This window comes from Mya arenaria, chromosome 10 (genome assembly GCF_026914265.1).
Source record: "Mya arenaria isolate MELC-2E11 chromosome 10, ASM2691426v1".
Classification (NCBI taxonomy): domain Eukaryota; kingdom Metazoa; phylum Mollusca; class Bivalvia; order Myida; family Myidae; genus Mya; species Mya arenaria.
In genome coordinates, this window is record NC_069131.1 from 28,028,994 (window position 1) to 28,317,351 (window position 288,358).

Consider the following 288,358-nt stretch of genomic DNA (forward strand, 5'->3'; position numbering starts at 1 on the left):
ATTCTGACTCGGATTCAAATGAAAAATTGAGAGAGTCTACAAGGAAATTTTTTATATACATTTTTGGCTTAGATGCCAAGGTAAAGTCTGAGAAAAAAACTAGATGGCATATCCATTGACAGTTCACAAAAGATGTCCTTGATATGGCTACAGAACTGAAACTCCGTCTTTTTTGAGCGCATTTAGTGAAAATGTAGGTGATCTTTTTCCGGTTGATCAGGATACGTAGAAAGTACCACCTTGACCCATTGATTAAAAGTTGTCTCATTAAGAAGGCAGCTTCTTCAAATACAAAAACTAGGGGCAGAGGTTTATATTCACAGCCCAGCAGAATGGTAGAAAGAATTTCTTACAAAGGATTTCATGCAGCTCGGTTAGGCATTATCGTTCAGCTGTATATTCAACAAAGCTTGGGGAATTTGTTACATACTATACAATCAGACTATTTTGACAAAAACAAAGCTGAACACCAAGTGAAAGATATATTTTCCATGGCTACTAAGGGTGTATTTGCCATGGCAACTAAGGGTTTAGACCAAATTGTCAGGGCAGGTGCTTTTCACCACATAGTAAGGCATGCTTTGGCAATGACTGATACTGCTCTTAATGAACTGAATGATGCTAGTTAGTTTCTGGATTTGCCTTTGACAAGTGATGGTTTATTTGGCTGAGAACTGGAAAATATTTTGAAAACCAGAAAGGAACTAAAGAAACAAATTGACGATTAAGTTTCTGACATTGAGAAAAAGTACAGTTTAAAGCGTAAATCATATATCTCAGCTAGTCGTGAACCCTAACAAAATGCCATGCTATGATAAACCCTCGGCATCAGCATCAACATCAGTTGTAGGTACTTTTCGTATCCACAAAATACCAAGGTCAGTGGATTGGTACAACAAGACTAGCTTGCAGTACAACAGAAGGCCAAGCTTCAAATCAAGTTGTGCAGAGACATTCTCGCGTCCAGTTGGCAGTGAACGGGGCAGACCAGAGAAAAAATCACAAGATAAGCTTCATTGCAAAATAGCCACAGATACCTGTTAGGCGGAGATTGAGACGTTTTTTACCTAAATGGTAATTACATTACAAAAGATCAGTGGTTACTGAACATAATTAGAGTGGGATACAAACTGGAAACTGTAAAAGACCAAGATATAGTACTAGATTCTAGATTTGACTGAATTGCTCATACCAACAAAAGTCTCGCAGCAGAGGGGTTCTCAGAGTAGTCCCGAAATTTGCTCACAGCATCACGAAGGAAAAGAACATAGAAAGATTATATATCTCAATTCTGATTGTTCTGTAATTGGTGATCCGTATGCAATTCTTTAAAAGGTTGTGTGAATAATTTTCTCACAAATTTCATCAGGAAACTGCATGCAGAACTGTAGCTCGATATAGATCTATGATGTCATCTGTGTTACCTTATGTTGATACGATTCCTGTAGGTCAACTTTCATATGTTATAAGGAGGTTACTTAGAGGTGTTTTCAATGAAAGGCTACCAGTTAAGAAACTTGTGCCAGATTGGGATCTTCCTTTTGTTTTAGTAACGCTGAAAAAGGCTATTGAGTCTTTGAGGATTGGTGAAGGAAATGTGAAGGTTCAAAAGAATGGTGTCACATTTATAAGACAAGGTCTTTCCAAACAAGATATGCCAAACCATACGCCAACACCACTTTTCATTCCATGTTTTTTTCTGATAACAAATACCTTGATCCAAAAAGATGCTTAGCTATATATCTGAAAAAACACTATACACGGGAATACAGTACATTGTGTTGAAAGCTGTGATACATACATTCCTAGCAGACATATGAGACACCTCTTATGGTAAGTGTTTTTCATTTCTTACTACTCTTATTAGGGATGCCAAACGAAACTTAATATCCCACCTCCAAGAGTAAAGCTTGTTAATCAGAATTTATCCTGAATGTAATGTTATATAAGATTGTATGACGTGAAATTAAAAACAACGCTTGTAGCTTCTTGTCAAAGTCCTTCATGACATCCCAGGGGCCGCCCCCTGCCCTTTCGACGGCGATACGTTTTTTTGAATTTTCTATATTGGGCTTTTAGTAATGCTTTTTTCAAAACGGTTATTCCTGTGGCAATAGCAACAGTTAAAACAAATATTATTGCCAGTACTAATGCTAAACCAGCATTGCACCCAAAAAGTCGCTTACTACGTTTAAAGGTGCGCATATATTATGTCCACATAGTTTATAGCTCTTTCTATATGCTAGGACTTATTCGGTTAAATGGGTAAAAAGCTGTATTACATGTTCTTTTTTAATATATGTCATTTTATCATAAATGTTTTAAAAGGTAGTATGTATTTGAAACCTGCTTTTAAATGGGTCCCGAATAGGCGACTGTAAAGGGTTAGAACCGTAATGAGGTAACTGTTAAATGGTTATCACAGCAAATAAACTGTAGCAGTATGATATATGTTTGTCGTTGGTGGTGGTTGACATATTTTGGGTTTACTTTTGTTATTGAGTATAGAGACAGTATATTTACTAAAGCATTACATGGTTAAGAACAAAATAATTGAAATAGTCAATACATAATAGATTCATTTAAAATATACTTGCAACGCTCAATTTTAGAGAGCTCAAAATTGATCGACTGCGCCACGACGAACATATTACATACTACTGAGGTGGCCTCCACCAACGTTGGGAACGACATCTGAACCGCGATAACGAGTACACTAGCTATCTGTACTGAATAGTTGTGCGAATCATAGACTAAATTAACATAATTCCAAAATAGTTAAAGAATCCAGTATATTTTACCTGTATCGTTTTTTATCTTACTTATATATGCATCGGATAACACAATCTGGCGTATTTCTTCTGACTTTGCGGTAAAGATTAAACCGTGAAAGTGCAAGCACTTTTTCGAAGAGACCCCTTGGTTCTTTTACGTGCTCGGTGTAAAGCACCGATACACGGGGTATAACTTTCCTGGATTAAACCTGTACTGAGTACACCACTTTTCCAAGTACTGCCCTTTAAATGCCGAGCGCCAGGCAAGGGAGCTACTTGTACCTACTTTTAATGTCTTTCGGTATGACGCGACCAGGGACCCACGACCTCCCGCACTGTAGGCGGACGCCTTAACCACTAGGTCACGGAGACGGCGTCGCAATACACCAACTCTAGGAGAAAAAAGTAAACTATATCGATCATGCGTGTTTAGCTAATATGTTCAAGTTATGAATCATTGTACCTATAGTAAAACACTCATATAGTATCAACATGTCTTGATGAAAATAAGAAAATATTTTATAGTTGCTCTTTCACAGATTGACACTTTTTGTCTTTTCTTCCTTTTTTATGTCTCAGAATCAGCAGATTTGGTCATCAATGACATCTATTCAGTCATATAACATAACTAATAATAGAACAGATCTTATATGCTTAAAAAAGAGCTGAAAAACACATTATTTCTTAAAGCGTTAGCCTATAAACATCATTTTTCAAACGTAAGTATGAATAACTGCGATCTGATCTTTCGTCAGCAGTCCTTATCAATGGTTTACAGACATTTACGCAAAAATTGGCTTGTCCATGATAAAACAAATTTCATATTTGAAACAGTCCATCTATGAGATTGCAGCTTTAATATTAACTTATTAACCGATAAGAGTCATTTGCTTTTTAGAAATGTTCTGCGTAATCATAATGTAAATTACGAAACAAGTCTAAAACGGTCGTACGAATTTTCTTAGGCCTACAAAAAAAACATTTGGTTCGGGTAACCCGACCCTACCTACGGAATAGGCGCCGACCCTACCGTTCTTATAGTCAATTTGAAAAAAAAAAAAAAAACACTAAAAAAACCTTAAATGCTTATACAGAAGATAACATTAACACTATTCTCCAATGATGAAAATAACATTCTTATATAAAGCCTATTAGAAAAGAAAAAAAAGATAAGCCTACCTACCCTACCTTTTTTTTCAAAAGGATGTTACCCTAACCAAACAATTTATTTGTTTAGGCCTTATCAGAGAAATATGGCATGGTTCAGTGGCGTAGCTATATATAGGCCTTATAGGCCTGGGCCTACAACTCTTTTGCAAAATGACAAAATTTTAATAACCCCAAAATGCATTAAAAACTAATAACAACTCAAAAGTTGTATTAAACGTTGTTATAACAAAAGCAAGTCTGGTGTTTATTTAAACTATGTGCTGGATGTATTGCTTGATTGTATTGTTATCATTGCATATATAATTAAGTTTGTGTAATGTGCATAGAAAATGGATGTAATTGTGCCTTTTGTTTTTCTCTTGGAATGCTCCCAAATTGCACTATTTTACTTCTAATTTCGAAAGAAATCTTTGGGGTTGGTATCCTCGAGCTCACCTAGAACCATCGGGCCTACAAGTATATTAGGTCTAGCTACGCCCCTGAAGGGGATCCCTAAACCACAAGGGGCAATAACTTGTTTAGAATCGAACTCTTCTAACAGTTCACAGTAGATCAATCCATTGAATGATAAATGTTGAAAAAGAATTTCAAGTGTTCATAAAGTATCTTCACCTTAAACTAAAACTGTGACTTCAAGTAACACAAAACTGTTACTGGTATTTTATTGAAATACTGCAAACGGATTTCAGCTCACACAGCCAAGGATATATGCTGGGCCTGATACAATCACTGTCATTTTTCTCTTCTTAATATTTAGTTCATCACTTGTCTTCACATGCTTTCCTGCTTCTCGACATGTGTTACATATTGGCTTCAATATCCCATATTCTTCTTTTAGTATCCTGATCTCTTTGTTGTCTTCAACTTCTGTGTCACCACAGTGAATGCAGACTTCGTCGAAAAGCTGAGTCACACCTGGAATATTTACATATAATATGTCAAATAACGAAAAGTTTACCAATTCAATATATACCAGATGCAACTGATTTTGCGAACGTATGAACAGCTGTGCAGTCTGATCATGGTCAAAACTTCTCGCTATTCAGAAAGATTTGTTTTCAAGCAGCCCTTTAAAAACAACTATATTGTTATGGTATTGTTAGTCATTTTTAGGTGTTTTGGAGGACAAACGTATAAGAAGTAAAGAAGCATCCCCGAATCATTTTACGTTCCCTATGTAAAGCACCGATACACGTGACCTTGGTTTGAAGGCTCATTTGAAAAAAAACTGTTATGCCATTTTTATAATGATGGGGGAACTTCAACTAATGGTAACTTACAAAAACATAAATTTAATTTTTATTCTATAAGCTATGTAAAGGCGAACCAAATACCCGCTAACTTCACCAAAGTTTTCCAGATTAAAATGCATTATCCCTCTATTGCATCATCAATCCAACACGTGTGCCTTAACAAAAGATTTGTAAGATCACGATACCTGAAAAATGGAAGTAAAAAATCGTCTAACTTTTGTATGATGTTTGAAAATGACCACAAAAATAACCCTCTATCAAACATGACATAGTGACAGGTACCCGGTGTTTGTATTTTTGGACACATATATATATATATATATATATATCCAGGAACCTTCTTCTTATAGATAATACTAATTGTCAAATCTAGACAGACACGTGTCCTGTATTAAGCTTTATTTGGAAAAACATGTTTTGGTATCTTAAAATGACTAGCTCATGGTTTTGGACTTAACATTTGTTTTCCCGGCTATGCATCTGAAAACACTTATTTTATCATTATTATACGCTATGATATCAAAATTGCCGAAACAAATACAGTTATAGCATTAAAAAAGAATTTTGGTTTTAGTGGGGTTCGAACCCACACCAGTAAAGTTAAGAAAAATAGAAAACAGCAGGCTAATCCACACGGCCACGGAGACCTTAGAAAGACTCGGGGATATGTTGACCTGTTAAGGATACAATGATAACATCACGAGATAATGTCATTCAACCAATCACGCAACACCACAGCCGTAATTAATTTTCAACCGCGTTATAAACGCTAAAGAAAATTGTGGTCTTTAAAGACGATATATTAGCAAATATCAACATTTACTGAAGGGTTCAGCTTTTGGTATTTTTTAAACACTCCTTTTAATTTGCCACACTTTATTTCATAAATAAAAACATGCATTTTAAAAACCATGAGGGAGTCACTTTAAAAGTTTAAATTATTTAAGTGAAGGTTAGCCTTGGTATAGTTGTACTTCTGTGGAAGCAAAATTGTAAGCGTTATCTTAAGCAAATACACTGAGTTTATCAAACGGAGGTCAACATTATACATGTGCATGTGCATGATAAACGCTACAAATACTGGATAGTAGACTATCATTTACTGTGCGTAAGGAAGGAAATTATAGGGTAAGATATATTTTTTTATAATCAGCTACGAAGAAACGCGTTTACTTTTTATACGAATCACATTATCTGTCCCTCATTGTTTAAACCTTTGGAAGTGTTGCATTTGATTTAATTTAATATTTATTTCATAATCAGCTACGAAGAAACGCATTAACTTACGAATCAAATTATCTTTACCACTTTGGTTTAACCTTTGGCTCAAGTATATTCGATTTAAGTTAATGTGTATAGCAAGACGAACTAAATTTTGACCTTCACGATAATTCACTGTCAGTATTCGTAAATATTATTACCATCCTTCTAACAGCACTTGCACTTTTTGATAATCGATTTTTTTTCATTTTAGCAGTGTTTGCCTTCTTGAGAACTAATATATTCTTTTAACAACACTCTATGGTACAAATATTTATTTATTTATTTCTAGCATTTGCCCTTTTAAATATATGTTATTTTCCTTCTAACAGCACTTGTCCTTCTTTATAAGTATTAGTTTCCTTCTAACAGCACTTGCCCTTCTTTATAACTATTATTTTCTTTCTAACAGCACTTGCCCTTCTTTATAACTATTATTTTCTTTCTAACAGCACTTGCCCTTCTTTATAACTATTATTTTCCTTCTAACAGCACTTGCCCTTCTGTATAACTATTATTTTCCTTCTAACAGCACTTGTCCTTCTGTATAACTATTAGTTTCCTTCTAACAGCACTTGTCCTTCTTTATAACTATTAGTTTCCTTCTAACAGCACTTGTCCTTCTTTATAACTATTAGTTTCCTTCTAACAGCACTTGCCCTTCTGTATAACTATTAGTTTCCTTCTAACAGCACTTGCCCTTCTTTATAACTATTAGTTTCTTTCTAACAGCACTTGCCCTTCTTTATAACTATTAGTTTCCTTCTGACAGCACTTGCCCTTCTTTATAACTATTAGTTTCCTTCTAACAGCACTTGTCCTTCTTTATAACTATTAGTTTCCTTCTGACAGCACTTGTCCTTCTTTATAACTATTAGTTTCCTTCTGACAACACTTGTCCTTCTTTATAACTATTAGTTTCCTTCTGACAACACTTGTCCTTCTTTATAACTATTAGTTTCCTTCTAACAGCACTTGTCCTTCTTTATAACTATTATTTTCCTTCTAACAGCACTTGCCCTTCTTTATAACTATTAGTTTCCTTCTGACAGCACTTGCCCTTCTTTATAACTATTAGTTTCCTTCTAACAGCACTTGCCCTTCTTTATAACTATTAGTTTCCTTCTAACAGCACTTGCCCTTCTTTATAACTATTAGTTTCCTTCTAACAGCACTTGCCCTTCTTTATAACTATTAGTTTCCTTCTAACAGCACTTGCCCTTCTTTATAACTATAAGTTTCCTTCTAACAGCACTTGTCCTTCTTTATAACTATTAGTTTCCTTCTGACAACACTTGCCCTTCTGTATAACTATAAGTTTCCTTCTGACAACACTTGACGTGATAATGATTACTATTTTCCTTCTGACAGTACTTGACCTTCTTATTAATTATTCGTTCCTTTCTTTCAGCACTTGACATTTTTAATAATATTTTTTTATTATCATTTTTAACAGCACGATGCTGCAATTAATAGAACACGTTGTGTTCACCATTGTTCTGGCTGTGCTTATAAGTATATACTACCGCAAAGGACCTCAGTACTTCTTCAAGATCATTGTTCTGGCTATGAAAGGTATGTATTGTTTATGGATGGTATGTAATGCTTTACTTAAGTTAATGTTATGGTCATACATCATTTACTTCATTCAGTCTATTGTTCAGTTATTTTAAACAAGTAGTCCGATTAGCTACATCGTTCTTAGATCCAATTAATACCAATATTGTAAACCAGCCCAGATCTTATTTCAATAAAAGGAAAACACCTGTTACCCGTATAAATATATGCTTACCTGTGACTTGTGGAGATTTACCATTGTAATTTAATTAATATTTCACTGCTTCAAATAGTGAATTTTCACTGTGATGAAATTTAACCTCGCTTTCACGATCTTACACTTAAACAAACAAAACTCTTTTAATGATATTTTACCTATTACTATTTAAGAACTTGCAACGTTAAATAAGTGCTGCCGTAGAGGTTTGTTAACATAATTCCATAGTAATTACTTGATATGCTGAATTGAACCATCATCATGTCTCTCATGGTGGTTAAGCAGACACTACCTCTTAATCCCATTTCAGTTAGTTAATTACAGAGCCGATTAGCTAATTAATATCACAATGTCGCTTAAGATAACCTTAAAAAAGTAGAAATTAACTGATTAATACAATAATTCTGATTGAAATAACAATAGTTAAAGTAGCGATAAGCTTATGTATAACATTATGTCACTTGAAATGTACTTAGAAAAAATAGCAATTAGTTTATTAATACCATAACATATTTTGAAATATCCTTAGTAAAAAATATCAGGAAGCTTATAAATACCATAAAGGCGCTTAAAATTATCTTGGCTAAAATAGCAGTAAGCTTATTATTACAATAATGTTGCTTGAAATAACCTTAGTTAAAATAGCAGCTGGATGTTTACTACCATAATGTCGCTTGAAGTAGCCTTAGTTAAAATCAGGGGCGTAGCTAGCTCTCTATTCATGTGGATTCATAATTGTGGTATGGGAGTTCGGGGGCATGAACCGGATTGCACAATGGTGCAACCTGATGCATTCAGGGCGGTCTGTGGTGCTTTTTTCGTACAGGAAAATGGATAGCTTTAGAATCATTTATTAACAAATAGACCCTTAACTCAGCAGATGGCTGCTTTTTATTCTTTCTTTTTATGTCAGAATTATGTGGATTCAGCGGCGTACTCGCGTATAGGCACCTATGCGCCTGGTTAAAATAGCAGTTAGATGTGTATTTCCATAAAGTCGCTCAAAGAAACCTTAGCAAAATAAAAATAACCTGATTAATTTCTGAGCTGTTGTTTCTTTACAAAACTATTGTTTAAGAATTACCCGGTGTGAAGTCTATTATCGACATGGTGTTGAAAAGTGAGGTATCGAGCTTCGTGAAGTCTACCAGCCTGGCCCAAGATGTGGTTGCTGCCAAGCCGAGGGTGGTTCTACCGAGAACAGGTTGGGGTTTTCTTCTTCTAAAAACACGGTGTAATAAACCTAAAGTGTCCTATGCCTACCTGAAACATCATTTGTCCGTTTAGTTGTCAGCAAAAATGGAATTACATGATTTTTTGCATATACATGTGTATATGTAAATTGATATATTCTTTGATTGGTAACATATTTTTTTTTGTATCTTTCGCTGTCGGTATATGTATCTTTACTAATTACGTAACTTTCACGTGCTATATATACACACTATAAACAGGGAAACCATTATGCGCTATTTTTAAACGGGTAAAATAGGCTTAGACAGCAACAAAATATTGATTAGATCATGTACACTTGTGTATTATCAGCCTCATTATAACTAGCTTTAGATAATTCTAGACTTGTTTTGAGGATATAATGTTTTTGCCGATTTTGGGACCATCCGGTTTCTAGCCCCTTAAACATTATCTTTAGTACTAACAACGTCTATGTCTTCGTTGAAGGTTTCACCGCGGACGAGCTGAGGTCACAAATGGAGAAGCTGTTGAAGCGTGAGTCCAACACCGACAAGGACGGTAATGTGTTCGCGTACACGTACACACTGAAGGACGAACACTACCGTCTGCAACAGGAAGCCTTCGACATGTTCTGTGGTATGTTATATTAACGCTTGACTTGAATATTATGTAGATATATGGCCTCGATATCTCAAACAACATTAAGTATCTTAAAGCAGGGTCAATCTTATCACGCTTCTGTTGTTTAGGTATAGCTTGTGTTTTATTCTCATTTTAAAAAGTTCTGATACTTTTCTAGACAGTTTTCTTCATGATAATCATGATTAACCCTTTGCATGCTGGGTAAATTGTCGTCTGCTCAAAAATGTCGTCTGGTTTATTCTAAATTTATTTCAATTTACTTAAAACTTTGGGGATATATTGACTGAGTGGCAAACAGCTTGGAACCTGACCAGGCGCCGAGTTACTCTGTGTCTGGTCTGGTTCCAAGCTGTTTGCAACGCCTTTAAAATTGCCATCAGCAGCCTAAGGGTTAAACACATTTCACTTGAAAATGTTATTTTAACTAAGTAGTATAGCCATATGAAATAAGATACTTTAGTTTGTTACTCTTAAAATTGTTCGAGAAAATGGGGCCAGATCCCATGCAGGGTGATAGGCTGATAACATGAAATGTTAACCCGAGAAAGCTAATGTCAACCGAGTTAGAGTTAGGGGCGTAGCTAGCTCTCTATTCATGTGGATTCATAATTGTGGTATGGGAGTTCGGGGGCATGAACCGGATTGCACAATGGTGCAACCTGATGCATTCAGGGCGGTCTGTGGTGCTTTTTTCGTACAGGAAAATGGATAGCTTTAGAATCATTTATCAACAAATAGACCCTTAACACAGCAGATGGCTGCTTTTTATTTTATTTTATTTTTGGTCAGAATTATGTGGATTCAGCGGCGTACTCGCGTATAGGCACCTATGCGCCTGGTTAAAATAGCAGTTAGATGTTTATTTCCATAAAGTCGATTAAAGAAACCTTAGCAAAATAAAAATAACCTGATTAATTTCTGAGCTGTTGTTTCTTTACAAAACTATTGTTTAAGAATTACCCGGTGTGAAGTCTATTATCGACATGGTGTTGAAAAGTGAGGTATCGAGCTAATGTCAACCGAGTTAGAGTTAACATTAACGCTTCCAGGGTTATCATTATACTTTACTTTCATATCAAAGGGGTCATAAAATTAGTTTATTACACACACGAAATGCCTAGCGTCTACTAACTCAGATTTTCAACTATATTTTATAAGCGCCTTTTGCGCACAGACGCTTGATAAAGTAAGAAATCTATTTTTAGGGTTAAAAATAAAAAAAATTACGTATTAAAAATTCTTACACGAGCCATTCCTAATAACTAATGATGACTATTTGTAATTTCATAAAGGCAATGTCACGTAAGGTAAAGTAAATGTGATTGTCTCGAGTATGTACTTAAAAGTAGAAAAAGTTTTCGCGTTCATGTACACGCCTAAGAACAACATTGATATCTTCAACATAAATTATTGGCGAATCGGCATGTTTGCCAGAAGGCTTTGTCATTATCTGTGATAGTTAAAGATGCACTCTTACTCCCAAATAAGATTTATCACAATCAATACTGTTGTTTAAATATTCCAAAAATTGATGAAAAAATGTCGAAAACATTGGTTCTTTTGAAGGATACCGAGTTTAATTTGAAAGAAATGTGCATAAAACATTGTATTTCTACCTTATGAGACTATAGTAGATCACAGTCAATTTTTAGCATTCACAAATCATTTAATATGTGTGCGTTTTCAGCTATTAAACACTCGGTTACAATCTTGTTATCACTAATTAAAATTTTCCATAAATGCATAATTTAGTAAGTAGTTAAAGGTTTATCAGTCAAATTTTATGTTTGTTATACTTGTGTATGTATTGATTTTGAATAAGAGTGTCACTCTTCTTAGCGGCATCGATACCGTTTCGTTTTGTGGCTACATGTGTGATTATTGTTTTTAATTAACGTTAACACCGAATGTTTAGGGCGTTTGGTTGATAATAAACTAGTTTTGGTAAAAAAGGTTACATTGGTTTCACAAGCTGTTACTTGTTGTGACAATTTCAAATAAAATGAAAACCAGTTTTATCGTTTGTTTTACGTAAACCGAAACTGCTTTTTGAAACTTTCGGAACCCCCTCCGGAAGCGGTTTCGTTGGTTCATTCAATCTGAAAACTAGCTCACTTTAAAAAAATCAACCTGGCGGACAATTATCCACCATTAATTAAAACAGGCAGCCATCGACCATCTGAGGTTTCGTTGTTTTAAAGAAATTCAGAAATAGTGGCTACATGCAGATGCTCCAACATGTTATTGAAGCTGTACCCAAAACAATACAAGATACAAAATAAAATAGAATTTATTTCACGTCGGATATACATTAATTAAAACATAATTACAACAGCTCTTTTCCGACAAAATCCAATCAAAATACATATCAATAATGCAACAATCAACGTTTTTGTTGCTTTAAGCAAACTTTTTGAAACAGGTTTTCAAACCGCCGAAACTCTTGAAACCAAAACTGAAACTAGTTCGGTATCAATCAAACGCCCTTAATAATGTACATAGCCTATGCCATAGGTTTATTGTAAATAGATTAGCACTTCCAAATGAATTTAATTTTCAGTTTTAGATACTTTTCTTGTCTGGTACAGCCGTAAAATTATGCCGAGTTGATTAAATTGTCCAGCCATATGCCTATCTTTATTCCAGAAAAGACCGGTTATTCAGGCGAGCATGATGACATTGTCAAGGAATTCTTCCACGCTTTCATGCACGAAAACGCGCTCAACCCTATGATTTTCCCTGCCCTCAGGTAAGTAGAGAAGAACATGAGCATTTAAATGACGATGCCCATGATGGTGATTGTATTGTTGTTGATGATGACGATGTTTATACTGCTACTGCTAATGATGATGATTTTATTGTTGTTGTTCATGACGATGTCCATATTGCTACTCCCCATGAGGGTGATTTTAGTGATGTTGTTGATGACGATTTTAATTCTTCTACTGTTCATGATTGTGATAGTATTGTTGTTGTTGATGATGATGTTATTCTAGATTAATGGAAACGGAGGTCGTTAGTATGACGGCGGCCATGTTGAACGGAAGTAGCGAGACTGTTGGATTCCTCACATCCGGCGGGACGGAAAGCAACTTGATGGCCGTCAAGACGTTCCGAGACATGGCCAGGGCGCAAAGAACCAACATACGGCGGCCAAATATTGTACACATACGTTTTGTTTCTACTTTGTATGTATATATATTTTGCGTTATTACTAAATGCAGCATACGGTATGACTTGTAATGGATTTTAAAATTTAACCATATGCATAATTTTAAGATATTTTCAACATTACATATTGTCAAATCGTTAATAACGTATCTTATCTTAGATCAATACTCGCTTAGACTTCCGGTGACAAATTTTACAGACTTCAACTGCGCATGTGCAAGGTAGCGCCTTTAACGGTCAATCATATTCCTGATTCCCTCTTGTGTATAGCTAACCGTTTCATTATCCAGATTGCGCCTATAACGGTGCATCCGACAATAGACAAGGCGGCCCACTATTTTGACATGGACGTCATCCATACACCTGTTGGCAATGACTTCAAGGCTGATGTTAACGCCATAGAGCAGGTATATTAATGCCATTTTTCAAAAGCATATCCTTCAGTTTTTAAAGTTGAATTGCTATGCATTGTCAGAAATATATATATAAAAAAGTAATAACGTTTGAGGAGTTTGATTGTGAAAAAGTTGGATGACATGAGTTGGATGACATGAATTTAAATCTAAATGTAGAAAAAAAGGACAGACTGAGCGTAGCGAACGAGCCCTTCCTATTAAGATTTTACTTCAATTCCACTTACTGATTTTGATTGGCTGATTCATTGTCAACGCAAACTCTTACACAGGGATTGTGTATCGGATGAGTGGCAGAAGGCGGACCTTTAAACACCCGCGAAAGTTCTGAATGTCTAAGCCTTATCTGAAATGTAGGTTGTATGATAATTCTGCTTAACGTGTCGGACATTCTAAATTACAAGTAACAGTTTGTGTTGTTTGTTTATATATCGTTTCTGTTTAAGGCGATTAACTCGGACACTGTGATGATTGTTGCTTCGGCACCGCAGTTCTGCCATAGCGTGATTGACCCTATAGAAGAAATAGCCGCTCTTGCAGCCCGGAAAGGCATTCCACTCCACGTGGACGCCTGCTTCGGGGGATTTATGTTACCATGGTAATTGTATAGTTTAGGGAATAGTGTGTGTACGTTTAATTTATAGTGATGTCTGGTAGCCTAAATGACCTCGACGTTTTTGTTTGTCTAAAAACGTTTTAATACGGAATATTACTATGAAACCTTACATTTATTTGACCTTGGTACCAACTGACACATGACCATAAAACCTATCTGACACTGGACAAAATATATAAGTTGCCGAGTCTTCTATGAATTAAGAAGTGATATTCAAGTTCAAATATGTGCACGAAAAGACCCGTTAAGCCATTTTAAACTGTGGCAGTACACTTCCAACCAAACACTGTATCTTTTATTTACCAGGGTGGAGAAACTCGGCTATAAGATTCCCAAATTCGACTTCCGGATCCCTGGTGTGACGTCCATTTCCGCTGACGTTCACAAATATGGATACAGCGTTAAGGTAAAACGGTCACTTAACATGTGCAAGCACGTACTTAAAAAAAACCCATAACACGTCTTATAATAAAAATACACTAGCAAACATACGACGTCATACTTTTTATGATTAAGAAGGAATGGCCGCGCCAATGTGATGATTTGTAGAAGTAATTTTCAGATATATTTTTTTTAGAAAATATATCTGACATGAAGCCAAAAGTGATACTCCAAAACTCACTGTTCGACCAATTTCTGCATGACGCCGTTCAATTATAAAAGCGTTTCCATGTTGACATGTAATAAAACTAAGTTTAATCTTGCGCATGAGGTCTTAAAACTCTTCCCCATGATAAATAATGAGAAAAAAACGTTCTGGTGAAAACGGTTGTTTCACCCTCGGTCAAATTATGTTTAGTTTGAATTTAATTAATTTACAACGATTTTGGAGCAAATTACAACATCCTGTTTTTTCACTATCGTTTACAAGTAAATTCAAATGAAACTGGGAGTCCTGGGGCCGTGATTACGAACAGTCTCAAGTCCAAGTCTAGACTCAGACTCAGAAAAGCATTTTCATAAAGGAAGAAATCATATTTATTTCATTTCTTTTACAAAATGTAGGTATATATTAGTAAAATTATCAAATAGCAATATGTTTCAGCACGTTTTACCATGAATGCTCTGATAAAAAGAATATTAATTTTGCAATAATGAGTCTTGAGTCTGAACTCAGACTTGAGACGGTTCGTAATCACTGCCCCTGATGGTTAAAAGCAACTGCGTTTAAAATGTACTAATCACAAAGACATTCTTTATTGTGTTGCTTAATATAATACTACTAAGCAAACAGGAATGCGTTTTAGTGACGATCATTAAGGCGGTCGTTAGCTGATTTGGGTAGTACGACCAAAGTTAAGGCACCGTTTAAGAGACGCAACGTGCATCTGCTTTATCGTTAATTCTGATCGTTAACCTACGACCCGTTAGCTTACGGAGCATTTTAAACATTCCTAACTCCTCGGTCATTTGTATGGTAAATGACCTCAGATGTATACCGTTACATAAGTTGAATTAGTTCGTAAAATTTTGAATTATATAATTAGTAGTGTTAAGCTTGTATTTGTAGATCTAAGCTTAAATTGATTGCCAGTGAAGTGTAGTATTGCAAGCATAATTAGGATTCCCAAGAGTTAAGTCATTAAGTTTAACTGCTGAATTGAAGTTACTACGCTATCTACTTGCAGCCTAGTTAAAGTTTACCGATTTTTGACAGTGAAAACCGTCCATAAACATCCGAGGTTGTTTTCGTAAAAAATGGCCGAGGAGTGCCGAATGGCATTTTAAATTTACACCGAAAGAGAAATCATGTAGAAAAGATATTTCGATACAGTTAAACTCTATTTTACATTACAGTAATTTCTTCTTTCAGGGTGCCAGTGTGGTTATGTACCGAAATGCAAGCATCAGAAAGTTCCAGATTTACGCTTACTCCGAGTGGCCGGGAGGCTTGTACGGCTCACCCAGTATGGCGGGGACTAGACCTGGTATGTCCAAAGAATAGCATGTCGCTTGCAATACTTTTTGAGATTATTCGAGTGTAAAGAAATGAACGGATCTGAATTTAAAAATCTAGCGTGTTGTGCCGTATGTTCCACGAATGTTGGTTTATACTAATTTTTTTAGCTCGATTGTGACGAAAGCTGATAGAATCACTCTCGAGTCCGTTTCCTGGGCAGAAACCAGTACTGAGTCCTTTTTTGGAGAAGCTATGAGAAAGTACCCCTGGTGGGGATCGAACCCACAACCTCTTGGGTGAGAGGCGGACACCTATACCACTAGACCACTCTCACCCTAGAATGTTGTCCGACTGCCTTGTGATGGTCCAATGAGCCAAATCGTTTTAAATGTTTATACGCTACAGCTAAACATATTTTAAAATTTAAAGGCAAATAACACGATAGAAGCAATAAAACAAATGTTTATTTAAAAAAATGGAAACCTCAGTCAGAGTGACCAGGCAGAAACTTTGTCGCCTTGCTTTGCCTGAAAGCACTATGGGAAATTAAAATACGTGATAATAATGCAAAGTCGAACAAATTACATAAATAGAAAAAATCTATTTTAATATTCATCCTCATAATCATTTAGTGCAGTATGCAAGAGGAGTCCGTGACAACGAATAACACAATTTTGTTTTTTTGAATGAAGTAAAAAGATATGTCTGAAGTTCCCAGAAAATTATAATTTCCATAGATGTTTTAAATGCAAGATGGCCACCAAGATGGCCGCCAGAAAGTGAAAATATACCATTTTTGTAAGCTTCGTCTCAGCTGCACCAAGTAATAGAGATATATTCACTAACATGTTTATCTGATAACAGAATGTAAATGTTTTAATATTTTAATTGTCAAAAAGACTCATTTTGTTTAAAAATATAATTGACTCGGTTTTTAGGCGGCAACATTGCGGCGGCCTGGGCTGCTATGAAAGCGCTAGGGGAGGACGGATATATGAGAAAGGCTAAAGAACTAATGCTGGTAACTGACAAGATGAAGGAGAAGGTTAAACAAATCAAGGTATAATTCGGATCGAGCTTTTAATATATATCTTCTACACCTTCCTAGATTTATAGTCGTTTTATGCACTACAATTAAAACGGCAATAATAAATGCGAATGTTAAGTATTTATGATAAGTGGTAGTTTTCCCTATTATACACATTTGACCAATGATCATTTTCTTTGTTATTATTAAACAATTAATTTTTATAAAGTACAAAATTAACATAAGCGTTTGTTTTTCTTTCTTGGATAACATTGCATTATGTTATACCTTGTACATCTTTTTTACAGATTACAGTGCATTCTATTATCTTTTGTACATGTATGTGTGTATTTTGTCAGAATTACATTCAAATACTTGTTCATGAGCTTTATGTACAATGTGTGTTGCGCCGGTGGCATTTTATCACGAATTAAATGAGTTTGTGTTTGAGTTTAATGGTTTGTGTTCGAAAACAAATATTCTTCCCCCCTGTTTGTTATCATGTAACGCTTTAGTTATAAATAATTTACCTCTGCAATCTTATCTTTCAGGGTTTGTGCCTTATGGGCGAGCCGTGTATGACTGCATTTGCCATTGGCTCGGACGAACCTAACCTGAACATACAAGCTGTGGCAGATGCCATGGAAACCAAGGGTATACCTTAGGGAAAACCTTAGTATACTTTAAGATTATATTTTTATATAAATATTAAAAGAAAAAAATCCTATGTACGAAGGTCACTCCATTCTGATTAGTTTGTAATACCTCTGATTGTTTGATAACGTTGAGCTCAATGAAGAGTAAACCGTACTATTCTTAATCACATAGGTTGGAAGATGGAGAGAAACCAGCTCCCTGACTCGCTCCATTGTTCTATATTGCCCCATCATATATCCAAGGTCGACAAGTTTTTAGATGATCTTGAAGATGCTACCGATATTTGCAGGGTAATTTATATGTTTTGTTTACTCCTATATTTCAAGGGTTAAAACAAACCAATTATAAGATCTTTTTTTTTCTTTTTTAAAACGTCCGAAGGCTTAATGCAAATCGCGAAAAATTTAAATATTCTGTATACGTGGATCAGAAACGAAAACGTACAAAAGTTCTATAAGGTATTGGATCACGTTTTACATTCTTCTTTTTTAATAAAAATGAACTGGAAAATACCACAGCCCTGCCCACTATCTTGATTAGTGTACACAGAATGATAGCGAGCCTACCTAACCCGATGAATCTGACCGACCCCATACCCCGTTGCACCTAAAAATCCAGATCAGAAAATTCATTGTGTTATTATCGTCATGGTTTCAGAACAACAAAGCACTGGCAAAGAAAGGCACGGCTGGTGTGTACGGAATGATGGCGAATATTCCAGACAAAGGCATTGTCACCGACTTTCTGGTCGAATTCTTTAGCGAAGTCTACAAGTGTAAATAATTGAAGAACTGCTCTCGACCCTCTCGTGGAGATTAACGGGCAAATGTGCAATAACATTAATTAAAATGTTTATTATCCATTACTGAATAACGCTACTGTTATAAACGCTTTTACGTTTTTAAAAAGGTATTTGAAAAATAGTTAGATATAATAATTGTTTACATGTACTTTATGTCTGGTATTGTTGTAATTAAAGATATAAGTTTGTGTAAGTTGATGTCGTTGCTTTTGAATGAAAGTTGTGGTTACAAAAAACACAATAAATTGCGTGTTTTTGTATAATGATTCTAATTTAGGGATAATTCAATCTGCATATATCAAATGATGTTTCGTGATTCACATGCGCACTATGAATCAGTGAATGCATCGAATACGGGTGACCGTTAGTCCTTACACCTGCTACTATTGTTTAGTCTTTTGCGTAATACTCGGTTTTACTTACAGCACCTACAATACATATATACACAACTTACACAGGATATACACAACTCAAAACTCAATTCAATCAAATTGAGAATTGATGGCGGGACTCATTAATATTAATGTTATACTAACGAGTTCACTCTTGTATATATTTATTTCCAACTGGCACTAAAATTATATAGATAAACTAAAAATGCTAGGAAAATTAACATAAACTTTTGATTCGTCATCTCTCTTCATCGTTTCTCTACATGAAGATTCATCAGATTTTCCTTTCATTTAATCATATGCCCATGAAATTTGAATTGTTGATTGCACAAAACAATTCCTTGTTTACTTAAATAACATCACTAACGACACAAAATGCCCCTATGCAGAGGTTGGCTCGCACTTCATCGAGAGCATATGAAATATGGAGCTCTGTTCTCTGCTGCCAGGGTGAGAGTGGTCTAGTGGTATAGGTGTCCGCCTCTCGTCCAAAACTTCGATCTTCGCAGCCTCTCAAAATGAGCACCAGTACTGGTTCCTACCAAGGAAACGGATTCGAGGGTGATTCTATAAGCTATCAGCGTTCGTCACATTCGAGCTAAAAGTAATCAGTATAAACTAAATAACTCTGTCGGCATCAAAGTTTTTTATTAATTATTTCAAGGTTCAACATATTACAAGTTATGATTAGGACTGCCATATAAGGAACCCCGAGAAAGAGGAGGACATGTATCCGGCGAAATGTTCAGAATTATAATTTCTATTGATGACGTACACTTCTTCTCCGAATTTAACGTTGACGATGAAGGAATGGGACGACTGTTCGTACTGATTTGATTCACAGTGAAGACGAGCAATCACTTTGCTGTCATGGACAACATCAACATGTGATGGAAGTGATTGTGTTGGGTGCTTGATTGTGACGGTGAAGACGTAGAGACCACTTTGCGGTGCGACAAAGAGACCGTGGTGAGAATGGTAACCGTTGCCTTCGTTTGTGAGGACGTTGTCAAAGATTATGGCCTGATTCGCACTGACGTTGAGAAGGTCGATACTGAGGAAGGCGGAAAATGCCACAGGTATTTCCGGCGGTGACAGAACGAATCGCTTCTGTGACAGTATTCCTAAAATGATAAACCATTATAAACGAATCATTTGGCAGATATTGATTTAGTTCTGTTTACCTATTTTGTTCTTAAAATGACCGATCGTTTTTAAATTTGTTAAACTCAATAGTAGTAATGAAAAACTGATTTTACGTGCCCATTGACAAACCAAGGTAATAAAACTGAAACATTCCCTAATGCATACATATCTACATATGACCGCTATTACTTGTTGAAATTTCAGCGATGTCCTTGTGGTCACTCCAATCGCTTTCTAAATGTTTTAATTCTTGTTGCCCAACTTCGTCAGTATCGGAGACATCAGGTTCCGTCGCATGTTTATAATTGGATTCATAATCGGTTGACTCTAGCAAGGCGATTCTTGCTTCTTGTCTCGCCACGGTGGCCCTCAAAGCATCTATCTCTGCTGTTTGTGTGAGCAGCTGTTGTGTCAACGCTATCTCTGTTTAATAAATGTACAACATTTAGTAAAAATAGAAATTATGCTTCGATTGGGTTTATGTACAGTATCATGTTTTATTACAAAAACCTAATAATAATAATATTCACTACATGTAAATGCCATATTCAATGACTATGGAGGACAATGTGGACAAAGGAAACTCTTAAAACTATACAAAAGTTTTACTGACCTCTATCCTCGACTTCTGATAGTCTTTTTTCCATGTTCGCAAACTTATTCATAAATTCAGCTTCATTGAATCCATGACACGGGATCAAACCGGAGAAATAAATTAATATGAGTAGATGAATCATTGCTTAAGTTATGAACTGTTAATTAAAGCTAATAAATAGGTTACTTGTATCGCTGTGTTATATTTAAGTGTTACCATAAGAAGCATCATACTGTTATCTCTATAAATGTCCCCATGCCGTGACGCACCTTTGACTGAAACAGCTTTAATTATTTTTTTTACTGTATAGCAACATGTTTATTAATATTCCATTTAGTTAATAGCAAATAAAACATTTTGAAGAGTTTTGAGCGAAAAAAAATCATTAACAATATATTTACTATAGTTCTGCTTTGAGGACGAATTTTGGTGGACATAATGTCCTTCTATTCGTTCGCAGACTGCGATTCTAGGATTAAATGTCAAACAGTTACGTCTTGAACAATGAACATATTCAAAGAGAGGAAAACGAACTCTGATCTCCTTATACATGACTCTATCTCTTCCTATAGAAGTGAGACTCCAACTTGTGTTTCATTGGCAGTGTTATGCTGATGTTTTGTATGCAGTTTATAATAATTTTCCCATTTCAAGTTCAAATTACGCATTATCATTAGTTCGGTTATGGTACTCTTGTATTTTTGTTTCAGAATGAACAACAAACGTTCTTACCCTTGAAACGCCTAGATACTTGTTCTGTAGCATCAGTTAGATATCTACCAAAAGTATACAAATGATTAGTTTATGGTATTTGTTAACAATTGTATTGCATTCTAGTATAAAATCGTTGATACATTTTCAAAGAAAGAATAACTAAAGATAGTTCTGAAAGCGTGTTGAAATACTTTTAAAAAAAAATGTGTAATATTGTTAACGTCCTTTAGGAAATCAATTTTAATTTATGTATAGTAAAACAGATAAAGCTGTTAATTAAACTTTTCAGTGTAAATGTACATGTTATAGTTAGATAACTAATGTCTTAATGATTAAGAATTGGCGGAGTGAGTGTAGCGAACAGAAGATGATATTAAGCAACTTTTCCAGTACTATTTGTACGCATATCCATTATCATTATTTGACGCCTCTTGGCTTATGACAGAGGCCGACTAACCCCAATTAGCGAAAGCTATGTGGGACATGGATGAATGCCAAGTTAGCGATATACCAAAACACTGTAGTTATGAAGTGGATATAGCTTAAATATTATATATGGTAAGCCTTCATAGCACAGTGGATACAACACTGGCCTGCAATTTTGGGGACACCGGTTCGACCCCGGTCTCCGACCAGATTCGTTACAGAAAAAACTTTTTTTGGTGCCAATCTGGTGTATAGCCCCTTTAACATAGTTTTAAATATGGACTTGTAACGAGATAGTGTTTTGCTCTATACTGATATATTATACTATGTTAAAAAATATACTTGATAACATAATCTTGAATTGTATCGTTTTCAAAAAATTCTTAAAGATTATTATTGGAATAATAATAATACCTAGTCAAACTATTTAATTATTAAGTTTTATTTTAAGAAACCTATGTCAATATAGGAGGTAGGGTAATTTGACATGGTACATACGTGAACATTCACAATGTTTATGAAAAATAAATGCATTCAAATCAGATCGCAGATTTTCATATTTAAGTTCAAAAATTGATGTTTTATGCATTTTTTTCAAACCGTTAGTAACGCTTTTAGCCATAAAATATTAATTTTCGAATGGAAATATGAATATATCTGCGATCTTATATTTTGTCAGCAGTCTTATATCACTGGTTTGCAGATAGTTACGCAAAAATGTGCTCATTTCAAGACAAAAAATAAAACAGTTGTCAAAACGGTAAATCTGTGAGAGTGCAGCTTTAAAAAAATAGCACATCATAATAACCATTTCAAAAATGAATAACATGGAAAACTGCATAACTTCAATTTAGAGTCAACAATTTCGAAGCCTTCTTTTCGCCCCTATTTTTCCCTATTCTCCCGTACTTGATTGGTTGAGGATTTTTTTGTAAATGAAAAGAAACCTTTGAATTCAAATTCAGCAATACGAATGAGTGCTAAGACCCTTGTGAAGGAATTTGTTTGAGGTTCCGGATATATTAAGAAAAAAATGACTTGCCAAAATATATATACATATATTGATAATTGAAAATGACTTGACCTACATGCATCATTTTTGTCTTTTTCTTTCTTCTAACTATATGACCATGATCCTTGAAAATGTTTTGCTACTGATTTTATTCCCGTTGTTACATGCTGCCATTGTTGTTTATTTCGGATTTCCATTTCATCATAAAAAACACACATTCACAACGTCGATTGATATTTAAACTTTAATAACCAAAACAATGACATTGAAACAGTTTACAAACCTAATAAGTATTCAGAATATTAAATAAAAATAAAGAGAATAGTTGTTGCGAAGATTTATTCAACGTAGGTTCAGAAAACAGTGTAAAAGCTTGAGCAGATATTTAAAAATGTCAGAATTGGAAGCCTTAAAAGTGGTGGTTCAGCTACGAAAGTTTATACAACGTAAACGGAACAAGTTGAAAAGCTTAGAAAAAATTCTAAGACGCCCATATTAGAAAGCCTGAAAACGAGGAATACAACCCTGTGATATAAACCTCATTGTTATAGTCCCTATTTACAACAAAGATCTCCTCGCCAGTGTTTACGTTAACAATGAGTGATTGGGAGGTCTGCTCGTACTGCTTACTCTCGCTGTGCAGGCGGGCAATAACATTTCCATTGTGGATTACTTCAGCGTGAACTGGGTTTGGTTGGTTGGGATGTAGCAAAGTAATTGTAAAGAAGTAGATTCCGCTTTGAGGAGCGATAAATAGTCCATGGTTGGAATGGTATCCGTTGCCTTCGTTAATCAGAATACTGTCGAAAACGATGTTCTGGTTTGCGTTGACACTGCCAAGGTCAGCATTCTTGAAAGCGGAAAACGCTACGGGCATTTCCGGTTGGGAGAATACCAAACGCTTTTGCGACCGGTGTTCTGAAATTGGAAGGTGTCGCTTAGGTATTTGATATTCATATGGCAACAAGGAAAGGCGTGCGTACTTTAATTATGAGAGACAATAGCGTATAAATAAGTTCGTTTAAAATGACGATATTATTTATTAGGCGTTTTATCTACGTGGTATCATTAATAAGATATAATTATGTTACATTTATAATATAACGCATTTTCGTGCATAATAATATCGTTAAATAATTTTCGACAAAGCAAAAGGTCGAACCAATACCAATGTTGGCCATCTCATCAGGAAGTACTTGTTTGACAAGATTGCTTTCGTCGACAGTTGGATCGTATTGACCACGATCGTCAATGATGCTCGTCTGGAAATCTTTAGCCAGGCAGGCTAACTCCAGCTTAGTTATCTTTTGTTGCTGATCTGCTACTGTTGCCCGCATGCTTTCCATTTCCTCCGCCTGAGTCTGCAGCTGTCTCCGTAGGTCCATCTCTGGGTGTTATTAAACAAATCACATCATTGTTATCACCAGTAGTTGTGAATACTTGCTACGAACATGACAAAAGTTTTATGTCAGTAATAACATACTCATACAAGTACAATGCTTCTTTCTTCGGGGAAGGTTGGGGCGAGGGTATGGGGAAGGTGGTAAATGTTTTCATATATAATTATATAAACCAACATTCTGGAATGTATGTTATGTACAGTAAGAAGCCGAAAATGATGTCCAATAAACATGCCTTAACCAAAACAATAGTTCTTAAAACAACTATTTCAGTATCATATTAAAAAAATCTTCGATTGTAACTATACAAGACGGAAACTATTTATTTTCAAGGAATATTTAAAACAAGAGGCAACAGTGATTATCAAACGCATCTCATTTGAAACGTTATAATGATGATAGTTAGAAGCAATATTGTTTTAAACTAACACGCTGGTCATACCTCTATTTTCCATATCCTCAAACCGTTTCAATAGTTCAGCTTCATTAATCCCATGTGAAATATTGATGCAAAACGCGCAGACCGCAATTAAAAGAAACATAGTTATATCAACTGCTCACGACGGTTACACTATGTTGAATGAGGTTATCTGTAGTTTGCCGGTCCCTTGTTTCTACGTATGTGTGCATTACACAATACTTTTATCTTTGCGTGACATTTGTGTCCCTCCTCAGTGCTTTTGGCGCAATGCGATTTCATGTGGGTTAAATAGTTCACATCATTTATTTAATTAACTAAATATTCATTAAATAGCTATATGTCCTAAATATATAAACAATACTTAAAACATGATTGTTTGTAAACATACTAGTATAAATTTGGCTGACCATGACAGTAGTTCAAAGATAGACAATAACTATTGTCCAAGGCCGCTCGTCTAAAATGGGTTCACCCCAAGCCGAGCGGAGGGTGTTTTGCGGAAGGATCCCGAGTTTCCAAAGAACACCCTGCGCGATGGTTGGGATGAGCCTATCCTACACGAGCGGCCATGGTAGTTGACATTTCTCCCAAATCAGTTAAACTGTTATTTTTTCGCTGGAACTCTTTAGTGCGTAGTGAAAATAATTCGCGTAAAGATATGTGATAATTTGTGGTTGTCATAGATATGCGTGTAGCAATTTAAATTAGGGAAATAGTCAAATCGTCCTTTAAATAGTGTTGAGGAGAGGGCAGCATTATTTCTTGAATGCAGCGAACGAAACACTGGGTGTCATTTTAAGCGATAAATGATTTATTTGGATTTTAAAATTTGCCATCTTCATTATTGGCGATAATTGCGTATGGCAATTTAAATGTAGTTCAATGCGTGTGTGTCTTTGATCTTTGCTCGGGGGCAAGATAAGAATATCAGCATTGCCAAATATTTAAATATACCTATAAGGAGTGGGAGATTAAAATTTTAGTAAAAGTAAACACATATTCCAAACTTAAGTCTCCGTAGTTTAATGCCACATTGTAAACTTTGAAAATGAGCAATGCTTATTGCCCATAATTACGTTGTTCCATACATTCATATCAAATCCTGCTCTCCGTTTTGTCTTGACAATGTACACATGTTTAACGAGTTTGATTTCTGTGCAGAATCAAATTTTTCAGACGTTTGCCTAGTGATCAATTTTGAATAACAGACAAGCGTCGTCATCCCCTTCAGATGTTCTCGGTTCACACTATTGGAGCTGAGATTTTTCTTACGATCGCATCAAATGATGTAGTCAACTATGAAAGATTCTACGAATTTATTAGATATAATATTATACAAAACAATATGTAACAAACAGTTGACAGAAACTACAATCAATCAGAGGTATAACAATATACGCTATCATTGTTTTCGCCCTTTGCTTTCGGTTTAAGTTCAGTTCTACAAAACCCTCAAAATGTTTGAAGATTTATCCAATTAGGGAATTAAGTCGGTTGTCTGCCATTGTCGAACATGTGCTCGTTTGGTGGCGCTGTTGTCGAGTAGGTCCTAAGTTTACTTCCGCATTCTAGATTAATATCATTGGTGATAACATTTCTAAATATTAAATTGATAGCGAAACATGGCTTCAAATGTTTGCAAAAATGTCCTATAAATTAAAACCTTTGTCGGCCATAACGCTGTGTTTCTTGTTGCACATCTTAGCTAAAGACCTACGCTCCACAATTTGCCGGACACTTGTTGAGCCTCCGTATGATGGTGACACATATGATACCAATCCCCCTGGTGTTGTTCCAATCAGCACATTTACAGTGTTTCCTGTTTTTATACGTGCTGTTGGGGTTTTAGGTGTTTTTATTGGACACTCTGTACCGTCTACTATTACACGAGTGTTCGTGTAGTTTCTCCTGAAACTGCTTGGAGCGAAGTGACTAACAATTTCTTGGCTCGGCCAGATGTTGAGTTCCCTGCACTGTTTCTCCATAAAGAGAACCCATGAAATAAATATTGACGTTGTCAAAGAGTATGGTATGATTCGCACTGACGTTGAGAAGGTCGAAATTCAGGAAGGCGGAAAATGGCACAGGTATTTCCGGCTGCGACAGAACGAATCGCTTCTGTGACAGTTTTCCTAAAAATGATAAACCATTATGAACGAATCATCTGGCAGATATTGATTTAGTTCTGCTTACCTATTTTGCTCTTGAAATGACCAGTCGTTGTCAAATTTGTAAAACTCAATAGTAGTCATAAACAACCGATTTTACGTTCCCATCGACAAACCAAGGTAATTAAACTGAACCATTCACTAAATGTATACGTATCTACATATGACCGCGATTGCTTGCCGAAATCTCAGCGATGTCCTTGTGGTCACTCGAATCGCTTTCTAAAAGTTTTATTTCTTGTTGCCCAACTTCGTCAATATCGGGGACATCAGGTTCCGTCGCATAATTATAATTGGAATCATAATCGGTCGACTCTAGCAATGCGATTCCTGTCTTATTCAATGACCAAAGTGAACCAGAAGTAATGCCTTACATTGTGGACAGAGGAAGATATTAAAACTTTATAAACGTTTTACTGACCTCTACCCTCAACTTCTGACAGTCGTTTTTCCATGTTCGCAAACTTATTCATAAATTCAACTTCATTGAATCCATGACACGGGATCAAACCGGAGAAATAAATTAATATGAGAAAAGGAATCATTGCTTACGTTATGAACTGTCGTTTATAACTAATAAATAGATTACTTGTATCGCTGTGTTTTTTAGTGTTATCATAAGAAGCATAATGCCGTTATCTCAATATAAGTGTCCCCATTCCGTGCCGCACATTTGACTGAAAACGTTTTAGTGCAATATAAGTGTATAGCAACATATTTATAAAATAAATTCTCCATTTTAGTAGTAGCAAATGAATCATTTTGAAGTGTTTTAAGCGAAAAATCATAAACAATGTCTTGACTATAGTTCTGTTTCGAGGACGAATTTTGTAGGACATCATGTCCTTCTATTCGTTTGCTGACTGCGATTCTAGGATTTAATGTCAAACAGTTACACCTTAAACAATGAATATATTCGAAGAGAGCTCTAGGGAAACGAACTCTGATCTTCTTATACATGAATCTATCTCTTCTCATAGAAGTGCGACTCGTGTTTCATTGGCAGTGTTATGCTGATGTTTTGTATGCAGCTTATAATACATTTCCCATTTAAAGTTCAAATTACGCATTATCATTAGTTCTGTTATGGTACTCTTGTATTTTTGTTTCAGAATGAACAACAAACGTTCTTACCCTTGAAACGCCTAGATACTTGTTCTGTAGCATCAGTTGGATATCTACCAAAAGTATACAAATTATAAGTTTATGGTATTTGTTAACAATTGTATTGCATTCCTTTTCTAGTATAAAATTCGTTGATATATTTGCAAAGAAAGAATAACTTAAAACACGGTGTAAAGGCGTATTGGATTACTTTAGAAAATGTGTAATAATGCTTATGTCCTTTTCGAGATCAATTTTTATCTATGTTTTTTTTTTTACACCTAAAGCTTTTGAATTAAGTTTTCATTGTAGCTTAATTGGAACAATTCCTGTAACGGGTAAAGATATATTTTGGTTTTATATCATAACAGTAAACATCTACCAAATATGCGCCGTGTGTGGGCTTTAACGGATCTCCTTTTTTTGGCCAGTAGTTCTACCAACCGACCAACTAGTACTAACTAATTATATTTGCCAATCGTATCGCAATCTACAGTTCATTAAGTAAACCTTGCCATTTAATTATCAGGATCACACGAAGCATCGTTTTTGCAACGACGGAAATAACTAGGGATATTGAAAGCAAGTGTCCTCAAGTATGTAATGCAGTTCCTAGGATTGCATGGTTTTGATCAACTAAGTTGATGGATAAATTAGGCTAGTCAAATTAGTATTTTGGGGTCAAACAAAATTCTTCACAAACTCTTTGTTTATTTTGCGATGGATTATTATTTTGTTTAAAACGTCTGAAAAGTCCTTAACAATAAGGTCAAACAAAATCTTCACAAACTCTTTCTTTATTTTGCGATGGATATTTTTTTTTTTAAAACGTCTGAAAAGTCCTTACCCGGACTCAAGCGGCATTTTAAACTGCATACATTTCAAATTCGCATGAAATTTAAGTTTACAGATGACCCTCATTGAGCACCAAACTTACCATTTGCGATTTTCACAGTCGGTGTAAACGTTAACAGACATATCAATGAAGGCTCGTTTTGTCAATATTTACACTATGGAAGATTGTTCAATTAATAAATTCAAACCAAATATAAATTTTCCAATAAAGATTTGCGTTTTTATCTATTACCCGTGCACGTTTACACAGTTTTAATAAATGTTGTACTTTCTGCTAGTACATTTTTTTTTATTTTAATTATTTTATTTTTCAAACTAATACATGCAACATTAAAAAGGTTCTATTCGAGACAGTCGATGATATCGAACATTTTTTTTCCAAATGTGCGCCTTTCCATTATCATTATTTGACGCCTATGGGCTTATGAGAGAGGCCGATTTGCCCCAATTAGCGAACGCTATCTGGAACATGGTCGAATGTCGAGTGAGCGATATATCCAACGGGTGTTTTTATGAACTGGATAGAGGGTAATTACTCCAACGGATCCCATGGGCACAACGATCTTAATTCGGTAATATATGTGAACAGTACTGCAAGTTTGTAATAGCACATTCTAGAAATCCCCACACGAGGGGGACGTTGACGTCTTGATAGTTCAAACAGAAAAAAATCGTTTCACTCAAATGTGCCTTACCAGCGGCACCGGAGATACTGTTGAAAGTATTACGCTGTAGTTGTGAAGTGAATTGCGATCCAAGGCGAATAACACGGATTAACATGTTCTGTAGGTTGTGATGAATGTAAAGGAACCAGTTGCAGCAACATCAAACGTCTGGAGGACATTAATGTCATGAATATGTAATGAGCTAGTATTTTGCTCTTTATTTCGCCTGATTGTACTTTGTACCAGAACACGATTATATGCATGATATTGATTTTTTTTTTTATGAGTTTTACAGTACATTAGTATATTAACATAGCTATAAATATGTAAATGAGCTAGTATTTTGCTCTATACTGATATATTATACTATGTTAAAGAACTTATTTGATAACAAAATCTTGAATTGTATTGTTTTCAATGAATTCTTTAAATGCTTAATTCAAATGACAAAACTAGTCAAATATTATTGTTCTGATTTTGATTATCAATAAGTTGATATCAAGAGATACATTATTCTGTGATACGTGTTCATTCACCATGTTTGCGATAAAAGTTCACTAAATCATAACTTCTGTCTACTTTTGTGTTTTAGTTACGTTTATATGTTAAAAAGATAACATAGCATAATAAAAATTTAAACAAATGAATAAACCGATTAATTTCAATTTATAGTCCTCAATTTCAAAGCGCTTTTTTCGTCCCTATTTTCCTCGTGTTCCCGTTTTTGCTGGGTTTGGGAGTTGTTGTTTTCTGAATGAGTTCAGTCATTCAGCAGCACGAAGGAGTGCACCTTGTGAAGGAATTTGTTTGAGGTTCCGGTTATATCTAGGATAAATTGACTAGCCTAAATATATATATATATATATATATATATATATTGGTGATTGAAAATGATTTGACCTGCATGTATCTTTTTGTCTTTCTCTTTCTTCTAACTATATGATCATGTCCCTTGAAAATAAGCTTATGAAGACGTTTTGCTATTGGGTCTATTCCAGTTGTTACATACTGCCGTTGTTTTGTCGGATTTCCATTTCATCAGAAATACACACATGCACAACGTCAATTGATATTTAACCTTTGATGACCGGAACAATGACATTGAAATAGTTTACAAACCTAATAAGTATTCCGAATATTAAATCAAAATAAAGATAATAGCTTTTGAGAAGATTTATTCAATGTAGGTACAGAAAAGCGTGAGCAAATTTTTAAAAAAATATCAGAATTAAAAACCTTAAAAGTGGCAGTTCAGCTACGAAAGTTTATTCAACGTAATAACAAGTTAAAAAGCTTGGGAAAACATTTTAAGACGCCCAGATTAGAAAGCCTGAAAACGAGGAATACAGCCCAGTGGTGTAAACCTCGTTAGCATAGTCCCTATTTACAACATAGATCTCCTCGCCAGTGTTGACGTTAGCAATGAGAGATTGGGAGGTCTGTTCGTACTGGTTACTCTCGCTGTGCAGGCGGGCAATTACTGTTCCATTGCGGATTACTTCAGCGTGAACAGGAGTTGGTTGGTTGGGATGTAGCAACGTTATTGTAAAGAAGTAGATTCCGCTTTGGGGAGCGATAAATAGTCCATGGTTGGAATGGTATCCGTTGCCTTCGTTAATCAAAATACTGTCGAAAACGATGTTCTGGTTCGCGTTGACACTGCCAAGATTAGCATTCTTGAAAGCGGAAAACGCTACGGGCATTTCCGGTGGGGAGAACACGAAACGCTTTTGCGATCGATGTTCTGAAATTAGAGTTTGTAGAACGGTCGTGAAGGTATTTGATATTTTTATGACAACCATAAAAGTTGTGGGTACATCAGTTTAAGAGCCTATAAAGTATAAACCAATTCGAATAAAACAATTTTGCTGAGCTTAATCATTAGTCGTTTTATCGACGTGGTATCCTTGACAAGATAAAATTGTGTTACATATATAATATAATGCATTTTCCGTGCATAATCTTATCGTAAAATAAAAAACATATTTGATAAAGCAAACAGGTCGAACCAATACCAATGCTTTTGACCATCTCATCAGGAAGTACTTGTTTGACGAAATTGCTTTCGTCGACAGTTGGATCGTACTGACCGCGATCGTCAATGATGCTCGTCTGGAAATCTTTAGCCAGGCATGCTAACTCAAGCTTGATTATCTTTTCTTGCTGATCTGCTACTGTTGCCCGCATGTTTTCCATTTCCTTCGCCTGAGTTTGCAGCTGTCTTCGTAGGTCCATTTCTGGATGTTATTCCAAAAATCAGATCATTGTTATCATCAGTAGTTATGAATACTTGCTACGAACATGTCAGTAATTAAATACTCAAACCAGTACAATGCTTATATCTTCGGGGAAGATTGGGGCGAGGATAGGGGGAAGGTGGTAAATGTTTTTATATATAATTTTATAAACCAACATGTTTGGAATGTATAGTAAGTAGCCGAAAATGGTGTCCAATGAATATGCCTTTACCCAAAAATAGTTCTTAAACAAAACCGGCTATTTCTGTATCATATAAAAAAATCCGTGATTGTAACTTTACACGACGGAAACTATTTTTGTTCAAGTAATGTTTAAAACAAAAGAGGCAACAGTGATAACCAAATCATCTCATTTGAAACTATGTAATTTTGATAGTTAGAAGCAATAATGTTTTAAACTAGAACGCAGGTCATACCTCTATTTTCCATACCCTCAAACCGTTTCAATATTTCAGCTTCATTAATCCCTTGTGAAATGTTGATGCAAAACGCCCAGACCGCAATTAAAAGAAACATAGTTATATTAACTGCTCACGACGGTTGCACTTTGTTAAATGAAGTTATCTGTAGTTGCCGGTCCCTTGTTTCTGCTTATGTGTGTGTCACACAATACTTCTTATCTTTTCATGACATTTTTGTACTCTTTAGCGCTATTGGCGCATTGTGTGATTTCAAGTAGGTTAAAACGCTCACATAAATTATTTAATTAACTAAATATTCATTGAAAAGCTATATATCCCAAAATATATAAAACAATGCTTAAAACATGATTGTATGTTAGCATACTAGTTTAAAACTTTGATTTCATAACTTAAGATAATGAAAACATCTGTAAATCGTAAATTGGGCTGACCATGACAATAGTTCAATGATAAACTATAAGTATTGTCCAAGGCCGCTCGTCTAAAATAGGTTCACCCCAAGCCGAGCTTAGGGTGTTTTGCTGAAACGAGGATCCCGGGTTTCCTCAAAACAACCGGCGTGAGGGTTGGGATGAACCTATCTTACACGAGCGGCCTTGGTGACGCATTTTCTCCCAAATCAGTTAAACATAATAAAAGGTGTGCGTAGTGATAATAATTCGCGTCAAGATATGTGATAATTTGTGGTTGTCATAGATATGCGCGCAGTGATTAAAATAAGATAAATAGTCAAATCGTTCTTTTAATGGTGTTGAGGAGAGTGCAGCATTATTTCTTAAATTCAGCGTGAAAACTTTTTTTGGTGCCATTTCAAGCGAGAAATATTTTATTTGGATTTTAAAATTTGCCATCTAGAACATGGGAGATAATTGCGTAAGGACAATTAAAAAGTAGTTCAATACGGGTATTCATTTTATCTTTGCCCGTGCCATATTTTGACCTGTAATCTCATTTATTTGTATCATGAGGTCGACAAATCTTACAATGGGCTCCAATTCGCTACCATTATTTTCGCCCTTTGCTTTAGGTTAAAATTCAATTTTACAAAACCCTCAGAATGTTTGAAGATTCATACAATTGCATTTAAATAAACATTATGAATCAAACTTGTACCTAACAATCCTTGATAAACATACCTAGTTTTTATATATATAGTATATATGCACTGTGCTGTTTGTGGATTTTTGTGCTGTTCTTCCATGTTTCTTGATTTTGATTTTTGTTTTTGTGTTCAATATTTTTGACATTTACCCAGTGCCATTAAACCGGGTCTATGTTTAATAGTTTGGCTACTGAGCTTGTTTCTGTAGTTTTTCACATAAGCATTGGGCATGATTATGAAATTCTGAAATGATGCGGAATGACAATTTTTTAACGTACATGATCAACCATACATCTCCGAGCTGCACGCACAATTAGTCAAATCATATGTTTTCTTTAAGATAAACATATCATCGAAGCCTTTAATGTAACATTGTTTCTCCTGCATTTTAGAAACCATATTTACTACAAACATTCTCGACAATGTTCGGATCAAGATATATCTTATGACTGCGTCTGCTTCATCGGCTGCATGGCATTTTTTTCCAGTTGCTGTTATTTCATTGAAACGGGCACAAGACGTAGCTCTAGTAGCGTTAACGTTTATCAGTTTAAACAATGTATGATAAAACAAGCATTGAAGTGTAACCATTGCGCAGTATAAATAAACCGAGAATAGTAAGAAGTTAACACAGACTTTCGATTCTTCATCTTTATTCCTCAATTTACTAAATTTCCCTTTCATTTAGTCTCAATTCCATGAAACTTACATTGTTTGATTACACAAAGAACCCATCTCCTAATTAACATTATCAAAGACACAAAATATCCCTATGCGGAGGATGACTCGCAACTTTACATCGAAGCATATAAAATAAAGGACTCTCTTGGCAACTATATTTTATTAATCATTATAAGGTACAGCATTATCCAATAACAGTCGAACCCCAATGGCTCGAATTCCCATGGACCGGCGTAAATACCTCGAGCCTCGGGAAATACGAGCCAAGCTTGAAAGCTTACCTTCAGAAGAAGAAAATCGGTCAGTTCGAGCCAACGAGGAAATCAAGCCCAGCAAATTCGAACCAACGGGGTTCGACTGTATGATTATGCGTAAAAAGTTTTTGTTTCCACTATCCCGACCGATCCTATTTTTTTCGCCTAACCCTACTGTGTTTTTAAGTGTGGATTAATTTTTCGTTATTCCCTAAACAAATGTGCATTTGTTGGGTGGCCAGGTTGATTTTTGACCATTTTATATTTTAAAATCTCTACAATTAGTAAAATACCCGCAAATAGGTCGGTTTGGTACAGAATCGCGGTTCTGGGATAAAAGAATAGAAAAAAACTAATGCATACCTACCTATCCTAATTTGTTTTTAGACATGGTAGTGGAAACAAAAATATTATTTGTCCTTAGGACTGCCAGATAAGAAAACCGGAGAAAGAAGAGGACATGTATCCTGCGAAATGTTCAGAACTATAATTTCTATTGATGACGTACACTTCTTCTCCGACTCTCACGTTGACAATGACGGAGTGGGACGACTGTTAGTACTGATTTGATGCACAATGAAGACGAGCAATCACCGTGTCGCCATTTATTACATCAACGTGCGATGGAACTGGTTGTACCGGGTGCTTGATGGAGACGGTGAAGAAGTAGAGACCACTTTGCGGTGCTTCAAAGACACCATGGTGAGAATGATATCCGTTGCCTTCATTGGTGATTACGTTGTCAAAGACGATGGTCTGGTTCGAATCAACGTTGGTAAGGTCGGTACTCAGGAAAGCGGAAAAGGCCACTGGTATTTCCGGTGGTGACAGCAAGAATCGCTTCTTTGACAGCTTTCCTGAATTAGACAAATGCTTAGCCATAATAAATAAATAATTTAGCAGATATGAATTTGAAAACAAAAGGTAGCAAATTTTGATATTTTTCTGTTCATCTTTTTTGTTTTTGAAATGAACTGTCTTCATTAAATTCATTCGTATCAATTAAAAATTGATCTAACAATGTCCATTCATATTTAAACACATTAAGTTGAAAAACTTATAAATTTCTATAAATCACCAAAAAGAATACTAAATATACGTATCTACATACGACCCCTATTACCAATCGAGAACTCAGCGATGTCCTTGTGGTCACCCGAGTCGCATGCTTAATCTTTATATCCTTGTTGTTCGTCTTCGTCAGTGTCGGCGACGTCAGGTTCCGTCGGATTTTCATAACTGAACTCATGATTGGTCGACTCTAGCAAGGCAATCTTTGTTTCTTGTCTCAACACGGTGGCCCTCAAAGCATCAATTTCAGTTTTTTGTGTCTGCAATTGTTGTGTTAACATCACCCCTGTTTGTTTAAAAAATATTGTACAAAATTAAGTAAATTCGTTTAATTTAGATGCTTCGACTTGGTTAATGGTTTTTGATAATGCATCATGTTATAATTCTAAGCATATAATCAGCCGAAGCCAGCCGGCATAACATCAAATTTTATTATGAGACCTCTTTCTTAAATTTGAAATAATTTCAAGAGAGCATCCATGTAGTGAATTTGAAAGGTATCAAAACTTAAAATTTACTTTTCGATCATTGTTAAACAAACATATTGTAGATTATTCTCCTTATCATATATGTTCATTGTATATATGTGTGTCCCTCGTTGACTGTATGGCATATTGGATTGCGTATATCATGCTCTATATAAAGAAAACGTAATGATAAATAGATTAACTGTATATACATGTCATAATCAATGGTATATGGGAACCAGACGTAAATCCTTACACTATGGACAGAGAAATATATATTAACTGTTTAAACCTTTTCCAGCAACTTCTGTCAGTCTTTTTTTCCATGTTCTCAATCTTATTAATAAATTCAGCTTCATTAAACCCTGACACGTGTTCAAGCCGGAGAAATAAACCAAAATTAATAGTGGAATCATTGCTTCTACTACGATCTGTCGTTAAAAAGATAATGATTTTTTGTATCGCTATGAGATCACAAAAAAAACATTATCTCATATGAGTGCCCAGCTTATGGCGCAGCTTTAATTAAAAATGTTTTATGTACTTACTGTATGGCAACATTTTTATGAAATAATGTTCAAATATAGTAGTAGCAAATAAAACTTTTTGAAGCGTTTTAAGCGAAATGGCATACACAATGTATTTCATTAAATTTCAATTCAATTCAGTTTATTCAAGTTCACAAAAACCACCGGTCCAAAAAACATAATATTTACAAAAAAACATAGTATTGTAGTTGCAACATATGATTTACATATTTATCATGTTTAACAGGTGGTATACATAGATTGTTAACTTTAATATTTTATTATCATTTTCAGGCATTAAAGAGAAAAAACAAACATTTAAATTATTACCAGATGAATACCAATTATTACGAATTGCTACGAATAATATCGAATTTAGGACATTAAAAGAATGCATGATGTTCACAATCAATAACTGTCAAATTTTGATCCAGACAATATATACAAAGTCTCTCATCTTGTGGAGTTTTTATATATCTACCAAGTTCCATATTTAGTTAATGGTTTGAACAGCGAAATCTAGAAAAAGCAATCTTTTATTGTAATGGAATTTCCAAATGTAGGTACATCTCCGTATTGAAAAATGTTTTGCTTGCAGAATTACTAACATCGTTATTGGACAAGACATTCAATTAATCGTTGTCTTAAAGTATATATATATATATATATATATATATATATATATTATTATTATTATTATTAGTAAATAGATTAATATTTACTACATGAAATCAAAATGTAACCATACCGTATGTTAATAACAAAGATTTAATGTTGGATGCCCAACAATTTCGACCGGAGTCATCTAGGGATTTTAACATTATGTGGCAGTGCGTAGGCTATCTATGATTAGACATAGTTAAAAGTTTAAACCAGTATTTAATGCAATTAACAAAGTAAGAAACACACAGAGTAAGATGTCCACATTCGCCCAGAGTTATACATGTATTTGTAGTTATTTTAACATACAGATATCTTTTGCAAAATTTGTTTTTAACTGTCTCTATGGCATCAATATATTAATAACCACAAATCTGCGACCAATAATATAACTTGGCTTAACCATGCTATCAAAGAGTATAAATAGTTATTTTGTTTGGAATGCCCCAAAATGTTTCTTATAGCCATATATTAAAAAATTGCCTTTTGTGCTAGGTCAGATAATTTGCCATGTGTTGCATTTCACGATAATTTGCGAGTAAGTAATAGCCCCATCGATTTATAGAAAGATGCAGTATTTATTTGTCTGCCATTTAAAAACCATTTCTTTGAAGTTTCTTTGCGGTCTACCATTTCTAAAAACAATTATTTCGGTTTTGTCGAAATTAACTTCCATGCCAGTATTTGCACAACATTTCTCAATAACTTTTAACTGTTGTTTTATTTTGTTCGCTGTTTCAGCACAGGTAGCTAAATCATCGGTGAACATTGGACATATTATATCATTAATTTCGTTTGAAATAGATATTCCGGAACAACATCTCTCTCGTAACATCTTTGATAGATCGTCAATAAACAATGAAAACATTCGGGCTTGGCTTATCTTATTGTCTCGTCCCTATATTACATTTAAAAAAATTCGGTAATCGGTATTCGGGCGTTTTATTAGATTGTTTGTCAGAGGCCCCATTTGGTACTTTAACACAAGATTACAATGTATTTTACATTTGCTTTAAAACTTGTAAGAACTTTCCATTTATACCCTTTTTGCAACCATTGAAACAAAATCCGGTGATATAATTAATCAAACGCTTTACGAAAGTCGATATATAAACAATAAAACCTACCCTTCTTTTTTGATATATATCATTGAACCATTGTTTGGAGACAGTATACATTATCAATGGCTGAATAACCAGAGCGCAATCCTGATTGTGTTTCATCTTTTTTATTGTTATTTTCAGCCCATTCATATAAACATGTATTGATGATGCCTGAAAAAATCGTATACATAGTATTGGTAAATGAGATACCACAATAATGTCCAGGAACGTATGTGGGTCCCGATTTATGTATAGGACACATTATACTTTAACCCCATGAAATTGGAAAATCCCCTGATTTAAATATTCTATTGAACGTAGACAATAAGTAAGGCGCACTACTATTAACAGTGATTTTATAAACTTCAGATGGAATTCCCTCTATTCTGCAGCTTTTCCCATGAACTAAATTGCAGATCGCTAGTTCAATTTCAGAGTGTGTAACAGGCTTGTTTAAAGTATTGGAATCAGTATCATTAATATCAGTATTATGCATATCGCTATTTGCATAAATAGGCATGACTCCATCATCATATAACAGACTACGAACTTGATCTTACCACTTACTGACATCTTTACTGGTGTCTAAAGACAGCTTTCATTTTTCCTGTTCCACATAAAACAAAATTATTTCGACTATTTATAAGTTCTTGTCTATTTTGTTTTTGTAATTCAAGGAGTTTAACATCGAAATGATTCTTAGAAGCATTTCTACAGTCCTTATATAGTCTTTGATCGGACGCCAAAATTGCAATTTGCGCAAATACGCATATGTTTTTCTCTTTACAAAATCACACCGCTCATCCCACCATCGAGGCTGCAATGATTGTAAGTATTTGGGTGCTATTAGCATCCTATTACCCACCTTATAGTAAAAGTTGGTTATTTTATCAATTGCAGCATTAATTTCGTAATTTCGTTGCCCCCGTCACACTAGGCCACGTTCCCACTACTTCCTCAAAAATCTGACAGGACGCAGTCGGAACTTGATCAACGTAGAAGGATCGCAACAGACACAGATAAAGACGTGATATGGTCTTTATGGACGTGAAGGACGTGAGCGGACTTTAAACATGTTGAAAAAAGGACGGAATGAGGACGTGATAAGCACTTCCTTGTCGTAGTAAGAACGTACAAAGAACGTATTGGACGTGGTGCGCGCGTGAAGGTGCGCGCAGTAAAATTGTATTTGGAACGTGTGAGAAGCAGTGAATGCCTGGCAGTGACGCAGTAAGGACGAAGTATGAACTTGAGTAAAGCATGTTTTAAGAATTTGACCGCGTCCTCGCCGCGTTCGTCGAAATTGCCAGACCGTAGTACGGTATTCATGGTCTTCGTCTAGTGTGATGGGGGGTTATAAGGTTTATTATTAAACCTCTATTTTCATTAAACTGCGTATTAATACGGTCACGAAAAGAGTCACTATGCTTATCGTAACATTTATATTTCTTCACGTTAGATAAATCAATATTTGAATTTATATACATTCACCATTATCATTTGCTGATAAATATTCAATATTAAATGACATTTTAACGGAAAATGGTCAGACTCGTGTCGATCAAGTATTTTAAAGCCAATTGATTTCTCAAATAGCTCACTTGACGCGATCATGTAATCCAATCACTAGCACCATCATAAGAGACACAAGTAAAGTGGCCTTCCTTGTCACCTGCCAACCAACATTTAAAATATGCACGTCAAGGCAACAGTACACTAAAGGTTTGCCAAAGTAATTACCTCGCACATTATCTAATTGTGTACGGACCATATCGAAAAAACTGCCTTCGTAATCTACTTCCCCAAAAATATCATTGAATATTCAAATTTAAGCTCTTTTAAATTCATCAATGCTTATACCCCATGTTTCACACAGATTAATAATATCAAATACATTTAGAAGGATTTGAATTCCATACTGTTTACATGTTTACCCCAGCCAGCAATATTCCAGCTGACAGTTTATATTAATCGCCCCACAGTAGTGTCATGGTTTGAATAGCCTAGGTCGTGTCCCTAATCACCTAATCAATGTGAAATGCAGTTCATATCATTGCATGGTCTTGATTAACTAAGATGACGGATGAATATATTTCTATATATATGTATATATATATATATATATATATATATATATATATATATATATATATATATATATATATATATATATATATATATATATATATATATATATATATATATATATATATATATATATATATATATATATATATATATATATATATATATACCATGTATATTTTGGTTGGTTGGGACGTAGCAAAGTTAATGTAAAGAAGTAGATCCCCCTTTGTGGAGCGATAATTAGTCCATAGTTGGGATGATGTCCATTGCTTTCGTTAATTTGGACACTGTCGAAAACAATGTTTTATAACGGGGTTCGACTTTACATATCGGCCTGATTTCATATAGGACTTTATATAGGACTTTATATGGGACTTTATATAGGACTACAGAGGTGGACATAATCCCCCCCATCATTTTTTCAAGGCGGACATAATCCATCCCATCATTTTTACAAGGCGGACATAATCCCACTGATCAATTTTACAAAACAACACCCAACTAGGTTAAAAAAAAAAGAAATGTCCGCCTTGAAAAATTGATGGGGGGATTATGTCCACCTATAAAAAAATGAGCGGGAGGGATTTTGTCCGGGGGGATTTTGTCCGCCTCCCGTTTCAGACGTGTGCCAAGTGATCATGTTTGAACAACAGATTAGAGTTGACATCCGCTTCAGATGTTTTCGGTTAACACTCTTGTAGCTGATATATTTCTTACGATCGTATGAAAATCAATAATGAAGTCAATTGTGTTAGACATGTTCTTCTAATTTATTAGATATAATAGTATACAAAAATATGTAACAAACGGTGTAACGAAATACACATCAGTCAGAAGCATGACAATATATCCCTTTATATATGTTAATTAACATACATACACACACACATACAAACGCGCATACACACGCGCGCGCGGACACCAACATCGTATTTCAAACTAAAGACATTTGGTTCGGGTTATGAATATATTAAAAATCATCAGGTAATCCATTCTTATACTTAATACATGTTCATTTAAACGGATATTTCCAATTATTTGCATCATTATGACGAAAAATCTTACAACTGGCTCCAAATCGCTGTCATTGTTTTCGCCCTTTGCTTTAGGTTTTTATTAAATTATACAAAACCCTCAAAATGTTTGAAAAAATATCGAAATGCATTTATATAAACACTATAAATCAAACTTGAGCATGATTATGAAATGCTGAAATGATGCGGAATGGCGTGAAGTTTATGGTTGAACGTACATGTTCATGCAAATAACTCCTAGCTGCACGCACAATAAGTCATCTCATATGTTTTCTTCAACATTAACATATCTATGAAGCCTTTAATGTTTCATTTAATCAGCTGCGTATTAGAAACCAAATTTACTACAAACATATTCTCGAACAAAATGATGGCAAGAAGCAGCTCATGAAGTTGTGGCATTTAAGATGGCGCAGAACCCGTACATGGAGAGAGCACTGAGTCCACCAGACACTGGGAGTGTGACCACCCAGGCCAGTATGATATTCCTGAACAGTTTCCAGTCCACCGAACCCTTTGATCTGACTCTGCCCACACAGACCACGGAGCCGACTTTACAATGGGTGGTGCTGATGGGGATTCCGATATTGGAAGCGACAAGAACAGTGAGGGCACTGCCTACCTCTATACAAAAACCGCTAGAAGAAACAAAAACAATTAGAATGAATAGTTTTAGTTCAAACAGACGATATTAAATGCATTGCTTAACATTTTTTTAGATAACTCGTACAAGTCAATGTCAACTATCAAATCTAGAATCAATGATCAAAACTAGAATTAACAAGAGATGTTTGTCAAACATTATGCCCCCCTCCCCTGAGCGCCATGTTGTCAGGATTATATGGACAATTGAATAAAATATGCAAGGACCGAAATGACAGCTGATTTGTCACTGACATTGGATGCCGTTGAGGCAGTTTTAAGATTATGACCATTCAAAGTTTGAGGTTAGAGTGTGTTATGACCATGACCTTTGACTCCATGACCTCAAAATCCATAGGAGTCATCAGCTGGTCACCAAAAATCTAAATGTTAAGTTTGAGGGCCATGGGTGCAGGCATTGACAAGTTATCACACAGACAAGCTTTTTTCGTTCAAGGTCACTGTAACCTTGACCTTTGACCCGATGAAAATCATAAGGGGTTATCTACAGGTCAGACACAACTCCAAGTCAAGTTTGAGGGCCATGGGTGCAGGCATTGTCCAATTATCACTTGAAACATTTTCGCATTCAAGGTCACTGTAAACCTGACCTTTGACCCAATGACTCCTAAAATCAAAAAGGGTCATCTCCTGGTCAGGTCCAACTTATATGTCAAGTTTGAGGATCATAGATTCAGGCATTGTTGAGATATCACCGGGAGAAGATTTGTTAACTTGTTTGCGTTAAAGGTTTCTGTGACCTTGACCTTGGCCTGATGACCCCTAAAGTCAAGAGGGATCATCTACTGGTCAGGCCCAACCTTCATGTAAAGTTTGATGATCATAGGTCCAGGATTTGTCGAGTTTGCTTTCAAGGTCACTGTGATCTTGACCTTTTACACCTTAAACAATAGGGGTCACCTTCTGGTCAGGCCCAACCTCCAAGTCAAGTTTGGCGCAGGCATTGTTGAGTTATCACTCGGGCAACCTTTTATCGTTCAGAGTCACTGTTACCTTGACCTTTGGCCCAATGACTCCTAAAATCAGTAGAGGCCATCTACTGGTCAGGCCCAACATCCAAGTCAAGTTTGATGGCCATGGGTGCAGACATTGTCGAGTTATCACTCGGACAACCTTTTACCATTCAAGGTCACTGTGACCTTGACCTTTGGCCCGATGACCCCCAAAAACAATAGGGGTCATCTACTGGTCAGGCCCAACCTCCAAGTCAAGTTTGAGGGCCATAGGTGCAGGCATTGTTGAGTAATCAAACGGACAACATTTTACCATTCAAGGTCACTGTGACCTTGACCTTTGGCCCAATGACCCCTAAAATCAATAGGGGTCATCTACTGGTCAGGCCCAACCTCCAAGTCAATTATGAGGGCCATGGGTGCAGGCATTGTCGAGTTGTTACATGGACAACCTTTTACCATTCAAGGTCACTGTGACCTTGACCTTTGGTCCGATGACCCCTTAAAACAATAGGGGTCATCTACTGGTCAGGCCCAACATCAAAGTCAATTATGAGGGCCATGGGTGCAGGCATTGTTGAGTTATCACTCGGACAACCTTTTACCATTCAAGGTCACTGTGACCTTGACCTTCGACCAGATGAGCCCTAAAATCAATAGGGGTCATTTCCTTGTCAGGCCCAACCTTCATGTCAAGTTTGATGACCATACGTCCAGGAATTGTTGAGTTATCACTCGGACAAGCTTTGGTCTACAGACGGACCGACCGACCGACCAACCGACATGCCTGTGCAAAGCAATATAACCCTCTTCTTCGAAGGGTGGCATAATTATCAATATTTATGCGAAAAACTACAGAAACAAGCTCAGTAGCAAAAGTTTAAACTAGAATCAATTATCAAAACCTTTTGAGGTTACTCTTACAAAAATAAAAAAAAAAACGATTATTATGGGATAGAGTTGGAGTTATTTCCGAGCTAGTGGAATAAAGATCAAGCCAACGTTTTAGAGAGAAAACTTATTTAGTCTAACTTGATAACAACTCGGTTTGATAAACTGTAAGCGATGTGTAGAAGACATGACACATTCATATATAATAGAGACCAGATACGATAGGTTGATATGAAACGATTTAGAAATCACATTATTTATATTGAATAATGCACAAGACAATTTTGTTGTAATCACGCAGATTGTTGACAATTTACTAACACACGCATACCAACAATAATAGGATGTTAAAACATTCCAACATTAGCTCCAGAAAATATGTCTGTGTATTATTGTCTCCATTCATTGATTTATTGGTTTACATGCTATGAACATTGTATGTTTTATGCAATAAACATATCATATCGTATAATAAAATGCATTTGTGCTTCGATTTTTTATTACCTCGAGGGTGTGATTTTCGTGAGATCCTCCCCCATCGTTTTCATGACTCTGCGACCCCACACCCAGAGCCCAATGGATATGCCGACCCCACCGTACACTAACACCCATATAGGCACAGGGGCCTTCTGGGCGGAGCTACCTGTAGTTGCAGTTATCCAAAGAGCCACAAGGGGACCAATGGCGTTGCTGGAAAATTTAGGAGGAATGTTGTTGCGTACCGATTACATTTGTATACTTCGTGTTAAAAAGCACAGTCAATATATCTTATTCCAAATTGTACCGGGGGACCAATGTAATTAAAGCAATACAGGAGGATGAGTGTAGGCTACCAGAGCCAAGTATCACAAACTCAACTCATTTTTCCACTTTAGAGCATGGCATGATTCGAAAAAAACGAATATTTTACACTTTAAAAAAAGCATTCCCTTATAATTTATGGTGATAAGCATCACTTCTCAAAATATTTATAGAGCACAAAATGTACTTGAGTTATAATTCCAAAATAATGAATTGGTCTCGAGTACAATATTTGCTCTAGAATTATGTTTCTATAAAATATTAACCAAACTTTTGTATCAACATATTCTAAAAGAGAATGCGCTTTAAAACCACTAAAACATATTAAAATACTATGCCATGGAGGTTGTATGATAAAATAAGATGAGATTGAGAATCCACAATGAAATAATTGGGGCCAGTTATGGTTTTATTGGAAACTCCTTACTGGTGGTGAATATAGCGTTTAGCAACATAGCACACATCGACGTACAATCAAACCTGTATTAAGTGACTACCATTGGGAAAAGGTCAAAGTGGCTCCTTAAAACAGGTGGCCACTTAATCCAGGTATATAAAATTTGGTTGCATGGGACGTTAAAGTTTATTGATAAAATATTTTGCTCCAAAGAACCTTTGCATACGGACTTATGAGTGTTGGATTGCGAAAAAATCTTAAACTATCAACACTTCTAAACAAATACTTAAGATTTTGTTTGAAATGACTATACAATACGACTAACGTTTATGTAAAGACATTTCAATACCTGACGTCATTTCCTCCATGCGCAAAAGACCCAAAAATTGCAGTCAGTACTTGCAGAAATTTAAAAAGGCCCGCTACTTCTGGTCTGTCATCGTCTGCATCTCCCATCCCTTTCTTCTCATCCTAAACACATTACAAAACACATAGTTACCTTACAGTAAAACGATGGAAACTACATGGACCGGTAGACCAACAAACAAGCCCTTGCCCCAATGTCACAAACATTTAAGTCAAATCTCCATCTCCAAGCTCATTTAACCACATAACACTGAAATGAATTTAAAATCGTTAATGTTTTTACATCTTTTAAAAGTGCATTCTCTCATAGAATATGTTGATTAATAACTTTGGTTAAGATTCAAAAGAAAAAAAAAACTTCTGCAGCATAAAATGTAATTGAGTTCAGCTGAATGCTTTTTAACAACTACTTAAATGATTTTTTTGACATAGAAAAGTCTTCTTCAACATATTGGCAAAAGGTTTTTATCAACATATTCTATAATAAAATATATACTTATACAAGTAAAAACATACAGGGTTTTGAATCCTCCTTCGCCTTTTGTGGTAAAATTAATTGCGTTTTAGATTGAGATTAAAGTACTTTTGTTGAGATACAAATGGTTAAGGCACAACATAGACTAAACAAGAGAGCACAAAGCCTCTGAACAACAATGATACCGAAAGCCTCACTTCAAAATGTGAAGCTGCATTTTTCCGTTTTTAGAATTTTAACATTACTCAATGAAAAAATCGTGTTGTATCATGTGATAAAATTGTAAGACAATAATTGGATTTTTCACAGAGAACAAGAAATGCCGAACCATCAGAAATTGTTACTTCTAAACTTGTAACTTTTGTAAAAATACAAATTGTTTGATTAAATCACCAAGAAAATACCAAAAACGTTGCGACTGATAACTAGAGAGTAAAGTAATTTCTGCATTTTGAAATGATGCCATCGATACGCATACAAAAATCTTTTTCAATAAATGTCTGGGTTACCGCATTGGAAAGGTGAGTGACACAGTAGTTGACATGAGGTTTGAAATATAGTTTGAATACTCTCATATCCCAAGTTTAATTGCATACAATGACATGGACATATATCTTAAATGTATGTCTGATTCGAATGTATATGTTTTGAAAACAAGTCATTTTATTGTGTTCCTATTTTTGTGCTAATATGTTTCATCAGAGGTTACGACTGAGAGAAGATGGAAAACAACCTTACTTACTTTCTCGGATAGGTTTTTCTTTATTTCAAGAAGTGCGTCATCAGCTCCTTAAAGCACAAACATATTACTTTTAATGACATACAAATTTATGTAAACAAGTTCCTATTAAAAATTGACTGTCCATTAAGAGAGTGTTCATGGTCCAAGATGGTTTGCTTTAATGTAATATTCATAAAAAATGAATAAAATTTATGATCATATCACAGTTTTGAAAAAGGTTATTGTGTTATTTTAAAAAGAGTACAAACATTCAGTTTTTAAAGTATCTTACAACCAAATAGTTAATAAATGTGTTATGTGGTATTTCTTAAATAAATAAAAATGGTAAGAAATTAATAGAGTGGTTGATTCGATTTTATTTTGTCATTTATACCTTTGACAAAATCTTCAACACCTACCTTACACTGGTCGTGCTAGTTGTTATAATTAGTAGTTGTTTTAGTAACTCATTTGTATGGTTTGTTAGTTTGTTCAATTATAGAAATAGTATTAGTTTGTTAAGTATGTTGCATTTCTATAGGGATGATAAAGCTGATATTATATACGAATATATTCTATATATAATACTTATTCAGTAGACAGGTTTAATTAATGTTTAGAGAGGAATAAAAGAAACAATATTATGAAAGAGAAGGATGAATAAGCAATTATATCAGATTGTCTAGTATGGGTACATACACTGGAGTTACCAAATGTATTGAACTCACTTTCATCTTTTTCTGTGTCATTTATCTCGCTGATTTTATTATTTTGATTTTCGGCAATAACCATCACCTCTTGGTCAATAACTGTAACAAAATTTGCATCTGTATGCAGGGTTTGAACTTTTCATAAGCTGTACAAAATGGATAAGGTTCAATACCACTCATTCCATTAACATAAGACAAGCATTCAGTACTGTTATCCGGGTTGAAAGCTTTTTAATTGTACCTGTAGTAGGATTGAACCATGACCGTTTGTTTTCATGAGTTATCTCGCTGTTAAAGCTAAGCATGACCGTTTGTTTCCCGGTTGACAACTGTAAGAGTTATCTCCCTGCCAAAGCTTAGCATGACCGTTTGTTTCCCGGTTGACAACTGTAAGAGTTATCTCGCTGTTAAAGCTAAGCATGACCGTTTGTTTCCCGGTTGACAACTGTAAGAGTTATCTCCCTGCCAAAGCTTAGCATGACCGTTTGTTTCCCGGTTGACAACTGTAAGAGTTATCTCGCTGTTAAAGCTACGCATGACCGTTTGTTTCACGGCTGATAACTAAGAGTTATTTCCCTGTCAAGGCTAAAGATGACCGTTTGTTTCCCGGTTCACAACTGTAAGAGTTATGTCCCTGTCAAAGCTAAGCATCACCGTTCGTTTCCCGGTTGCCAACTGTAAGAGTTATCTCGCTGTTAAAGCTAAGCATGACCGTTTGATTAACGGTTGATAATAAGAGTTATCTCCCTGTCAAAGCTAAGCATGACCGTTTGTTTCCCGGTTCACAACTGTTAGAGTTATCTCTCTGTCAAAGCTTAGCATGACTGTTTGTTTCCCGGATTACAGCTGTACCAGTTATCTCCATATAACAGTTAAGCATGACCGTTTGTTTCCCGGTTTACAACTGAACTAGTTACCTCCCTATAAAAGTTTAGCAACGTGGGAAAGCTACACTATGCAATTTAGCTGCAATAAATCGATTGAATATACTTTTCATGTACGTACTGTCGGTCAATTCTTTGATATCGTCTTTTTTTTCAGGTAGCATGCCCTCTTCTTCCAGGAGTTGCTTGCACATGACTGAAGGTATAAGGAAATCATATATTTGACGATAGAAAGTCCTGGACTAGAAGGTATTGAGTGACCACCTCACAATCGTTATGTTGGTTAAACTTTTATTAAGAACAATATTGATCTAACCTACTTAAGAGGTATTAATCACCCTTCCAGACAGCGTGTTTATTGATTTTTCTGCTCAGAAACACAAAGAAAAGAGAAGGTTGAGTTAGTAGGTAAACCTTACTATTAATCTTCTTTCGTTGCCTTGGAACGACGAAAATGCGAACAAGTATAGCCGTCAAAAATGCCCCGCCAAATGTCAGTATCATCGTGCCATAAAATGGTATTTCGTTGAAATGAAGTACTGCAAATATAGTAGCAAACCATATGATAGAAACTTTCGCATTCATGACAATGACCATCTCTATCCAAAATAGCAGGTATAGGATTGACTACAAGGCTACAAGGTAGTAGTAGTAGAAGCAGTAGCAGTAGCAGTAGCAGTAGTAGTAGTAGTAGTAGTAGCAGTAGCAGTAGCAGTAGCAGTAGAAGCAGTAGCAGTAGCAGTAGCAGTAGCAGTAGCAGTAGTAGCAGTAGTAGAAGTAGTAGTAGTAGTAGTAGTAGTAGTAGTAGTAGTGGTAGTAGTAGCAGTAGCAGTAGCAGTAGCAGTAGCAGTAGTAGTAGTAGTAGCAGCAGCAGCAGTAGCAGTAGAAGTAGTAAGGAGAAGCAGCAGCAGCAGCAACAGCAGCAACAGCAGTATGAGTATCATAATTGGTACAGTTAGTTTTTAATTATAATCCATAAAAATGATATCTTAAGTGTTCAAATATTAAAGTAACCGTTAACGGAATAATGAATTACATCTTTATTAGTTTTAATTAATATTGATTGTATGCTTACATTCTGAGCCCTTGTAGAACACTGAGAACAGGTTCACAGCGAGGGTAAAGGCATAAAATAAAGGCAGCAGTCTTAGACCAGGCTCCAGTGGCTTTTCCTGTAAAAAAACACTATTGCATGTGTGTCAATGAAATACTGAGAGGTGCAAATTTATGCCATCAAAGGAAATGTTTTCCGACAATAATTCGGTATTAGAAAAATTGTCAAGAATAATTGCATTTTTGGTTAAATAAAAAGACAGAGAGAAATGGAACAGTTGTTAACATCAAGGTTGTATTCGCAGTTCGGAATAAAACTAGACCTACCTTTGTAAGAACCATAATGTCGATTAATTTAAACAGACCAATCGATACCAAGCCGGACATCAATGGTGAAACAAACCAGGACGCACCTATACAGTTGAAACAAATGGTTAACAGATTCACATTCGTGCATATACAATAGTTATAGTTTGTTTAAATGGAAACCGTTATTATTTATAAGGCGACAAAAGTATATTGATAGGTTACTGACGTCGAAATAACTATACAGTCAAACCGCGTTGGCTCGAACACCCAGGGACCGGCGAAAATACCTCCAGCCTCAGAAAGTTATGAGCCAAGCAAGAATGCTTAACTTCATTGTAAAGAAATTGATCCTTTGCATACAGTTCGAGCCAAAAAGGAATGTGAGACAAGCGAGTTCGAGCCAACGGGGTTCCACTGTATTTGTTCAAGCCGATTTTTGCAAGAACATAATCTTCTGTTTATACATGAAAATTGCTAGTTTACAACAATCAATGATTATAGCATAACGGTGGTTTCCCATTCGCTCTACTTTGTTTTATCTTCCTGTGTAGATATCAATAAACAGGTAGCAATTTATTTCTCCCACCTCAGATAAGTAGATCCAATAATTTAACCATGCTAGAAATTCTTATCTTGCCCACGGGCAAAGTATAAAACAAGTACCCGTATGGAACTCCTTTTGAATGGTCGTCACATTGTAATTACCTCCCTTGTTGAAGACTGTCGTCTGTAGCATCATAGAAACCTTGTCTTGTGGCAATATTTAGAATGCTAATTAATTATTTCTTGCTTCAAATGTCACCATAACAAAGTTTTCACGCACTATCAAGAAATGATGCTTCACTCTTCTCAAAACTATTTAAAGACCCATTTGACTGTTAAAATAATCTGAATCACTGCGCGCATATCCATGACAACCACGAATTATCACATATCCATACGCATTTAATTTCACTACGCACAAAAGAGATCCAGCAAAAAATACATTTTTACTTAATTTTGTTTAACTGAGGTGGGAGAAAAAGCATCTACTATAGCCGCTCGTGTAAGATAGGTTCATCCCAACCCTACGCTCGGGTCGTGATGAACCTATCTTACACTCTCGGCCGTGGAAGATACTTATAATCTCGTGCGCCTGTAGATTCGGATCTTCATTCGGAATCTTTTCACGGGCTTCGGTCTATATCATAGGTTTAACATGGGACCTGTGAATCGTACAATACGGAATAAATATGGGATTTTTGTACGCGCATGCGTCCCAATACGGAATATATTGTACGTTCACGTGGTTCATAAGAGCGTCTACGATTGGACGTATAAATTAGGTATAGAATAAATTATTGTTTTGGCAGATTTGACTTTTATCTTAGTTTTTGTCTTAGAATCAGCTGATTTTGGCAGCAATGTCCTCAATTCAGTCATATAAGATACCTCACAACAGATCTCAATGTTTGGAAATCTGTCGAAAAACTCATTTTTAGTAGCGCTTTTAGCCATAAAACATCAATTATCTAACGTAAATATGAAACACTGTGATCTGATCTTGTCATCAGTTTTATATCACTGTTTTTTCAGACATTTACGAAAAAAATTGGCTCAATCAAAGATAAAAAAATACAAAAAGGTGTCAAAACGGTCAATCTGTGAGAGTTTAGCTTTAAGTATAATTTTTTTGTATTATAACAAGCAATACCTTTTTTTCTAACTCAAATCTAAGGTTATATGCAAAGTTCTTACCAATCATGGCAAGCTTCGTCCATCCAATTCCTTTAAAGCCATTGATAACCATAGAGAAGCCGAGTGTTGCCCCGACAATGCTGTGTGTGCCGGATACAGGCAGTTTCATGAACGTTGCCACGATTAGCCATATACACGAACCTGAAACACAAGCATTGTTCACTGAGGCGGCAGGTAGTGTGCAAAGTATGTATACTTGGCTGCGTTCATGGAGTTTATTATACAAATATAAACTTGTTTATAATATGTTTTCCAATGTGTTTGAAGTAGCCGCTTATAAGTCCTTTTTGTGGAAACCGCCATTTTATACTGCGGTGTTTCTAATAAATAGTTTATCACCCGATTCGTAACAGTGAAATAGCGATTCGCACTATTTTGATATGGAAAGTCCTCTTAACGAATTCGTTGCAAAATCAAACGGTATTCGCGAAAAGCCAAATTAAAGGACGTATATAATGTTACTTCTGCAAGAGGTGAACAATCATTCGGAGCTCCTCGGCCATTTTTTCGAAAACAACCTCGGATGTATGCCGGTACATCAGTTGAAGTAGTTCGTAATTTTTTGAATAATGTCATTACTTAAATGAAGTGTTTAAGAGTTGTATTTATTGATCTCAGTTTAAATTGATTGTCAGTGAAGTGTTTTATTGCAAACATTATTAAGATTACCAAGATTTAGTCATAAAGTTTAACTGCTGAATAAGATTACTACGCGATCTATTTGCAGCGGACTTAAAGGTACCACTTTTTGAGTATGTAAACCGTCCAAATACATCCGAGGTTGTTTTTGAAAAAAAATGGCCGAGGAGCTCCGAATGGTGAACAATAAGCGCAAAGAGAAGCATTAATCAGGGATGTAGTTTGGCTTAAAATAATATGTAGGCCGATTTATATGTAGGTTCGGGGCATGTACTCTGGAATTCCTTTTCAGCAACTGTTGACGTATTTTACCTTCAGTTAAATATACGATGTCCTTGCAATTTACTTAATAACCTTAAATGTATATGTCTGGCAATTTGAATTGTTGCCAGGCATCAAACCATCTATATCGCCTACAGTACCTATAAATAGCTACACCCTGTCTATTAGGTAATATAGTGGCAGTCTCGATTTTAATAAGATTAATTATTGGCAGTAATGATAAGCGACAAATGCAGCAGTACCATTTACACATACCTGTCAATGCTGAAAGGTTTCCCGCCAGAAAGGTGTCTTCAGTTCCGTTTGTAAACATCTCTGGACTTATAATTCCCTTCCTGATAGTATTCGATACCTTAGCTCCTGTAATCAAACGTAGGGAAGAAATGATTTGGAAGTTAATAAATAACAGTTAAAGTGTTAGTTAATAACGCAAGTAGAATTAGACATCCTTGGGTTGTATTCATAAAGCTATTATTGGAAATTTTCATTTCAATTTTATTTCAAATTTTTCGAATTTTTAACAACGAATATTGCTTTAAATATCCCCTGTTTTTTTATGAAATGTATTTTTTTATTATTCGGAACTTTGTCACAGTTTTGGTGTAAACACATGTTTATTTGTTGTTTGTTTATTTTTTTTAAATTCAACTTAATAAATAAACGCAATTCGTAAGTAAGTTGAAAATATGTTTTTAGGTGCATTATGAATAAGGCTCCTGATAACATAATTGTACTTTGTATACTTATGCTATGCAATATTGTTAAACGTTTTCAATATGCGTATTTACGATGTCAATTAAGTTAAGGGACTTCCCTATGTCTTCAAAATGATTTAGATTTTAGCTTTTGTTTTTAAGCAATCAAAACATTACTATATCAATTTATAACCTGTGTTCACCGTCCATCTGTAATTACCTTATTTGTATATGTTTGTACATAATGGCTGTTTTGGACCGTTTGAATTTATTTGAATACTCAATAGCTTACCGACAAGGATCGCTCCAGCCATTTCAAAAATGGTTCCCAGTATGCATGCCTGCCTCACTGTGATGACTTTAGCACCAACGGACGTGCCAAAGGAGTTGGCCACATCATTGGCACCCAGGCCAAATGCCAGAACGAAGGCCGCTATAAACCCAAGGATCACAATCCATAACCACGTATCGTCGTAAATCATTGTAAAAAATCTTCAAACTGTATCTGGAATAACAAAATATATTTTTGTTAAAATATTGAAAAAGTTATTCATATTTTAAGACGACAAGATCATGTCGATGATTGTTGGCAAAAAAAGAATTAAAAAAAGAATCGAACCGTTGTATTCACGAATAAAATGGAGCAGGTGTGTTCAAATTCGAAAACAAAAGTGTGTATTTTCAAAGAAATGCTTTAAATAGCTTAACATATATGCTGTGAAACCTTTAAACCAGTATATTTTAGTGAATTGTGTCATTAGGTCCTAAAAGTCGAAAATATTAATCGAATTTTGGTGCGTGAGTTGCACTTTTTCAATTTCTTAATATTTCAAGGCATCTTGCTCGACTTTCAGGGAGCAACGACCTCATTTTCAGCAACAAAAAAGGTTCCGACTGAAAGGTTTATTTACCTTACATTCCGTGTAATCATGGTTTTAGAAAAACGTAATGGATATTTATTATTATGCACATCATTTTACTTTCTAATTGCACTTCTGCTCCTTGATATTTAATAATACTACGTCTCCTTTAGATACTGACTAAGTAAGTAAACATTATTTGCTTCATGTTTATCTGTCGTTTAACTTTGTATATATGACCTTTCATTCCTCCATTACTGAAGTTCGAAAACAGGAAAATTTGGAATGGAATTTGCATAAAACATGATTAAAGAGAGTGAGGCAATAAAATTCGAACAATCTTATGGATACTATCGTTATAAAAATAACGAATAAAATACACAACTTGGCTTATCAAATAGAATAAGCTGATGAAGCTTTTTCGAGAAATGGAATGTAGTCAATGGCAAATAAAACTGTTCATTATGGTAAGGCCTAAAAAAAAAATTGTTTGGTTAGGGTTACATCCTTTTCAAAAATAGGTAGGGTAGGTAGGCTTTTTATTTTTTTTTTATTTTTTTTTTTTATTAGGCTTTATATAAGAATGTCATTTTCATCATTGGAGAATGGTGTTAAAGTTATCTTCTGTATAAGCATTTAAGGTTTTAAACTACATATTGAAAAGCAAAAAAACCCCGAACCAAATGTATTTTTTTTTAGGCCTAAGACAGTTAATTGCTGCGTTTCGATGTTGTTGTTCTTTATTGTAAAATCAGTCGCGTCTAAAACCTCTGAAACTTATTTTACAATGGACTAACTCAACTTAATAAAAAATTGCATGGATATATATTAAATGGCGTCTTTGTCTTTACCCTGCGATATATAAACTACAGTAAGAGTATTGCATGACAGAATTATTTTCGGGTCAATAACATAAGTCCGTGTGAGTTATATTAGGTCATGTGTACATGTAAAATAAAGTACAGTATAGTTTACAGATAAGTGTACAAAGGTTAAGTAAGTGCTGGATCCTATTGAACTTCTCCACATTAGGAGGTTACGCTATCAGAGTTGTTTTGATTCTTTGTCATGTACGCATTATAAACATGCACGTAATACATACAGGATAATTGTTTATTTCAGTGTAAAGATCGTAATATATTTCACCGAGTGAGCACCAATAGCTATATTTTACGAGTGGCGTATCCATGAGCAGTGTTCTCAGTACGTTTCAGTTGAACCACCTCAAATCGTAAAGTAACCGCATAGCTACTACTTATTCTACTTAAAATTCATTTTATTTTTCCAAATTTGAAACGGCCCAATTGCCATTAAAACCGTCCATTTTGCCCAGCAGCCGGTTCTAATTGAGAACACTGCAATAGTGTAATAATTATTACCTTGATGTTCACGAGCTGAAATTTATTGCGAACTTAAACTTTAACAATCAACGCTTCTTTTTTATTTTTATTATATGCTTAAAAATACTAAATAAAAAAAATCATTGACAGTTTTTTTCAGAGAAGTGCACCGAATTTTATACGAACGTAACGTCATTTGGAAATGACGTGATTGAAGTTACGTCCCCACCCACGTTTGATTACGGACGTGTGAGCGGGATAAAATTTAAAATTTTCATGTTTTAAAATAGTAAAGTATCATTTATATTTTTTCGATAAATCTGTATAAACCACCGAAAAGCATATACTAAAACGCAAATTACATTTGTCCGGATTCAACCTAGTGCAAGGCGGTCGTATTTCACTATGCTGACGTCACTTCATAACCACTCGGAACTCCTCGGTAATTTTTCTCGAAAACAATCTCGGATGTATATGGACGGTTTACAATGTTCGAATTCGGTAACTGCGCTGCAAGTAGATCGCGTAGTAATTTTAATTTAGCAGTTAAACTTAAAGGGGCTGTCTCACGTATGATAAAATAGTGAACAAAAGAAAATTGTCGAAAACTGACATAAACTTGGCATCGATGTGTACAATGCATTGGAACTTACTTACTGAAGTACCACATAGTTTACAATTTATTTAAGTTTAGCAGTTATTTCAATTTTTTTCATTAAAAAAGATTACTGGGTATGTCTACCAGGTAGAATTCATTCCTTATGCGTGATTGGCTAGTCGGTGTTATCACGTGATATTACCGAGGTAGGTGTTTAGTTTAATTATGTCACCCGATTAGAATAAGCCTTTGTAGCTCAGTGAGTAAGACGCTGGACTTCAACTTTGGCGACGTTCGAACACGGTCACCGACACATTTTTTTTTACATTTTGATACTTTTTTTTACAATTATGATATCAAAGCATAACACATTCTATTAGATAATTGTCCTGAGATTCGTTACAGAAAAAAACTTTTTTGGGCGCCAATCTGTGAGACAGTCCCTTTAATGACTTAACTCTTAGGAATCTATTATGTTTCTAACAATACACTTCACTTGAAATCCACTTAGTCTCGGATCAACAAAAAGAAGCTAAAAAACTATATTTAATTAATAATATAATTCAAAAGTTTACGAACTAATTCAACTGATGTCCCGGCATACATTCTAGGTTCTTTTCGATAAAAATGGCCGAGGAGCTCCAAATGCTTCATAACAAGTACAATTGTGCGCCATAAAGTAAACTAGAACGACAAAAAATGTAATGACATGTGTTTATGATATAAGAATATAATAGCTGGGTTATTAGAAATGTTGATTTTAAAGCTGCACTCTCATAGATTAAACGTTTTGACAACTTTTTGTGTGTGTTTTTTGTCTTGGAACGAGCAAATTTTTGCGAAAATGCATGGAAACCAGTTATATAAAGACTGCATACATAAAAATTAGATCGCAGATTTTTATATTCCAGCTCAAAAATTGATATTTTATGCATATTTCTTAAACTGTTACCATAAACATTAATTTTCAAACAAAAATATGAAAATCTGCGATCTGACCTTTTGTCAGTAATCTTTTATAATTGGTTTGCAGATATTTACACAAAAATTTGCTCTTACCAAGACAAAAACTAAAATAAAGTTGGAAACACGGTATATCGGTGAGAGTTCAGCTTTAATCCGTGAGGTTAAGTTTACTCTTGCGCTTTAAAGTGCCGATTTTGAATACACTCAGCTTGCACCTTGTGAAATCCAAATCATCAAAAATCCAGTAAAGTCGAATAAAAACTCTGTACTAACAACCCTATTTATTCAACTTTCACGAAATCTTGAAATGTACTTGAAAGTGTGTTATATAACGCACCAGTTAATTGTAACCCCGCCCCCCCCCCCCCTAGGTCCGGGGAAAAGCAGGGGCTTTGACTTTCGGTCCAGCCAAGCCCGGGTAAAATCCCCGCCCTGCGGGAACTAACTGTTGGTCAAATCCCCGCCAAATGCCTCCGAACCCCAGGGACCCTAGGTAAATCCCATCCACCGCTATTTTTGGTGCGAAGACAAAACGACCGCATTCACCCGGCACTGTGGGGCCACCTGGAAGGTCAAAACAGGGCCCATTTCCCCGGCTATCCCCGGTATACCCCCGAACCTGAGGGGGGTGGGTGGGGACGTGGTTACAATTGACTGGTGCAATATGTACTTATATGCTTAACTAACACTAAATAACTAATGGCAATTAAAAAACATTTTAGAAAATAGAATCTGCAAATGCCTGTTTTTTTCTACGCTTAACTGTCAAATCACTCCAGTAATTCATTAAGGTTGGTATTCATTATTGGTTTTTATTGAATCTAAGAACGATGTAGCTTATCGGATAACATGCTATTAATAACTGACCTATGCTGTGAATGAATTCAATGATGCACGACCATAAGATTAATCGAACTCCACCCCAGGGCTGATAAAGCCAGAAGAGCGTTAATCCATGAATTGATTTGACAAAACATAAGGATTTGTCAACAGTTTCTTGTACTCTGGTATTTATTTCGGGAACTTACTAACTACACACGAGAAAGGAATATATGATAAATGACAACCAAAATACTTTAAAACTTGCAGCAAAGTATTAAAATGAATCCATTCGTAAACCCACAGCTCGGTAAAGATTTAAATAATGCACATGCCTTCAAAGATTCAAAGATTTAGTCAGCTATAGAAATTAAACTCCCTATAATCGTATTGGTTTCCTTGGTGTTCAAAGATTTTCCAAAATCAATAAATCAAATACTAATCAGTATAGAATTGTAAACGCAGTCATACACACGCGCACGTACGCAAAAATGATCAAAGTCACATATCTTTCAAATGTTTACTCACAATAAGTCGTTCCACTCAGCCAGTCGTTTATCTAACTAAGCCTAAAGCACGTCGTCTAGTCATTCGATAACACATTAATTGTTCATGCAACACTCGTCCAGATCGTATATGAATTGAAAAATATTCCAAACTTTTTTAATTTGACTCAGGTATTCATCATTGAATGGCACAACGAGTTATTGAACATGTATGGTTTAAACTAATACCGTTATTTAGGTGTTGACTTGTATTCAGTAAAATCTAATACAGGCGCGTAGCCAGGCATACTCCCATACTCCCGGGAATACTTCGATTTTGAAAATTCTAAATGGCCTGAAAATGGTGTTTAACTTGAAGCCTAAGGTTGGCCCAGTGGGCCAGTATTCAATATTGATCATATCCTTATCCTTAGACATGCCTCAGTGATTTCATTCAACTCAACTCAAATACAATTAAAACACTTAGTTTCGACTCTTGAATATAATTTCAATCTAAGTGGCTTATTGAATACGGCCGGTGGCTAAGTATGAAAAAAATCCAAATTGTCCTAATATAGCTCTCTCCAACAACGTAGAACTATATATAATCCTTAACCCGCAAATTCATCGTATCGGTATTCAATCAGACAAGGAAAAGTACTAAAAAGACGTATCTCCAAGATGCAAAATCATAAAAAAGAACTGTTGTCTTCCCGTAAATCGAAAGTTTATTAGCGGGATTTACAAAAACAAAATTGCGACTTCATTATCATTTAGGCCGCCTTATCCCGATCTTTTTAAGAAGACAACATTTGCGCTTGATCAATAGTTTCATATGACAACGAGTTTAAATACCATCTGATTTCGAAAACATGGGATGGTGCTCCCATTTTCATTGTTTCGAACAAGGTAAGATACGTAGAGGTACATTACACTTGTTGATTAAAAAATGAGTCATTTTTTCATACTCAAAACTGCTTTTACAACAATGTGTTTTCATAATTTCAGAGCAATCTACTGTGCTACGCCCCTGTAATGTCACGAAAAGTAGAAAACGGTCTTTAAAGGTACTCGCTCATGTTTTAGGGACCAAAAGTATATTTCTTCGATAATCCATCTGAGAACGCGTATTTCATCATTATAAATTATTTCACTCAATTTAATCGAAATTGCAGAAAAAAGGAGTTATAGTATACAAAAAGTGTTTAAGTTTTAGTGGGATGCGAATCTGCGCCATAAGTCAAGAAAAATAGATAAGTGACATCTAAACCTAAATGCTAACGGGACTTTACGGGAGAAGTAGATATTTTTACCTCTTAATAATACATTGATAACATCACGTGATACTGTCAATAACCAACACGAAAAAAAACAAATCTGTAAATAAATAAGTGATTATTAGCGATATTAACGCTTATGAAAATTGTGGTCTTCAAAGACAATATTCGAGCAAATAACAACATTTGCGCAAGGGTTCCAGATTTTGGTATCTTATTTTTTACACTCCTAATGATTTGCCACAATATATTCTGTCGTTCAAAAGGTAATTTTAGTTTACAAAAACAACATGAGGGAGTACCTTTAAAAACAAGAGTTATAATTGTATGATATACAAGTGTTCGCTTCCATTTACGCCGGCTGGGTGTTTCCTAACATTGTTTATGTCAATAGTTTTCAAAAGGGCGTAATTATAAAGCCCGGTTCACAATATCGTAGTTAAGACTACGAATCATCCCGATTGGTCGTAACCGGGTAAATCGTGGTGAGTCGTGGCCATGGTCCCCGATTACACCTTCATACGATTAGTGACTATTGCCAAACAATGGGTGAACGAATATCCATTATGTTGTAGTGTCTTTAAAGCGGATTATGTATAGGATTGTACCACGTGCTTCACGATCACATACGTATTAACCACGGTCTAGTACGGTTTCCACGATTGCTTGAATACTTTGCCACGAAAACACGCCTGGCAATCATCGGATCCGCAACAATAGTTCTAGCATTTGTAACAACCTTTTGTCGAAAAAGAACTTCTAATATATGAGGGGGTTTCTGAAACCTACGGAACGATAACACTGAAAATCCGGATTTTTACGTTGCAAACATTAAACTCTAGCAAGATGCGAATGTTCTAGACGACCAGGTTTTGATTTTTGCTAAGAACTTTTACATCTTACCCAACACCATACTATTGCTAACGACTAACGTATATCGTTTCAACGACTTAGTAACTAGAGATACGTACTTTAAGTCGTCTAAACGAGATTCGTTAGTCGTTTAAAGACAATATTAAGACGTTTTCACGAGAAACGTTAGAAGTTTAAACGAGATACGTAAGTCGTTTAAACGAGATAAATAGTGGTTTAAACAAGATACTAAGGCGTTTTCACGGGATACATAAGTCGTTTAAATGAGATAGATAGTTGTTCAAACGAGATACTAAGACGTTTTCGCGAGATACATTAGCCCTTTAAACGAGATAAATAGTGGTTAAAACGAGATACTTTAGACGCTTTTACGAGATACGTTAGTAGTTTAAACGAGATAAGTGTGTCTTTATTTATTAATGATAACGGATTCCCAGGTCCGGGGAAAAGCGGGGACTTTGACTTTCGTTCCAGCCAAGCCCGGGTAAAATCCCCGGCTTACAGGGACGAACTCATGGTAAAATCCCCGCCAAATGACCCGCACCCAAGGTACCCTAGGTGAGGCCCATTCCCCAATATTTTGGCGCGAAGACACAACCACCGCATTTACTGAGGGGCCACCTGAAAGGTAAAAACACGGCCCACTTCCCCGGCTATCCCCGGTATACCACCGAACTTGATGGGGGGTGGGGGCGTAGTTACAATTGACTGGTTCCATGTACTCCGGCTGGCATAAATTGTTTACATGGAATTTCAACTCATCGTCACTGTACAACGGAAGACGCGTTGACAAATGGAGTGGCTATCGGTTGCCCGACGTAGATAACAAACAATAACGGGCGATTACAATCAATCACTCGCATGTTTAAAAAGATTGTAATACGACCGGCAGGCGCGTAGCTGCCTATACGCGTCTGAATCCACATAATTCTGACAAAAAATCTATAAAAAACAGCCAAAGTTGCCAGATGCGTACTTGACTTGTATACATGATCCTAAAATTGTCCATTTTACAGTATAAAAAAGCACCTCAGAACGCCCAGAATGCACCAAATTGCACTATGGTTTTCAAAATTTTCGGAGGGGGCATGCCCCCGACACCCGTAGCTTAATTATGAATCCAAATGAATAGAGGGCTAGCTGCGCCCCTCGCCGGTGACATTGCATTTCACCTACGACAAACCAAGACTTCTAATTTTTCAAGACGGTTGGATACATATTTACAATTTAACACGGCCGATTATATTTCACCCAGTGAACACCAAAAGCTATATTTCACGAGCTGGGTATCCAGCACAAACGTCAAATATTATAATTCAGATCAGATCAAGTATCAACTTAATGGTGTCTTTACAACCGCAGCACGGAACAACTACCATACAAATTAATTATCCTATATCTTAACGTCAGTGATACAAAATAAACAAAACTATCATGTTCCTGTTTATATTATGAAATTGTACAGTTCGAAAAGCTTTTCTAGATGTAATATACAGCCTAACCCCGTTGGCTCGAACTCCCAGGGACCAGCGAAAATACCTCGAGCCTTGAAAAATTCGAGCCAAGCGAGATTTTTACCTTCAGTTTAAAGAAATCGGTCCTTTACATCAAATTCGAGCCAACGAGGAATTTGAGCCAAGCGAGTTCGAGGCAACGGGGTTCGACTGCATTGCGCAATTGTGAATAGTCGTCTTCGGTGATTCCGCTCAATGTCAGGTCAGTTTACTCGCTATAGGCTCTGATACAATTTATAATTTCATTCGGAACTCCTCGGCCATTTTTATTAAAAACTACCTCGGCATTCGGAACTCCTTGGCCAATTTTATTGAAAACGACCTCGGCATTCGGAAGTTCCTCGGCAAATTTTATTGTAAACGACCTTGGATGAATATGAACGGTTTACAAGGTCAGACAGCGGTTCCTTTTAAGTCCGCTGCAAGTAGGTCGCGTAGTAATTTTATTTAGCAGTTAAACTTAATGACTTAACTATTGGGAATCTTAATTATGCTTGCAATAGTACACTTCACTGGCAATCAATTTAAACATAGATACATAAATACAAGCTAAAACACTACATATAATTAATTCACAATACTACGAACTACTTTTACTGTCAATTAAAACTTAGATCAATAAATACAAGCTTAAACACAACATTTGATTAATAATATAATTCAAATTTACGAACTACTTTTACTGATGTACCGGCATACATCCGAGGTTGTTTTCGATAAAAATGGCCGAGGAGTTCCAAACTTTTTTTATTTGTTAGGCCTAAGCAAGTATTGTGTTTTCGAAATGAAGGTCAATGTAGCGAATGTAGGTAAGGACATAAGTTACTTGAGATTTTAGTGAAGTTGTGTCCTATATCATTTTTACACTAAAACCGCCACGAATTGATTTGGGTACATCCACGCGTATTTTCATAAACAATGTATCCCAAAAGAAGAAAAGAAAAGAGATGCAATCGAACCCCGTTGAAGTATAGTCGTGTGCAAAAGATAAGGTCGGGTAACTGTTGTTTTTTTATAAAAGATAATGTCACGCCATGGTTCTCTATCCTTTACTCACGTGTTTGGACAAATTGTTTAAGTATCATCAGAACAAATCCGTTTTTACCTGTTTGTACCACAAATGTATTGATTATCTCAATATCTAATGAACTTCAATTACAATCAAACCCGGTTGGCTCGAACTCCCAGGGACCGGTGAAAATACCTCGAGCCTTAGAAAGTTCGAGCCAAGCGGGAATGCTTATGTTCAGTTTAAAGAAATCGGTCATTAACATTAAGTTCGAGCCAACGCGAAATTCGAGCAAACACCCCCCCCCCTCCGTTTAAATTGTCTTAGTTTCCTTTTAGTTTCAATTAAGGAATAAAATAAAACGAATAAAATACGCCCAAAATGCACCATTTCGGGTTAGAAAATGTTAAAATAAATCTAGGGGAGGATAGTTCCCCCCCCCCCCCCACATCCACCTGTCAACATTTTAATCTAAAGAAATTGCGGTTCTAATGGAAGGGGGCAAGACAATATACTACCCCCTTAAGTTGCACCCCCTCTAACGTCATATCCTGCTCCGCCCCTGTTACTGTCAAAGTGTAACATTAAAACTGTACAGCTATTATTACCATACATTCATTTATTTGACTGTCATAGTTTAAATTTATGTATATCCATACTTTGACAGGTTGCATCAATGATAATGAATAATACAGTAATTTTGCAATGCACAACTCAATTGATACATTTTAGCAAAGTAGTACTTACAAGATTATGTATACATGAAGATAATTATTTGAGGACGTCAGCGAAAATTAGTCTTCATTTTACACGTTAACTTTTGCGAGTTTTCGTGCCTCGTTTAAGCAGGCTATCATAGCTATGTTACATAATTTCAAAAAATCAATCTATTTTAATGCAACACATTATTACAAGTTTTTTTTTGAAATCCTATCACTTGGTTAAACATTATTTTGTTGTAAACGTGAATGCCTTAATCAGGACTCATTTTCGCAGACGACGTGACATATACATGCATGGAATCAAATCAAATTGACTTGCTTCTGGATGTTGTTAACTAAACTTACCTTGATAAAAGTTCTCCTAGCATAGTTTTCATTATTTTGTAAAAACTGCATTCTAATGGATTGGCCGATTTGAAACATTTTACTTTTTTTTCTCAGAAACAGCTGGAATATGCACCAATGATTTTAACACAGTCATTTAGATAACTGACAATAGAACAAATTTCAATTGTTTGGAAAATTTCGTTTTTCTTAAAGCGTTAGAAACCCCTATAGCAATAAAACATCAAATTTCGAGCGTAAATTTTAAAAACTGTGATCTGATCTTACATCAGCAGTCCTATGTTACTACTTTTCAGACATGTACGCAATATTTTGCTTACTCCAATACAACAAATAATAAAGAGTTGCCAAAACATTCAATCTTTGAGAGTGCAGCTTTAAGACCGAAAAAGCATGAATAGTTATTCTAACGTTTCACGTACTTGGTGATAAAATCAAAACAGTTCAATAGCAAGACTTACCTATTGTCGACGCTGCTAATCAGTGTGGTAATATCATAGATGTAAACTTGCAATTGCTTTAATTTCAATATTATTTAAATATGTTTTGCACGTGACCGCCTCTGTTTTATATACAAGAGCAAAACAGGCCCTGATGAGAAAAAAATATTAAAATTAATCAGTGCTCAAATATCACAGATTTAAACTTGTAATTGCTTTAAATTCAAGATCATCAACGTTATGTTTTGAACATGGAGGCTTCTGTATTATATACTAGAGCATAACAGACTCTGATGAGAAATACGAATGAATAGTGCATCTGAGGCCCGGATAGGGTGCAGCCTTATGAGCTGTTATTTACACTCACGGGAAAAATAATAAGATTGAAATATGTTCGTTGGATAAAATATAGGGCTGTTAAAGGGACTAGACACCAGATGATACAATTGCAAAAAGGAAAAAAAAGAGAAAATTGTCAAAAACTTACATAAAATTGATATCTTTGTGTACAACGCATTGAATCTTACTGACTGATGTACCACATCGCTTGCGACACATGTGGTTTTCGCAGTTTTTGCGTACTTTTTTTAATTCAAAATTGACTGAGTATGTCTACAACGTAATTCCCAGAAAAATAGCGTCGGTATCATTTGTATCTGTCCTTATCACGTGCCTTTCACAGGCTAAATATAAACACTATAAACTGAGAAACCATTATGCGCTATTTTTAAACAGGTAAACTTAGCTGAGACAGCGACATAATAATAGTGTTTTCATGTAAAATAATGTATTATCGGGCTCATATTAGATGTATTCATATTAGCTCGTATTAACAGTTCTATGCTTGTTTTGTGGAAATACGGTACTTGCCGATTTTGGGATTATTTGGTATCTAGTCCCTTTAATTAGATAACACTTGTTGTTTACTTTACATGGATCATTATTCGTAAAAGCATAATTATATTTCGATAAGTTACGGACATGGCGCACATCCGACTACGCATTACCATGTTCTTTTGTGGGCGTGTGATTTCCATAGTTGTTTGTGTTTATTTCATAAAGCAACCATGAGAGGTAAACACATTCCAAACAAAAAACAAAGAATATCGTTCATTGTTAATTAAAAACAAACAAGATATAATCAAGATAAGTCAGATATCTACCTCGTTCACGGCATCGAAAAATATTATGTTTGCATAACGGTATTGTGAACAAATGGTTACAAAAATGATGAAACAGCATCAAAAGTTTAAATGTTTACATTATTTTAAATATGACATAGATTGCCTTTAATAATATAGGGTTAGTACACCTTTTTGAGGTCGTTATCATCTGCAAAAGCCCGCAAAATGGTTTACAGCCCGAGTGCGTAGCTCGAGGGTTGTAAACTATTTTATGGGCCTTTGCAGATGGTAACTACCGAAAAAAGGTGTATTATCGCTATAATTGCATAAAATACACACCATGAGAAACGTTTGTGTTTAAAAACGCTGTTAAATGTCACAAAATGCAAAAACAGTTAGTTCAAAATAACCTCCATAACAGGTGACTGTGTGACGTCATGAGTGATGTCATTGAAAAAGTTTTACATTAAGCTCGATTGGGCCGCAACATAACTCGGCAGTTGCATTTTGTTTCGACGCCATTTTTTGCAGTGTTCATTTGTTTGAAAAGTGTTTTTTTTTTTTAAATTGACTAGTTTTCTGGGATTATTTACACACAATAGCTATTGGGTAATCAATTAATTACCGATATAGTCCTACTTTAACCATTATTTTTTTTTTGACAACTAATTTAAGCCTGAAAATTTTGTAAACATGTTCTTGATAAAATGTACAGCATCTTCGGCATCAGAGAAAAACATATTTGAAATTTCTTTGTTCATTGCATACGACGTAATAAAACCATGTCCATATAAGTCGTATGTTCTGAATAAAATCGACAGAAATAACTAAAGTTCGGAGGAGATGAACGTTTTAGACTTAATTTAGTGCTTTTAAGGGAAACAAATAGTCAAAACAACTGCAGAGAGTACTATCTAGTAAACACACATCAGCTTGCCAGGAAAAGACAACCCAGAAGAAAATATGTAAGTTAAATGCGGTTTATTTCATTTGTTGATATTTGTATACAGCTATATATGCTGAAATTTGTTTTTGTGCTAAAGTTGGCATCATTGACCCATTTTCGGTCAGAAAACAGGTCGCTCAGCTGCCATTGTTATGATGCGAGCCCTGAAAGCGTTTATGTAAAACAAAAAGCCGGTCATTAACGGCACGTGAATGTACTGAATAATGCACGTTTTCTACCGATGACGCCCGGGTTTTTGCGTTTTAACACACCACGATAACGGACCGAAAACACACATTTTATGCAATAATTTGCGGAAAAGGTTATAAAGGTGTTCACAATACTTAACGTTGAATAACTTTACACTTGGATTCACATGAGTATCAGCCAGTTGATTATTGGTATTTGTTCATAAAAGTAAGCAATGCAACATTATTTGAACAAATAAAAACAAAACAACATATGTTGCCAAATAAATAATGAGTCTCATAGTGTTTGTGATTATCAAAATACAAACATAGCCACAACTTCACGACCTATAACATTATTTCACAATTCATAGTTTGTATTTGAATTTGAAGCTTTGGTTTAAGTTCTTGTTAGCAAAAAACATAATCCTTCATTAGTCGTTCATAACCAGCCTGTTTTAGTCAGGTTTTAAGTATCGCTCCTGACAGCGAAATTTTTATTTTCTGTTTTTTACTATAACATTTGTAAAATCAATTTTATAACTTAACTTTAAACCTTGATTTGTTTAACCGAAAAAAGAAGTTATTTGACTACATGAAGAAAGCCGGAAATGACCGTGTATGTTACTGTATTCCTTTTGATAAGGAAGTCCTGGTTTTCTACTAAAATCTAAATGCATTTTATTTATCTAATTCAAACGAGTTTTTTATGAAAATTGTCAGCCGTTTTATTTTATGCCCGCGCCTCAAAATCATGATTCACATGGCTGTATGACTTAAACAAGGTATCATTACACTAACATCCCATCTTGTTATACTACTGTCTCATCATACATGTATATTCTGCTCCTATTCTTTAATTCAATCGTCCCTAGCCCGTTTTCTATTTCACGGTCCCTTTTAAAGTTAAACAAACAACTCTGAAATTTAATACTTTAGTCATCGGAGTAATGAAACTTGGTCACCGAAAGGTTGACTCAGTGGTCACTGTCTTCAAACAAGACCATACGTGTGCTGCCTCAGTGCATTGAATGTTGTACTGTTTTGTAGTTCGCGTTCTTAAAGATGCACTATTACTCCCAAAAAAGATTTACCACAATTAATTATACTGTTTAAATATTCCAAAAATGATGAATAAATTACGAAAACAATTATTCTTATGAAGGATACCGAGTTTAATTTGAAAGAAATGAGTATAAGACACTGGTATTTCTACCTAATGAGACTATAGTAAAGGTTTATCAGTCAAAATTAATATTTGTTATACATGTGTATGTATTGATTATGAATAAGAGTGTCACTTTGAAGCTGCACTCTCACAGATTCACCCTTTGACACATTTTTCTTTACTTTTTTTTGTCTTGGAATGAGCATGGTATCCATGCATTTTCGCATAAATAGGCTCGTTCAAAGACAAAAACACAACATGTCAAAACGTGAATCTGTGAGAGTGCAGCTATAAATCCGAAATGATTTTACATTTTCCTGTGTACGCTATTCGGAGATTGTTTTATGAGTATGCGATAAAATTTAATATTGAAAACTTAATTCAAATGGCTACATCATAGGTTACTCGATGTAGGTTTTTTTTACTTTAAAGCATACATCTCCGTAAACAATATTGAAGGAGCTAAACGTGAGATGACATTAATTCATTCCTTACGCTTAAAATATAATTTATTTGTAGTCATGGGATATTTTAAAGTACAGTGATAGGTCGGGCAGTCTTTCGCAATGATCTTATGTAAAATAGTTAACTTCATACCCATACCCGAGTTATCTTAAAGTGACACTCTTATTCAAAATCAATGCATACACTTGTATAACAAACATCAATTTTGACTGATAAACCCTTGACTTCTTGCTAAATAATGCATTTATGAAAAATATTAATTACTGATAACAAGATTTTGACCGAGTATTTAATAGCAGAAAGCGCAAAAAATATTAAATGATTGGTGAATGCTTAAAGATTAACTGTGGTCTACTATAGTCTCAAATGGTAGAAATACCGTGTTTTATGCACCTTTCTTTCAAATTGAAACTCAGTTTCCTTCATATGAACCGTTGTCTTCGACATTTATGCATCCGTTTTTGGAATATTATAACAAAATTATTAAATGTGGTAAATCTTATTTGGGAGTAAGGTAGCATCTTTAAGTATAAACAACGGTTATATCTTATCTAAACGGATCCATCTTAATTCAACGATCGCATTGCCCAATTGCTTTTTAAATTACAAAAAGATTATTATTTTCGATAATTATAATTGTATTGGTCAGTTTGAACAAAGGTGATGTAATTGTTACGCAACAACTGCAATCGGAACACATCGGCCATCTCCGCCATACGACGGTGCTTCGATTGCCCTAGTTGTTGTCACGTGCGAGGCGAGAGTGATGTTTCATGGCAATAATTAGAGCAGTTGGTTACTTTCTATGCAAGAACTTATCATAAAACAGGGACAGGGCAGTTGGTTACTTTCTATGCAATAACAAGTATCATAAAACAGGGGTGGATCCAGGATCCAGGATCCAACGTTAGAGGGGGCGTAACTTAGGGGCGTAACCCTTTGACTTGCCGAAAAAATTGGTTCAAAGTATTGGCGGGGGAGGGGTAACAATTTCTAGTCCGCAAAAGTGCATTTTCGGCGAATTCATTACTTTTGGCTCCTTAATTAAAATAAAAGTATTCTTGGACTTTTTAAGGGGGGGGGGGCGCTCGCCGGGTGCGCCGCCCTTCTGAATCCGCTAGCGTAAGTATTTTGGAATATCGTTCCATTGTATCCACTGCTCTGCATATTTGAATTCAAAATTAATGCACAAACGCAAAAAATTTTTTTTGCAAAAAACACTCAAATAAAGTACAAATGATTTGTAAGCAATTTGTCTTATTTGACTTGTTGCACTTACATGTACGTCATTATTATTCAACTGAGTGTCTTGGTCTTACGAGAGTTTGTCCTGCCTTAAAGTGCACAAAGCGCTTGCTATGTAGGGACGGATCAATGAGTTATGATTAGAAAGAGGGTGTGTAACTTCGGGCGTAGCTTTGGACCTGCCCCTCCCCCCTTCTTCTTTCGTTTCAATAAAAAAATCCGACTTTGTGGCATTTGTCGTACAGTACAAACTGGGAGTAAGATTATATTATTGGTCCCAGGTACAAAGCATAAATGGGTTGTAAAGTCAATTAGAATTTTCGATTTTCCGTTTGATTGGGTTTAAAGCTGCACTCTCACAGATTTACCGTTTTTACAACTTTTTTAATTTGTTTTCTCTTGGAATGAGCAAATTTTGCGTAAATATCTGCATACCAGTGATAAAAGACTGTTGAAAAAGATCAGATCGCAGATTTTCATATTTTCGTTCCAAAATTAATGTTTTATGGCTAAAACCGTTACACACTGTTAAAAAAACGCATAAAACATCATTTTTTGAACTTAAATATAAAAATCTACAATCTAATGTTTTGTCAGCAGTCTTATATCTGTGGTTTAAACGTTCGATATATGAGGGTGCAGCTTTAAAAACCTCAGATAAATGTTGACGATGGTATTCTTTGACGCATTGGTAAAAAATATCGACAGTTTAAAAAAAAAATAGTACAGGTTATGTACTGAACCATGTTTGACCGATGACGTCAGTGTCATATAATGGCAAGTGCGCTTGCGCAAAGCGGGCGCTTTAAAATTTTCCGCTGAACGTTATCAAGTGTCTTTTTATTTTCGATTTAAAGCAGTTAATAAAAAACCGACGAAATTGTCACGCATCACCATATTTACAGGGCTAACGTTAAATGCAGTATATTACTCCCTAGAAATGGGATAAAACTTCCAAAGTCGATTCCTTGGAAGTACAAATGGAAGCCCTGATATGTAGATTTACTTCAGCGGAATTTATCACAATATCAATGACCCTACAACCCCTTTAAATATACTTAAACAAAAATGTTGTGGGTACCTGTAAAGTCGGTTGACCAGCGTTCCATTGAAGGCTTCTAGTGAGTCGGCTGTGGCGATTGTGCTCTCGTAGATTGCCCCACAGTCGTTTGTCCAAGAGAAAGAAGAACTACCAGTAAATGTCTATAGAAGGGGACAAGGAAACTCTGTTGCTCATGGTTGACGGATGGTAGAACGTAAAAGGAATGTCCATTGTTCATTGTAGACCATCACCAGATTCGAAATGTGAGCGATGGTCTTGTAGAGTTTGCCAGCTTTGATCAATCATCACCTTACTGGTGCTAATGGACGTACAGTAGTCACCATAAATGAGTTTCTGGAGAAAGTTGAGGCGAAGCGTAATAAGTTTTACCCCGTGTTACGACAGCTCCAGAGGCTTAGTTCTAGTTCATAAATAGAGCAATATACAACAAATAACAAATACGTTATACTTATGTGCGATTTCAATGCTAGAACAGGTATATTAGCTGATGTAACTGAAGTTGACAGTTTATTATTTGATTAAATTGATATAAATTTGAACGGGGTTTTTGAAAATACTATGTCTCATTCACTTATTATTAATCGAATGCAAGTCAAACGTTCTTCCCAGGATACTATTGTTAATAGATCTGGGACTTCTCTCGTTGGATTTTGTAAATGTAATGATTTTGCTAAAGTGAACGGAAGAGCTTTCGGAGACGCTAGATCTGGAACATTTACGTGTAGAAACTCTTCGGTTGTAGATTATATTATTGTGTCCACAGAAACGGCCATGTTTTTATCGCACTTTAAAATTGGGAAATTCTGTTCTCTCTGGTCGGATGTTCACTCGCCTATTGTTTTTAGTCTTAAATCTTACTGTAGAAATGTAGAGTAAAATTAGCACTGTTCAGAGGAACTCAGAACTTGGCAAAAAGATGACTTTTTTGTTAAAATTAGATGCAAATAGTATTAATGAAATTAATGGCCTATTGGACAATTCTGACATTCCCAACAATAAACAAAAATGGCATCGTTACTAAAATTGGTAACACGATGTTTGATGCTGCTAAAAATACTTCTGGAACATGCAAAAATTAGAAAACTAATAATATTACCAAAAAACATCCAAAGCAAAAATGGTTTGATGATAGTTGTAAAAGTGCACGCAATATTGTTCATCATTCGAAAAGGAGATACAGGATAAGTAGGAGTAATGAATATAAAACGATCATGTTGAATGCTAGTAAGAAATATAAAAAAGCTATTCGTACCTCTGTTTTTAAATACAAAAGATATTTTATGAAAGAAATATGCCGTATGCGCAATAAATCTCCAAAAGAATATTGGAACTGTGTTAATGGCCCAAACAAGAAGTATAATAATGTAAAGCTGAACGAAAATGTATTTCTTGACTTCTTTAAAATCTGAATGCAGGTGATGCGATATGATAGCAAAGTATATTGTGATATAGAATTTCCAAACATAGACAATGTAAATAGATTGCAATTGGAAGAAGCAATAGATACATCCGAAGTTAGAAAAGCTATAAATAAATTGAAAAGCTGAAAAGCTAAGTTATTTTGACCACATAACTAACGAATATATCAAATACTTTATCTGAGCAATTTATGCAAATATGTTAAATTGATTAACAAACTAGTAAATGCTGGTTTCATTCCAGATTTAGGGCTTGTTGGGGTTATTGTACCAATTTATAAAGGCAAAGGGTATAAACAGCTGCCTGAACATTATAAACCTATTACTATATTGAGTTATTGAGGTAAATTGTTCAATTATCAACGAAAGACATACTGCTTTCCTAGAAGAAAACGAGCTTTTGTTAAAAAATCTAATTTAGAAGAAATCATAGCACTGTAGATAATATTTTTGTGTGACAAATGTTTTCAGAATATTGTAAGCATAATAAATCAAAACTGATTTGTACATTTATTGACTTCCGTAAATCATTTGATTCTGTATGGTGTTCAGGACTCTGGTCGAAACTGATTAAGTATAATGCGCACGGTAAACTATTCAGTGTTATAAAAAAAACATGTACAGTGAAATACAATCATGCATTTTGTTAAATTACAATGTTTCTTTCAATGTAGTCGAGGAGTACGACAGGGTGAAAATATATCTCCCGTTTTAATTTCATTAGTTTTTACCTTGAGCACAATATGTTGTCCCACAATGCATCTAGTATTAATATAAATGATTTTGATCTCAATGTATACTTGAAACTAGTTGTATTGTTGTATGCTGACAACACTGTGTTATTTGCAAAAAGTGAACACTAATTATTATCACTTATGAATACATTCATCGACTAGTGTACTACTTGGAAGCTAGATATTAATGTCAATAAAACAAAAGTTTTAGTTTTTGGAGGCATGCCTAGAAGAGCAAAAGATATATCTATAAGAAATTTTAAATTTGAAGCCGTCGATAGTTTTAAATATATTGGCATGGTTTTCACTAAAAATAGACGTTTTTCTCGGATTTAAATCTATTATGAACGATAATAATGAAACAAAGCTAGTTAATGTTAGCAAATTTGTCATGACAATATGTAAAACACTGCAAACCCCACCTGGCATGGACTAAATCACACGTCAATAATATGTTTATATCCAAACCCTTAAGGGCGCACTGGTTTCAATTTGTACTGTTAGATTTTGTTTACTGTATTTAGATACCTTACAGCCTGGTTGAATACCAAATTTGTTCTATATTACAAATGTAATGTGTATTTAATGTATTTACCTCTTTTTCAGATACTGTATGTGCTGAGTGTATAATAAAACTGTAAACCATTGGCAAGTCGTGCAGCACACAATTAAACAGCTTCAGTCTGGTTGATGTTGGTTGAGGTATGTGCGTCCCATTTGTACTTGCATACTAAAGTAATTACCTAAATAGGTAAGTAATTAGTGTTTGCCCGGCATTTACAACAGGGGATTGACAGGTCTTTTTGACAGGCGCACGGCATGAATTTATTAAGTGTTTTTACGTGAATGAGAAACCACGGTCGCTTCGCTGCGCTCTGATCCCTTAAATTACTTATTCACGAAGTAATTACTTAATAAACACAAACATATACTTGGTAAAATGTGTCTTGGTTAAATAAATGATATCCTTGGGACAGCAAGCAAGGTTTCAGATCAGTTGATAGGTTTCAAGTCATAAATTATCTTGCAATTGATCAAATCTACCTTTTCCATGATGAGGAAATTACAGTCGAACCTCGTTGGGTCGAACTCCCAGGAAACGGTGAAAATACCTCGAACATCGGATATGATTACCACGCTCGAATGATTACCTTCAGTATAAAAAATGGGTCCCTAAACATCCAGTTCGAGCCAACGGGGTTTGAGTCAAACGTGTTCGAGTCAAACGTGTTCGAGTCAATGGGGTTAGACTGTATCTAAATTTGTAAAAAAATAAAGCCAAATTCACAGGTAATGTAATGAGTACGAATACTACTACGACTGCTTACTGATAAAGAAGGGCCGCAAGCCTAAAATACAGACAGGTTTTTTGTATAAATAAATAATAATGACATGTTTATCCATATGATAATAAGAAACATATCACAATGAAAATTACGAGGCAAATATGTATGATATTTTTTAAGGTTTAGAATATTATCATGATATTAATATTTACATGGCAATAACAACATTTGATCAAATGCATGTGGAATATTAGTTACACTGTAAGTAGCTGTGGGGTATGTGATATACATCCCCAGTGGTTTCATACCATGCGAGAGCGAATCAGACCAAAAATACATTGTTATCATTTTGAATTTGGCAAACAAGTAAATGAAATATTTGTATTTCAAATGTAGCGCATAGAGGTAGTGAAACATGACGAGCTATTGTCGTCACTAGAATGTCAATTTGTTGTCGTGGTCAGAGGCGTTGGTTAAGTTTTGCGTTTAGATCACTTACATGGAAACTATCAAATCTATCACTTTGGAACTTGGGGAACTGGTTCAATAAATACCCTTCTTCACAATGTACCCTAAAGATGCTCAGACTCACCTGTTTTTTCTTGTTTTTTTGGGAGGGGGGGGGGGGTAAATAACATAAATAACATCAATTTGAATGGATTTTGATTGATTTTGAAAATTGGACATAGCTTCTCAATTTTTGTTGGATTGAGTTTAAAAAGAAATCACAGACAGTAAATGGACAATGTCTTCAATATATCAAACGTGTTTTGAGTCACAAATTTTTAAGGGTAGGGTTGGGTTACATTTTAGTATATTTGGACTTGGTTATTTTTAGCAAGCCTGATTTTTTAATTTAGTTTTTTATTTAGGTCACATATATGGTAACTATCAAAGCTATCACTTTGAAACATGGGGAATTTGTGCATCTTATATCCTTCTTCACATGTGTTGCATTTTTAATCCTAATGTATCTAAGGGACACAATTCTTGATATACTACAGCATATTTCTCTATTGTAGTTATAAGTACTGAATACTATGTTTTATATAGATATGCCTGTAGTATTGTTGCTCACTTGATGCTTGGATATGTATAAATAACCACAAAAGAGAAATATGCTGTAGTCAAGAACTAAACCAACAACGCAACAACATTGTATTCTAAAGATGTTCAGTCTCAACTATTATTTTTTTTTTTTTTTTTTTTTGGGGGGGGGGGGGGTAAAACACATGGATTGTGATGGATTTTGGTTGATTTTGAGAACTGGACATAGCTTGTTCAATTTTTGTTAGGTTTATTTCAATTTGTTTCACAGACAATAAATGGATAATGCCTTCAATATATCAAACGCGTTTTTGAGTCAAACATTTTAAAGGGCAGGTGAATCAGGTGGGGGATATTTTAGTATTTTTGGACTTTGTAATTGTTAGCTTGTCTTAATTGTTGTGCTTGGGTTATTTACAAGCAAACTATTTAATCGTTCACTTCCAACTTTTTAAATACCTGTTCACTATCAAATTTACGAAATGAAATAAACAGTAAAGGATAAAATCACACGAGCGTTCGGCACCCGCAGGCGGTGTTTTGAACATATGAATATTAACTTTTCTTCCATTTATACAAGGCAAGCAAGTGAGTAACATGTAAATTAATATTAAGATTTTTATGATTTTTCCCTATACAATGTACATTGTAGTGCATCGAGGCTCATTTTTTATATTCTTATCCACGTTTTCACAAAGGAAAAGAAAGTTATTAGAATGAACTGGTGGGAGGGCTGTGTCAAAGTCACCTAATGTATTGAATAATTTTAGCAAGGTTTGACATGTAGTGGCCAAACATGGTATATAGGAAGAGTTTATGAAGATCTTTCATGGGTTTACGTGTGTGTTAGGACCCCGAGAGTAATGGTCACTGTTTACTTTTTAATCTGATTTTTTATTGCTAGGTACATTCATCAATATTTTATTCACTTCTAAGTCAAAGCGGCGAAGTCGAGCGCGCTGTCTTACGATAGCTCTTGTTATATTAGTTTTGTTTCATGCGTGTGAATTTTATAATTCTGTTTAAATAACCATGTCTTATTGTAAAATGGTGTGGTATATAATGATGTCAATTGTTCCAAAGTATGACTAAAATCCATATTAATAACGAAATGACTCTTGTTAAAAACACAAATTTGGTCCTTTTTTCACTAAACATAACACCTGAATGACTTCTTTAATCTTAAACATCTGAATAGTTATAGCTTACTATTAATACGAGTATTCTCATTCTTCTGGTTTGGATTATACAATATCACATGTGTTCATGATATGTACTTGATTAGTTTATTGATGTTTGTTGATGTCCCATATTTGGATGTTTGTTTGCATCCCCTCATTTGATTATACTGTTGTGATAATAACATCATCTATGCAATAAAGATAATTGTTGTTGATAGTAGTAACTGATTTATCCAGTAAAAGATGCACATGTAGCATTATTCCTGTTGTATGTTGCCCTTGAAGTATGTTTCCTTTGTGTCACATACCCTAAATGAGTCTTGGTATACTTGAAGACACCTGTTTTTATACTGAAATATGTGATGTGTCTTTATTCCTTTAATATTTATGTTGACAGTAATGTTAAAATAAACATGTTTCAAGTTTCCTTGTCTGTATTAAATTAAAAAAAGTATCTTGAGCATCGCTATCTCAACTGTAAAAGGTTGTCCTACTCATTTAAGTTTTGATGCAAAATGCAATTAAATGCCAAATACGTTCAGTTTGATCTTTAATATGATAGCACTACCCTATTTTTAAGGACTGAGCTTTTTTATTTACATACATGCAGCCACAATGCAATAAATTTGAATAATTGTTAATGATTTTGTTGAATCTGCTCTTGTAAAAAACTGACTAACAAATCATTTTATTGTCACTGTGTCCTTGGCATTCTTAAGAAACATCTGGAACCGTTATTGGTGCCCAATTCATGGAATATGGCATGGCTTATAGCTTTTATCCAGGGGTGTTAAATAAGAACTCATGCTCGAACTGAATGTGAAGGACCCATTTCTTCAAACTAAAGGTAAAGATTCCCGCTTGGCTCAAATAGTCTGCAGCTCGAGGTATTTTCACTGGTCCCTGGGAGTTTGAGCCTAAGGGGTTCGATTGTCATGCTTATCATAATCACAAAATGCTTTAAAAAGTTAAAGATATTGGTTTGGAAAAAAATCAGTATTTACACGGTCTAACATTTGGTCTAGTGAGATGAAAGACCAAAGTTAAGTTAAGCATCCAACTATATGCATGACAAGCAATTTGAATAACTTAGTGCAAACACCTTAAATTATTGAGTGGATTGGATGGCTTATGTGTTTGTCCCTGCCATGCTAACCATCAAGTGACAACAGAATAAACAAATGAATTGTGTTTCCAACGCTTTTATTGTTGAATATAACTGATCTATGTCAAGCCAAGCAATACAAAATGATGTTCAGTTTTGTAAAATTTGAACAAAAACAACAACAACATTATAAACTATTGTTAATCCCCATATGACACAGTACCTTCCACTTTTTATTATTGTCAAAATAGTAAATAATTATTAACAACATTTCCTGTGTTCTTACCTTAAATGGGTCACAAATCTGTTGTTGTGGGCCAAAATTGTTCAATGAGCTATGAATATGGGTCTTGCACGCGGCAAATTGTTTTGTGTTACATAAACAAATGTAATATGTAAGATGTAAAGTAAGAACTTACTCTGGTTCAGATTCACTGCAGGTAGATACTGCAGACAGGTTTTGCTCTTCAGTGACCAATATAGTCGCTGATCCTGGCGTTGAAGATACTTCTGGGGCAAATCTAGGCTGTGACAAGGTGGCAACAGTCATCTCTGCTATTTCCTGTGAAAAGAATGTCTCTCCAAATAACTGGATAGTTCTGAAATAATTGTAGAAAGACTGATAGTTTAAAATAAAGCAACTTCGTAAATGTAGCTAGAACGTTTTTGGAAATAAGCGTAAAATTATCATATTTTCAAAATATCTAAGTAAGACAAACTTCAATAGCAACCAGCAGGCAGAAGTTTATAAATTCAAACCTACTCTTGCCATATATTGAATAGCAGTAATACAGTTCTCAAATTGATTTTTCCCCATTAAAAGGTTGTATTTAAGTGAAATTTTTGACATGATACTTATAAGTAACAAACTTGATTTGCATACACAGTTTTTGGCTTTGCCAAAATGACTTCATGGATAGAGACATCGATTATTTTGAGATAACCCCTCGTTTCGCAAACTCCGCAAACTTACCGGTCAATATGAGAATTAACCATCGAACTGTCATTTTCAGCAGTAATACTTTCTTTGAATATATTCCATCGATCTATTTCATCACCGTTGTTGATCCGTCGGGCCCTGTGGCGACTTTGTTTCGCAGCAATTGTCCGTTTTTGCACTGACCGTATCCTCCGATGCCAGGTTTGTTTGTATTTTTAGCGAAAGTAAAAGTCACATGAGGCCGTCATGTGATGAGTGTCGAAAGTATACCGATGCTATTTTTAAATTTTACCTGGTCGACATACCCTGTATATTTTTAACTTGAAATAAAGGCAAACACTGCGAAACATAAGTCTGTCAAAAGTGATTTGGTATCTCAGTAAGTAAGATTTAATGAGTTGTACACAACGATATCAATTTTATGTTAGTTTTCGACAATTTTCTTTTTTTCTTGCAAGTTGGTCACCTGGCGCACAGCCCCTTTAAAGCCTTAACTTTAATCATGAATAAGTTATGATTAAAAAGTGTTCTTCCACCACATACAAAGAAATACTTTTTTGTGAATGGATGCTACTTTCACCCCTCTCTTTCAGAAACTAGTATTGACATTCCTTACTTCTTTGTCGTCCAGTTTGGCTTAGAAAACCCACATTACGTTGTTAAGAATTTTGAAATCGAACTAGTAAATAGCAAGTACATAAACTGTTCTGTCGTCCTGCTTAGGTGCATTTGAATGCAGGCAAGATATTATGATTGTCGGTCTAAAACTGGGATATGTCGTATTCAGATATAACCTGGGTCGGGTATGTTTCTTTTAAGTTTCCCTGATAATAACAGTTGTAACGTAGATTGGATATTTTTGTTACGAACTTTATCTCTTAAGATCGATTCTCATACACCATTGTATGATACGATGGTTACTACAGGGACAAGCCTTGAATTAAATTGATTTTTTTTTATTTTATATTTTAGACAGTTTAAAGGCACCTGGCTAAGGTCCACCATACGCACTGAACGTGAAACACACAAAGTACACACACCACAGATGTACAACACATCTTTAAGGTTGTATTCATTGATAACTATTGATACAATTGTGAGATTAGGTGGCCCTTAATCATTCTCTTTTAACCACCAGTGTTTTTTTGCTTAGTTCTCACTGACGGTGCCAAGGTGGATACCCCAACATTTGCCAATGGCGATATATAGACTGTCGTGTAATGTAAGGTGGATACCCAAACACTTGCCAATGGCGATATATAGACTGTCGTGTAATGTAAGGTGGATACCCCAACATTTGCCAATGGCGATATATAGACTGTCGTGTAATGTTAGGTGGATACCCCAACATTTGCCAATGGCGATATATAGACTGTCGTGTAATGTTAGGTGGATACCCCAACATTTGCCAATGGCGATATATAGACTGTCGTGTAATGCTAGGTGGATACCCCAATATTTGCCAATGGCGATATATAGACTGTCGTGTAATATAAGGTGGATACCCCAACATTTGCCAATGGCGATATATAGACTGTCGTGTAATGTTAGGTGGATACCCCAACATTTTCCAATGGCGATATATAGACTGTCGTGTAATGTTAGGTGGATACCCCTACATTTTCCAATGGCAATATATAGACTGTCGTGTAATGTTTGGTGGATACCCCAACATTTGCCAATGGCGATATATGGACTGTCGTGTAATGTTAGGTGGATACTCCAACATTTGCCAAGGGCGATATTTAGACTGCCGTGTAATGTTAGGTGGATACCCCAACAAATGTTAGGTAATTGGACACAGATCTTTAGTACTGGTACTTTAGTAAAGTTACCTCTGTCAAACATAAGATTGTACTTACAGATAATACACCTTTCAAAATGCCTTATCGCAAGATACCTCCAGTCATGTATGAAGAGGTTAGGCAACACTTAAAAGAAATGATAGCATGTGATGTCATTAGGCCTTCAGATAGTCCCTACTTATCTAATGTTGTGTTGGTCAGAAAAAAAGATGGCAGTCTGCGTTTCTGTGTTGACTATCGTATGTTAAACAGCAGAACACGCAAAGATGCCTACATGTTGCCTAGATTTGACGATACAGTTGATGTGTTGTCAGGGTCAAGATTCTTTTCAAAATTAGACCTCAAAGCCGCTTACTGGCAGGTCGAGATGGAAGAGTCTGACAAAGAGAAGACAGCCTTCTCAGTAGTTAACGTTGAGCACTGGGAATTTTCACGCATGAGCTTCGGTCTTTGTAATGCTGGGGCTAGTTTTCAGAGATTAGCTGAGCTCTGTATGCCAGACCTAAATTTAAAAGATTGTCTCGTGTTCTTGGATGACATATTGGTGTTTTCCAGAACATTCGACGGACATTTTGAAAGGCTAGATTCGGTGTTTAGACGCCTAAAGGACCATGGTCTTAAGCTTAAACCATCTAAATGCGAGCTACTTAAGACAAGGGTAGAGTACTTAGGACATTTCATTTCTGCCGATGGCATATCGACAGATCCTGGTAAGACGCGTGCCGTCTTGGACTGGCCTGTTCCCTCCAATGTGAAGAAGTTACGGTCCTTTTAGGCTTTGCAGGCTATTATCGTCGCTTTGTTCCTAATTTTTCGAAAATTGTCCAGCCTTTAAATAAGCTGCTGGAAGGACATTGCACGAATAAGAAGTATCGCAAGTCAAAAAAGAAGGCTAAGTCTCGGGCATCATGGGAGTGGGGACAGGACCAGCAGTCCACGTTTGATTCGGTTAAGAGGCTTCTGACTGAGCCTCCCGTCCTGGGTATTGCCGACTACTCTTTGCCTTTCGTGGTTCACGTGGACGCCTCAGGTCTCGGCTTGGGGGCGGTCCTGCTACAGGAGCAAGATGGTAAGGAGCGCGTTATGGCTTACGCCAGCAGAGGTCTCCAAGCCCCTGAGCGGAACTACCCCGCTCATAAGCTTGAATTCCTTGTGCTGAAGTGGTCTATCACGGACAAGTTCCATGACTATCTCTATGGCAACTCATTTAAGGTCATGACCGATAATAATCCTTTGACGTATGTTTTGTCAACTGCTAAACTTGATGCCACACAGCATAGATGGGTAGCGGCCCTGGCCAATTACAATTTTCATATAGTGTATAGGACAGGCAAAACTAATACAGACGCTGATGGCTTGAGCAGAATTGTATATCCGGACGCTGTTAAGGCCGTATGCCTTTCAGTTACGGAGAATATACCGTATGTTTTCAGCTTAGCTGGTGACTCTACTTCTCAACCTGCAGGTGAGACCTTTGAGCTACTGACCATGCCGAGAATACCGTGGAAGACCGAGCACCAGAAGGACCAAGTTACTGCTCGTGTCATACAGATCCTGAGTAGCGGTTCCCCACAGGGGGAAGAAGGTCACCGGAACGAGCCACTAGCAGTGCAGCGTCTCCTACGGGAGCGGAAAAGACTCGTGGTAGACCGTGGAGTACTGTTCCGGAACGCTATTCAGGACAACACACCGGTTCGTCAGCTCGTCATACCGGAAGCACATAGAGATACCGCCATGAATGGCGTGCACAGCGATGTAGGCCACCCCGGCAAGGATAATACCATGTGGTGTGCCAGACAGAGGTTTTACTGGCCTGATATGGATGCAGACATAGACAAGAGGGTCGCCGGCTGTTTAAATTGTGTTTGCCGCAAAACCCCGACGAAAGCGAGGACTGAACTTCTGCCCATCGTTACCAATCGTCCTATGCAACTAGTATGTATGGATTTTCTCAAGGTTGATGTAGGCAAAGGCGGCTACGAAGATATTCGTGTTATAACGGATCATTTTACACGTTATGCAAAAGCCGTCCCTTGCAAGAAAATTACAGCTCAAGCCACAGCTAAAGCCTTGTATGATAATTTCATCGCTAACTTTTCATTTCCAGAGCAATTGCATAGTGATCAAGGTCGTAATTTTGATTGTAAGTTAATAAAGTCTCTATGTGATATTGCAGCAGTTCGTAAAACAAGGACGACCCCGAACCGGCGGATGTGAACGTTTCAACCGAACTCTATTCAAGATGTTAGGGACCTTGACGGAGAATCAGAAAGTTGGTTGGCTGACGTATATTGGGCCGTTAGTATAATGCTACAAGGCATGACACTACAGGGTTCTCGCGTCATTATTTGTTGTTTGGGTGGCATCTTAGGTTGTCCGTTGATACATTTCTAAATACAAACCAGGATCATGACGTCGTTAGGCCCGTTAACTACGTAGATCGGCTGAAGGAGCGCATACGGTACGCATACTAGCTAGCTGACCAAAGTGCACAGAAGCGGGTAAAGACGAGGTCCATGACGTGACTAATTTGAAACCAACAAAGACGCGCAGACCGGTGACAAGGGCAACAGCCAAAGACGATGGTAGCTCCGAGTCCGATGCGAGTTCATCTGACGATAATGTCATTCACTATGTGATTCCGCAACAGAGGAACACTAACGTCAGAGAGAGCCCCGTCGTCACTCGGATACAGGGATCTCGTATGTTTAATGCAAGTTCAACACCTGGAGTTTCTGCCAACTACTACCTCGCCGCTTCGGTATACGACCCCAGCAAAAAGGGCCAACCTGCCGGACGAAAGTCCCGCAGTCTTGCTGACAGGGTCAAGGTCGACAGCTGCACCGTCAGCTCTTGAAGCGTCGCCACCTACCCGTAGCATTGAACATCCGTCTCCGCCGCCTCCGCCACCGGAAGTACCGGTAGTGCGTGAAGGCCGGCCAGTTAGAGAACGGAAGCCACCCGACCGTTATGGAGAGTGGGTGTCATCTACTCATACACAGGACTGTATATTTTACGTGTAGCCATTTTTAATTGGATTGATATTTTTGTAGGTTCAATTTACAGTCGTGTAGCGTGGTAGGAGTTTTATTTCCCGGGTATTTTATAAATATTTTACAGGGTATTGTAAGCACCTTTCTACTTTAAGTATTTGCATGAGTCTCATATGTTGTATTTTCAGTATTTAATCATGTTTTGATTAACACATACTTAGCGTCAATACAATGTTTCAATTTGTTTTTGAGATGTTTATGTTAGTTTACCCATTTATAAACCATAATTATAGATATTTTATATTACTTAAGTGTATAGGTATAATATACTTTACTTAATAGTTTATAATTTATTCTGGTTTAAAAGAAATGGTAATTTCATTGGTTCTCAAATTCGAGGACGAATTTAACCTTGCAGGGAAGAATGTAACAACCCGTTCGTTTCATCATTGAAGGAACGAATTGCAGGGTTGATGTCATTATCGGGGTATGAACGCAATTGGGTTGGTCAATGTGTGTGGAGTCCGAAGGACTCCACGCGTACTTTGACCAACCCAATTGCGTTCATATCCCCGATAATGACATCAACCCCGCAATTCATACCTTATATTTACACCAATAGTTCATTATTGCATTCAATAATTGTTAAAAAAATACTTCATTTCATTTAAGAAAACCTTTCAGTAATCCGTTCTTACCCATTTTGTAAATAGAACGACCCGACTATAACCGGAAACATTTTTTTCAAATGACGTCACAATAACGCGGGAAAAGATAAACCACTTGAAATCATTTTAAAACGTTAAATTGAAACACTTCTGGTACCAATATGTTTAAAATGTAATAAACGAACACTTTTAAAAATGTTGATCTAAATTTTACGGGACCTGCAGACACAATACAATCGATTGATGAACGCAATTGCCGAAAGGCAGTTCATCATTAAGTTAAATGCGCGATAGTAGTCAATGTCTTGTAAATGCAATGTCAATGTATCGTCTGTATGCCGTGTATGTATCTGTTATGTACTTGTTTAGTATGCAAGTGGTCATTCCGGTTCTCGTATGAGTGAGCTTTTTATAGATATATAGGGGGCGCTTTATCTAACCAAGTTACCCGTGCTAACCTTCCCGGCAAAATCACTACCATCTGAAGAACCGACGTGAACGAACGCACTATCCTGACGAGAGAGATTCGTCACTCGTTGTGCTTGTAAACCGTTTTTAGTCGCCATTCTGTAACCATTGACTCATGTAAACAGTTGGTTACACACAACAGATTGCTTAAATACAATGGATATTCAATAACGTGAATGAGTTAGCTCCCCTACAGTGAAAAGATAAGCCGAGAGAGAAGTTACAAATTTTTCGGCCGCCATTTTGTTATGTCTTTTGCGGAGTATGAAAGTTACAGGGGTGGTATGAAATATACTGGAAATTACGGGGGGGGGGGGGGGGCGTTGGGGGATGGATTATACACGTCGTGCACGTGACCGCTCTAGGCCAATCGGATAGCGTCAATCATGTAGGGGTGAGATTTAGTGGTTATACTACATGTACATCATTCAACGGCAAATGGAACACAAATACAGTATAGTTCTAATGGTACTGTGAATACAATTATAGTAAGAGATTTAACTAAAAAAAAAATCGATGACATCAACCTCTTAATGACGTTTCTCGTACTTTGCTACATTTATATGCAATATGATTCAAATACAAATCCGATGTTATAGTATCCTCTGCATAAAGGAGTAAATATAGTTAATGATCTATTTCCATCTCATCATCTCTTAACATCTTTTTTTTAATGTCTTTTCGTTACTTAATTATTTTTCGCCTTTTAGAAAAACTTAATCGATTAATCATATAAAATCAGTGCAGTGTAACCGACGCACCTGACGCTTTTCAAAAAGACAACAATAATAATATATAAACATACACTTTATTAGGCGTAGATCTAAGGTTTTGAGCAACCGGCCATTGGCTGTGAACTATTTTTCACCTAGTTAAAGGTATGTGTTGTCTTGAGATGCATAATAGTGGAATCATGTCTTCCAATTTCAGATTTTAGAACGTCTTTCTTTGTAATGTAAACAATGATGTCTTGGCAAAACTCTTGAAGTTGCAAGTTGCAATCCACAGCTTTTGTTACGACTACACACGTTTGTGGGTCTTGGGAAATTGAATCTATGACTCGTTGCTCTGTACTGGAGGCCTAATAACTCAATATCATACAGTAGAAAAGTAAACCTGGGAGGAAAAGTGCGCCCCGTTTGTGGCTCAAACCAACGGCCGCTGGAACACTAGCATGTCACTCTAACCAACTGAGCTAAACGGGCGCCTGGTTCTTACCCACACACACTACAGTTTTGAGCTTATTAATATCCAATCAGACTCATTTTGCGATATATATAAAACCGTCTTCTTAAAAGCCTTTTGACTCTCCCTCTGAATCGAAATTTATTTGTTTTAAGATGTTCGCACTCTTCGAATACAATTTTAACAGTTTTTAATCCTAAATGCTGCATTACTTTTTTCTCCTACATTGAAATATAAAGTTAACTTGATTTTAGAGGGTGGGGAGCGCAGAGATAAACTGTTTGATTAATAAATCCAATATTCAGTTATAAAACATCGATACAACCAGAAAATGTGTTACCGCTTTCTCTAAAAACTTAACTTTGAATATGATTAACTGCTATAAAATTTAACAATTTTTTATGCTAATCCTATTTTTATATTAACTATTGCCCTTTCAAAATAATGATACTGGTTAGCGACCCCTTTTCGGCCGGAAATGGAGGTTTTTCCTATGTTACTTTTGACACAAGATAGCTATTACGATAAAACTTTACACTCAGATAGGTTGGCTCTTCCAACAAAAACTGTGTAATTTGTTTTTGAAAATAGCTAGGGATTCCGAATATTCCCACGCGCAAAGTACCCCTATAATTTCGCTAAAATAAGCACCCTACTGTACCAATTATTCGCCCACCCCATTAATTTGCTATTCTTACGATGTTTTTCATTTGTTTCTCTCTGAACTATATCTTCAAACATTTTATTTTATTTGACCAGTCTAGCCACCGTTTAAAAAGACAATTGATCAATAAATATAACATGTTTACGATTACATACTGTTAATGTATGTGTAAAATGATACAACACCTACTCGGTAATTCTTCTCTTAGCAGAAAATTTAAGAAGCTGCTGGGATCTGGGATTCCTTCTTGAAACATTACCTACATAATGTAAGCATATTTATAGACTTCCGAACAGGGACAACGCATGTCGGTACAAGAATGTAATGATTAAATCAAATTTGAGTTGCTTCCCTTAGACGAAAAAATCGGCGATAACTTCACCGTTTTGAGGTTTTACCATTTGCCTTTTCGAAAATTGAACTTAAAAACAGCAATTTATGGTATTTGAATAATTTATCACCGGCTTTATACTTTATAATGACAAATCAATGTTGTCGTCTGATAGTGCAAGGTATAAGAAAAAATAAAAAATCCTTACAGGGCCTCATGCAAGCGAGCGCGTGCGTGATGATGTCATCCCCACGTGCAACTAACAAGGTTAGAAGTGTAAACAATGTTTATTTGGGTCGAATTCCACATACTTCTTACAATTTAACGCAGAAAACAGCTGATATCTGTCAAAAGAGATGACGCAATAAAACGCCATACTAATTTGTGTAAAATATTTCGTTTTGACTGGTTTAAACTGGGTGGGCGAAAAAGTGGTACGGGCGAATAATAGGTCGCTAACCAGTAAGCAAATTGACAATATAACATTATTTCTGACCAGTTTTTACCCTGGTGAATGATGCACTCTGTTTTGAAATTGGTTCCCTTGTGTGCATTATAATCAAACATGACATTGTATCAGCCTTAGTACAGCTTGTAAAACTTTTTTTTGTTGTCACTTTTTTTGCAAAAATAAAAGTTCAAATTTGGGAAAACTGCTTAGTGGAGTTTAAAAGCTGATTAATGTGACCCGCTCATGGTTTGTACAATGTGCTCTTTTTTTAATTAAGTAAGGCAAATATAAGGAGTGTTAAAACAAAAATACCAAAAGCTGGATTCCTTCAGCAAATGTTTATATTTGCTCAAATATCGGTTTTAAAGACCACAATTTTCATTAGCATTTATAATGCGATTAAAAATTAATTACAGCGGTTGTGTTGCGTGATTGCAGGGTTCGAATTTAGACTCCCATGCTCGCAAAATGCGAGTGACATTTGCAAATTGCGAGTGACTTTTCATCAAGCTCGCAAAATTCTGCGAGTGGCTTTTCTAGACCACAAAATGTTAAAAGGAAAGTAGAATAAACATGAACTTAACTCCGCTACATAGTCGAGTGTAAACAGCTTATAAGTGGCATGTTTACACTACCAGTATAAAGAAGACAGTATGGAGTCACGCTCTAGTAAGTTTTCAAAAAAAGAACAAATACGGAAAAGGCTGAGTTTTATCTCGAATCTTTCCGGGATGCTCCGAGGCGTGCATAATACAAAGTGAATACAAATGACGTAATCACCTAGCTCAATCATTGCCTAAATTTAGCGCTTTCGCACACTTTATGTAAACCCCATCAACCTTTGAATATATTGCTTTTATTTATTTTAAATTTTTAATGTTATTGTTTTTAATACTTATAGACTTAATGAAATCTGTAGCGTGCTTGCCGAATGGGTATATGGGTATTAATTGATGGCGAGGGTAAATATACAAAGTGAACAATGCCCCCCCCCCCCCCCCCCCCCCCTTCAAAGAATAAGCCATCAACAAGTTCTAGTAGTCGAGTCACTAAAGATTGATACTTTTTAATATTCATATTATGTCTTTATTTCTACTACAATTAGACAATATTATAAGGGAATAAAGCAAATCATAAAATTGCAAGTTGATTTTTGTGATATGTGATGGTAATGTGTACGTAGTATGTGCATCCGTGCGTTCGTGCGTCCGTGCGTCTGTAAACAATTGCTTGTGAACATGATACAGTCTTCAGTTTTGATTGTATCTCGATGAAACTTGTACAGTATCTAGATATCCATTAGAGCTTGGTTCCTTTCAAAAACCAGCCAGATCCGCCCATGCATGCCTAGATTATGGGCCTTGAAAGTATTAAAAAATCAGTTTGTCTGTAAACAATTGCTTGTGAACATGATTTTTAGCCAAGTTTACATGTAAAGTCACAATTGCTTGTGATATTTGTTCAAATTATGCCCCTGGGGTCATTACTGCCCCCCCCCCCCCCCCCTTTGTTTGGGAAATGTTTAAAACCTTTTTGTCTGAAACCACTATATGCAAATCCTTGCCATTTTGAACAAGGCTTTATTTAGTGGTCCACTACCATGGTTGCTCAAATTATGCCCCTTGGATCAAAACTGGCACTGCCCTGGGTGTCACTATTTTCCTAGAGACTTATTGAAGAAATATTTTCAAAATCTTCTTGTTTCAAACCAAGGCCCATACCTTTGATATTTGTTGTGGAGCATCATATGATGCAATTGAAAACATTTGAAATCGGATGTCCTTGACTTTGACCTTTGACCGACTTTATTTTTTAAGCTACAGAAATGAAATTTTGAAGATGAGTACAGTTTTGAAAGCAAATATTTTTTACCCTCAGATTACCTTTACTTGGCACATATTAAAATAGTTCAAGCAACTAATCTGCTTACAACACTTCCTGTCCTCAGATGTTGAACGTGCAGTGTTTTCAGCTAACCCAAACACAAAAAGTGAACTATATATTTGTTGCCTATTACTCAAACGTACATGCTCTGGATTGAAAATGACCATAAGAGCCATGCCAGTAGAGCATAGGCCCTTTTGGGCCTCTTGTTCATTTTGCGAGTTGCCTAAAAAAGCACTCGCAAAATTTTGCGAGTGCTCTTCAAAAATAAATTCGAACCCTGGATTGGTTGATTGACATTATCACGTGATGTTATAAATGTATGGTTAACTGGTCAACATATCTACCGCTTTTGTTAAATGCCGTTTGGACTAGCCGGCTGTTTTCTAATTTATTTCTTTACTTTACCAGCGTGTCTTCAAACCCCGCTAAAACCAAAATACCCTTTTTATGCAATAACTGTATTTTTTCTGCAATTTTGATATCATAGAGTAAAATAATGATAAAATAAGTGTTTTCAGATGCATTAATGGGAAAACTAAAGTTTTGTCCAAAAACATGAGCGAGTCACTTTAAGAGCGGAACTTTAATAACATACCCATTAGTGCTGTATTCATTTTAAAACAACACATCTATAGATGTAAACTTTCATGTATTTCATTTGTCATTTTGGTATTTGCAATACAGCTGTACATAGAGCAAATGTACAAATACATAAATATGTTATTCATGTTATTTTTTTTAAGATCTGCATGTTGACTCTCTGTTACCATGGCAACTACAGACATGGAAACGATCAAAGAGGTGCCTGGATACAAGATCATTCTCAAAGTCATCCTAAAACAGCAGATTAAACAACTGGTAAGTTAAGAGTTGTTTTAAATTTCCTGGGGCCAGTATTCATAAAATATCTTTAGTCATTTCTTCAATCTTGTATTTTCATATATATAGTCAAATTAAAAAATCAAGAAAAGTACAATCCGTTTTTTACAAATAGAATTGTATATTACTCACATAAAACTAATGAGAAATTACAGTGTTTTAGATATTATTTAGTCAATATTTGACCAGTGAGATACTTTATTTAAGGTAGGAAATTGACTTTAAGGGACTAGACACCAGATGATAGAAAATAAGAAAATTGTGAAAAACTTGCATTAAATTGCAATCGTTGTGTACAATGCATTGAATCTTACAATACATACTGATGTATTCCATTGCTTACGACACATGCATCTTTTCCAGTTTTTTGCGCAATTTTCCATTTCAAACGTTACTAAGGTTGTCTACCATGTAAATCCCAGTAAGTTTAAAAATAGCGTTTGTAATTATCACGTTACTTTCACATGCTATATACACACTTCATGGCTTCCTGGAAGAACGGACATTGCAAGGAAGTGGAATAGTGCTGTGAAACAAAGTAGACAAAGAGCCCAACAGATCAACATCGGTGATGAAATTGATCAGTGGAAACTTTTGAAAGAGGTTTTAAACTCTGCTGAAATGACAGCGAGTTGCTATTGACAGTTTGTAAGTGAAACAATCACATGACTTGCTAGGTGTTCAGAAAAACAAATCAACGCTTTTTTAAACTGGGATATATTATACGCTGTCTTTAAATGGGGAAACTCAGCTGAGACAGCTACATGATTGTTTATTCTTTTAATCATGTAAAATTATGAAATATCAGCCTCCTACTAGCTTGCATTGACAGTTCTTAGCTTGTTTTGTGGAAATACTGTATTTGTCGATTTTGAGATCATCTGGTGTCTAGTCCCTTTAAGATCTTTAGCTCTGACAGTAAATTCAACATAAGCATGTTAACTTTCAGAATGAACAACTAGCAACCACAACAGAGGAAGATTCGATCATTATAACAGCGAGTGTGGCTGATGACACCCTATGTCACCTCGACTCTAACTCAGAATACAGTTTCTTTAGCTCAGTTAATTTAACATAAGCGTGTTAACTTCCAGATTGAACAGCTAGCGACCACAACAGAGGAAGAGTCCATCATCATAACAGCGAGTGTGGCTGACGGCACCCTGAGTCACCTGGGCTCTGACTCAGCTAAAGGCTTCCTCGAGGACCACGAGGATGTCAAGTCACAGTTCCTGGGATACTGCCTCAAAAGTAGGTGTTTAAAAGCTTTACACAAGTCTGCCTCTCAATAATTCAGACAAATTTTACTAATTGGCAACAGCCATTATATTTCTAATTTACAATGTATTAAAATAAAAACTATTTTCCCTCATAATTTAAAGATGCACTCTTGCTACCAAATAAGAGAGGCAGCATATACATGTAATTAAATTTTTTATTGATATATCTTGTGAAAACTTCAAAGAAAAAGAATGTCCCAAAGAACATTCTGAAGATTAACTTTTTGATATAATTGCCAGCATACAATGTAGGAAGGTTTATTTAACTAGAGTCTTGAAAAATAGTGTGGAGGAATTCTTTTACAGTAAAACTGTGATCATTTGAACAGACAGCCATTCAAGAACTGGGAATCGTTCGAGGCTTAATCCCGACCAATGTTCTTTTTATTTTCATATTAAATATACTGACAATGAATTGAAACTTAAATCAGTCGAGGACTCGAGCACATTGACAGTTCCAAATAAAAAATCATGTGCGACATCTTTTGATTATCTCAAGGTCATAATTTCACACATTTTCCCGAAAGTGGTTTCAAAATAAACAAACAATTGCCAGGTGTTTAAATTTTCTGCAGAAATTGCAATGATAGATGAAAGGAACTATAAAGGATAATGATAAGGGATGGAAAGCGATTATCACCGTTTATGCATGACCCCTATTACTTGATAAGGACATTTGTGAGGATAATTTTGAGAAGTTAATTTTTTTCTGGAAACGCAGAATTTGTTATGGATTTGTATTTTATACGTGCGATTATTATATTATATTGTTTGAAGATTTTTTTAAACAATTTATTTTTTTCCTTTTCTGCAGCACATCACCAGCGCAAGCAGGAGGAGAAAGAGCGAAAGGATGCAGAGGAGGAAACCGCTAGGATGCAGCAAGCCCCTATATCTCATTACCCTTCCCCCAGGGGTTCACCAAGGGGTGCGTACAGAGCCCGAGCTCCTAGGTTTACCTCCCTAAGATTCTATGGGGTGAGACATGAGCCCTACCCAGTTTCACAGCCAAGAAGGTATTCAGCAGGATCAGAAGGTCAGGGAGGAGTGGCAAACACATATGAGTCCTCAGAGCCCTCGGGGAACATGAAGACTGAACCACTTGATCCAAACTCAAGTGAAACGGACAATGTTTCAAGTCATTCAGATCAGGAACAATTACCAGTAAATTCTGGTTTAAACCCCTCAGGACTTGGTGCTAGTGTTAGTGGGAACGTTAATGTGAAACTTGAAGAATCACAAGAATCTGAAGAGGAATTGGAAATCACAGGGGTAGAACCTGGTCAGATTGTTCCCAATGATGTATTGTGGGACCCGAGCCATTCTGTGGGGATGGCCTTGGAACAGATGGGCGCCACTGGGTCCCCAGGGGACATGGCAAATCAACAGAAATACAGTAAGTTTAGTGTGTAGATTAGATAGAATCTGTTTGAGCAGCACTGAAGTCAATGTCATGAATTCAGATTTATGTCACACAGAAGACCAAGGTCTGTATCTCAAGGGTCAAGGTCAAATTTGGAGGTTAAATGTCGAAATGAGTTCTGTTGTCTCAAGTATTGGGCTGGTATTGATTAAGCCTTGTGCGGGCTATATTTTTACCATGCATTACAGGATTTAAAAAAAAAACTTGTCATGAAGGTTCACCTTGATGAGGTGATGTGTCATGCACAAGACCCTGATCTGTACCTAAAAGGTCAAGGTCACACCAACTTACATGTAAGGAAGCCATTTCGATTCAGTTGTTACAATTGGTTGCTTGAGTGAACAAAATGAATTTTATTTAAAATTCAGTGTCTGCGGAGTTTCGTCAAGTTAACCTCACCAAGGAATGCTGCATTCATAAACATGTGTTACAGTTAGTGCGTCTGTCTGTCTCTGGGGCTTAAACTTTTTTCTTATTAAAAAAAGAGTAAGTAACTTAGTTACTAAAGCTATACAAGTTTGAGAAGAACTTGGATATTCAAAGACACCATCCTTTCATATGTTTAATATAAAAGTGTTGTTTTGTTTAAGAAGTAAAGGTATATATTTATTCACAAGGGTATCACTATGTTAATGAAATTTCTAGGCCAAATAATGACTGCAACTTCAGTGCTGGTCAAATTAAGAAGCTTGAAAGAAGTACTCCGAATTTAATCTGTATTTAGTGTTCATGCTTATTCGTGCACCAAGACAGATTAATCATTTAAAAGAGCTAAGATAATGAAAACAACCACCACATGGCCATAAGGCTGATTAAAATCACCAAATTTCCATTTTAAATATTTATTAACAGTTTCATTGTGGGGCCGGGTTCTTTAGAAGCTCGAGCTGGTCAATATAGCAGACAACGCGAAAACTTTTCCTTCTTCACAGGACATTGCGACAGGTAAACACTGGAAGTTTACCTGTCGCACCAAATTTTTACCTGTCGCAATGTTACAAACAGTATTCAGTAACATCAGCCTAAACCTTGATTTTAAGCCTCTTTTTTAAATTAGTTTTGTAAAATTTTCCCCATTATAACAGGTTTAGATCTTTTTGGTTAGATTTGTCCTACAGTACTATAATAAATTACAAAAAAAGCCAAACATAATGTAAAAAAATCAATATTCGGATCTTATAAATGCCATAATTTTTTTCTTCCCTTGCCTCCCAAAAAAAACTCATATCTGGTTCGTCTACCCATGGAACAGCTAGATCTTACTCTTTTAATTCATCTTTAAATTAAAGATACAATACGGTTATAAAATGTAACGAATTGTACTACAAGTCAAACTCAGGCACAACATCTATGCAAAAACGAAAGTAGAGTTCTTGTTATTGGCAATGTTAAACAGAGCGGAAAGAAAGTCAGCTCGTTATATTAATCATCATATTTAAATTAACACGATTGCCGGAAACCACTACATACGGAATTTTGTAATTTTCAAACATTTCCGTAAAATAAATGTATTAGAGCTGAAATCGGAACCTTACGCGTTTTATCGGCTTTTACGGAAACATGTCGAAACGGGGTTTACAAATAGTGGAACACGGATTAACACGCTGAATAATCATGATATAAAAATAACTCTGAACATTTATTTAGAAACTGAAAGTAAATTTTCCGAAAATGAAACGGTGCTGACTTTAATTTTTCACCGGACATTGTGACCGACCAAAACAAAAGTTTCGTCGGTCAAAATTGAAATATACCGGACATGTCCGACTGTCCGACGGACATTCGCATTGTCTGATATAGAGGCATTCCTCGCCAAACACTAAAATTTTTTAAAGCATTTATTTTTTGCCTTCCAAACAATTAAGTCAGCACCAGGCTGATCCCTACCTGCGGACTTCGTTATTTAGAATACCAAAAACAAACTTGCAATATTTCTTCGTCTTTCCTTAATACTGCCAGCTTGGTAAAAAGATGATTGACATATTTGATCATAATGTTAAAAGTATTTAGGAAAATAATCAACAAATAATCAGTTATCATTTGTTGGGAAGAATACCTAAGATACAACAAAGTCTTCTTTCAAGCTTTATATAATTTGAAATAATTTGTAATAAGATATATTATTACAGTTGAGGTTTATGGAAATATTTTGCTATTAATTGAATTAATGGAGCATATTTAAATTGATATTGAAAAAAAACTGTTATCTTTTGTGAAACAAGAAGAATTACAAATACCTTTATGTGATTAAGAACCCTCTAAACTGAAGCAGTGATTGTTTTCAAACTGTCTGCCTTTGTCAGGCTGTTTTCCTTTCCTCCCTTTGCCAAAAGGTGTAAAAAGGTCTCCCGAATACAGTTTCTGTGGAGAAAATTACACCTTTTTTATTGCAAAATTTTAAGAATTCCCAATTCAGCTCTAACATAGAATAACAATTTATGAAAAAAGGGTCAAATAGTGTATTTCAAGAATTTAATAATTGATGTATTTGCCTTCCAAGTTTGGAAAGTACAAGTCTTTTGGAAAAACAACAACATTTTTTACCAGAGACTCATAGTTCTCCAAATTAGGAAGTAATGGTTTTTGAAAAATCACTGTGTCACAAGAGTTTGTTTAAATCATCAAAACTGTGAAAACTTTCACCAACTTCAACAACATTAACAAAAGCAGCAATCTACATAATTCTCTCTTGGAGTTTTAATAACAATAAGTTTTATATGATATTTTAGCTTAAATCTGTTGTTTTTTTCTGAAAAAAAAATCAGCAGTACTGTCATATAGTCTTGGTTTCATTAAATTATAAGGGTCATTAACCTTTATCATAACTCAAGTTCATGATATTCAAATGAAATTTGGTCCATATGCTGCTAGCGATAATACACTCATGTACAGCAAAACCAGTATCCAGTATTGCCAAGTGTTGAATTGTTTGCTTGGCTGCACTCTTGTTAAAGTATTAAGTATACATATGTACTAGATCATTAGTGTTAACATCTCAGTGTTGATGGCAACTTGTTGGAAAAGTTCTTTATGAAAATCCCCTGAGCAAAGGCATATATATCACTAATTTAGTCACTTATTTGATTAAATGCTCAATGCCCTTGAACAATTGCTTTAAATATATATATATATTTATTTATTTGATAAATATTGTGATCCAACTCTTCAAGTTATGAATTAAGCATTTACAAACATAATTCTTGTCTCTTCTGCCTAAGTCTTCATATGCATTTGATATACATGTATACCTATATTCATATAATATAGTATTGTCAAACAATAAAAGGTGGGAGGTATAATTTGTTTTTATTTTACATTTGAAAGAACTGTAGTTAAATAGACAAAGTTTTTAGTGAGTTCATTCAAAGGTACCTTTTCAATAAAAGTTAAAAACCTGTAAAATTTCATAAATAAATATTGCTTTTACTAGTTCTGCTAAGTACTAGACACATACATTTTGATTATATATGTGTTTTACATCCAGAATGACTCTCAGCTTCAGAACAGAACTATCGCGGATGATAAAACTAGGAATGAATCCAGAAATAAGGATTGAGAGCTCATGATTTAATATGGTTTAGTTATTTTATTTTTTTGCTAGATATTTACATTAAAAGGATTAAGAAGTACCTTGAAATGGATAGACATGATCTTGTAAACAAATTCAACGTACAAGTACTGGTAGGTCTAAGCTTGTAGCTCTGCTTTGGGCTAGGAACCCTCATACTAAGTTTGAGAGTTTTCCTCTGTTATCATCTTTGAATTATGTTTGATGTACTTGTCATTATTGAAAAAAAAACGCTGACTGTGGTACAGACTTTTATTGTTGCATGAATACATACAAATATGTATTGTTTTAAAGGCATCTGTCACTATGAAGAAAGTTTGCCTAAATGATGCTCCTTTAAATGCATGCCATTTTGGTGGCAAACAACCGGTTTTTGATTCTGTCTGATGGCAAACCTATTTGCTGATTTTGATTTTAATTAGGCTTTGACACTTGAACAGTTTAAAGTATATTGTTCAATAAGAGAGATTCTATGTCGCAGGTCTGACATATTCCATGCAGTTGTTTCCAAATGATACCCGCTACCCATCGGCAAGTGATTAAATAGACCAAGAGATCTTGCGTCCAGTGTGTCTACAATTGTATATGACCTTCACACTTGTTCACAACTCATTGCAAAAATATTCAGCATTGGAATGTGTACATGCGGAGATTTGCTTATCATTTTAAAAAGTGTTAAAACAAATATTCAGGTTTGTGTTTCCCTAACTGGTTCAGTTCATTGTTATCTCAGAAAGTGTTGTTGAACCATGTTTTAAAGAATTAACTGAAATTTGAACGAAAGAAAAATAAACCGAATATCTTATTCTTCTGTGTACCTACATAAATATTAATTATTGTATTATAGAAAAGTTGAAAACCCTTTACAGAATACAACTGTTCCAGTCTATATATATATTACCATATTCATTATGTTTGTGAATAAAGTGAAAACAAAACATTATGAGTTTTTAACTGAATTTGATACAACAGTGAGGATTTTACGTTATAACTTCCTCTAAAACTCTTAGTAACATCCATTGAGCTACATGATAAAATCATGTATGAATTTTAGACGTGCATTTGGGGATTTTTTTGTATAGGAAGACGTCTATTTTTAGAAGGTAAGTATCATCTTCTACGAAAACATCAACAATTAATTTAAATATTTAAAAAAGTAAGATATTTTCGTATTGGTCCAAACTAAAATCGGAACCCATATTCGGAATGACTGCCTGTATCTATTTTAGAGTAGCTAAAAACAACATGACCTAAGACAAACTGTATATATGTCTCAATTAAATTTTTAAAATTATGAAGTTTTGGTTAAGGTGTTGTCTGTGTACCCATGTTTATTATTCCAAGTTTACCATTTTCGGTAAAAAAAAATGCTCCTAAATTGTTTCATGTTAAACAAAAAAATCTACAATTCCTATTTTTTTTTATATTTTCATTGTTTTCAGAATAAAACGTTATGGTACCCATAGCTAGATTTTTGAACACATCCATTACATTTATGAAAAAGGGAAATATATGAACAAAATAAGATTGAACAAATATGACAGGATTAAAAGAGCACACTCGGCCACAGAGTGAGAATAAACAGACTATGCTGGACAATAGACAAAGATAAAACAGAGGAAACTGGGAACAGAATGGTATCAAACAGGCTGGACAACAGACAAAGATAAAACAGAGTAAACTGGGAACAGAATTGTATCAAACAGGCTTGACAACAGACAAAGATAAAACAGAGTAAACTGGGAACTGAATGGGATCAAACAGGCTGGACGACGGATAAAGATAAAACAGAGTAAACTGGGAACTGAATGGGATCAAACGGGCTGGACAACAGACAGAGATAAAACAGGGTTAACTGGGAACTGAATGGGATCAAACAGACTGGACAACGGAAAACGATAAAAGAAAGTAAACTGGGAACTGAATGGGATCAAACAAGAGTACATTGGACGGCAGAGTTGGATTAATCAGTTAGCTGGATGACAGGATGAGATTAAACATAGTATGTTGGACACAGGGATAATTGAAAGGAACGTCCTAAATTAAGTAACGAGAGGATGCAAGATGCAACAGTAAAGTGAAAAAGAATCAACAAATCCATTTGCTGAAAGCAATAGTATCGTATAGTATTACTCTACATTTAAGCCAAAATCAGGCAGAAAAGAAATGGATGTCAATGAATTCAGAGTCTTTAGAACTTAAAAAATGATAGAGGAATAAACTCAAGAGGGTCATCGGTCAAAGCAACGAAAACTGTTTATTGAAGCCAAAGAGCTGCATGTAAAAATGTCACTTCCAATTAAGGCAAATCTGGTAAAATGAACAGTAAATGTGAGCATTTATTTTAAGAATTGACTCAAAATGTTTTCGAAGGAAGTGTTAATTACAGAAGTAGCTGCTCATCATCAGAAGAAACATAGGATCCAGGAGGCTGTTTCACGAAGACTCCTTTTTGCAATTTCAAACCTTTTGAGATATGCTCAGCAGCGTAATCGTGAACAATCTCGTATACGTATGTATATGAATAGCTAATATGATTCTGGAGGAAATTTATGAAATAGCTGATATATGTTTCTTGAGAAAATCCGAAAAGCCATCTGGTTTACATAGAAACATTATTTTGTAATTTTGTATCCTCATTAGCCATGTCAGATTGTAGTATACGTAACTGATAGCCAACTGTTGAACATTCACAGATTCACTGTTGAACTTTCACTGATTGAAGTTTTAATCAATTATAGTACCAAACCTCTTGACTCTTGTTTTAGTACATGAATGATATAAAATACGCATGTGAAGCGTTCTCGACAAGTTTTTGTTGAACCGATAAGTTTCTATTGACACCTTTCAAGTAGAACCGTAAACGACCAGCTCCTTCTCATTCCTCTTAATATTAACGTTCAATGTTCTCATGGAGAACACTGATGGCATAGTTATAGGTATACACTATGTTTAGGTCGATCAGTACATTTGCCAACACAGACATAGAGTCAAATTTGACTGTGAAACCCACATTAATTATATTTCCAAAACATTTCTAATGGAAATGTTATAATCAGTTATAATTGACACTATGTTGTCTTTCGAGCATTTACACTCATTTTGCTTGTTTGCAAATTAGCTTTGCAAGTTAAGTGTGTCTTGTATTCCTCTCGTTTTTCAACTGTGCTGTCTTCAAATATCATGTTTTCATGTTTAATGTACTATTCATTTTTTATCACAAATAGTTTCTTGCAGATTGTATTCCACACAGCACGCACACAATCAAAGAGTATACATTTAACTACTGTCTCTTGGACTGCTATGAATTATGAATTCACTCTGATTAAATTAACTTTGTGGTCATTTTTAGTTCTTCTTGCAAGTCAGTTGAGTAGGGAAAGGGACTGGAAACTGATACCCAGATGGTAGTGAAACGGTACTGTATGATACCTTTTTTCCTAGTAGTACATTCTTGTAGTATTTCGAATACATTTATTTCCTGAACTAGACTGCTCAATATTGTATTGCCCAAGGGTAATCGTTGCCCTGCTGGTTTCTTCCAGACCTGGCATAAGAGAGTCATCATATGCGCCAATATTCCAGCGAACCAGCGCGTGTTCGTATGGGTCCATGTGGCTACGCCAAACGCACCTCGTTATGGCTAAATAGTCGAGACTTGAGAGAGCGAGGCGGTACTCGAATCCGTTATGATCAGAATTCACTTGTTTCTACTCCGGCTTCTTTAAATAATTTCTTTTCATAAAAATAAACGCAATTTTATCTGCTCAAGTTCATGCTTAGTTTTAAATAATACTTCGATGCGTTTCATTTCCTTTTTTGTTGCAACATGATGTATATCAAACTCATATATTTAAGGTTGCGTTTACATTCTCATTTTATACTTTGTTGTAATGTTATGCGTCAGTGCCGTACTGAATATGGTAGACATAATCTTTTCATTTCGCAAGGTGCAGAGCAAAGGCTTTCTCTCTTGCCCGCCTCATCAATGCATTCTTTATTGCCATGATATGGAATTCCCTTTACTCACATACACCATCTTTGCACACAATGCCTTCTTCCTGCTCTTGACAGTCGGCATTGCCATACTCGTAGGCGTCTCATGCGTGTCATCAGCTCAGGTTACTAAGCTGGATTATACGGGGCAGGTCATTCAGCCTGACATCTCGGACAATATTTTCGTCTGCCTCATTACGCTGCATTTTGATCCAATAAACATCTGTGACGGGATAGGATAGCCATGTTTTCGTATTCCTCTCACTGCAACTTCTAAAGCGCTGTTTTCCTCTATTATATTTTATGTTGTGATTATTGACGCGGGTACTTGATACTCGAGTTTTGAAGCACTCGCTGTTAAATTTATTATATATCGTTTCAAAATTCGCTTATTAAAGTTCTGAAGATCGGGAAAGTTTAGCCAACATTCTGTCTCCGACCTAGATAATTAACACAAACGTGCCCTTCGAAAAAATCTTCTTGCCAGCATTGTGTTGTTCCTCATCCTCCTGATTTGTCACCTTAGAAATGAGTTTTAATAGCCGTAATCCTGATGATCATTTCCCAACCTGGGCGTTCATGTTAATAGTTCCTCCTTTAAAATTTCGCTGCGTGTGAATATATGTTCAAAATAATATATGATTCCTTTTAAAGCAAAGACTGTCATTACCTTCAGGTATCTATCTTATCTCATTGGTTTTTATTTTTTCCTTTTCATCTCCCTTAAAGAAGTCCTATTTTTTCAGATGTATTGCTGGAGAGCCTGCCCTGTAAGACGACCTTCAATATTTAGAACTACTCCTTTTAAAATCATGAACGGAATAGAAACTTCTTTCACTGATCATTGATTTCACTCGGTTTTGGGGTCTCTTTCATTAGGTTTTAATTACATTTCGACATGGCATTCAGCGTTGTTAAATATTTTTCAGAGTCAGTGAAGAATTGCCAATATTGTGGACGAAGATTTATGGGTAGAACGGCACTAGAGGAACACATCCGAACACATACAGGAGAAAAACCCTTTAAATGTGACGAGTGTGGAAAGACGTTTGCGCTGAAGGGCAATATGAAGAAACATAAGATGACTCATATTAAAAATTGCCAAATTTGGAGCTTATCAGGCTAACGGCGATTTCTCCTTTCCGTGCTATTGAACCGTTAACAGCTTGTAAGCTTGTTTAGCAATTATGTATCCATTGATAAGAATTCCAGATAATGTTTGGTTCTTCTGGCAAGGCAGGTTGACTTGAAAAAGTCACCATGACTGGAAACTGATGGTTCCATTGTTTTTCCCTAGTTGTACATTGTAACATGTCGTCCATCTAAATTAATTTAATTTAGTGTATTTGTTCGAAAACAACTGCACAGTATTGTAGAACCGTATTTAAAAATAATAATAATAAAGATTAAGGCAAATCAGTGTCATCTTCTTGCCCTGGACATTCGGTATTGCCCTAATTGTAGGTATTGTTACATAACGTGTTATCAGTACAGGTTACCAAGCCTGTAGCGAACGGGTCAGGTGCTGCTTCGTCACTTTATTCTCAGTTGTCCTCATAGCACAATTATATCTGTGTATCTAGAATTCTCCATGTTCCGGACAGTCATCAATGTCCTCTTCGCTGGGCGTAGATCAAATGCCATTGGAATTAGTCGCCAAGTCGGCACCACAAAACGTGTGACAGGCAGGGTAGTTTTTCTCGTTCTTACATGTCGGACACTGTTTTCGTCCGCTCTGTCAAATGAACTGCATTCTTTCTGCTTCCATTTGCATTTCCCGAAACACACCTATGTGCTCCTAAACCTTGTCTAGATGGCAATAGTATCACAAGTGCTATCAGAAGCAGTCGCCAAGTCACTACCACAAGTTGGAAAGACAGGGCTGAGAGTTACTTTCGTCCGCACCTTTTAGACAGTTATTCGTTCGTCTCTTCAGTTCATTGTGGGTCACCATTAATGAGACTTGCGCATTCCCGATCTTCCCGACACAGGAATCTGTGCAGAACGTCTTCATGGTACGAACTGTCGGCTGTGTCCCTATAATAGTAAATTGCACTTGTGCATTCCGCACAGGTTACTTAGCCATCATCTCCATATAGTAACGGTTTATCATATTTTCACAGTATATAATTATATATTATTAATCAGTCAAAGTATGTATGTCGTATATTGAATAAGGATAGGGTTCTTTATAATTGTCACGGCTACTATTTTTGTTGATGAAATTTCAACAAATAGACATGTATTTCAAAATGCAAATACTTGGAAACTGTTCACTTTTTACTGGAGACCTTTAATTTCAAATAAACTTGTTTTGTATTGTATTACTTAGGAATACAAAGTATACATATGTACGTTCTAATTTCCAAAAATACAGTTGCATTTTGTTGAAAACGAAAATGCTGACATTTCCTCACTCTGGTAAAATATAGTTGTTTGATTATGTTACTGTTTCATAACGGTTAAATATTGCATTGATGATTGCGTTGATAACTTGTTTTTGAAGTTTTGTTTGCTATGTTTTTTTTTACAAATTATTGTGACAGACAGCTAGATATGCTTCCGTTCTCTCAAGTTCAAATTCAAAATTGTAATAAAACAGGGAAGAATTTTTATTCTTCGATTACCTTAGTCTGCTTGTTGTTATTAGCACCTACGTTTAAGCTCGTATACTCGTGCTGTAATACCATTGGAGTCGCTGTGCAAAACTTGGCTGTATCTCAAACCTTTCATAATATTAAATTTATGAACATGTTGCAAGACAAACACAAACATATATAGCTGTCGAGTTATGCTCATTGTTCGACTGAAAAAAATCACCCGACATTCCCTCAGCGGGACTCTTGTTTTTTTAAGCGAAGTGTTTTTCTTTTAAATTTAAGTGTCGTTAAGCAAACCTGTGAAAACGTCCTTACAGTGTCCTTAAAACTGCTATAATTATGACAGAAGTTATTTGATATTGTTAGTTTTACTGACCTTAAAAAGCTGTTTCGTAAAGAATAATAACAAGCTTTATCGCGCCTTCATCACGAATGCCATTGGCCCAAGACTGCTCAAGCGGTGACCCTATATTTTTCCATATTGGTTCATTTATCTTTGTATTCTGCCAAAATGGCTTCTATACATGTATAAAGAAAATAATCTCAAAACGTGTTGGCGTCTTGAACAATGTTAACAAGTTGTCGCCATAATATATACGTTACGGGGTTAATAGGTGACCCGATATGGGATATACGGGGCGCAGGAAACCATATTCTGGTTCGTGATTGAGCTTAAGTCTACAGTAGAAAATGCACTTTGTAAGATGAATTTAAAATGCAAACGAAACCAAACAAGTTTTACGGACAAAGTTATCTTGTTAAATTTTGCAAAAATCGAACGTCGACCAGAAATGAAACAGAAGTACTCAATATTGACACACACATGCACGTTTAAACCACTTTCTGCGCACTTCGTCATCTATGTATGTGTAAAACTACTGGTTCGTTGTCGTGTAGATTTTGCGCACTTCGTCACCCATGTATATATTAGTGTTAAACACTACTGGTTCGTGATCGTGTAGATTACTTTTTGCGCACTTCGTCACCAATGTATATATTAGTGTAAAACACTACTGGTTAATGTTCGTGTAGACTATTTTTGCGCACTTCTCATCCATGTATGTGTAAAACACTTCTGGTTGGTGATGGTGTAGATTACTTTTGTGCACTTTGTCATCTATGAGTGCGTTCATTGTAGAAGTTTCAAATGGCTTGTGTGAAATCAGAGGGAAAAAGATAAATGCAAGTTTTATCGAGATAACAAGGTAGAGTTAATCAACAGCAAAAAAATATACGTACACGTCGTGTATTGCAGCCACCCTAAGGATGTGGTTATCGCTTTGGTATGGTCAGCGAAATCATTGGACGAGGGGGTTAAGTCAGTTTCAACAGCTCGGTCATTCGTTTTTTCCACGAATATGTGATGTGTCGCATTGTAAGTTAAAATTGTATCGTTGTGCGCTTAAGTACCAATTCACTAGTCTTTAAAGCGATACAATTTCTGCGACAAGTTTAAATATGTTTAATAAAACCGTTGAAGTAAATCAATATCCCAGTTGATTTAAAAATAGTTTAGTTTATCTCGACATGACATTAAGTGTTGTTAATATTTTCAGAGTCATTGAGGAATTGCCAATATTGTGGACGGAGGTTTATGGGTAAATCGGCCTTAGAGGAACACATCCGAACACACACAGGAGAGAAACCCTTTAAATGTGACGAGTGTGGAAAGACGTTTGCGCTTAAGGGCAATATGAAGAAACATAAGATCACTCATCTCAACTTGAATTCGATCGAGTTTGGAAAGAACTGAGTCAATATTTGTGAATTTTTCTTTGACACCATGGCGTACTTTTTATGTGTGTTTAAGTAAATGGAGTGTGCATTGAAGATTTCAAAAAATACAAATGCTTTGTTAAACATTAAGATTTAATCGAATTGTAAGCTTGGTTTTGTGTGTGCGTGTTCAATTATAGGATGTGCTTTTTGTTAGGTGGAACTAGTATAGATGATGTTTTTATCCCCTATTGGATATTCGTTGAAATACTTGTTCGAATGTTATCGTTGCTTTTGTATCCGGAGACTTAAATAACTTGAATTGAGGACAACTTTTTTGTACAAACCATTATATAACATAAAAAACTCTGATCATCATCAATACCGTGTTTTAGGCGCAATTTTTGTATCAAACAAAATTCAATATTAACCTATGAAAGATTTACTTAGCCGGCGAATATGTATATGCATTCTAAATAAAATCATTTCTCTCAAGTAACAGTTTATTTTACTGTTTATATGAAAATCCTTGTTTCTGTTTGTTATGCTCCCTAAAGGATGGCATATATAGTATACGCACTAGCCGTCCTTTGTTATTATTGATGGCATTTCATTTAAACTTCAAAAAAATGTAGAGCACAATGGAAAGGTGTGTTCTGAATACAATTCGGGCTCTTTTTTTCTCAACGTTCAAGGTCACGCTTGGAGGATTGCCATGTCTCGTACATATGTAAAATTATTCTTTGTTTTGTTAAGGTTCTTATTGTTCCATTTAAATGTATCCGGACTTGTGTGAAAAGGCAAAGTTGTAATTTAGTTCCCTTTGGTTTAAACAATTTTCCAACTACATTTCATTCATTTATGGCAGTGTTGTTTTATTTTCTCTTTGCTTCTGATACGGCCAAATCGGGGGCTTTGATGCAATACTTTAATTAATGCAAAACCGATTTTCTTGTGGATGTATGTTTTAGACTTTCTGTTTGCATTGGTATGTATTTGCAGATTTGAAATTTGTGAAATTAAATGTAAAATATATCTCTAGTGTAACGTATAACGTTGGGGAAAACATGGTTAGGTTAATGGGAAATAACAAAGCAAACTAGACACCTGTTAAGATTCGAGTTACACGACATCATGTATTCAGCTAATATTTATTTAATCATATGTCTCTCAACTCGTCACAAACACGTCATACATTACACCACGCGTACGTGTATAGTGTTAACAATTTAAGTCCTATATCTTACAACGAGATAGCATTGCAAGTGCTATTGATCCGACACTAACAATACGCATTTAAGTCATTGTTTTCATTTGAATTCATAACTCTTAAACTTTATTTATGAACCACCTCACGTCTTTCTGGTAAAAAACGTTACTAGCTTCTCTGTAAGAATGGGTTTCGTCATAGTCTTAGTGTCGTCGTTGGTGTCTGCTTGCAATATCTTTTAAATATGCCATGACTAAATCATTCAAAATATTCAGATGCAAAATTTGCAAAATGCCTTTAACTCTATCATTGATGTCAACCGAAAAGTTACCATTGAATATGAATATTTCTGCATTATGAAGTTTTGCTGGCCTATTTGCCTATTTTTTCTATAGTATAATCAGAAAAATGTACCGTAGGTTCTAGGGATAGATAAACTGTCTGAAAACAACAACAAAAAAGACTAGCGTTCACAATCGCTTTCGGTGCTCGTTTTATAATTTTATTTAAACAGTACTGGAATTTGAATGATAACATTTTTGGGCAAGTTTTTTTTTTTCATTTGTGTGATAATAACATTAATTCATTCATTTAAAGGTGGTTGTAAGATTGAATGAAGATTTTTTTATCATTTCAGACAGCAATTACAAAGTGTACAATTGTGGATATTGTCCGAAAAAGTTTGGAAACAGATGTGACCTTTCTCGGCATGAGCGGTCACATACAGGAGAGAAACCATTTAGTTGTGACCAGTGTGGAAGGGCATTCAATGTTAAGAGTAACATGACAAGACATAAATTGACACATATGAATTTACTGTAATGAGTATGGAGAACAATTAAATTGCGTATCAAGAATAGAAATATAACACGCATTTGTGTGACCCTTTTAAGAGTTCTGGAGGCCGTTAAAATTGAGGATTTTTATAGTAACTTCAATACTATTTTTTAACTTTGTGTTGATTTTTAATACAAGTTAAAGTTCAATTATAAAGCAAAATAATGAAACACAAAGATGGTTTCAACCTAAAATCTTAAATGAAACGGACCCAGGCAATAACAAAATCAATATGAACAACCTTAACTGACAAACCATGATCTTTAATTTAAAGACACAGGAATTTGAAGACTTACATGTAGTTCATGATGACATCGAGATTGATCTGACATATGAAAAAGAATAACTCTAATCTTATTTAAAAAACATTGTGTATTCAATAATTAAGTAATATATATACCTACAAATTAGTCGCGTCCGGTGAAACCAGGTCTTGTTCTTATGCGAAAGTATGTCACCAGAATGGTCGAATAAGTGTGGTCGTTTAACTAAACTATACCTATGTTTTAAACGATTTTTCTATTTATAAGCGATTCTTCTATTTATAGACCTGATTTTGTATTTATAAAATGAATGCCTTTTGTCTGCACTACAATTGTTCGTCAACGCATTTTCTTTTATAAATGTAATATATGTACAAAAACAACAATTACAAGATGATGGAGACAGTTGAATCATAATTTGCATCAATTGTATGCTCACGTTAAAAGGCTAAATCTTATTGTTCATCATCGCTTCATATATTGCCAATGCCCTATTTGTACAGTGTATCTGCATTGAATAAAAATAAATTTACAAACAAAAAATGGTTAGTTTATCATAAAATGGCCTTCCCGGTGTGGTAGCTAAATAAGAACTTGTTCTATTTGTAGTATTTAATCATCAAAATGAACAACGTCTGAAATACAAAATACAGAAAATCAGTCAACACATTGAAAGCCTTGAATTGTTTACATTGCAGAATTGACTAGATCGGATATTGCATAGAATACACATAATATCAATATCTAAAGATGTAGCAAGAAGTACAATTCTAGGCCCTTAAATATACCTATGATTTAATGTTTGAAGCCCCGTTTAATTTAGCTGCTGGCTTGTACAATAATTCGTTACAAATGGCATATTTAATTCAAGGGGCACTAACTCTCGTTTGAGGTTGGGTATCTTCCGTACCAACTGTTCCGTACGATGTAGTCTCATTATCGTATAGTAGCCAATTGACTTAAATTTACCGTTGGCGTTATACACGAGTGCATGGATGCTATGCGCGACACAACCTCCCTTGTTGTTACGCGTAACTGTGAGTGGAAATTCGAATGCAATTTAAAAAGTAACATCTGAAGCACGATGTGTAACTGACAGGCAGACAGACAAACAGTGCGACTTATACATGCCTCATATAAAGCGTCTTATTTGCTTGTAGACCACTGTGTTGCCTTTTTAAGTTTCAATGATGCATAATTTCAATATACATTTGTAATTTTCATATGTATTTGCTCCAATAACATGTTGGGTTGGGTGATAGGACTGTTTATCTATAAGAAAAAATTCGATTTGCGACTGCTGGATTATAATTGCGATCGTAAAAATGTTTTGGTCAAATTTGATTGTATACACCCTTTGAAACTAAAAGGACATTGTCGGTCGGTAGATTGTCTAGAGACCGATTCTTGTAGAAAAGTAGGTCGATAACAGTTTCAACAAAGAACATGAAACTTCATTGGAATGTTGCCTTTGCCTTAGATGCTCAAACGTCAATGCCACTGCGAACAGTGTTTTAAGACTTCCGTAGCTCGGAAGTTGGAACAAGGACAATGAAACTTAATGATAGATTGTCTTTGACTCTGAGATTGCCCTAACTTTATCGGGGTTTAAATAGTTCATGGTCAACACTACCGGATCCATACGGATGTATGTGGATTTTCCATTTGCCATATCTTATCAGTTACATGTTGGACGATGTAATCGGCATTTAAACAAGATCGAGAAAGAAACGGAGGTGGAAACTACATGTAACAGCTCCTCTTCGAATTATTAAAATACAAAAGAGTTCATGTACATTAGTAATGGACTACTAATGAATAATAAAGAGCATTTGATAGTTGGAAAACCTCCATAATTTGATCAATAAATTTGAAAATAATCATTATACCATTTGTTAAATGTTTATGTTGTAAGTTTCATTTAATTATCGTGTTTTTGGGGGTATTCGTTGGCATATAAAACAGAAATAACATAAATATTGCATACACAACAAACACCCTTTTTACTGAATGTCACATCTTATAGTGCTAGTGCGTTCTCCCCCAAAACTGTGCAATGCGTCAACACTCAAGCAGGTTGATGTGCTTAGATAGTTAGAATACGAAGGCATGCCATCACTAGAATATATCGAGTAGCTTGAACGTATGCCGAATATGTTAAAAATGAAATAACATTTACTCGCCAGACTTCCCCGAACTACTGATGAGTTTTAATGGGCATTTACATACCAACATCTTATGCGGTCAGCATGTGTTGCTTGTGTAGCATTATCTGCTGTTTATTTTTCGTAAAAGTATGCTTACGTGTATTTAAAACTCTAATGTTCAGTTGAAAAATGTTTGAAATACTTTTTCTAGTTTCCGTTTACATATGATGCCAAAAGCATATTGTAACTACGCTGACTAAACTACGCCTTTGTATTAATTGCAGGATGCGAGTTTTGCCCGAAGGCGTTCAAAATGAAAACAGACTTGGTGCGTCACACTAGAACACATACAGGAGAAAAGCCTTATAAGTGTGAGGAATGTGGGAAGGCCTTTGCTCTCAAGGGAAACATGAACAAGCACAAGATCATACATACCAATCGCTCTTGGCTGGACTCGGGCGAAGTCGACAATGTGTTGATTATGAAGTTGGGTCTTGATAGGCATCATGATGATGAACGATTATGACCTGTTTGAATTTTGAAGAACTGTTAGATGTGCTGATTGTCACCTCCTAGTCTTTGTGTTTATATATGCACTGTATATTAGATGCTTTTAAATAGATTAATTCCCCAAAAGTTGTCATTGCCTAATCTATGAGAGAGACCCGTAATTTAACAACACTATAATATAATTACTGTTTTACTATTTTGACGATGTCGCCATAACAACATTTACAGAGGAACAAAACGGTATTAATTCAGCATTGGTCTTAGCGATGTAGCTGATCGGATTTTTAAATGTAAATAACGGACTTATAGAGTAAATGAAATCAATGATGTATGACCATACGATTGAATAAAGAAGGAAATTCAGAATATGTAGTTACCAACCAAATTCATATTAGGTATTTTATCACTGGATAATTCTATTCCTACGTTACAAAAAAAAGGTTTGTTAACATTTTCCCAACCTACCTTAACATTTCGCACATTTTTTCACTCACTTATTTCCAGATGACATTTTTTCCTGACCGTTATTATGTTTTTCATTTTGCATTATTTTCGCATCGGAAAGAAGTGTAAATGAATCCAGACAAAAAAGACAATAGTTGTCAGTGTGAAAAATAATATAAAGACTCAATTTTTCTATAAAAGACCTACTTACGTTTTTTTAGAACTCATGACATTTTGTAAAGATGCTATTTGTGTCCCTGTTAAGATAAACTGATTGGTTTGTAAAGCATTTGATACAAATCATCAGTCCGAGGGTTAGGTTTACGAGTCATATTACTCTTAGAAAGCGTATACATAATCTGTTCGTGTAACAATTTCATAAGAATTCTTGATTTTATTGGACTAGTAAGAACCATTCAAATTAAGCATTGGCTGCTGACATGTCTTCGTAAAGGACGAACATTTACGTAATATTATCAGACCGTCGATCTTAAAATGGAAAACACAATGACAATCACAGGAGCCATAAAAAGGTCAAGGTCATATTTACAAACACAAACGAGAGACATACAACGCCTCAAGACAACATACATATTTCACACATAGCAAAATATAGTTAACAACAAGAAGACCTTTATTTGATATAATGGCCATTTCTATATCGCAACAATCAAGAACAAGAGGCCCAGAAGGGCCTATGCTCTACTGGCATGGCTCTTGTGGTCATTTTCAATCCAGGGCATGTACGTTTGAGTAATAGGCAACAAATATATAGCTCACTTTCAGTGTTTGGGTTAGCTGAAAACGCTGCACAATCAACATCTGAGGACAGGAAGTGTTGTAAGCAGATTAGTTGCATGAACTATTTTAATATGTGGTAATCTGAGGTTAAAAAATATTTGCTTTCAAAACTGTACTCGTCAAAGTAAAGGATATCCGAGGACAACATTAATGCTTGTTTGCAAAACTGTTCACATGGTCAAAATTTCATTACTGTAGCTTTAAAAATTAATAAGTAACGCAAAAGGGGTGGGGCCAGCTTTTGCCCAAGGGGCATTATTTCAAATGTTTTCAATTGCATCATATGATGCTCCACAACAAATATCAAAGGTATGAACCTTGTGGTTTGAAACAAGAAGATTTTGAAAATATTTCTTAAATAAGTCTCTAGGAAAATTGTGACACCCAGGGCAGTGCCAGTTTTGCATAGTGGTTTCAGACAAAAAGGTTTTTAACATTTCCCAATTTAAAGGGTGGGGGTGGAGTCTGTCCCTTACAAAGAAAAGAGAACTCTTCCCTGGGCCTCCGCCAACGTCGCCGAGGTCGTTTGCATTTGCCCCACTGGTCCCTTGCGGGACAATCTCCGTGGGGGGGGGGGCAGTAATGACCTCAAGTGCATAATTTGAACAAACCTTCACAAGCAATTGTGACTTTACATGTAAACTTGGCTAAAAATAGACTTCGCTCATGTAGACTTGGCTAAAAATAGACTTAGCTTAAAATAGCATTTTTTTATACTTTCAAGACCCATAATCCAGGCATGCATGGGCAGATCTGGCTGGTTTTCAAAAGGAACCAAGTTCTAATGGATATCTAAATACTGTACAAGTTTCATCAAGATACAATCAAAACTGAAGACTGTATCGTGCTCACAAGCTAGTGTTTACACATTAGCATTTTTTTATACTTTCAAGGCCCATAATCTAGGCATGCATGGGCAGGTCTGGCTGGTTTTCGAAAGGAACCGAGCTCTAATGGATATCTAAATACTGTACAAGTTTCATCAAGATACAATCAAAACTGAAGACTGTATCGTGCTCACAAGCTAGTGTTTACACAATAGCATTTTTTTATACTTTCAAGGGCCATAATCTAGGCATGCATGGGTGGATCTGGCTGGTTTTCGAAAGGAACCGAGCTTTAATGGATATCAAAATACTTTACAAGTTTCATCGAGATACAATCAAAACTGAAGGCTGTATCGTGTTCACAAGCAATTGTTTACAGACGCACGGACGCACGAACGCACGGACGCACATACTACGTACACATTACCATAGCCTTTGGCCAGTAGAGCTAAAAACTATCAGTTTACATTGCTAATGGTCTGAATGTTATTAAGGAATTCTATGATTTTCAACTTACTATATATTAACGCAAATATAGGCAGTATGGAGAGATATAAGTGGTAAAAATAATTAATAATTTAACTATTAAATGAAACTACTATTAAATGAAACTAGAGCTGTCACAGGAGTGACGAATACCCCCAAATGCCGCCTGGACACAGGAATGGCAAACCATTCATTTGAAAAGAGGCCATAACTCCAAGGTTACTGCACACTACATCTTCTTTTATCATGCATGTATTGTTTTATATAAATCTGATGAGTAATTTAGAAGTTACACTGCTGACAAGAAAAACAAGCTGATGCTCTAGCTGATCTCTTCTGGAATAAGACATCTAGAGCATTCACGAGCTTTTCTTCCAACACGACTATCATCAAATTTTACAAGTACATATTTGGGCTTGAATGCATCCTTATCCACCTGGGAATAAATCCCGGGACTGTTCCTGTAGCCGAATTAACAAGTCCATCTGACAGGTCAATATTTGTAGTAAGCACTACTGTGGCAAATATGCCATACTTAAGTTCTGCTGGTATTCCACTGGCATCTGGTTTAAATGAAGCATGCTGGATTTGTTTTGTTTGTTCATCTTTCCAAGTGTCAATTACTTTTATGGTAAATATTTGCTCATTTAGTTTTTGAAGGATCTATCGAACTTGACCTGTACCTTCTGATGTTACACGTGTGTACCAAAAAATGTTCAAATCCGTCAAGCCTTTCATAAGTTATCGTCCGGAAACCGTTTTTCTATTTTTAGTAAGAGTGACCTTGACCTTGGCCCCACCAGCACCAATATCGAACTTGACCTGTATCTTCTGATGTTACACCTGTGTACCAAAAATTGTTCAAATCTGTCAAGCCTTTCATGAGTTATCGTCCGGAAACCGTTTTTCTATTTTTAGTAACAGTGACCTTGATCTTGGCCCCACCAGCCCCAATATCGAACTTGACCTGTATCTTCTGATGTTACACCTGTGTACCAAATTTATTTCAAATCTGTCAAGCCTTTCATGAGTTATCGTCCGGAAACCGTTTTTCTATTTTTAGTAACAGTGACCTTGACCTTGGCCCCACCAGTCCCAATATCGAACTTGACCTGTATCTTTTGATGTTACACCTGTGTACCAAAAATATTTCAAATCTGTGTAGCCTTTCATGAGTTATCGTCCGGAAACCATGAAAACCGACAGACCGACCCACAGACAGACCGACCGACCGACCGACAAGCTCACTCCTATATACCCCCTCAAACTTCGTTTGTGGGGGTATAATAAACATACTTAAAACGCATGTGGGGTAATCGCTTTTGCATGGTCAATGGACACTTTGAAGTCACTGTGGGTTAAAGCAGGATTAATTTGTCCATTTGTAAAGTTTGCTTCATAATTATGAGAATTTTACCTGAGAGTATGTATTTATTTGCAGATTCCTTTGGGGCTACATATTCACGTGTACGATTTTTGTTATTTATTAGATGTTGTGGATTGATATAAAATTATAAGTTTTATCTCTCTTACGTAAACTTCGAATTGTAAAATAAATAAATATACATGAAGACATGATCTATTTCTTAATTGTATTTGTTTTGCTGTTTTAAAAGTGCCTCTGACTGCAAGTTATGAAATAATAAGAGGTCAATATAATTTATTCTGTGAATTAGGTACAAATGAGACTTGTCTAGGCATTGAACTCTAGTCATAACACTCGTAATACGAGTCGTTCCTCGAGATAATGAACACAGGTCTTGTATCATTCTGATTCAGAAAAAAAATGATATCGACAAGCCCAGTAAAAGCAGGGTGTAATATAAAAAAATGATGGAATTAGTATAAAGTTATTAAGTTTAATTAGGCGAGTTGTGTCAGATAAATGTCTTTGTGAATGTATATTTATTTATCTTTTCTTGACTTAAAAGAGTCGGTTCTGTTGATGAGGTTGTATATGGTTCTCGAAAAGTTTGAGTACTTACTCAAGATAATTCATTGCTGAAGACATAATTACTTTTAGGTGCTCAAAAATATGCATAAAAGACGACTGAAAAGAATATCATAACTAACTGAATGATTTGCTTCTCATACAGTCAAAAAAGATCTAATTTTTTTGTACATTTTATGTTGAAATAAATCTATAAATCTATCTATTTCTAATCATTGGGCTAAATAAGTTGAGCGAGGTATTGAGTAAATACAGGTCTTTGGGTTTACAAAGTTCATTCTTAAGATGAAATGTTTTAATGCATCAAATATGCTGGCTCCGATGAGGTTTATAGTTTAATTGACCTATTTTTGATAAATTGTGAGATAAGTGAGGTCTACGTTAAGTTGACATGTCTGACGTATCAGAACGGTAACTATACCATCAATAAACAATGTTTGATATTTTGTGTACTTTGTTTGTGAAAAATGTAGCATAAACGTTGATCCATGCGCCTTGCTTAAGTGACATTTTTCATGATTTAAAGCTATATTTTGTATACCATACCATTCATAGATGTATGATTGTTTCACCTGCGGCGTCCTGATAGGCTGGCTATCGTTGTCAAGTATGTGGTCCGATCAAACGCTTTAGAAACATTCGGGGAAAAGGCCGATTACCAGCCATATGCCTCAAAACACTAGATAATTATCGTCCTTTAATTTGAGACATTACCAAAATCAGTCTTGGCCGATCAATAACTTTAGAAGCATTTCTCCATCATCACCAAATTTGGTCAGAAAGTGAATGTGCAATAAAATCTTAGACAAGTTTGATAAGCAGTCAAATCGCTTGAGAGTTATCGCCCAATCATTATAGAAACCTTAAAGGATCGGTCTTCTCCGATCAATAAAATTAGAAGCTTTCATCTGATCATCATCAAAATCAGACAGTATGTTTATGTTCAAAATGTTACAGCCAGGTTCGGTAACCAACCAAGCCATCTTAGTCCCTCCAGTGTTATGACCCTCGAATCGGCAAAATAATGTAATTACAGTATTTGCTTTTTGAATTGGCTAACGTTCAACCAATTTCTATCACACTTGGTCGGACCATCGATCCTGACGGGCGAACATTGCGGCCGTTCTCTTGTAATTCGAACATATTCAAATTTGTAAAATCATATGTAAACTGAAATATGAGAACAATTCCGTAACTGCTGTATATCCTCTCTTCGTGTGAAGTGTATATTATCTATTTCATCCACACGTATCAACGTGAAACCATGACGGACAAGCAAGCGAGGACAGGCCGACAGACAATGAAGAACGGACGGACAACGTTTAATGTTTATTAGATTTTTCCTTCTATAAAATAGTATAAGCATGTTAAGCATGTTTTTTCATACAGAAAACTATATAAATAAGCTCTAAACCCTAGTGGCAGTAAACCAATAAACCCTAGATGATGTTCGCCCTGACAGACAAGCGAGAACGGATGGATAGGATATACACACAAGGACAGAAGACGGACAAGCGGGGACAAACGGACAGACAAATCAATGGAAAAATCCATACAAACCCTTCACACAACCCCAACGACTGCCATTTGCCGGACATTTTCATTTAGATTGGAGCTCATCTTTTATCAACCTTATTAAGGTGTCACAAGTGAACTGCTTTAGATAGACAGTGCCAATAAAAAATGACATAGCATCAATAACATGTTCCATATTTGTATTTGATCAATATTGAATTCATTGCAAATGTGACGTTTTCGTTTAATGTTAATTTATCTATTTCAGGCTCCAAACACACCTGTCGGTATTGCTCTAAACAGTTTCAAGGGAAATCTGACGTCACACGCCATGAGAGGCTTCATACGGGGGAAAAGCCTTACGTGTGTCCACACTGTAGCAAGGGGTTTGCACAGAAAGTGAACATGCGAAAACATGCTTTGTTTAAACATAGTTCATTGATGAAGAATTAAGATGATGAATGCTATATTTGTCCTTTTGAAATTGTAATTTTACAAGAACACGTTTAGTTTGTCATGAGACAAGCATGAAGATAATTCATATAATCGTCAGCTGTAAAGTGTATATTTATATTATATCATACCATATGTTTTTCGTTGAATTTCTAGAAAGTGTGTACACATCGTTGCCGAATTTCTATTACCAGAATATGTAGAATTTTGATTTGGAAACAAAACAAAAACTTTTTTATTTAACTTTTTCTAATCTTAGCGTTACACAGTTGATTGGGTAACACTGACTATTTGGACACAAAAAAAAAAACGTATTCATTTTGAATGAAGACATTTCAGGAAAAATGCAAAGGCTTTTGAAAAGAATTCTGACAAAATCTTCCTTCGGAAAATTTGCTCAACTTCTAATATTAGTAACAGCAACACATGGTGCAAAGGATATATTCATAATGCTTGCTAAATAACTTTTGCACTGTGAAGGGACCTTAAGTATAAAAAAGCAATATGAACAAAAAATCTTTTACGAAAGTATATACAAACTCAACATATATGGAATGAAACTTAAAATCATAAAACATTTGTAAACAGCACACCACAAAGAATGCTATCCGAATATTTATTCCGTTAGATATAGCGCAATGTTTATATTTTGGAAAACAGCCCAAATGGTTGTGTAAAAATAAGCTCACTTGTGGATGCATCTATACGAGTTCTAAGGTGGACAAGCAGAACTATGAACACAATCTTGTAGGATTGATGTTTGATTATATTCAACCATTTTAAAAGAGCAATTTGCATTACATATTGAGTTTGAATATTCTTTCAAAATGGTGAATGCTCAATATATTTCTCTTTCTTAGTGTAGCTTTTCCAAAACCGAAGTGCTAAAAGTCTAAATTGTGTAGCTATGTTTTATATTGTCAGTGTCATAGTTTTTCGCTCACGTTCTACAGAGGACAAGGTTTTAAAGATGCACTCTTACTCCCAAATAAAATGGTCATTATAAAAGCTACCGAGTTAAATTTGAAAGAAATGTATGTTAAACACAGTATTTCTACCCTACGAGGCTATAGTAGATCACAGTAAGTCTTTAAGCATTCACCAATCATTTAATATTTTGGCATTTTCAGCTACAAATACACGGTCGCAATCTTGTTATCAGTAATTAATATTTTCCATAAATGCATTATCTAGTACGTAGTAAAAGGTTTATCAGTCTAATTTATGTTTGTTTTACATGTGTATGTTTTGATTTTGAATAAGAGTGTCACTTCAATGTCATCCTTTTTTCATTTTGTTTTTGTACCCTTAAAAGCGCACAATATATGTTAATGCAAAATAAATGTTTCGTGATTTTGTTTTATTTAAATGCATGCACATGTTAAAATATAATTTCACTTTTATAATAAAAACTAAAAGAGCTTATGATTTAGATACAAAATTTTAACCTTTATAAATGTTTTAATGGCTCCGTGGCCACAAGTGTCCCAGTTAAAAAGATCCAAAACATTGCTAAGCTTTGTTATCGGTACATAAATCAAGTGTTTTGTTTTGTTTTGATCATTAAAGAGAAATGAGTTATAAACACGATAATGCAGAAAAAAATGTTTGCATCAATGACCAAATGTTTTCGTAAAAAACGGTGTCATTTTAATATTACACCATCTGCTCCTATAATATATTTGGCATGTTCGAATTAAATTTTAACTCAAAGTTACAAAGAAATCGATCAAGAAATTCACATGATACTTAGCACTCCTGTATGTTACTAGTGAAATTACATTCACTTTTGATATTTTAAGTCTTTAACTTGGGTTTAAATATATACATCGAATATTTTCACTTACTGTATTGAAACCTTTTTTTTAACAAAACCGTTCACGATATTATAAATGAAACTTAGTACACTATTTTACGTTTTTAAAATGCCAAGATCCAAACAAAAGTGGTAACTTTACTCTTTGCGTAGCCATAGCACAAAAAATATATATACCACCTGCATAATCCCCCTTTTGGCCTCTATCCACTTGATAACTTCCATGAATAAATGTAGCATTTATTAAATACTTTCTGAAATACACCAAGGTACGGTAAGAATGGCAATTTCATTACATGTATTTGAAATGCAATAACAAACACTCATTTTTACATACTAAGTCTTATTTTACTACCTTGCATAATTTTAAGTCATTGCAGCTTTCATTTGCTGTTGGTTTGTTTCGTTGAAACCGGTAGGGTACTAACAATAAGTGTAAACTATCGCTGTTATAATGGCGATCTCTCATTATTACTGCATGAATTTCCAGTGCACAGCCTGGTGGCCATTCAGGGCTTCTTTCTGAGTGAACCGCCTCTTGCAAATTTGACATTCGAAGGGTTTTTCTCCGGTATGTATCCTGATATGTCTGGTCAGCCTTTGCTTCGTAGCGAATATTTTGCCACAAGTTCCACAGAGGTGCCCTAAAACACAAACACACACACATTAATTAGGGAAATTAAAAGCGTATTAAACCACGACTGTTCAAATAAAAACTCGGTATCCTTCATAAACATTATTGTTTTCGACATTTGTTCATCCTTTTTGGTATATGAAAACAATTGTATTAAATGTGTTAAAAACTGATTTGGGAGTAATAGTGCATCTTTAACAATCACTTTTGCGACAGACGGAGGTATGAATCACTTCAGAGCCAGACGGCCTAGCATTTTCCTTACTGATGTCATCGTCGGCCGTTGATATGCTGCTGTCCACAAAAAAAATTATGACACATTTTTATCTTGTTTTATGAGTATTGCTAAGGTTGTAACAAAATTAACGCCTATGTTACAAACGTTAAAAAACCAGGCTAACTCTAACAAGTGTTACATTATAAATGTAAGTGTAATAACCTGAACAACCTTGCAATACAAGTATCCTCACTGGGTCTAACGCCTATGGACAGGCACGTGGTGTCGGAAAATAAACGTAACCAAATTCAAATGCAATCAGATTGGTTTGGGCCGGACTCAATAAATGTCCAAGCAGCATATTTGGATTCGAGTGAAGACTTTTATGGAAGATGTATAAAGCAATACCTTTGGAGCTACATGCAAAATGTTCATGGAACCATTTTCTATTGAGTCAAGGACCATAACTCTTGTTAGACAAGGCGCAATTTGAAATAAATCGGAGGTACACAACAGCCCATGCTGACCAACATACTATTGGAGTTTCATGATAGTAAGTTTAATGCTTTTGGAGCTTCATGCGACACAATTATTTTCAGGGTCGCGAGGCGAAGGGATTATACAGTCGCAGCTTCTCTGATGGATATGTATATCTGTGATATAAGTAATAATGTACTCACATTAGGTAAGAACATAGTTTAGCAAGCTTTGGCCGCTCATGTTTACAATTTCATAACAAATCGCTTTATATTATAAGACATTCACGGACGTACAGTATAAAAAACTGAGGATACGACATGGTGATATCATCATTCTGATTATAATTAATCATATGACAGACTTGCAATCCATGGAGATGTTACTTAAATGGTGTTGCTGTTTAACTGTATGCATTGGGTCAAGATCAAAAATACCGAATCAAAACAATCTTTAACAGCCAAGCCCAAGGGTTGAGAGTTTTCCGCACAAGCATATTCTTGTTTCATTCGAGTAACCTCTAGTAATATCAAATACTTAAATAAAAGACAAAATGGCTATAAAAAACTTTTCCTTTGAAAACAGAAAAATAAATAATAACAACAAAAGATACGTAATATTTAATGCAGTAGTTAAGTGCTAATTAACTCATTTAACCACGAATTAAAACAAAACAGAAGCACACACATATATTATTCGCAGTCAAATTCACATAATTCCACAAAGCTGTTAAAATACCCATTCGGTAAGATCTTTGTTACCCCTTGATTTTTTGTTCACATTTGACAGGCGAATAGACAATGATTCACATGAAAGTTGTATTGGATATGCCCTGTGCTTCCGAATTGCTTTTACCTACTAGTTTGCCCTTGGTTGTTCCTCAATGAAATCGCTGTATTGCGTTTGTAAATCGAAATTGATTTCTCATAAAATGCACAGACGCCTTCGGCTCGATATATATGGACAAAAAATAAATAAGGGTTTCCTGTATGTAGTTCACATGATAAAACTCAATGGATTACGTTACAAAATAGGTCAAACTGTTAATCTGTTAGCGTTCATATATTGAATTTTGTAGAACATATAGCGGCGATCGCATGTGATATATTCCTTAACATTCAAAATACGAACCTAATACATACAATTATATCATATTTTCAACATTAAAATTATTATTAGATATACAGGAATAAAGTTAGATTTTCATTTATAACGATCTGAAAGAATGGACAAACATATAAAACGTTTAATGTCACTGTATTTAATGTCCACCACTAATCGATTGCATAATGTCGTAGCAAATAAATCTTCATGTTGCCTTTTTGTGAGAACCGCTTCCTACTTAAATCATATTGAAAGGGCTTTTCGCCGGAGTAAGCCCGAAGTTGACGAGTTAGTTTGGTCTTGTTGTTGAATACCTTTTCACACAGCTGACACGGGTACTGTTTGTACCCTGAAATAAACCAACACATTTTTCTTCTTGTTCGTGGAAATGGACATTCAAATAAATAGCAGTTGCCAATTTGTATAAAACTTGGATCAAACTTGCCAACAGGTTATCTCTAAGTTAGCACTTTTAAATGATTTGGTTAATATCAATTGTTGGATAAATTTTGACAAATCGATCTGCATTTTGGCTTACTTTGACCAAAAAAGTTATACAATTGGCTGCTTTTTGATAACACGCATTTTCTTCATTTTTTTTTCGCTTGAACATTCAAATCAACGGTCAGTGTGGAACTATAATTTTATACAGATATACCAGCAGATGTGATGTACATTGTAGTCATAGTAGGCAAATAAGCAAAGCAACATATTTCGCTGTCAATTAAACAGATTTAATACTACCTAAAACAGTGAAAATCATGATCATTCGATACATCTCGGCCATTTTCCATCGGAATAAACTCGAATGTATAGTGACGATTTACGAATTCAGAAATCTTTACATTTAACTACGCTGCAAATAGTTCACGTGGTAATTTTATTAATCCGTTTATCTTAATTACTTTATTCTTGGGATCGAATTCAAACCAAATAAACGTTTAAACACAATTAATTAATTTATACTATTACCAAAATTGAAATGGCCGAGGTGTTCCGAATAAGCCATCATATTTTACGACCGATGTTTAATCAAGTGAGCAGATTGATCAATAGTCATTTATTTAACATATGTATGTCATATCATGCAACAAAGACAAGAAAAAGCATCATTGTGCTGTGAAAAAATGCAATATTCACCGTTTTGTAAGTTAAGGTTTTACCATCAAAATGATAGGTATCTTTTTATAAACTTAGACCCAGTTTAAACTTCCAGCAAAATGTTCCTTTGAACACACACAAACTTAATATACCATCAATCAAATTATGCACACACATGTAATGTTCGCGGTCAGGGTAACACAGTCCCACATGAGCGCTGCAGAAGGAACGCAAACGCACGTCTGTTGATGTGTTGTCGTTTTTATTTTCAGTCGTAAAGGGGGCATAACTCAAGTGTCAAAAAACAGTCCAGTACATGTATACGACAATTAACACTTCTGTTTGTCTATTTATCAGTCTCAATAATTATAAGCCAGAGTTAAGGACGTTGATATGCATGTGCGTATGGTCTCCGGAAGTTTGTTTTAATATGTTGGCAGGTTTTCGAGTTACGATTTTAGCACACCGACGGGGACAACAACACAAAAGCTGTGACATTTCGTTGAATAAAAAGAGCTCACATTCATTTTTTTGTCTGAAAGTTTAAAGTCTTCAGGTCTTTGCATAATGCGTCAACATATGAATTTTCATGTTGCTTTTCTGCGAGAACCGCTTCTTGCACACGTCACACTGAAATGGCTTTTCTCCTGTATGTACTCGAAGGTGACGTATAAAAGTTGTCTTATAGTAGAAGATACGACCACAGTGTTCACATGGGTATTGGATACCTTCTGAAATATAAAAATATAAGAAATAAAGTATTGTTGTTTTGTGATTAAAAATCAAAAGATATTTCCTTTGTTTAGACATAGTTACACAATTACTATATTTGTATAAGATTACTTGTGATAATAGTGTTATCGTTGAAAATCGCCTGCAAATTTCATGCTTATTCTTTGTTGCAACTATTATGATTTACTATTTATTGTTCGATTGTAGATTGAACAGTTTCATTAAAGGTTTGTATATTAATCTGAAACCAACTCAATTGCTGGTCAAAAATTGGCTTCATTTTCTTCCCACTACATTTGCTCTAATGTGACCACAATGTTTTATATTTCTGCAATCCGTTTACACATGTCGATACTTGTCACTCCTAATGAACCTATATATCGTCATCTTAGTACAATAACTCAATAACTGCATATAGACATAAAAGCAGATATTGAGTTCTTGCACTAGGGTGACGATATGTCTCTTTGTTCATATTTTAGCACGTTGTACAGATATAATTTTCTAAACTCCTAATGTTTGTCATATTGCTTCGTTGTTTTACTTGTACCTTGTTTTGATCAGTGTTGTTGTTGCTCCATGTTTCTTGTTTGTGATGTTTTTGTGTTCTATGGCTTTGGCGTTTACCCTGTGCCATAAACGGTGTTTATGTTTTAACTTTTGGTTACTGAGCTTGTTTCTGTAGTTTTTCACATATGTATTGAATTGGCAGCCGAATTATTAGGACCTCCTTTAAGAATGTTTAACATTGCATAATACATTGTCGTGGAAAATCCATTTTGTGCAAACGATATATCAGTTATCCAGCCAGATAATACAAGTCAAGAAACGTTGGAAATGACTTGAGTTTTGTTATTTTCGAGGACTATTACAAAGCCAATTGAATAGAACAATTTCTGAGTGAAACATTCCGTCAGAAAAGTAAACAGCCAAACTAAGAAATTTTCCTGACAATTTTTAAATAAATGACACCAACTGTATGAAATAGATTAAAGGTCTACCACATCTGGAACACACAAATAACAAAATTTAAAAATAATGGCTGTTTCAAACGACTTTATTTCAATTGAACAGATGACCTATGGCAAAGCGTGTTATGAAATCGAAATTAAATGATAAATAAATATTTCGTCAAAAACATTTAGCTGATGCATATATATAAGCACTTCTAATAGTTCACAATTGCTCTCTCGAACACCACTTCAATTTAAAAACACCACTGATTCAATCTTACACACATACAATCCGCAATTAGGTGATTGTTCATGTTCCTTTTCTGTTTCTTTTACACACATCGATTCTGAGTTCCGATATGTTGTGCTTCCGTCCCTATGAGTTTGCATAATGTCTCAGCATGTTGCCTTTCTGTGCTAAACATTTCTTACACGCGTCGATTATGCATTGCATTACGGAGTACATCCGTTCCTATGGATTTATGTAATGCGTCAGCATGTGGATTTTCATGTTACTCTTCTGTGAGAAACATTTCTTGCACACATCGCATTGAAAGGGTTTCTCTCCAGTATGCACTCGTATATGACGTGTTAATTTGGTCTTGTTGTAGAATACCTTTCCACACAGCTGGCAAGGATACTGGGTGCATGCTGAAATAAAAGAATATAACTGTAAATATTTACTGATTCTAGCAACCCTTAATATGTTGTCTACAGGTTATCTTGGGCTAGTTTGCACATTTAAATTATTTGATTGGTCGAATGTAGTTGTTGGATAAGTACTGATCAATCATTGAATATTTCGGATAACTTCGACCAAACCGAACAGTGATCCAGTTGAATACAAGAGGCTGGTCACTGTAAAGGTTATATATGAAAAGGATTTTCATGAGTTTTCAATGTTGTATTTTTTATAGTTTGAACACATTAATGGCGCGGAAGAGTTTGCTAATGACTAAGAAACAAAATATGTAAATATGCTATAAAACTATATACATCGGTGAGAAACAGCCTATTTAAATCAATTTTAGTAACATTCCCAACTTAACTGCGTAAGGTCTTAACTGCGTTAGGTCGAAAGATATTTTTTAATAGATTTTGTTTGGTCAAGATTGTTGGACCGTGATAGACAGCATGTACGTTTGGTCAGCAAATGCACAAAAATATTTGGAATACGACGAAAAGTTGCCATATTTGAGGGGTTGCATGTCTACAGATCTAGTCACCATTTGGGGGAGAATATGTGGTTCCAGGTGTAAATCTGTTCTGGCTGCACATTTTTTGTTTATTATTGTTTTTAAATCAGGAATTGAAAGAAACTCTCTAGGATTGGTGCCGTTTAGTAGGTAGGGTCGGTATACCCTAAAACATCATTTTGTTGAGGCCTTAGTATTAAAGCAGAATGTAACAGCATGCAAATTCAGTTAGAAACAACATCAGAATCAGTTAGAAACAGCTCAAAAACGGAATCAGTAAGAGGCAACATCATACAACGAGAAAGAAGAAATAAATCGGAGATAAGAATAAAAACAGCATAAGTAAATTAGTAAAAACAGCATAAGTAAATTAGTTAAAACAGCTAGTAAAAACAGCATAAGTAAATTAGTTAAAACAGCATAAGTAATTCAGAGAGAAACAGCTTAAGTAACTCAAACTGAAATAGCATTAGAATCTTAGAAAAAAGCATTAGTAAATCAGTAAGAAACAGCATAAGTGAGTTGGAAAGAATCAGCATAAGTGAATCAATAAGAAGCAAAAAAGTATATCTGAAAGACACAGCATAAGTGTATATATAGGAAACAAAAATAGGACAGAAACAGCATGAAGTATGTCGTGAAGAATACATATAAGTGTAGCACGAAGAAACAGCATACGTAAGGTAAGAAGAAAAGCATGAAACCCCATAACAATTATTCAACGATCTGCCCACCATCAGACAGATCTCCAGTCTGGCATCTCGGCCTCAGGTAAGTTTGAAAGAAATTCTTGATGTTTCTGAGTTTCCTCTGAATTTCGGCCGCATTCAACAAAAATGTTTCTAATCAAACTCATTTAGAAAATAAAATAAAATGGACACTGTTCATATCCCTTTACTGAGTGTGTTTGCTAATTAAGTAGCACCATGCTTGACCTACATGTACCAGTGTTCATTGTGATAGCCTTTTAATTGCAATGGTTTCAACTCCAATGTCTATATCACCATGTCTTGGGAACAAAATAAAGACTACGAAAATCAATAAGTTCGTGTTATTTTATTGAATTGACACTCTTATTTAAAATCAATACATACACATTTAAAACAAACATAAATTTTAAGTGATAAACATTTAACTACTTACTAAATGATGCATTTGTTGAAAATATTAGTAACTCATAACAAGATTGTGACCAAGTCTATTATATTCTGATATGGTAGAAATACCGTGTTTTATGCACATTTCTATCAAATAAATTAATAAATTAATATCATTCATGAGAAGCTTTGTTTTCGACATTTATTTATACTTATTAATTGTGGTTAATCTTATTTGGGAGTCAGAGTGCATCTTTAATGCCAACTCAACTCTTTTTTTGTAAATGATGAATGTTTGGTGAAATGATGTTTAAGAAAATTATTGTCAGTTCCAAACTGGTATATACAAAATAGTAAACACGCGATATAAATCCTAATGACACATTGCATCACAATATAAATGATAATGTCATGACATGTCAGCATAAAATTATACAGTCGTAATTATTTAATGTTACAAATTACTCTGGTACCCATTGAGAAGAAACACAAACATTTTTGTTTCCTGTACATTTATCATTTATTTTTTAACACATCATACAGGGTTGGTAGTCAATCTTAGCCTTAATGGAATCTAAGAACGATGTAGCTAATCGGATTACTTGTTATTATTAACTGATTAATAGAGTTAATGCAGTCAATGATGTCCGACTACATTCAATTTGAAATTGAATACCACCCTTGAGGATTTTACTACCTTCTCCATGTCTAAAGCGAATGTCCAAGGTTGTCCAAATGAATGGATGTTTTAACTGATAACTGAATAATAAAATAGAATAATACGATTGCAATGAATAGTTTTGAATAATGTTCTTCACTTGTGTTACAGTGAATATTCATTTGACACATAACTGATTTCTTTAGGTTCAACAACGACGAGCTATTTACACAGTTTTTCCAACTTATCAGCTATCTCCCTACTTAAATGTATACAAATACTGATTTAAAAACTTTTTATTGAGTTGACTGTTGCTATACAAGGTCATGTGACAACCCATTGGTTTCTTCCGGTTCAACATGCACCATTAATTCAACACTTTTACTATTTACAGTCTTTGAACTGACTATCTAACTGCCCTCAAGTATAGACATAAAACAAATACTTCATTAACCACTTCTTATCCATAGAACCCCTCGAGTTGACTTTTGTAATGGACAGTCATGTGACTTCTCATGGATTCCTTCTGGTTGAATCGTTTCTGACACACGGAACACTCAAATGGTTTCTCCCCCGTGTGTATTCGCATGTGCCGGGCCAGCTTCGTCTTTGAGGCGAATATCTTTCCACATAATCCGCACTGACGATTCGGGTTATCTGAAATTAAATTAAATCTTCATCAAAATAATTGAATACAGAAAACCTTAAACTAAATATTGGCCGAGCAATCCAAGTGAAACACAAAATCTGTAGTATGTATTATACTCGTACTATGTCAAAAGTGAAGCACATGTCATAGCTTCTCACTTTTCTTAGTAAGGAGTATAATTTTACAATTATTTATGCTGTTAAGTTTATTGACCTTGGAACACATATTATTATGCTCCATATCAATTTGGTAACTCAAACTGTGTTTGAAATAAATGTCTTCAATGTTTTCAGTAATGACCAAAGGTTAAAAAAAATGAGCGACTCTTCAGACGGAGACATTATGGTGACGCTAACACTATCACATTACAGTACCTTCGATATTTTACCTCAGTAAGAGTTACAAATGTGTACCTTCAATGTTACCTACGTTCGATACCTATTAACAGTTTGCGTAATTTATCTGAACACATTTACATGTTTTGGTCTTTATGAGGACAAATTGCAAATTCTGCTCTTGCAACCACATTTGAACATTCTACAAGAGCAGAATTTAAGGGTTGGGTTCTAAAATGTTTGACACTATTCATGCAAAAATATTTTGTGGCTTTGTGGTGATCGCTTCTATTTTGATACAGGCATTTGCATTTTTGTAACAAGAGAATGAATTTAGCAATACATTGTTCATTGGATGGGCTTGTACAATTTTGGCACAATAAAAATGTGATGATAGTCATAGTGCATGACAAATAATGCAATGAAAATCACAGGGATAAGCCCAGTAAGACACATTCAGTCATATTTATACTTATGTGAAAAACTACAGAAACAAGCTCAGTAGCCAAAAGTTTAAACATAAACCCCGTTTAATGGCACAGGGTAAACGCTAAAGACATAGTACAAGAAAAATCACAAACAAGAAACATGGAACAACAGCACAAAACTCCAGTAACAGCACAGTGCATATATACTATATGAAAAATATAGGTATGTTTATCAAGGATTGTTAGGTACCGCCTTGGAACGGTCAGTAAAATGTATTTTTATAACAAGAATTATTATTTTAGATTTTTTGTTTTCTTTATTCACGGAATTTATTTAAAGATGTATTTAAAGATTTTGACTGTCTTTAGTAAGAAATACAGATAAATACAAGATAAAGCAACATATCTGTAATGAATTCACAAAACATACTATAGTTATAAGAATCTTTCATATAATATACTATAGATACAAAAAAAAACAATCGTTTAAAACTCCTTCCCATAATAACACCTAATTCCTGCAATCTCAATATGAAAAATGCTAGTTGTATATTAAACCCTTTATACATTTACAATTCCACAGTAATGGTAAGATTCAGGTTTTCGGTTTTAAATCCATCAACTTAACAGATTATGCACAACAAGGGCACGGGTCATAACCGATGTTAATTATAAATAACTTTTTGGACAGGAAATATATGAAAATATGTCTAAGCCTATAAAAGATTATTACTATTTTCTGCTTCTACACGTGGGGGATGTTTTAGATTTGCTTGTTATTTCAATAATGCAATCCTTGGCCAAAATTTCAGCGTTACATCATTCTACATTATTCCATCGAATTGTTTGTTAACATCAGTTTTGACCCGTGGTGACCAATTTGAAAACCCCTTTAAGTCATGTGATTCCTCACCTTGAATATCATAATTATTACATTGTACTAAAGCCATAACATATGGTCTCAAGTCAATTCAATATGTGTGTATGGTCGGATATCATGTAACATATAAAACATAAGCTATGTACAGCTTTTTAGTGGTTTTTACCGACAAATGTCTCTGGCTTCAATGTCATTTGATTCTCGCATGTGGTTAGACATGGCCAAGGTAAAGGCGTTTGCACACGAAGATGACACGAAGGCTTTCCCAATATTATTTTTTCTTCGAATAAGAGTCAAGCTGACAAGAACATGATCTTCATGATTGTTATCGGTGTACCAGCAAATGTTCCCTCAGGTTATCTTTTCTGTAGAAGGCTTTATTGCAGAAGTAACAATTGAAAAACACATTGCCGGTGTGAATATTCTTATGACGTCGCAGGTTTGATCCATGCTTAAACACCTTATAGCATATCTCGCACTGGAGTTTGGACACTTCTGAAAAGAAAACACAAATATAAGGATGATATTTTTGTCTTGAAATGTGTTATGTATAATGTGTAAAAAGTTCACTTTACTCATATTTCTAAGTTTGACTATGTTGGCAATGTCTGTCAGAATGTATGTATATGAACACCTCCGTCTATGATGTGGACTTTCACCTAATTATCTTCCATATTAAAGGACATGTATAACTTTCTTGTTCACTTTTGTGCACAGTGGTCAAAAATTGGCTCAGGGAAAGCAATATTTATATGAACACCTCCGTCTATGATGTGGACTTTCACCTATATGATATCACGTTGTCTCTAATCATATCATTTGTAACCTGTAAAGGCTTTCGTAAAATTTAACAAACTCTAAAAGCTTGTATCTAAACAATCCGCACATGTTCCACTTGCTATGTCATTTGTAAATGTTTGTTCGTGTATTCTGTTTTTCTCACGGGCCACGTGGCTTATTGAACCTGTACTCAAAATAATTATCTTCCATATTAAAGGACATGTATAACTTTCTTGTTCACTTTTGTGCACAGTGGTCAAAAATTGGCTCAGGGAGAGCAATATTTGAAAACCATAGAGAGAGCTGATTTTTCTACCTTCTGTACCCTATGCGTAAGAGTGTTTTCTTCCATTAACAACATAAACAATCAAAACATTCATATTTTCTTGATGTCCTCCTTGGTGATTGACCTTTCATATATATTATGAACCTTACTCTCAAACTTTATTATTCACCCAACACTCAAATATGTATAATACTTGAGACACAATGATTATGGTCTAAAGTCAGAAGCCTCTCTGCATTTGTTTGAATTGCACTCAAACAATATTAAAGCACACAGTAGAATATTGCATCAGTAACTCGTCGCCAGAAAGAAACCCACTTTACGCCATAACTATTTGTAGGGTAATATGACATATTACTATGAAAAAGTATTGTTGTCGCATAACTATAGGAGCAAATCCAGTAACATAAACGTTAACCAATATCCCGCTTAAAAGTCATGGATGTAATTTGTATAATAATTTCGAAGTCCATAACGTTACACAATAATTACATTGTAAATCAATAGCGAGGCATGACTTAAAACAATAATTAGATTGTTAAAAAGCGAAGACCATGATGCAACACAAGAATTACATTGTATGATAATTGAGAAGACCATAACCTAACACAAGCATTACATTGTAAAATAATAGGGTAGACCTTGGTAGCACAAGAATAACATTGTAAAATGATTGCGTAGATCTTGACGTGATGCAACAAAAGAATAACATTGCATAATAATTCCGAATATCATAACGTAACACAAGAATTACATTGTAAAATAATTGCGAAGAACATGAGGTAACACGATACTTACATTGTAAAATAATAGCGACGACAATGAGGTAACACAATAATTACATTGTAAAATAATAGCGAGGCATGCCTTAAAACAATAATTTTATTGTAAAATAATAGCGAAGACCATGAAGTAACACAAAAATTACATTGAAAAATAATAGCGTAGACCATTACGTAACACAAGAATTACATTGTAATTAACTGCGAATGCCATAACGTAACACAAATTACATTGTAAAATAAAAGCTAAGACCATGATGTAGCACAATAATATTGTAATAAATTGCGAAAACCATAACGTAACACAAGAATTACATTGTAAAATAATTGCAAAGACCATGACGTAACACCATAACTAATAAAGTCTATACATACTAATTTATTGAAAAAAATATTCAGCATCTTTTGAATACAAAATTATTCTGAACTATTAACAAAATACACATAAATCGTATAAAATGCTTGTACAGTTTTCTTGGTAGTATTGGTCAATCAGCATAACTTGGTAGGTGAGTAATATTCAATCCAGGGATTATAATACGATAATAATTATCATACGACCATTTACAATCATTGAATTATACGAAAAGTTCATATCATTGTACAAGGTCCGCAGCAGGAACATTTTGACCAAGTTTCATGTTAACAATTTTATATTTCGGATTAACCGTTTTCATAAAGCCTGAAAACAAGGCCAATGTTCGATGATAATGCTACGTTTTTTTCCCTCCAAAAAACAGACAAGGTAACTTGAATGTACTCTATGCACTTATGTCAGTTGGTTACTTACAAACTGTTCTTGTTTATTTTTGTGTACACTTCACATTCGGACACACTACAGTTACTGTAAGTGGGTCAGCATATGCTGCTTCATGTTGCTTTTCTGGGAGAAACTTTTCGTGCATACGTCACACTTGAATGGCTTCTCTCCCGTATGCACTCGAAGATGGCGGGTTAGCTGGGCCTTGTCATAGAATATCCGACCACAGAACTTACAGATACGTTGACTTCTTACTGAAATAAAATGATCAAAAATATAAAGTACATGTTAACGAAGAGGAAAGGAAAACTTTATTTATTTCATGAGGACAAGTTGTCTTATAAATTTGGAATGGGCAGATATACTTTATACTTCAAGGCGCACAATATAGGTTGATTTAAAAAAAATCCATTTTATTCAGATACAGGTAAAACAATATTATCCTTTCAAATGTAGTTAATCAATACATATGTAGCCACCAATTCCCCAGTTGAAAAAGCGCCAAATCATCATTAATATTATTTTATCCATAAATATATTTATTTATTTTTTTATTTTTATCATTAAAGTCAAATGAGTAAAACATGATAATGCATTAAAAAAAATAAAAAATGGGGGAGGGGCATCGACCTTTATTATGCCCCTTTCAGGCACAGTGAAGTACAACGAAAAGTTAGGTTTCATAAGTCTTTATTTTGTAACTTACTAAAAAATGCACAATAAGAAACACAGTTCCATCATGACATTGCGATACTAACACTTTGCATATAATCGTAACAAGAGGCCATTAACAAGGGTTTTATTTAAACCGAAAACATTTAAACAAAATGTACATGCATTGTAAAAAGTTGATGCCCCTGGTGACCACATATTATTAATTTAGTATAACAAGGTTTAATGTGTATCAAGAATTCTTAAATTTTTCACCAAAACATCGATCACAAATAATAATTTTGGGATTTTAACAAAAGGCCAAATGTGTCATTTCACGGCCGATTTGAGGAGAAATAAAAGAACACAATAACACACAGTAATAACTCTATTGACCATGCGTTTAGGATTATTTATTTTCAGTACCAACATTATATGGGGTTACCAGGTATAAACTTTTAACATTATTATCAATGGTTAAATAAGATGACAGGCAAATTTTACATAATATACCTAAAAACTTTTTTTTAAGATATACAATCAAGATTATAATATTGTCTACATTTGCAACCCTTAAGTAAATATTCAAAAAAATGTTTATACTTTGGCAGAAAAAATTATAACATTTTTTATCCTAAAACAAGGCATGTGTTTATGATACCATCTCTTGGAAAAAACGTCAATAATAATTCTTTGCGCTAACTGTAATGCCTAACTTTCATTAACAGTGAATAATAAAGAAAACATTGATTAAAGTGTACCGTTAAAATGCATTTTCATTCATCAGAGGTTTAATAATGATACATCTAACACATAGCATCATCACTCTGGTGTACGAGAATGATAAAGTGCAGTCCATTTAAATATTGAAGTTCCTTGTATGTTTCTGAACACAAAATAACCTGTTTTTCTTCAAGTGTATACACGACTATCACATACTTTTCTTTCTTGGTAAATGAACATCGAGACACATTTAAGAGACACAGCTAAAAGCGCACAATATTGGGTAATGTATATAAAAATAATTTTAACCTAAATCGTATGCTTTTTTGTTTTGATCAAATGAGTTAAACATGACAATAATATAAAGTAACCACAATAGTTTTGGGGCATCAGCCTTTATTGAGCGCCTTTTACACATATAAATGCATTAAACAGTTACTCAAATGCTCTAGTTTTGATCCGCCACTTGTTCAACAAATGTTCATATCTACAATTGTGTTTACACCAAGTCACATATTCCACAAGTGTTTCTGGTGAGTAACTTTATGTGTGCTCAGATGCCCAGGCTGTATGAAAGTCTTCCCACACTCCTCACAGCGATATGGCCTCTCCCCAGTATGAATTCTCACATGTCTTTCAAGTGGCACCCGACCTGGAAACGCCTTCCCACAGAAGTGGCACTGATGAACAATTACGTTGTACATATCCGATCTTTTCCTGCCACGTTTAGATTTTGCTGAAAAAAGAAAGAAACTCTTTTTGGTATTTGGCAACACAATGGCATTTGAAAGTAAATCAAAGTAAACTAAAATCCTGAAAATACGCTTTTGAGTATGAGCGATTTACAGTCATCGAAATTAGACCTTAGGATGAACAGGCCCGAATTCCTATACTATTGCTTGGCATCAATTTTTTTAACAAGCCCTGCCATATAAAATTCAGAATTTGAGCAAGCCCGGAAGACATTTTGCAAGGCTTGCAGGCTTGTGCTAATTTCGACCACTGGATTTAGGCCCATTGCAGGGTTTTAAGGGGCTTAAATTCCTGTTGAAATTGTATTAAAAGCGCACAATATAGGTTGATTCAAAACTATTTTTCTATTTTAATGCATTTTCATGTTTTACTCATTTGACTGTAATGATCAAAACAAAAAGCATATGGATATTTAGGTACGGATAAAAAATAACCGTTATAAATGTGTTTGTTTTTAAACTATAGCTAAATATGTAGCAGCGAATATCCCTGTTCAAAAAGAACCAAAACATTGCTTATATTTTTATCATTTTTTTTAGTCAATGTCAGTTAAATATGAAAACGCATTTATATTTACAATAAATAATTATAAATTGTATTGAACTATATTGTGCGCCATTAAAAGCCTTTAACATACATTTCATAACTGAATTGCATAGCAAAGGTAACAGCAAATACAAACACTCATCAGTTCGGAATTGATCCTTTTAATGATAAAAATACAAGCTAACATAAAAGAATATAAAACACAACATGTTCAGCAGAAGTTCCTATATATGTGTATTGAGTCAAGTGTTAAAAATATAAAATTGTGGACTTTAATTTCAGCAAACAATGCTGAAGACAAAAAAACTACATTTCTTTTAAAAAGGACTGTTGTGATCGCTGAATATACACAGATGCAATGGTTCTCCAATAAAAAAGAAATACATTACATACACATCCAGTCAGCTGCAATATGTTTTATAAAACAGGTACTTTGATCTAGATAAAGAATATAAAAGAAGAATGAAAGATATTTCATTTATTAGAATACAGGTAGGTAATTGTTAGTATGTAGATCTTGCAATAACAGTGCAGTCAGTGCTCCAGCTAGGCCTAATATCAGGACGGGGCACCAGTGCTCCAGCTAGGCCTAATATCAGGACGGGGCACCAGTGCTCCAGCTAGGCCTAATATCAGGACGGGGCACAAGTGCTCCAGCTAGGCCTAATATCAGGACGGGGCACAAGTGCTCCAGCTAGGCCTAATATCAGGACGGGGCACCAGTGCTCCAGCTAGGCCTAATATCAGGACGGGGCACAAGTGCTCCAGCTAGGCCTAATATCAGGACGGGGCACAAGTGCTCCAGCTAGGCCTAATATCAGGACGGGCACCAGTGCTCCAGCTAGGCCTAATATCAGGACGGGGCACCAGTGCTCCAGCTAGGCCTAATATCAGGACGGGGCACCAGTGCTCCAGCTAGGCCTAATATCAGGACGGGGCACCAGTGCTCCAGCTAGGCCTAATATCAGGACGGGGCACCAGTGCTCCAGCTAGGCCTAATATCAGGACGGGGCACAAGTGCTCCAGCTAGGCCTAATATCAGGACGGGGCACCAGTGCTCCAGCTACGCCTAATATCAGAATGGGGCACCATTTCTCTCTTTCCAGCACCATGTTGCCTTTTTACTACGCCCTCCTGTGCCCTTTTGTTAGACATGGTTAATTTTTCAAAAATAAGTATAAAAATAATAGAATACATCATCTTGACACTAAAGTATAGATAACAGTTAAGGTATTCATAATAAACTACAATGTATTAATATTGAAAGTAATGTTAAAATACATACATAATATAATTTGAACTGAACATTGGCTCTTGCAAGTGCCCCATTAAGGCTCATTCAATGCACATCGGAAGTGCCCTTTCTGACCTAGCAACCTGCGCTTTTCCAATCCTGACTGGAGCACTGGGAACTAAATATAAAACAGGCCCCAATTCCTCTTACAGTCATAAGTCCCTTATAACAGTATCAAACTAAGCCTACTATTTCCCATTTGGAATTAATGATGTAACACTGTCATATAAAAAAAAAAGTTTTTAAAAGAAATGATTAAAAATTGTCATATAAAAAAGCTTTTAAAAGAAATGATTAAAAATTATCATAAAAATGTATGTTTTGGTAAATAAAATCAAATTTAGCAAATTTAAATCAAGAAATGGAGCCAATACAGTTAAGCAAATCACACAAATCTTGTATTCTCCTAGCTACCATGTCTTAAAGTTTGTAGAACTACCTATCATCTGAGCCACGCCATGTTTACACTTTTGTAGTAGTTAAAAGTCTTTATTATGAGAGTTTTTTAATCACAATTCTTCACCATGATAATTGGGACCCCTTCAAGGAGTTTCTTTTGTTACAATTTCATATACAGTATAATACCAAAGACAGAAATGTTGTTTTCTATTGCAATTTTTTCTTCCAAAGCTCGCATTTTGGTATGGTCAACCATATGCCCTTAAAGATGGCTCTTCTATATTTACACCGCTATCGGTCCACCATATGTCCTATAAGATGTCTCTTCTATATATATTCACCCCCAAGGTCCACCATATGCCCTATAACATATCTCTTCTATATATTTTCACCCCTATGGTCCACCATATGCCCTATAACATGTCACTTCTATATATTTTCACCCCTATGGTCCACCATATGCCCTATAACATGTCTCTTCTATATATTTTCACCCCTATGGTCCACCATACATGTATGTCCTATAACATGGCTGTTCTATATATTTTCACCCCTATGGTCCACCATATGCCTTATAACATGTCTCTTCTGTATATTTTCACCCCTATGGTCCACCATATGCCCTATTACATGTCTCTTCTATATATGTTCACCCCTATGGTCCACCATATGCCTTATAACATGTCTCTTCTATATATTTTCACCCATATGGTCCACCATATGCCATATAACATGTATCTTCTATATATTTTCACCCCGATGGTCCACCATATGCCATATAACATGTCTCTTCTATATATTTTCACCCCTATGGTCCACCATATGCCCTATAACATGTATCTTCTATATATTTTCACCCCTATGGTCCACCATACATGTATGTCCTATAACATGGCTGTTATATATATTTTCACCCCTATGGTCCACTTTATGCCTTATAACATGTTTCTTCTATATATTTTCACCCCTATATGGTCAACCATATGTCCTATAAGATGGCTCTTCTATATATATTCACCCCTATGGTCCACCATATGTCCTATAAGATGGCTCTTCTATATATATTCACCCCTATGGTCCACCATATGTTCTATAAGATGGCTATATATTCACCCCTATGGTCCACCATATGTTCTATAAGATGGCTCTTCTATATATTTTCACCACTATGGTCCACCATATGTTCTATAAGATGGCTCTTCTATATATATTCACCACTATGGTCCACCATATGCCCTATAACATGTATCTTCTATATATTTTCACCACTATGGTCCACCATACATGTATGTCCTATAAGATGGCTGTTCTATATATTTTCATCCCTATATGGTCAACCATATGTCCTATAAGATGGCTCTTCAATATATATTCACCCCTATGGTCCACCATATGTCCTATAAGATGGCTCTTCTATATATATATTCACCCCTATGGTCCACCATATGTTCTATAAGATGGCTCTTCTATATATATTCACCCCTATGGTCCACCATATGCTCTATAAGATGGCTCTTCTATATATATTCACCCCTATGGTCCACCATATGTTCTATAAGATGGCTCTTCTATATATTTTCACCCCTACAGTTCACCATATGTCATATAAGACGGTTCTTCTATATATTTTAACCCATATTGTCCACCGTTTATGCAAGTGTTTCTTGTATATAAACTATCAATTACAAATGTGAGTAGCAAATAAATCAGACTTTTGGCATATGGGTGGTCAGATGTCCTTTAAGGTGACTCTTCTGAATGAACCGCTTATCACAAATATTACACGCATAAGGCCTCTCGCCTGTGTGTGTTCGTAGATGCATGCGGAGGTGGGCTGGCGACTGGAACTCCTTCGTACAGATTTCACAGAAATGGTTCTTTGGCCTTGCTCGCAGTATTTTCAATGCATCACCTGCAATTAATAATAAATCAATGATTAAATTAATTTCAATACATTTTAAATTAAATTTAATAATGTTAATAAGTGCGTTTATATTTCATAAAAGCAAACACATGCAGATGCCAATGGAAGTTTTGAGTGTTTATTGTTCATATCAGTTATATCAACAATAACTTTTTTCCACCAAAATTCACCAACATCATTACCAAAAAATGCCATAAGGGTTTTGGCAAAAAGGAATCAAATATCTTTGGCATTTTAAGTCCTTGGTAACAGAATTTTTGTAACAAACTAATCTTCTGAGGGCCATTACATCAAGTCTCCTAGCAGCATTTTGCACAATAGTACCACACTGTTAAAAATCTCACATTAGGGTACAGAGTTGTTACTATGATTCTGGATGGAGCATTAACCGACTAATGTCTAAGTCAACCTCCTCAGCTTGTATAGTACTTGTTTATTTTGTCTTTTCTCTCAGTGCCAAAGCAGTATTGGTGACATTTACTTGACTTACAATTTGTACGCCGAGCTTGTCCACATACAATCCATCAATGATAATTTTGTGTTTTACAAACAATTTGTGTCAAATACTTAAAAGTTTATTAAAGTTAACAACAATGTGAACACTGTTGTTGTTAATGTTAAAATCTTTACTGCTCTGGATGTTCAATGAAAACACTTGTGATCTGCAGTGTTCCTAACAAAATGTGAGCTGTATTTGATTTATTTCAATATATTAGCACATCATCAAATAGTTCACATTTTAAATTTAACAAGGATGTTGTTAAACTTCAGCAGAACATTTTGACAACAACCCCGGTACTGTATAATAAATACAATTAAATCTTTTTTTAAACCTTTAATTTTCATAAAAGCAAGCACACACAAAATTACTCACAAAAGATACGTCATATTTCATTGATGAAAATAATTATAAAAGATGTAGATTTAAGTATCAAGTACATTATACCAACATACAATAATAATTTACAACATGTTTATAAAAACACTTTTCAAAATATTAATTGTTATAAAACAAAAAATCATGAAAAATTATATATAACAGGTACAATTATTATTATGCATTGACACAGCAATATCAAATATTTCTTAAATTATTTCCCAATGAAAAATAAAAGAATTAAAGAGATTATTTGAAGTTACAGGAAAAAAACCCTCAAGTATAAGTTTAATAAAGTTTATACCAATTTATTTCTACTTGATTGTGTAGAAAGATAACAGCTTATTTTAAACTTTTGAATTCACTTCCTGGGTGAAATTCACCAGTACTGAGAGTCCACTTGAGAAGCCACAAGAACCCCTGCCAGGGATCGAAGCTGGGATGTCTTGGTCATGAGGCAGACACTTAACCTCTGAGCCATCACAACCTATTAAATAATCTTAGTTTAACGTCAATAACTCATGGTTTAAATATCTTTGGCTTCCTTGACAAAGCATTTGAGCAAAAAATGTTTGGCTTTTTGGTTAGTCTAAAATAGATTTTTGAAATAAATATGCAGTTTAAAAATTTAATTTTTTAACATGAAGATACAAAGAAATTACAAAAAATCCCACATTAATCAACATCATAATGAGATGTTATATTTACAAATAAATTAATCAGAATTCATTTCCAACAAAACTGGGAAAAATTCTTAACTTAAACTCTTGTCCAGCAGATTAATACAATTTTAATTCTAGGAGTGAAGGATGACAAAAATAAATTCTAGGAGCAACGGTGACATAAATGTATTAACTACTTGTTGACAATGTTGGGAGTTTTGGAGAAACAGTAAGAAAGAATCCCTGGTCGGGATCAAACACACAAGCATCTTGGCCTACACCACTAGACCACCCTGGACAAATGTTTCAAACTTGTCCTTTTTCTGCACACCACAACACTAAACATCCAATTTCAGGGGGAAACCAAATCACGTTTCCCCTCAATTTACAAGTTTTTCAAACTCTCCTTCATGTGCACGACGTAATGTGACTTCATGTTGCTCTTCTGGGTAAACCCCTTCCCGCAAACCGTACACTTAAACGGCTTCTCTCCTGTATGGCTTCTCACATGAGCAGTCAGCTGGTGGCGGTCACGGAACAGTTTCCCACAGTAGGCACATGTCAAAACCACGCCTTTCGGCACCTTTCCTCCAGCACCTGTGATAGAAAAACAATGCTATGGTTAATGGTTTGTTTCTAGATATTGTATTTTTGATAAGTCTAAGGACCAAGTTATTGAACAAAGAGTGCCACACAGAGGGATGCCAACTCTCCTCCTGTTTTCTTTGACAGATACTGCTAACATTGCAATGGTCAATGGTTTGTCTGTCGATATTGTATTTTCCATTTAAACTAAGGAGTTTGTAATTTAACCAGAGTGCCACAGGTGCCAACACTCCAGTTTCCTATTTGGTCAATGTGAAAGTAACAAGGGATTTTGAGTTGAGACTAACATGAAATATTTTGCATGCTCACGGTGCGTATCCATATTGGTACCCTTTGCCAAATCTACTGCAATGGTACCCTTTTGCACATGCACCGGTCATTCTCTGCTGAGAACAAATCGGTGATGGACAACAATCTAGTTAATGTTCATTCTACTGATGAAAGGAGGTATGTCATGTGCAAACAAGTATACCATGGAACACTAGAATGTTTTAGCTATGTCTTTCTTTGTACTGTGCCCATTTTTCAATTACTGCAACTCCACAATAAGCTACACAATATCGATATGTCTTGCCTCGCCCACCGCCTCTGCATGTTCTGCGGGCTTAAATGAATCACTGTTTTGATTATTTACACACCATACATATTACATGTATTCATTTATATATCATATTCATACAAATTGCAATAAATTGTCAAAAATAAATGTAAAATTTAATAAAACACCCTACTTTCGTTTTCACAGCGGCACGGGTAACCTCTTTGCTACTGATTTTTTGTACCACAGGCAAAAATGGATTATAGAAGTTGTTTCGAGGACTCTCCTGATTTCAAATTTGTGAACTTGAGTGTCAATACTAACAACAAATAAAGTAACAACTAAAAGAATCCAGCTATCTTTTTTTCAGAAATATAAGAAAAAATATCTATACTATATTTTTGGGGGTCTCAGGTTGAGCTTTAAGACCCTCAAACATACGCAAATCCGCAGACAAATCACATTACTGATTATAGCCTTCCCCATTCATAACTGCTTCCAATTGATTTCTCAATTGACTTGTTTCTTATTCTTTAATAATACCTGTAGCTGATGCTTGATTTCTGTTATATATAATACACTTGGTCATAAAAGAAAATAACAAACTTCTTGCAACAATATCAATTATATTTTGTAAAATAGTAATATGTACATGTCAAAAATACACAAGAGAGTTGTGGTGCAAACACTAATGCTCATCTGTTCTTGTTATCAATCAAGCATTTAGGTGCATAACTAATTAATTATTAAAGCCGGAGTTATGGGCCTTGCTTTACATGTGTTTATTGTCTCTGACAACATAACATGTGCACCAAGTTTCATTTAAATACCCTGAAGTTACCTTAATAAGATTTTGAGTGTGTAATGGCCAACGTGTATTTATCTTTTAACACCAACAACAAACCAAGGCTACGGCATACCTCCACTTTATTTCATAAAAATAAATGCTAAAAAGACAAACCCGTAACATTCCATACCAAAATCGATATTTCTGTTATGTTTAAACTGGTTTTAAAAATAAAACTAATGAATGTTTAATGCTAAATAATGAAAGACTAAATGCACAAAGTCCTATTTTGATCAGAAGTGGTATGTTGCAGTCAGTAAATAATTTTTCATTTTTTAAAAACAAAAACATGATTTAATTAAATTAATATCAATTACAACTGCTCTCCAAGACTTGCCATTAAAGTAAAATAAATATTAATTATTTCCAAATAAAACTTCAAAACGCAACATCAATTATTCAAGTATAAAAAAGAGCATGAACGTATTTAATTCACATTCAGATTTGTTTACTAAATATGATAAAATCTACCTTCTAAAAGTTTACAGAAAATAACCTATGAAAGACATAAACTACTACAATGTACACAAAACATTATACATAATTTAAAAAGTTCATTCTGTCAAAACGTAAATACCTTGATATATCTGTACAGTTTGTGTTTAGACCAATAATATCTACTAATAACTTTACTTCAACATTATGGAAAACAAACCTAGGTGAAAAGTGACTTTAGTGTTCAAAATTATATTTTGTCCAATTAAATGGCAGTTCCTTTCAAATTCGCCATTAATAATAGCTGTCATGTGTTCCCGTTCCGGATAGAAAAATCCGACCCGAGGGCACCTGCGTTGCCAGGTAACGAGGCTTGCCGAGTTACCGGCTACGCAGCGTGCCCGAGGGTCAGATTTTTCTATCCGGAACCGACACACATGATAGATGTTTTTTCTAGCATACATTAAATTACATTTTTTGTGAAGATATATAAAATATAATATATAAAAAAGCGCATTTTTGTACATATCGCCAAAAAGCGCGTGCATAAATGTTTACTGATGTCTTGACGCGCAGTAATTTGTATTCACTGCATACGTCAATAAGTTCCTTCGACATCACGTCTTTTAAGGGTTATTATGTTTTGTTTTTTAAAGTATATTATTGTAAAGTTAATGTTAATGGAACTTATCTATTTAAATCCCCTAATTATGATTACATTAAGTGTATTATAAAAGAAATTGAAATTATTATGTCACGGCGCGTGAATCATCTGGCATGGGGGAATGCCAGATGGAGTTTTCCAGCACGGCTGAATTCACCGGAAATGCCTATCCGGTGTGCTAGAAATAAATATCAAAGTAAATCCGTATAAATATTTAAGTAAATCCATAGTCCAACGTTTTTGATTTCAATCCTTTAAACAGGGTTTCTAGCCCAGCCAGTAAAAAAACTTATTTTGTAGCATTAAGCCTGTTAATGTCTGTTTATATATGCATTGAGAAGATCAAAGTGGTCACAAAGCCACGTTTAAACTGCAAATTAACATTGAACACTATCTTTCACTTAAAGGTAAAATTTATTCTTTTCTTTATTCAAAGTGATGAATATTTTTAATTTGGCTTAGTACAATACATATATTTAACTAAAATCTGACAGAATGGACCTTCAAAGATATATATGACATATACATTTACAACATCAATCATTAAATCAATCAATTGCATCATGTATAAAGTGACAGCAAATTGATACATATAAAAGTAATTCACATTTACTTCAGTAGTCAATACTACATACCGGTATATGTATATAATATCGCATGTATAACATAAATAAACAAATTATGATGGTTAGTATAAAAATATAGATCTACAAGTCACAGCTAGATTTAAAACCATATAATTCACTATTAACGCTTAAGCTGCTGATGGCGATTTTAAAGGCTTTGCAAACAGCTTGGAACCAGACCAGACGCCGAGTAACTCGGCGCCTGGTCAGGTTCCAAGCTGTTTGCCACTCGGTCAATATATCCCCAAAGTCTTAAGTAAATTGAAAGAAATTTAGAATAAACCAGACAACATTTTTGAGCAGACGACAATTTACCCAGCATGCAAAGGGTTAAAATTACATAAAAGCACATAATTAAATTACCTAAAAATTCAAGTGTTTCATGGAACTTTTGTAACATGGTAATGTTATTGTGTAGTTTGATATCAAGGCCAAAATAAATTAATTGCTAGATTTTCATCCATTTTTTTTTAATGGGGACAGCCTCACAGGGGTGACATTTTTTATTATTATCATTTTTCTTAGATGACTGTTTCACCGTTGAATATGTGTTCACGATCTTTCTTATTGCATAAGTGGCCATATACATGTGTTTCAAGATGAACCTAACATGATCATAATTATTCTCCTTTTTCACATGTGAATGTTATACATCAGCATACATAGGCATGAATCAACGCCGTTCCTGGACAATACCCAACTGATACTAAAATAGAGACTCTAGTTCAACATTTTTCTTTGGGTCAATAAAATTTCTGGGGGTGTGGAAATAAATGGGGACGGCCGGGGATAAAAATCTATCAATTTATTTATAGTCGCCTTGGGTGTTGTTTTTTCTTTCAATTAATAATTATATTAAGGCCAACTGATTTAAATATATTATTTAAAAGCATTAAACCAATGAATAAAAAAAATTAAAAATTTGTTCATAAAGATTGAGACAAACATAAAAAAAATAAATCTCATACCTATTAAAATAGAAAGCTATGCTGTACATATAGTTGACGTCTAGTAAACAATATTGATATTAAAATAAACCTGATTTTAACACGTATTATTGTATATTCTTGAATTCCGATTTGATACCGGTAGTGTCATATATTTCAGCCTCCATATCGATCCCATCACTCGGACTAGGCTTAAAGTGCGTAAGTCTATGCTGTTTAACGTTTCCCTTCAAAGTAAAGGCTTTACCACAAATGTCACACTTATATGGCTTATGTCCTGTATGAATCATCATATGACGTCTCAACCAGGACGGCTGGCCGAACTCCTTCCCGCAAAATACACATACATTGTCACGCTTCCCTCTTGCCATAACTGAAAAAGAGGAAAAGATTATGACTGCATATAAACATAGAACTACTTTCGTAATGATAATCAAATAGATAATTTTCCAGTCATCAAAATTAGACTTTTTGATGATAAAGCCCAAAGTCTTACACCAGTGCTAATTATGATGGCATCAAAATATACAACAAGCCCAACTCGAATTTGAGCAAGCCCAAAATTTTTTTACACCAGTACAGGGCTTGTCGGGATGTGCTAATTTCAATTTCTGATGTTTGGTATACGTAAAAGTACATACTGATTTGATAAGTAACGTCAATGCCATTTGAATATTTGCAACTAAGTACTTTTCTTCTCTTTTTTTTTAATGACAGATTGTACAGATTGAAACCTGACCATATATGGTAAAATTGTGTAAAATACATAGAGCAGCATAAATTAACCCCTAACCAAAATAATATTATGCGTTTTTTTTTTTTTTTCGTAATACATATAGTGCATTAGTAATTATATAGTAATAATTTTTGATATTTCAAAGGGCTGTTACACTAAATATATTTAAAATCCATCGTAATCGTTCAATTTCATTTTGTCATAATTTCACAAAACAAAATTTATATGCAGTATGAACAATGGGTAAAATAAGTTTGTATTTTATTTTACATATTACTTACAATTAACATATAAATTACATTAAACAAATACAATTACTCAAAGAAACAGACAAAAAAAATCACAAAGAACATTGATTAATCGCAGAAATTAAGAAACGCTCGGACCATCTCATCAACTTGCATACAACAAAATGTTTTAACATGAAGAATTTCGGTTATATACAATATCAGTATTACATGTTTTAGAAATGCAGTTGAACGGTTTGCTTGCAAAATCAAGTAAACTATGTTTTAACTGACAAAAACATGTATTGTATTGGAAATTTTATTTATACATTAGTCTTGTTACATAGAAACAGTCATTAAAAAAACGATCATACAATATTATCATTGAGAAGATGGCCCAATTGCAAACATGTTCATCCCACAACAAATCTACAACATTGAAGAACACATAGAAAGTACTGACTCGGGGTTCTCAATAAGTTTTGGTTAAACTGTCTCAAATAGTAAAGTAATCAAACAGCTACTACTTATTCTACTTAAAATTCATTTGTTTTTCAAGATTGGAACCAGCCCGATTGCCATTTGAACCAGCCCGATTGCCATTTGAACCAGCCCGATTGCCATTTGAACCAGCCCGATTGCCATTTGAACCAGCCCGATTGCCATTTGAACCAGCCCGATTGCCATTTGAACCGTCCTTTTAGGCCAGCAACTGGTTCTTATTGAGAACACCACTGACTACACCCAGCTTGATGCCACTGATTGAGGACCACATAGAGAGTCAGTGGTGGATCTAGCAGGGGGGCACAAAACCGGAATATGAACATAAAACACCTTATTTCAACCTTACATGATACATGTACCTAACAATTTAAAAGCTAAATATATAAGTGTATAGTACATATTATATTTTTTTCAAAAGTAGGTCCAATTTATAAGACGAATAAAAGAATTCTTGAATGAAGGGTTGAAAAGCATAAACGATATAATACGTGTCATTTCAAAACCTCAGTGAAATAAAAGTTTTGAGGGGGTTGGCCTGTTGTACACTCCCAGTTATGAATTCCTGGATCTGCCACTGGACAGTACTAAAGACACCTACATCATTGCTGTACATTATTTTAAGGCCAGAATTAATAAATAGCTTGTTTGACCTTCCCCCCGAGTGAATCACAGAAATATCTGTGACATGAAAGATTTTAGCTTCTCCTGACATTCACATCACTGAGTCTTGATCCCTATTTTAGGATTAATTCTGAATGATATCATCCCCAACAATATCTTGCCAAGCATTTAATTATTTACACACCACAACGGTCAACTCTACTGCCTCAAATTCCTTTTTTTTGCACATTTTTGTAACAAGTTTTGCCAAGCATTTTACATGTTTTGAAAGCAATTTAACTATTACAAAGTCATCATGTTAAATCTGTCCCTCAATTTCCTTTTTTTTCACACATCTAGTATGATGTTTCCTCATAGAATCTTTCCTTGAACTATGATAATCGCACCAGTCACACTTGAATGGTTTCTCCCCTGTGTGTATTCTCATGTGTCGCTCCAGTTTCCCCGGCGACGGCTGTATCTTCCCACACACTAGACACTGATGTATATGATTCTTCAGCATGTGTTGCTGCGCAGCTTGAAGCTCATCCGGGTACATTGTCATCGTCATGTTCTCCACGTATGCTGAAATGAAAGCGGTTGTATTTAATGAAACAGTCTGCGTGCGCAATCCATGGACGCTGAAATAAGAGCAGTTGTACATAATGAAACAGTCCTCAAAATCAGATCAACAAGTCAAACTTCTTACAATTAATGTAGCACGTTTGAAAGTGTTTGCATTGTTTTTGTCCATACATTAACTATCAATATCGGAAAGGTAACAAGTAAGCTGAGCTTAACCATTTATAGACAGCATAGGGTACGTTGTCATCATGTTCTCGACATCATGTTTTCGTCCATACATTAACTCTCAATATCGGAAAGGTAACAGGTAGGCAGGGCTAAACAGTGTTAAACATATGCAGCGTGCGAATAAATTATGTGATTAGGGTCAATTGTTATCATCATGTGATCATCGTCATGTTCTCGTCTATACATAAACTCTCAAATTGGAATGGTAACAAGTAGACAAAGCTTAATTGTACAATAAGTAGCCAGGGATAAATAACGTGATTACGGTAACTTATATGCATGCTAGTTATTGAACATTGTCATGACAACATGGTACATAACAGTTACTTCGACTACCATATTTATGACTGAAATTATACACAGTCAAGTACTTGCTCGTGAATGATTTCATTAGGTCAAGTAGCGGCAACAGTAATTAAAACATCCATTTGACATCAATCAGTCAACAAACCCTTATAACTTAAAGTCTTAATATTTAAAATGTTCCTATTTTGTGGTAGACTGCTAATTAATTTACCAGCTGTCAAGCTGATAAAAATATAAACCATAACTCTTTGACTGGCAAGTGACTCACAGTATCACTTTGAAAGTATCAGCACAACATTTTAATGTTTTAATTTCTACATTAAAGACTTAATGAATGAAACACTGTTCATTACTTTGACAGCTTCAACTTTATTCAAAGGATTCTAAACAGAACATAGTCATATAAGTCTCCCAAAATAGAACCATGTCAGTCTTTGTCTTCTTCTGCCTCTATTTGATGTATAGTCACTATACTATGCACTTCAACCATACCTAGCGTTAAGATTTTGTTCACACAAACCAAGGAATATGTACAGCGTTCTTGTCCCAATAAGCAGACAGCAATGATATTCTCTTCAAAACTTCATTAGTTAACATGAATTTGACAACAAATTATTTCACAAGAGTTGCCATAATTCACAGTAAGGGATGATCTTTCATATGAGTGAAACTATGTTTCCTCAGGTTGTTTTTCACGTTAAAGCCTCGTCCACAAATGTCACAAACAAACGGTTTGTCCCCTGTGTGAATTCTTCGATGGCGTGTAAGCCAGGCTGCTGCTGAGAATCTTTTGCCGCAATAATCGCAGGAATATATCTTCATCCCTCCAATCATAATAGGACCTGAAATAAGAGAATGGCGTCAGATTGAATGATATTTAGTTTACGCTATGAAATTAAACAATATGATTTAAAATTTGATATGTAGCTTAACAATTAATGCTAATGATTCTATACAATTAATGTCATTGATTCAATACAATTAATATGAACGATTCCATAATAATGTCAACTGTATCCATATTATTCATGTTAATAATGATTTCATACTTTTATGTTAACGATTCCATACAATAATGTACTTTAATATGATCAAAATAATTCATTTTAATGTTTTCATACTTTTAATGTTAAAGATGATATTCAAATTATATAAGTCAATGATTACACACAATTAATTTCAAAGATTCCATATAATTAATGTTGATGATTTCATATGTTAACAGTTCCATACAATTCAAGTTCAAAACTCGAATTCATGTTAATGATTCTAAATCGGTCAGGACACAAGTTTTCCCGAAACAACTTGGCTATTATATAACATAACAAAACATTTCTATTTGTTTTTCCTTTATTTCAACTGCAAAAAACATGGCTTTAAACTTTTTTTACAATATTTTTAACTCAGATAGAAAGATAACAACAGTGTTTTTTAGTAAGACATACATGTACAAATCTCCATGTCAAAAAGAATAAACTTAAGAATGGATTTGGTTGAAGTTGTTCATAAAAAAATTCATTGGTGAAAATAAACATCTTAATTCAATAATTAAAAAAAATTAGAAAGCAAGCATTATGAATGTTGCAAAATCAAATACAAATACAAATTTCAGTACAAAGTGTAAATGAAATGCTCAAAATCAATGACAATTATTTACATACAAACATATTAAACAACGCTTAATCTATTCAAGACAAAAACTAGAACTAGACAATTTACAACTTTAAAATTAATGATTTCCTACTATTTTACAATTATTAATAATCGTCAACATTAAACACATTTATCATACTTGTTGCTCGAGCTGTTTTTTCATAGAACACCTTCTCTTGTGTGCCGTCATGGCGTCTTTTCTAGCACAATTATAACCACACCAGTCACACTTGAATGGTTTTTCTCCCGTGTGTGTTCTCATGTGCCGCTTCAAGTTTGCCGGACACGGCTGCACCTTGCCACATATTTTACACTGGTATATGACTCTCCCCAACATTTCTTCCATGGCTGGGTTCCTGGAGTCGTCTTGCGAGGGGTACATCAGCATCAAATCTTCCATATTCACTGTGGAAGAGAAAAAGAAATCATAATTTTACTTGATTTTAGCTCAAGAAAAATATTGTTACAACATTAATAATGTTCCAAAGATCAATTATAATTGAACATTTATTAGTTGGGCCTGAAATCGGCGACAATCGATTGTATTCGGTCATAATCGATCATCCCATTCAACGGGTGTTGTTTTTTTTTCTCTTGTTATTTGCGTTCAGTTCATTTACACCAATTCTCCTTTGAGTGCATTTATACATTAGGAAGTGTTCAGATGTTATCGTTAACAATATAGCCCAAAGCAACAACATACACATAACATAAGCATGTTAAGGATTACAAGTTATTGTACAAGCATAAAACTACATTTAAGGTATTGTCAAAACCTGATCGTAGCATCGATAATCAGGTAATTGAGTGATACCGATAATCGATAGTCAAACTAGAACCGATTTCCAACACTACAACACAAGTTATCTTTTTTGTAACAGGGAAATAAATATAAAATATTTTTTGCAGGCTTTATCAACAAAGCAGCATTAATAAGTATACAGATATTGATCTTGCATGACTCTTCACAAAAAAACTAACTTTCAGAGCTGGTATTCAATATTAGCCTCAATTGGATCTAAGAACAATGTAGCTTATATCAGATTACTTGTTATTAATAACTGACCAAAAGAGTGAATGAAATCAATTACCCTATGATTAACTTAAGTTGCAAATTGAATACCACCCCAGGCCTGTAGAACAAAATCTATCACCAGTTATCGGGGAAGACAACCTCTTAGCCATTCTTTGAGAGAACTAAGAAAGTGTGTGTTTTTTTGTCAGATTTCGGGGAAATTCACAGCATACTTAAAGCGATAAAGATATATATCACACAGAAAAATCATTTAATAAATCATGAGGTTCTCATTACATAAAAAAACATACTGGTCTGGCCCTTCGGGACGTATCTGGTAATCAGTGATGGCCAAGAAGTGTAAAAAGGTTCTGTCTATATATACCCTAATACACAACAACAATTCATTATTTTCCCTCATTTATTACAAAGACTATCATTCTCATTACAGTGACAAAATATGGATAAAACATTATGTAAACCAGTAAAAATATTAACAGCAATATATTTTATGAATTAAGAACATATAATCAATCTTAAAATAACAACTTGATCATAAAATATCAGTTTGCTTGTTAAACCATATTGAAAAAGCGTGTTTTGGTTAAATCAGTTTATTAATTTAAATATCACATCTAAGTAGCCAGTAGGCAAAGCTCTTACCATGCAAGAAGTAGTAAGCAGATAAATAACACCAATATTTACTTATAAGCCAGCGGCCCTGTTTCAATCTTATTAGCTAATTTTAGTCGTAAATTTATAGTATTTAAGCGTCATAGTTTCATTATTATACTACATATTTGAGTGAAGTGATCTTGAGCCAGTATTCAAAATGAACACAAAATTGAGGAAATAAAACAATCAATGTTTTGTACTTTGTGACAAATCTAAAATAATTGATGTTGCGACTAAAATCCTTCATTAAAATGACCCCCTTATCAAAAGCTTTTCTTGACATTGTAATACAGGGGTGGATGCAGGATTTGATGTTAGAGGGGGCATGACTTAGGGGCATAAGCTTTTGACAAGCACACCTTCCTCAAAACAGAAATGAATATGGCTTAAATTGTTGGCAAGGGGTTTGGTACTCCCTCAAGACAATTTTAACAATTTCTAGTACAAAATGGTGAATTAGGCATATTTTATTTCTTGCGTCCCCCAACCCCTCCTCCCCTCCTCTGGATCTGCTAGTGTTATAATATGGTATAAAACAGTTTCTACACCCAAAACCCATTGGATTATAATTTATACAACTAAAGTATCGTGTTTACTATAAAAAAAATCCCCACTATGGCGGTGCAGTAGCACAAATACTTGACAGGGTTGGAAATAATCAACCTGCTTAAAAGTCAAAAGCCTATCAACTTGATCCATGACCATGGCAAGGGGATAACAAAGCACAACCCTTTTTTCAGTATTAATAAAATATCGTATCTAGACATTTATTAAAGCCAGTGTTATGAGCCTAAATGCATGTAATGTATTATATCACTGACAATGTGTACCAACGTTCATGTGAATATCTGGAGAATTTGTTGGATTATTAGCAACTCTTAAAGGGACTAGACACCAGATGGTCCAAAAATCGGCAAATACAGTGCTACATAAAAACAAACCTAGAACGTTCAAAAGGAACTATTATGAGGCCGATAATACATCACTTTACATGATTAAAAGAATATTTTGTCGCTGTCTCAGCTGAGTTTATCCATTCAAAAAAAAGGACATTATGGTTTCCTAGTTTATAGTGTGTATATTTAGCATGTGAAAGTCACATATATAATTAATACAAATACCAAAGCTTTTTAAATTTAAGTTTTAACTAGACTAGACAAATAATTTATTGAACACTGTTGTTGGTTTTTTTAGTGTTAATGTCCTTCCATTAACTGATCTGAATTGCAATTTTTATTTTGTGTGCATCACTCACAAAATGAAAGTGTAAGTCCAAGCCTAGGTAGTCATAAATTAATGATGAAGAAAAAAATGTCTCTTCTAATTTCACAAAAAAGCATCCGATCCAGGCGCCTTCAACTGTAATGATTTACAACTAAGCATCTGGTGACGCTTTAAATTGTCCTGGCGGGCACATCTAAACCCACATCCGTCACACTTGAACGGCTTCTCTCCCGTGTGGCTTCGCATGTGTCTCCTCAGGAGGAATGTGTTGGAATGAAGTTTACCACAAATGTCACAAGCCAGAACACTCAGGTGATTGAGTAAGTCATAGTTTTTAACCATTGTTGCATTGTCTGGTTGTCCCATGGCGTTTATTGAAATACCTGAAAACAAGAATAACACTGTAGAATCTGAACAAATACAAACAAATTACATCATACATACATACTTTTAAGTTTCAAGGTGAGATACTATTAACATATAATAATCAAAATACCTATCACAAAGTTCAGGCAATGCTCTGTCTTCAACAACCATCTTAGATATCACTAAATTTTAAGATAAGAATTCCCAGTGTTTCGATTGGACTGTAAAAATAGCTTGCAAATTAACTGAACAGAATCACAAAGGCGTTTTTAAGGACAAGGATGAGAACAATATTGAATAAGGTCCAATTTTCCATAAGCTGAAGAGCAATTCTAAAAGGTTCAATATTTGAAAGATCAGTTTTAATGCATGTTCTTTGAAGTTCTCCAATTTCAACTCAACAAACATTTACTAGGGTATGCATTTATAAAGCAAGGCCATTGTAACAAAATGTTTGGCATTCCCTTTTTAATTTATAGCCAAAATCAGTATCAACTTCAACAATGACAGTGCCAAAGTTATGAGTTAGGACTAAAACACTGTTAATAGTTTCACCTCAAAATTAATATGACCAGCACCCTTGGAATTGTAAATAATGGAGAAAATGCCTTAAACTGTGAATATACCCATATGCAGCACTTTGATGAAGGTCAGAGGGGACAACGCCCCCCATAATCTCTTGGGTCCAAAACATTTCAAGGATCTAAGATTGAAATAAAACATATCATAGTTCTTAATAAGTTGTTCAAAGTTACAAAGAAAAAATAGTAGTTTATTTTATTAAGGTATATACATAGGATTGTCAATTTTGCGGCCAGTAAAATTAGTTGTGAAAGAATACAATACGGATTGTGAATTTTAAGGCCCCTTTTTGGTCAGAAAATACAATACTGGCAAATTCCTATGTTAACCTGCATAAACAGAGCAATACTTTAATCAACAGCAACATTTGAAGTGCTGTTTTCTTTTAAATTTGATTTAAAAATCATACATTCTGGTAAATATATTTATTTGTCAATACTATTTTAACACCTTTCAAAACCTCATTCCATGCAGATTCAGTGTGTAATAAACTATGTCTACCTAAATGGCGTTTTTTTTAACAATGAAAGATCTCCTTATACTGTTTTCTCCAAAGCTTTAATAACAATGTTTACAATTGTTACATTCAATTGCAGGAGTTGCAATTTTGCCTTTTCTTATTTACTGCATACATGTATGTATTTAGCAACAAAGGGGATTCAAGTACCATAATATATCATTTTGTTATCGTTTTCACAACAAGGAAGCTCTTTTCCCGCAATTTTTCAATTTATGGTATTCCAGGTTGTCCTTCCTGGTAAATCTTGAGGCGCACATATCACAGCTGTATGGTTTCTCGCCCGTGTGGGTTCGCATATGTCTCTGGAGGTGGGACGGAGATGGCTGAAGTTTATTACACACTTCACACACATAATATCGCTCTCCAACCTTCTCTGTGAGACTTTTCTTTGCATTGACTGGTTGATTTTGGGATAAATCTTCAGGTGAGCCTTCAAGCAACCAGTCTAATGATAGGAAATCTGCAAAATTAATGAAAGTTTGAGACAGTTGTATATATAACACCAAGAACAGATGCATAACAAAGGGAAGAAACACAAGTGTACCAAGTTCCTAGTGAACATTAATTTTGCAAATTGAAAGTATAACAAAAGAATCAAGACATGTTGGTTCTTTCGTTTTCGGATAAAGTATAGCAGCTTCTCACTTCACAAGCATTGGACATCAAAAACATACACATTTGAGTTATAGTGTGAGGATTTGTTTCATTGATGATAGACGACAATTCAGGATGACATGTCTCATTGTTGTAGATTTCTTAAAGGGACATGATCATGTTTTTGGACACAATTTTTTTTCACCATAATACATTGGAAATAACTAAAATTATGACTAATAAACTCTTTGATAGTGAAATTGCTGGAAAAAATACTACATGGTTGTAGTAAGCTGATAATTTAACCTTTACTATCCTTTACTATCACTATGCAAAATTTGTGACTTCAAAGACAATATTTGACCATTATCAACATAAGTAGAAGGGTTCCGGCTGTCAATATCTTAGATTTAACACGCCTAACGATTTGCCACACTTTATTTTGTCATAAAAAATTACATTTTACCAAACATGAGCAAGTCCCTTTAACTTAATGACGAAAGAAGGAAAACAAGGCTTAAGTTTACGAGGAGGCTAAATTATATTTATTCAAGATCTCACGCTTAAGCAACACAAAACGGAATAAATATTTTTTCTAAATGCCTACTTCTAAACAATATTATAAGACAGTACACTATAACATACAAGAACAATATCACATAAAAATGACTTTTTACATAAAACAACCACTTAACAGTAAAAAAAATATCATCACAATTTTATTTTTCTTAAGATTTTTTTTCAATTTAACAAACATTAACAACATTATGAAGAAAATTATGAAGAAAATGAAAAAAAAAAAATGAAAAAAAAAATGAAAAAAATGCATGACTTTTAAACAAGATTATAAAAAGAAATGTATGTAATATTGTGTATGTGTAAAAAATGTAAAATACACTACAACCTAAAGGTAACAATTTGTTTATGATAAATTTGACCATTGAATCATAATACTTAATGATTAGCAATATTCTGAACAACTTGGCTTTTAAATCAGCCAACATATCTGTAATTTGGTGTCATAATATATGCATACAGATTTTACCTTCCTCAATTAATAGCTGTATTAAAACAGTTCACCAAATCTTCATAACCAGTATAAAAGATTAAATAGATAAATACCTTTAATAATACAATGACCAGTTAAAGACAGGGGTTCTTACAAATGACAATTATCAATCTTGAAAAACAGCCAAGGATTTGGTCAGTATGAGGGAGTCATGCCCAAAGCAGCCTGAGGGTAAAGGGGCTGAGAACTGATCCCTATTAAAATCATTTCCAAGAGTCATTCATTTTAATTTCAGAGTACTTCCTACTGTTTCTGATACACATGTCCAAATAAAACAAATTTTACAAATGTAAAAAAGTCTGAAGTTAAAAGCTCTCCATCCTGTTTTTAAGATTAATTCTAGGAGATACTTCTGAAATTATGGAATTTACTTATTTATCAATGTGCCTTTAACATCTATTCATGCCTTAATATATACAAGGCATACACAAAAACTATGCACATTACATAACTAGACAAAGATGTATTGAATAAGGGTAAATTTCAGTGTGACCTTCCAGCTTGGGGTCCCTAGAAACCAATTTTACTATACATGTACATCATGTATGAGGACAAATATAATGGCGTACACTCAGTGATAGTTTAATTTGGATGTCCAAACGATCCAAATTAAATTCAAAGGGTCCTTTCATCAAACACAAAATCCCTTCTTAGTCCCGCAGATAATCCATGCAGCTTATCCACACACCAAAGTGGTCATATTTTAGATTATCCCTATTTTGCTTGTCAAAACAAAATTTTAAAAGAAATTATTTTTTGGCATTTGGTTCACAAAGCTTGGGTTGGTGTGTGAGCTCAATGTCATGTTTGTGTTAGATTAAATTATAATCAACCTTTGCCATCCCAGCTACATCAAACAAATTCTAGTTCAATCATTCAATTTTATAACCCTGGATACCATGACTGGGGTTTTAACATTTAATATAACCTTAAAGCACTGCAATTAACTCATGAAAGTCTCACGCATCTTCTTACACTTCTTAGTATTCTGATGAATTCTTATATAATCCTTTCGTGAACTTTTATAGCCACAAATTTCACACTCAAACGGCTTTTCTGGCGGCACCTCCCTCATCAGCTTCATACACTTAGAGGTATTGAGATAATGCCTCCGTAAGTGGTCTTTCCGTGAGCTACTATAGTCACAATACTCGCACTTGAACGGTTTCTCGCCTGTGTGTATTCTCATATGCCGAACAAGATGGGAGGGGGACTGCATCGGTTTGTCGCACAGCGTACACATCACATACAATCCTCCCAATTTCTCTTTCTTCGGGGAGCTAAGCACCAGACTTTCACTGGCCTGCTGCATCAAACTTTCTGCTAAGGGACCTGCAAAGAAAATTGTAGATATTTTTTTAATTTTTAAACAACAATAAGTTATCTAATAGAAAATACTACGCTAAATATTTGTGTTCAACCTGTCAGAGAGATAAAAGGGCTCAACCCTTTCCTTCAAAGAGAAGACTTTTTATTATATGATTTACAGTATCAGTGAAATATAAATGATATTTCACTGTAATCAAACCATAAAATAACATTATTATTTTTCACCGATTTAAAATTTTAGCCCCCTCACACAATCAAATCAAGTCAGCATGCATGGAATTTCAACGTCATTTCTGAAATGATGTTATGTTCGCATATAATTTGCGAGATTTTCTAAAAAAACACATAAATTTTATGCCATTGTATATCTCTTTTACACCTATAAGAAAAATAAAACTGGTTGGTGCCAGTGTAAGATTGGAATATATTCATCCCCCCCCCCCCCCCCCGGTGAACACCATAAGTAAATATTTTACCCGTAGCTACCCCATTCATAAAATACAGCTGTCTGTGCTCACTCTACAATATAAATTACAATTTTACACAGAAACAAACGATATCCTCAATTTACTTCTCTTTCCATAGCCTCATACCTTCGCCTTATAATCTATGGTTATAACAAGGGGATTTACAAGGTTGGGCTAGTTTCCACATCTCTACGAAGGAAAGGGTTTACACTAAAATACAAGCTGTGCTCAAATGTAGAAGAACCAATCATGAAAAATCAAATTCCTAGGAGAAAAAAATGATGAGGTCTTTTACAACAAATCATGACAATAATAATATTATAAGCAAAAAATGTGAAAATAAAAATCCAAGGAAAAAATATGATAGAGGTCTTTTGACAAAAATCTGTTTTGAATGTAAAATGTTTGTTAAGTAACAGATCTTCTTCCAATATTAAAGCTTATATATAAATGTCATGATAATTGAGAACAAGAGATGTTAGTGAAACATTTATGCCCCCTTGGGAGCCAAATTGTTAGTAGGATTTGGACACTTAAATAAAATATGGACAATCAGAAAACCTTTTTTCAGCTTACAGTCACACTGACCTTGACCTTTGACCCACTGACCTCAAAATCAATAGGGTTCATCTGCTGGTCATGACCAATAAGCCTACCTAGTATGAGGTCCCTGGGTCAAAGCGTTCTCAAGTTATTGATCGGAAACCGTTTTTCATGTTAAGGTCACACTGACCTTGACCTTTGACCCACTGACCTCAAAATCAATAGGGTTCATCTGCTGGTCATGACCAATACACCTACCAAGTATGAGGTTCCTGGGTCAAAGCGTTCTCAAGTTATTGATCGGAAACCGTTTTTCATGTAAAGGTCACACTGACCTTGACCTTTGACCCACTGACCTCAAAATCAATAGGGTTCATCTGCTGGTGATGACCAATACACATACCAAGTATGAGGTCCCTCGGTCAAAGCGTTCTCAAGTTATTGATCGGAAACCATTTGGTATTACGACCGACCGACAGACAGACAGACAGACCGACCGACATGTGCAAAACAATATACCCCACTTTTTTCAAAAGGGGGCATAAAAATTGATGTTTACACAAGCAAGACCTGATGTACATTCATTTATTAACCAAAACCAATACAATATATCACATCACATTTTTGCCAACGCCCATTAATAATTTCAAGATAATCATAAATTTGCACTTTATTAACATTTTATAAGTTTACAGCAATATATATGTATATATATATTTACAATTGGCCCAAAACTTTTCATAACAACAAAATTTAAACAGAAAAATGTTCATAAAAAAGTCTGACATCTTTGTCGCCGTTCTATACACCTTGCCGACGTAAAGTGAGAATTCAAGTGGTCTTTCCGAGAAAACCTTATGTCACAATATTCACACTTGAATGGCTTCTCCCCAGTATGAATCTTCATATGTCGTTTTAGATGATCTCTACTGGACTGAACACTTCCACAAATATTACACATCACTGGGGCCTTGACCTCGACCGTGCCGATGCCTGTGATACCCTGATATGGGATAAACATGTCACCAGATATCTCTGAAAGTAAAACAGAAAGTATGAATAATTATATGTTATATATTGTAAATAAAGCCCCCTTAGGGTAAAATTGCTGGATACCTCAGCCTCCCCGTAAAATAGGCTTATGTATGTGAAGTTAATATGTTTGTGTCTCAAGTCGTTTGGGCTCTTGTATTTTGCCCTAAACAGGGTTAATTTTAAACTTTTTGACTGGGCTCGTCCCTGTATTTTTCAATGTATTATTGTTTCAGGAAACCCGACCAACCATGTAAAAAAATATCATTTTCAATCCAAAAAGTTTTGCAGCCTATAAAGCCAATAACAATGTTACCTGACCTAAATTGAGAAGAATGAGTATAATTCAAATATACTTTTCGCCATGCAATTTTATTTGTTTTTTAATTTCTAGCTGACCGACCCATACTTTAGGCTGTGACCAGAAACAAACTTTATTTCTAAGCTTTATTCTCTCACAAATTTTGCCCACACATTATCAAATGCATCCATCTTTTATCACTTGATCTTGCATGCATAATTATTAACATGTTTCTAAAGTACATCCACATGTATACATAATTAATCACAGTTAATTAAACATGATCTGCTATCATACAAGGTTGTTTTGTATTTTTCCAAATATCAGATTGTATCTGAAATGTATATGGTAAAAATTAAGTAAAAGTGAAGTAAGCTAAGTCAGAGGTCAAAAAAGCAGCACATTGACCTAAGAAGCAGCAGAACAGCAATCATTAATAAATATAAAAAAAGATTGATCTATTAGAAGCAGCTGTTTTAAATAGCAAGTAAAAATTGTTAGCAAAACAATTACTTAAATTAGAAGCAACTGTATGCATTAGTATATATCCCTAAAGACAGACCTTAGAAGCAGCTGTAATCGTTAGTAAATAGTATCATTTATAAATTATAATGCATTTTATTCATATTTCGATCACTGATTTTAGTTTTTTGCCTTGTTAAAATGATTCAATAATTTTTATCTGAAATTGTTTGTCCAATAATACAAATTAGAAAATTAGATTTTTACAAGTATTGCCTCCACATAGATACAATAAAATTGGTTAATCTTTTTCTTTTTTTTCAACATAGATACATTTGGGCACATAGGCTAAAGTCATGAAAATTAGACTTGGATGTACAAGCTCTTCTTCTTACATAAGTGCTTGCCATCAAAATTTATCAAGAAGCTCTGCTACATGTATATAAAATCCATAACTTGAGCAAGCCCAGAAAACATTTTACCAGTGCAGGCTTACCGGCTTCTGCTAATTTCGACCACTGAGGCTATTCTTTTTTGAAACACCTTTTACTGTGAGAAGAAATATAGTCCTTTCTCGCACTTTTCAGACCACACCAATTACAAGTGTACGGTCGAGACCCTGTGTGGGTGAGAGCATGTCTCTCCACAGCATACTTGCTCATGAACTTCTTGCTGCAAAGATGATCTCCCAACAGAAAACAGCACATATAATACGCTGTAGCACCATTCTGTTCTAGAATAACATAGTTTTTCCCTTGCAAGTACACCACCTCAAAGTTTTTCATATCCAGCATAGGATTTTCGTCTGACCTCATCATTGGTTGGAGCTGATCATGTGTAACAAATGTCGGTCCTGCAGGCCCACTGCTGTCTGTATTTTGTATGTTGTTACCATGGTGACTGACATTGGTTATTCTGTCACATTTGGTTTCTACATGTAGATCAGACAATGGTTCCAGGGCTGTTGGGTTTGTATACTGGCTGGACATTACTAATACATCTAGGGGTACTGGCTTGGATTCTGCAAGTATTAGAATATATGAACTTTCTTTTGTCAAAATAAACATTTCTGCACATAATTGCAAGATTAGTCTTAAATGCTGCACAAAAAATATAACATAATAGACTAACTGTTAATGTCATCAAGCAGATTGCTTAGAACTTTGTTAAAGATAAGAAGGTTGTTAACAACATAGTTGTTAACTTTCAAATGGGTGTTGCTCTGAAAGTTTCACAGATAAAATAAAGATCTGCATTATTCCTAACACGTTTTTATAGAACTGCCTCAGCTGTACTTGTTATATTATAATATTTCAACACATAATTATAAATTGTTCACTTTTTAAAGTTAACAACGATGCCGTTAATCACGTTGTTAACTTTTAAGTTCTAGACCTACAAAATTAATATAATCATATGCAGATATATGTACACCCTTGTTTTTGAACTTCTCTAAGTAGTGAGTATGATTTGTCAATTTTATGTAACAGTTTATTGACATGATATTACAGTAATATTTGGTCTACTTAAGGTCATCCAACTTTCTTAGAGTACTACCTCATTGGCCGACAAATTGTTAAGCAAAATCTGACGCCGAGACTGTGTATCGGAAGAGTGGCAGTAGGAGCACATTTAAACACCCACGAAAGTCGAAATTCTTAATGAATTGAGTCTAGTACTTGATGATTGCTTTTCTGCAATTTCATTAGCTGAAAATGTGGGTTGTATGCCAAAGAAAATTTGCATCTGATTGTAATCAAGGTAAAAACAACAACCAGTAATAACAAACACATAGTTCATGATTGTGTATTTTCTAACAAAATGGTCAAATAAGGTGAATATGCATCCCGTAACAAAACAGCAACCAGTACAAAACAGTAACAAAACAGAAACCAAGTTTACATAAAATAAAACAAAAGCTGTATTACGAAATTATCATAACAGGTGAACAAGGTATTGGGGCACAATCAGAGAATTCTCAAAACCCCTCAAAAAATGTTTTCACACTAGCCAATTATATCTATCAAGCAAATTCTTACTATTTCCTTTGCAAATGTCCTGAGAAAAACACAATACCAGTACTAGCAGTTACATATTCATTTGAAAGGTTCCAATCATAAATTCTAGATTAATCCTGAACTTCATCATCCCTGTTTCCACTCAAGACTTTCTTATAGTCAAGAATAGTATGGTACACTTTGAAACACTGCGGATGGCACAAGGCCGCCTTACAATCAGGACACCAGAACGCTGTCTGGCGCCTCTTGAAACCCTTCCTGTTCATTAGCTTTTCATTACACGCAACACAGTCTCTAAGGGGCCTGGCCCTCTTTGCTCCAGCTTTGGCAGGGATAAAGGTGGAAAAATGCTTGCCCGTAAGTCTGGCAGGCTTCTCATCAGGAACAGGATGATCGTTTCCCCCTGTTTCCTCAATTGACAACTCTAGATCTGACCTCTTGAAACCTGTAACCGAGCGTCGGAATTATTCAATAACTATAAAACTTATAATTCACAGTTAACAGTAATCTAATCTTTCATAGTAATTTTCATCACAAAAAGCAAACTTTCTGATTAATTCCAACCGATACGTCAAATATCTTGTACGGGTACAAAATTATAAAAGATTGAAATATTTTGATTCAACCTGACAAAAAAATCCCAGCTCTGGCAACTGTACTTAAACATTACAGTACTTTTTTCCAACTTTTTAAATGGACCTTTCACTGTTCATCTTGGGCTATGTTCAAAAACCCTACTTAGATTTCACTTAATTTAAGATAAGAATTCCAAGTGTTTTGATTGGACTGTAAAGATAACTGGCCAATGGACTGAATGGAATCACTGAGGTATATCTAAAGAACAATGTAAAGATCAATATTGAATATGTCCCTGAACAAATAATGCATGGTGACTATGTAGAATGTCAGGCATTGATAATAGTTGCTATAGGCACAAGATTGATTTCGGAAAACGACATTATTATGCAGTGAAGAGCAGATTAAGACAAAGTGTAAGAAAGAATAGACAACCAGTTTTTATTGTTGCAATATGAACAGAGAAACATTATACCAGACACGACTAGACATTGTAAACACACACTCTGAAATCATACATGTATGCACACATTGACAAACAGACACATATATCCTTTTTAGTTCACAGCAGCTGCTGTAACTTTACAAAACAAGAATTCTGCCGGACGAACACCATCACTTGTCTTTTTCTGTTGTTTTTCAGTCATAAAAGGGGGCATACCTCAACAATTAAGAAAGCTAGAGTTATGAACCTTGCTGTACATGTGTGTATCGTTTTTAGCAGCATGTGTACCAAGTTTCAATTGATTTTGATGAATGCTTATTTAGTTTTGGCAGAAGTACATGTAAAGGTTTGGAACCAAGTCTATGTCAATACTTCCCATTTTATTCCTTGATCAAAAGACAAGCTAAAAAAAATTGCGCACAACACTTGTGTATTAAAGCTGCACTCTCACAGATTGAAAGTTTTGAAAACTTTGAAATTTTTGCGAGAATCCATGGAAACCAGTTATATAAGACTGCTGACAAAAAATTAGATTGCAGATGTTTATGTTTAAGTTAAAAAATTGATGTTTTATGCATTTTTCTTAAACCGTTAGTAATGGTTAGGCATAAAACATTAGTTTTCGAACAGAAATATAAAAATCTGCGATCTGATCTTTTGTCAGCAGTCTTATATCAGTGGTTTGCAGATATTAACGCAAAAATTTGCTCATTCCAAGACAAAAAATTAAAAAGTTGTCAAAACGGTAAATCTGTGAGAGTGCAGCTTTAATTCACTTCTCCAACAAAACTGAGTGTCTAATCATATGTGTTTTAAGGTTGTCCCGTCTGTTACACGCATAATTACACATTGTACATCTAAAAGCTTTCTCCCCAGTATGAACAGTCATGTGCCTATCAAAGCTGAATTTCCGTGAATATTTCTTCCCACAGCCGGGTATGGTGCAGATATATATTGGGACTGTCATGTCACCAATATCGACTAGTTCTTGTCCCATGTAAGATGTTGCTAGTTCCTCCAATTGGAAGGAGCCATCCCCTGTAAGGAAAATAATACAGGTAACATTTAGTCTGGCTTCAAAAACCTTTGATTTTAGGACAAGCAGGCTGATGTGTTAAGTTCACCTCCCTTCAAAAAGCATGCTTTCACCTTACAGAATAAAATCATTTTGTTACAACACTTAGGCCAATATAAATTAATTGCTAGATTTTCATCCAATTGCTTTTTAATGGGGCTGTCTTTATATTTGTTTCTTTTCTCAGATCTATGAGTGTTTCACCGTTGAATATGTGGTTATCCTCTTTCTTATTGCAGGACCATATACATGACTAATGTGTTTCTAGACGAACTACAAACATCATCATAACAGTTCTCCTATTTAATTTTACATATGAAAGTTATGCATCGACACCGTAGGTATGAATTAACCCTTAAGCTGCTGATGGCGATTTTAAAGGCTTTGCAAACAGCTTGAAACCAGACCAGACGCCGAGTAACTCGGCGCCTGGTCAGGTTCCAAGCTGTTTGCCACTCAGTCAATATATCCCCAAAGTTTTAAGTAAATTGAAAGAAATTTAGAATAAAACAGACGACATTTTTTAGCAGACGACAATTTACCCAGCATGCAAAGGGTTAAGGCAGTTCCATGATCAATACAATATGCAGACCCTAGTTCAACATTATTTAAGACAATTAAATTTATGGGGCGGCAGAAAAAGAGAGGCAGGTGGGGATAGAAATCTAGCAATTAATTTATAGTCACCTAATTATCATTTCAGTCATTTTAATCAACATGTAAGGCCATTCCTTACCCCTGAAAGTACAGGGACAGACTTAGCGGCCAAATATTTAAAGTCTATGAGCTTGTTCCAAGGCAAAATGTTCAAGGTCAAACACACACTAAATGAGACGCACAATGACCCTCAATAGTTAATGCAATCTTAACCCCAAACTTGTACAATCATTTATCAAAATCGTTCCTTAAGCTTGAATAAGGCATTGATCAGTTTATTCCAAATGTTTCTTCCTCATAAAAGAAAAACTTGTTCCTCAACAATGCTTTGATGTTCTTTAAAATGCGACCATATCATGTGCTTCTTCGCAAATCTTCCAGATTTTGCATTAATTCTGCAGAAAATCTGAAATATTAATTTCAACTGCTTGTTTTATTAGTCAAATTCAAATATTTGGTGGTCATAGATTTCTTTGATTAGTTTCAAACTAATGTAGATACCGACATACTTTGAAACTTTATTATATTACGGTTAACAATTCATCATTATATAAAATATGTACAAAAGCATAGAAAACAGCAAAATGATTTACAGAAATGTCATCTAATTTGTATACTGTACAATAATTCCATAAAACACAGAACAAGCATTATATACAATATCTTCCTTTTATAAAAATATATCTTTTATATAAGTCTGCCAAACATGTTTGATTTTTTAAAGTGGAAATATGATTTTTATAATGGTAAATAAATATATTACAACAAAAGGTCTATGGTCATCAACTACAGAAATATATGATAACTGATAAACTTCATTCAGGAATAATCCTTGTCTATCACACATCAAGGCCCCTCCATTGGTTCCGTTTTGACAACGATCTTTGCCTCTTCAGAGTCAAACACATCTGAATTAAACTCTATCTCATAACTGCCATCATCTTGTCCGAACGCATTTCTTTCTACTGCAGTTTCACAACCAGTACTTATTTTTACACTACAAGTTTCATGTGTTGATAAAGAACTCTGAATGTTTTTAGGAGTGCTCAGATTGTTGATATATACATTCCTCACAGGCTGTTTATTGTCTTTCGATCCATTTGATGGACTCTGATCATGTCCAAATCGTCTCTGATGCCTTTTAAGAGCACTCATATCAGTAAAATCCTTTCCACAACGGCAGGCGAATGGCCTAGCTTTGGTATGTACAACCAGATGTCGGACGAGTTTTGTCTTACTTGGGAAAGCTTTGTCGCAAAAGCTGCACCAGCTAAGTTTCAATTTCATTCTTGTGTCATTGCACATCTTGAGAAATTCCTCAGACCTTTTCTTGCCCCTTGGTTCTGAAAATACATGACTACATGTAGAAATTACTTTTTTTTCAATGCTAAGTAGTAAATACAGTCGAACCGTGTTGCCTCGATCACCCAGGGATCAGCGGAAATACATCAGGCCTTCTAGCCAAGCGGAAATGCTTCGCTTTAGTGTAAAGAAATTGGTCCTATACATTCAGTTTGACCCAACAAGGAAGTCAAGCCAAGCAAGTTCAAGCAAAAAGGGTTCGACTGTAATACGATAATATAAAATTGCCAACTAACGGAAACTAACTCACTTGGCCTGATTGGTTCTGAAAATTCATGGCTATACTTAGAACTTGCCAAGTTACCTTTTTTCAATCATATTTAAGAAATATCATGAAACTTATCCATTCCTGAATAGGTGTATAAAATTGACAAACAACCTTGGGCGGGGTCGACACTTGAACTGTACGTAATTTTCCTAGGAATCTTGAAGGGACACCAACAGGTGAAATCAAGTGTCCTTTCCTGATTTCAGGGGTCGGGAGCTGCAGGAAATTTGTCATTTTAGCCCTGTTTTTTCTTTTAGGTCTAATAAATTACTGAGTTTAAGTAACATCCTGATTTACCACAAATTTGACATAAAATAGTACAGTGTACAAGAGCTCTTAAACTTTTTAGGTCTCTTCTTTTAGTGTCTTAAAATTATATGGTTTTCAATTAAATGTCTACTGTATCAAATATTTCAAACCAAAAGTTGACTGGCAAAACCTACAGGGTGCACTTAAATTTTCTGCTACATTAAACACTAATAAAAACATTTGTTTTCCACTGTCTGCCTGAAATCAATTTCTGCCTCGAAATTCAGATGTCCCACTGAAATATCCGACTTTGGACACCATTATATAAGTGTATATAATAATATTGTTAACATCATTGCCAGAAATGGAGTATGTATGCAGACAAATACAGGAACAAAACATTTATAAACAAAGCAGTAAATGGTCAAAATGTAAAGCTTGGCATCAACTTTGTAAAAGTATTATAAAGTAATAAAAGGTTTACGACCCGATTCAAGCATACAGATTTACACATTCATGAATAATTTCACACATAAATAAATAAAACACAAACAGTGCAAAAAGAAAAACATTGGTATTTTTTGTTCCAATATATATATATAAGAAATATTGAATACACGAAAACAAGTCAACTTATCACATCTGTTTGCCATTCTTTTATTTGTGTGAATGGTAAAACACTTTGCACGATGACCGTTGAATTTTCATCTTCAACCTTCTTTGTGGATTCTTTCACTGCTGTCTCTGAAGGTCTCAAGTTCATCTGTGAGCTGGATTCTTCTGCTAAACAGACAAATTCCTCAATTCTGAAAGTTCTTACGGTAATACCAGTGTGGTAAAATGTTTCCATAGTAGTTAAAGCGAGAATTATGTCATAGCATGAAAGCGTTGGGTGAGGGAAAGACGTGTAAAATAGTTATGTCAAAGGGAATATATAAGCTTATAACTATCAAGCATTGAGTTCAATAATACATGGACTAGAATTTTGTAAATTGAAAGTGTAGCCTGTTGGGAGTGCCGATCATTTTTCTAGAAAAGGTCACCATGACCTTAACCTTTGACCTACAGACCCCATAATAAAATGGTCCATCTATTGACCATGACCAATGTGCATACAATGTTTGAAGACTCTACAACAAGTCAATCAATAGTCATTGCTCTGAAATGAAAGTGTGACACCTGACAACGTCAAGACAAGGTAAACCCAATATGTGTCTGCCTTGCTTCGCCGATGACACAAAAATGAAACTAAAGCTAATTTATACCCACTTATAGGTGGAGCATGTTTTCTATTCAGAAACTTAACATCCAGAATGGGAGCAATGGTGACCTCAAACTGATATTTGAAGTTGATAACATTTTTATCACTGATACCCTATTAAACATTTTACGAAAGCTCACATATATATATTTCATCAGGTAACATTTTAAGGCATTATAAACTATCAATATACGTGACTCTGTTCATCTCCCACGTTTTGGGATGATCTTTTTTTTATCTAGGCATAACATTTGGGCAAGTTTCTTATACCTGATGATTCAAATACATGTAACTATGTACCCTTTCTACCCATCAAATTGGGCATTAACCAATCAATCTCTTTTGGAGAATAATGAATTAACAGGTTACCACAGAAGCTTACCTATCAGAGAGTTAATACATAAACAGTAGATCAGAAACAGAAGAGAGAGTGGTAAATTGAAGGCAAAGGAATTACATGATGAGTATGTATAGTTAACCTCATGCATGCATACTTATTCAACTTAACATCTTTTTAACATAAGTGAAAGGAAAAAAATGGTGGGGCTTTCATTGTACGATGGTTAACACATCTATGTATGCAAACGCATCTATGTTGCGCTCACATTTCAGAGGTTGAAGGTTTATATATTCATATAAATATGCTTATAATTAGCAACACAAAGTTCTATATATATATATAAAGCTAGTGAAATTTAAATGAATTCAGTAATATATCATTGGCTTCTATATTTCAAAAGATGAAAATGCTGGAATATCACCTTAGTACATTTACCTGTTGTTATTTACTATATATAAACTTGCATTCAATTACAAGTTTACACCCTTCAGATATTAACAGCATGAAACTAATTGTTGAATGTATCAAAACCTTAGTACAATGTACAAGATGTACATAAATAACATACATGTACAATTGATCAATAATATCTTTATAAATAAATATATTATATGGACAATTTAACTATATACATCTATATACGTTTATAGTATATGGCTAATGGAACAGCCTTGCTTAGGAACTTGAAACAATAGAACAAATAAAAGCAGTGAACAATAATTAAATTCAGCGTCTTGTCGAAACTTTGCTAAAAAATAAAAATTGTCTTTATACAGATTAATTGAACAATCAATGCCAAATTTCTCATATCGAACTTGAAATCAGTGGGCAATAAGGTCATCCCGCAGTATAATATGTGCATGGCGGCCACCTTATCAATGAGAACAAAAAATTGTGAAATTATTATAAACAGTCAGTATTTATTAAGTATCACAAATGAAATTGAATTTTAATAATTCAAGTATTTATACAAACTTTGACTAAAATGACAAACTAAGCTTTTATTTGCTACAATACAAAGATGAAATAACTAGATTGAAAAAGCAAATGTATGACAAGCACAAATGAGCACTTTTTCTAAATTCTTTTTAAAAATTTACGGATATTTTCATTTCAACACCATAAAAATAAATTCATACTGTAATATTCTCTTCAACAAAACGCTTCCTTTAGCCACATACAAATATCATAACCAAGATTCCAGGAAGGATAGTTTAATCCATTTTTGTTCTAATGTTTGTCGCAAACCATTACAATGTTAAAGCAGCATTTTCCTAATGGAATATATGTACATGTATACAAAATATTCAGATTTCTAATTGTTTAATATAATCATCAAAATATATCATATAACCTTCGTTAAAACTAGCCAAAATCTGCAAACCCTGCACTGGTCAAAATGCTTTAAAATGCTTTCCCAGCTTGCTCAAATTCAGTATTTTACATTCCTGGAATGTGACGTTTCCTTCCTGCAGCCTTGTCAACCAGAATGAAGCTTGTAGAAGTAGTGAAAATAGGGGAAGCATCATCTAACATTATCAGAAAACATTTATGTGGTAAACTAACTCGTTAGAAGAAAAAGAAGTTGGGAGTCATTTTCATATATATAAATGTAGGTGAAAAGTCAACAGTTAACTAAGAATTTTAATACATTTACCAGTACCAGTACTTAGACAATTGTTGAAAAGCTGCCTATACACAGTTATAAAAATTGTTTTCAGTAATCAGTTTTCTGGCTTCCATTTGAGATTTATGAATTACATAGATATCCCTTTGAACTTTTTTAACTGATTGCGTTCAAATTATTAAATAGCCTTTGTTGCATGATCAATCAATATAAAACTTACTTTAAATACTTGATCAGTCTTTAAATACACTTAATTTTGATCTCAATAAATTTTTCCAGATAATTAAATCTGTCAACAAACTCAGATCATATACCCTGTATTATCACCATTCCACAAGCCTCCTTTCTGGTTTAATCAAATAATTATCAATAATCCACTTACTGTATCCCTGCTGTGCAGCCAAGTCCGCCTGGGAACCGGTCGCGCCTGAGGGGTCAAAGTTCATTCCCATTGCTGCATTTGGGTCCCACGCTTGACTAGTGGGAATGGGCATCCCGGGTTCGACACCCGTGATTTCTAGATCTTCCTCTCCTTGCAATATTTCCTGTTTGATTGTCACATTATCAGTATCATTGTCATCATCTGCACTACCTGCTACAACAAGACCCGAGACATCCCCAGATCCCTGTCCCATTCCCTCTTGCCCTTGTTCAGTTGGAATCGTTGAAGAAGAGGATTTAGAATTGTCATCGTCATTGTCAAGCAAACTTACACCACTTGTATTCATGTTTGGGTCATATGGTTCGGTTTTAACATTTGTTTTAGGTTCTGTTGCCATTGGTGAAACTCCTGGTCTTACCGAGGGTGTTCGAGGTACACTGTAAGGTTCATGCCGGACGCCCGGGAATCTCGGCGAAGTGAACCTGGGTGCCCGGGCTCTGTAACCACCCCTAAGAGAGCCCCTTGGGGATGGGTAAAGAGGGGGTAAGGCCTGCTGTATTTTGGCAACCTCTGCCTCCAGATCCTTTCGCTCCTTCTCCTCTTGCTTGCGTTGGTGGTGCGCTGACGGAGAGGGAAAGAACGTGTTTTGATTCATATAACACATTTATATTAGATCTGTATACAAATAGGATCTTAAAAGTTGCCATAATTATTGTATAAAATAACGACGACTCATTTCTTGGGCCAAAAAAAATGGTTTGGTTAGGGTAACATTCTTTTCAAAAATAGGTAGAATAGGTAGGTTTTTATTTAAGGCCTCACCAAAAGTAAAGATTTAATTCATTTTTTCTTAAAAAGTTTGACAATAAAATAGTATATCAAAATGACAACAGACATCATTTCAAACTAGAACGTTAAGCCAAAGGCTAATGAATACCCCCCAACCCTTCCCTGTCTAGGTTGTTTGCCCTGGCCTTAGTTATGGTCATGGATAGCTGAAAGTTTGAGAAAAATATATTGAAAAATGACAAAGGAGTAGGCCACCAAAGCGAATATTGTAACAAATTTAAGGCCTGTATGCACCTAACTTCAGGACTTTTGATGGTCTTTTTAAGGACAAAATCAATTAAAGGTCTTTTTAAGGCCATGCAAACATTCTGATTAATACAGGTGCACCAAATCATATATTCAACAGTTCATATCATGGTCATTGACATCTGAAAGTTTGAAAAAGATTTATAGAAAAAATGACCAAGGATTAGGCTAGACAAAGCTGTATAATTTTTGCCTATTTTAACTTATTCAGGGGCCATAATTGGAGACATGATCATGTGATTCCAACCACAATCACAGGGGCAAATGTTCTCACCATGGCTAAAAGTTTGAAAAAGATTCATTCAAAAATGACGAAGGAGTAGGACGAACAAAACTAATTTTACCCAATTTAACTCATTAAGGGGCCACAACTCCACTCAGGATCATGTGACTCCCACCAAATTCATGGAGGCAAAGGTTTACATCATGGCCATTAATATTTGAAAGTTTGAAAAAGATTTGCTCAATAGCTTCAAAGAAGAATCCTGGACAAAGCTAATTTTGCCCAATTTAACTCATTAACCCTTTACTTCATGTAAACCTAAGCCATTTCAGGCTGCCAGTTCATGGCTTATCAGTTCATATCAGTACCCCTACTTCATAGGAGATTATTGATATCATTGGAATTTTAACCCTAATGTATTACAAACCTATTTTCTTAGTATTTCTTTTGGTTTAATCAATAAGTCATCAATGTAAAGTTTATAGAGAATTAAATTTCCAATCCAGTCATATAAATTTTATTTTGTTATCTAAATTATTTCCGCATGATATTCATAAACAAACAGAAAAATATGTCAAATTTGATGAAAATTAATTTTTATTACACTTTTATTTATCAAACATAACACGAAATATTATATAAACAACATATCTTTATAATTCATTTAATGCAACCTGAATTGAAACAAAGATGGACAGAATTAAAAAATAGTTCACAACAAAGAAGCACGGTATATTTATATATATGATACAGAAGAAAAAAAAAGTTGATCAACAGTCACAGTACGTATAACTTTCGGTTATTTAACACTACAATGAACAAATAAAGTTATTATTCAACTACTAAATGAGGCCTGCATGCTATTGTTTACTAAATTTATATCGTTTATTGCATGTCCATGTATTGTCATTTGGGTTTGATTTTAAAAATCCTCATTGCTCGTATCCTTGTGTGCGTGACGCCGAGGTCTGAATTCTCGACGTCGTACTCAATGTCTCAAACTCATTTTAATTGAAGCCAGAATGTTCCGATTCGTCAGACAAACACTGAAATATAAATGACATTATTCAGGAATGTTGTTTTAAACTGAAGTTAACAAGAGCAGAAATTAGCTCTACATTGCATTCTTGTGTATTCGAAAACACGTGTTTCAACAGCTGATCGATGTTAAATTGGGTCATGTCAAAGTTTAACAATAGGGATAGTCATTATTTTATAACACATTTGTACTTACTTTCAATTTGTAGAAGCAGATGCGCATTTTTATGACCGGATTAGCGAAACAGAAGTGACACATATGTCCCATATAATGATTTATGGCCTTTGTTTATACAAGCCAGATGATTTTTTGTTTATCCAACATGGCCGACATTTTGACACGTTTTCGAACCATGACCTGTGACGTCAGGCGCGTGATCAATAAAATATAGTTGTATTATTGGTAGTTAATTATAACTTGCAGTATTGTGTAAATTTCCACGAGGAAAACGAGACAGGAATGCCCACAAACCTGCGCAGTCAACGTTTTACGCATCTTTGATACCAGTGACCTTATTTTGCGATTTTCCGAAATTCTTTAAATAGTAACATAGTGTTTTTTTTAGTGCATTGTATTTATCGATGTTTATACTTCATGAATATGAATTTATAGCGCATAAACAAGCATCAGGTATGAAAATAAATGCCCCTACATTACGAATACGTAGGATTACGTATCTATGAAGCTATGGATAAAACGTTAAGATCCGTATCTATGAAGCTATGGATAGATAAGTAAAATTGCGTATCTATGAAGTAAAGGGTTAAGGGGCCACAACTCCACTCAGGATCATGCGACTCTGACCAAATCCACGGAGGCACAGGTTTACATCATGGTCATTAATATTTGAAAGTTTGAAAAAGATTTGTTCAATAACGACAAAGATGAATCCCGGACAAAAAAAAACGGACGGACAGACAGACGGACAACCCGATTCCAGTATACCCCCCCAAAACAAATACCCCCCCCCCAACTTTGTTTTGGGGGGTATAATGACATTACATTATGATTATACAAAACAAGAAATAACCTTATGGTCGTATTACACATGAAACATAAGAGAATCATGCAATAAAAAAGGTTCAGTAGAAATTACATGCCATCAGCGTATACTTTGGCTGACAAGCAGGCTAAGATTACACTTACAAATTTTGCAGATGCACAAAGTTGAAAATGAAACCAAGGCGTTGACTTTTTTCTTAACATAATACTTGAATTTATAACCAATATAACAAACATAATTTTTGAGTGATAAACCTTCAACTACTTACTAAATAATGCATTTATGGAAAATATCAATTACTGATTATAACAAGATTGTAACCATGTATTTAATAGCTTGAAACGCACAAATATCAAATGACTTGTGTGTCCGAAAAAATTACGGAGAGTCTCATTAGGTAGAAATTCTGTGTTTCCTGCACCTTTCTTTCAATTCAAACACGGTATCCTTCATAAGAAGTTGAAACATTGTTTTCGATATTTATTCATCCTTTCGGTAAATTAAAACAATTGTATTGTCTTGTACTGCTTATTTGGGAGTAAGCGTGCATCTTTAAAAATTATAGGAGACACAGATGTAGATACCCTTCAAATGTTGACTATTAATGTGTAATATCAATATATAGTTAAGGAACATAACATACTTTTGAGGCAGTATCCCAGGAACTGTGACTTGACATCCTCGTGGTCCTCGAGGAAGCCTTTAGCAGAGTCAGAGCCCAGGTGACTTAGGGTACCGTCAGCCACACTCGCTGTAATAATGATGGACTCTTCCTCTGTTGTGGTCGCTAGCTGTTCAATCTGAAAGTCAACATTCTTATGATGAATTTACTGAACTAAAGATATAGTATTCTAGAAAATATCCTGGGCCCAAAAGGTGCCCATTGCGAGAATTAATATCAAAAAGTGTAAATATCAAAGTGTACGTCCATCCTTCTATTATATAAAGGTCCGAAATAAAAAAATGTGAGTACACAAAAATATGAGTACACAAAAATGTGAGTACACCAGGGTTCGAATTTAACTTTGAGAAGCACTCGCATAATTTTGCGAATGCTTTTTGAGGCAACTCGCAAAATGAAAAATCAACTTGCAATTTTATTATTTGCTTTATTCCCTTATGATATTGTCTAATTTAATGAACAATTTACACCTAAGACATATTATGAATATTAAAACGTATAAATCTTGAGTCACTCAACTGCTGGAACTTGTTGATGGCATATTCATTTTGGGGGGTTCGGAAAGATTCATCAGATGCTGGCTGCTTTTTGATAACAAAGCTGTCCAATAATTTGACATTGTTCACTTTGTATATTTACCCTCGCCATCGGGTAATATCCATTTGGCAAGCAAGCTACAGATTTCATTAAGTCTTATTTAAGTATTAAAACAATAACATTATAAATTCAAAATAAATAAAAGCAACAGTAAATGTAGCAAGGATGCTTTAGACCATGAAATATATCGATCGATGAAGTCTATTCGTTTTGACAGTTGGGCGGAAATATATTCAAAGGTTGATGGGGTTTACATATACTGTGAAATCATTAATGTTCGTGGGCATGAAATTTCGTGGTTTGCGGAAAAAAAACAATTTCGTGGGTACTTAAATTCGTGGATTTTCATTTTTGAAAAAAAAATCGAAGATGCGATCGTCCTAGATCGTCTGCATAATATCCACGCGCTGGCCCGTGATTTCTGTCTTCTATGTCACTCGGTTTATGACACTCGCTAATGTGGTACGACATGCCAATTAGTGCATATACCCATGTCACTTATCGATTTAATTGGGAATAAAGGTAATAAAAGAAGATGTACCCTGATCATAAATACAGATAGGGGAAGCCATTTAATGCTAATTAAGAATTTTGCAAACTGTGAAAACACCGAAAAGGTGCGTATATTGTCACGTTCGGTGCTTAGTAACCTTCAATGTACTAGTAATCGATTAATTATTTCATTAAATAAAAAAATCGAGTACAGACACTCATCACGCACATCTTGTAAACTTGGAGATTTTCATTAACAGCACACGTGCTTATAACTGTCACTTGTTGCATAAAACACATTTAATTGATTTGGTTCATTATTTGTTAAAGGCAGTTATAATATATTAACAGAATAATGATCGTAAGTTATACAGTGAGACAGGTTTTAACACACTATACTGCGACCTCTGTAAATAATATACTAGAGTATGTACGTAACAAGGCAATTGAAAAAGTGAATAAAGGGTTTATATTTCGTGGGATCTTGAATTCGTGGATCACCTAACCCACGAAAACCACGAACATTAATGCCCCACGAACATTAATGATTTCACAGTAGTGCGCGAAAGCGCCAAATTCAGCCAATGATTGAGCTAGATGAATACGTCATTTGTATTCGCTTTGAAATATGCATGCCTCTGATCATCCCGGAAAGATTCGAGATAAAACTCGGCCTTTTCCGTATTTGTTTTATTTTTGAAAACTTACTAGAGCATGACTCTGTACTGTCTTCTACTGGTAGTGTTAACATGCCACTTAAAGGCTGTTTACACTCGACTACGTTGCGGAGATAAGTTCATGTTTATTCTACTTTCCTTTAAACATTTTGTGGTCTAGAAAAAGCCACTCGCAGAATTTTGCGAGCTTGAATAAAAGTCACTCGCAATTTGCAAATGTCGCTCGCATTTTGCGAGTATGCGAGTCTAAATTCGAACTCGGTACACAAATGTACATATATATGTGAAAGCTAAATGTGAGTAAGCGAAAAACTCTGATTAATAACATCAACATTCTTGCAGAGTGCAACAAGAAAGAATATTCTCTGTTATTTACCTAGTGGAAGATCAGCAAAGACTTACCAGCTGCTGTATCTGAGCTTTGAGAACAGCTTTCAAAATGACTTTGTATCCTGGCACCTCCTTGATTACATCCATGTCAGGTGGCGCCATTGTGGTGGGGATCAGCTCTTCTTCGGCAAATCAAATGGAATGTTTTATTGGTTTACACATCCACCTGAAAAGTTGAAGAGGACTTATAATGTAATCATATATTTATAATCTTTAAGAATAGCTAAGAAAATTGAATTCAAAAGGGCTTTTGACTAGCTAAATCTAATCTCCAGTCTCAGATTAACTCTTGGGTCCAAATTTTCAAGTGTCCAAACCATCATGCAAATATATATATACCAATTACATGCGGTAAAATCAGGAAACAGGAATCAACAGGTAGCATAACTCATGACCTTATCAATTCAGTGGGAAATTTTAATCCTTTAGTTTCCCAGGCCAAGACTCCGAAGAGTTTTCTAGGAGTGGAAAGTAATGTTACGGTTAGCAGTAGGCGGCAGATGTGCATTCATAGTATAACATTCTGTTATAGACTGAAGTATGCTATGGTTGGCTATATGCTAGTCCATATGAACAGCCACTTCAGAGTCTTTGACGATTATTTATTTGGTGACTATGTGTCCATATCCCACTTGTCGTTTTCCTAGCCAAAAATGACAGATCCCAGCGCTAAGTATATTGAGCAGAAAGATAACGGGCACATGCTAGATGGTTCCAAAATGGTGATGCTTTATTGACAGAAGTCGATCTCAACTAACTGATTATTTGTGTTTCATTTAATACTTCAGCAGTCATCGAAATTTGGATGAACAAGCCCGAATTATTATACTATTGCTTGTGTCACGGTACCGATACCTCCACATGTGGTGAGGAGGTGTGTAAGCGGTCCGGTAGCTCATTCGGTAGAGCACTCGCCCTGATAGCGAGGGGTCCCGGGTTCGAGCCCCGGTCTGGCTGCACACTTTTCTCACCCTGTGACATTTGGCGCCCAACGTGGGGCCGTGGCAGCACTGTTTGGCAGCATAATGGGCTCTCAGTGTTAATTATGTGCATTCCTTAGCACTGGTGTTCCTCAAATTCGAGGACGACTTTCCAGTTTGCGGGGAAGTATGTCACGGTACCGATACCTCCACATGTGGTGAGGAGGTGTGTAAGCGGTCCGGTAGCTCATTCGGTAGAGCACTCGCCCTGATAGCGAGGGGTCCCGGGTTCGAGCCCCGGTCTGGCTGCACACTTTTCTCACCCTGTGACACTTGGCATCAAATTTTTTAACAAGCCCTGCTGTATAAAATTCAGAATTTGAGCAAGCCCGAAAGACATTTTACCAATGCAGGGCTTACGGGCTTGTGCTAATTTCGACCACTGCTTTAGTGAAATAAGAGAAAGGTATTGACCAAAATAATTAATGTGTAGCTTTTGTGTTTTTATTAAACAGGAAAGTGTTAAGTATTGTGGAGTTACAATTTAAGAATATATTTTACATTGGTATGGATCAGTGGAGTTGTGACGTTTAGGGAACAAAATGAATATCCAAATGTTAAAAAAGTTCCCTATACACGCATTATTGTGGCTAGTAACATGCAAATTAACAATACTCCGGCTCTGTGTGGATTGAGAATTTACTGTTTATAAAGACCAGTAGACCCCTTCAGGGTCGAGCATGCTTTTCTCTGAAGCGATCTGTTGCATCTTTGGCCGTGTTGCACTTTTACATAGATTTATTAATATAACAAATTAGCGGATGGTATATTGCGTAGTTATCACTATACTAGTCATGTTTACATATTCCCTGCTTGTAACATTGATTTTTTGCAGTTCAACTTTCAATTGATATCTTCTAAATATTTAGACTTGAGTTTAAAATCCAATCGAAAATCGTAAAAATGTACGGCGAAAACAGATCTCGAAGGCTGCAACAACAAAAAGTAAAATTGCAATATTTACTACCAGAGGCTTTTTTGGATATAAATAGTTTACTTATTTACCGCAGTAATATTTGAAGAAATGGTATACAAAAGACTTTTTAGAGAAAATTTATGTTTCATTGTCCGCTTTTTACGCCATTTTGGTTGTTGTTGTAGTTTGAAAACCCACGCGCAACAAGGCTACACACAACTATAATGGTGTACTAAAGTACGCAAAGACAGATCCGTGGTGATATTAAGAGAAATTTCATGTTGTTAGTCAAGTTAAGTTATCTGTATTTACAAAATGGGACAACTTCATTGATAAGTTGCATTTTCCCATTCACTAACTTTCTATTCAGACTTCAGTCTGATTGCAATGTGGAGATGTTAATTCAGAAATATCAATAATCTAAAGTAAAATCGAAGAATATTGATAAAGCTCGTAATAATTTCATCCATTCAGGGGTTGCAACATTTAACTGAAATGTATACTTATTGAACTGACTGTTCACTTTAACCCAATGCATCCATTTTATATTATAACTTTAAATTTGAAAAGTCTTTTTCAATATTTGATTTTCGAACAAGTTTATCATCAAATTAAATTTCATTGGTGCTGCACAAAGTGTGCTCAAGCGAACATATAGTCATGTAACTTATGCAATTAAACGTAACTAGCGCCATACCAAATCGTTTCTTTGTTTAGCGTCATGGGATGGATAGGTTTTTGTCTTCCCGATAAAAAACACACACAATTTATATGACCAACGATCTTGCCAGATATTTTTTTTATTTCCTTTTACGACTACAGATAACAAATGCAAACAACATGCTTTATACTTAGTACTATTATTCCTGGCATTCGATATCAGATATGCATTCTGTGTAATTTCAATGATCAATACGCTTAAATAAAGTTTTATTTGAAACCCATTTTGCAGTGGAAGTCCATATAACAGTTAAAAAATGTCCTGACTGGACTAAGGAGGCTCAACTGAGGATGTCACTCATTTAGTACTCTCTTCTTCTTCTTTTTTTTTGGGGGGGGGGGGGGGGTGGGGGGAAGGGGGTCTTTTGTTTATTTCAGGACAGTTAAATAGCTTTTAGTACGAACGGTTGACGCTAAACATAAGAACGATTTTGTATGGCCCTAAACCGTTCACACACTGTTTTCATAAGCTAAAAAATAAAACTCTTTCCCAACATAATGAAATACACAAGTGAATGCGCAAGGTATAGCAAAAACATGTAAGTGACTGTTCTTCGACTGATTCCGCGTCCAAGTAAAACTGACGGAAATTAAAACAACTAAATTATTTTTATATTTACTTGTCCGGTTAGTGCAGTGGTTAGTGCACTCGCTTCTCCCCTATGCGACCCGGGTTCGATTCCCGGCCAGGGCGCATGTGAGATTGGTTTGTGGTCACCAAGCCGGACAAGTGGGTTTCCCCCAGGTACTCCGGTGTCCCCCACAACACAAGACCACACTTTCGCGTAACATCGTGCCAACGCGAGCGATTAATATCATGTTGTAATAACTTGTTTCACAATAGCACTGTGTGTATACCACGTGATAAATTGCGTCATAAATGCTACCATTCGGAGCTCCTCGGCCATTTTATCGAAAACAACCTCGGATGTATGCAGGTACATCAGTTGAAGTAGTTCGTAAAATTTTGAATTATATCATTAATTAAATGTAGTGTTTTAGAGTTGTATTTATTGATCTAAGTTTAAATTTATTGCCATTGAATTGTATTATTGCAAACATAATTAAGAATCCCAAGAGTAATGTCACAAAGTTTAACTTCTAAATAAAATTACTACGCGATCTACTTGCAGCGGACTTAAACGTACCACTTTTTGAGTATGTAAACCGTCCAAATACATCCGAGGTTGTTTTTGAAAAAAATGGCCGAGGAGTTCCGAATGAAATGCTACGTCGAAAGGCAATATTTTGCTTCGATTGAAGACTTAAAGCAATGATAACTTTTCCATATCTTTACCATTTTAAATGAAACATAGCGCAGTCTATGCCGTTTACGGAGCCCCGTCTCCGGTCTTTTACCAAATTTTGATTGAAAGTTTAGTTTCTCATAACACTTCGACAAACCTTTTCACGATACGGCCGTCTGACGAAGCACTGTCTTGAAAAAGATTATTTTGGAAACAGGTTTGTCGAAGTGTTTGATGAAACTAATCACCTTATCAAACTCCGGTTATAAAACAAAGGTGGGGCTCTTGAAGCGGCATAGACTGGCATTTGTTTCATTTTAAATGGTGTAGTAAGCGATAAGATATCTTTGATTTAAGTCTTTATTTTAAGCAAAATATTGCCTTTCTACGTAGCATATATGACGTAATTCATCACGTGGTATACACACACTGAATAGTTGTGAAATAAATAAGTTTAAACTAAACTAAATTATATTGTCGGCAAACCGATGTCGCCTCCTCTGAGACCATCCGGGTAGTCCTAAAGGGTGGACCTTCTTTACAAACTGTTGGTGCTGCGGAACAACCCATGTGTCAGTCATCGTGATTTCCACATCATGTAACAGTGTTGGCTTCAAAATACTTCATTGTCGGATACCCAGTAAATTATGACACGGGCAGTTATTGGCATTAATAAGGTCTGTCCGCGCCTTACTTCAAATATTTATACTTCGAGAGAGGTATGTCGGCAATAGGTAATTGAGCTATTTTTACCTTTACTCCACTTAAACCTGCACTCTCACAGATTGAACGAATTGATAACTTTTTTCTTTGAACGAGTCAAATTGCGAAAATGCATGGAAACCAGTGATATGAGATTGCTAACAAAAAGCAGACCGCATGTTTCCATATTTATGTTCAAACATGTTTTAAATATAGCTTTTGGAAAGGAAATATGAAACACTGCGATCTGATTTTTATCAGCATTCTTATAACACTGGTTTTCTGATATTTACGCAAAAATTGGCTCATTCCAAGACAAAACATACAAAAGTTGTCAAAACGGTAAATCTGTGAGAGTGCAGCTTTAAAATAAAGATTATTGTATTTTGCATCTTGTACACGACACATGTTTCGGGTAGAATTCCTTTACACCTTATGTGATAAAAATATATATTTATAATTATTTACATCGTACGGAGGATCTGACGGTGTTAAACCATTATACAGCTATATAGCGGGGGATGTTTAAATAACTAGGCTTTATTTTCGGGAATCAACTGTTCCCGGGTAGATGTACCCTCAGCATTGTAGTATGTATACATGTGCGAATTGTGTAAAGATTTCATTATGTACTGTTTTAGAAGGCCATATTGAAAATATGATGTTTTCTAGTAGTATAATTATTATTATTATTATTATTATTATTATTATTATTATTATTATTATTATTATTATTATTATTATTATTATAGCATTGAGTGTTTAATATTATAATGAAATCTGCATTTTAGTTTTATCTGACTTTCCTCAACAACATCCATACTTATAAAGAAACTTGTTGACAATGGATGGAAATTATACATTATATTTTATTTGTAATGTCCATATAAACTCAATCTTGATATGACGCATTCACATTACATTTCAGATCAATTACCGGTGCGTCCGCCCAAAACGACGGGGGCACAGAAGATATGTTTGCTATCAACTACTCAAGCCCTCTCTATAAGAGGGCATGTTTACTTTTTGTCTATTGGGATCTATTGACATAAAAACTACTTTAGTTTTTGTTCAAATAATTTAAAAAAGCAGACTCAACGGGTTTGAGACAAAACTATCTAAAAATAAAAATATCGTAAAAATCTTTTGAGAAACAAAATATCTAAAACTTATTTGGATTGAATGCTTCTCATCTGTGAGTAAAGTACATGTAGTACAAAGAGTATGTTTTAGATGATAGGGTATTGAACAACGTAAACATATATAGTTTTCCATTCATCCGACACCTTGGTAACAAGAACAAAGGCATAACATGTAGGTCTCCGTTCGTCCACGTATAGTTGTAGCAGGAAGGAAGGCATTGCATGTAGGTCTCCATTCGCCGACGGATAGTTGTAGCAGGAACGAAGGCATTGCATGTAGGTCTCCGTTCGTCCACGTATAGTTGTAGCAGGAAGGAAGGCATTGCATGTAGGTCTCCATTCGCCGATGGATAGTTGTAGCAGGAACGAAGGCATTGCATGTAGGTCTCCGTTCGCCGACGGATAGTTGTAGCAGGAACGAAGGCATTACATGTAGGTCTCCGTTCGCCGACGGATAGTTGTAGCAGGAACGAAGGCATTACATGTAGGTCTCCGTTCGCCGACGGATAGTTGTAACAGGAACGAAGGCATTGCATGTATGTCTCCGTTCGCCGGCGGATAGTTGTAGCAGGAACGAAGGCATTGCATGTAGGTCTCCGTTCGCCGACGGATAGTTGTAGCAGGAACGAAGGCATTACATGTAGGTCTCCGTTCGCCGACGGATAGTTGTAGCAGGAACGAAGGCATTACATGTAGGTCTCCGTTCGCCGACGGATAGTTGTAGCAGGAACGAAGGCATTACATGTAGGTCTCCGTTCGTCCACGTATAGTTGTAGCAGGAAGGAAGGCATTGCATGTATGTCTCCATTCGCCGACGGATAGTTGTAACAGGAACGAAGGCATTGCATGTAGGTCTCCGTTCGTCCACGTATAGTTGTAGCAGGAACGAAGGCATTGCATGTAGGTCTCCATTCGCCGATGGATAGTTGTAGCAGGAACGAAGGCATTGCATGTATGTCTCCGTTCGTCCACGTATAGTTGTAGCAGGAAGGAAGGCATTGCATGTAGGTCTCCATTCGCCGATGGATAGTTGTAGCAGGAACGAAGGCATTGCATGTAGGTCTCCGTTCGCCGACGGATAGTTGTAGCAGGAACGAAGGCATTACATGTAGGTCTCCGTTCGCCGACGGATAGTTGTAGCAGGAACGAAGGCATTACATGTAGGTCTCCGTTCGCCGACGGATAGTTGTAACAGGAACGAAGGCATTGCATGTATGTCTCCGTTCGCCGGCGGATAGTTGTAGCAGGAACGAAGGCATTACATGTAGGTCTCCGTTCACCGACGGATAGTTGTAACAGGAACGAAGGCATTACATGTAGGTCTCCGTTCACCGACGTATAGTTGTAGCAGGAACGAAGGCATTATATGTAGGTCTCCATTCATCCATTCATCGTGGTGGCGTGGTGGCAGGAGCAATGCATTACAAGTTGGTCTCATCATGGTTGCACATTATTTCAGTTTATATTTTTGTTGTTTATCTCAATTGAAATCGGACGTGAAATGACCTACTAGTATTTTACAAGCTTTAAAGGGCAAACAATTTTGTTCCGTTAGTGTTTCTATATATTCTTTCCCAATATATAAAACCTCTTCCAGGGTGATGGTGCTTTAGTTGGATAGGTGTCTGCCTCTCAACCAAGAGGTTGTGGGTTCGAGCCCCACCAGGGGAACTTTCTCATGGCCTTCCAAAAATGACACAGTTCTGGTTTATGACCAGGAAACGGAATCGAGAGTGATTCATATAAGCTTACTTCTGTCTTCTCCGTCGAGCAAAACTAAATTAATATAAACCAACACCCTTTCTGGATATACCCATCAAAACATTGAGAAATCGAGCCATCCGATCGAGTTCTATATGAAGATATGGTAAGGAAAAATCGATCCTTTTAATCCAGTTCGAGCCAACGAGGAAATCGAGCTAAGCGATATCGAGCCAACGAGTTTTGACTGTAGCATGATGTAACGAGGCATCACAAAATCACATACAGTCGAACCCCGTTGGCTCGAACTCCCAGGGACAAGCGAAAATACCCCGAGCCTCGAAAAAATCGAGCCAAGCGTGATTTTTACCTTCAGTGTAAAGAAAACGGTCCTTTATATCTAGCTCGTGCAAACGAAAAAATCGAGCCAAGCGAGTTCGAGCCAACGGGGTTCGACTGTATTTGTACTTCGAATACCTGAATGCTAGATATACCCGTTAAATTTGATAAAATAGTGGAATCCAATATGCCAAACGGAAATATTTGTACATGCATAAGCATATTTGATTAGTAATCGACCATTGATTGATTGCTGTCACCGATAGCGGATAATTGATAAAATATATGACTTGTGGCATCAAGTGCCCACTCCCCGTTTCAATAAAATATCTTAGTCATAAACGTTACGCTGCTCAATATTGAGTGCTCAGGCACGCCTTTAAAGTCACGCGGCGAATCTATGCGATAAATGTCGTAATGATAATTTTATTTAAACGCAGTTTACGCCATTATCGAGGCTACGCCTGGGAATTTACGACCTTAAGCCTTGCGATTTTGATTAAAACAATGTCCTGCTGGGTCCAGTATTACTGAAGGCTGTCACCTTCAATTATCTTATATATGTGTGGATGTCACAAATGTTTTTTTTTATATTCTCTCAACTTTCTCTTAAAATTGTTATATTTTTTCTGGCTAAAGTGCAATTCACACAAATATTTAGCCCAAATAACGAAAAGTATGACAATAAGATAAATCCAATTTACGAATAAGATCTACTAAGATCGACTAAACTCAAATTGAAGCGGGCTCAAGCCACAGAGGGAAGAAACATTTTTTTTTATTTTTCCTAGCCAATTTTAATATATACACTCCGTATATATATAATTAAATTAATTATATATATGCAGTATATAAAATTTAAATAATTTGCTTCTGTACCCCCCATCCATTTGGAGCTCCTCGGCCATTTTTATTGATAACAACCTCGGATGTATGCCGGTATATCAGTTGAAGTAGTTCGTATGCTTTTTTTAATTATATCATTAATTAAATGTAGTGTTTTAGAGTTGTATTTGTTGATCTTAGTTTAAATTGATTGCCAGTGAAGTGAATTGTTGCAAACATAAATAAGATTCACAATAGTTAAGTCATAAAGTTTAACTGCTAAATATAATTACTTCGCGATCTCCTTGCAGCGGACTAAAACGTACCGCTTTTTGAGTATGCAAACCGTCAAAACCTTGGGATTTTTTCGTGCTCAGTTTAAAGTTCTGACAAACGGGGTATAACTTTCCTGGGTAAAACCACTACTGAGTTGATCACTTTTCAAAGGACTACTCTTCAAATGCCGAATGCCGGGCCAGGGAGCTTGTACCAACTTGGACCAAACGTCTTTCGGTATGATGCGTCAAGGGATCGAACCCACGACCTTCCTCTCCGTAGATGGACGGCTAAACCATTAGGCCACGGAGACGAATTCACGTTTAATTACACGTTTAATAATAATCCACGACAGGCTGACAGGTTCTTTTCTGATGCGTGATATGGCAACTTCTGATCCTGAGATATAGACACGAACTGCATGAACCTTGTATTGTTATCTTTTTAATCACCGCTGATTAATTCATAAATTTGAAACACAGGTTATGGTACAGTTTCAAGGGTCTGATATCGGCGAATAACTTTGTTGGCCAATCATTGGAGATACCTAAGGAAGTCAAACAAAATCTCGAAACTCTTCAGACTAAATGACATTTTCTCAAAGACTTACCAAAATTATTTATGCAAAGCAAACACATTGACCAATATAAATGTCATCCCAGAAGCCCTTGTAATAGCTGAAATACAATACTTCATAAGAGCCAGAGATTAGTTTTAACATAGCATCCTGAGTCACTTTCAAAGCTTCAATAGATAGTAGGGCTGTAAAAAGGTGAAATCAATCGAATGTTATCGAGATGATTGTTTGAATGGTTGTTTAAGCTGTTTGATATTAAAGTTTTCAGAATCATGCTACATCATTGTTTGTTTTTGATGATTGTCAACTTTGTATTGGCCATATCTAGGTGAAGGTCGAACTTAAGTTAAGGACAAAAATCAAAAACAAGAAGAATACATGCGTGAGCTTTGTTAAAGTTAACCGCGTTGTTAATTTTATCATTGTTAACTTTCAAGTCCTCAATAATCTGGTAGTTTTATGTACATATTTGTTATCTATTTATTTTTATTTTATTTATTTTATTTTGAGACAACTGTTTCCGATTATTTTGTTTATGACCACATTACAATATTTCACGAATACAGTTAACAACATTTTAAACGTCATCATTGTTAACTTTCAAGTCCTCATCTTGTAGTTTTATATACATACTTGTTATCTGCAGTACTTATGTTTTATTTTATGAGAACTGTTTCGGATGCAGTTGGTTTATGATCACATTAAAATATTTCACATATAAAGTTAACAACATTTTTAACGCCATCATTGTTAACTTTGAAGTCCTCACTTATCTTGTAGTTTTATATACATACTTGCTATTTGCAGTAGTTTTTTTATTTTGAGAGAAATGTTTTAGATGCAGTTGTTTTGTTTATGAGCACATACTTATATTTTACATATACAATTAAAAACGTTTTTAACGCTATCATTGTTAACTTTCAAGTTCTCACTATTCTGGTAGTTTCATGGACAGACTTGTGATCCGTAGAACTTCTTACAAATTTCAGACAACTGTTTCAGCTACGTTTGTTTTATTTATGACCACATTATAATAGTTCACACGTAAAGTTAACAATGTTTATAACGCTATCATTGTTAACTTTCAAGTCCTCACTATTCTGGTAGTGTCCCGGACAGACTTGTGATCCTTAGTACTTATGCGAATTTCAGACACCTGTTTCAGCTACGCTTGATTTATTAGTATATATAATGCATCAGTCAATTGTAACCACGCCCCCAGGTCCGGGGAATAGCGGGGACTTTGACTTTCGGTCAAGCCAACCCCGGCTAAAATCCCCGGGGGCGGGGACGAACAGATGGTGAAATCCCCGCACCCCAGGGACAGGTAAGGCCCATTCCCCGCTATATTTAAAGCGAAGACAAAACCACCGCATTCACCCGGCACTGCGGGGCCACCTGAAAGGTAAAAACACGACCCATTTCCTCGGCTAACCCCGGTATACCCCCGGACCTGGGGGGGGGGGGGCGTGGTTACAATTGACTGGTGCATAAGCATATCGTAGAAGATTTCACATTCAAACGTTAAACGATGTCTTTAATCACGTTGTTTACCTCAACTTAAGTCTAAGTAATCGTTATATATTATGATCTGTGTAAGGCAATGGCAGGATTAACTTCTTGTTCAAACATGATTGAACTAGGATCACAGGGATCACATCATTGAATTGAACAAACATGTTTGAAAGTACGTACTCGTGCACTTCTGGAGTACCATCACTTAACCAATAGCATACCTTTTGAGAAAAAAACTAGCCCTAGTGCTACTTATAAACGCGCGTAAGATGATATAGGGCCTGGCGCCTTTGAAACATGGTTATGTAAGTTGATATATACTCGCACTCGGGTAAGGCCCATTCGGCGAGTGCTTCCATAAGATTATTAGTCATAGTAGTTTTTAGAGCATAGTGCACAGACAGAATGTAGCCCTGGTTAGAGCTACCCTGGTTCTTTAACGCGCTCCAGTGTAAAGCACCGTCACACGGGACCCCTATTTAATGTCCATCCTCGAAGGCAATTAGTGTTTTAATGTTGCGGCGGGGAGGAATCGAACCTGCGACGCCTGGATTGACAGTCAAGTGAAATACCACTAGACCACGGATCCGCCCTTTGAAATATACTGGACGTTATTCATTAAATGAATAGCCGATGAGTGTCCATGCTGTTTTTATTTGGTTTAACCGGCGGTCCACTTATATGATAAGGAATAGTAAATATCCTATTATCAAACATGAATCCCACTTACAGGGGTTGTTTTCAATCACCATCTTAGATTTCTCTTAATTTTAAGATTATAACTCAAGGGTTTTGATTGGACTGTAAAATTAACTGGCCAATGAACTAATTGAAATCACTGAGGCGTTTCTTAGGGCAAAGTAGGTAGGTAAGTACTAAAAAAAGCCCCCAAAGGGCAGCAGCCTTTTAAAACTCTTCTGATAAAAACCCTTCCTGCATATATTCAACATCGTGTTAATTGAATGGATGAAGATTTTTTAAAGCTGCACTCTCACGGATTTACCATTTACAACTTTTTGGAAAGTGCATTTTTTTGCGTATATATCTGCAAACCAATGACATAAGACTGCTGACAAAAGATCATATTTCCGTTCGAAAATTAATGTTTAATGGCTTAAACCGTTACTAAGGGTTTAATAAAAATGCATTAATTTAAACATTAATTTTCGAACTCAAATATAAAATTCTGCGATCTAATTTTGTCAGTAGTCTTTTATAACTGGTTTCCATGGATTTTCGCAAAAATTGGCTCGTTCCAAGACAAAAAAAATAACAACAAAAAGTTGTCTTAACGCTCAATCTGTGAGAGTGCAGCTTTAAAACTTACTAAATGAAATGTAAATAAGTGAAGGTACTTCATCAAATTATAGTCATAGTTTAACACCTCACAGCATTCAGGTTGAAAACACTTATGTTTTTGAGCTTAACTTAGGTTAAACTTATTAATTATTCAACGATTGTGAAACACGTTATTTCAACATTATATAATTCCATTTCATTGGCACGTTTTGATTCGACTTTGAGCTTAATTTGCACTTAGTTTAAACATATTTATTGAGGAAAATAACACAAGACAACATATATACATCAATGAAAAACAAAGAATTTGATCGAAAGCATAGCTTATATAGATCATTTTCGTATGCATGTATACTTTACGAATCAGAAAAAGGTTGTCGCACAAAATATCATTTATTATATTTACCAAGAAGATGAATATGTCTAAAATAAATGTAGAAGAATAATGCTATTATGAAATTTAAGTATTGTAATAAATCAAACATAGAGCAAGTTTTAAGTTGAGCGGTACTACAAATGAATATTGCTATAGTAAAATGTAAATATTTTAGTAAGTCAAACATATAGATAAAATGAGTTAAGCGCTCATAATACAAAATCATTAGAAACAGTAGAAGATTGTGGGAATGATGTGTCTCAAAGTAAACAGATTAGATGAATTTCAACGCACACATAAGCTGTTTAGAGAGTTAGTACTCAAAGAAACCTCTTGGTAGAATCAATGTATGAGTAAACAATAGAAAAAAGCTGCGAGTTGACGGGATCAGTAAATCGAACGTTACCCTTTAGCAATAAGTCGAGCGTGATAGCTGTACCAGGGACGAGCAAATATTATTATTATTAATAATTTGCACTTGGAAATACTCCGATCAAATTCCTTTGTAAATAAGTCATCAGGCAATCTGGCTGTAAGTTGCATCTGATAGCATACAGTACAAGCTAACTCCTGGGAAATCATGTTAAGTTTGAGTTTTGCAAAGACAGAGTAATCAATGTTTTACCGTTCTTTGTAGGTAAAACAATACGGTAATTCATTTAAATTATTCATATGCTATGAACTGGATCAATGGTTTTCGCCATGTAATTTCTTTTCGGTAACAATGTTGTTAAAGAGGTGATATTTCGTATTTGAATAGTTGTTAACTACTGGGCCTGCCCCTTTGTGGAATACTTTCAAAGGAATTTCGACAATATATTCTATTGATATTGTAGTCTGTGTTTACCAGAGTCCTGCTTAAGAAACCCGTATATAGCATGCATGCTTCTCTCTCTTCCTCTGCGCCTCTCTCTCTCTCTCTCTCTCTCTCTCTCTCTCTCTCTCTCTCTCTGCCTTGCTACCTGCCCCACCCCTATCCCTCTCCCCCCCCCCCCCTCTCTCTCTCTCTCTCTCTCTCTCTCTCTCTCTCTCTCTCTTCCTCTGTCTGCCTGTCTCTCTTTCTCTCTCTCTGATCACCCCTTAATGGAAATGAAATGTCTTTCTATATAACACTTAAGATGACAGTTCAATTACCGAGAGGCCCGCCCAAAAATCGGAGGCACAAAAGATACGTTTGTCATCAATTATTTTAAACGTCTCTATAAGAGGGTATGTTTACATTTCGTTTATTCCGACTTATTGACATGAAAGTGATTTAAGTTTTGTTCAAATAAAAGATAAAAGATATAATTTGCCCAATAGCTTTGATCTTCCTTTTCACAATAAGAAATTTGACAAACAATAATAAAAACAAAATCTTGTGAGAACATTATAATGACAACTTCTCACATGTTATGAAAGCGTCCTAGTGGCACTGTCTTATAAAACTATTTGAAAGCAATATCCACTTATTAGATATGCTGAGTATTGTCTAGATTTTGGGACTCACTATATAATAATAAGGACATAGTTCTTCTACTCCAAAGAAGGTTTGGCACTATTTGGCACTAGGACTCTTTTACAAATGTATAGTTATAATAATGAAAACAATCCCAGGGGCAGCATGTGGGTTTGTAGTAGTCTCCCTCTATTTCGATCGGACGTCGTGGTAGACAGTATGTAGGTCTCTAGAAGTCTCCCTTTATTTAGTCCAGACATCAAGGTGGACAGTATATAGGTCTCTAGTAGTATCCCTTTAATTTGTCCAGACATCGTGGCGAGTGACATAACGGTTTTTAGTATTCTCCCTTTAATTTGTCCAGACATCGTGGTGGGCAGTATATAGGTCTCTAGTAGTATCCCTTTAATTTGTCCAGACATCGTGGCGAGTGACATAACGGTTTTTAGTATTCTCCCTTTAATTTGTCCAGACATCGTGGTGGGCAGTATATAGGTCACTAGTATTCTCCCTTTAATTTGTCCAGACATCGTGGTGGGCAGTATATAGGTCTCTAGTATTCTCCCTTTAATTTGTCCAGACATCGTGGTGGGCAGTATATAGGTCACTAGTATTCTCCCTTTAATTTGTCCAGACATCGTGGTGGGCAGTATATAGGTCACTAGTATTCTCCCTTTAATTTGTCCAGACATCGTGGTGGGCAGTATATAGGTCACTAGTATTCTCCCTTTAATTTGTCCAGACATCGTGGTGGGCAGTATATAGGTCACTAGTATTCTCCCTTTAATTTGTCCAGACATCGTGGTGGGCAGTATATAGGTCTCTAGTATTCTCCCTTTAATTTGTCCAGACATCGTGGTGGGCAGTATATAGGTCACTAGTATTCTCCCTTTAATTTGTCCAGACATCGTGGTGGGCAGTATATAGGTCTCTAGTAGTATCCCTTTAATTTGTCCATACATCGTGGTGGGCAGTATATAGGTCACTAGTATTCTCCCTTTAATTTGTCCAGACATCGTGGTGGGCAGTATATAGGTCTCTAGTAGTATCCCTTTAATTTGTCCAGACATCGTGGTGGGAAGTATATAGGTCTCTAGTAGTATCCCTTTAATTTGTCCAGACATCGTGGTGGGCAGTATATAGGTCTCTAGTAGTATCCCTTTAATTTGTCCAGACATCGTGGTGGGAAGTATATAGGTCTCTAGTAGTATCCCTTTAATTTGTCCAGACATCGTGGTGGGCAGTATATAGGTCTCTAGTAGTATCCCTTTAATTTGTCCAGACATCGTGGTGGGCAGTATATAGGTCTCTAGTAGTATCCCTTTAATTTGTCCATACATCGTGGTGGGCAGTATATAGGTCACTAGTATTCTCCCTTTAATTTGTCCAGACATCGTGGTGGGCAGTATATAGGTCTCTAGTATTCTCCCTTTAATTTGTCCAGACATCGTGGTGGGAAGTATATAGGTCTCTAGTAGTATCCCTTTAATTTGTTCAGACATCGTGGTGGGCAGTATATAGGTCTCTAGTATTCTCCCTTTAATTTGTCCAGACATCGTGGTGGGCAGTATATAGGTCTCTAGTATTCTCCCTTTAATTTGTCCAGACATCGTGGTGGGCAGTATATAGGTCTCTAGTATTCTCCCTTTAATTTGTCCAGACATCGTGGTGGGCAGTATATAGGTCTCTAGTATTCTCCCTTTAATTTGTCCAGACATCGTGGTGGGAAGTATATAGGTCTCTAGTAGTATCCCTTTAATTTGTCCAGACATCGTGGTGGGAAGTATATAGGTCTCTAGTAGTATCCCTTTAATTTGTCCAGACATCGTGCCAGGTGACATGATGACGTTAAGTAATATCCCTTTAAGGTCCAGGTCTCCCTTTAATGTCCAGGTCTCTAGTAATCTCCCTTTAAGGCACAGGTCTCTAGAGGTCTCCCTTTAAGGTCCAGGTCTCTAGAGGTCTCCCTTTAAGGTCCAGGTCTCTAGAAGCCTCCATTTAATGTCCAGGTCTCTAGAGGTCTCCCTTTAAGGTCCAGGTCTCTAGAGGTCTCCCTTTAAGGTCCAGGTCTCTAGAAGCCTCCATTTAATGTCCAGGTCTCTAGTAGTCTCCCTTTAATTAGTCCAGACATCGTAGCGGGCAGTATGTAAGTCTCTAATAGTCTCCCTTTAAGGTCCTTTTCTGTAATAGCCTCCCTTTAATGTAAAGATCTATGGTAGTCTCCCTTTAATTCGTCCATACATCGTGGTGGCACGAGCAAAAGCGTACCATGCTTAACCAGTGAAGTTGTTATTGCAGTTTTGACCCTAAATATGACCAGGTAGTATGTCAAAATAAAAAGAATAAATAATAGGATGATTTAACATGGATTGATAATTTAGCACAATGAAATGCGAAGTTTAGCATTTTGTTTTCAATTAAGTCAGTCGTTTTAATGATCTCATTGTCAAATTGTTGATTTTGACACTTATGGCGCAACTTGGGGCTCATTGTTTGACACGCATCCCTCCCACACTTTTTAACTTCTGGTCGTGGGGCTTAAGGGTTGTTACCAAAGAAAATTAGCTATTTTTGCTGTGATATATTGCATGGTAATGTTATATTTTTTTCGCCGATGATAACGTATGGTGTATTGTATTATTATACTTTTTTGCCCATGTTAAGATATGGTGTATTGTATTGTTATATTTTTTTTCTTTCGATGAAAACATTAAAAAGTTAAATTGATTTTCTTCTGGGGTGCGTTTCAATAAAGATTTTTATCGTAAATTGAAATTATCTTAGTGTCATAGTTTCATTATTTTATTACATATTTGAGTGAATTGAACTCAAATCAGCATTGAAAATGAACACCAAATTGAGTAAATAAAAATAATTGATGTACATGTACTGTTAATCTTTATACAGGTTTAAGATAATTGAAGTTACGACTAAAATCCTTTATTGAAACGGCCCCCTGGGGGGGAGAAGGGGGAGGGGGTTCAACTCAAACCTTCTAGTGATTATCACGTAGATTCTTGGGAATAAGGCACTATTTTATGTTTGAAGCTCTTAGCGAATGGACTTCATTTTTGGGACTCGTTCCCGTTTTACATGTTCAGACACTCAAATAAATGTTTTAATTTCAAATGCGAAAAGAATGCTAGTAACAAGATAACACATCATAACGCGCTCTGTTTTTAACAATCTCTAAAATAGGCTTAATTTCGCCCAAAAGCGTAAGTAAGCTATTTATAATTAAATAACTTTATTTTTCAAATTTTATTCAAATGTTTATCTGTCAGTTGCTCTTTGGTGTGTTTCAAAAAAGTGAATAAAATATTTCAATTTCAGAAAAAAAAAATGTTGCAGACAAAAGTCTGTGACCGGCTCCCTTTAAGTTCTTGAAAATAAAATAGCATACAGTATAAAACCATTAAATTTATAGAATTCTTTCTTTACTGGGATACGAAGAAAAGCACCGGTAATTTTACGTACACTTGATAAGTAATTTCTTATATGGAGTTTTCTGTCTCTATAATCAGACGATTTAAATGCATTTGAAGCGGCCTGTTGTCTAAGTGTATTGCATTTAAAAACATCAAGTGTTTTGTATTTATACACAAAGTTCAATCACGAAATCAATTTAAAATCTCCGACTTTTATTGACCTAGGTAAATCCATTTCAGTTTTCCAATTTGTGAGAGGATTAGAATTATTTAAAACACTAGAGATGGATGGGTCGAATATAAATCTTATTGGTATTTAATTTACAAATCTGATCGGCTCAGTACTAGGCCACTTCCATTTAAGTATTTTGTCAGATTCATTTGACGAAAGGAAATTGAAAGTGGCGGATCTAAATTTAAATAGATATTTTATTAGTCTTATTAAATCATTTATATTAACAAAAAGGTGTGAATAAAATAAATGGTAAGTAAACATTTATAATACTGTAAACCATGAAGCTATTAAATTCATACGTTACAAGTTTCAAGTTACTAACACTACTACTTCTGCTGCTGCTGCTGCTGCTACTACTACTACTAGTACTACTACTACTACTTCTTCTACTACTACTATTACTATTGTTATTGTTACTGCTTCTACTACCTGTACTTCTACTATTTCTGTTGCTGATGCTGCTGTTGGTGTTGTTGTTGTTGTTGTTGTTGCTGCTGCTGCTGATGTTGTTATAAATGTTGTTGCTACTGCTGATAATAATAATAATAATAATAATAATAATAATAATAATAATAATAATAATAATAATAATAATGATAATGAGTATATATATATATATTTCGGAATTTAAAAAGAAAGTTTGTGGAAGTTATTCAATTAATCAATGAACAATGTCTTGATTTCATATGTTATTACAATAGATGTCTTGACATTTAAAGACCGGCTTCTCTCAGACTGTTACATGTGTGCATGGTTTTTAAAGCGCTCTAATAAAATCAAGCGTTTTCCGAATAATGGCTCCATAAGGGCACGCCACACACTACCGCTGTACCTCACCGTGACTAAACAGGGACACAATTGACAACGGCGAGAAAGTCGTCGGAGATCCGTCGAGAAAGCACTTGAAAAATCACAATTTGGCGTAGAAATACCGATGAAGAACCGGCGTAAGAGCTGATAAGTTACCGAATACCTCTTTACTGACATCGATGTTTTACCAAGGCGCCGCCGTTGTTTAACCGATGTGCCACCGTTTACCGCAGCTGTAGCGGAGTGGTACTGTTGTTCTGCCGTTGTTTAACCGATGTGCCACCGTTTACCGCAGCTGTAGCGGAGTGATACTGTTGTGCTGCCGTTGTTTAACCGATGTGCCACCGTTTACCGCAGCTGTAGCGGAGTGGTACTGTTGTGCTGCCGTTGTTTAACCGATGTGCCACCGTTTACCGCAGCTGTAGCGGAATGGTACTGTTGTGCTGCCGTTGTTTTACCGATGTGCCACCGTTTACCGCAGCTGTAGCGGAGTGGTACTGTTGTGCTGCCGTTGTTTAACCGATGTGCCACCGTTTACCGCAGCTGTAGTGGAGTGGTACTGTTGTGCTGCCGTTGTTTTACTGATGTGCCACCGTTGACTGGAGCTGTAGCGGAATGGTACTGTTGTGCTGCCGTTGTTTAACCGATATGCCACCGTTTACCGCAGCTGTAGCGGAGTGGTACTGTTGTGCTGCCGTTGTTTAACCGATGTGCCACCGTTGACCGGAGCTGTAGCGGAGTGGTACTGTTGTGCTGCCGTTGTTTTACCGATGTGCCACCGTTTACCGCAGCTGTAGCGGAATGGTACTGTTGTGCTGCCGTTGTTTTACCGATGTGCCACCGTTTACCGCAGCTGTAGCGAAGTGGTACTGTTGTGATGCCGTTGTTTTACCGATGTGCCACCGTTGACCGGAGCTGTAGCGGAGTGGTACTGTTGTGCTGCCGTTGTTTTACCGATGTGCCACCGTTTACCGCAGCTGTAGCGGAGTGGTACTGTTGTGCTGCCGTTGTTTTACCGATGTGCCACCGTTGACCGGAGCTGTAGCGGAGTGGTACTGTTGTGCTGCCGTTGTTTTACCGATGTGCCACCGTTTACCGCAGCTGTAGCGGAGTGGTACTGTTGTGCTGCCGTTGTTTTACCGATGTGCCACCGTTGACCGGAGCTGTAGCGGAGTGGTACTGTTGTGCTGCCGTTGTAGTACCGATATACGGTATGAGTAGCGGAAGTAGTAGCGTATTACATTCCGAAGAACGGTAAAACATCATTAATACTTCGGCAGGACCACAGTATCACAGCTGTAACAATACGATACAAGTTGATTTCACCGGAAGCCATCGATCCATAACGCTGGGCTACCGGTTCTATACCGACATTAACGAAGCCGCACCGGTGAATTGCCGATGCATGTTAAAAATGTATATAAAGGGCCTGTCTAACCTAACCGAATTAGTTGGCCGGAGCTATACCGAAGCTCAAATGAAGCGTAATTCTGGAATCTTAGAACGGCCGCGCAACGTTTTCACATCATTTTGAACGGTATTACATAGTCAGGACATGGTCAATACATAGGCGAAATATACCATCGGCTGTAGCCGTTGCGCTGCCGTAGAGAGCAACGGGACTAAAGCGATAGTAGAACGGCAGTACTCCGGTATCGCTTTGTTAATGTCGGCAGAGCGCCGGAAGCGCACCGTTATGGATCGGCGGTTCTCCGGTGGCCTCAATGTGTACCGTGCTGGAAAAACTGTGATACCGTAGTCTTGCCGATGTAGTAACGATGTACTACAGTTCTTAGCGATGTGCTCCCCTTTTACTACCGGTACTTATACCGTTTATTGGTAGAAACGGCAGCACAACTGCACCACCCCGCTATATCTCCGGTCAGCGGTGGCACATCGGTAGAACACCAGCGGCGCCTCGGTGTAACATCGGTGACAGAAACGTGGTATTCTGTAACACATTAGCTCTTACGCCGGTTCTACATCGGTATTGCTACGGCCAATTGTGATTTTTCAAGTGCGACGTAGCTACGCCGATTTATTCGCCGTTGTAAATTATGTTTTCCGGTTTAGTCCCGGTGAGGTACATCGGTAGTATCTGACAGGACCTTAATTAATGAACAAACGCTCGCTCGTTACGATATTTCACTATGGTTAAAGGTTGTTATGCACCAGTCAATTGTAACCACGCCCCCCCCAGGTCCGGGGAATAGCAGGGACTTTGACTTTCGGTGCAGCCAACCCCGGGTAAAATCCCCGCCCTGCGGGGACAAACAGATGGTAAAATCCCCGCCAAACGCCACCGCACCCCAGGGACCATAGGTAAGGCCCATTCCCCGCTATATTTAAAGCGAAGACAAAACCACCGCATTCACCCGGCACTGCGGGGCCACCTGAAAGGTATAAACACGGCCCATTTCCCCGGCTATCCGGGGCGTGGTTACAACTGACTGGTGCATTAGATGTACTTACGAAAAAAAAACGGCTTGATGCGACGCATCATAATATTGTGTAAGCTACCCACTAAGTGGGCCAGGCACTGTTTATATCTACCGCTTCACCTGATTTAATCAAATAACGGTTGACTGCTGATTTACTGCAATAAATGTATTTGCAAATTTGAGGTTTACTGCATTCTTATTGTAGGGAATTGTATGTTGACCGCTTATAAGTGGTAATTCTATTTCAATTTTAACCATTGTTTGTTTGCGTTAGACAGTAACACATTCTTTGACGTTGGGGTAATGATTAACGAAAGTTCCTGGGCCCATTTCGTCAAGTTCTAGACGTAACTCCGCCTTTGGCGTTTAATTTGCGTTTCACTAAACAATAGTGTAGGAACATAAATCGAACATGTTCCGCCCGTAACTTTACGGGTGTTCCCGGGCACTCTTAAAGTGACACTCTTGTTCAAAATCAATACAAACGCGCACAAAACAAACATAAATTTTGAGTGATAAACCTTTAATTACTTACTAAATAATGAATTTATGGTACATATTAATTACTGATAAGACGATTGTAACCGTGTATTTAATACCTGAACTAGCAAAGATATTAAATGATTGTTGAGTGCTAAAAGATTTACTATGATGTTCTTTTGTCCCATTCGGTAAAAAATACCGTCTTTTCAGCACCTTTATTTCAAATTGAACTCGGAATCCCTCATATGAATCATTGTTTTCGACATTTGTTTTGGTATATTTGTATTAGTGGTGGTAAATCTTATCTGGGAGTAAAAGTGTATCTTTAAGCAGCGTACGATTTACGACTAAGGAGGCGATATTATCAATGTACTTATCGTACGTTCACTCTTTGGAAGCGGTCTTTCTGATTAATTGTGATCTCTATTGCGCAATTAATATCTTTTTTGTCAGTTGAGTCAAAGTTTATTTGATTTTGTTTGAAAAAAAAGACAATTCATTTTGTTACACCCAGTTTATTTTTAATATAAATTCATGATATTACGATATTTTGCCGTACGCTCGTTTTAAAAAAAAATCCTAGGAAAAGGGCTCAGTATAAGCCATTGGCTTTCACCTCAGTTATAAACTACATTTATACTTTTTTTGTAAAACTAGTATAAATAATAATGATAAAAATAAATATTTAGTTTAGCATTCGGGACTCCTCGGCCATTTTCCATCGGAAACAATCTTGGATGTATATATATATACGATTTACAATGTCAGAAATCTAAACATTTAACTACGCTGCAAGAAGATCGCGTACCAATTTCAATTTAGCAGTAAAACTAAATGACTTTACTCCTGGTCATCATAATTATTTATGAAATAAAACACTACAATGGCAATCAATAGTGATACACAAAACACATTAAAAATACTACAATTAATACATATATTATTGAAAATTTACGAACTACTTCTAGTGATATACCGGTATACATCCGAGGTTGTTTTCGATGGAAAAGGGCCGAGGAGTTCCGAGTGTCAGTTTAGGTATCCGATTTTCAATTAAGCCTGTCAATTGATTGAGCCATTGGCGATATAAACGTTATTTCTTGCCGCCGGGTGAACCCATAAACGTTTGATAGGTTACTGTTAACTTACAATAAATAACATAAATAATGTCCAGATGAAATCAAATAAAAGAAAAAAAAAACACGTTATGGCAGTTTGTATAATTGTTCTTTATTTTAACGGGAATAGGACGTGGAATGACGTACTACGCCAAACATGCGTATTTCCATTTCGTTGATGGTGTAGTTGCAAGTTTCCTTTCTCTACACGGCAAACTATTTTAAATGATCCAAACTAATATGGGATCAACAGGCATGAACTACTAAAATGATCATTAAACATGCACTACCTTAAACAGCTCAAAGTTAAATGGGATCCATCGACTTGTTATTTTTTATTTCATAATAACAGTTCTCAACTTCAGTGTATTCTATTTAAAGCATCGCTAACATTGGAAAGTTAATTATTCTTCGTAGATATGAAACTATAACAGTCTTTCTAGCACACCGGATAGGCATTTCCGGTGAATTCAGCCGTGCTGGAAAACTCCATCTGGCATCCCCCCATGCCAGATGAGTCACGCGCTGTGACGTAATACTTTTCATTTCTTCTATTTTACATTTTATGTAACCAAAATTATGAGATTTCAATAGATGAGTTCCATAACTATTAACTTTACAAAAAGACACCTTCAAAACAAAACAAAATAACCCTTAAAAGACGTGATACTGAAGGCACTTCTTGTCGTATGCAGTAAATAAAAATTACTGCGCGTCATGACGTCAGCTAAAATCATCGCACGTGCTTTTTGGTGAAATCTACAAAACAGCGCTTTTCTATGCCGGAACGGGAACACATGACAGATATTATAAGTCTCTGTCACTATGTGAAGATATTTTCGAAATGTTTTGGAACAATGCCAGGACAAAGGCACCGAATTCTATGGTCCGCTTAATATTACATCCTAGTTTAGGGTTTCATCCTGAACTGGAAGCTTATTTAAGGTCAAGATTATCAAATTTGCTTTGCAGTATGCGGTCGACTGCTGAACTCACAGTGCAAACATGCCAAGCGATTTCTTGAGGTCATAGAACAATTTCAAGAGGATCTTAATGCGTCTAAGGTTGAGTTTATTGGTCCTTAAGTAGTAGAATACATGTAATATTAGTCTTTCTATACCTACCTGTCCTAGTTGGAGACAGGTTACTGATTTTGTTTGACGGTTATAAAATGGAAAGCTTTTATTACATATTGTTTAAGGGCAGTTTTTATCCCCTTGCAAATATTTGGTGAATAGAAATAACTTTTGTTTATTTATACATTGACACCTGACTTTGGAAATCTTTATTTGTATATGTATTTACTATAAGTGGTCAAAATATTATTTTGTCCAATGAGATCGCAGTATATTTCAAATTTGCCAATACATTTATTTCAGTAAATCCGCAGTCAGCCGTTATTGATTTTAATCAGATGAACCGGTATATATAAACAGAGGCTGGCCTACGTTGTGGGGTGTTTACACCATAGAATGTAGACTACTCAAAAGTGAAAGGTTGATAGTGTGTACTTACACAAAATAGATTGTTATGCGACTGTGTCGCATCAAACCATTTATGTTTGTAAATTTTATATACTAAAAACCTTTATCTATTACTTACAAGGCGACTATAAATTAATTGCTAGATTTTCATCCCCGCCCGCCCCCTCTTTGCTCCGCCAACCCTTAAATTTCATTGACTCAGATGCAAAGGTTGAACTGGGCTCTGTTTTTGCGTATCAGTCCGGCATTGTACGGGAACGGCTGGTGTCGATGTAAATCATTCACATGCGAAAAAGAAGAATTGCTGCGATGCTGTTCGTGGTTCGTCTAGAAACACATGTATCTGGTCCCTTATGCAATAAGAAATAAACTCATATTCAGCGGTGAAACAGTCATCTAAGAAAATAAAAAGTTATAAAGATGCACTCTTACTCCCAAATAAGATTTACCACATTTAATAATATTTTTCAAAAAAGGATGACTAAATGTCGAAAACAATGGTTGTTTAAAAGGAAACCGAGTTTAATTTGAAACAAAAAATGAGCATAAAACACGGTATTTCTACTTTATGAGACTATAGTAGACCACAGTGAATCTTTTAGCATTCACCAATCATTTAATATGTTTGGGCTTTCTGGTATTAAATACGTGTGTATGTATTGATTTTGAATAAGAGTGTCACTTTAAAACCAAAAAAAAAGATGAAAAAATATAGCAATTAATTTAAATTGGCTTAATATGTTAGAATACAACTTTGCAATATAAAATTTTAAACTACAATGTTATCATAATTAATTATTTTCTGTTGCTCCTACAATGAAAAAGTCGAGTAATCCCAGGTGAAAATATTTCTCTATTTTCGTCAACAGTGCGCTACCAAATCTTGTCCTATTCAAATTAAACCATGAATCATTCCCACTATCTTACATTCTTTTAATATCACAAATATGATGAATATTTATTACATTAATTTATCATCACAACGAAAAGATGCTAAGACATTTCTATTGGCCCATCTAGCACTTCAAAGAGGGTTCAAATTTCGAAGCTAATTGTTATTCTGCACGAACAGTTGGCGATAAATCCTGGGATAAACCTTTCCATTTATAGTGCTTTATCGCCGACATAAAATTTGTATTATTTCTGTTCGCTTTTCACTTCTTTCTGTCAGGCATAAATGTTTAAACTGCGACGACAGCTTTTAACATTGCTTGCAGAGGAATAGACGAATATAATTGTTATTTTGAAAGCTTGTTTTCTTTAATCTGTAAGTTGTTTACAACCATTAACGGATTATTTCATTATACTGACGCACTTGTTCTTTTTGTAACGCGGGAGTGTTTCATAAATATTGTTTTAATTCGTTTGCTTAAAATCAGCCTTAATTCCCATGGATTTACATGAAAGTTGAATGATCTGTTCCTCTTTTGACCAGTGTTGTTTTAAAGGGACGTGCTCATGTTTTGGGCCAAAAATTTGTTTCTCTGTAAATTCATCTAAAACACTTATTTTAAAATAATTTTACTCAATGCTATCGAAATTGCAAAAAATATACATTTTTGTGGAAAACATATTTTTGGTTTTATCGGGGTGCGATACCGATATAGTCAAGGAAAAATGAGAAAACTGGCAATAAAACCTTCCGCCCACAAAGACTCATACACAAACAGAAGGGTAGCTTAACCTTTAAGCTTTTGGTGTATCGCGTAAATAAAACGCTTTTCAAAATCGTGTACTTCAAAGACAATATTTAAGCATATAACAACATTCGCAGAGCAGTTTCATCCATCAGTATCTTATAGATTTTAACACTTCTAATGATTTACCACACTTTATTTCGTCTTACAATTGCATTTTATTAAAAAAATCATGAGCGAGTCCCTTTAACTGGATCAACTGAATTGGTTCAAATCAACTTTGATTCTCAAGGAATGACATGATAGTTGTATAATCTATATATCTTTTGACCACAAATGTTCAGCGCTGTTATAAATATTTCAACAGAAATAACTGTTATTATATTTGGTGTAACTATCACATTTGTAAACTAGATAAAGGTAAGTCTTTCTTTTAAATAAAAAAATGTGATAATACTTAAATGTGTATTTAAATGGATCTAAAATGTCTTATTAATTTCAAAAAATGTTAAAACGATTAGATCTTTTAATTTTTACAACAATGGAACCAATGTGTTTTGTTAATGTGATACTCTTATTCAAAATCAATACATATACATGTATAACAAACATCAAATTTTGACTGATAAACCTTTAACTAACAAGATTGTAACCGTGTATTTAATAGCAGAAAGCGCAAAAATATTAAATGATTGATGACTGCTAAAAGATTTTCTGTGGTCTACTTTTGTCTCATACGGTAGAAATACCGTGTTTTATGCTCATTTCTTTCAAATTAAACTCGGTATCCTTCATAAGAACCATTGTTTTCGACATTTATTCATCCGCTTTGGAATATTTAAATAATATTATTAATTGTAGTAAATCTTATCTGGAGAAAGATTGCATCTTTTTTTTTTGCAGGGACAATTCTTTTCAATCTTAGATAAATTTTAACAGTTTAAAAGTAAAACATCCCTTTGAATAAAAATCGTTAATTTTAAATGAATTAGTTTTAAAAAGAGGCACGCACGACGCATTCAAATTTACATATAAAAGAATACCAAATGAACCTTTTAAAGAATGGTAATTTCAATTGATTTGCGTACATTTTGATTGTGGGCGCGTTTGTTAGGAATTTTGTTTCAACAAACAAAAGTACTCTATTTTGATGTTTGTTTTATAGGGATTTAAATGGAACAGTTTGATTTTGACCTAATGGACTTTAAGTGGCCAATGTATGAAAACAGACAGATCAATTTTGGTTTACAATTTCAACTAAAGAAAAGTAAATTTTATTTGATATGGTTTTAATGGATATTCTATACAATCAGTTTACGGAATACGGTTTGAACATGGTCACTGTCATTAGTAATGAAGTACATATTAGGGCATTTTTATTTTGTTGACTAGAAGTGTTAATCGAAGTTGAAGCATTTATTTATGTACTGTGAAACTGTTTTTACTTTAGCCAGGTTTGCTTTTTTAATTTCAAATTTAGGTAATTTTAGTATGTTTATCATATGCCATAAAAGGATATAAAACAATATTTCAATGTCGTTTTTCGGTAAAGCGCGCTCAATAGTTTCCGGATGTAACGTAATTTCGGAAATGGCGTCGTTGAAATTATGGCTTAGCCCTGTGCGCGCTGATGTTTGTTTGATTCAGACTTAAGAACGGGCTTAGTTTTCAAAACAACTGTTTAAAACAGCGACAAAGCAAGTTTATTTTGCTGATAAATCTTCATAAAGTACCGGAAAGCATATACAAATGTGAAATATTGCAAATGAATATTAACATTTTTTCTTTCTTTTTACAGACAACAACCAATTCTCCAAAAGGAAATGAATAGACAACAAGTCTGCCCAACGAAGATCTAGAATACAAAACATTTTTGTTCTTTCTGACCGACGCAAATGAAAACATTAAACATGAATCCCAGCAGTAAACGAGGCAGAAGTAAAGATGGAGTTACCGTGCAGCGTTCTGAGTACAGCGACGACATTCTACGCAACAACCGACACTCAGGAAATCGTCTTAGAAATGACCTCACTTACTACGACAGAGCTCAAAAAGTGATTATGAAAGACCTCGGGAAAGAGGCCGTTCATTTACAGAGCAAACTGGAGAGTGACAGGAAAACGCTCGCACTTGGATTGTATGGTTCTCAAATAAATAAACCTGGACCGCCATCAAGCAGGAAATACACGCCGTCTTCATCCAATGTGTATAAGCAAACACCGCGATCAACCACTACGGCAGAAACCAAATTTCCATGGGAGAAAGACGCTGCTAACAAAGAGACAACTGCTGATAGGGGCTCGTCTAATATTGAGTCCGCGCGGACAAAAAGTAGTGCGCGTATGGCGCATTTATCTGGGTTAAGTGTAAATAGACCACCGGCCGATGATTTTCTGACAAGCATACTAAACGAAGCTATGGCCGACGAACTCTTGTACACACAGAGTGTTGAAGCATCGTCACCCTACAGAGTTGAATCTACATCGAAAACTCCGCGTTCCTCGCGTAGGAAGACGAAAACCCCAAGGTCGCGAATGCTCCTTGATCCTCGGGACTCAATAGTAAACTCTCTGTCTAACGCTACAGTAGAAACGGATGAAGTGATTTATTGAAACATATTTGAGTCAACAGTAAGGCATCATTTGCAAAATTTCAATAATCGTTTCAAGTTTCATATTTCTTTTCATATTTCATTTCATATATATATCTATAAATATGTCATGACATTTGAACATAAATGAGTTCAAAGTGGTCGCATAACTTGGTTAACCCTGGTGTTTAAATTATTGTTAAATAGTCTAATTTGGTCAAACGTAGTAACAAAATTATATTCATTTATGAATTAATATAAAACTTGGTTTATAACACGGACCAAAGAGGTATTCTATTTTGTACGAATGGTCCCATAGACTACTTGTACCTTAGATTAATGGTCCCTTAGACTAATGGTACCTTAGATTAATGACCCCTTAATATTATGGTCCATGATACTAATGGTCCCTGAGACTTATGGTCCCTTAGACTAATAGTCCCTTAGGCTAATTGTCTCTCAGACTTATGGTCACTGAGACTAATGGTCACTGAGACTAATGGTCCCTGAGACTAATCGTATCATTATCATAAGTAGAGATATGTAATATCCTATTAGAATCAATGAGCTAGGTTCATTTTACATTGATTCATACTTTTATATTTTATTGTTATCATTTTGAAAGTTAATTCTTTATTTGGTGCCATTGTTTTCTGGGCCGATTGTTGAGAACGGTGTTAAAGTTAAAAACGCGATTAACAATATCGTTGTTAACATTTAAAAGTGAACTATTTGGTGACGTTCTCACAAAATATTACCTAGTGCAGCTGAAACAGTTCTCTCTCAATAATTGTAAGAAATACAGCAGATCATAAGTGTATCCAATCAAAATTATTGTAAGAAATACGGCAGATCATAAGTGTATCCAATCAAAATTATTGTAAGAAATACAGCAGATCATAAGTGTATCCAATCAAAATTATTGTAAGAAATACGGCAGATCATAAGTGTATCCAATCAAAATTATTGTAAGAAATACCGCAGATCATAAGTGTATCCAATCAAAATTATTGTAAGAAATACAGCAGATCATAAGTGTATCCAATCAAAATTATTGTAAGAAATACAGCAGATCATAAGTGTATTCAATCAAACTCCAGAGCAGTAGCGATTTAAGAGTTTACAAAGATGAGGTTAACAACGCTGTTTACTTTAACAAAGTACTGGATAATCAGCCCGTTGTGTAATTGTTATACAGTTTTTGTTGTCAAATGTTATTGATTCTGTTAAATATATTCATTGTCTAGTGCATATTCGCACAACATGTTTTAAACACGGTGTTTGTATACTAGTATATAATCATATTAATGTCATTACAATATCAAAATCATAATATCGTGTGTCTCTTTTTCTGAGCGCTGTGATAAGCAGCATCATATCATTCCTTTGTGCGCAGTAGGTGATGTTTAGAAAGAAATCAAGATTGTGGTTTGCGATGTCTTCGCATATACTAGTTTCTTTCAGCTCCTTTTTACGAAAACTGAAAGCTTTTACGTAGAATCACTATCAATTCCGTTTCCGTTTCCGGGGTAAAAACCAGTACTGGGGTCGTATTCAATAAGAAACTTAAGTATAAGATTAGAAAATAAGTGTTTTGATTGGCCTGTATATTTAGCTGACCAATTTGCTGAATGGAATCACTGAGGCATGTCTAAGGTTATGGGTCAGATAAGACCAATATTGAATACTGGCCCAGGCTGGTGTCAATGCAGGTGAAGCTCGAACCCTCAACCTCTTGGATGAGAGGTGGACATCTCTACCACAAGACCACTCTAAATATTGCGATGTCTTGCTACTGCTTTAATCTTATCTAACAATAGGTGCGTTTTGAAAGACACTACTCTCCAACAAATGTTTATGGTGGACCCCAAGCTGGCTAAAATACGAAATGAATATGCTCTAGTGTTAGTTTAAATCGGGTCACCTCGGCCATTATCCAACAGATATGACCTCGAAAATAAAACACGGTCTTTAAAAATTGTTCATGACGGTGCCCATACTGGAAACGTGTTGTATGTGTTTTCAACCGCCAAAAATCGTATTGACAACATGGCGAAGAGTATTTAGCTGTTTGTCTTTTGATTTGAAGCTTATATCAGTTTTATTCGAAGCGTTATTACGACACGAATCAAAACCATTCATTTCAAGACATTGTTGACGTTATATAGGTCTTCTTAATCAAAGCTCAAAGATCAAACTATTTCCCCGACCTGGGGGCCGTGGTTACAATTGACTGGTGCATTAGCGTAATGATAATTAAGGTAATCGCCTTCGGCCTCATCACATACTCGTATATCTTGAAGCCTATTTACGATATCTATCCCTAAGCCGAGTTCATACGACACAACGAGTACTTCGATTACAGCATTCGGAGCTCCTCGGCCATTTTATCGGAAACAACCTCGGATGTGTGCAGGTACATCAGTTGAAGTAGTTCGTAAATTTTTGAATTATATCATTAATTAAATGTAGTGTTTTATAGTTGTATTTATTGATCTAAGTTTAAATTGATTGCCATTGAATTGTATTATTGCAAACATATTTAAGAATCCCAAGAGTAATATCACAAAGTTTAACTGCTAAATAAAATTACTACGCGATCTACTTGCAGCGGACTTAAACGTACCACTTTTTCAGTATGTAAACCGTCCAAATACATCCGAGGTTGTTTTTGAAAAAAAAAATGGCCGAGGAGTTCCGAATGCGATTACAGGTGATCTACTAATGCCACGCCGTCTACTAAGGCCTAAAACAATAATTTGGTTAGGGTTACATCCTTTTAAATATTAGATAGGGTAGGTAGGCTTTTTTATTATTGTTTTTTTTTTATTAGGTTTATATAAGAATTTCATTTTCATCAAAACGGAATGGTGTTAAAGTTATCTTCTGTATAACATTTAAGGTTTTAAACTACGTATTGAAAAGGAATTAAAAAATAAAAATATTTTTTTTTTTTTTTTTTTTTCAAACTGACTATAAAAACGGAAGGGTCGGCGCCTATTCCGTAAGTAGGGTCGGGTAACCCGAACCAAATGATTTCTTTTTAGGCCTAATGTTATACATGTAGTTGTTTTATGAAGTCGTTTCAGAGCAATTATTCTAATTTACAATGGGTTTATTTTCATACAAACAACGCGGAACTCATGGGTTACAATAGCATAACAAAAGTGCAAGAGATTTGGCACAGGAATAAGAAAAGCTAGATATGTAGACCATATTTAATCATGATTAATCCTAAATCACTTCTTGCACAATGCACTTATTAAACCATAAGCTAATGCCTCATCGACCCAGTAGGGTCTGTTTGTTCTTTAAATGAGTCCATGGTCAATCTTAATATCGTTTTATTAACTGAATGGATTTAATGAAGCGAGTGCCAAATGGAAACCATGCAGTTAAATGTTAATTTTCAGTACTCACTATGCTTTGATCTTTCATTCTATATGTTAGTTTTTCATTAAGATACAAACATCCTTATTTAAAGTCGGGTATATGTTAGCAGAAACATTAGCTCATTGAACTATTTCCCGACATGAGTACAAACTTATACATAACATGTCAAAACATAACAAGAGCTGATGACCTGGAAATAAAAGCATTTAGATCTAAATGTACAAAAAATACAATATTGGAACAACTATTTACAAGAGCCGTTTCATAATATATCCATGCATAAAATTACAAAAAAAGTAAGATAAAGCACTGTATACAGTGATAACATCAACTAGTTTTCCCGGTTGCACGCGCAATCCACACGCGCACGGTTCCACTTGTTGACATTCCACTGTAATATGATCACTTCTTTCAAGAGTATAAGTTAAGATACTCGTATGCATTTAAGACAGCATAATTGCAAGTTGCATTATATTCCTGGGAATCACAGCATGGTACAGTGGTGTTGTTAGTAAATATGTTATAATTAATTTAGCTTCCTAGAAAAAACCCTTTGGAAACTATTCCTGAGACGAGGTACTTAATTGATCATGTCATTTAAATACTATTAGATTTTGCTGGTATTATTAGAAACAATAGCGTACAAGGGCATGGTTGCGCCTTCCCTACCTACAGGTAACCATCCAAATATCTGCTCGGCCACCATCCAGATTGGTAGTATGGTGTATGTAAGGGTTCAAAAGTTCAGAATGTACGTTGAGCCCATAATTTATTCTGTATGAAACAGTGAAATATCATATTTGTTTTACTGATAAATCTGTATAAGTTACAGGATTGGATTTGACAAATGGAGTGTTTTTATTGGCAACCAGGCCCCAAACCTACCCGTCCGTGTACTTGAACGGTATTAAGTTTGATTGGTCTAATTGCGCTTTTTTGTTTATTGTTCCACGTTCACGCCTACGTAACGCCAGCTCCACCAATTATCGGTGGTGCAATGAAAATATGCTGTACCTTATGTTTACTTGATCACAAGTGAGTATTCTATCTGATATTTTTTATTAAAAAGACATCTCGTATTTCAAACATCGGAGAAGGTGGTACCGTGTAAGAACACTTTCTATTGGGTGCACATCACCTACTTCGTTTCAATATAGTGTGCGAATAGTGGTGCTACTAGTTTTTCTTCCCGATCCGGACCTGAGAATATTTTGATAAGAGCGAGCATTTTTAACTACACATCGGTGCAAAGAAACAACGCAAGAACATTTGGATGCATGCAGATAGAACTGTTTTGTAAGTACTTATGCCAGCATACTTAAAAAACTTGCAAGCTCTTTTAAATAGGAAATATGCACATATTTTTAAAATTGGTGGTGCTCTAGTGATGGCGTTCGGATATATTCTTCATATATGTCCATTTAATAAAACACCCATGTCAAATATAAGTCAAACATACGCGTGCACAAAGAAACAATAGACACAGCTGCACCACAAAAGTGTCGACAGCTCATTTTCTTCGCACCACCAATCAGTGGTGGAGCTGCCGTTTAGTGGGCGTGTCGTTGTAGAGTGTTTTTTCATTAATTAATATTCGTGTTAGAAAGGTTACAGGTAGTCATTAAGTAACATTCGCATGCAGCAACATTGCAATATACAGACTTTAGCTAATGAACGATGTCTGACAATAGATACAAATTTATTTTTCACCCACTACCCTCGTACTCGCGAAGGGAGTAGATCTAACAAATTATTCTGTTTAAATGTGGTATTATCACAACAAATTCAAATTTATTGGGATTAGCTTTATGTATCTGTTTGCCAGTTTTAACCAGAGAATGACGTCATGACGGATTTTAATTTTGTTGTCTAATACTTAAGTGACTTTTATGACTTACGTTTATGGCTCATAAACCAAACATTAATATTAAACCAAATTCTAAGGACACACACCCAGTAGACAATGCAATGCTTATGACGTAGATAGGGACACGTTGCGTACATTTATCAAACTTCTAATTACCCGATTTCGCCAGATTTATTTAGAACTAGACTGGAGTAATGGTTCCACTTGGAGCAAAGTAAGACGTTTGTTCCTATGGTAATCTCATTTAAGTCCCACACAATGGATATGTTCTGGACTCAAATGCGAATTTAATTTCAACAAAGCAATAACTTTACCCTTCTCAAAGACAATGGTTCCAACAGGAATAATGTAAGGCATTTGTTCTTATTGTGATCCCCATTAAATCCTACACAACATATCCACTGGAATCAAATGAGATTTTTAAGCAATAACGTTACTCATCTAACGGACAATAAAGAGTGAAGATTTTCGTTCTTAGTGTTCATTTATCGTTAACTATTCAGCTGAGTCCTCATATTGAGTGCACATGTCAGCATTGTTCATAACTTTCTTGAAGTTAAAGGCATAGTTTAATCCTTTTATTGGTGACCCCCCCAAAAAATAAAAAATAAAAAAATAAATAAATAAAATAAATAAATAAAAAAATAAATAAAAAAAAATAAAAATAAAAAAATAAAAATAAATAATAATTAAAAAAACATAAATGGCTCTGAGCCTATAAACAAATACACAGGAAATTGGCCCCTACTGTGACATCTGTACGATGAGCAGGAGATGCACAGCAGGGGATTTTCATGCTAAACATTCCTTAAACTAGGCCTTTAACTATATTGTTAACGGCATCGTTGTTAACTTTCAAATCTGTATTGCACTTGAACTAAAACGGATACATTTGTGATCTGCAGTTTTTTTACAACGTTCGAGATACCTGTTTCAGCTGTACGTGTTACATTTAATTATATGAACATTTTACAAAACAGTCCACCTTTTATAGTTAACAACGATGCTGTTAACAACGTTGGTAACTTGAGGGAAGTTCTGAACAGTCGGCCCTATATGTCTGCTGAAAACAAAGCTAAAAGAGAAACGGTTCTATCTTTAAATGCTATTTACATTTAATGGGCCGATTGTTCAAAACGTTGTTAATGTAAACAAAGGGATTAAGGAGATCGTTCTTAACTTTTAAACGCGACTTGGTTGATAGTGTACTTTATATCTAAATAAAACATGTACAGCTGAAATAGTCATCTCAAGACTTGTTAGAAGTACTGCAGATCACAAATGTATGCATTGAAATTCCAGAACATTAAATATATCAAAGTTAACATCGGTAACGTTAACAACGACGTGAGCATTCCTCGATGATGACGACTGCAACGAGCTATGCTTATTAACCGTGAGATCTCTAACGAAAAGCAGAATCTCTAAACTAAAATATATATCTTCAAGGGACGTAATCAAAGCAAAATACCAACGTTCTATTCTTGGTGAGTATGTACCTTGAATAATATATTTTCAAGTCTCATTATTTTAAGGATTTCGTGTGCATTGGTAACATGATCTAACCAAGATCTTACCGTACTGATTTACTGTATGGTTTATTTTAAGATCGGATTATGGTATAGGTAACTAATTTTCTTTAAAATGTTTTTGAATGACACATTTGTTTTTTATTCAATTTGCAGGTTTAAAGCTGCACTTTCACAGATTGAACGTTTTGACAACTATTTCATCTTTTGTCTTGGAACGAGCCAATTTTTGCGAAAATCCATGGAAACCAATTATATAAGACTGCTGACAAAAAGTAGATCGCAGATTTGTTTTATTTAAGTTCAAAAATTGATCTTTTTATGCATTTTTTCTTTAACCGTTAGTAACGGTTTAAGCCATAAAACTTTATTTTTCGAACGGAAATATAAAAATCTGCGATCTGATTTTTTTCAGCAATCCTATATCATTGGGTTGTAGATATCTTCGCAAAAATGTGCCCTTTCCAAGACAAAAAATAAAAAAAAAGTTGTAAAAATGGGAAATCTTTGAGAGTGCAGCTTTAAAAACAACGCACTCTGCTGCAATATCAAATAACATAAATTTAAATCAAACACAAATACAGTGAGTTATAGCATGCTAATTATTCAGTTGTTGTTGTAAACAAGGCGATTTAAAAAAAAATAATATCATGATCTGGTTTCTTTCTTTTATTGAATGTAATCGTTGGGGGGGGGGGGGGGGTAGACTTTATACCGCAAGTAAAAAAACGCTGTGACACGCTTGAGCCTATGACTTCGCGTACACGAGCATGTGTACTCTAACCTTTAAGAGTCTGGTGTGACCTTGACCGTTGAGGTATTGATCCTGGACAAGGTGTCACTGCACATCGTCGCAATGAGGACAACATTTGTACCAAGTAATATGGTAATCCATCCATGCATAAGTAAGTTATAGCCCGCACACGAGCATGTGTATTCTAAACTTTAAATGTCTCATGTGACCTTGCCCTTTGAGATATGGGCCCGGGTAAATGTCACTGCACATCTTCCCAGTGAGGACAACATATGTACCAAGTAATATGGAAATCCATCAATGCATAAGTAAGTTATAGCGCGGACACGAGTATTTGTACTCTGACCTTTAAAAGCCTCGTGCGACCTTGACCTTTGAGGTATTGACCAGGGTCAAGATCACTGCACATCGTCTCAATAAGGACAACATTTGTACCAAGTAATATGGTAATCCATCAATGCATAAGTAATCTATAGCCCGCACACGAGCATGTTTACTCTGACTTTTAAGTGTCTCGTGTGACTTTGACCTTTGAGGTATGGACATACGGAGCACTCTGGCTATTTGATGTCGTCGTATCATGGCTATTATCGGAACAAAGAACTCGTTCGAGTCGACAGTAACCCTGAAATAGCGGAACGAAGTAATGGCGCTGACCAGAATTATGATTTGTTTTACGTTGCTCAAGCTTTTGTGGCTCGTTAAAATGCCCTCCCTATAGCACGAATAAGGCGTTAACATACGTTATGTGTTCTACATAAAAAGGGGCTATATTCTTTTGTACCAATGTACATGCGTATGAGACGCATTCTGCTTGTAAGGGTCTTCTGGCATTTAAACATGTAAAATTGAAACATATTATTGGATGAAATTACGCAAATGAAAGCAGCAGAATATTGTATGCATTTTATAATTTACTTTCACCATCAATTTGTCGTTAAAAGTAATTTAATTCAATTTTAGTTTTGGTTGCATTGAAAGTTAACTTGTTCAAACCAGTTTGTTTTTCATTAATTCTGTGATGATCATGACTAGGTGTGTGAAGCGTGTGAAAAGTGTAAGTCTTGTGTTTTGGCACTACTAGCAGTACAAAAACGCTTAATATAGTACCAAGTATAAAATATTCACAACACTTATTGACTAAGTTTAATATGTGTATGCTTCTCAACTATATGTGTCACCTTGTTATATTATATATTTTCACTATTTTAACACGCTTTCATTTTAAAGAGTGTATTTGAATTGTGTTAAACTCTAGAAAATCGGGGGAAAATGTTTAATGTGTTTAATGTTAATCACAAGAGAATGACGAAAATAAAGATATAGCGATCATGAACAATTATCCATGCGAAAAAAATGTTGAGGCAATGTCATAGCTTTGGCGTGGTTGTCGGCGTCGCTGAATAATAAAACAACAAAAGATATTGCCCCCTGTCAAACTATGTTTGCATTCAACTTAAGGTCTATACATTACCTTCTTTTAAAGCTAGTCATTATTGATTCAGCGTCTGAATGTTCTCTATTGAATAAATGATGACAACATATCCTAATGCATAGAATGTTTGTTTGTTCTGGACATTGATAGTTAGGATAAGAGAACAGTACTTAACTTATTATGATATGTGCCATATGTACACATTATGGAGTTATAATAATGATCCCCCGCCGAATCGAAGGTTTCGGGAGGGGGAGATATTGTTTTGACGTTGTCCGTCCGTAATTCCGTCCATCCGTCTCATTTGTTTCTGTCTGAAAATGATAATGCTCAAACTTGGTCAGAATTTCCTCCTTCATAATATATCGGCCGCTTGTAAATGTTGATGACATGGGGTGAAAAACAAGGTCACTAGAAAATCTTATAAAAACATATTTGCATCACACCGGCGTTATGACATTTGTTCAAATATTTATAAAACATTATCATCATGTTTTCATTGATAAACTTTTCGATTAATGTGAAACTATGTAAGGTGTTGTCAAAAGGTCAAATTTTAGATATTTTTTTCTGTAACCATATCATCGATACGATATCTTGGTAGGGATTGGTTAGATTATGTTTAAAGTTGGTCAGAATGTTCCCCTTATATCAAGATCCAACAGACAACTGATATTTTAAAAAGTACTCTGGTTATAAGATTGATTTCCCTTTATTTTTGGCCAGATTTTATGGAAAACAAAATTTAATCTGAAATAAAGCGACGTTTAACCACTCAAGGCAGCCATCGAAAAAATGCACTCAGTTTGGCACGGTGCTGGTATGTAGCGTTGGGAAGTTAACCATTTTATAATAATCAATACTACAACTCCCCATTCAGTTACCTGTCCAATCTGGCGACATTCCTTTTGGCGCTTTTGTACATGTAATATTTGGCATTGAATTAGCATACATATGCTGCAATTCACAACAGCGATTGTGTTTCGATTCACCAAAAGTTCTCAAAATATCAGTCGGTTCTTATTCTAAGAGTTGAACAACACATAAATGTAATTACATAATGTATTTCAAACATATACTGAACGGTTTAATACAAATTATACACGAGATTAAAATAGTAGGCAACGGTTGCATGTTTTGATATCTGATTAACAAATTGATGTTGAAATTTCGTAAACACAATGGCATTGCCTAACGTGGCATAACTTCAGATTTGTATAAAAACGAAATCATAGACTACGTTACTTTTGAGTTTAATCTGTAAATATATACGTAGAATTGTAAATATTTTGCTTTGTAAAAGTATTAAGAATATTCAAAAAACTGTTGTAAAAACTGCTTTGGCAGCTTACAAGCAACTTGTTAATTCACTTTTCATATAAAATCAAAGTTTCCATTGCATGACTATAAACCTTGCGAGAGTGCCTTTCACAAACAATGATATGTTCATCATTTCTATTAGATTTGAAATTTTAAGATAAAAATAACATGCCATTAAAACGTTTGCAGATAAAACGGAGAGTGTATGGAGTGTTGACTAAACAAAACTATCACAAACACTTAACGAAAAGATACAAGATTATTCATCAAATATTTTATCTTTAAAGACATAACAGTATTACGGCTTTGTCAGGTGTAATTCCATGACAATAAGCCGTTAGCAGTACCCAGGGTAGCATAGATAAAAATACACGGATCCTATCAGAAATGAGAGAAATATTTGTTATTTTATTGGCAATGCAATTTGCAGCTGTTTGCTTTGCGCGGGAGCCTGAGTGTTCGAGGTTTCATTACGAAGAAAAACTGTTAGAGAAAGTGATCAGATCAGAAATTAAGATGGACGCGATTGATGAATCATTGAAAAAGACAACTGGCTATGTGGAAGAAAATATTCAGACGATTTCAGGTAAACTAATTTTCAATCTTTTAAAACTGAGCGTTGTTTGACAAAATCAGTCGCATAATGTTAACAGTATTAATTATTAACAAGACTCGCTCCAGCGATACGAAAGGCACCTTTCCAAATGTGGAAAAGTACACATAACTTTATTATTGCTACCTATACCATTACCAATACATAATTATCACTTATTTCTCGCTATTTAAGGCATAACAAACAAACTGCAAGAGCTGCAGAGTGAAATTGAATCACTCAAATCAGTTGAAGTCGTGAGCAGTGGTATATACACACGATGGGGTCGGCGGTCATGCCCTGGAAGCACGGAGATGGTGTACTGCCGGTGGAAATTACACCCACAAAGTAGCAAGCAGTAATTACATATGTCTGCCGCAAGACCCCATCTTTGACGGCGATGGACGAAAAGCGATTAACATTAACAAGGTCTACGGTGCTGAGTATGAAACCGGGTCCGCAACGTTTCAGAAGAATTTATATGAAGAAGACGTTCCGTGTGCCGTTTGCCGCGTAATAAGAAGAAGCGTTGTCATGATCCCAGCGAGGAATGCCTGTTATAGCGGATGGCATACCGAGTACTCTGGCTATTTGATGTCGGAGTATGACGGCCATGAAGTGAACAAGGAACTCGTTTGCATGGACGGAAACCCTGAAAAGGCGGAAGGAAGTGATAGTGGAAACCAGAATGGTGCGCTGTTTTACTTTGCTCAAGCTGTTTGTGGCTCGTTAAAGTGTCCTCCATATAGCGAGAACAAGGCGTTAACCTGTGTGGTGTGTTCTAAATAGGACTTTACTTACAAAGAAATTAACACACTTCATTTGAAAAATTGTATACGTGTGCGACTGTTACGTCAATTAAAGCGCCATTATTTTAGGTTTGTTATAGTATTTTATGCAAAATTCTTTGTTTCGTTTGTTTACAGAAAGTATTTTGGAATAAAGATATGATTTATTATTTTAAAGTCGTGCTTTAACGCTCATCTTAGTATGGATTGTGGATTAAACAACATAGTTTTTGACCTTTAAAATCAATCAATTTTCCTGCTGTAGCATGTCTGTACTTTTACTTTTTTGTGTGTTAGTGCTGCATGAATAGCACGTAATAATTAAATTCAAGTGCTGCACTTCCTATTACGGCTTATGTATAAATTAAACAATAAACACGATGTTATTTGTAAGAAGGTATTAAAACGCTACACTCGGTGTAAAAGGTAAATAATGACGAATCATACCACTATACATTGCTACCTTATAATAAACACATACTTACCCAGTGGAAGAATGAGCTATCACTGATTCGGTGTTATCCACGTAAGGAGGGCTAGACAAATGGTTTAATTGAACGTACAAAGTTACCCAATGTAAGAATGAGCTATCACTGGTTCGGGGTTATCCACGTGAGGAGGGCTAAACAACTGGTTCAATTGAACGTACATAGTTACCCAGTGGAAGAATGAGCTATCACTGGTTCGGGGTTATCCACGTGAGGAGGGCATTACAACTGGTTCAATTGAACGTACATAGTTACACAGTTGAAGAATGGACTATAACTGGTTCGGGATTATCCACGTGAGGAGGGCTAAACAACTGGTTCAATTGAACGTACATAGTTACCCAGTGGAAGAATGAACTATCACTGGTTCGGGGTTATCCACGTGAGGAGGGCATTACAACTGGTTCAATTGAACGTACATAGTTACCCAGTGGAAGAATGAACTATCCTATCACTATCCTTTGTAATTCCTTTATATTTCTATTTCACTCATTTCCTTCACGGATGACAAGGATGCTGAAATTTCCCAGTGTTCACCAATGGTTAATTGCGTTTTAAGGAAATTTGCCAGACATGACTTGTTAAATGGACTAGACACCAGATGATACCATTGCAAGAATAAAAGACAATTGTCAAAATCTTGCATAAATTGCTCTCCTTGTGTACAATGCATTGAATCTTACTTTCTTATGTATCGTAGAACGCATTGAATTTTACTTTCTGATTTATCACATCGTTTACAACACATGCCTATTTTGAAGTTTTTGTGCATTTTTCCAATTAAAATTTACTGGAGTTGTTTACTATGTAAATCCCAGTAAGTTTGATAATAACGTCGGTATAAGTATCTTATATCATAAACAGATATGATCTTAACTGGAAGACCATTATGTGTTGTTGTTTTAAATGAGGTGACTCAACAACATGATTGTTGCGTTTATTTGTGTAATCATGTCAAATGATGTATTATCCGTCCCCTACTATTTCGCATTGAAAGTTCTAGATATGTATTGAGGAAATACTATATTTGCCTATTTTTACCAATGGATGTCCATAATCCCTTTCAGTTAAATAACTCAAGCATTCCCATATCCGTGTCTGTAGTATCCAATTAATCATACAAATCTTTATTTGAAGATGTGTCCAAAATTTTATTTGTTTGAGAATTTCGTTAACTTTGCCCCAATTTGAAATTGTTTCGCAAAATAGCTAGACAGCAACGGATTGACTCAGATCCCAGTTCATCGTTTTATTTGAGTCAATTCAATTAAAGGGGCGGCAGAAAAAAATGGGTGCGGGCGGGATGTGACCTAGCAAAAATTTATAGTCGCCTTAATTTTCTGTACTAACACAATCATTATGTTTTGATCTTTCCTTTCGGCATAGGGCTGGAATTCTGTCTGTTGTGAATGTTGTGATGTGGTCAATGACAAGCGTATGGTATATGAAACGGTTCAAAAGTTGAGAATGTACGGTTAGCCAATAATATATTCTGTATGGCAACCAGGTCATATATTTATCAGTTCGTGGACTTTAAATTGAACGGGATCCTAATTGTGCTCTTTGATTTATTTTCCACGTTTACGCCAACTAAAAGGCAAGTTCCACATTTTAGTTAAAAATATAGATATAATATCTGTCATACTTACTAGTGTACAAATAAACAATAGCCACAGCCGCACTGCACAGAAGTGTCGACAGCCCATTTTCTTAACACCGATAAGTGGTGGAGCTGGCGTTAAGTGGGTGTGACGCTGTGCAGTGTGTTTATTTCATTCAGTTATGTTCATGTCAGAACGGTTACCAGTAGGCAAACCTCTTATCATTTCAAAAGTTAAGTTCGAGTATATTACATCTATATCTCTATATAAACATACTAGTTATTGAACGATGTCCTTGACAATAGATATCAAACAGTTACTTTCCCCATTACCCTCGTACTCGCAAAGGGAGTAACTCTAACACATCCGTCTGTCTGACTGTGTATGGTTGTGTGTGTAATCTTGTTTATAATTGCACTCGGGCCTTGCTCATTCGGCGAATGCTCAGGTAAGATTGTTAGTTAGTTAAGTTGTTTTAGCATAGTGCACAGACAGAGACTAGTTGGGGCTACCTGGTTCTTAAACGTGCACTAGTGTATAGAACTGTCAAATGGACACCCAATTAATGTCCCTCCCGGAAGACAAAAAGTATTTGTTTAGTGGTGCGGCGAGGAATCGAACCTTCTACTCCTGGCATAACAGTCAAGTGTGTTACCACTAGTCCACGGACCCGCCACTGGCTGTGCGTTTCCGGCATATCAGTTTTACACAAAGAATTCTTTTTAAATGTGTTCTCGATGAACTTTTATTAAACTCTGTTTGGAAGTTACAAAGAGTGGCATCTAGACGGAGTTTAATTTCGATGTCTGATACTTTAGTGGCTGTGAGATAGAATGGCTCATAAACAAAACATTAATTTCACAACAATTTGACACACGCCCAGGAGACAATGTAATGCTTATGACCTATTTAGGGACACGTTTCGTACATTTATCAAAAATCTAATTACCCTATTACGCCAGATTTATTTAGAACTAGACTACAGTAATGGTTCCAACAGGAATAATGTAAGGCATTTGTTCTTATTGTGATCATCATTAAATCATACACAACATATCCACTGGAATCAAATGAGATTTTAATTTCTACCAAGCAATAACGTTACTCATCAAACGGACAATAACTAATGTAGATTTTCGGTCTTAGTGTTCCATAGTCGTGAACTCTACTGCAAAGTCCTAACATTGAGTGCGAATGTCTAATTTACCTTGTTCAGAACGTTCTTAAAGATAACACCATTGTAAACCTCATCGTTGTAAACTCTCAAATCTTTATTGCACTAGAACTAAGACAGATAGTTACATTCATTTAGTGATCTGCATTTTCAGATAAGGAATACCGTTCGAGATTTGTGTTTCAGTTGTACATGGTTCATTAAATTACATGAGCAGTTTACAAACAGTCCACCTTTTATAGTTAACAACGCTGCTGTTAACAACAGCGAAGATCTAAGAAATCCGGCCTAATATATCTGCTGAAAACAAAGGTTAAAGCCAAACGGTTCTATCTGTTAATGCTATTAACATTTAATGACCCGATTGTTTAAAACTTTGTTAATTTTAACGAAGTTATTTAGGAGGTCGTTCTAAATTTTTAAACACGAATTGTTTGATGGTATGCTTTATATCTCAATAAAACATGTACAGCTGAAATAGTCATGTCAAGACTTGGTAGAATTACTACAGATCACAAATGTAAACTTCCAGAAAATAAATATATCAAAATTAACATCGATAACGTTAACAACGACGTGAGCATTCCTCGACGATGACGACCGCAAAGAGCAATGCTTATTTACAGTGAGATCTCTTACGAAAAGCAGAATCTCTAAACTAAAATATATATTTTCAAGGGACGTAATCAAAGCAAAATACCAATTTAATGTTCTTGCTGATTGTATACCTTGGTCAGTATCTCTTTATTTTAAGGATTTCCTGTGCTTTGATAATATTTTCTACCTGAAGTCTAACCAAACCGATTTACTGTAATGTGTGATATATTTCAAGATCGGATAAAGTAAAGACAACTTTTTTCTTTACAATGTTTTTGAATGATACATTTGCTTTTTTGTTCATTTTTCATGGTTAAAAACAAAGCACTTTGCTGCAATATCAAATATCATAAATTTAAATCAAACATATACTACGGTGACAGACAGGATGCTATTTATTTAGTTGTTGTTGTAAACAAGGGGATTACAAATATTATCGTGATTTTGGTTTCTTTCTTTTATTGAATCTAACCGTACGGGAATACTTTATTCCACAGCAGGTAAAAAACGCTGTGACACACTTGAGCCTATGATTTCTGTCTTGAGGCTCCTCCTTTGGAAATCATTTTTAAGTATTTCAAAAATATAAAATATCATCATTTGGTTAGGATAACATTACTTATGTCTTTTTCTTATATTTTTGGTGACAACTTTTTTCCATGAATAAAACTAACAACAAGCACTATTTGCAGAAGGCTTTTATTTCATATAATGCGCATAAAATATAGTTGTTAGCTGTTAAATCGACCAAAAGCATGTTGTTCTAAGATTGCAGTTCTGAGATACCGTATTTCAACCGTGATACAGCAGAAAGCAACAATATTGTGCTGTCTGCCAAATCAGTCGTTTCAAAACGTATAAGTTGCCTTTTAAAATGGGTGGTTTTCAAATTGAATCAGACAGTAAACGTTTCCTTTAATGTAACCAAAGAACACTTGATTTGATTTATCATACTTTATTGCTTATGAGCAAGTTTACATTTAACACATCCGAAATCAAGTATTTCAACATCAGTATATACCAAAGGGTGCGGACACAATTGTTTTACAATGTAAGAAATCGGGCCTCCCCGTTTATTCAGAATAATATCATGAAAAAGAAATGCCATACTAATGAATATAAAATCACTTGATTATTTACAGCTACTTTTCGAAAATTATGGAGTAAACCTAATGTATTGAAATTGGTAAATTAATAAACGGGATTCGTCGCCATTACACCATTTTTAAATTTACACGGGAAAGGAAGCTATTACAAAACTCGTTAAGAATTTTATATATATATTAGAATTCACATATATAGGGCTTCTTAAAAGTGCTGATATTATATGGAAGAAATGTTCTTGTTTCAGACAACAGCATGCACATGAAAAGGAGACGACGAGACAAATAAAAGCATTCCATAAAACTCCTTAATATGGCTTAAACTTAAATGAAAATCAGCTAAACTCGTTAGGCCAAATCCTATATAATAAAATTACACCTCTAAATCCCCGTAATTGATTTGATTCATTAATTGTCTTTAATGTAAAAAAAAACGAGTCTAGACATGACAAGAAAGGAAATAACCTACAAGTGAAGAATAAGATACTTGAATTAAGAGACAAACTTACTCCCAGATAAGATTTAGCACACTAAATACCATTTCTTAAATTGTTAAAAAAGGATGAATCAATGTCAACAAGAATGTGTTTTTTAAGGATATCGAGTTCTCAGAAATAATTCTGACGAGAGTGCAGCATTATTTCTTGAATTGAACATGAAAGCCATTTTATGGTGTCATTTAAAGCGAGAAATCATTAATAAGGATTTCAAATATTGCCACAAGACAAGGTTTCCATAATGCTACATACGACGGTCTTCCAGAAGTGAAGTAATTGTGTGATGACAATAAAAAGGAGTTCCATACGGGTAAGATAAGAATTTCCAGCATGGTCAAATTTTGGATCTACTTATTTGAGGTGGGAGAAAAAAAAGAATACTTATGCACGAAAAAAATGACATCGTTGTGTACAACGCATTCAATCTTACTTACTAATGTATCACATTGCGTACGGCTCATGCATCATTCGCAGTGTTTGCGTTTTTTGTGGGCTGTACCTGGTAGACAATTTTGTGGTTGTCTACCAGGTACAGCCCAGTAAGTTTTAAAATAGTGTCGGTTTATTTATTTGTAATCATAAACAGATTTGATCTTCACTGGATAACCATTATGCGCTATATTAACATGCGACACTCAGATGAGACAGCATTCATGATGATAGTTGCGTTTATTTTTTGTAATCATGTCAAACGATTTATTATTGTCCTCCTACTAGCTCGCATTGACTATTCTATGCTTGTTTTAAGAAAATACTGTATTTGCCGATACTTGTCCATCTCTTGTTTTGTCCCTTTCATTCAGCTTAATTGAGCTTACGCATATCCGTCCCTGTACTTTCAAATTAGTAGACAATATTATGCTTATGACGTAAGTAGGGCACGTTTCTTACATTTATCCAAATTATGATTACCAGGTTTCGCCAGATTTATTTAGAATTGTACTGGAGTAATAGTTCCACCTGGAATAAAGACGTTTGTTCCTAGTGTGATCTCAATTTAATCCTACACAACGGATATGCTGTGGAATCAAATGAGAGTTTAATCTCTATCAAGCCATAACCTTACCCATCTGACTGACAATAATGTGGAAGATTTTCGGTCTCAGAGTTTATTTATAGTTTAAGCTTTAACAAACGGGTTATATTACGTACGCATTTTATGAGTTGCATTGTTCAGAACTGTATTAAAGTTAACATAGTTGTGTTAAGGTATTTGCTGTTAACTTTTAATTCAGTAAAAGCACTGGAACTAAAACGGATTGTAACAATTGAGATCCGCCGTTTCAGATCAGTGATACCGTGCGAGACACATAAGTTGTCAGTTGTACTTCGTACTTTTATTTATATTATCATTTTACAAAACAGTCCACCTTTCATTGTTTACAACGATGATGCTAACAACGTTGGTAATTTTACCCAAGTTCTGACCAATCGGCCCAATATGTCTGCTGAAAACAAAGATGTAAACGAAACGGTTTTAATTGTAAATGCTATAAACTTTTAATGGGCCGATTGTTTAAAACTGTGTTAAAGTTAACAAAGTGATTAAGGAGATCGTTTTTAACCTTAAAACTCGAATTGTTTGATGGTGTGCTTTATATTTAAATAAAACAGGTAAAGCTGAAATTGTTTTATTATGTAAGAAACACTTAAGATCACAAATGTTTCCATTTAACATCCTGAGCATGAAATATTTCAAAGTCAACATCGATGAAGTTAACAATGTGGTTAACCTTAACGAAGTTCTGAACAATCGGTCAAATGTTTATTAATTTTAGAACAGTTCATCCCTCGAAATGTTACAAAAACCCCAGAATTTGGGATTCATGATTGTCTTTGTTATAGATTTTGAGGCTCATTCAAGAGCTCGTTTTCAACCAGAACGAAATAGTAAGGCTTGCATTGTATACTCGCATTGGCATCATGTATTTGTGTACCAAACTTTCGGGGCCTTGCGAACGGCTTCTAAGTTTTGGCCAACATTAACATTTTGGCACATTTCTAACGACTGCCACGACGACGATGACGACCGACACGATGCCAGCGCTATGCTAATTTACAATCAGGTCTCTTACGAAAAGCAGATGAGCTAAAGTAAAAAAGTTATCTTCGAGGGACGTTATCAAAGCAAGATATACACTTTCTGTTCTTGCTGATTGTGTCCCTTGGTCAGTATCTGTTCAAGTATCTTCATTGTAAACACTTCGCGTGCTTTAATAACATGATATTACCGAAATCTAGCTGAACTGATTTACTATCATGTGTGATATATTTTACGACCGGATAACGGTATAAGCTCATTTTCTTTAAAATGATTTTGTGTGACATATTTGTTTTTGTTAATTTTTCAGGTTTATAAACAAAGCACTTTGCTGCAATATCAAATATCGTAAATTTAAATCAAACATATACTACATTAACATATAAAATGCTAATCATTCAGTGTTGTTTTTGCAAAACAAGGCGATTTAAAAATATTATATTGAATGTATTCGTGGGTGTAGACTTTATTTCACAGTAAGAAAAAAACGCTGTGACACGCTTGAATCTATGACTTTTGTCTGGAGGCTCCTTAGTCAGTATTTCAAAAAAAAGTCGTTGTTTGGTTAGGATAACCTTTCTTTAGTCATGTATTACATTTTTGGTGACAACTACCATGAATAACACTAACAAAAACACTATTTGCACATTGCCCTCATGGCTTTCATTCATAAAAAAATGTTAATCAAAACGGTGTTAGCTGTTACATCGATAAAAAATGTTCATATATACCATGTATTAACCGTAATACAACAACAACAAAAAAATATTGTGCCGTCTGTCAAATAGTCGTTTCAATTCGTACAAGTTGCTTTTAAAAAAGAGTGGTTTTCAAATTGAATCAGAAAGTAAATGTTCACTTAAATGCAAATATAGAAGGCTTGATTTGATTGAATTATATGTTTTTGGTTATAAGCAAGTTTACATTAAACAAATTCCAATTAAAATATTTCAGTGTTATTATATACTGAAGGGTGCGGCCACTCTTTTACAAAATAAGAAATTGGTCCTCCCCGTTTTGTCAGAATAATATTATAAAGAAGAAATAGCATAATAATGAATAAATAATCACTGCTACGTTTAAAAATAAATCAGCTAAACATTTGAAGCACACCATCGTATCAATGATCTTTTCTTTTTTGCATATGAATGTTTACATCGACACCTGCTGGTATGAATAAACGCCGTTCAATACCACGCCGACACGCAAAAACAACCCCCAGCTCAATATGTTTTTTGAGTCAATAAAAATAAAGGGGCGACGGAAAAAACGGACGGTCGGGGATGAAAATCTAGCAATTAATTCGTGGACGCTTTAAGTTTCCGTACTCAGAAAATATATCATTATGCTTTTATCTTTCCTTTCTGCAGTGGTTTGGAATTCCGTCTGTTAGTTTTATTTGCAGTGATATTGTTAGTTAGGGCATGGTGTATGAAAATGTACTGTGAGCCCATAATATATTCTGTTTGAAACAATGAAACATCATATTGATTTTCCTGATTATTCTTATTGAACGTAATTCAATTTGATTGGCCTAATTGCGTTTGTTGTTCCACGTTCACGCCTACTAAATGCTAGCTCCACCACTTATCGGTGATGCAAAAAAAGAGCTGTCGACACTTCCGTGGCTACTTGTTCACAAGTGAGTATGACTTAAATTCTATCTGATATTTTTTATTAAATGGACATCTTTCAAATATTGGTGAATGTGGTACTGTGTAAGAAAACTTTTACTACTGGGTTTCTACTATTTCGTTTCAATATTGTACGAACTGTGGTGCCAGGAGCTTTTCTCCCTATTCTGACTTTTGCATATTTTGATATCTAATAGCATTTTCAACTACACTTCTGTGCGAATAACGCCGTAAGAACATTCCGATGCATGGATGTTGAACTGTTTTGAACATTGAAAATACTTACGCCGGCACACATAACAAACTTACAAGCTTTTCTTAAATGGGAAATATGCACTTTCTTTTAAAAGCGGAGGCACTGTTTCTCTAGAGTTTTTTTTATATATGTCCATTTAATACCCCCACCCCCGATAAAATATAGGTCATACCTACAAGTGTACAAATGAGCAATAGGCACAGCTGCACCACATATGTGCCGACAGCTAATTTTCTTTAAACTACCGATAAGTGGTAGAGCTGCCGTTTAGTAGGCGTGACGTTGAAGTGTGTTTTTTTCATTCATTTATGTTCATGTCAGAGCGGTTGCCAGAAGGCAGAGCTCTTACTTAGCAAAAAGTAACGTTCGCGCAATTACATCAATATGTCTATATACGCATGTTAGTTATTGAACGATGTCCTTGACAATAGATACAAAATAGTTACTTCCCCACGACCCTCGTACTCGCAAAAGGTAGTTACTCTAACATTTGAATCTGTCTGACGGTGTATATTTCAGCATATCAGTTATAAGTAAAGAATTATGTTAAAACGTGTTCCTATAATAACGAATTTTAATTTCGTTCGTTCTGCTATATTTGTCTGTTTGCCATTTGTAAGCAGAGAATAACGTCTAGACGAAATTTAATTTCGATGTGTAATAGTGACTGAGAGATAGAATGGCTTATAAACAAAACATTAATATTACAACACAATCTAAGGACACACGCCCAGCAGACAATGTTATGGTTATGACTAAGATAGGGACACGTTTCGTACATTTATCAAACAACTGAGACAGCGACAAAATATTATTTTAATCATGTAAAATAAAGCATTTTCGGCCTCATACTAGCTCATATTAACAATTCTACGATTATTTTGTGAAAGTAATGTAATTTCAGATATTGGGACCATCTAGTGTCTTACCCTTTTAACCTTCAAACGTTTTTGCTCTGTAACTAAAATGGACTCTTTTGTGATCTGCATCTTTTCTTACAATGTGCTAGATACCTGTTTCAGCTGTACGTGTTTTATCTAAATATATGTGGATTTTATAAAATAGTTCTCCTTTATTTTAAAGTTAAAAAACGATGCTGTAAACAACGATGGTAACTTAAACGACATTCTTTACAATCGGCATAACGTCTGTTGAAAACATTTAAAACGTACAAGTGAACGTATACTCGATGTATAATAAATACGTCTATATTAAAAAAGGTGAGTTTAACATATATTTCCCGTGTTTTCTTCTTTCTTTTATTGAATGAAATCGTAAGGATTGGGGGGACTTTATTCCACAGCGAGGAATACAAATTGTCAGGCTTGAACCTATGAATTCTGTCTGGAGTCTCCTTCTTTTGAAATCACGTGTCATTATTTCAAAAAGATGGAATATCATTGTTTGGTTAGGATAACTTTACTTGTGTCATTTGTCTTACGTTTTGGGTGACAACTCTTTTTTCCATGAATAAATCTAACAAAATACTCTTTTTGCAGAGGGCACTCATGGCTTTTATTTTTTACATAGTGTACATTAAATATAATTGTAAGCTGTTACATCGATCAAAAACGTGTAAGTCATAAAATCGTTGTTTTGAGGTACCATGCATCAACCGTCCTACAACAGAAAACCACAATATTGTACTGTCTGCAAAATCAACCTTTAAAAAACGTGTAAGTAGCTTTTTATAAATGGGTTGTTTTCAAATTGAATCAGAGAGTAACGTTCTCTTAAAGGCAACTGAAGAAGGCTTCTTAAAAGTGGTGATATTCTATTTGGGGATGTTGTTGTTTTCATACAACAATATGCAAATGAAAATGAGACGACGAGGCAAATAAAGCATTCCATAAAACTCCTCACTGTGACTAAAACGAAACAAAATCAGCTAAACATGTTAAGCCAAGTTTTATGTTATAAAAGTACACCTATGAATACCTTCGCGAATGATTTGATTCATTTGTACTCTTCGTATGCGAATATCACATGACAAGAACGAAAATAACATATCAAGTGAAGTATTAGATACTTAAATGCGATTGATACGGAAATATCATAGACTAAAAGGACAGGATATTTTGGTAAATAACATACATCAACATTGCACGAAATGACTACTTTCATCACTATCCTTCAAAATTCCTCTTTAGATATCACTCATTTCCTTCGCTTTGCTAAAATTTCCCAGAGTTCGCCAATGGTTAATTGCACTTTAAGGATATTTGCCAAACAAGACTTGTTAAGTCAAATAACTCGTGCTTACGCATATCCGTTGGTCACTGTAGTGTCAATTTTATCATAAGAGATCGTCGATTCTATCCGCAGTCAAAACGAGAACTGAGACACATGGCCATATAAAATGACGCAAGTAGAGGGGTTGTATTCAATTGTCGATAAAACAGAGAGCAAATCAGGATTTTCAAAACGTTTCGAACTAATACGTCTTATCGAGCCGAGGTAAACTCATACCGTATAGTGAAATGTCCTGTGAGTTTGCAAGTTACTCATGGTGTCATTAAACTATCATCTGAATAAATAAACGCTTTTAATGCGGCCAACTGCTATTTGAGGTCAATTTGGAAGCAAAATCGCCTATCTGGAGCTTGATCATCAGTCTGCCTCTGGTCAAGGTCTGAGAGTCTGTTTTGCTCTCATTTGAGAAAAAAACAACACAAAAAAACTTGAATATTAATAAATGAATATTTACCAATCATGTAATTTGTATTATCAATAGTGGTTGTTTTTCGACTTAATAAAATGCGGATGAACCTCTTAATGTTCTACCGGACTTGAATTGGTGCGAGAGTGCTATACCGTTATAAGGTCCATTTTACTTATGGAAAAATTCAGGTATATGCCATATTATTTTAATTGGACATAATCATGTTTCGCGATTTGCGTGTCCCCGAGTGCAACACTCTTGGTGGCCTTTCTTTGGTATAATTGGATGACTTGCACAACACACCACTGTGAGGTAGAGAAGGACTGGGTTGAGTTACTGAAATGAAATCCAGAATGCCTTCTACGTCCATTTAAATGTTGCATCGGCTTGATTTTTGTAAGGTTGGTGCCTAACATTTTTCGGAAGGTCTAGGAGAATTAACTGTTGAGGTTTCTGACTAAATGTTGGAATCGCCAAAAAGCAGTTAAGTGACACAGCGCTCACTTATTTACACGTACAGGCAGTGCTATTGCTCTTTTTGATGTAAAACATTAAAAATAAGCTTTCTGTTTTGTGAAATTGACGTATTGCATTCGAGTAAGGTATATTAACATGTAAATAATATTTTCTTACGTATCTTGATGGTTTCGCTCCGATATGTAACTTTATCATACTCTATTGCATGGCTGAACTCTTAATTATGCTGGGGCATTTACTTTTAGCAAGTGGATTGACTCAATATTATTTCTTTAATTCGAATCTAATGCAACTGAAATGAAGAGCATTGTATATTCCAATTTAACTTACATGTAACGTTTGGCTTAATATACCAATTTAGATACATATGTGGTGCTAAAACTATTTGAGCAGTATTTATCAAACATCAGCTAACAACATTGTCTGCTATATTACAAATTATTATAAACAATTGATATGGATTGAAACAAGAGTAAAGCTTGTTAAGTTTCCTTCAGGATAAGTTTTAGTTTCACTGATACGCGGTCTAATGTATACTCCATAAAATTCAACGTGTTTACTTTTGTCAGCCTTTTGCTGAATCGCGTTACTAACGCTTTCAAAATCGAGGACTTGAAAGAAAGACAATATCTGAGCAAATAATAACATTTTTTGAAACGTTGCAGCCGTCAGTATTTTAGTTTAACACGCCAAACTTGCCACACTTCTTTTTAAGTCAAATTCAATATGAGATGGTTGTATTAAGCCGGAATAAAGGCATAGCATGTGTAAGAATTAAATTCAATAGCTGGAATCGTCTGAGAAAGCTATAGACGTATTTAATGATTTCAAAGAAATAAAGGATAACTGTTTGTTTCGGTGTAAGATAATGTGAAATATATTGCAATTTTACACTGAAACAAGCACATTTTTATTATATGCCTATAAAGGATATAAAATGACAGTTAATTGTTATTTTTCATAAAAACTCGTCAACTTGTAGGCGAACGAAATGTGCGTCCAAGCCATATACGCGCTGACGTTTGATTTGGAACTGAGAGCGGGCTAAACTTTCAAAACAGTTAGAAATATCGAAATGTTATTTCACTGTTTTAAACGGTGAAATAACATTCTTATTTCAATTATTAATCTTAACAAACCACCAGAAAGCATATGATAAATGATGTTAATCCACACGTTCTGTGTTCTTAACAGTTCATGCAAATACACCAAACATCGCGTCGTTCCCTGGATGAGCTAAACTCATTTGAAAGTTTAGACTAATAGTTCAGTTGATGTGTAGGACTGAGTGATCGAGCCGACCCTGTGCAATGATGGTGCAGGGGCAAAATTTCGTAAGTCACAACCATTTCGCTTCAAAACCTACAAAGAACCAGTGTATAGCACTGTCACTATGGACACCCATTTAATGTCCCTCCCGGAAGTCAATAAGTATTTGTTTATTGGTGAGGTGGGGAATCGAACCTTATACTTCTGGAATAACAGTCAAGTGTGTTACTTGATCCGCCACTGGCTATGCGTTTTCCAGCATATCAGTTATACTCAAAGAAACTTTTTGAAATATGTTCTCAAAGAACTTTCATTTAGTTCGATTTTCCTAGTTTTATCTGTTGGCAAGTTTCAACCAGAGAATGGCGTCCAGACGGAGTTTAGTATCGATGTCAACTACTTTAGTGGCTGTATGACAGAATGGCTCATAAACAAAACATTAACTTTACAACAAAATCTTAGGACACACGCCCAGTAGACAATGTAATTGCTTATGACGTACGTATAATGTAAGGCATATGTTATTATTGTGATCCACATTAAATCCTACACAAGATATCCACTGGAATCAAATGAGATTGACAAAAAAGAATGTAGATTTTCGGCCTTAGTGTTCAATTATCGTTAACTCTACAGCAAAGTCCTACCATTGAGTGCGTATGTCTAATTTACATTGTTCAGAACGTTCTTAAAGTTAACACCATTGTTAAAGTCATCGTTGTTAACTCTCAAATCTGTACTGCACTGGAACTAAAACAGATAGTTACATTTGTGATCTGCATTTTCAGATAAGTGATACCGTTCGAGATTCGTGTTTCAGCTGTACATGGTACGTTTCACAAAACAGTCCATCTTTTATAATTAACAACGATGCTGTTAACAACTTGGTCACTTTAGGGAAGTTCTGAACAATCGGCCCAATATGTCTGCTGAAAACAAAGATTAAAGGGAATCTTTAAATGCTATTTACGTTTAATGGGCCGATTGTTCAAAACTTTTATAAAGTTAACAAAGGGATTTAGGAGATCGTGAACTTTTAAACATGAATTGATTGATGGTGTGAATTATATCTAAATAAAGATGTACAGCAGAAATAATTATCTCATAACTCTAGATCACAAATGTTTCCATTGAACTTCCAGAACATTAAGTATATCAAAGTTAACATCGGTAACGTTAACAATGACGTGAGCATTCCTCGATGATGACGACTGCAACGAGCTATGCGTTTTTACAATGAGATCTCTTACGAAAAGGAGAAGAGCTACTTTTAAACTCGAATTGTTTGATGGTGTACTTTATAGTTATCTCAAAACTCTTAGAAATACTGCAGAACACAAATGTATCCATTAAACTTCCAGAACATGCAATATATCAAAGTTAACATCGGCAACGTTAACAACGACGTGAGCATTCCTCGACGATGGCGACCACAACGAGCTATACTTATTAACAGTGAGATCTCTAACGGAAAGCAGAAGAGCTAAACTTAAATAGATATATTCGAGGGACGTAATCAAAGCAAAATACCAACGATCTGTTCTTGCTGATTGTGTACCTTGGTGAGTATCATTTTATCTTAATGATTTCCTGTGCTTAAATAACATTATCTAACTGAATTCTAACTGATTTACTGTGTTATATTTCAAGACCGGATTAAGTAAAGACAACTTTTTTTCTTTACAATGTTTTTAAATGACACATTTGCTTTTTTGTACATTTTTCAGGTTTATAGACAAAGCACTTCCGCAATAACAAATATCATAAATTTAAATCAAACATATACTACGGTGACAGAGAGGATGCTTATTATTTAGTTGTTGTTGTAAACAAGGGGATTAAAAAATATTATCGTGGTTTTGGTTACTTTCCTTTTTTGAATGTAATCGTGGGGGTAGACTTTATTCCACAGCAAGTACAAACCAAGCCAGCAAAGTATATTGGACCCATATGGGTCCCACATGGGTTACCATATGGATCCCATGTGGGCTACCCATCTGGTACCACATGGGTTTTGCAACAGGGCTCCATGTGGGTCCCACATGGGCAAGCCCATATGGGTTGAATGTAGGACCTATATGGCCCCACATGGGTTTTGGAACAGGGCTCGATTTAGGACCCATATGGGCCTCACATGTGTTTTTGAACCGGGCTTGATGTCCCATATGGGTCCCACATGGTATATGTGGGCTGTATATGGGCCCTACCTAGGCAATGAATTTGGGGTAAACCATTACTTTTGTTATTACATGTTATTTATTATTGATTCCAATTGCCTAAAAATATTTGATCTTGGGTGTTCATCTATTGCATAACTATCCTTTCATTGGTTATCTTGATCGACAGCTACGTTGTGAAGTACAAATGACATAACATCAGCATTATATTTAATTACACAACAAAAATAACAATAATTTTATTAAGTTTATAAACATGAAAACATAAGAAATGTAAAACAAGATGTACAAACTAAACAAATCAATAAAATTCAAATACTGACAATGATAGGATTTTGCGTAATACTGGCAATATAAAAGTTTCATACAAGAAAAAATGTGACTAAAATTTTTACACATTTTTTTCAGTTAGGTTTGACAATACCAAGCTAAAAAGATCTAGTACATTTATATGGGAATTTGATTAATAACATAATAATAAGTGTTAACTTTGTTTAATTGATTGTATATGTCTATTGAAGCTGTCAAACTGGAAAAGCGTGTCAAAATTACATGTAAAAACACACATTTTAAATAAATACACAAATCCAATGATGCACAATGCTAATAAACAGAAAATGGAGTGCATCTACACATTCAAATTAAACAATATTGCTTAGACATAAAGCAGCGTTTCAAACCAGAAATGAAATAAAAAATTCAAGTTAATTGGCACATTGAAATTCAATCACAAAACTTATACGTGTAAAATAAAAAAAGTAAAAACGAATTTAAAAAGGAGAAAAACTAAACACAAACCAGAACTATTGACTAACACAATTAATGCACCTTGTAGTACTGACAAGTGAACTGACATGACTGAATGTCAAAACATATATATCCTTATTTCCACCATGTATGAAGAGTTACATTACAAAATACATATGAAACAAAAGCAGAGCAACAGCATATAATAAATATTTACATAATAAGATTATATCATTTAGACCCGTTTCATTGTTGTCTATCAAGAAGGATTAATTTTTATATACACACTCACTCCATAGCTTAAAAAATGTATAGATCTACCATATACAAATCAGGGATCACTGTTATGGCCAGGGAAATAAATGGTGTTGATATAATAATAGTCATCTGGCCCTAATTACTCGAAAGTTCTTAAGCGTAACACCCTTAAGTAGCTTATTTCATTCAGCCAAATTCCTTACTTCATCTTGATTTTACTACAAAAAATAAGTTTATCGTGAGTGCATCAAAGTGTAAAATGGTGTGCCCTGGATAAGAAAATAAAAACCGACATCATTCAGAGATATGATGAATCATAAATAAATTGAAAAATGGAACTTTGAACTTCTTTTTGGCTTACATTAATATAGATACTACAATTCACACAAAACAGCCTGCATCGAACATCAGGAATTGTTGATCACATAAAAATATCCATAACAAAGCAAAGAATAGCTGGAAAAAACACCAGGGCCCAATTGCAGCTATTTGAATGAGTTGGCAAACCGACCATACAAAGAAATCAGTCATTCGTGCAAAATGACACAATAAATGCGATGTATTGCCCGCGAGATATATAGAGATTGTACAGCGAATGCGAATTAACGCAGTGTTAAGTTTATACTTTCGTAAATAATTTAAAGAACGGCTAAGTGTTCTAATTTCCGTCGTTGTTGAAGATTATACCACGACAATTTACTGAACAATTAGCGAAAAAGAATGATAACATTAAGAAACAAATATATTGTCATTGAATTGGCAGCCGTTTGCTTTGCGCGGGAGCCTGTATGTTCGCGGTTTCATTACGAGGAAAAGTTGTTAAAAAAAATGATCAGATCGGAAATCAGAATGGGAGCGTTTGGCGATTCATTGAAGGAGGCAAATGCATGGAAAAACAAATGCAGAAGATTACAGGTAAATGAATATATGAGGGTGGAATCACCCTTTTCGGTACGCATAATTATTTAAAGGCTTTAAAGGGTTGATCATTACTCGAGAGAGACATTGGCAGTGTTCGTTGTACATACTTGAACATTTTATTAATACTACTTGTTTTGAGAACAACTGTGTTTTCCGTGTGTTGGGAAAAAGCAGCGGCTGTAAACCCTTCCTTATCGTATTTATTATTATATTAGGATGGCAAATATAAAAGTGATTTCAGAAAAAAACTTGTATGAAGTTACACCCAACATCAATTTGAATTTGAAAGGATTTCGTGGGAGTGATAGATAACCACAAAGGCATTACATGTTCGTGAACTGAAACATCGGCAGTGTTCGTTACACAGATATTCGAAGTTGTTTATAACTACGTGGTTATTAAACAGGATTCGGATATCATTTTCTTGAGTTTTCAGTAAAGGAGGAGGAATGGCTGTACACCCTTATTTATCATAATTATTAATCACAGTATCTAGATGGACTCAATATTTGAAATTTTCTTTCTATAACATTGACAAATTATGAGTTTCGTATAAATGTTGACAACAAAGCTGGAATACATTTGACTTTTTTCCAGTGTTCACAAAGGTAGAATTTAGCAACGTTAGTAGGGAATTAAACATAGCACAAGTTCTTCTCTAAATAATTATTTGTCTTAATTTCAGAATTAACAAGGCTGTCCAAAGGACGGCTTTATCCCTCGCCATTGTTTTTTAGTATATTTTGTTTTTCTCGCAACCTGACTGGTACGTTGAATCTGACTAAAATTGTACACAACCACTGGTCAAGAGTGAGAATATAGAAAATACAAGTTGTTTGATCGGTAACCTAAATATTCTTGGATATATGAACATATTCTAAAAGGATATTTGTTAAAGTTATTCATATTGTGTGTAGTGTAGGTCAGATCAATGTCAAGGTTATTTTGGCTAAAAAAAGAAGGAAAATGAGTTCTTGATTTATAACATCGATGAAATAGCAAGCTTTAAGTTTTTTCGATAAAGTAATATGGTAATCCATTAATGCATAAGTAAGTTATAGCGCGTACACGAGCATGTGTACTCTAACCTTTAAGTGTCTCGTGTGACCTTGACCTTTGACGTATGGACCCGGGTCAAGGTGTCACTGCACATCGTCTTTATGAGGACAACATGTGTACCAAGTAATATGGTAATCCATCCATGCATAAGTAAGTTATAGCCCGGACACGAGCATGTGTACTCTGACCTTTAAATGCATCGTGAGACCTTGACCTTTGAGATATGGACCCTGGTAAAGGTCACTGCACATCTTCTCAATGAGGACAACATTTGTACCAAGTAATATGGTAATCCATTAATGCATAAGTAATCTATAGCCCGGACACGGGCATGTGTACTCTGACCTTTAAATGTCTCGTGTGACTTTGACCTTTGAGGTATGGACATACGGAGTACTCTGGCTATTTGATGTCGTCGTATCACGGCTATTATCGGAACAAAGAACTCGTTCGAGTAGACGGTAACCCTGAAATAGCGGAACGAAGTAATGGCGCTGACCAGAATTATGATTTGTTTTACTTTGCTCAAGCTGTTTGTGGCTCGTTAAAATGTCCTCCATATAGCGAAAACAAGGCGTTAACATACGTCGTGTGTTCTAAATAAAAAGAAGGAGCTATATTCTTTTGTACCAATGTACATGCGTATGAGACGCATTCTGCTTGTATGGGTCTTCTGGCATTTAAACATGTAAAATTGAAACATATTATTGGATGAAATTACGCAAATAAAAGCAGCAGAATATTGTATGCATTTTATAATTTACTTTCACCATCAATTTGTCGTTAAAAGTAATTTAATTCAATTTTAGTTTTGGTTGCATTGAAAGTTAACTTGTTCACACCAGTTTGTTTTTCATTAATTCTGTGATAATCAAGACTAGGTGTGTGAAGCGTGTGTAAAGTTTAAGTCTTGTGCTTTTGCACTACTAGCTGTACAAAAACGCTTAATATAGTACCAAGTATAAAATATTCACAACACTATTGACTAAGTTGAATATGTGTATGCTTCTCAACTATATGTGTCACCTTGTTATATTATATATTTTCATTTTTTTGAACACGCTTTCATTTTTAAAGAGTGTATTTGAATTATGTTAAACTCCCGAAAATCGGGGGGAAATAAGTGAAAGTGTTTAATGTTAATCTCAAGAGAATGACGAAAATAAAGATATAGCGATCATGAACAATTATCCATGCGAAGAAAAAGATCGAGGCAATGTCATAGCTTTGGCGTGGTTGTCGGCGTCGCTGAATAATAAAACAACAAAAGATATTGCCTCCTGTCAATCTATGTTTGCATTCAACTAAAGGTCTATACATTACCTTGTTTTAAAGGTAGTCATTAATGATTCAACGTCTGAATGTTCTCTATTGTATAAATGATGACAACATATCCTTAATGCATTGACTGTTTGTTTGTTCCGGACAGTGTTAGTTAGGATAGGAGAACAGTACTTAACTTTATTATGATATGTGCAATATGTACACATGATGTAGCTATAATAATTTTCCCCCGCTGAATCGAAGGTTTCGGGAAGGGGGATATTGTTTTGGCGTTGTCCGTCCGTAATTCCGTCCATCCGTCTGATTTGTTTCTGTCTGAAACCATATCATGCTACGGATTGGTTAGATGATGCTCAAACTTGGTCAGAAATTCCTCCTTCATAATATCTCGACTGCTTGTAAAAGTTGGTGACATGGGGTCGAAAACAAGGTCACTAGAAAATCTTATAAAACATCTTTGCAACACACCGGCGTTAGTATATTTGGTCAAATATTTATAAAACATTATCATCATGTTTTCATTGATAAACTTTTCGATTAATGTGAAACTATGTCTGGTGTTGTCAAAAGGTCAAATCTTAGATATTTATTTTTGTAACCATATCATCGATACGATATCTTCGTAGGGATTGGTTAGATTATGTTAAAAGTTGGTCAGAATGTTCCCCTTTTATCAAGTTTTAACAGACAACTGATATTTTAAAAAGTATTCTGGTTATAAGATTGATTTCCCTTTATTTTTGGCCAAATTTTATGGAATACAAAATTTAATCTGAAATAAAGCGACGTTTAACCACTCAAGGCAGCCATCGAAAAAATGCCCTCTCGTTTGGCACGGTGCTGGTATGTAGCGTTGAGAAGTTAACCATTTTATAATAATCAATACTACAACTCCCCATTCAGTTACCTGTCCAATCTGGCGACATTCCTTTTGGCGCTTTTGTACATGTAATATTTGGCATTGAATTAGCATACATATGCTGCAATTCACAACAGCGATTGTGTTTCGATTCACCAAAAGTTCTCAAGATATCAGTCGGTTCTTATTCTAAGAGTTGAACAACACATAATTGTAATTACATAATGTATTTCAAACATATACTGAACGGTTTAATACAAATTATACACGAGATTTAAATAGTAGGCAACGGTTGCATGTTTTGATATCTGTTTAACAAATTGATGTTGAAATTTCGTAGACACAATGACATTGCTTAACGTGGCATAACTTCAGATATGTATAAAAACGAAATCATAGACTACGTTACCTTTGAGTTTTATCTTTAAATATATACTTAGAATTGTAAATATTTTGCTTTGTAAAAGTATTAAGAATATTCAAAAACTGTTGTAAAAACTGCTTTGGCAGCCTACAAGCAAATTGTTAATTCACTTTTCATATAAAATCAAAGTTTCAATTGCATGACTATAAACCTTGCGAGAGTGCCTTTCACAAACAATGATATGTTCATCATATCTATTCGATTTGAAATTCTAAGATAAAAATAACATGCCATCAAAAGGTTTGCAGATAAAACGGGGAAAATCAAGTGTATGGAGTGTTGAATTAGCAAAACTATCACAAACACTTAACGCAAAGATACAAGATTATTCATCAAATATTTTATCTTTAAAGACATAACAGTATTACGGCTTTGTCAGGTGTAATTTCATGACAATAAGCCGTTAGTAGTACCCAGGGTAGCATAAATATACACGGATCCTAGTAGAAATGAGAGAAATATTTGTTATTTTATTGGCAATGCAATTTGCAACTGTTTGCTTTGCGCGGGAGCCTGAGTGTTCGAGGTTTCATTACGAAGAAAAACTGTTAGAGAAAGTGATCAGATCAGAAATTAAGATGGACGCGATTGATGAATCATTGAAAAAGACAACTGGCTATGTGGAAGAAAATATTCAGACGATTTCAGGTAAACTAATCTTCAATCTTTTAAAAAAGAGCGTTGTTTGACAAAATCAGTCGCATAATGTTAACAGTATTAAATATTAACAAGACTCGCTCCAGCGATACGAAAGGCACCTTTCCAAATGTGGAAAAGTACACATAACTTTATTATTGCTACCTATACCATTACCAATACATAATTATCCCTTATTTCTCGCTATTTAAGGCATAACAAACAAACTGCAAGAGCTGCAGAGTAAAATTGAATCACTCAAATCAGTTGAAGTCGTGAGCAGTGGTATATACACACGATGGGGTCGGCGGTCATGCCCTGGAAGCACAGAGATGGTGTACGAAGGGTTTGCTGCCGGTGGACTTCACAGCCACAAAGGAGCAAGCAGTAATTACATATGTCTGCCGCAGGACCCCATCTTTGACGGCGATGGACGGAAAGCGGTTAACAATAACAAGGTCTACGGTGCTGAGTATGAAACCGGGTCCGCAACGTTTCAGAAGAATTTATATGAAGAAGACGTTCCGTGTGCCGTTTGCCGCGTAATAAGAAGAAGCGTTGTCATGATCCCAGCGAGGAATGCCTGTTATAGCGGATGGCATACCGAGTACTCTGGCTATTTGATGTCGGAGTATTACGGCCATGAAGGGAACAAGGAACTCGTTTGCATGGACGGAAACCCTGAACAGGCGGAAGGAAGTGATAGTGGAAACCAGAATGGTGCGCTGTTTTACTTTGCTCAAGCTGTTTGTGGCTCGTTAAAGTGTCCTCCATATAGCGAGAACAAGGCGTTAACCTGTGTGGTGTGTTCTAAATAGGACTTTACTTACAAAGAAATTAACACACTTCATTTGAGAAATTGTATACGTGTGCGACTGTTACGTCATTATTTTAGGTTTGTTATAGTATTTTATGCAAAATTATCTGTTTCGTTTGTTTACAGAAAGTATTTTGGAATAAAGATATGAGTTATTATTTTAAAGTCGTGCTTTAACGCTCATTCTTAGTATGGATTGTGGATTAAACAACATAGTTTTTGACCTTTAAAATCAATCAATTTTCCTGCTGTAGCATGTCTGTACTTTTACTTTTGTGTTTGTTAGTGCTGCATGAATAGCACGTAATAATAAAATTCAAGTGCTGTACTTCCTATTACGGCTTATGTATAAATTAAACAATAAACACGATGTTATTTGTAAGAAGTTATTAAAACTCTACACTCGGTGTAAAAGGTAAATAATGACGAATCATACCACTATACATTGCTACCTTATAATAAACACATACTTACCCAGTGTAAGAATGAGCTATCACTGGTTCGGGGTTATCCACGTGAGGAGGGCTAAACAACTGGTTGAATTGAACGTACATAGTTACCCAGTGTAAGAATGAGCTATCACTGGTTCGGGGTTATCCACGAGAGGAGGGCTAAACAACTGGTTCAATTGAACGTACATAGTTACCCAGTGTAAGAATGAGCTATCACTGGTTCGGGGTTATCCACGTGAGGAGGGCTAAACAACTGGTTCAATTGAACATACATAGTTACCCAGTGGAAGAATGAGCTATCACTGGTTCGGGGTTACCCACGTGAGGAGGGCTAAACAAATGGTTCAATTGAACGTACATAGTTACTCAGTGGAAGAATGAGCTATCACTGGTTCGGGGTTATCCACGAGAGGAGGGCAATACGACTGGTTCAATTGAACGTACATAGTTACCCAGTGGAAGAATGAGCTATCACTGGTTCGGGGTTATCCACGTGAGGAGGGCTAAACAACTGGTTCAATTGAACATACATAGTTACCCAGTGTAAGAATGAGCTATCACTGGTTCGGGGTTACCCACGTGAGGAGGGCTAAACAAATGGTTCAATTGAACGTACATAGTTACTCAGTGGAAGAATGAGCTATCACTGGTTCGGGAATATCCACGTGAGGAGGGCATTACAACTGGTTCAATTGAACGTACATAGTTACACAGTTGAAGAATGGACTATAACTGGTTCGGGATTATCCACGTGAGGAGGGCAATACGACTGGTTCAATTGAACGTACATAGTTACCCAGTGGAAGTATGAACTATCACTGGTTCGGGGTTATCCACGTGAGGAGGGCTAAACAACTGGTTCAATTGAACGTACATAGTTACCCAGTGGAAGAATGAGCTATCACTGGTTCGGGGATATCCACGTGAGGAGGGCTAAACAACTGGTTCAATTGAACGTACATAGTTACCCAGTGGAAGAATGAACTATCACTGGTTCGGGGTTATCCACGGGAGGAGGGCTAAACAAATGGTTCAATTGAACGTACATAGTTACCTTGTGGAAGAATGAACTATCACTGGTTCGGGGTTATCCACGGGAGGAGGGCTAAACAAATGGTTCAATTGAACGTACATAGTTACCTTGTGGAAGAATGAACTATCACTGGTTCGGGGTTATCCACGTGAGGAGGGCTAAACAACTGGTTCAATTGAACGTACATAGTTATCCAGTGGAAGAATGAGCTATCACTGGTTCGGGGTTATCCACGTGAGGAGGGCTAAACAACTGGTTCAATTGAACGTACCTAGTTACGCAGTGGAAGAATAAACTATCACTGGTTCGGGGTTATCCACGTGAGGAGGGCAATACAACTGGTTCAATTGAACGTACATAGTTACGCAGTGGAAGAATGAACTATCACTGGTTCGGGGTTATCCACATGAGGAGCGCAAAACAACTGGTTCAATTGAACGTGCATAGTTACCGAGTTGAAGAATGAACAATGAAGCGGGGTAGCCAATGATAATTTATTATTTCTATTTAAATTGAAAAATCGAATTTTAGTGCTTAGATACTCTTTTGAATTTAGAAAGGGTTGGTACATTGGATATTCAAAGATCAAACAATAAAACGGATCTTTATTCACCGCGATTTACTATTTTTGTCTGTTTGCCAATATTAACCAGAGAATGACGTCTAGACTTTAGATTTCGATGTCAAATACTTTAATGACTAATAGACCGTATGGCTCAGAAACAAAACATTAAAGAGACTATACAGCATATTTTTGCAGCCCAGTGTTGTATCCACTGTGCTACGAAGGTTTACCCTAAACATTTAGAATATTTAAGCTATATACCTATCTTGGTAATATCACGTGATAACATCGACTAGCCAATCACGCATAAGAATGAATTCTACTAGGTCAACATACATAGTAATCTTTTTTTAATGGGAAAATACGAAAAAAACTACAAAAATTAAATTAATTGTAAACTATGTGGTTTTTCAGTTAGTTCTTTTTTTTCGTTATTTTATCAGACGTTGTATAGCCGCTTTAATATTTCACTAAAACTAATAACACACGCCTCATAGACAAGGCTATGGCAATGAATTAGATGGGGACACGTTTCGTACATTTATCAAAACTCCAATTACCCGATTTCGCCAGATTTATTTAGAACAAGACTGAAGTAATGGTTCCACCTGGAATAATGTAAGGCGTTTGTTCCTATTGTGATCTCCATTAAATCCTACACAACGAATATGCCCTGGAAAGAAATGTGATTTTAATCATTACCAAACAATAACGTTACCCATCTAACAGACACTTTAGAATATAAATGTTCGGTCTTAGTGTTCATTTATATTTAAATCTTCACCAAAGTCCGTATATTGAGTGCGTATGTGTGACTTGCATTGTTCAGAACTTAAATTTACAAGCATTGTTAACGTCATCGTGGTTAACTTTCAAATCTGAATTGCACTGGAACTAAAACGGATACATTTGTGATCTGCAGTTTTTCCTAACACCGTTTGAGACACCTGTTTCAGCTGTACGTGTTACATTTAATTACATGAGTATTTTACAAAGCAGTCCACCTTTTATAGTTAACAACGATGCTGTCAACAACGTTGGTAATTTTAACAAAGTTCTGAACAGTCGGCCCTGTATGTTTGCTGAAAACAAAGATAAAGGTAAACGGGTCTATCTTTAAATGCTATTTGCATTTAATGGGTAGATTGTTCAAAACTTTGTTAAAGTTAACAAAGGGATTAAGGAGGTCATTCTTAACTTCCAAAAGCAAATTGTTTGATAATGTGCTTTATATCTAAGTGAAACATGTACAGCCGAAATAATTATCTCAAAACTTGTTAGAAGTACTGCTAATCACAAATGTTTCCATTGAACTTCCAGAAAATATCAAAGTTAAAATCGATAATGTCAAACATCGACGTGCGCATTCCTTGACGATGACGAACGCAACGAGCTTTGTTCATTGACAATAAGATCCCTTACGAAAAGCAGAAGAGCTAAACTAAATAAGTTACCTTCGAGGGACGTAATCGAAGTAAGTTACCAACTTTCTGTTCTTGGTGAGTATGTACCTTAGATAATATCTTTTCAATTCTCAATTTCAATTTTAAGGAATTCGTGTGCTTTGATAACATGATTTAACTGAAATCTAACCGAAAAGAGTTGTATATTTCAAGATCGGATTATGATACAGGAAACTCATTTTCTTCAAAATGTTTCTGAATGACATACTTGGTTTTGCTCATTTTACATATTTAAAAACAACGCACTTTGCCGCAATATCAAATATCATAAACATTAATCAGTCATATACAACAGTGAAAGATATTATGCTAATTATTCAGTTGTTGTTGTTAACAAGGGGATTTAAAAATATTATCCTGATTTTGGTTTCTCTCTTTTATTGTAATGGTTGGGGAAGATTTTTTTCCAGAGCAAGTAAAAAACGCTGTGACACGATTGAACCTATGACTTCTGTCTGGAGAATTCTTCTTTGGAAATCACTTGTCAGTATTTCAAAAAAAATGTCTTTGTTTGTTTAGGATAACATTACTATGTACATTGTCTTACAATTTTGAAGACAACTATTTTACCATGAATAAAACTAACAAAGACCCTTTTTGCACAATTTATTGTTGTTCATAGACACCATGTATCAACCATTATACAAAACATCAATAGTGTGCTGTCTGCAAAATCAGTCGTTTAATAACGTATAAGTTGCTTTTAAAATTGAGTGGTTTTCAAACTGAATTATTAGGTAAACGTGCCCTTAAATGCAAATGTAGAAGGCTTGATTTGATTGAGTCATATTTTATTGCTTATAAGCAAGTTTACATTAAACATATTCGAATTCAAATATTTCAGCATAAATATAAATAAAAAGGGTGCGGCCACATTCTGGTTAAAACGCAAGAAACCGGGCCTCCCCATTTTGACAGAACACTATCATCAAACAGAAATGATATACCAATGAATAACTGAATGTATTTAAATTAGCATAGTTTAATAAATAAACAGGATTTTTAGCCGTTACCAAATTTTAAATGTACACGTGAAAGACAGCTATTACAATACTCGTTTAGTATTGTTTTATGTTAAAAATATATGTAGAAGGCATCTTAAATGTGCTGATATCCTATTGGTGGAATGTTCTTGTTTTTAGACACAAGCATGCTTATGAAATGGAGACGACGAGCCAAATAAATCATTCCATAAAACTACTTACTTTTGCTCAATCATTTGCTCAATCAAAAACAGAATATAAGCTAAACATGTTAAGCCAAATTTTACATTAACAAAGAACGCCTCTGAATATCCTCGCGTATGATTTGATTCGTTTCTTTTCTTTATTGCAAAAATCACGAGTCTAGACAATAGAAGAAAGAAACTCGAAACAAATCAAGTGAAGAATAACTAAGATATTTGACTAAAGAAATGCGAATGATACGGCAATAGACTGAAAGAACACAATGCATTGGTTTATAATATACGTCAACATTGCAGGAAAACGACTACTCCTATCACTATTCTTTGTTATTCCTTTATATTTCTATTTCACTCATTTCCTTCACGGATGACAAGGATGCTGAAATTTCCCAGTGTTCATCAATGGTTAATTGCGTTTTAAGGAAATTTGCCAGACACGACTTGTTAAATGGACTAGACACCAGATGATACCATTGCAAGAACAAACGACAATTGTCAAAAACTTGCATGAAATTGCTCTCGTTGTGTACAATGCATTGAATCCTACTTTCTTATGTATCGTAGAACGCATTGAATTTTACTTTCTGATTTATCACATCGTTTACAACACATGCATATTTTGAAGATTTTGTACATTTTTCCAATTCAAATTTACTGGGGTTGTTTACTATGTAAATCCCAGTAAGTTTGATAATAACGTCGGTATAATTATCTGTTATCATAAACAGATATGATCTTAACTGGAAGACCATTATGTGTGCTTTTTTTAAATGAGGTGACTCAACAACATGATTGTTGCGTTTATTCTTGTAATCATGTCAAATGATGTATTATCCGTCCACTACTATTTCGCATTGAAAGTTCTAATATGTATTGAGGAACTACTATATTTGCCTATTTTTACCAATGGATGTCCAATATCCCTTTCAGTTAAATAACTCGAGCATTCCCATATCCGTGTCTGTAGTATCCAATTAATCATAAAAATCTTTATTTGTCTGAGAATTTCGTTAACTTTGCCCCAATTTGAAATTGTTTCGCAAAATAACTAGACAGCAACGGACTGACTCAGATCCCAGTTCATCATTTTATTTGAGTCAATTGAATTTCAGGGGCGGCAGAAAAAAGTGGGTGCGGGCGAGATGTAACCTAGCAAAAATTTATAGTCGCCTTAATTTTCTGTTCTAAACTATACAATCATTATGGTTTGATATTTTCGTTCGGCATAGGGCTGGATTTCTGTCTGTTGTGAATGTTGTGATGTTGTCAATGACAAGCGTATGTTGTTTGAAAGGGTTCAAAAGTTAAGAATGTACGGTTAGCCCATAATATATTCTGTATGGCAACCAGGTCATATATTTATCAGTTCGTGGACTTTAAATTGAACGGGATCCTAATTGCGCTCTTTGATTTATTTTCCACGTTTACGCCAACTAAAAGGCAAGTTCCACATTCTAGTTAAAAATATAGATATAATATCTGTCATACTTACTTGTGTACAAAATAAACAATAGCCACAGCCGCACTGCACAGAAGTGTCGACAGCCCATTTTCTTAACACCGATAAGTGGTTGAGCTGGCGTTAAGTGGGTGTGACGCTGTGCAGTGTGTTTATTTCATTCAGTAATGTTCATGTCAGAACGGTTACCAGTAGGCAAACCTCTTATCATTCAAAAAGTTTAGTTCGAGTATAATACATCTATATCTCTATATAAACATACTAGTTATTGAACGATGTCCTTGACAATAGATAATAAACAGTTACTTTACCCATTACCCTTCTACTCTCAAAGAGAGTAACTCTTACACGTAAGTCTGTCTGACTGTGTATGGTTGTGTGTGTGTAATCTTGTTTATAATTGCACTCGGGCCTTGCTCATTCGGCGAATGCTACGGTAAGATTTTTAGTAAGTTTAGTTGTTTTAGCATAGTGCACAGAAAGAGACCGGTTGGGGCTACCCTGATCCTTAAACGTGCACCAGTGTATAGAACTGTGACATGGACACCCATTTAGAAGGCAGAAGACAAAAAGTATTTGTTTAGTGGTGCGGCGAGGAATTGAACCTTCTACTCCGGGAGTAACAGTCAAGTAGTGTGTTACCACTAGACCACGGATCCGCCACTGGCTGTGCGTTTTCCAGCATATCAGTTTAACGCAAATATTTCTTTTTAAATGTGATCTCAATGAACTTTCATTTAGTGCGATTTTCCTAGTTTTGTCTGTTTGCAAGTTACAACCAGAGAATGGTATCTAGACGGAGTTTAATTTCGAAGTCTAATACTTTAGTGGCTGTGAGATAGAATGGCTCATAAACAAAACATTAATTTTATCCATGGGAATCAAATGAGATTTTAATTTCCACCAAGCAATAACGTTACTCATCAAACGGACAATAAATAATGTAGATTTTCGGTCTTAGTGTTCCATAATCGTGAACTCTACAGCAAAGTCCTAACATTGAGTGCGAATGTCTAATTTACCTTGTTCAGAACGTTCTTAAAGATAACACCATTGTAAACATCATCGTTGTAAACTCTCAAATCTTTATTGCACTGGAACTAAGACGGATAGTTACATTCATTTTGTGATCTGCATTTTCAGATAAGGAATATCGTTCGAGATTCGTGTTTCAGTTGTACGTGTTACAATTAATTATATGAACATTTTACAAAATAGTCCACCTTTTATAGTAAAAACGATGCTGTTCACAACGTTGGTAACTTTAACGAAGTTCTGAACAATCTGCCCATTATATCTGCTGTAAACAAAGATAAAAGCGAAACGGTTCTATCTGTAAATGATATTCATATTTTATGGGCCGATTGTTGAAATCTTTGTTAAAGTTAACAAAGGAATTAAGGAGATCCATGTTACCTTTTAAACGTGAATTTGATGGTGTGGTTTATATATAAATAAAACATGTACAGCTGAAATAGTTATCTCAAATATTGTAAGAAATACTGCATATTACAAATGAATCCATAAAACTTGCAGAGCATTAAGTATTTCAAAGTTAACAAAGATAACATTAACAAAGTTGTTAACCTTATTAAAGTTCTAAACAATCGGACCAATGTTTTTTACTTTTAGATCTGTTAATGCCCCGAATTTTCTATAAAAACGTTCATATTGGTAATTTAATGCAAGGCTGTCTTTGATATAGGTTTCGAAAGTGGCATTTAGATTAAACAGCAACCAGTGGGCTTATTCAATGCCGGTGTAAACGTTCGTTTTGAGCCAGAACGAAAGTAATAAGACTTGCATTGCATACTCGTGTTGTCATCATGTATTGTGTAAACAATTTGCGGGCCCTTTCGAATGGCTTCTTAGTTATGGTCAACATCGACATTTTGTCACATTCACGACGACGAAAAAAATCCAAAGAGCTTAACTTATACAGTTGTCGTTGAAGGGTGAAATCAATGCAGATACTATCTTCCTGTTATTGCCGATTGTGTACCTTGGTCAGTATCTGTTCAAGGATTTCGTTTGCTTTGATAACATGATCTAACCGAAATCGAATAGAGCCGATTCACTATTTTATGTGGTATATTTCAAGATCGGATAGTATAGGTAACTTATTTTCTTAAATTTCTTTTTGAATGACACATTTGTTATTTTTCTTCAATTTTTAGGTTAAAAAAACAAACGCACTTTGCTGCAATATCAAATATCATAAATTTAAATCAATCATAAACTACAGTGATAGATAGCATGCTATGTATTCAGTTGTTGTTGTCAACAAGGTAATTTAAAAAAAAAATATAGTGATTTTGTCAGGCTTGAGCCTATGAATTTTGTCTGAGGCTCCTTTTGAAATCACGTGTCAGTACTTAAATAATATATCATTGTTTGGTTAGGATAACATTACTTATGTACATTGTCTCACATTTTTGAAGACATCTTATTTCCATGAATATAATTAACAAGAAACACTATGAGTACAGGTCCCTCATGACTTATATTCTTATATAGTGTACATAAGATATAGTTGTTAGCTGTTAAATTGGTCACAAGCGTGTTAGTCATAAGATTGCACTTCTGGACTGACATGTTTCTACCATAATACAACATAAATAACAATATTGTGCTGACTGCAGAATCATCGTTTTAAAACGTAGAAGTTTTTTACTTTTAAAAATGCGTGGTTATCCAATTGAATCAGAAAGTACACGTTCCCTTAAATGCAAATGTAGGCTTGATTTGATTGAGTCATATTTTATTGCTTATAAGTTGGTTTACAATAAACATATCGAATTCAAATAGTTCAGCATATATATAAAAAGCTGCACTCTCACAGATTGAACGTTTTCACAACTTTTTTTAATTTTTGTCTAGGAACGAGCAGATTTTTTGTGTAAATATCTGAAAACCAGTGATAAAAGACTGATGACAAATGATCAGATCGCAGATGTTCATATTTCCTCTCCAAAATTGGAATGGAAATATGAACATCTGCGATCAGATCTTTTGTCATCAGTCTTTTATCACTTGTTTTCAGATATTGGAAAAAGGTAAAATTGTGAGAGTGCAGCTATAAAAAGGGTGCGGCCACAAGTTTTTAAACCGTAAGGAATCGGGCTTCCCAGTTTGTCAGAATAATATCATGAAACATAAATGGCATGCTTATGAATAAATAATCACTTTGGGATTAACTGCTACTTTTCAAAATTTCTGGGGTAGACTAGATGTTTTAAAATAGTTAAATTAATACACAGGATTCGTCGCCGTTCCACCATTTTTAAATTAACTCGGGCAAGGAAGCTATTACAAACCTCGTTATGAATTCTTATATATTTTAGAATACACATATATAGGGCTTTTTAAAAGTGCTGATATTATATTAAAGGAATGTTCCTGTTTCAGACAACAGCATTCACATGAAAAGGAGACGACGGGAGAAATAAAAGCATTCCTTACTATGGCTTAAACTAAAATGAAAATCAGCTAAACTTGGTAGGCCAAATTTCATATAATACACCTCTAAATACCCCGCATATGATTTGATTAATTTATTTTCTTTAATGTAAAAATAACGAGTCTAGACATGACAATAAAGAAAAATAACATTCAATTGAAAAAAATAGATACTTTATTAAAGAGACAAACTAAATCCCAAGTAAGATTAAGCATAATAAGTACAGTTGTTTTAATAGATCAAAAAGGATGTCAATGTCGACAACAATGGTTTTTATGAAGGATATAGAGATTAATTTGAAAGAAAGGTGCAGAAAACACTTTATATCTACATTAAACAAACGAAAGTAGATCGCAGTAAGTCTTTAAGCACTCATCAATCATTTAATATTTTTGCGCTTTCAAATATTAAATCACGGTTACAATGTTGTTATCAGAAATTGTTTTTTTTCCATAAATGCATTATTTAGGAAGTAGTTAAAGGTTTATCACTCAAAAAGTGTTTGTTATACATGTGTATGTATTGATTTTGAATAAAAGTGTCACTTTAAGAAATGAAACTGATGCGGAGACAGACTGAAAGGACAGGATATATGGATAATTAATGAACGAAATGACTACTTTTAACACTTTCCTTCAAAAATATCTTTAGTCATTTCACTAATTTCCATCAAATTGACAATGACGCTGATATTTCTAAATGTTCTCCAACGGTCAATTGCGTTTAAAAGAAATTTGCCAGACACGGCTTGTAATAGGGACTAGACACAAGATACAATTACAAAAAAGGACAATTGTAATAAATGGATAAAATTTACAGATTACATTCCAATGTATCATCTTTTTCACACAGGGAAGAAGCTATTAGAACACTCGTTCAGTATTTCTTATATATTTTAGAAAATACGTAGAGGGCTTCTCAAATGTTCTGATATCATATGAGATAAATGTTCTTGTTTTCAGACACAAGCATGCTTATGACAAGACAAATAAATATTTCCGTAACCCTCCTAACTAAAACAATACAGAAAATCAGCTAAACATGTTAAGTCAAATTGTACATTATCAAAGTTCGCCTCTGAATAGACTCGCGTATGATTTGATTCGTTTCTTTACTTTATTGCAAAAATCACGTGCCTAGACATTAATAGAAGAAAGAAAGTCACAAAAAGAGACGAATAACTGAGATATTTGAATAAAGAAATGCAAATGATACGGATATAGACTGAAGACCACGATGCATAGGTTTATGATATACGCCAATATTGCACGAACATGACTTCTATCACTATTCTTCATAATTCCTGTATAGTTTTTCAAGGATGCTGAAATTTCCCAGTGTTCGTCAATGGTTAATTGCGCTTTAAGGAAATTTGCCAGACACGAATTGTTAAATGGACTAGACACCAGATGATACCACTGCAAGAACAAAAGACAATTGTCAAAAACTTACATACAATTGTTCTCGTTGTGTACAACGCATTGAATCTTTCTTTCTGATGTATCACATCGTTTATAACACATGCATATTTTGACGTTTTTGCGCATTTTTCCAATTCAAAATTTACTAGGGTTGTCTGCTACGTAAATCCCAGTAATGTTAAAAATAGCGTCGGTATAATTATCTGTTATCATAAACAGATATGATCTTGACTGGAAAACCATTATGTGTTATTTTTAAATGAGGCTAACTCAGAAGGAACAGCAACATGATTGTTGCGTTTATTCTTGTAATCATGTCAAATGATGTATTATCGGTCCCCTAATACTTCGCATTGACAGTTCTAGACTTGTATTGAGGAAATACTATATTTGCCTATTTTTTACCAATGGATGTCTATAATCCCTTTCAGTTAAATTACTCAAGCTTTCCCATATCCGTCTCCGTATTTTCCAATTGATCATACAAATCAAAATTTAAAAATGTGTCCAAAGTTTCTTTTATCTAAGAATTTCGTTAACTTTGCCCCAAATTGAACCCGTTTAGGAAAATATGTGTTCTAAAGACGCTGAGGTGGTGTTGTCCTAGTCAGCCCCTCACATAAGAGATGTTTGGTTTAATCCAACGTCAAGACGAGGAATGAGACACATGACCCCATATCAAATGACTCAAGTACAGGCCTTAATGCAAGGATAAAGTTAAGCACTGAGGTTAAGGCCAATATAAATTCATTGTTACTAGATTTTCCATGTTAATTTTTCATTATATTTTTTTCTTTTTTTCCTACGTTACTGTTTCGTCCTTGAATATTCGTTCGTGCTCTTCCTTATTAAATTAGGGCCCATATACATGTGCTTCTAGACGATCAACGAACACAATCATAACAATTCTCGACACTGGCTGGTATGAACAAACGCCCCACAGCCAGACAGCAGCGGATTGACAAGGATTCAAGTCCAACGTTTTATTTGAGTCAATTCAATGTAAGGGGCGGCGGAAATAAATGGGGGCGGGCGGGATGAAAGTCTTCATATATCATTATGTTTTGATCTTTCCTTTCGGTAGAGGTCTGGAATTCTGTCTGTTAGTTTTCATCGCAGTGATATTGTCAATGACAAGGGTATGGTGTATGAAAGGGTTTTTCAAAAGTTCAGAATGTACGGTAAGCCCGTAATATTTTGTGAATGATTACCAGGTCTAATATCTATCTCTTCGTGGACTTTAAATTGAACGGGATCATAATTGCGCTTTTTGATTTATTGTTCCACGTTCAAGCCAACTAAACGCCAGTCCCACCTCTTAGTTAAAAATATAAATATAATATCTGTCATACTAACGTGTTTACAATTAAACAATAGCAGCAGCTGCACTGCACAGAAGTGTCGACAGCCCATTTTCTTAACACCGATAAGTGGTGGAGCTGCTGTTAAGTGGGTGTGACGCTGTACAGTGTGTTTATTTCATCCAGTAATGTTCATGTCAGAACGGTTACCAGTAGGCAAATCTCTTATCGTACAAAAAGTAAAGTTAGAGTATATTACATCAATATCTCTATATAAACATACTAGTTATTGAATGATGTCCTTGACAATAGATATCAAACAGTTACTTTCTCCATTACCCTCATACTCGCAAAGGGAGTAACTCTAACACATCAGTCTGTCTGACTGTGTATGGTTGTGTGTGTAATCTTGTTTATAATTGCTCTTGGGCCTTGCTCATTCGGCGAATGCTCAGGTAAGATTGTTAGTTAGTTAAGTTGTTTTAGCATAGTGCACAGACAGAGACTAGTTGGGGCTACACTGGTTCTTAAACGTGCACTAGTGTATAGAACTGTCAAATGGACACCCAATTAATGTCCCTCCCGGAAGACAAAAAGTATTTGTTTAGTGGTGCGGCGAGGAAATGAACCTTCTATTCCTGGCATAACAGTCAAGTGTGTTACCACTACGCCACGGACCCGCCACTGGCTGTGCGTTTCCTGCATATCAGTTTTACACAAAGAATTCTTTTTAAATGTGTTCTCGATGAACTTTTATTAAACTCTGTTTGGAAGTTACAAGGAGTGACATCTAGACGGAGTTTAATTTCGATGTCTGATACTTTAGTGGCTGTGAGACAGAATGGCTCATAAATTAAACATTAATTTTACAACAAAATCTTACGACACACGCCCAGGAGACAATGTAATGCTTATGACCTACTTAGGGACACGTTTCGTACATCAAAAATCTAATTAACCTATTACGCCAGATTTATTCAGAACTAGACTACAGTAATGGTTCCAACAGGAATAATGTAAGGCATTTGTTATTATTGTGATCCCCGTTAAATCCTACACAACATATCCACTGGAATCAAATGAGATTTTTAAGCAAGAACGTTACTCATCTAACGGACAATAAATAATGTAGATTTTCGGTCTTAGTGTTCCATTATCGTTAACTATTCAGCAAAGTCCTAACATTGAGTGCAAATGTCTAATCTACATTGTTCAGAACGTTCTTAAAGATAGCACCATTGTAAACCTGACCGTTGTTAACTCTCAACTCTGTACTGCACTGGAACTAAAACGGATAGTTACATTTGTGATCTGCATTTTCAGATAAAAGATACCGTTCGAGATTCGTGTTTTAGCTGTATATGGTTCATTTAATTACATAAGCGTTTAACAAAACAGTCCACCTTTTATAGTTAACAACGATGCTGTTAACAACGTTGGTAACTTGAACGAATTTCTGAACAATCGGCCCATTATATCTGCTGTAAAAAAGATAAAAGCGAAACGGTTCTATATGTAAATGTTATTCATATTTAATGGGCCGATTGTTGAAATCTTTGTTAAAGTTAACAAAGGGATGAAGGAGATCGTTGTTAACTTTTAAACGTGAATTTGATGGTGTGTTTTATATATAAATAAAACTTGTACAGCTGATAAAGTTATCTCAAATATTGTAAGAAATACTGCATATTTTAAATGAATCCATTAAACTTGCAGAGCATTAAATATTTCAAAGTTAACATTGATAACGTTTGCAAAGTTGTTAACCTCAACAATGTTCTGAACATCGGACCAATGTTTATTAATCCTAGATCAGTTTTTGCCTCGAAATGTTATAAAAACGTTCATATGGGTATTTTAATACAGTGCTGTCTTTGATAAAGGTTTCGAAAGTGGCATTTAGATTAAACAGGAACCAGTGGGCTTATTCAATGCCGGTGTAAACGTTCGTTTTGAGCCAGAACGAAAGTAATAAGACTTGCATTGCATACTCGTGTTGTCATCATGTATTTGTGTAAACAATTTGCAGGCCCTCTCGAATGGCTTCTAAGTTATGGTCAACATCGACATTTTGTCACATTCACGACGACGATACAGTTACCTTTGAGGGGCGTAATCAATGCAGATACTATCTTCCTGTTCTTGCCGATTCTGTACCTTGGTCAGTATCTGTTCAAGGATTTCGTTTGCTTTGATAATATGATCTAACTGAAATCGAATAGAGCCAATTCACTATTATATGTGGTATATTTTTTTAAAATTCTTTTTCAATGACACATTTGTTTTTTTTTCTTCAATTTTTATTTTTAAAAACAACGCACTTGGCTGCAATATCAAATATCATAAATTTAAATCAATCATAAACTACAGTGATAGATAGCATGCCATTTATTCAGTTGTTGTTGTCAACAAGGTAATTAAAAAAAATATAGTGATTTTGTCAGGCTTGAGCCTATGAATTTTGTCTGAGGCTCCTTTTGAAATCACGTGTCAGTACTTCAATAACATATCATTGTTTGGTTAGGATAACATTACTTATGTACATTGTCTCACATTTTTTGAAGACAACTTTTTTCCATGAATTTAACTAACAAGAAACACTATGAGTACAGGTCACTCATGACTTATATTCTGATTATTATATTAAAGGAATATTCTTGTTTCAGACAACAGCATGCAGATGAAAAGGAGACGATGAGACGAATAAAAGCATTCCATAAAACTCCTTACTATGGCTTAAACTAAAATGAAAATCAGCTAAACTTGTTACGCCAAATTTTATATAATAAAACTACATCTCTAAATACCCCGCATATGATTTGATTAATTTATTTTCTTTAATGTAAATATAACAAGTCTAGACATTACAAGAAAGGAAAATAACATACAAGTGAAAAATAAGATACTTGATTAAAGAGACAAACTAACTCCCATATTAGATTTAGCACATAAAATACTATTTTTTTAAATTGATAAAAAAGGATGAATCAATGTCGACAAGAATGGGTTTTTTGAAGGATATCTAGATTAATTTGAAAGAAAGGTGCGGTAAACACTGTATTCCAACCTTAAGGAACGATATTAGATCGCAGTAAATCTTAAAGCACTCATCAATCATATTATGTTTTTTGCGTTTTCAGCTATTAAATGCACGGTGACAATGTTGTTATCAGAAATTGATTTTCCCATAAATGCATTATTTAGGAAGTAGTAAAAGGGTTATCACTCAAAATATGTGATTGGTATACATGTGTATGTATTGATTTAAGATAAGAGTGTCCCTTTAAGAAATGGAAATGATACGGAAATAGACTGAGAGGAAAATACAATTTGCACATTGCCCTCATGGCTTTTATTCTTATACATTGTACATAAAAAGGGCGTTAGCTGTTACAGCTCAACACGTGTAAGCTATAAGGTTGGTGTTATAGATACCATGTATCAACCGTAATACAACGGCAAACAACAATAATGCTCTTGTCTGCCAAATCAGCCGTTTCAAAACGTAGAACTTGCTTTTAAAAATGAGTGGTTTTCAAATTGAATCAGAAAGTAAACGTTCCCTTAAATGCAAATGTAGGAGGCTTGATTTGATTGAGTCATATGTTATTGCTTATAACACATTTGAATTAAAATATTTCAGCATTATTATATACTAAAGGGAGCGGCCACTCTTTTTACAAACTAAGAAATTGGGCCTCCCCGTTTTGTTAGAATAACATCATCAAAAAGTAAAATAGTTCTAAAACTTAAACTAAATCAGCTAAACATGTTAAGCCCAAATCTGATATTATTAAAATGCGCACCTGAATACCATCGCGTATGATTTTATTAATTTCTTTCCTTTCTGCAAATAACGAGTCTAGACATGACAAGAAGAAAACACACAAATCAAGTAAAGAACAAAAGATATTTGATTAAAGAAATGCGAATGATACGAAAATAAACTGAAATGGCACTATACAAAGGTTTAACATTTACATCAACATTTTACTAATTTCCTTCACGTTGACAAGGATGCTGAAATTTCCCAGTGTTAATCAATGGTAAATTGTGTTTTAAGAAAATTTGCCAGACACGACTTGCTAAACGGACTAGACAAAGATGATACAAATGCATGAAAAAAAACAACAATAGTCAAAGAATTGCATAACATTGCCATCGTTGTGTTCAACGCATTAGATATTACTATTATCATAGGAATCAAATTTAAAAATGTGTCCAACATTTCTTTTGTCTAAGAATTTCGTTAACTATGCCCCAAGTATAAACAGTTGAGCAAAATATGTGTTCTAAAGACAAACAGATTGTGTTGTGGTAATGTCAGTGTCAGCCTCGCACCCAAGGGTTCTATCCAAAGTCAAGACGAGAATCGAGACAAATGGCCCCATATAAAATGACGCAAGTACAGGCCTTAATTTCTTAAAACATCTTAAGTCCTTAATACCAGGATAACGTTAAGCTCTTAGGTTTCAGCCAATATACATTAATTGCTAGATTTTCATTTTTTTAAACGGGGGAGGCATATTTTTAATTTTAAATATATAACTGTATTGTCGTTGAATATTCGTTTATGCTCTTCCTTATTGCATAACGGACCATATACATGTGTTTCTAGACGAACCACGAACACCATTGTATCAATGATCTTTTCTTTTTTACATATGAATGCTTTCATCGACACCTGCTGGTATGAATAAACGTCGGTCAATACCGAACCGACACGCAAATACAAATCCCAGCTCAAGACGTTTTTTGAGTCGATAAAAATAAAGGGACGACGGAAAAAAGAGAGGACGGTCGGGGATGAAAATCTAGCAATTATTTTATGGACGCTTTAACTTTCCGTACTCAGAAAATATATCATTATGCTTTGATCGTTCCTTTCTGCAGAGGTTTGGAATTCCGTCTGTTAGTTTTAATTGTAGCGATATTGTCAATTACAATGGCATGGTGTATGGAAATGTTCAGAATGTACTGTGAGCCCATAATAAATGTGTAATACTTGTGTAATACAAACACAATAAGGGGTGGTCTTATTAAACCGGAATGAAGGTATAGCATGTGTAAAGTAAATTCAACAGCAGGAACCATCCGAGAAAGCTATAGATGTATTTAGTGATTTCAAAGAAATAAAGAATGATTGTTTGTTTCCGTGTACGATGAGGTGAAATATTCGACAACCATCATGCCGTGCACGAGAAACTCGAGCACATAGGCTATTTTCACACCTACCGTTCCGCATGGATGATTTTGTACATTAATACATGTTTTCTTTAAGTAAATCAATAGATTTGTGTGTACAATACAAAAATAACCCAAAATTAGATTTATTGATTAAGAATATCGTATAGCATCATATTTTATATGGTGGCCAATTAGAAATTCGTCGAAGTGTATGCTTCAGATTTCGAACATTAGGAAGCCTTAATTGCACTATGGCGAACAAAATGAATATTCGTAATATGTGTTTGTCAGTTAGATTTAGATTTTGAATTACTTTTCATTACCTTTTCTGTTCGATTTCTTTATTTGCAGGAATATATTCTTTGTGTAATTTACGGGTGCCCTACCTCTCCTACGCATCGTAAATCTGGCCGCCATATAAACAAAAAAAATCAACTAAATATTTTAAAAGAAAGGTTCGAATGAAAACAACGTGTCTTCTTCATTAAACACCATGTTGCACACTTAAAGCAATCCCTGGTCAATAAAACAATGCACACTTAAACAACACAATTACGTGTTTATTGAGCAAAATGTTGTAGGCACACAACAAGTCCGAGAACTGTCATAATATTGTATGAAATTACCGAAAAATCATCCTGGTATATGTAAGGTTAGTAGATAATAAAACTAACACGTTAAGGAATGTATGAGTTGCACTGGTTTGATTGTAAAGAAGGCGATATTCATACCCTCTTAGCGAGGCAATATTGATATTCAAGGCCAGTTCAAATGGATCCATTATGTATTCGCACGAAGCTTGCTACTATTAAATTTGAAAAAAAAGTTACAATCAATCTGCCTGAAATCTCTTAAAATGGGGATATTGTGACGAAATTATATATTGTTCTTCTGTAGTGATGCTATTAAACAGAAAGGCTCAAATGCGATCAAACCAGTTCTTGAATTTGGGAATTCAGACATTTTTGGACCATCCAAACTGTTGGTATCTAATTTCGTGCATTGATCTTGACCGTAACCTTCTGCGAGCTACGATTTCCATCACAATTTGTCATTTCTACCATGTTTTTTTTTCAACTTGAATTATAAATTATTAATGGTGATGACACATTTAAAGTAAGCTTAATGTGGAAACGTATCTCGGTTTTGCATTTGGGCTCCTTTAGGTTTAATGTGAGTGCCACTTTGTAAAACGAAGAGATGTAAACTTCGCTGAAGACCTTAAGTTAAGAATGCTGCATAAAACTTGTGAATGAAGAGATGGAGATATATAGTGGTGGTACTATTGCGGTTGGTTTGATCAAGGTCAAGGTTACTGTACTTGAAATATATACACACACCCCAAAAAACAAACAAAACAACAAACTGTTTTCAATCCTTAACTTAAGTCACAAACGGCATACAGTAACGACTTAAATAGAAAAGCAGTTTTCCCCGTAATAACAAGTTCATGTGCAAACATATCATTAGATTGGATTTGTAAGGCAGTTGTACTGTTACATTTACGATCGAACAATTTAGCTGGTGCGATCAGGAAGTATTGACGCAAAAACAAAACCGATGCAATTACGCAGTTTTACACAAAACCTGTGCGATTTGACTTTTTTTACAAAAATTGGACTTTTACCCAGAAGGATAAATCTTTAAAATGATAAACTATTTAAGTTGCAAAAATATTGGTGTTTTATGGTTTAGGCTTTCTTTGAACCCTTCAAACAGACTGGATGTTTATTAGACATTTTAGAATCTTCAGTTGTACTTACCATTTCTTAATTCATTCTATTATGACTTGTTTAAGATGATTGGATCCTAGACATTCTTCATAATAACGACAGATCCATTTGCATATAATCTAAGTTGATCAATTCACGCTTATAGGTCTTAATTTTCAATGCTCCTTACAGACATTATTACACTATTAAACGAATATAAAATATACTCTATGTCGATTTGATTTATCGTCCCCATTATGGTATGCATTTGCTGTTTCCTTATACATATATGATGAATTGCGAGAAAAGTATGTTCCAAAAAGGAGGATATTTAGTGTCTAATTTCAAAATCAAACAGAATAAAAGCAGATTAGCACAAGTCATCGATGTTTTATAAACAATTAACAGTGTTCAGTTACCTTCTTTATACACAATTTTACCACTTTTATACCATATTTAACACTTATAACGTTATAAGCATCGATTGCTTACGGCTTTTATACTTCAAAGATGGAAATGTGTATATAAATATATAAATGTGCATATAACAAGATATAAACTGTTAACATGTTGTGGGCTGCAACTGTTCAACCTGCTAGTCAGAGAACTGTATACGTCGTTTAATTAAGGACTCACTGACATTAAGCTGCACAATTACTCTTGAAAAACGTTTCAAGAAGTACAATGACTTCCGATGATTCATCTCAGAAATGGTGAAATTAAGCGCGGCAGGCGATATGTGGAGTTGTTTTGGTATTATGCATATCATAAGGGTAATATAATATATTAATTTGCCACTCAGGTTCCAAAACAAATAGTGTTAATCTATTATTTATTTCATATTTTACTTCACAAAGAGTTATTGCCACCTTGGGTCTCCTTAATAAACTTCTGAATTATTGACATGCAAGATTTGCTAAACATGCCAGACATTTCCATATTTCATAATTGCTTATTAGGTTCTCGTGTAGGGTTTTGTCCACAGTCAATAACAGAAGACGAATTTATTAATATGTATGTGAATCATCTAGCTTTTCTCCTCGTCTGTCTTACAAAATTGGATTGAACAATTCCTGGCTTTGATTGTACTATAGACGAATTTTCAGGCGCCAAATAAATGCTAGCAAAATGAGTTAACAATATAACTTAATATAAACTAAAAGGATGTCATAGATACATTAAATTCGACATTCCAATCGTAGACTAGGGTAATGGATATTTGATGGCCTACTATTGTGTCTCTATTCTAGACATTTGCAAATGGTTAAAAGCTCAAATGCTTTAAATTGTATCATTTTACTTAACATTATACTTATAACATGATGATAAGTATGCATTGATTTAAACTTACATTGGCAAACTCAGTAACATTGTAAGTATGTAGGACAAAGACAATATTGCTTCGAGAAATTGAGAACTGAAGGTCATCACTGTACCAAAATTAAACAGGTTAAACAGATTGGTGCCGTACGAAACGCTTTCGTCGTCCAAATGTTTCTTACAATGTAAATCGTATGCACCATCGCTAATGGCTTCGATAAAATATATTTATGTTTATAAATGGTATTGTAGAATTACAGTGAAATCGTTTTTAACTATTCTACAAAAAGGAACTTGTAAAGGATGTTTAGTTAAGTTTGCAATTAAAAATCACAACCGAATGTGAACGATAAATTCAAATGCTAAAACAAAGGTGTTCTTTAACTTTGCTGTACTCTGTTCACATTCAGACAGCAGTAAAGTCGAACAAAACCTACACATGCATTAGTAAAATTACAACAACACGACCTTCCCAATTTTAGTGAGCAATAAAACCCTTCGTTGCGATGTAGCCGATTGTGATTCAGATAGCATGGAAGTGAAGTCGAATAAAACCTAAACAAGCGTCAATAAAATTACAACAACTAAAACTCTCCATGTTTAGTGAGCAATAAAATCCTTCGTTGCGACGTTTTGTCAATTGTGCCTTTATGTAGCTTGTTCATATGAACAAAGAATAATAACAAATTGTCAGACAAATCACAGATTACGCATGCTATGAAATTTGTTATAACATTGACAATTAACAAAACTAGTACTTCGAAACACATGTTACCGCCTTGATAGTTTCAGTTACGATTCTCAGGCTTTCTGTAAGGTAATAGAAGTTTAGTCCAAAAGACTTTAGTTTCCTACAACACTTACAGGGCTGTATTCAGGTTACGAATTCGATTTGTATTTCTTTTTAACCATCGCTTCTACAAATCACATGCTGAATGATCATGTATATTATGACGCTTAAAATCTGGCCTGTTGGACATGCTAGTGCTGAAAGTAACAACGATACTGCTTATTCCTTACTTCCCGCAGGATCTCTGTTCCATTATATTTTCTGGTACCACAAAGCCAGCTTTGAGTGTTTTGTTTCATTCCCTTTTTAAAATGCCACGTCTATTAGAGGTGCAATATACCTTGGGCATGTTCACGAAATATCTAGGGCGGGAAAAGGATTTCCCGCCTAAAGTTTGTTTTAGAATACAAATGCTTTACAGGCGACATATCGTCGCTAAGACCATTTTGCGACTCATTTTGGTGAAACGAACACATGGACTTAAAAAACATGTCATCTTTCAAGATATATATTTACACACGTTCGTCGTACATTTCAAGTATCTATTATCTCTCCTTTAATAAAATCCCTAAGTCATACATGTCAGAATAACGACTCTCATTCAGTAATAATTTATTAAAAAATAACTTTGTCAAACACATATCATGATAAGTTTGCTATCCTGCATTTGGCACATGTTTACATCCACAATTGTTTGTTTTTTAATTCAATCATCATCAAAAGCCGCTTTTGGCATCCTCAATTTTAATTTCATTATCGGATCGTGCGAATTAAAACAGGTTTAGCGATTGTGGTAATAAACGCCTTCCTCTAATTTTTATTGTATCAGTTATCATGCAAACGTGACTGGCTTTAATCGATGTTAGAGCGGAATTTAAAGAAATGTTATTACGCGTCGTAAAGCTTCTTCTTGTTAAAATGAAAACTACACGGACAATCCAAGAAGCTCTATCATGACATATGGACAATACATGTTCTTGCATGTTTTAACAAATACCCTGACAAATATTTTGTCCTTTCTTGTATGGCGGTATACGGAAATCGTGTGACATTCATGCAAATGAATGCACATACATATTCATAGTAGTAATCATAACATTTGTCATTTGATAAGGCCCGGATTGCCAAGTTGGACAGATTAGGTTACCCTTCCAACTTGCCCATACACTTCAATGTTTATGACATAGGGTAAATTGTAAGTCGACAAGGCAGTTACAGTACAGTTAATGTTCGTATTAAACTTCATAATCAGTTATTGTCTTACTCACAGTTTTATAAACCTAACGACATGGTATTATATAGGTAGTAACCCATCTTAAATTATTATTTTAATCCTGTTTTTAATGTTGTAGACAAATGCTTAAATTGTTTATTTAAATTTCTGAATTATCTTTGATATTCAATAATACAAGTTGTTTGTCTTATCAATAACTTAAAGGTAGTTTATATAGGTTACAGCAGTGAGTATAACTGTGGATTTCTGTGTAATTTCTGAAATATATATTACATAGTCTAAAATAATTAATAATTATGTGTATAATGAACAAACGTAAGTTGAATGAGAATTTTTCTTACAATGTAAAAAATCAAATTATAATTTTGATACATACAAGATGGTGTTGTGGTTAAACAAGTCAAGCATTTGCTAGACACTTATAATATGTCATATTTAATAACATCACACTTTATGTACAGTATTACCGCAACAAATTGTTCTTCATTCTACCCATCGGTTTGCAAGGACCTGTGATCCTCATCTACAATTTAATATTTTGGCACGAATTATTTTAAGAGATTTTTGTTATGCATTTTACCCTGAAGTATAAATCATGTTCTCATAAATGTGTTCCGCGCAACCTATTTGTCTGAATAAAGCTATATCCAAGGACGTTTTAGAGAAAATAGATGTGAAGTATTAGTTGATGTGAATTGTTTTGCTGTACACGTTTTCGTGATTCTCTAAGATTCATAGTTAAAATCGTAAGATAAATTTACAAATTATTTTTAAACCTCCGTCATTTAAACTAGATAAGATAGATTAATCGTACGAGCTTCCTTCTCGTTTCTGTAATGATTATCGTGGTCTTTCTATATCCTTTGTTTATTTTTCACGTATTATTGCCAACGTTGACTATACCTTGTATATAATTAAGAGCTTTTTCAATTGGTCAGTTTTTCAATACCAATATATTTGAAGATATAATGTACAAAATCAAATCAAACACAATAATGAAGAGATTATTCCTTCCATACTTATGTGAAAAACTACAGAAACAAGCTTAGTAGCATATAGTTTAAACATAGACCCCGTTTAATGGCACAGGGTAAACGCCAAAGACATAGAACACCAACACAAAAAAATCACAAACAAGAAACATGGAACAACAGCACAAAACTTCACAAACGGCACAGTACCATATAAAAAACTATGTATGTTTATCAAGGATCGTTAGGTACCGTCTTGAAACGGTCAGTAAAATGCAAATTTACTGGGGGTTTAAACCAGTTTACGCACACAAACACGCCATTCATCCCAATTTGGAAGCGTACTTGGCAGCAAATATAATAAGTTCTAACCCCTTAACAGATTTTTCTTTATTTAATGAACATTTTCCTCTTATAAGGTAGTTATTGTTTTACATTCATGTGCAAAATAGTATTTTATGATCATTCAATTTTTTTATCTTTTTAAAACACATGAACAGTTTGAACAAACTATTGCCTCAAAGTATCTAAGAGTTAAATTACCTACCTTTCAATTCAAAAAATAAGAAAAAGTGATCCTTTAAAAAAATCAACAGTGAATTTCAGCTCAATGAAACTTTCCGGTCATTATCTTTTTGCAATAAATATTATTATAATAATTATTAATTGTATTTTAAACCCTTTGCAATTTAAACTCAAAGAAAGTTAATACATTTTGTATTGCATTAGCATTGCTTGAAAATCGTTAAATTGTTAAAATCACAAAACCTCAGACGTCGCGTTTAAAGATTTCCATGAAACAAAACAGTCAAAGCTGGCCAGAAAATGTTTTGCCAGCTGAGTAATCTATAGACAAACGCTAAATAATTGAGATAATAAAACGTTGATAAAATTATTTGCATTCGTGGAATAGATGAATTCGACAATCTTTAGTTTATCATTAGTGAAGGTAATCACCAAAACATTTTGTTTTCAACTCCGAATGTAAATACCGTCGGTTCTAGCCCTCCAAACATGTATTATTCGTAAGACCTCTTTGTGAGGTGTTTAAAATACGATTATGGTATATCACAATTCTATTCAACAACGGGCATTGTAGGTCAATTTATAAAATAACTAATAATATAAATAATAAAAGAAATAAAAACCGGTGACGAGGTTGCCGTTACCGATTCACCTTCAATACACATGTGTTTCTTCGAAGTACACACAACCAACTTCTTGTAAATCACCGAAATAGTATCGACATCCTCGAACGTACAAAACATGATCCACCAATGAAGCTGATTTGATGCCATTTGGGCTTAAACTTACGTAATATGACAGGCACTATCAACGTTTTGTCATTAATCGTGTTATGGTACCAATGAAGTGCCTATCAATTTTGTTACGCAATTTCAGTTGTATCTTATTGGTATTTGCATCATGAAATTTTAAACAGTTTATTGTATTTGAGAGATACTTAAACATTATCCATTTAAGAAGCATTTTGTTTGGAACATTGATTGTTTCAAAGTAATTAATAGCTTCTAAAACTGAATTGTCTATCAGTTTTATTCAGGCACTGATGTTAAAATATTATTTTTAAACCCGTCTAAGTGTCCTACCACGACCGTATAGAGCTATTAAACAACCCACAGCAGATAATATCGCAAAACTAATTTCCGAAGACCTCACTTGAAACAGCAGTTCTTGTTTCAAATCTAATCGTCTTAACTGTTTTATGTGAACACACGTTTATGTTTTAATAGCCACTACATAAACAGTATTGAATTTGAAAAGGGAAGTGTTGTATAAACATAATGAGGTAAATAGATACCAAAGATGGTAAAAAAGAACAGTGAGTGTGGTAACTTAATAAATCATGATATTGATAAGAATCCAAAACTCTAATAAATATAAATACACGGTGAGTTTGGTTGTGTGAACGTTTGCACACACGGTTGAATGCTTTGTGTGAACGTTTGCACACATGGTGGAACTAGTTATGTGAACGATGGAACACACGGTGGAACAAGTTTTGTGAACGTTGGCACACATGGTGGAACTAGTTGTGTGAACGGTGGCACACACGGTGGAACTAGTTGTGTGAACGTGGGCACACATGGTGGAACTAGTTGTGTGAACGTTGGCATATACGGTGCATCTAGTTGTGTGAACGTGGGCACACACGGTGAAACAAGTTTTGTGAACGTTGGCACACACGGTGGAACTAGTTGTGTGAACGTGGGCACACACGGTAAAACTAGTTGTGTGAACGTTGGCATACATGGTGGAACTAGTTGTGTAGACGTTGGCACACACACAGTTGAACTAGTTGTGTAGACGTTGGCACACACGGTTAAACAAGTTGTGTGGACGTTGGCACGCACGGTGGAACTAGTTGTGTGAACGTTGGCACACACGATAAAAATAGTTGTGTGAACGTTGGCACACACAGTGGAACTAGTTTTGTGGAGGTTGGCACACAAGGTTGAACTAGGTGTGTGAATGTTGACACACACAGTGGAACTAGTTATGTGGAGGTTGGCACTCACGGTGGAACTAGTTGTGTGAACGTTGACACACACAAAGTGGAACTAGTTGTGTGAACGTTGGCACATACGGTGGAACTAGTTGTCTGGACGTTGGCATACACGGTGGAACTAGTTGTCTGAACGTTGGCACACACGGTGCATCTAGTTGTGTGAGCTTTGGTATACACGGTGAAACTAGAAACTAGTTGCCGGACGGGTTGTATTTTCTTCATGCTGGTAAAATGCTAACACAAACAACATATTGTCTATTAACCTTTTCAATACAATATACTGCATACATGTATGAATAAATCAAGTTATATCCCCTAGTAAGACACCCAACCCCAAATTAGTAATTTCCAGAATGTGATAATGCTACATGATAGAACATTGTACAGACACATTCAATGATGCTACCTTTCATCTATCCACATAATATAGGCAATGGAAACCGCTGTGTGATCACATTAAATCCGGACCAACTAAATAGAACATTGTTGACGCATTCGCGTCTCACCAAGGCGTCCTGGGTTTGATACCGGGCTTGTGCGTATGCATGTTTGGCATAATGGCATCACCAAAACCGTTCAATTACTGGCAGAATGATATTTTCAACTTAAACAAATGCAACAAAAAGAAGGGACCTTAAATGGCCATGACTGAGGTAAGTTTGTTTTATATTAGTTGTGAAATTCGTTCTTCGCCAGAAATTCTAAACCGTCATTTCTTACCTGTATCTTACGTGAGCATGGTCAATTCTAAATAGTTCCTTATAAAATTCGTAATATTGTTCATGTTTTTTTTCAGATTAAAACGATATTGAGGACACTGAAAGTGTGATAAAATCTGCTTAAGGCAGTGACACTATAATTTAATAATGAATACCATCATTCCGGCTAGAGAGCTAGTGCCTGTCTTGGGTGCTGGTTCTCTAACAGTAATTTGTATAAATAGTTCGCCACATTATTCCGGTTTCAATAAAGATCGTTAATACCTTAGATGGCAATATTCTATATAGATCCCCGTTTCGGCCGTACACTGCGTTTCAATAAAAATCTTGTATGAGTATATTCCTTCCGTAACTTAACTGGTGCCCCGACCTCTCCTAAGAATAGTTGATCAGGCCTCCATATAAACAAAAATCTTGAACTGAATATTTTAAAACAAGTTCTTATAAAAACAACGTATCTTCTTCGTGACCGTCAAATTACTCATTATCTCTCGAACGCACAAATGGAGCAGCGAAGCAACAGATGTCGATTCGTATGGGAGATATAGGTGATTAACATATACATATACTACGAACTCACATATAATCCCAAAATGGACTATAAGTGCGTTTCAACTATCTGTCAAGGATTGTTAAGATGTAAAAAGTAAGATGGTTTGCTATCTATGTATAATGCAGAATACTGTTGAATGCTCAATGACATGGAATCTCAAAAGGTCGCAAACATTAAACACCCAGTTGCACACTCGAAGCAATCTCTGATCATTAAAACAATGCACACTTAAATAACACAATTACGTGTTTATTGAGCAAAATGTTGTATGCACACAACAAGTCCGAGGACTGTCATAATGTTGTAAGAAATTACCGAAAAAATTATCCTGGTATATGGTAGGTTCGTAGATAATAACACCAACACTTTAATGAATGTACGAGTTGCAATGGTTTGATCGTAAAGAAGGCGAGATTCTTACCCTCTTAGCGAGGCAATATTGATATTCAATGCCACTTCAAATGGATTCATAATGTCTTTGCACGAAACTTGCTACTATTAAATTTAAGAAAAGGTTTCCATCAATCTGTCTGACATTACTTAAAAGGGCGATTTTGAGACGAAATGATATTGCGTTCCTCTGAAGTGATACTATTAAACAGAAAGGCTAAAATGCGATGAATTTGCGATTTGAATTTGGGCATTCAGACATTTTTTGGACTACCGAATAGTTGGTATCTAAATGCATGCAGTGACTTTGACCGTAACCTTCAGCGAGCTACTTACCAATTTTCGTCACAATATGTTATTCCTACAGGTTGTTTTGACTTGTTTTATAAATGAATTATGGTGATGGAACATGAACACTAAGCTATTGTGTAAACGTTTTTCGTTTAAATTGCATTTGGAGTCTTTTGGGTCTAGGATCAATGCTACTTTTTCAAACGTAAAGATGTAAATTTCACTCAAGAACTTTAGTTAAGAATGCTGCGTAAAAAGTGAATGATGACATGAATTGGTGTAATTGCGGTTCGTGTGATGAAGGTCAAACAGAATACAAGCAGATCATCACAAGTCATCGATGTTTTTGGACCATTTAAAGTGTATCCTCAGTTGCCTTTTATATATTATTGAACAAATACAACGTTTCGGCATTGATTGCCTACGGCTTTTATTCTTCAGAGATGATAATGTGTTTATAGGAAGAGATAAACCAATAACATATTGTGTGCTGCAACTGTTCAGCCTCCTCTTCAGAGAACTGTATAAAACGTTTGATTAAGGACACACCGACATTAATTTGCACAATTCCTCTTGGAAAACGTTTCGAGAAGTACAATGACTCCCGACGATTCATCTCATCAATGGTGAAATTAAGCGCGGCAGGTGATATGTGCAGTTGTTTTGGTATTATGCATCTCATAAGGGTAATCTGTATTATTAGTTTGCCACTCAGGTTCCAAATATTAAGTGTTATTCTATTATTTGTTTCATATTGTACTTCACAAAGAGTCGGAAATAATTATTTCCCCCTTGTGTCTCCTTACTAAACTTCTGAGTTATTGACATGCAAGACCTGCCAGACATATCCATATTTCATAATTACTTACTAGTTTCTTGTGTATGCTTTTGTCCACAGTCCATAACAGAAGACGAACTAATAAAATAAAGTCTGGCTCAGAAAATTGGATTGAATAATTCCTGACTTTGATTGTACTATAGCCGAATACTGAGGTGCCAAATATATCCTAGCAAAAGATTTAATGATAGTTAATATGAATTATGAGGATGTCCTGAATACATTAAATTTGACATTCCAATCGTAAACTAAGAATAGCCTTCTATCGTGTCTCTTCTCTTTCTAGACATTTGCAAATGGTTAAAAGCTCAAATGTTTTAAAACATTTTACTAAACATTATAGTTATAAAATAATTATGAGTATGAATTCGTTTTAACCTACATAGTCAAACTCAGTAACATTGTACACACGTTCGTCGTACTTTTCAGGTAATCTTATCTCTCATTTATTAAAATCCCTAAATCATATATGTCAAAGTCTCATTCAGTAGTCATACAATACAGATTTTCTTTGACAAACACACATCAGCACACGTTTGCTGCCCTGCTTTTGGTACCTGCTATCCTCCACAATTGTTTTTCAATCCAATCAACAACGACATATTAATTTTGTAGGACATAGTAAAGATTTAGCTTTACAAACAAAAACAATGATGAAGTCGATGTTCTGCTTTTGGCATCGGCATAACATCAACAAGTGTTATTTCATTATCGCATCGTGTGATTTAAAACAGGAATTGCGAATGTGGTAATAAACGCCTTCCTCTATTTTGTTATTGTTTCAAAAATGTTATCATGCAAACGTGACTAGCTTTAATCAATGTTAGAGCGGAATTTAAAGAAATGTTATTACGCGCCGTAAAAGCTTCTTCTTGAATGAAAACTACACGGACAATCCAAGAAGCTCTATCATGACATATGGACAATACATTTCCATGCATGTTTTAACAATTACCTTGACAAGTATATTTTTTTCTTTTATTGTATGGTGGAAAGCGCAAATTGTGTGACATTTATGCAAATAAATGCATATACATATCTATAGTAGTTGTAATAACATAAGTCAACCATATTTTTGTCATTTGATACGGCCCGGATAGCCAATGTGGACAGAATATGGTACCACTTCCATCTTGCCAATACACTTGAATGTTCACGAGATTGTTTAAATTGTAAGTCGACAAGGCAGTTACAGTAAACATAGTTTCGTTTTAAACTTAATAATCAATTTATGTCTTACTAACAGTTTTACTATTTCAATCCTGTTTATAATTTTGCAAACAAATAATTAAATTTGTTTATTTAAATTTCTGAATTATCTTTTAATTAAATTACAGATATTCAATAAAACCAGTTGTTTGTTTGATCAATTACTGAAAGGTATTTTATATAGCTTACAACAGTAAGTATGACTGTTGATTTCTGTGTAATTTCTGATATATATTTCTTAGTCTAAAACTCAAATTAATTAAGAATTATGTATATTATTAAGCAACGCAAGTTGTATGAGACATTTTCTTACAATGTAAAAAATCAGATCATACTTTCGATACATACTAGATGATGGTGTGGTCAAACAAGACGAGCTGTTGCTAGACACTTATAATATGTCATATTTAATAACATCACACTTTATGTACAGCATTACCGCAACACAATGTTTTTCATTCTACCCATCGGTTTGCAAGGATCTGTGATCCTCATCTACAATTTAATATTTTGGCACGAATTATTTCAAGAGATTTTGTTTATGCATTTTTCCCTGAAGTATAAATCATGTTTTCATAAATGTGTTCCGAGCAACATTTTTGTCTAAATAAAGCTATTCTCAAGGACATTTTTAGGGAAAATAGATGTGAAAGTATAGGAGTTTATTTACCTACCCTCTTATTGCAAATAGAAGAACAAGTGATCCCTTAAAAATATCACCAGTGATATGAGCTCGATGAAACTTTCATTTTCAAAATCAGTTTTTATGGAAGTTGAAATTTGTAATGCTCAATGTGACTTAAGGTTTTGTGGGTTACCATCTTAAAATTACCTTATCTTTAGACTGTAATTATTTAAACAACCTCAGCTTTTGAATTAAATAACAACTTCAATCTTGTCTTACAAGTGGGCGGTGTTAATTAAACATTTTAAGTCATTTCACAAAATTAAGTCATTGTATGTTTTTCACTTTATATTTAGTTATCATTGATCTGATTTAAAATACATAACTGATTATAAGGTTAAGAGGAAAATAACACTGACTAATACGAGATTATCACATGCTATGGAGGTTTTAAAATTTGCTAATATTAAAGTAATTAATTGCGGGATTGATGCCATTATCGGGGTATGAACGTAATTAGGCTGGTTAAAAAGTGCTGAGTCCGAAGGTGTCCGGAAACTAGTTCTACGGTATTTGCAAACGCTCATACAACTAGTTCTAAAGCGTGTACCACTGTTCGCATTGATCAAAGATATTGTTTGTTGTGGTTAGTTTTCTTGCTAACCTTTTGGGATCAGTGGGCTCACTACGCGTGTTGTAAAAGACGGACAATTTCTAAACACTTAAGACGGATCTACAATTTATTTTTAAAGATCAGTTTCTGGATTTATCTGATAGATATAACAGTTTTAGCAGCTATTCATTACATAGAAACAACCAATGGATCAAACATAATGGTTCTAAAATGACTGACAATGAAGGTTCTGTTTTCTCGGATACTTTATTTAAATTGTCTCAATGCACTTAGACTAAAAGCATTAACATATAACTGGAAAGGCCAACTGTAATTTTCAGACAAGTAGTTATCTTTATGCAGTAGCAATTGTAATAATAAAGTTTATGACTGTTGCTAATTGAGATGTTTGTTTAATAAATGCAACGTGAATCATCAAAAAAATGACAGGCTCGCCATTGGTATCATACAACGTTTACCACTGCACTCTTGCTCCCAAATAAGATTGACCACAATTAATTTATTTGTGTTAATATACAACAAAGGATGAATAAATGTCAAACACAATTGGATACCGAGTTTAATGTAAAGGAAAATGCGAAAAACACGGTATTTCTACCTTGTGAGACGATAGTAGATCGCAGGAAATCTTTTATCACTCACCAATTATTTCATCGTTTTCACCTATGAAATACACGGTTACAATCCTATTATCACTAATACATATTTTTCGTAAATAAATTTTTCAGTAGTTAAATGTTTATCACTAAAAATGTATGTTTGGTATACATGTGTATGTATTCATTTTGAATTAGAGTGTCACTGTAATGAAGTATCATGAACAGGGATTGTAAGATCACGGTAGGTAAATTCCCAAATGGCAGCAAAGCGGCTGTTGCTTGATCAAAACCGCTGGTTTGGCGATTGAACTTACTTTTTCGGTTATTTTACGATAGTGTGATTGAAAAGTAGTGTAAATTATGTACGGTCAGTGAACATATACGAGATACACTGATTATACTTTATGAATACGTTTATTTGAAGAACATATACAGCTAAAGAGAAACGAAGCATATTTCGAATTTAGGAGGAACTTTGCATAACGCTTCGTTCTTAATAAATGTATTCCAAATTTCACCCAAACGTCCGATACGTATATGAGCATTTATAAAAATCGTGAAAGGCAAATTCTTATATTTCTAGAACACACCGAGGACAGCTTTGATTTCCGTTATAGATCTGCCTTCGCACTCTCTGAGAACCATAAACCTCTTACGTTTCTAGAGCATTTCAAATTAGTAATACTCCACAACACGTTGAGGTCTGGAATTTAAAACAAAGATCGATATTTATATAGAATAATACTGAGAGAACAATACGACTCTATTTGTAAGTGACTTGATAGCAAGTCTAAATACTATGAATAAGATATTCAACTGTTTGCAGTCTTCGCATCCTTGCGATATTTAAAAAAAGAAGATTTTTTTCCCAATGTTCTGCTTAAATCTGCACAGCCCTGATTTAAGAATATGTATTTACTGCATAATAGGAGAAAAAATAGCAGCTATATAGTCTCAAATGCTTGCTTTGACCATAAATGCTTTACAGTTTAAAGAACCTAATCAAAAGAACTAAATACGATCAATTTATATATAGAAGAATAAATTAGATACATTTTGTGTGGCAAAAAGCTTATATTTAAATTGCTCGTGAGAAAAGAAAAAAATGATAGCACAAAAGACGGGTCAGTTGTAAGGATTGTAAAAGTTTCAAAACAAACAATCTAAGGTGTTCTTTAATCATTTTAAAACTCAAAAAGTAGTGCTTCAGACGTTATCTACATCGAAAGGTTTAGGGAATATCTTTGCCGGTTTATTCAATGATATACGGTCTACACAAATTGACAAAATATATCATCTCATCGGCGATACGAAATTGCATGTCGACGGTCCTCCATTTGAAGCACAAAATATGTCCATATCGCCTGAGTAAATTTGTACAGCGGTGATTTTTTATAACGTAATAAATCCTCGGTTCCGATAGATTATTAAGTGAATATTTCGTTTTTATCAAAATGATATTTCTGTCTGTCATTCAACCGCAGTGTAAACATGGTTCTCGATAGAGGAAATAATGTATTTGTTTCAATGAATTCCAATCACTGTTCATTAAATATATTTAATTTATCTTTACACGACATTAGAATTACGATTGGTTAATGGTAAACAGCATATATATATATATAGATAGTCAATTTCATATAAACTTTACATTTTTAAAAATATATAACTGGCTTTCTTTTCAGCGATTGTTATGTTACTAATATTCACAATATTGCCATAACTGTACGTTCACCGTATTTCATGTCTATAATTTAATATAATATATAATATTTAATTTATATTTAAACTATTAATAACAGTTTGATAACCTTGTCACGATGATCTCAAGTATGAATTTTGGTAACCTTGTTAAGTTGATGCATAAACGTTTAGTTTACCTTGTTAAGACAATCCCGTCTTGTTGACCTTGTAAGGAGGATCCCGTGTATGAACTTTTGTTGACATTGTTAGGATGATCCCGTGTATAAACTTTTGTTAACCTTATTAGGATGACACCCTGTATGAACTTTTGTTGACCTTATTAGGATGATCCCGTGTATGAACTTTTGTTGACCTTATTAGGATGATCCCGTGTATGAACTTTTGTTGACCTTGTTAGGATGATCGCGTGTATCAACTTTTGTTTACCTTCTTAAGATGATCCCGTTTGTGAGCTTTTGTTTACCTTGTTATCATGATCACGTGTATGAAATTTTGTTTACCTTGTTTAGAAAATCCCATGTATGAACTTTTGTTTATCTTGTTAGGATGATCCCGTTATGCACCTTTATTCACCTAGTTTATATGTGAATGACGTGTTGTTTTGTTGTATCAATCGAAATGAGCGTATATCCGTTTTATTTAAAGTGTTTAACAAGTATACCAGATACACTGTTTATAGCTTTGAAATAAGGTACGTTGGTTCAAAGGTACTACATTGACCTGTGAGTGAAGAGCAAATCCTTTGTTTGCAACGAGATTGCGGAAGCACACACGACATCCAAATTGTAAAAACAGCACTTTCGGTTATATAAAAGCTCGCCATTGTTTGAAGTGGTTTTAACGTCATGTGTAGTTAAGTCAAGATCCATAAAGATAAAAATGTAAGTGTAAGTGTGGCGACGTATGGATGATTTACATCCATTGAGTGACTCTTAACGCCCGCTGTAGCGAAAGGTATATAAATTGAAAGATAATGGAAACACCATAAAGTTCAACAAATATTTGTGAACTGAGAACTAGAGAGAGAGACACGTTCTGATAGTAATCACTTTTATACTAATATGGAACTGTAGTGGAGACACCAATTTGGATTCAATGGGCCGTTTGTTTAGATCTTTGGTGAAATCAACAGGATTTTTAACATCAAAGTTGTAATCTTTTGAAGGCGAATTGTTTCATTATGTGTTCATATATATCAATACAACAATACAGCTGAAACAGGTGTCTAAAAATTGTGTTAAAAACACAGGACACAAATGTAACCATCCAGCTGACAGCGCATTAAAGCTTCTAAAGTTGACTACCATTTCTTTAAAACGTAACTTTAACTTTTGATCAATCAGCCCACTTTTTTTCCAAACAATTTATTGACCCTGCTTAAAAAATCCGAGTGCTCAAAAAATGCTATGCACAAAATAGACTTTAATAAATAGTTTTTCCTCCTTACATTAAGCGGATTTCAATTGAATTGCCATTAATTATGAACTCAAATCGCATGGCTAAACCGAAGTGTAATTCTATGAACTCACTTTGACGTAAATAGGCAATTTTGAACTAAATTATGATTTTTTTTTTGCATAATTAACGGACAGGCAGTGAAATCCCTGGAAGAATTCCTTCGAGAAACATAGCACGTGGACATAAACACAATAACATAAACGAAAATTAAGGCAAAGACACTTTAAGTGTAAGTACTTCCATTATTTGAAGGGTTTAGTCCTGATCACTCTTATGTTCTATGTTTTTTGTTTGTAATTTTGTGTTCTATGTCTTTGGCGTTTGCCCACTGTTTCAATGGGACGTTTTTAAAAGAAACTTAAAAGATTCATAACTTTGATTGATATTAGAAGTGCACACTCCCACTTTATTTTGTTGGATTTTGCTTTGTCTTATTAAATCGGACAAAAAATAATGTACCGATGTTACGCCATTGAGCACATCGCTGCTATCCGAAAGTAAGGCGAAATGAATAACTACTAAATATACCAAAACCGCAACATAAGGCTTAACAATAATCAAGTATTTATTTGACCGATATTTATTTTCCCGTAGGCTGTGAAGAGATCTATAAAACCGGTACGCGGATAGACGGCATTTACGCCATCTCCCCTGATGGAAGATGCCCGTTCTTCGTGCACTGTGATATGACCAATGGTGGCTGGACTGTCATTCAGGTAAGGGGAGAAATAATCAGGGGTTGATTTTTACACAATTAGAAATAGCTGAAACACAACCCTAAAAACCGTGACAGTGTGCCAGTCTATCAAATAATTGAGAACACATTTTTTCCGTAGTTTGTTCATTAGGAGCAAAGCTTGTCCTTGTAGGTTCTATTGCCGAGTTATATCATATTTGTCTACGTTAGAATTGTTATAGAATCGCCGAAATGCGAAAACATTTTAAATTATTTATTTTGCAGCAAGGAATCGATGGGACTGTTAATTTTTACAATGGCTGGGAGGAATATGTTGAAGGCTTTGGTGATTTGCATGGAGAATTCTGGCCCGGGCTGCAGAAAATACATCGCCTGACTCAAGCCGGGAGTCAAATATATTTTGAAATCACCAACGTTGACGGAACGAAGGACTTTGCGCATTACCACACAATCACTGTACACGAAGCCGCTACAAAGTTTCGGATGAACATTGATGCTTTTGGTTACAATGGTTTTATAGACGAACTGTTAAGCTTTCACGATTCATTTCATGATGTTTACGACCTTCGATAGAGATAACGACGCATCTGCCGAAAATTGCTGTGTAAATTAAGATGGTGGTGGTTGGTGGTGGAAAAGTTGTTATCGCTTGGGAAACCTGAATGGTGTCTTTGGCAAACTAGATAATGGTGGTTTAGGATATTGGACGACTAAGTTTATTCCCATCAAGGACGTTAGAATAAAGGCGAAACCTCTGAACGGGTCATGTTAGATACCCGTGGTTGTTTAACCGGGTTTATGTTTAAACATTTTGCTACTGAGCTTGTTTTTGTAGCTTTGTGCATAAATATTAATCAAGAACTTAGTCGTTTTTAGTCAAAAATGGAAATCATCTTAGTGCCATCGTTTTGTTTGTTTGCATACATGTGTGTGTATTGAACTTTTGCCAACACTGTTAATGTATTGCCATTGTTAATGTATTGCCATTGTTGATGCTTTGCCATTGTTGATGTTTTGCCATTTGTTACATTCATACAGATTTAAGATAAAAAGAAATAAACTAAAATCCTTCATTTAAACAGACCCCAGGGTCGTTAGATATACGGCAAATACAAGGACATATTTTGTTAAATTACTGAGCAATAATAATTGTTCCAGGAATGTTAGGCAATACTACTGAATCTATGCCATCATGGCCATATACCTACTTTGTTTCTCTAAAACATACTGCTTCACAAAACCTTACGTCCCGTGATCTCTTTACACACAAACTGCAATCAAAAGTGCAACTTCAACTTATCAAATGCGTGACCAAACACACTAAGTGACGACTATATACATCAATTACAACAGGTAATAACACATGTACACATTGTTTTATTTTCTCACAAAGTGGATTCAACGAACAAATCAGAGAAGTTTCTGACAAATATATTCATTAAAAACCACCATACAAGTTTCAATTGATTTGACAATTATTTTTATTCCAAGCGTATTTTACGCTGTTTAACTTTCATTTTTAAATAAAGATATTGACTTTTGAAATGCATAATCTTGAGCCATTAAGATTTCAGATTTGATTTGTTGTTTTTCATACATTTTTAATAAAACAAAACACGTTTGAATAAAAAACATGTTTCACTGATTAGCCATTGCTTATTTGAAAAAAAACCCAACAAGAACAACAAAACAATTAGTAGTAAATCTAAATAGAAAAATCATTTATGCCAATCGTGAAATGAAGTACGATTTTATGTTCAAATCTATCCCCTGTCGGTTTTATAATGTGTTTAACATTCAAGAATTCTTGATAATTATGTCATATTTTGTTACTCTGATATTAAGTTTTGTATTTGTTATCATGTTTTACCTAATATATTATAATGATATGTAATGAAATACCTTGATTCAAGATCATGGTTAGTTTAAGAACGACAAAAATCTTGATTTACGGAAACATTGCCTTCTGTCTGAACTCGGACAGTTCGGACTGTTTTATAAATTGGCATACAGGGTTACCAAGTTACAGTGGAATCTTATTTAACAAGTTGTTTTAAAAACGACATTGTGAAGGATGACACCTTCAAGTTTATAAATTAAAAAGCAACACCAAATATATATAAAAACATCGCAAAGACTTGCACGAATGCCTAATAATGTGTTCTTGACACAAGTGTACACACTCAGATAACATGAACGACAAGTCGAACCTACACTTCCTGTAGGGAAACAACAACCACACTAACTTTTAACTTTTAGTTGAAACATTCGATAATAAAACCTTTCACTGTGAAGTGTTGTCCATATTGCCTTTGTGCTGCGTTTTATATGGGAAAAGAATCAACGTTAACTTGTCAGACAAATCCCAAATGATCGAACATTTTGGATAGCATTTCCAATTAACGTTCAAACTCTGCCATTTGGAAATGTTTATAGCTTGCATAATGTCAAAAAAGGCTTGAGGGAAGGGCGTGGGATGCCTAATCCCGGAAATGGTACTGCAAAATACATTTTATTGCCTTACATTGTTCCAATCCTAGGCTTGCTGTTAGGTTATTAATTAAAATTAGTTTATTTGACTTGATTAGATTCAAACTTAATAATAGGGCTGTATCGCCGTCACGAATTGGATTTGTTGAACTTTATCGTTGTTAATAACGTGTTTCTCACATATCTATTGATCATGTTTATAAAAGCGCCAAAGTTTAGTCTTGAGTATTGAGCTGACCAATTGAGAAAGGAACATTCCACGTCAAAATGCAACTAATTATTCCATAATTTCCGAAGTATCCATTGGCATAGCCACTTGTGAAATATATACTTTTGGTGTTCACGAGGTGACATATATTGTGATCTTACACTGAAACAAACATTTGTTTTCTTTTCATTAAATAACTAAAAAGGCTATAAAATTACACTATATTGTTGATTCTTCAGAGAAGTGCGCCGAATTGTATGCAAACGTAACGTCATTTAACAAATGACGTCTTTGAATGTCTGTCCAAGCCAAGAACGCACTGACGTTTGATTTGGTATTGGGGGCGGACACAAAATCAAAACAGGGAAAATTGTAAAAATGGTTTACCTCTTCTTATGAACAGTGAAATCTATTGTTTTTAATTTCACATATAAATCTCTATAGACCACCAGTTAACATATTATAAAAAAATATCTAATTATCTAATAAGACTTCATATTTGACTCATATCATACTAACATTGTCATATACTTGAGACAATATACGACATTTTATACCAATTATAGAGATAATTCATTTTTCCTACGATAATGCAATGAAAATACAGGGATAAGACAGTAGGCCAAAATTAAAAAAAATAAACCCTGGGGCTTAAAGGCTTGGTATAAGGAATATTTGGCATTATTATGCACTGGACCCAACCTCTTAAAGCATTCTCACAACTTTTTATATTTTTTGTCTAGGAAAGAGCAATTATTTGCGTAAATATCTGCAAACCAATGATATAAGATTGCTGACAAAAATCAGATCGTAGATTTTCATATTTCCGTTCGAAAATTAATGTTTTATGGCCTAAACCGTTTTTAACGGTTAAAAAAATGCATAAAACATCATTTTTTATACTTAGATATAAAATTCTGCGATCTGATTCTTTGTCAGCAGTCTTATATAACTGGTTTCTATGAATTTTCGCAAAAATTGGCTTGTTTCCAGACAACAAATAAAAAAGTTATCAAAATTCAATCTGTGAGAGTGCCGCTTTAAGTTTCTTATAACAGGATTAAACTAAACCAATTACTTTTGTCTTTCAATATTTTGCATTTTATATACTCCTTTAAATGTTTTAATACTTTAATGCTAAGGAATATATAGGAATTATCATTACGATTATCACAATAAACCATTTCTCATTCATGAAAATTCTCTATAAGATTGTAATTTGGCTGATTGAAATAAGCAACTTAAACCTGTTCAGCTTAAGAAGTTTCGAGAAATTGGGGCCCACTGCGCAACTCCTGTTAACTGCACTGGTGTCACCATTTCCTGTGTATTTGCTTATTTACTGAGGGTCATTTAGGGTTTACATTTTTTCGAGTAGATAATCTCATTGTCCCACTAATATATATATACCAATATACACAACAAACGTATTTATAAATTAAATCGATTGGAAACAAATAAAAAACAAATAAGAGAGTTAAGTTTTCAAATAGTTTATAACATATGCAACTAAAAGGCAAGATGTCTTGTCCATTTCTATAATTAAACATCCAAAACTACACAGCTGGACACTCAGAAAGTAGACCTAAAAATACATCACAAGGCAATAAGATTAACATCAATACACAGAGGTTGTGTACTATACACGGATTTTCTGTTGGAGGTGACACTTAAAGAAGGCTAAAACTAGGCCTTCAAACGACAATGAACAATAGACACAAACATACCATCACCACATACGCAAATACAAACTCCACAAACAGACCACATCCTAATCAAAATTCCTTTACCGTTAAATGATGGGATTACTGCCTTGAAGCGGTCAGTGAAGCAAGAGTTCATTGGAACTCGATTTTTCTGGGGACTTTAACTAGCTACCATGGTCATAAACGCAAACTTGTTATGTGTATTATTGAGGCTTTATTTGTAAGGCATTTATTTATAACATTTTATCAAATGTACGAACAATGCTAGATTGAAAAATCTAATCAAATGTACGCACCATGCTAGATTATGTTCGGATGAATCAAGTTTATCATATGCTAGCATATTTTTTTTTCCTTAAGAGCATCACGATTTATGGACACTATCACAGTAAAACAGTTCTTCATTGATTTGTGATGCCTATGTACATATTATTGTTTTGGCAAGACTTATTTTTGATTTTGTGTACAACATATTTATCTTAATTGATGCTATTTTCACGGACGTTTTTTTAAAGAAGAAGTAATGTATTAACTGCTGTGAATTGTTCAGTTTTAATCCGTTTTCGATTTGTACCCTCTTGAAACTCGTAGAAAAATACCCAAGACGGATCGACAATACTTTTAAATTAACAGCTCATTCGGAAAAAATCGACCATTTTCAATCAAAAACATTTTGGGATGTATATGGACGGCTAACAATGTCATAAATCATTACATTTAACTACGCTGCATGTAGATTGCGTAGCAATTTCAATTTAGCTGTTAAACTGTTTGCCTTTACTCTTGGAAATCATAATCATCCATGCAATAAACTTCACCGGCATTCAATTCAAACGTAGTAATATGAAATACACGTTAAAATACTACACTTTATTAATAATATTTTTTTTTTAAATTTTACCAACGACTTCTACTGATGAACCCGCATACATCCGAATTAGTTTTTGGTGGAAACGGCCGAGTAGTTCCGATTGCTAAACATCTATGTCTTAATTTATCTGGTACACATCGATGTTTCCAACAAACTGTTATTAAATGTACGGCATTCAATTACCCCTGTTTTAAAACGAAAAAAGTCTTTATGCACTTGTGGGACAACAATAGAGAGTCCATTCAGGATTCGGAATAACTGGTGAAAGGAGATTTTTAGATATCAGCTCATTATGTTAAAGCTGTAGTAATTGTAACATCCTCTTGCAGAAGCTTTTCAGATATCAGCTCATTATGTTAAGGCTGTAGTAATTGTAACATCCTCTTGCAGGAGCTTTTCAGATATCAGCTCATTATGTTAAGGCTTTAGTAATTGTAACATCCTCTTGCACTATTATTTAAACAAATAAGTGCTCCCCCTGATGGGTTTATGTGTGTTTACACCGTGTCAAACTTTTAAGTGTTTTAAAGTAACAAACTAGAGTGAAATGCGAATTTAGTTATAAAAATGGACAGTGAAACCACAGGTAATCTCAAAAAAGTATATTTACGTCGAGAAAACTCCAGAAAAATGACTTTATAAACGTTTTATATAAGCCATTAGATCGTGTATTCAATGCGGACATGTTATAAACAAGTACTATCGATACAGTATTGAGGTAGATAATACAGTATGGTAACAAACTAGCTGCCTAATACACAGCATGAAAATTTTAAAATCTATACTGCTGAAAAAAAGTATGCGACAACATGAACAAAAAAAGAACTAGGGAAAGTGATAGTAGTATTAGTGAACTTGATAGTAGTACATCCAGTACAAGTAAACATCAGTCAGAAAAACAACAACGGAAAAAGAAAGGAAAGAAGGAAATGACACAGGCAAAAAGTAAATCGGAAATGCTAGAAGAAAAAGACGAAACAGAAGAGAACGTAGGGAAAGCTATCAGCGGGATACGAAGCGAGCTCAAAGGGCTTAACGAAAAGCTAAACAAAGTAGTCCTTAAAAATGACCAAGCACTGAAAGAAATAATAAAAGAAATAGTTGATCAAGTGAAAGAAGAAATTAGTAAAACGTTTGAAGAAAAAATTGACAAATTGGAGTCACGAGTATTTGATGCAGAAACAGAAAACGACAAACTTAAACAGCAAATTACAGAGCAAAGTAAAAGAAATGAAAAGGATATAGATGACAGAAATCAAGAAGTAAGAGATCTAGAAGAGACGGTACTAATACAAGGGGGAAAAATGAATGAAATGGAACAATACTCCAGGCGAAACAACTTAGTGATAACTGGCATAAACGAATCATCCCCGCAGAAAAATGAAACCCCGACGGATACATTAAAGCTCATTATCCACACATTAAATAACAAAATTGAAGGGCTAAATATATCCGAGAGCGATATTGACATATGTCATCGATTAGGAAAACCGCTTGGAAGGTCAAGACCCATTATAGTGAAATATGTATCGCGGATGAAACGAAATGAACTACTAAAGCGTAGAAAGGAACTGAAAGGTACCCAGATATATATTAATGAAGACCTTACAAAAAAGAACAAGATTGTTTTTGGTATCATTAGAAAGGGTCTACAGGAGCCAGACAAATCATCAGAGCGAGTTTGGGTATGGGAAGGAAAGATTTTCCACAAAGGGGACGACCAGAAAATTCGCCAAATACACCAAAGAGACTATAGATACTGGACAGGATTACAGCAGTGGCATACGATTGTGCGACGATCAATGACCGAGTAACGCTTTAATCGGAGTGCAGTATACCAAAACTCGTTTTTCACCTCGTGGACACTATACTATTAAACAATAGGACACTATCCTAAAGCATGTACTTAAACCTTCAAGATTAAATACGGGCAAAAATATGTGAACTAAATTTACAAGTAATTTATAAAACTGAAAATACCGTCAAATATTCTTAATTCAAATTTATAAGAAATAAGTGTAATTCAAATACTATTTCGTATCTTAAACATTTTTCATTTGAAGAAAGAAATAACTTGATTTATAAGAGCATACATCTATTATATAAGAAGTAAAAGATATCAAGGTTTAAATTTTTACACTAGTGATATATAAGTTGTTAACTTAAGTACCATCTCATATACTTATCCACACATTTGCATAGTATTTGTAATATTAGTTACGCACTTGTATAATTATGATACGTTATATGACGGTTAAGAGACCATATTTTTACATGCATTATGTCCACATTAAAAAACTTATATATATATATATTTTTTTTTCATCAATTCATAATTTGATAATACTCTATTAATCTGTATCAACAAGATAACTTGAAGTATATGTTACATCTGTATATCTTCATTTTTTTTAGAAGTGTACTAGTTATTATTGTATTGGCTTCTTTACTTTTAGAACATATTCATTGCTTACATGTCTGCTACTATGCACAAGAGGTAGCAGCATAAAACTTTGTTATATAGGCATCTCATACCTTTTCAACGAGATATCTTTGATTATGAATAAGACATACATAAAACTCTCTAAACTTTGAAAAGGTATGTTTTTATTTTTGTTTTGTTTTATATTATTATTTTTGTATTTGACTGTGCCTTTTTCCTATTAATGTGACTGCTACTCTAGCTCATGCACAAACAGTAGCCTAGCATTATTTTGTTGTACACTTTTTGAATATGCTTTTGTAACAGTTCCCTTTTATATTCATTGTATTTTATGTTATGATTTACATACTCACTTTATCCCAGTCTCAATACACCAGTGTAACATATCTTGCCTAAAGTGACTATTCTTATGGTTACAAGACCGGTACTACAACGATATATATAACATAAATACTGCACAATCCAAGAACCTTTATAAAATATAATTATACACGTATATTAAAAGAATCACCAATTAATATCCGTTTTAGTCAGTGCATAATATAAATAGTAAATACAACAAATTATCATCACTCCAGAAGAAGTATAATAAATTATTAAATAACATAACCTGAAAACTAACTAAATTTTTAATAATTACGCGATCTAATGGTTTAATCATAATATACACCTATGCTACTCACTAGTATAAATCAAGACCCACCACATATGGTTAATGCGTGCTACGTTATCGTGATTAAACACTTACTATGGAAACCCAAATAGCAACACTTAATGTTCGAGGTCTAGGCAATACTTTGAAACGAAAACAAATATTTGAATGGTTAAATCTGAATAACAACGATATCTATATGCTCCAAGAAGTACACTGCACAAAAAATATATACCAAAGATGGAAATCAGAATGGGGCGGTGAATGTATATTTAGTGGAAATAAGTCTAATAGTGAAGGCGTCGCAATACTGTTCAACACAAAACATAAATTGGAAATTATAAGCCAAACCGAAGTAATAGAAGGAAGAATTTTGGCGATTGAAATAATTTTTAACGATTTTGAAATAACACTAGTAAACGTATACGGCCCAAATAAAGATGACATAGATTTCTTTACAAAACTAGGTGACTATATTTCAAAAAACGATGATAAAACATTAATTATTGGTGGAGATTTCAATACAGTTATAAATGAATGCATTGATAAGAAAAATGGGGCGACAGGTAAACACAAACGCAACAGAGAAATTATTACTAATACTATGACAGCTGTAAACCTTACCGACGCGTGGCGTCTGAAACACCCCGATAAATTACAATATACATGGCATTCAAATAGTAAACCCCGCATCCACTGCAGACTAGACTATTTTTTTAATTTCCGAAAATCTAATAAACATTTTAACAAAAGCCCAAATAAAAGCAAGCTTTAAAACAGATCATTCACTGGTCATTATAACCTTAAATATGATAAAAACTAAAAAAGGTCCTGGATACTTCAAACTTAACAATTCAATTTTAACCGATGAAAACTATCAGAATAATATTAAAAGATGTATTGAAGAAACTGTTCAATACAACAAAGAATGCAACCCAGACATACTCTGGGAATTAATCAAAGGCTCTATTAGAAATGAAACTATTAAATATACAATACACCTTAAAAAAAGCAAAAATAAAGAAAAATCTAAACTACAAAACGAAATAGAACAGTTAGAAAAAAACCTAGATACTAGCGATAAATATGAAATAGATAAAATAACAGAAGAAATTATTAACAAAAAACAAAACTTAGACGAGATCGTAATGACTGAAATCAACGGAAACATACTAAGAGCAAAAGCATTTCATGTAGAAAATAATGAAAAAAATACAAAATATTTTGCAAACCTTGAAAAAAAACGAGCGGAAAAAAAGTCCATCAATAAACTCTCAGTTAATAATTAAACCATAATTGGAACAGAGAATATTCTAAACGAAGAAGTTAACTTTTTTAAAAAACTTTACTCTAATAATAAACAAATCAATATAGAAGACATGAGAATATTTTTAGAAAACCCTTATAGAAAATTAACAGAAGAAGAAAAAGGTGCAACAGAAGGATTGTTAACCAGTTATGAATGCGAGACAGCTCTAAAAGACATGAAAAATAATAAAAGCCCTGGATCCGACGGACTAACGGCAGATTTTTAAAAAAAAATTTTGGAACACCATATACCTATATTTAGTAAATTCACTAAACTATTCTTTTATAAATGGTCAATTAACACAGCTACAAAAACAAGGAATAATAACTCTTATCCCAAAACCAAATAAAAATCTAGAGGTTTTAACAAACTGGAGACCAATTACCTTATTGAACGTAGATTACAAAATTGCAACAAAAGCAATTAACAACCGAATCAAAAAACTATTACCTAACATAATAAGCAATGTTCAATCTGGCTTCGTCAAAGGAAGGTATATTGGGGAAAATGTTAGACTGATATTTGATGTTATAGAATATTTAGAAGAAAATAACAAACCCGGCCTCTTATTCTTTGCAGACTTTGCCAAGGCCTTTGATAGCTTAAATCATAGTTATATCATTGAATGTCTTAAATCACTTAATTTCGGGCCCGATATTATAAACTGGACAAAATTATTTTATAACGATATTCAGAGTCTAATAATAAATAATGGTAACATATCACAACCATTTAGATTAGAAAAATGCGTTCGACAGGGTTGCCCCTTGTCTGCGACATTGTTTATTATCTGTCTACAGCCTCTCTCCAACCATATAACAAACAATACTCAAATCGAGGGGATTACAATTAACGGGAAAACTATAAGACATTTTTTGCAGATGATTCAACCTTCTTCAATAATGATAGTAAGCAATCGTTTGAAACGCTTGTTATGACACTTGATTTGTTTTCTGACCGTTCAGGCCTAAGCCTCAACATTAATAAATCTGTAATTCTTAGAGTGGGATCATTGAAAAATACAAAGACACATTTTTGTAACACCAAAAACTTTATATGGACATCTGAAAGTGCAACCACATTGGGAATGACTTTTACAAATAATAAGCAGTTAAACTTACAGAAAAATATAGAAAGCAAAATTAAAGAATTCAAAATCGTCTTAAAACAATGGCAACACAGAAAACTCACCCTTATGGGGAAAGTTACAGTTGTTAAAACGTTTGCTCTTCCAAAACTTATATACCCTTTTGCTGTCCTCCCAAACCCAAGTAAACAAACAATTGATGATATTAAAAAATCGATGTATGAATTTGTATGGGACAATAAGCCTGAAAAAATCAAAAGAAAAGTATTACATCAAAACCATGAATACGGTGGTCTGAAACTAACTGATATAGAAAACTTTATTCGCTCACTAAAAACACTATGGATAAAACGATATCTGGACCCATCTTATACAGGGGATTGGAAGATTTTTTTGCACGAAAAACTAAAAAACTATGGAAATAACCTTATTTTTAAATGTGACATAGACCAACGATTCATCAATCGAATCGCTAGTGAGAAAACTTTTCTTAACGATGTTTTAGCGTCATGGTTAAACATAAAAAATAAACATGATGAAAATCTTGACACACCTTTGAGTAAATCAGTCATATGGAATAATAAATCATTAAAACAAAATGAACATACATTATTTTATAAAGGATGGTTCCAGAAAGGTATAAAATTGTTTGAACATATATACGATTACAGAACTCACTCTTGTTACAAATTCGATGAAATTAGATTTTTATATGATATTCATGAACAGGATTTCTTAAAGTACCTAACACTTGTTAACTCTATACCAGCAGCCTTTAAACTGAAACTTAAAGGTGAAACTATCAACCAGTTAACAACAGCAAAATTAACTGATAAAATACAAGCATCAAAACAAACAAATAAACTTCTTTATTCAATACACCAAAAACATATTTTCAAACCACCATCTGAAATTAAATGGCAACGCGTTTCTCCAAACTTAAATGACAATATACCATGGGAAACTATTTACAGACAAACTTTTACAACGTCAATAGACTCGTCCCTACGAAGTTTTCAGTATAGGTTTCTGTTAAGAATAATACCAACAAATAAATATCTCTATATGTGTAAATTAAAAGAAACCAATCTATGTGACTTATGTAACATGCAGATAGAAACTGTAGAACACCTATTCTGGGAATGTCTGAAGATACAACCATTATGGAACGAACTAAATAATTTCATTACATCTAAATCAATGAATATTTGCATTACCAAACAGGAGGCGTTTTTAGGAATTCTTGTAAAAGGAAAAAACACCCTTATTTGTAATTTCCTTATTCTGTTAATGAAATTTTTCATATTCTCAGTAAAATATAAAAAAACAGTACCAACATTTCAAGCGTATAAACAATACTTAATACTGAGAGAACAAATTGAATCGCAAATTGCACTATCAAACAACAAATATGAAACCCACATAAGGAAATGGCAGTGTTTAAAAATCAAATAATAAAATAAATATCACAGCAATAATAGCACAAACCGTAAGAAGCTGTTTTTTTTTCTACTATTTATGATATAATAATACTCATACAAATCCATAGGGGAGAGCAAGAATGTATGCGTGTGTGTGTGTGCGTGTGTGTGTGTGTGTGTGCGTGAGTGTGTGTGTGTGTGTGTATGTGTGTGTGTGTGTGTGAGTGCGCGTGTGTGCACGTGTGCGTATGCGCATATAGAAAATGCATAGAATTTTGTTTTTGTATGAATCTGTTCTTGATCTGTTTGTTAAAATGAATGCTATGCAAAAAATAAATGAGAAAAAAAAAATATTTAAACAAAAGTGTCTGGCCGGTTCTGATTAAGACTTTGTAAGGAGTGCAATCACGTACAACAGGTTTTGATCGACCGAAGTCAAAATGGAAACAACAGCGGATAGTCAAGTAGCTAAAACCATTAACCAAGCTCCTGAATCATGATTAAGTTTTGAGATCAGGGTTGTTCCAGTGATCATGAGTTTCACCGACCTTTCCATGGCGGTAAACCCACCATTTACTGGTAAAGCTAATTTGATGTGTGTGTGTGTTCTGTGGTGGTTGAATGTGAGTATTTGGTATATGTACGTCTGTGTCTACAGTTAAGTGTCGTTTGGGCCCTTATATGGTGCCTGAAAACGGCTTTGTAATTAATTGTTTGAACTATGGGTTCGACCCTGTAGTATTCATTGTATTACCAAATGGTATTTGGGAACAGTAAACAACCTAACGGAGAAACACACGGTTTAAAAGTTTGCAAAATTGGTTATCCAATTCACCTTCACCACACAAAATAAACAGATTACAAATAATTGGATCGACATTTGTATCAGAAATTGAAGCCATAATAGATATAGTCTGGGTATATAATTGGCTGGGTGTAAAGCCCTTTACAGTTAGACATGATCACCCCATACGCCTTATGATTAACGAGCTTTTGACTAATTCTTGGGGTGATGTTGCTCTGATAACGAATTCAAATTCAATGAAGGCAGTATATTGAAGTATGATAAAAATATAACATTTGCATACAAAGTTGGACCTTGCCATTCGCGTTTTTATTCTGGATTGGTATTTTGGTCCCTCAAACTAGATGGAACAAATCCTATTTGTTTTCTGAAAATAAGTTGGCTTTAAGCTGTAGTCACTGCTTTTTATTCAGGCATGAGTGATTAAATTCCAGCCATACTTGGATCCATATATAGACGAACATGATACATTGCAATGTATAGTTATTTGTGTTCAAAGCCCCATGCTAACTTGATTAAATGAATATAACAAATACTCTATCCCACTTGAGTATCCTAGCGAACTTGTTTAAAATTTAATTTCCATCCTGGTTTGTCAATTACTCGACACAAATGAACTCAACTCATACTTTTAAGAGAGTACTCATAAATTAGATTAGAGGAAAAGATTATGGTACGCATGTACTTTGCTTTTATATCCAGGCAATATTGTGAGAATGAATTTGCGCACGAAAATACATTGCGTTCTATTATATTTATCAGGACAACTGCTGTGTTCGCAATCTCATTTAATCAAAGGAAAAATAGTATACATCAGACGAATAAAACTTTATGGGACAAAAACCCTCTAACAACAAAACAAGAACTTTGATCTTGTTATACAAGACCAAACCCACTTCCACCACTGGCCATATTTTATTATAAGTAAGTATTATGTACGTTTATTTTATTATAAAAAAAACGTTTGTTCTTCAGAAATGACAAATGCAAACGTACTTTAAGAAATTATGTTACAAATGATATTTATACCCCAATTTCGCCCCTTACCTGTTTTCAAATAATAATACACCTAAACCAGAACATTTCGTTGATTCCGATGTGTAATGAACGCATTATTCGATTTTAAAGTAGCATAATTCATATACAATATTGCAAATGTTTATTAACACTTTATTTATTAATGTATAAAATAATATAGCATTGTCTATTAATAAATTCACATGTATGAAAAATTGATTGATATAAACAGAGTTTCATTTAAGATGTTCATCAAAATATGTATATGATTAAGATATTTAAAGCTGGTGTATGAAGTGATACAGAAGACCAACTTAATGAACGGCAAAAACACATTTGAAGAAAAGCAAATACTGCTGTGAATCTGCTAGTGGAAGGAGATGGGTGATTAATGGTTTGCGTTATTGCTGATAGAGTTGAAAATCAAAAGCGAGTTTATCCACAGATGCCCGCAACACTTTAGTAACAACCTGCATTTATAGAAGGACTTACAGCATTCTTGCATGCACTTCTCTATATGTTTATTTTAGAGGAAACTGTGTCAGTGCATTAAACATAAACCAAGGACAGACAATTCTGACGCTTGAAAACAATGACTTGTTAGGCATTCATCAAAATTCCATTTTATGTGCAAATTATCATATTTTCATCTAATTTCAACAGGGGAAGTGGTAGTTTGTAACCATGGCTACAGTTCATACTATATGGCTTTTCCCTATTTTATCGAAATATTTTGTTTAAAATTTACTTTAAAAATAAGCAAGAATAGGTTACTTTGGTACAAAAACGCTAGTTCTTTGGTAATGCACCGGGACAGACAACTTGAACCTCCGATATTGAGAGACTTAATATGGAATAGCTTTCTTATGGATCACATCTTAACAAGACTCCAAAGTCATTCATGGTATTGTTAGGGAAGTATGCAAACTGTCACAAAAAGGTTGCCAATCGATCTTAGATTAGTTGTGTGTTCATGGAGACGGTTTGAGAAACGATCGGCCTTTATTTATGTTCGAACGTTCGCTAGTTGACCAACGACAACCTTTCACAGAATTCCAATAACCCAAATAGAAAGTCTTGAAACAAAGTTGCTTTCGAAAAGGGGCGATCGATTTGACTCTTGTTTATTATTTGTATGGATGAATAACAATCCGTATATGTCACGGTCCGCGCGGTACAAGTGTCCGAACCCAGGCGGGGCATAAGACAGCAAAACAAATACGAATGTCTTCTTCAAGGTCCAATGCAAAGTTTACGGATTCCTCATTAAAAGGCGAAAAGTGCAGCTAGCTAACCAAGTGAAAGTACATGAAAACGAAAAGAAAGTGAAAGCGAATTAAATGATAATGGCGACTATGAAATTAATGAAATGATGTAATGGTGATACGCATATCAAGCTCACACGGACAAAGTCAAATACATAAAAAATGACTCTGCGACACTAACCAAC

The 288,358-nt window shown here is 34.9% G+C and overlaps 9 protein-coding genes across 40 annotated transcripts; 4 read left to right on the forward strand and 5 right to left on the reverse strand.

The window, feature by feature from the left end:
- Positions 1 to 6,270: 6,270 nt before the first annotated feature.
- Positions 6,271 to 18,772, forward strand: LOC128206493 (sphingosine-1-phosphate lyase-like). The gene is made up of 14 exons (XM_052909001.1): positions 6,271 to 6,325; positions 7,914 to 8,032; positions 9,310 to 9,435; positions 9,912 to 10,061; positions 12,714 to 12,816; positions 13,064 to 13,229; positions 13,529 to 13,645; positions 14,098 to 14,249; positions 14,574 to 14,673; positions 16,081 to 16,195; positions 17,106 to 17,227; positions 17,746 to 17,848; positions 18,023 to 18,141; positions 18,509 to 18,772. Exons 2-14 carry the CDS (start codon positions 7,918 to 7,920, stop codon positions 18,632 to 18,634), a joined length of 1,614 nt encoding a protein of 537 aa, XP_052764961.1. The 5' UTR covers positions 6,271 to 6,325; positions 7,914 to 7,917; the 3' UTR covers positions 18,635 to 18,772.
- A 914-nt stretch (positions 18,773 to 19,686) lies between these two features.
- On the reverse strand, positions 19,687 to 20,931 carry LOC128207035 (caprin-2-like). Its single transcript, XM_052909831.1, has 3 exons — positions 20,805 to 20,931; positions 20,381 to 20,614; positions 19,687 to 20,169 (listed from the first exon to the last, which is right to left on the reverse strand). Exons 1-3 carry the CDS (start codon positions 20,926 to 20,928, stop codon positions 19,733 to 19,735), a joined length of 795 nt encoding a protein of 264 aa, XP_052765791.1. The 5' UTR covers positions 20,929 to 20,931; the 3' UTR covers positions 19,687 to 19,732.
- Positions 20,932 to 23,260: 2,329 nt separating this feature from the next.
- Positions 23,261 to 24,915, reverse strand: LOC128206973 (complement C1q tumor necrosis factor-related protein 3-like). Its single transcript, XM_052909735.1, has 3 exons — positions 24,781 to 24,915; positions 24,107 to 24,325; positions 23,261 to 23,856 (listed from the first exon to the last, which is right to left on the reverse strand). The coding sequence occupies exons 1-3, from the start codon at positions 24,878 to 24,880 to the stop codon at positions 23,420 to 23,422; spliced, it is 756 nt and encodes a 251-aa protein (XP_052765695.1). The 5' UTR covers positions 24,881 to 24,915; the 3' UTR covers positions 23,261 to 23,419.
- Positions 24,916 to 30,709: 5,794 nt separating this feature from the next.
- On the reverse strand, positions 30,710 to 32,369 carry LOC128206909 (cerebellin-1-like). 2 transcript variants are annotated; one of them, XM_052909649.1, is made up of 3 exons: positions 32,226 to 32,369; positions 31,642 to 31,788; positions 30,710 to 31,295 (listed from the first exon to the last, which is right to left on the reverse strand). In XM_052909649.1, exons 1-3 carry the CDS (start codon positions 32,323 to 32,325, stop codon positions 30,859 to 30,861), a joined length of 684 nt encoding a protein of 227 aa, XP_052765609.1. In that variant the 5' UTR covers positions 32,326 to 32,369; the 3' UTR covers positions 30,710 to 30,858. The 2 variants fall into 2 exon arrangements, with proteins under 2 accessions (XP_052765609.1, XP_052765607.1); XM_052909647.1 differs by having other exon boundaries at positions 31,567 to 31,788.
- Positions 32,370 to 40,953: 8,584 nt separating this feature from the next.
- On the reverse strand, positions 40,954 to 64,264 carry LOC128206559 (sodium-dependent phosphate transporter 1-A-like). 3 transcript variants are annotated; one of them, XM_052909120.1, is made up of 13 exons: positions 64,064 to 64,264; positions 53,087 to 53,299; positions 52,355 to 52,459; positions 51,179 to 51,319; positions 49,460 to 49,545; positions 49,155 to 49,251; positions 48,499 to 48,618; positions 48,201 to 48,275; positions 47,214 to 47,294; positions 46,507 to 46,553; positions 45,273 to 45,394; positions 44,230 to 44,415; positions 40,954 to 41,856 (listed from the first exon to the last, which is right to left on the reverse strand). In XM_052909120.1, exons 2-13 carry the CDS (start codon positions 53,274 to 53,276, stop codon positions 41,604 to 41,606), a joined length of 1,503 nt encoding a protein of 500 aa, XP_052765080.1. In that variant the 5' UTR covers positions 53,277 to 53,299; positions 64,064 to 64,264; the 3' UTR covers positions 40,954 to 41,603. The 3 variants fall into 3 exon arrangements, with proteins under 3 accessions (XP_052765080.1, XP_052765081.1, XP_052765082.1); XM_052909121.1 differs by lacking the exon at positions 64,064 to 64,264 and adding an exon at positions 57,906 to 57,991; XM_052909122.1 differs by lacking the exon at positions 47,214 to 47,294.
- A 20,363-nt stretch (positions 64,265 to 84,627) lies between these two features.
- Positions 84,628 to 115,527, forward strand: LOC128206275 (zinc finger protein with KRAB and SCAN domains 1-like). 6 transcript variants are annotated; one of them, XM_052908641.1, is made up of 6 exons: positions 84,628 to 84,764; positions 89,148 to 89,262; positions 90,378 to 90,534; positions 91,378 to 91,959; positions 100,480 to 100,718; positions 103,707 to 103,831. In XM_052908641.1, the coding sequence occupies exons 2-5, from the start codon at positions 89,173 to 89,175 to the stop codon at positions 100,674 to 100,676; spliced, it is 1,026 nt and encodes a 341-aa protein (XP_052764601.1). In that variant the 5' UTR covers positions 84,628 to 84,764; positions 89,148 to 89,172; the 3' UTR covers positions 100,677 to 100,718; positions 103,707 to 103,831. The 6 variants fall into 6 exon arrangements, with proteins under 6 accessions (XP_052764601.1, XP_052764602.1, XP_052764598.1 ...); XM_052908642.1 differs by lacking the exons at positions 100,480 to 100,718; positions 103,707 to 103,831 and adding an exon at positions 115,126 to 115,527; XM_052908638.1 differs by lacking the exons at positions 100,480 to 100,718; positions 103,707 to 103,831 and adding an exon at positions 108,608 to 109,152.
- A 1,768-nt stretch (positions 115,528 to 117,295) lies between these two features.
- LOC128205483 (zinc finger protein 768-like) lies at positions 117,296 to 176,242 on the reverse strand. Of its 24 annotated transcripts, none has more exons than XM_052907159.1 (6): positions 176,149 to 176,242; positions 174,176 to 174,329; positions 171,969 to 172,125; positions 167,966 to 168,586; positions 147,666 to 147,931; positions 146,581 to 146,715 (listed from the first exon to the last, which is right to left on the reverse strand). In XM_052907159.1, the coding sequence occupies exons 2-6, from the start codon at positions 174,263 to 174,265 to the stop codon at positions 146,704 to 146,706; spliced, it is 1,146 nt and encodes a 381-aa protein (XP_052763119.1). In that variant the 5' UTR covers positions 174,266 to 174,329; positions 176,149 to 176,242; the 3' UTR covers positions 146,581 to 146,703. The 24 variants fall into 24 exon arrangements, with proteins under 24 accessions (XP_052763134.1, XP_052763132.1, XP_052763131.1 ...); XM_052907157.1 differs by lacking the exons at positions 146,581 to 146,715; positions 147,666 to 147,931 and adding exons at positions 150,687 to 150,823; positions 152,056 to 152,368; XM_052907152.1 differs by lacking the exons at positions 146,581 to 146,715; positions 147,666 to 147,931 and adding exons at positions 156,808 to 156,945; positions 158,202 to 158,726.
- Positions 176,243 to 192,047: 15,805 nt separating this feature from the next.
- On the forward strand, positions 192,048 to 202,464 carry LOC128205328 (uncharacterized). Its single transcript, XM_052906862.1, has 2 exons — positions 192,048 to 192,128; positions 201,651 to 202,464. The coding sequence occupies exon 2, from the start codon at positions 201,748 to 201,750 to the stop codon at positions 202,462 to 202,464; it is 717 nt and encodes a 238-aa protein (XP_052762822.1). The 5' UTR covers positions 192,048 to 192,128; positions 201,651 to 201,747.
- A 33,663-nt stretch (positions 202,465 to 236,127) lies between these two features.
- On the forward strand, positions 236,128 to 237,102 carry LOC128204544 (short-chain collagen C4-like). The gene is made up of 2 exons (XM_052905955.1): positions 236,128 to 236,296; positions 236,498 to 237,102. The coding sequence occupies exons 1-2, from the start codon at positions 236,128 to 236,130 to the stop codon at positions 237,100 to 237,102; spliced, it is 774 nt and encodes a 257-aa protein (XP_052761915.1).
- Positions 237,103 to 288,358: the final 51,256 nt, after the last annotated feature.

What these genes read in the sequence shown, in the direction of transcription:
- LOC128206909 (XM_052909647.1), bottom strand. Translation starts at nt 32,325, where the DNA reads ATGTTTCTTTTAATTGCGGTCTGGGCGTTTTGCATCAACATTTCACAA. An exon ending in TGAGGGTATGGAAAATAGAG is followed by an intron (nt 31,789 to 32,225) that starts GTATGACCTGCG and finishes AATAACATCCAG; the next exon opens with AAATGGACCTACGAAGACAG. An exon ending in TGAGATGGTCAAAAGCATTG is followed by an intron (nt 31,296 to 31,566) that starts GTATTGGTTCGA and finishes CTCTAATTTCAG; the next exon opens with AACATCGATCGCAAAAGCGT.
- LOC128205328 (XM_052906862.1), top strand. Translation starts at nt 201,748, where the DNA reads ATGAAAACATTAAACATGAATCCCAGCAGTAAACGAGGCAGAAGTAAA.
- LOC128206493 (XM_052909001.1), top strand. Translation starts at nt 7,918, where the DNA reads ATGCTGCAATTAATAGAACACGTTGTGTTCACCATTGTTCTGGCTGTG. An exon ending in AGAAGGTTAAACAAATCAAG is followed by an intron (nt 17,228 to 17,745) that starts GTATAATTCGGA and finishes CTTATCTTTCAG; the next exon opens with GGTTTGTGCCTTATGGGCGA. An exon ending in ATGCTACCGATATTTGCAGG is followed by an intron (nt 18,142 to 18,508) that starts GTAATTTATATG and finishes TCATGGTTTCAG; the next exon opens with AACAACAAAGCACTGGCAAA.
- LOC128207035 (XM_052909831.1), bottom strand. Translation starts at nt 20,928, where the DNA reads ATGATTCATCTACTCATATTAATTTATTTCTCCGGTTTGATCCCGTGT. An exon ending in ATCAGAAGTCGAGGATAGAG is followed by an intron (nt 20,615 to 20,804) that starts GTCAGTAAAACT and finishes TTTATTAAACAG; the next exon opens with AGATAGCGTTGACACAACAG. An exon ending in CATCGCTGAAATTTCAACAA is followed by an intron (nt 20,170 to 20,380) that starts GTAATAGCGGTC and finishes TTATCATTTTAG; the next exon opens with GAATACTGTCACAGAAGCGA.
- LOC128206275 (XM_052908638.1), top strand. Translation starts at nt 89,173, where the DNA reads ATGGCAACTACAGACATGGAAACGATCAAAGAGGTGCCTGGATACAAG. An exon ending in AACAGCAGATTAAACAACTG is followed by an intron (nt 89,263 to 90,377) that starts GTAAGTTAAGAG and finishes GTTAACTTCCAG; the next exon opens with ATTGAACAGCTAGCGACCAC. An exon ending in CCTGGGATACTGCCTCAAAA is followed by an intron (nt 90,535 to 91,377) that starts GTAGGTGTTTAA and finishes CCTTTTCTGCAG; the next exon opens with CACATCACCAGCGCAAGCAG.
- LOC128206973 (XM_052909735.1), bottom strand. Translation starts at nt 24,880, where the DNA reads ATGTTTCTTTTAATTGCGGTCTGCGCGTTTTGCATCAATATTTCACAT. An exon ending in TGAGGATATGGAAAATAGAG is followed by an intron (nt 24,326 to 24,780) that starts GTATGACCAGCG and finishes AATAACACCCAG; the next exon opens with AGATGGACCTACGGAGACAG. An exon ending in TGATGAGATGGCCAACATTG is followed by an intron (nt 23,857 to 24,106) that starts GTATTGGTTCGA and finishes TTCCAATTTCAG; the next exon opens with AACACCGGTCGCAAAAGCGT.
- LOC128206559 (XM_052909120.1), bottom strand. Translation starts at nt 53,276, where the DNA reads ATGATTTACGACGATACGTGGTTATGGATTGTGATCCTTGGGTTTATA. An exon ending in GCAACGAAAGAAGATTAATA is followed by an intron (nt 48,276 to 48,498) that starts GTAAGGTTTACC and finishes TTATACCTTCAG; the next exon opens with TCATGTGCAAGCAACTCCTG. An exon ending in CATGGAGGAAATGACGTCAG is followed by an intron (nt 44,416 to 45,272) that starts GTATTGAAATGT and finishes TAAATTTTCCAG; the next exon opens with CAACGCCATTGGTCCCCTTG.
- LOC128205483 (XM_052907152.1), bottom strand. Translation starts at nt 174,265, where the DNA reads ATGGCGCCACCTGACATGGATGTAATCAAGGAGGTGCCAGGATACAAA. An exon ending in AAGCTCAGATACAGCAGCTG is followed by an intron (nt 172,126 to 174,175) that starts GTAAGTCTTTGC and finishes GTTGACTTTCAG; the next exon opens with ATTGAACAGCTAGCGACCAC. An exon ending in CCTGGGATACTGCCTCAAAA is followed by an intron (nt 168,587 to 171,968) that starts GTATGTTATGTT and finishes CCTCTCCGTCAG; the next exon opens with CGCACCACCAACGCAAGCAA.
- LOC128204544 (XM_052905955.1), top strand. Translation starts at nt 236,128, where the DNA reads ATGCAATTTGCAACTGTTTGCTTTGCGCGGGAGCCTGAGTGTTCGAGG. An exon ending in AAATATTCAGACGATTTCAG is followed by an intron (nt 236,297 to 236,497) that starts GTAAACTAATCT and finishes TCGCTATTTAAG; the next exon opens with GCATAACAAACAAACTGCAA.